This window comes from Perna viridis, chromosome 12 (genome assembly GCF_037379345.1).
Source record: "Perna viridis isolate PV_CMFRI_1.1 ecotype Kerala chromosome 12, ASM3737934v1, whole genome shotgun sequence".
In the NCBI taxonomy this organism is placed as follows: domain Eukaryota; kingdom Metazoa; phylum Mollusca; class Bivalvia; order Mytilida; family Mytilidae; genus Perna; species Perna viridis.
Genome location: NC_142456.1, coordinates 32,346,732 through 32,635,089, shown reverse-complemented (window position 1 = coordinate 32,635,089; position 288,358 = coordinate 32,346,732). Strand labels below are relative to the sequence as shown.

Here is a 288,358-nt window from a genome sequence, read left to right as displayed (position 1 = left end):
GGGCTAGGATCAAATTTGATTTAAAAACATCGGACTGAAATTTTCAAGAATTAAAAAAAGCAAAATCGACAGTCCATGAGTTAAAAAGACAGGACCTTTATTTGCCCGAAATTAAAAAGCAGGATAGCATATCTGACCCCCCTCTCAAAATCAAACGGTTACTCCTTAATCTGTATAATGAATAAGAGTGTCAAAGTCAGGAAACGTGAAACTTGTTTGATTTTGTCTTCGGTCGACAATTATATATATTTGTAATTTTTATTTGTTTAGGGGGTGGTTATTAGGTATCTTCCTATAAATTTTAGTATTCATGAATATACAAGAAATTATCAAGCACTACAATGAAACATGACTAAACAGGTCCTCAAATTTCTGAAAACCTGAATAAATCAGACATTTTCTTAAGTTCCCTTTATATCGGTTTTGATCCTTCAGTTGGATAATTCTAGCATTATATTTGTCTAAACCAAGTTCTGAAGACCAAAAATGGTAACCTTTCAGTTATGCTACTTTTCACTTTTAAAATACGAAAATCAAAATTGATTATCATTCTTTAATAACTTATTCATGTACAAAATGTATCTAAAACCTACCTTGGTTCCTCTTTCACACGTTACTCTACACTGAGTTATTGTCTTAAAATTATTGGCGTTTCCATCACAGCCCCCGTAATAAAACAGTTTACATCGTCCGATATTAGGGTCGAAGTAAAACCGGGGAAGATTTCCTCGGCAAGGCCCGACCTTCATTGGGAGGTTGCACACCTCTAAAGAAGAATTGATTGACAAGTAGCTTTATATACAATTGATAAATACTTTTTGTACATTGTTTTGTTCCAAAATTTCAGATACATATACAATACCCTTTTATTGTTTTATCCTGCCATGAAAAAGCGATACATTTTTTCTTAGATAAATGGCTAGAATTTTTGGTTTAATTATAATCCCTGTAGTGTCCCATCAATCGATTTTGAATTGTTTTCCCCCGATAGCAGAGGAAAACCCTGGCATTATATACAATATAAGTTAATTTATTAATTTAAGGTGTTGCTTTTAACGTACAATCAAAAATACTATCTCTTGCGCTAAGGGTAATATACTGGCGGAGTGATACATGAATCAGGAAGCGGTTATAAGTTTGCGGAGGAAATTGGCAAAAGGTACATAAACACAAATATTGCACAGCTGTTATATGTATATCATTACAACAATAAATTGAATTGCTTAAATGGATATTATTTATCAGTAATTATAAATATGAACTATAACCACAATCCAAAAATTTTAATTTCAAAAGAAATATATCGAGATTATAAGTATCTTCCATTCGCTGAAGATTGGATCTGTAACTTTCTACTTTCTTAAGATTCAGTTGGGGGATACTTTCATCGTTGTGTATTATTGAGATTTGAAACTGCCCCTGACCAGGTCCTCCATAATTATAAATATATGGCAGTGTTGCTATAGATATCACAGCGGCACGAGTTTGATTTCGGCGGAGGGAACGACAAGAATTTGCTTCTCAAATTTGACAGTTCTAACATCGTTGGGAATTTTTCATACCCTTTTATGCTTACGTTATCTTCCCTGCATCAATTTGATCCTCTATCATACATAACAACACCTAGATGACCTGTCCCGTACTACCATACCTCATGTACTAAGTTACAAATCTAGATTTATCCTACGAGAAGGTATAACCCGGCCAGCGAAACTATATTTATATATAGCCTAGCTGGCCGAGTGGTCTAGTGCGCTTAACTTTGTGCAGGCGGTGTTGCAATAGCTGTAACAGCGGTTCGAGTACGGCGGAGGGAACGACAAAAAATTGTTCTTAAGTTTGACAGTTCTAACATAATTAGGAATTGTTCAGGCTGTTCTAAGCTTACGTTACGTTACCTGTATCAATTTGATCCGATGTATGTATATATAATTATATACATATTTCATATGGTGTAAAATTCTTTTTTCAATGGTTATTGAAACGATATCCAACATACCTGAAACTTTGTTTCCATTTTTAAGTATGTTGACGCTATATTACTTGTTGTATATACATACTGTTAAATATAGATCTAGATATTAGTCAGTCCGATTTCAATTTCTATTTTGTCTATTTTATTTAGTTTGTCTATCCCGGACTTGGCTTTTTATGAGCAACTCGGTTGGTGTTTCTAGAAAAGCAGTGCACCTGGTCCATGCTCCCAGTTTTTAGTGGAGTCCGAGTTGCTCATTTGCTTTCGTTACTTTGTATGTATGATTTTAGTTACTTTATGTTCTTTGTTGTGTATGTATGTTTTCCATGTGGGGTCTTTGTCCCTGGTTTGCACTTGGTTCCCTCGATTATTCTTTAATTATTTGATAAAATAAATCATATATTTGACACATGTACATTATATAAGGATAAGTGTATAGATTATGTCGCTCGTCACAAGGACGAGTACTGTTACAAACTGGACATATGAGGCAAAAGACTGAATTAAGAAACACGATGTGTCACTCATTGCCTGATCTTTACACAGAATGGTTCTGAAATATCGACGATTTGATTCAGACATGCCCAAACATGTTTAATATGAATCATCATATTTCAAACAAAGACATAAAGATGTCTTAAGGCTTTGCCAATCTGGGAGTCTTTAAAATTATAACGTGGCCATTTACAAATTATATAACTAAAGTGTAAGTGCATCGTACACAATAACATGACACAACATCATGTTTATTAATAAGCTTGTTAACACCTTTTACCTTAAGTGTCAGTCTCTGTAAGAATCAGGAAGTGGGCGAAAGATGGTATGAAAAATCCTATCATTTTGAAAGTTTAATTTGACTATTTGCGCTTATAGAATCAAGGAAAATGACGAGATTTTCCATATCCTTATAGTATTGAAATCCACTTGAAATGAACATTTCAAGAGCAGATAACTCTGTGAAAATCTTTGGTTTTTTTTTGTTTTTTTTTTTTTTGTTTTTTTTTTTTGTTTTGGTTTTCTTTTATATTCTATTGACAACTTGAGCAAGTGGTGAAGAAACAAAAATAATCTAGTAAACTATAAAAAGAATCCTTATTGTCAGATCGTTAGGTTTTTGACATGCATGTTTCTGATTTTTCCCATTTTGCCTGGTTTTTACAAACATTTACACTTAGGTAAATGTATAATTACTTTTTTTGAAATAGACACCGACTCCAACAGGAAGGCTTTTACCCACAGAAATCTTCTTATTGGAACTTTTATAGTATAATAATAATTTTTTATAATAATATAATAATAATACTGTCAATCGTTACATTAAACAGTATCTATCTATAAAGGCTATAACTATATAACTTTAAAGTAAATATGAACATTACGTATCACCCAGTGCATAGTGTCGGCACAACTTTACACAAACGTCACTCACCATAGTTATATGCAGCTGAAAGTATAAAAAAGTGTCAAAAACATTCAAATAAGAATTGATCATCAATTTTACAGACACTAAAAGGTGAAACATTCTATGTCAGACATCCCTTTAAAGTGAGTCATAAGGTCATTTGTTTTATTCGATAGTTGCTTCAACATATAAAACATCATATAACTAATTACTATGATGCAAATGTAATATATGTGTAACATTTTCAACAAACGAAGCATGAACCCAAAAACCCTGAACATATCTACTGTTTGACAGTTGTAATCTTCCCAATTAATAATTATAACATCGCCAAATTCCTTTTACATTATTTTTAAAATCTTTTTAAGCCTCCCTCAATCTTCTCGTTATTATATCTTAAAATAATGAATAAATCAATACCACATTATTTAAAAGGTTTGAAAACGTCCTAAAAATATCAGAACTGGGAAATTTGAAAGCCATTTTGGTTGTACTTCCGTCTTGATTCGAATTAGCAAGTTCTAACATCGTTGGGAAGTTTTCATACCCAAATGTGTTAATGATAGAAAAAACATGAGCTGGTGGGGTATTCTGGTGGAAAGAGTGGTTCACGATCCGAGATATATTTATATTTGATATTCATTTTATGTGACAATCATCATTAATTCAATAACAACATCACCTAGATAAACTGTCATGCATTCACTACCATACATTGTGGGCTAAGTTACAACCATAGATTAAAAGTGTTGGAGGTATCATCCAACCAGTGCAAGCTGTATTTTGTATAGTCTAGCTGTCACGTGGTCTAGTGGCATTTGTGAAGGAGGCATGTCCGTAAATCTCACAGGGGCAATAGAAAAAATCGACCAAAGGTTTGATAGTTCGTAAGTTTTCAGACCCTTACACTACTAGACAAAATAATTACTGACATAACCATCGACAGTCGTATTTTTACTATTAAAATCACAAAATGTGACAATCAACTCATTATCTGTCTTTGAGAAATGTATTTTGTCTACCACAACGGTACAAAGTGAAATATAGACATTTGGCCATGCCAACATTTGAGTTTGTCAAAAATGTATACGTCAACACCTTTCGTGTTGAGATGGAAAAAATGTGTCCACTTCAACGCAAAAAAAACTTTGTAGTACACATATTTTGTCCTACTCAACACTAGATTTCTTTTGATGTTTTAAGACAACGTACTGTTTTGTATTCAGTTAGAGAAATTGTGTTTTGATGGACAAACTATGACTTAATAAAACAAAATGAGCCTTTCATCAGTTATATTTTGACTGTGTATGGTCAATATAGTCATTATTTTAACCAGCATTGTGTGTGTGTGTGTGTGTGTGTGTGTGTGTGTGTGTGTGTGTGTGTGTGTGTGTGTGTGTGTGTGTGTGTGTGTGTGTGTGTGTTAATTTCCTGCAAAGATATGAATATTGGACCATTCATCTTTTCATTAAGTGGAAAAAAATCGACAGCTTCATAATATCAGTTCGTATTCAACAAACGACATCTATGCCTAGATTAAAGCGCCGTTAAATAATACAAAAAATAATGTTATATCATCTTACCTGTTTCAACTATGAATAAGACACAAAATAGAAAAGCAAACCGTATGTCCATCTTGCTTAATCGTATAAATGACTTGTAGCCGTCTTGCTTTTATATACGTGTACATGTTGAAGGGCAAAATGCCAACACCTGTCGCTGGATATAAAATATTTTGTCTGAAAACATTTATTCAAAGTGGTTTATTAAAATGTATAGATTTTGCATGTTATTTCGACAAAAATTGGCATTCGAATGAAGACGAAAAAAGCATCACATATGAATGTAGGTATATTTCCAATAATTTTACAACATATAGAAAGATATCGAATATGAGGAAAAATCGAAAATGCATTTTCAGTAATTTAACCGTTCGCTATATTGTCATTTTTCGAGTATAATGGCATAAAAATTAATTGATGATATTTGAAGCTACTTAAAGATCTTACAAAATTGTATAAAAACCAGTATATCGTAATCAGGAAGTTGTTTTGTACCAATAATCTTCATTACGCCTGTTGCATCATAAAAATATTTTGAAAAAAAAATCGATTACGCTTACATTGCAAAATAACACATGTAGACCCATCAAAACCAAGGAGGGTTTTGTGTTAACTTCCTTTATAATTCAATATAAAACTAATTACAAAAATATGTCAACTGTTAAATTTGTAATTGGGTTACACAAGCGTTAATCGTACATTCTTGAAATTAATTTTACAAATGGGTTGTACACATACAACCTTAGGAAAAACAAATCTAATATAGACTTCACTGAAATATTTGGAATGGCCCTTCACCCTAATCAGTTAAAGGGGACATAAAGGTATATGAATAAATGCTACATCAGAGACCACAGCGTTAAAAATTTCAAATCAAACGTGCGTCCTCTGCATTGCATTATTTATCAAGCCCTTAAAGGAGGATACTCCCCTTATAGTGATCCGCTACAAATGAATGTAGTATTATCTTCATGTTGAAATTCTAAAGGCTTTAAATATAAACTAGAATGCATCTTATAATGATTATCTATGCGTTGATACAAAATGTATATATATGTATATTATATTTGTTATTTGAACATTTGGGGCAAAAATCCTACAAAATGATAACAATGATTTGTAAGTGGGATTCATAAACTTGAATATATATTCAAAGTTTCTATCGACCACAATTGAAGGTACACCAAGGGGGGATACTTAACTAACAAATACGGAATAATCCCTTGAAATATTCATGGTCATGTGAAATTATCCGAAGGAACGAAAAATCTTACCCAAAAGTCCAAAACGGTCAACAGATTGGTAACTAATTCATTTATCATTGACATTACTTCTCTATGACCCAAAGGCGTTGATGTATATCTTAGTTACAGCTAATCGATGTTGTACAAAAAAAACAGGGTTCCAGATTTCGAAAAAGAAATTATAATGTTTCAGAGTATCCAAAGCATTCATATTGATGTATATATTGATGTTGAGGAAATAGGAACAAAGATTTAAGGAGGTTGACCTAGGGTAAGGGACATCACTCATGAAATTCGTGATATGTTCGTATCACATTCAGTTTCACTAAAGTCTTTTAAGTTTCTATTTGAAACGGAATGAAATCAGTAAAAGTTACTTTGATGCTTACATGAGATTGAAGTAAAATGCTAAATACAAACGTTCCAGTGATTTGTAAGAGTTTTGCCCCTTACCCTAGGTCTACCTCCTATATATTACCAACAAGTAAATATATTCCATGGCAGTTTGTTAGTTACGCTTAATTAACCATCATTAAAAGAATTAAAAAAGTTAAAGTAAAAATGACCTTAATAGACACTATAAAAATAAAATAAAAAATAAAAAAACGACATTCAACTCAAATTTATTCATGGGTTTTCTCGATCTATTTGTTATAAAAAAAATATAGATTCTCCTTCAATCTCGAGGGAAATACAGGATTTCTCCACTCGAGATAGTTAAAATCTAAAATTTAACTATCGAGCTATCGAGAGTGGGAAAATCCTTTAATCCCCGAGATACATGAGGGAGAATCTGTTTCTCCCATGAATAAACCATAAAAACAAATTAAACACACACACTTAATTCTCCCAACATCAACTACGTCATCAAGGACCTCCCCTCTAGTCATCAAGTCATTGCGTTATCCATATCACCACCATTATGATTAGTTGATACACTACCAACTAATCTTTTAAAATATATGAATAAAATTCGTAAATATTTAATTGATCAACAATATAAATAACAACTGTAAACATGGTAAGCGTGGTAAGCGTCGGAGACATTTTAATATCCCGGCACGTGGCGGGAAATTACAAACTTTTAATCACTCGCTCGTGTGGGGTGAATGAAGCCTAAGAATGGGAGAAAAAATATATACATTTAATATATATTAATGTAGACCTGTCATACATTTACATTACAGATTTTCGATTGACCCTTCACAAGTATCCAACAACATATAAAGTTAATGTAAAATCATAGTACTCATGTGCTGAATCAATTTATATCAATAGTTTGAATGTTTACACCTATAATAATCGTTAAATTGTAAAAATAGGGATAAGCTAAAAGGAAAGAACGGGACATATATAAACACAAGCTTATTGTTGTAAATTGTAAGTATTGTTCATCTGCACCATGATAACTGATTTGTTCAACGTGTAATAGTTTTCTTCTCCTCTTTCGTCCACCCGGATTTGACTTTTCATGAGTAACTCGGCGGCGGGTGTTTCTAGAAAAGTAGAGGATGCTTACCCTACCGGTGCACCTGGTCCATGCTTCCAGTTTTCAGTGGAGTCCAAGTTGCTTATTTACTTTTGTTACTTTGTATGTATTATTTAAGTACTTTATGTACTTTGTTGTGTTTGTCTGTTTTTATGTTCTGGTCTTTATAGCGGGAGGAATAAATGTACAATTGAAAATTGTTTTATCAATGTATTTTATTTAAGTGTACGTATTTGCAAGAATCTGACTAAATGGGAAAAATCTGAAACATTCATGTCAACAGCCCACCGATCTGACAATATAAGTTCATTCAAAGATGTTTTCTCTCTTTGAAAAGACAATTAGTTTATCTCTGCATCACTGGATTTGATCAGAAATTTTTCAAAAGAATGTTAGAAAAATTAAGTTTTTGATAGATTTGCCTGCCCTTGTAATGTGCAGTTACAATGCATCTCACTGAAATTATACACGGGTGTAAATGTGTGTCGACAATCACCAAACAATCTATCCATCTTTCAAATCTATATTTCTTTGCTTAATACCAGTTAAAATTGTAGAAATATTAAAAGTTTAATGTTGTTGTAAAGGTTACATAAATGAATGATGACATTTCTGGAATACCGTCATTAATCTTGTAAAAAAACAGCTTGTATTTAGGGTTTGCGACCATTTTACTATACTACTACTACCTTGAAATCAGCTATAATCACTTTTTTTTTAAAATGCACAAATTACGAGGCCAAAAGGGGGTCCTTATTGAACTTTCTTCCTTGACAGTGGTTCTTTTAAAAAGTGCCGTAACAAGAAGTCAATGATCGTTGAACTTACTTAAATTTTGCATTATGTTGGCAACGTCAAGTAACTATGCGTACGCAAGGTCGTAATAACATGAGGGTTTTACCCGGTATTTTCAGTACCTGTATTGTTCAACCAAAGCTAGATCTCTTCGGTAAAATTAAAAAGCGACCCAATGCTCTAAAATTCGTAACAATATCAATATTATGCCAAAGAAAACGTTACTTATATTTCGCCTATTTTGACACTTTGAGTGTGAAATAGGCATTATTGGAATAATGGCATGGTTCAATAACGTAGATGTGGATTTTTTTTTAAATCTTCTGTAATCTCTTCACCCCTCGGCTATGCCTCGTCGAGTATTTTGGTATAAAGATCTTTATATCTACGGATACGGATAAGAACATTAATAATGTAGTCTGACACAACCTACGAAAATGAATGTTTAAGTGCAATTATTTATTTTTTCAATGTTCCATTTCGACTAAGCATGCACGGTCGTAAGTGCAGTCTTCAAAGCTGTTCAAGCACTCAGTCAAAACCTGCCTTTGCTTCTGGATCTTTACTACATCTACACAAGTCACGTTTCTTTTGCAGCAAGTATATTTTATAGATTTGTGATATGCTTATATCATTTGCGTTTTTTATTACATGTTTACCGTCAGACTTTGTAATAGTGTACGATTTGAGAACTGAACACCGATTATTATCATGTTTGTCACATCAACTATATATTTCCTTATTTAGATGCAATTCTATTCAATTCATTTATCCTATTATACTTGTTTAGCAACGTTAAAGGTTAAAACATTGTTTTTCGGAAAAAAAACATTTCTAACACCGAAACCGTTTTATATCATATTTAATCAAGGCTACATACCACAAATGTCACTTTTCACCAAGTTCAATGTGTTATGTTCCACATTAACTTTAACCTAAAGAAGACTCAAATCACAATAATGTTGTATGTTTACATGAAAAGCCCTGAAAATATCATAGGGTGTTAACTTATTTACAGCATGATACAATGAGTTTAAAACTAACACGGAAATTCCTCTATGTTTCACAAAGGTGGTCTTCATACAGAACTCACGAAAATATGTAGATCTATAAGTTACAGTGACAATTCCATGCACAAATAAAGCATGTAAAGAGAACTTGATTATCTACTGAAAGAAGGACCACTTGTATAGATTTGATCAATAACATTTGGTATTTTGTATGTATGATTTTAGTTGTTTTATGTTCTTTGTTGTGTATATCTGTTTTTCATGTCTGGTCTTTGTCCTGGATTACATTCTTTTGATTTCCGCAAGAATTTTCGTTCCATTGATTACTCTTAGAAAAGTAAAATTGGGGCACACATCCCAGTTGCTCTGTGGGCAGAGCGCCTAGCCCCCGGCTAGGTTTCTGAGAACTATTTAGTCGCCTTTTACGACAAGCTTAGCGCTGCTGCAGGCCTATTCGTTTGACACCCGGACCTGCACGGGGCAAAAAAAATGTCATATTCTTGCGAAATGTATGAGTGTGAGCACTTTTGATTTCCATGAGATTCTAAAATTATTTAGTAAAACGCTACTTTTTTGTAATATAACTGTTTTGTATTGGGTTAATAATGGGTCAGTAAATAGTAAATGGTAATCAGCTAGATGATGATTAAGATTAATGTTAACAGTTGTGTGCACAGACTTTCTCACGACCATCTGTTGATTGATCCCAGCATCACAAGATAAAGATCCATAGTTTTATTTTGATAACATTTTATAGTTTTCCTTTCCTCTTTTGTCTACCCCGGACTTGACTTTTTATGAGCAACTCGGCGGGAATTTCTAGAAAAGCAAAAGACGCTTACATGCTCCCAGTTTTTAGTGGAGTCCGAGTAGCTCATTTGCTTTTGATACTTTGCATGTATGATTTTAGTTACTCTATGTTCGTTGTTGTGTGTGTCTGTTTTCCATGTCTGGTCTTTGTCCCTGGATTACATTCTTTTGATTACCGCTATAACCTTGGTTCCCTTGATTACTCTATCACACTATCCCCCGTTTAACATTACACTGATTTAATCAATTGCTTTTGACAAGTAAATATTTTGGTTCGATTGAACGTAAGAAAGTTAGCAATTGTTCAGAGATAGAATTTTTAATGTTTTATGTATAATTTGTGGGAGGAGTTTTGGGGTGTTATATTCTCTGCACGTTTTATATCTTTAGTTAGCTTACCATCATGCTCCGCTCTTGTAACATCGAGCGTTACTTATGTTATTTGTAAAATATTGTACCATCTATATAACATCATAATAAACGATATATTTAGAACAATGGATTAAATACTTGAAATAGTGGAATGCCCAGCTCCTGTTTATTATTTGGTTGACTTTACCGGACTTATAATTTAATAGTTGAACAACGTGTCCCCTGTTGTTCACCTGGTGGAGAATTCCTAGTTGTTTACATGGTGGATAATTGCTAGTTGTTCACATGGTGGAGAATTCTTAGTTGTTAACATGTTGAAGAATCCCTAGTTATTTACATGGAAAATTTAAAATCATGAATTCATGGGGTCCAGAAAGTTTTCTTTAATCTACACCACAGAGACCACACGGACAAAATGATTCGAACTTGAGCAACTGTAATGAAATGATATAAGTAACATTTATTACTATCAGATAATGTTTATTCTGAATTATCGAACAAAAAAATTGTTCCATTTTGTTATGTCTTCAAAGATTATTTTGTAATGTCTTTATATGTTGTATAGTTTTAGTTTGTATTTGATATTGTAATGTATTAAAATAAGCCAATAGTGTGAAAGATGGGCGGAGTTTGTTTTGCATGCTACACGTGCATTTATGTCTTAGTATGTTTATGTATCTGTAGGTATAGATTAGATATTACCTTGGCGACGAGGATGGTGATTCTCTCTATAAAAACAAATAGAGGATGAGAATTAAATTCCGATAGAACTTTTAGTGAAGATTAAATTCTGATATATACATGATAATACTAAATTCTGATATATACGTTATAGGATTAAATTCTGACATATACGTTATAGGATCAAATTTTGATATATACGTGATAAGATTAAATTCTGATATATACGTGATAGGATTAAATTCTGATATATACGTGATAAGATTAAATTCTGATATATACGTGATAAGATTAAATTCTGATATATACGTGATAGGATTAAATTCTGATATATACGTGATAGGATTAAATTCCGATTTCACATAAAAACAATGGTTGGACATTTGGACTTGCATGCACCAGAACCGTTCAAATTTATTGGTGAAACAAATCTTGCGAAATCCTGGGAACAGTGTTTAAAACGGTTCGAGTATTATGTAAAAGTAACCGGAGTATCTAATGATGAACAGAAAAGAGCTATGTTACTACTTATAGCTGGACATAGTACAAGACATTTTCGAAACATTTACCGATCCGGGAACTAAATATGATCAAGTTGTTACGGCACTGAACAATTATTTTGAACCAAAGAAACATATACAGTTTGAGAGACATATGTTCAGGAAAGCTAAGCAACACGACAGAGAAACAATAGATGATTTTATTGTGAGAATTTCAAAACTCTGTATCGCTTGTGACTTTGGGCAAGACCAACGTGAAGATATGATTTGAGACCAAATTGTTGATGGGTGTAAATCAACCGAATCAAGAAGGAAACTACTAGCAGCGCAAGATCTAACTTTAGAAAAAGTTCAGAGACTTGGCAGAACATTTGAATTAGCTGTAACACACTCCGAGAAGATGGAAAATAGCAACAAACCCGAGCCGTGTATAGAAGATCCAGAAATAAACAAAATCAGACAAAAACCGAAGCAATTCAAACCTCGAGGTGCTCCGAAATCGTATCCGGAAAACAACAGGAAAAGATTGTCACACGCAACTGCTCAATGTTACAGATGTGGAAATACGGGACATTACAGAAGAGATTGCAGAATATCTCGAAATATTACATGTCGTAAATGTGGAAAAATCGGACATTTTGCAAAAATGTGCAAGACAAAATCAACAGAAAATGTTCACGCGATAAAGGATGAAGAATTGGAAATATTTACATTGTATAAAAAAAACAATGCTGTCGCTCCGTTTTCTATTGAAGGTAAAGTTGTCGATTTTCTCATTGATTCAGGGGCTTCTATCAACGTAATAGACAGAAAAACATTTGTGGAGTTAAAGGTATCAAAATCTCGAGTTCAGAAATGTGCAGTCAATGTATTTCCGTACGATAGCAAAACACCTTTAGAAATGTTTGGCAATATTAAATTGAGCATGACTATCAAAGATAACAAGCATGCTGTAGAATTTCACATAATTAACGGATATGGAAGGCCGTTAATTGGCTATAAAACTGCTACTGGTTTCGGATTGCTCCACATCGAAATGTTAAATAGTGTCGACAACCTTTCTAACTCCAACACAGACACGATAATGAGTTCATATGAAGACAGATTCGTAGGTCATGGTAAACTTAAAGACTTCAAATTGAAATTGCACATAGACAAATCAATAAAACCTGTTGTTCAGCCAGTACGAACAATTCCGTTTAAAATGAGAAAACAAGTAGAAATAAAAATAAAAGAACTGGGGAATTCCGACGTAATAGAGAAAGTCAGTGGTCCGACACCATGGGTTTCAGGCTTGGTAGTAGTGCCTAAGAAAAACAATGAAGTCCGTCTGTGCGTAGACATGCGACAGGCAAACGTAGCTGTTCAGAGAGAACGTTTTCCGATTTCAAATATAGAGGATACTCTGCAACAAATGAATGGATCTGCGATATTTTCTCGACTAGATCTAAACCAATCTTTTCATCAGATAGAATTATATCACCACATTCGTATGTCACAAAGGCCTGTACAGATACCAGAGACTAATGTTTGGAATTAATTCCGCACCCGAGTTACACCAACGTGTTATTGAGCAGACAATACAAGACATACCAGGTTGTAAAAATATTGCCGACGATATAATTATCTATGCGGAAAACCAAGAAGAACATGATAAAACACTTCGTACATTGCTTACCCGACTCCTTGAAAAGAATCTAATTTTGAACCGAGGCAAATGCGAGTTCAACAAAACATAATTGAAATTCATGGCACATTTATTATCAAAGGATGGTGTCCAACCTGATTCAAACAAGATCGAAGCAGTGCGTAATTTCGAGATGCCAACGACACCAGCAAGTTAATTTTTGTGCTAAATATATTTCGCAACAATTGCAGAACCGCTTCGCAAGTTGACAAGAAAAGAGGTTGAATGGCACTGGACTGCTGAACAACAAACAGCATTTGAAACACTAAAACAATTACTCACAAGTGCCGAAGTCATGGCATCCTACAACCAAAATGCCGAAACAAGTATCATCGTGGATGCGTCTCCTTTTGGTATAGGAGCGATCTTAACACAAAAGCAAACCAATGGTGACTATAGGCCAGTGGCCTACGCAAGTCGAACATTAAGCCCCGTCGAAAGAAGGTATTCACAAACAGAGCGTGAGGCTCTAGGAGTTTACTGGGAATCCATCGTTTCAATGTGTATTTGTACGGAATGGATTTTACCGTATTTACTGACCACAAACCTTTAGAACGAATTTTTACCGCAGCACACGAAGCGCCGCCACGCATTCAAAAATGGGTTCTAAACCTACAAAATCACAGGTTCACAGCGAAATGCCGACCAGGATATTTAAATGCAGCTGATATATTGTCACGTTCGCCAATGAAAGGCAGTGTAGGAGATGATAGTAATGAAACAGAACATTACGTTAATTATATTGCAGTCAGTGTATGTCCGAAAGCGATGACTTTGAAAGAAATTGAAAATGCATCTGCACGAGACAAAACAATGTATCAAATTCGAAATTGTATTGCGAAAAACAAGTGGTCTAAACAAGGACAGATGAAACCATTTTATCTTGTCCGCAAAGAACTAACAGTACAGAACTCTATAATCCTCAAAGGGGCAAAAATAGTGATCCCAAGTAATCAGCGAAAACACGTTCTTAGTCTTGCTCACGAATCGCATCAGGGAGTAGTTAAAACAAAGCAGTTACTACGTGAAAAAGTTGGTGGCCACATATTGACTCCGATGTAGAATCAATGATTGCCAGTTAGTATCAAATCCGCCTCGACCGCCAACTGTTACAATGTCAAAGAAAGAATCTGTTGTAGATTAAAAGCTGTCTCATTGTCTCATTGCCTGTTTGATGTCTAAATCTTACAGAATATTGAAATAAGTTCAGAGATGAGGAAATTGTTCATTTGAATATGTCTTAATATGACAACAGGCTGTTGTCTCATGAGATCTCTATGTTCTTAAATTTACGTACATTCATAACATGAAATTATTAAGTGCCTAATTTTCTTTTTGTATTTATTTTTGATGAGTTAGAAAAGCAAAGGAAGAAAATAAAAATATTTATATGCAAAAGAAAAAAAAAATTATGTTCTAAATCCACTTGTTCAATCGAACATAAATTATTTATATGCAAACTATGCTAATTTTCTGCAATCTACTATCCAAATCCAAGCTACGCTTCTATCACTTTTTAATAAAATAATAACACATTTCTGATTTTGTCAGGCACGGTGACCATGTCGATTTAATATTTTAATTACATATACAAAACATATTGAAAAAAAAAGAATTACTGCCCAGAACGACATCACTGAAAAATCGGAATCTTTCCACAAAACGTCCAATAAAGGAAAACATGTTACAGTCCTGCCCATTAAATACACTGGCATTACAGAATATTTAAAATATAAACAAATATTATGATCAATAAAAATGAAATTGACCTCTGATTACATAATTAATTAACACTGTAAATATGTCTACACTATGCAGGTACGTGGTCACCGCCCAACCTCGATAACTGAAAAAACGTGATCATCTCTTTTGTATACTACCCGCGAAACTCAAACCGGTGTATACCATTTCTAGCTGCCATAGTCGCTCCAACTGAACGAAAGCTATGTAAACTCTTTTTCGGAACATTATTTGCTATGAAGAGCCTCTCTTATCACTTATTGTGTATATGATATGTTTTCATTCTTAGAGCGTAATACAAATCTGCTTGATTTTCTAAGAAATGCTGCTTCAACAACACTGACATGATTACTCATATCTAATAGATGTTGCAAATATAAGCTAACGTATAACTCATTACAAGGTAGTATCGAAGTTATCTCTGAATAATTTCTTGTCCATTGCATAAATCTTTTAAAATACTCGATGTAATTTGACACTGTAGTTTTAGTTCTCGAATCTAATACTGTAGATGAAAGTTTTTGAAAGAGTATTTTCAACTGTGGATGAGAAATAATATGACTCTGCTTCCAGAAAACGGCTGTGACAAATTTCTGTAGCAAAGATAATTTAAGAAAAAATCGGTTTTTGTTGTTGTTTTTTTGTTTTTGTTTGTTTGTTTGTTTGTTTGTTTGTTTTTGTTTTTGTTTTGTTTTGTTTTGTTTTTTTTTTTTTTGTTTTTTTTTTATTTATAATTGTAATCTATTTTAAATTTACTTTGTAAATTTCTAATGACTTCAGGTGATCCAGTGACCTTTACGACGCAGTCCAATGACTAAAAGTACTCCAAGTCCAGTGAACATAATAAATCTTATTTCCAGTGACCATCATAATACAAGTAACTACCACACGTCCAATGAAAGCATGTAATACCAGTAACATCGGTCCAGTGATAATCATAGGCCAAAATACCAACAGTCCAGTGACCATTACAACAGCTAAGTAAAAAACAACTGTCCAGTGATTATCCCCCTAACCTGTAAAATAAATGTTATGTTACATATTTGAAGCATTCAATCTCACTGCTAAAACAGTCCCTTATAGATTGTCTCTATTATGTCCAGTTACAAATATTCTATTGGTCTCGAAATACTCCAAAACATCTTCAACAAATGGTTTATAAGTTAAACTTTTACAGTAACTAAAATCATACATACAAAGTAACAAAAGCAAATGAGCAACTCGGACTCCACTAAAAACTGGGAGCATGGACCAGGTGCACCGGTATAAATCACATTTTGCATTTTTCTTAGCTGTTCCATCATAACGCTAAGAACGACAACTCTCATATTAATTTCGTTATTGTAACGTCAACCGCTAGCGTGATATATTATATTAGCTAAGCTGAACAAGGAAATGAGAATCATCGGTGTTTATATGTAGTTTAAATTAAAACCCAGAAATCAGAACCACAGGTTAATTAGTATTGTTATTTAGCTTAAACTAGAAAATGTGGAATCACTATCTGTAATATTTTATTTCAAACCAGAAAATGAGAACCACTAATGATGATACCTTGCTTAAAACCACAACAATAATAACCACCAGTGAAGACAAAAACCATGACTCAAGTGTGATGATATTGACAAAAACCATGACTCAAGTGTGATGATATTTATAAAAACCATGACTCAAGTGTGATGATATTGACAAAAACCATGACTCAAGTGTGATGATATTTATACAAACCATGACTTAAGTGTGATGATATTGACAAAAACCATGACTCAAGGGTCATGATATTTAACAGAAAATATGAGAACTAACAGTAGTAATAAAACCCAAACTCAGTTATGTTGCTATCAAGCATTTAACCAGAAAGTGGGAACTACCAAAATTTTAACATAAAACAAAACTTGGTGTAACGAACTTCATTATATTATTTTCATTTTTTCCATTTACTAATTTATTATTTTGCCCATAGTTTGAAATAGATGATGTAGTTCACAAATATCTTGGCATTTTTTTTTAAGGTAAGTAGTACCCGCTCAATGATTTTCCCGCCAAACAGGTGCGTATAAGCACGGGTGATTTATACAGGTAAAGCGGTTAGGCAGAGCACATTTAGATTTTGAAGTGACTGGACGTGTTGTGTCCAAGTTTGCAATTCACATATTCGGTGAGGTCTCAGAATTGTCAGTTCAGGACATGGAGTTTCACAGGAAAATATGTTGAATCTGCTCAGGTAAGCGTTTTATTTCTGTTTGTGACTGTGTAGATATTTCTGTCGTTGTATGGCGTGTCGGACAGGCCTTTAGTTTAAATTCTCACGTGGCGGGTCAGTTTATCGTTTAAATTCCATTTTTGAGTGAACATTTAATTATTTTGGGTTAATTTATTTGTTTCAGGGGTTTTTCCTTTCCAGTTTTCTGCTCCGTTTTGAAGGAAACAACGTAAATATTGTCAAATGCTACCGTCCTAGTTTTTGACACAGATCTACCTAAATACCGTATGTTAATGTCAGTTTTGTACGGTGAACAACGACCCATATTTCCGTAATTTAGCGGATGGTGTAATATTTATAGTCAGCGATAGTTGGCGTTAATTTAGTTGGGATGTTGCATTAATATATTCTACAGTTCCATTTGTTACACAGTGAAAATTGCTGAAATTAGTTTTCCGTCGGTGTATATGGTGACATGTTGAAATATTGTATGGACGTTTAGCACAAGAATTGTGTTAATTATTTCTGAAATTTATAGTGGCCGAAAAGTATGTATTGGTCAATTTGAATGATAAATTGGGTTGATTTATATGAGAAATGAAAATTATAGTGTGCCATGAGAATCAGAAATGAATATATATTGAAATGGTGAAATTTAGTTTGAATTTATATTGAAAGTCTACAGAAATCGTTGCGTCCTAGATCTTGACCATCGATTATGGTGTACCGTAGAAGCTATGGTGATAGATGATGATTGAATAATCTATTAGATTTTACTACACCAATTTTTAGTTTGTTTACTGTGTGTGAACTGTGACTTTTGTGTGCTTACATACTTTCATTTGCATGCCCATTTACTTATGTTCATTTGCATCCCATTTACTTATGTTCATTTGCATGTTGTATATATATGTTTAGTTTTGTTTGATTTGTTCAGTTTATTTAGTTTTAGTAAAATATTATTTTTTGCTTTTGTCTCTATGAATGCTGGCCAACTGACAATCCAACTATCCTACGTCTTTACAATGGTGGCAGCGGTGGGATCGTCACAGGTCCAACAATTATAGGGTTTATTGATATTTTGATCAGAAGTGTTTTGTTTTTTGTTTGCCAATCAAACTGTGCGAAATATTATTGAGTTTTTGTAGGATTTGTTGGCAAAATGACGTCAGAAAATTTACCGAAGTGGGTTACTGATTTGATTGAGAAGGGTGAGTCTGTATCTACTTGTTTAGAGATGTATAGGGAAATGCAGAATGCAGAAAGGGCAGAGAGAGCAGCTGAGAGAGAAATGAGGAAAGTAGAGATGGAAAAAAGTGTAAGACTTGGAGAATTAGAAGTTAGAGAAAAGGAGTTAGCACAGGGAGGTATCAGTAGTAGGATACAAAAATCAGGGAACATCAAATCTAAATTGCCAAAACTTCAAGAAGGTCAAGATCCGGGTGTATTTTGAGATCATTGGAAAAACTTGTTACATCGCATAAAATTCCTCAAAGTGAATGGCCACTTAGACTCGTTCCTCTTTTGTATGGTAAAGCTCTTGAGGCATATTCTAGGTTAAGTGAGGAGGATAGTAAACGGTATGACAAGATAAAAACTGCTATTTTAGTCAGGTATGAGTTAACCTCTGAGGCTTATCGAGGGAAGTTCAGGAATTCTGTTCAGTTGCCAGGAGAGTCTTTCAAGGAGTTTGCTGTTCGACTATCCTACGTCTTTACACTTGGGTGTATTGATAATTAACATTAAACAGAAGATGACTTCAGTGATTATCTATGGTCAGCTACAGAAGGAAGATATGGTTTTAATCCATCTTTACAGTTTTAAAATATATTCATTTTTGGTTGGTCTAATCGTATATACTAAGTCCAATTTCATTCATGGCTGCTATTTGTTTAAATACAACATGATATAATAATATCTTATTACAAAAACGTTATACATCGTTGTTTCTCAAAAAGGTTGTACACCTAGAAACAAATATATAGTTCTTGGTAAAAATTCCTCATAATGTGTAAATCATCTTCCAACTATACAGGAAAACTATTGACCACTTTACGACAAACGTGATGACTTTTCATTCAGAATTTTCAACTTTCCTTTCATCTGTGATGTGGAAACATCCCTTTAGCACCTGCGTATAGATTTTTATATCACAACTCATACGTTATGCCAGAGCTTGCCGAGTTGCTCATTTACTTTTGTTACTTTGTATATGTATTATTTTACTTACTAAAGTTACTTTATGTACTTAGTTTTCCATGTCTGGTCTTTGTCCCTGGATTACATTCTTTTGATTTCCCCTAGAATCGTGTCTTCTTGATTACTCTTAATTATCAAAAGAAATATAACTAACGATGCTAATACTTTACATATTTATTAATTGAAATAATTAAATCAATAGCCAATTTCTTGTTTTCTGTGCAATGGTCATTTAGCATGCTCAATGTACAAATATCCACAGTTAACACGAAATAGTCTTATAGACACCATATCAGTCGAACTATAGATTTGTAAATAAATTTCAAGTGAGAGGAAACTTGGTAATTACAATGTGATATGTTGAACACATCAGTTTTCATGGTTCATGATGACGACCATAAAACTATAAGACTTCAATCTTGTAGCAACATAACCCGTTCCAGAAACCTAATTTTAAGAAGTCTAGCGCGATATACAAAACGTCTGCGTAGATATGGCAGGCTCTGGTATAACGTATGAGTTGTAATATGAAGACTACATACGCAGGTGCCGAAGGGATGTTGCCACAGATGAAAGGAAAATTGACAATACGGAAAGAAATGTCATCGCGTTTGTCGTATAGTTTGGTTATTTGTTTTCCTTTAGTATCGATCTCTTAGTGTTTGTCAAGATATGTTAACTATATAATGTTTGTAGTATCCTTTATCTCAAATGTTTTAGGGTAGATGCGATGTATAAAATCATCGAAACTAGGATTGTTTAACGATAATACATTATTTATATAGCAGAAATTGAGATTAAAGGATCTAGCAAAACGATTGTCCTTCCTTTGGATCAGGTCAGCTAGGAAGTCAGCCTCATAAGAATGAAGGAATAGGTCAGCAAGTAGAGGAGCACAATTTGTTCCCATTGAAATGACAAACCGTTTGTTGTAAAACGCGACCACCACACTGGAATAAAAAGTTCTAGCATTTTGAAAACTTCCTGGAAAAATTTGGAGGATATTTTTTTTCACAATGTATGAGGAATTTCTACCATGTATCTAGTAGTACCGACGTTTCTGTAGTAACAACGGTGTATAATATTATTGAGTCGGGATTTTAAGTGATTATGGGAAAAAGAAGAAGTATAAAGAATTGAAAAATCATCCATTTTAATGCTATTGTATTCTGATAATAATCTTGAATTAAGGGTTTTTAGAAGATATTTCGATTTTTTCAGAATCCACATTCGAATTAATATCACTAAGGGAAAAAGAACTCTTGCGATAGGACTTGAGGCCCTCTTTGACATCTACATGGACGGTAGATTACAGTCATCGTTATATTTTTTTTTTTTTGTTTTTTTTTTTGTTGTTGGAAGAGAGACCAACAGCGATTAGCACTGATGCATAGTTTTCTACTATTTCTTCTTTGATGAGTGTGGTAGCAGTATAGGTCTTATTACTGCTATTATTTCCTATGTGTACATATGCAGACAAGAGATAAGACTTATTTGAACATCAAAATTTACCTACATAGATTATTATTGTTTTAAACTCCTTTCAGCATGTCTTTTTTTAAAGAGATAATTTAAGGGAATTACCATTTGGTTTCTATTCGGGAAGAAAGGGGGGGCTACGATCAACTTTGAAATAAAAAGGTCAGATTGAAATTTTCATGAATCAAAAAAAAAGCAACGTCGACAGTCCAAGATGTAAGAATACAGGATCTTTATTTCCCCGAAATAAATAGGCAGGATAGAACCACAGCCACCAAAAATAAAACAACTTACATTGTCGGCTCTTAGCATGCTCCACATATGCTAAACGACTATTCCACAGTTATCACAAAAGAGTCTATAAAACGTAAACAAGCTATTTTCAGTCCAAACAGCTTGATCGCCTTTTTTTAGTGTACAGTGTACTTGTTGTAGACGAATTTACTTCATACTTAGACTGGGTCAATGGTACTGTACATCTCTGTATAAGACAACGAAAACACCACAATAATTCGGAACAAAAGTCGATGAGATAAGTGCACTTGCAAAGCACGAATACAATATACAGTTTAAGAGAATATCCACCAAATAGTGAAGATATAGTTGAGGAACTATCAAAGGACTGTTTTAACTTGGTATTGAGAAGGGGAAATGGGGCGTGTTGTAAGCTTAGTATATAATGTTGATATACTCTATAAGAGAAATAACTCTATTTTTTTCCGTCAAAAGAAACGATGCACTGTTAGTTAAATATTCTATTTATTAATAATCTGAACGTGGAACACATGGTCAACCTCCATTGGATTTTTACCATATTAACAAGTCATCACGTCATTTTCTCTGAAAAAATAAGAGATATTAGCAAGCACCGCGAAGCGGAGTGAGATCTACGGTTATTACGTGTATTTTCTAAATTTCCCGTAAGATTCCCCAATATACAAACGAAAAAAAGCCATGTCCCGGAAGTAACAAAAAGTGACTGTCCTTACGGAGAAAATTCATTATTTCCTTCAATCAAATAAATATAAAAAATATAGGTTACTTTTCAGTAAAAATAAATTAATCATTTCTGATAGTTTTGAGGTCTTTAACTTTTTTTTACTTATTTAAAGAAGTGAATCTGATGTTGTAAATAAACTTTGGGAAACACGTGGATGTTATTATTTTAACGAACCTAGCACAGACAGTACACGTGTGGTAAAGCTCTCTGTGCTCGTTGATTTGGCAATGCCTACTCCATATTAAGTAGCGTAAATTGGTGTAGACATGATATACGATTTATCTGTACAACAAAATTTACCTACATAGAATATTATGGTTGAATACTCCTTTCACCATGTTTTTTTATGCAATCGTAGTTTCTTGTTTGTTGAAAGGGGCTACCATTTGATTGACAGTCAATGAGTTAAAAAGACAGGACCTTTATTTGCTCGAAATTAAAAAGCAGGATAGCATATCTGACACCCCCTTTCAAAATCAAACGGTTACTCCTTAATCTGTATAATCATGAATAAGAGTGTCAAAATCAGGAAACGTGAAACTTGTTTGATTTTGTCTTCGGTCGACAATATATAAGCGCTTACATTTAGTTACATGAACAAAAATGTATGTTGTGAGTTACTGGTTACTGAACTTGTTGATTGCCTTGTTATTTTTGTAACAGAATTAATGCATTTGTAATTTTTATTTTTTTAGGGGCTGGTTATTAGGTATCTTCCTATAAATTTTAGTATTCATGAATATACAAGAAATTATCAAGCACTACAATGAAACATGACTAAACAGGTCCTCAAATTTCTGAAAACCTGAATAAATCAGACATTTTTCTTAAGTTCCCTTTATATCAGTTTGATCCTTCAGTTGGATAATTCTAGCATTATATTTGTCTAAACCAAGTTCTGAAGACCAAAAATGGTAACCTTTCAGTTTAGCTACTTTTTCACTTTTAAAATACGAAAATTTACCCGTTTCATCAAAATTGATAATCATTCTTTAATAACTTATTCATGTACAAAATGTATCTAAAACTTACCTTGGTTCCTCTTTCACACGTTACTCTACACTGTCTTATTGTATTAAAATTATTGGCGTTTCCATCACAGCCCCCGTAATAAAACAGTTTACATTGTCCGATATTAGGGTCGAAGTAAAACCGGGGAAGACTTGCTCGGCAAGGCCCGACCTTCATTGGGAGGTTGCACACATCTAAAGAAGAATTGATTGACAAGTAGCTTTATATACAATTGATAAATACTTTTTGTACATTGTTTTGTTCCAAAAATTCAGGTACCTATACAATACCCTTTTATTGTTTTATCCTGCCATGAAAAAGCGATACATTTTTTCTTAGATAGATGACTAGAATTTTTGGTTTAATTATAATCCTTGTAGTGTCCCATCAATCGATTTTGAATTGTTTTCCACCGATAGCAGAGGAAAACCCTGGCATTATATACAATATAAGTTAATTTATTAATTTAAGGTGTTGCTTTTAACGTACAATCAAAAATACAATCTCTTGCGCTAAGGGTAATATACTGGCGGAGTGATACATGAATCAGGAAGCGGTTATAGGTTTGCGGAGGAAATTGGCAAAAAGTACATAAACACAAATATTGCACAGCTGTTATATGTATATCATTACAACAATAAATTGAATTGCTTAAATGGATATTATTTATCAGTAATTATAAATATGAACTATAACCACAATCCAAACATTTTAATTTCAAAATAAATATATCGAGATTATAAGTATCTTCCATTCTCTGAAGATTCGATTTGTAACTTTCTACTTTCTTAAGATTCAGTTGAGGGATACTTTCATCGTTGTGTATTATTGAGATTTGAAACTGCCCCTGACCAGGTCCTCCACAATTATATATATATGGCAGTGGTGCTATAGATATCACAGCGGTACGAGTTTGATTTCGGCGGAGGGAACGACAAGAATTTGCTTCTCAAATTTGACAGTTCTAACATCGTTGGGAATTTTTCATTCCCTTTTATGCTTACGTTATCTTCCCTGCATCAATTTGATCCTCTATCATACATAACAACACCTAGATGACCTGTCCCGTACTACCATACCTCATGTACTAAGTTACAAATCTAGATTTATCCTACGAGAATGTATAACCCGGCCAGCGAAAGCTATATTTATATATAGCCTAGCTGGCCGAGTGGTCTAGTGCGCTTAACTTTGTGCAGGCGGTGTTGCAATAGCTGTAACAGCGGTTCGAGTACGGCGGAGGGAACGACAAAAAATTGTTCTTAAGTTTGACAGTTCTAACATAATTAGGACTTTTTCAGGCTGTTCTAAGCTTACGTTACGTTACCTGTATCAATTTGATCCGATGTATGTGTGTATAATTATATACATATTTCATATGGTGTAAAAAATTTTTTTCAATGGTTATTGAAACGATATCCAATATACCTGAATATTTTGTTTCCATTTTTAAGTATGTTGACGCTATATTACTTGTTGTATATACATACTGTTAAATATAGATCTAGATATTAGTCAGTCCGATTTGAATTTCTATTTTGTCTATTTTATTTAGTTTGTCTATCCCGGACTTGACTTTTTATGAGCAACTCGGTTGGTGTTTCTAGAAAAGCAGTGCACCTGGTCCATGCTCCCAGTTTTTAGTGGAGTCCGAGTTGCTCATTTGCTTTCGTTACTTTGTATGTATGATTTTAGTTACTTTATGTTCTTTGTTGTGTATGTATGTTTTCCATGTCGGGTCTTTGTCCCTGGTTTGCACTTGGTTCCCTTGATTACTCTTTAATTATTTGATAAAATAAATCATATATTTGATACATGTACATTATATAAGGATAAGTGTATAGATTATGTCGCTCGTCACGAGGACGAGTACTGTTACAAACTAGACATATGAGGCAAAAGACTGAATTAAGAAACACGATGTGTCACTCATTGCCTGATCTTTACACAGAATGGTTCTGAAATATCGACGATTTGATTCAGACATGCCCAAACATGTTTAATATGAATCATCATATTTCAAACAAAGGCATAAAGATATCTTAAGGCTTTGCCAATCTGGGAGTCTTTAAAATTATAACGTGGTCATTTACAAATTATATAACTAAAGTGTAACTGCATCGTACACAATAACATGATACAACATCATGTTTATTAATAAGCTTGTTAACACCTTTTACCTTAAGTGTCAGTCTCTGTAAGAATCAGGAAGTGGGCGAAAGATGGTATGAAAAATCCTATCATTTTGAAAGTTTAATTTGACTATTTGCGCTTACAGAATCAAGGAAAATGACGAGATTTTCCATATCCTTATAGTATTGAAATCCACTTGAAATGAACATTTCAAGATCAGATAACTCTGTGAAAATCTTTTTTTTTTTTTTTTACATTCTATTGACAAACTGAGCAAGTGGTGAAGAAACAAAAATAATCTTGTAAACTATAAAAAGAATCCTTATTGTCAGATCGTTAGGTTTTTGACATGCATGTTTCTGATTTTTCCCATTTTGCCTGGTTCTTACAAACATTTCCACTTAAGTAAATGTATAATTACTTTTTTGAAATAGACATCGACTCCAACAGAAGGCTTTTACCCACAGAAATCTTCTAATTGGAACTTTTATAGTATAATAATAATTTTTTTATAATAATATAATAATAATATTGTCAATCGTTACATTAAACAGTATCTATCTATAAAGGCTATAACTATATAACTTTAAAGTAAATATGAACATTACGTATCACCCAGTGCATTGTGTCGGCACAACTTTACACAAACGTCACTCACCATAGTTATATGCAGCTGAAAGTATAAAAAAAGTGTCAAAAACATTGAAATAAGAATTGATCATCAATTTTACAGACACTAAAAGGTGAAACATTCTATGTCAGACATCCCTTTAAAGTGAGTCATAAGGTCATTTGTTTTATTCGCTAGTTGCTTCAACATATAAAACATCATATAACTAATTACTATGATGCAAATGTAATATATGTGTAACAGTTTCAACAAACGAATCATGAACCCAAAAACCCTGAACATATCTACTGTTTGACAGTTGTAATCTTCCCAATTAATAATTATAACATCGCCAAATTCCTTTTACATTATTTTTAAAATCTTTTTAAGCCTCCCTCAATCTTCTCGTTCTTATATCTTAAAATAATGAATAAATCAATACCACATTATTTAAAAGGTTTGAAAACATCCTAAAAATGCCAGAACTGGGAAATTTGAAAGCCATTTTGGTTGTACTTCCGTCTTGATTCGAATTAGCAAGTTCTAACGTCGTTCGGAAGTTTTCATACCCAAATGTGTTAATGATAGAAAAAAACATGAGCTGGTGGGGTATTCAGGTAGAAAGAGTGGTTCACGATCCGAGATATATTTATATTTGATATTCATTTTATGTGACAATCATCATTAATTCAATAACAACATCACCTAGATAAACTGTCATGCATGCACTACCATACATTGTGGGCTAAGTTACAACCATAGATTAAAAGTGTTGGAGGTATTTTGTATAGTCTAGCTGTCACGTGGTCTAGTGACATTTGTGAAGGAGGCATGTCCATAAATCTCACAGGGGCAATAGAAAAAATCGACCAAAGGTTTGATAGTTCGTAAGTTTTCAGACCCTTACACTACTAGACAAAATAAGTACTGACATAACCATCGACAGTCGTATTTTTACTATTAAAATCACAAAATGTGACAATCAACTCATTATCTGTCTTTGAGAAATGTATTTTGTCTACCACAACGGTACAAAGTGAAATATAGACATTTGGCCATGCCAACATTTGAGTTTGTCAAAAATTCGTGTTGAGATAGAAAAAATGTGTCCACTTCAACGCAAAAAAACACTTTGTAGTACACATATTTTGTCCTACTCAACACTAGATTTCCTTTGATGTTTTAAGACAACGTACTGTTTTGTATTCAGTTAGAGAAATTGTGTTTTGATGGACAAACTATGACTTAATAGAACAAAATGAGCCTTTCATCAGTTATATTTTGACTGTGTATGGTCAATAGAGTCATTATTTTAACTAGCATTGTTACGTGTGTGTGTGTGTGTGTGTGTGTGTGTGTGTGTGTGTGTGTGTGTGTGTGTTAATTTCCTGCAAAGATATGAATATTGGACCATTCATCTTTTCATTAAGTGGAAAAAAATCGACAGCTTCATAATATCAGTTCGTATTCAACAAACGACATCCATGCCTAGATTAAAGCGCCGTTAAATAATACAAAAAATAAAGTTATATCATCTTACCTGTTTCAACTATGAATAAGACACAAAATAGAAAAGCAAACCTTATGTCCATCTTGCTTAATCGTATAAATGACTTGTAGCCGTCTTGCTTTTATATACGTGTACATGTTGAAGGGCAAAATGCCAACACCTGTCGCTGGATATAAAATCTTTTGTCTGAAAACATTTATTCAAAGTGGTTTATTAAAATGTATAGATTTTGCATGTTATTTCGACAAAAATTAGCATTCGAATGAAGACGAAAAAAGCATCACATATAAATGTAGGTATATTGCCAATTATATTACAACATATAGAAAGATATCGAATATGAGGAAAAATCGAAAATGCATTTTCAGTAATTGAATCGTTCGCTATATTGTCATTTTTCGAGTATAATGGCATAAAAATTTATTGATGATATTTGAAGCTACATAAAGATCTTACAAAATTGTATAAAAACCAGTATATCGTAATCTGGAAGTTGTTTTGTACCAATAATCTTCATTACGCCTGTTGCATCATAAAAATATTTAAAAAAAAAAAATCGATTACGCTTACATTGCAAAATAACACATGTAGACCCATCAAAACCAAGGAGGGTGTTGTGTTAACTTCCTTTATAATTCAATATAAAACTTACTATAAAAATATGTCAACTGTTAAATTTGTAATTGGGTTACACAAGCGTTAATCGTACATTCTTGAAATTAATTTTACAAATGGGTTGTACACATACAACCTTAGGAAAAACAAATCTAATGTAGACTTCACTGAAAAATTTGGAATTGCCCTTCACCCTTATCAGTTAAAGGGGACATAAAGGTATATGAATAAATGCTACATCAGAGACCACAGCGTTAAAAATTTCAAATCAAACGTGCGTCCTCTGCATTGCATTATTTATCAAGCCCTTAAAGGAGGATACTCCCCTTATAGTGATCCGCTACAAATGAATGTAGTCTTCATGTTGAAATTCTAAAAGCTTTAAATATAAACTAGAATGCATCTTATAATGATTATCTATGCGTTGATACAAAATGTATATATATGTATATTATATTTGTGATTTGAACATTTGGGGCAAAAATCCTACAAAATGATAACAATGATTCGTAAGTGGGATTCATAAACTTGAATATATATTCAAAGTTTCTATCGACCACAATTGAAGGTACACCAAGGGGGGATACTTAACTAACAAATACGGAATAATCCCTTGAAATATTCATGGTCATGTGAAATTATCCGAAGGAACGAAAAATCTTACCCAAAAGTCCAAAACGGTCAACAGATTGGTAACTAATTCAATTATCGTTGACATTACTTCTCTATGACCCAAAGGCGTTGAGGTATATCTTATAAAGAACAGTTACAGCTAATCGATGTTGTACAAAAAAAAACAGGTTACCAGATTTCGAAAAAGAAATTATAATGTTTCAGAAGATCCAAAGCATTCCTATTGATGTATATATTGATGTTGAAGAAATAGGAACAAAGATTTAAGGAGGTTGACCTAGGGTAAGGGACATCACTCATGAAATTCGTGATAAGTTCGTATCACATTCAGTTTCACTAAAGTCTTTTAAGTTTTCATTTGAAACGGAATGAAATCAGTAAAAGTTACTTTGGTGCTTACATGAGATTGAAGTAAAACGCTGAATACAAACGTTCCAGTGATTTGTAAGAGTTGTGCCCCTTACCCTAGGTCTACCTCCTATATATTACCAACAAGTAAATATAATTCATGGCAGTTTGTTAGTTAGAGTAAAAATGACTTTAATAGACACTATAAAAATAAAATAAAAAATAAAAAAAACGACATTCAACTCAAATTTATTCATGGGTTTTCTCGATCTATTTGTTATAAAAAAAAATATAGATTCTCCTTCAATCTCGAGGGAAATACAGGATTTCTCCACTCGAGATAGTTAAAATCTAAAATTTAACTATCGAGCTATCGAGAGTGGGAAAATCCTTTAATCCCCGACATACATGAGGGAGAATCTGTTTCTCCCATGAATAAACCATAAAAACAAATTAAACACACACACTTAATTCTCCCAACATCAACTACGTCATCAAGGACCTCCCCTCTATTCATCAAGTCATTGCGTCATCGATATCACCACCATTATGATTAGTTGATACATTACCAACTAATCTTTTAAAATATATGAATAAAATTCGTAAATCAACAAGTATTTAATTGATCAACAATATGAATAACAACTGTAAACATGGTAAGCGTGGTGAGCGTCGGAGACATTTTAATATCCCGGCACGTGGCGGGAAATTACAAACTTTTAATCACTCGCTCGTGTGGGGTGAATGAAGCCTAAGAATGGGAGAAAAAATATATACATTTAATATATATTAATGTAGACCTGTCATACATTTGCATTACAGATTTTCGATTGACCCTTCACAAGTATCCAACAACATATAAAGTTAATGTAAAATCATAGTACTCATGTGCTGAATCAATTTATATCAATAGTTTGAATGTTTACAGCTATAATAATCGTTAAATTGTAAAAATAGGGATAAGTTAAAAGGAAAGAACGGGACATATATAAACACAAGCTTATTGTTGTAAATTGTAAGTATTGTTCATCTGCACCATGATAACTGATTTGTTCAACGTGTAATAGTTTTCGTCTCCTCTTTCGTCCACCCGGATTTGACTTTTCATGAGTAACTCGGCGGCAGGTGTTTCTAGAAAAGTAGAGGATGCTTACCCTACCGGTGCACCTGGTCCATGCTTCCAGTTTTCAGTGGAGTCCAAGTTGCTTATATACTTTTGTTACTTTGTATGTATTATTTAAGTACTTTATGTACTTTGTTGTGTTTGTCTGTTTTTTATTTTCTGGTCTTTGTCCCGCTTTTGATTTCCGATAGAATCTTAGTTCCCTAGATTATTCTTCCTTTATATTATTAAAAAAACATTTAGATACTTACCGAAGTCAAAAGAGTTCCTGGAAAAATGTTTATTGTTCTTCCAACCTGGGGCCGGTAACAAGAATTTCATTGATATTAAAATTTCAGTTGATTAAAACTAAATGATTAATTCATCGTAAATCAGAAATGATTATGTTAATAATATGTTCTTAATCAGCATGCGAGTAACATTTGGATATACTTGACAAAAACTATTTCCCTAAAAAGAATGGACACAAAATTGCTTTTGCAAGGTTACATATGCATCCTCTACGCTATTAATTTATCGATCGAAAAATTAACGGATCTTTCCCTGTTTTTATTTTTTTTTAATTTAAGGTAAAAACACGAGGAATACAAAAAAGTGTGTTCTTCCAAGACAAGGACTTAATTTAGCACTTATAAAATTTGACTGTGTATTGGGACATGATTTGAAATGTACCATGATAGAGATAGCGAGAGGAATAAATGTACAATTGAAAATTGTTTTATCAATGTATTTTATTTAAGTGTACGTATTTGCAAGAATCTGACTAAATTGGAAAAATCTGAAACATTCATGTCAACAGCCCACCGATCTGACAATATAATTTCATTCAAAGATGTTTTCTCTCTTTGAAAAGACAATTATTTTATCTCTGCATCACTGGATTTGATCAGAAATTTTTCAAAAGAATGTTAGAAAAATTAAGTTTTTGATAGATTTGCCTGCCCTTGTAATGTGCAGTTACAATGCATCTCACTGAAATTATACACAGGTGTAAATGTGTGTCGACAATCACCAAACAATCTATCCATCTTTCAAATCTATATTTCTTTGCTTAATACCAGTTAAAATTGTAGAAATATTAAAAGTTTAATGTTGTTGTAAAGGTTACATAAATGAATGATGACATTTCTGGAATACCGTCATTAATCTTGTAAAAAAACAGCTTGTATTTAGGGTTTGCGACCATTTTACTATACTACTACTACCTTGAAATCAGCTATAATCACTTTTTTTTTAAATGCACAAATTACGAGGCCAAAAGGGGGTCCTTATTGAACTTTCTTCCTTGACAGTGGTTCTTTTAAAAAGTGCCGTAACAAGAAGTCAATGATCGTTGGACTTACTTAAATTTTGCATTATGTTGGCAACGTCAAGTAACTATGCGTAGGTCGTAATAACATGAGGGTTTTACCCGGTATTTTCATTACCTGTATGGTTCAACCAAAGCTAGATCTCTTCGGTAAAATTAAAAAGCGACTCAATGCTCTAAAATTCGTAACAATATCAATATTATGCCCAAGAAAACGTTACTTATATTTCGCCTATTTTGACACTTTGAGTGTGAAATAGGCATTATTGGAATAATGGCATGGTTAAATGACGTAGATGTGGATTTTTTTAAAATCTTCTGTAATCTCTTCACTCCTCGGCTATGCCTCGTCGAGTATTTTGGTATAAAGATCTTTATATCTACGGATACGGATAAGAACATTAATAATGTAGTCTGACACAACCTACGAAAATGAATGTTTAAGTACAATTATTTATTTTTTCAATGTTCCATTTCGACTAAGCATGCACGGTCGTAAGTGCAGTCTTCAAAGCTGTTCAAGCACTCAGTCAAAACCTGCCTTTGCTTCTCGCTCTTTACTACATCTACACAAGTCACGTTTCTTTTGCAGCAAGTATATTTTATAGATTTGTGATATGCTTATATCATTTGCGTTTTTTATTACATGTTTACCGTCAGACTTTGTAATAGTGTACGATTTGAGAACTGAACACTGATTATTATCATGTTTGTCACATCAACTATATATTTCCTTATTTAGGTGCAATTCTAATCAATTCATTTATCCTATTTTACTTGTTTAGCAACTTTAAAGGTTAAAACATTGTTTTTCGGGAAAAAAACATTTCTAACAGCGAAACCGTTTTATATCATATTTAATCAAGGCTACATACCACAAATGTCACTTTTCACCAAGTTCAGTGTGTTATGTTCCACATTAACTTTAACCTAAAGAAGACTCAAATCACAATAATGTTGTATGTTTACATGAAAAGCCCTGAAAATATCATAGGGTGTTAACTTATTTACAGTATGATACAATGAGTTTAAAACTAACACGGAAATTCCTCTATGTTTCACAAAGGTGGTCTTCATACAGAACTCACGAAATTATGTAGGTCTATAAGTTACAGTGACAATTCCATGCACAAATAAAGCATGTAAAGAGAACTTGATTATCTACTGAAAGAAGGACCACTTGTATAGATTTGATCAATAACATTTGGTATTTTGTATGTATGATTTTAGTTGTTTTATGTTCTTTGTTGTGTATGTCTGTTTTTCATGTCTGGTCTTTGTCCTGGATTACATTCTTTTGATTTCCGCAAGAATTTTCGTTCCATTGATTACTCTTAGAAAAGTAAAATTGGGGCACACATCCCAGTTGCTCTGTGGGCAGAGCGCCTAGCCCCCGGCTAGGTTTCTGAGCACTATTTAGTCGCCTTTTACGACAAGCTTAGCGCTGCTGCAGGCCTATTCTTTTGACACCCGGACCTGCACGGGACAAAAAAAATGTCATATTCTTGCAAAATGTATGAGTGTGAGCACTTTTGATTTCCATGAGATTCTAAAATTATTTAGTAAAATGCTACTTTTTTGTAGTATAACTGTTATGTATTGGGTTAATAATGGGTCAGTAAATAGTAAATGGTAATCAGCTAGATGATGATTAAGATTAATGTTAACAGTTGTATGCACAGACTTTCTCACGACCATCTGTTGATTGATCCCAGCATCACAAGATAAAGATCCATAGTTTTATTTTGATAACATTTTATAGTTTTCCTTTCCTCTTTTGTCTACCCCGGACTTGACTTTTAATGAGCAACTCGGCGGGTATTTCTAGAAAAGCAAAAGACGCTTACATGCTCCCAGTTATTAGTGGAGTCCGAGTTGCTAATTTGCTTTTGATACTTTGCATGTATGATTTTAGTTACTCTATGTTCGTTGTTGTGTGTGTCTGTTTTCCATGTCTGGTCTTTGTCCCTGGATTACATTCTTTTGATTACCGCTATAACCTTGGTTTCCTTGATTACCCGTTTAACATTTCACTGATTTAATCAATTGCTTTTGACAAGTAAATATTTTGGTTCGATTGAACGTAAGAAAGTTAGCCATTGTTCACAGAAAGAATTTTTAATGTTTTATTTATAATTTGTGGGAGGAGTTTTGGTGTGTTATATTCTCTGCACGTTTTATATCTTTAGATAGCTTACCATCATGCTCCTCTCTTGTAACATCGAGCGTTACTTATGTTATTTGTAAAATATTGTACCACCTTTATAACATCATAATAAACGATATATTTAGAACAATGGGTTAAATACTTGAAATAGTGGAATGCCCAGCTCCTATTTATTATTTGGTTGACTTTACCGGACTTATAATTTAATAGTTGAACACCGTGTCCCCAGTTGTTCACCTGGTGGAGAATTCCTAGTTGTTTACATGGTGGATAATTCCTAGTTGTTCACATGGTGGGGAATTCCTAGTTGTTAACATGTTGAAGAATCCCTAGTTATTTACATGGAAAATTTAAAATCTTGAATTCATGGGGTCCAGAAAGTTTTCTTTAATCTACACCACAGAGACCACACGGACAAAATGATTAAACAAACCCTTCTAGTGCGGAATTTTCAGAACACTCCAGAAATGCTTATAATTTATTGGACCTAAGATGCTTTGCAGTCTTCTAAATATGTTTTGCTGAGGCTAACAAATATGGATGTGTTTTCCAAAAATGATTTAACTTTTACGTGATCTTCGAAATTTCGGAAATAACCTGTTTCGGAAAGATTGACAATGCAAATTCCAAATATAATATCAGGAAACATACTGTTGGAGTCTGTGTCATGGTTCCTACTATTTTAAGTACTTTAATACTTCTTAATTTGCATAAACAGAAGAATCCAGAATAATGGATTTCATCTAGCTGTATACCACAATGATGCCTATATAATTTTTAGTGTAAACCTACGAAACATCTTTTGTTCTTGGGCTTATTCGAACTTGAGCAACTGTAATGAAATGATATAAGTAACATTTATTACTATCAGATAATGTTTATTCTGAATTATCGAACAAAAAAATTGTTCCATTTTGTTATGTCTTCAAAGATTATTTTGTAATGTCTTTATATGTTGTATAGTTTTAGTTTGTATTTGATATTGTAATGTATTAAAATAAGCCAATAGTGTGAACGATGGGCGGAGTTTGTTTTGCATACTACACGTGCATTTATGTCTTAGTATGTTTATGTATCTGTAGGTATAGATTAGATATTACCTTGGCGACGAGGATGGTGATTCTCTCTATAAAAACAAATAGAGGATGAGAATTAAATTCCGATAGAACTTTTAGTGCAGATTAAATTCTGATATATACGTGATAATACTAAATTCTGATATATACGTTATAGGATTAAGTTCTGATATATACGTGATAGGATTAAATTCTGATATACACGTGATAAGATCAAATTCTGATATATACGTGATAGGATTAAATTCTGATATATACGTGATAGGATTAAATTCCGATTTCACATAAAAACAATGGTTGGACATTTGGACTTGCATGCAACAGAACCGTTCAAAGTTATTGGTGAAACAAATCTTGCGAAATCCTGGGAACAGTATTTAAAACGGTTCGAGTATTACGTAAAAGCAACCGGAGTGTCTAAAGATGAACAGAAAAGAGCTATGTTACTACATTAGCTGGACATGAAGTACAAGACATTTTCGAAACATTTACCGATCCGGGAACTAAATATGATCACGGCACTGTTACGGCACTGAACAATTATTTTGAACCAAAGAAACATATACAGTTTGAGAGACATATGTTCAGGAATGCTAAGCAACACGACAGAGAAACAATAGATGATTTTATTGTGAGAACTTCAAAACTCTGTATCGCTTGTGACTTTAGGCAAGACCAACGTGAAGATATGATTCGAGACCAAATTGTTGATGGGTGTAAATCAACCGAATTAAGAAGGAAGCTACTAGCAGTGCAAGATCTAACTTTAGGAAAAGTTCAGAGATTTGGCAGAACATTTGAATTAGCTGTAACACACTCCGAGAAGATGGAAAATAGCAACAAACCCGAGTCGTGTATAGAAGATCCAGAAATGAACAAAATAAGACAAAAACCGAAGCAATTCAAACCTCGAGGTGCTCCGAAATCGTATCCGGAAAACAACAGGAAAAGATTGTCAGACGCAACTGCTCAATGTTACAGATGTGGAAATACGGGACATTACGGAAGAGATTGCAGAATATCTCGAAATAGTACATGTCGTAAATGTGGAAAAATCGGACATTTTGCAAAAATTAGCAAGACAAAATCAACAAAAAATGTTCAACCGATAAAGGATGAAGAATTGGAAATATTTACATTGTATAAAAAAAACAATGCTGTCGCTCCGTTTTCTATTGAAGGTAAAGTTGTCGATTTTCTCATTGATTCAGGGGCTTCTATCAACGTAATAGACAGAAAATCATTTGTGAAGTTAAAGGTATCAAAATCTCGAGTTCAGAAATGTGCAGTCAATGTATTTCCGTACGATAGCAAAACACCTTTAGAAATGTTTGGCAATATTAAATTGAGCATGACTATCAAAGATAACAAGCATGCTGTAGAATTTCACATAATTAACGGATATGGAAGGCCGTTAATTGGCTATAAAACTGCTACTGGTTTAGGATTGCTCCACATCGAAATGTTATAAATAGTGTCGACAACCTTTCTAACTCCAACACAGACACGATAATGAGTACATATGAAGACAGATTCGTAGGTCTTGGTAAACTTAAAGACTTCAAATTGAAATTGCACATAGACAAATCAATAAAACCTGTTGTTCAGCCAGTACGAACAATTCCGTTTAAAATGAGAAAACAAGTAGAAATAAAAATAAAAGAACTGGGGAATTCCGACGTAATAGAGAAAGTCAGTGGTCCGACACCATGGGTTTCAGGCTTGGTAGTAGTGCCTAAGAAAAACAATGAAGTCCGTCTGTGCGTAGACATGCGACAGGCAAACGTAGCTGTTCAGAGAGAACGTTTTCCGATTCCAAATATAGAGGATACTCTGCAACAAATGAACGGATCTGCGATATTTTCTCGACTAGATCTAAACCAATCTTTTCATCAGATAGAATTATATCACCACATTTGTATGTCACAAAGGCCTGTACAGATACAAGAGACTAATGTTTGGAATTAATTCCGCACCCGAGTTACACCAACGTGTTATTGAGCAGACAATACAAGACATACCAGGTTGTAAAAATATTGCCGACGATATAATTATCTATGCGGAAAACCAAGAAGAACATGATAAAACACTTCGTACATTGCTTACCCGACTCCTTGAAAAGAATCTAATCTTGAACCGAGGCAAATGCGAGTTCAACAAAACATAATTGAAATTCATGGCACATTTATTATCAAAGGATGGTGTCCAACCTGATTCAAACAAGATCGAAGCAGTGCGTAATTTCGAGATTCCAACGACACCAGCAAGTTAATTTTTGTGCTAAATATATTTCGCAACAATTGCAGAACCGCTTCGCAAGTTGACAAGAAAAAAGGTTGAATGGCACTGGACTGCTGAACAACAAACAGCATTTGAAACACTAAAACAATTACTCACAATTGCCGAAGTCATGGCATCCTACAACCAAAATGCCGAAACAAGTATCATCGTGGATGCGTCTCCTTTTGGTATAGGAGCGATCTTAACACAAAAGCAAACCAATGGTGACTATAGGCCAGTGGCCTACGCAAGTCGAACATTAAACCCCGTCGAAAGAAGGTATTCACAAACAGAGCGTGAGGCTCTAGGAGTTTACTGGGAATCCGTCGTTTCAATATGTATTTGTATGGAATGGATTTTACCGTATTTACTGACCACAAACCTTTAGAACAAATTTTTACCGCAGCACATGAAGCGCCGCCACGCATTCAAAAATGGGTTCTAAACCTACAAAATCACAGGTTCACAGCGAAATGCCGACCAGGATATTTAAATGCAGCTGATATATTGTCACGTTCGCCAATGAAAGGCAGTGTAGGAGATGATAGTAATGAAACAGAACATTACGTTAATTATATTGCAGTCAGTGTATGTCCGAAAGCGATGACTTTGAAAGAAATTGAAAATGCATCCGCACGAGACAAAACAATGAATCAAATTCGAAATTGTATTGCGAAAAACAAGTGGTCTAAACAAGGACAGATGAAACCATTTTATCTTGTCCGCAAAGAACTAACAGTACAGAACTCTATAATCCTCAAAGGGGCAAACATAGTGATCCCAAGTAATCAGCGAAAACACGTTCTTAGTCTTGCTCACGAATCGCATCAGGGAGTAGTTAAAACAAAGCAGTTACTACGTGAAAAAGTTTGGTGGCCACATATTGACTCCGATGTAGAATCAATGATTGCCAGTTAGTATCAAATCCGCCTCGACCGCCAACTGTTACAATGTCAAAGAAAGAATCTGTTGTAGATTAAAAGCTGTCTCATTGTCTCATTGCCTGTTTGATGTCTAAATCTTACAGAATATTGAAATAAGTTCAGAGATGAGGAAATTGTTCATTTGAATATGTCTTAATATGACAACAGGCTGTTGTCTCATGAGATCTCTATGTTCTTAAATTTACGTACATTCATAACATGAAATTATTAAGTGCCTAATTTTCTTTTTGTATTTATTTTTGATGAGTTAGAAAAGCAAAGGAAGAAAATAAAAAAATATTTATATGCAAAAGAAAAAAAAATTATGTTCTAAATCCACTTGTTCAATCGAACATAAATTATTTATATGCAAACTATGCTAATTTTCTGCAATCTACTATCCAAATCCAAGCTACGCTTCTATCACTTTTTAATAAAATAATAACACATTTCTGATTTTGTCAGGCACGGTGACCATGTCGATTTAATATTTTAATTACATATACAAAACATATTAAAAAAAAGAATTACTGCCCAGAACGACATCACTGAAAAATCGGAATCTTTCCACAAAACGTCCAATAAAGAAAAAAATGTTACAGTCCTGCCCATTAAATACACTGGCATTACAGAATATTTAAAATATAAACAAATATTATGATCAATAAAAATAAAATTGACCTCTGATTACATAATTAATTAACAATGTAAATATGTCTACACTATGCAGGTACGTGGTCACCGCCCAACCTCGATAACTGAAAAAACGTGATCATCTCTTTTGTATACTACCCGCGAAACTCAAACCGGTGTATACCATTTCTAGCTGCCATAGTTACTCCACCTGAAGGAAAGCTATGTAAACTCTTTTTCGGAACATTCTTTGCTATGAAGAGCCTCTCTTATCACTTATCGTGTATATGATATGTTTTCATTCTTAGAGCGTAATACAAATCTGCTTGATTTTCTAAGAAATGCTGCTTCAACAACACTGAAATGACTACTCATATCTAATAGATGTTGCAAATATAAGCTAATGTATAACTCATTACAAGGTAGTATCGAAGTTATCTCTGAATAATTTCTTGTCCATTGCATAAATCTTTTAAAATACTCGATGTAATTTGACACTGTAGTTTTAGTTCTCGAATCTAATACTGTAGATGAAAGTTTTTGAAAGAGTATTTTCAACTGTGGATGAGAAATAATATGACTCTGCTTCCAGAAAACGGCTGTGACAAATTTCTGTAGCAAAGATAATTTAAGAAACAATCGGTTTTTGTTGTTGTTTTTTTTTGTTTTTTTTTGTTTTTTTGTTTTTGTTTGTTTGTTTGTTTTTGTTTTTTTTTTTTTTTTGTTTTGTTTTTTTTTTATTTATAATTGTAATCTATTTTAAGTTTACTTTGTAAATTTTCTAATGACTTCAGGTGATCCAGTGACCTTTACGACGCAGTCCAATGACTAAAAGTACTCCAAGACCAGTGAACATAATAAATCTTATTTCCAGTGACCATCATAATACAAGTAACTACCACACGTACAATGAAAGCATGTAATACCAGTAACATTGGTCCAGTGGCAATCATAGACCAAAATACCAACAGTCCACTGACCATTACAACAGCTAAATAAAAAACAACTGTCCAGTGATTATCCCCTAACCTGTAAAATAAATGTTATGTTACATATTTGAAGCATTCAATCTCACTGCTAAAACTGTTTCCTTATAAATCTTCTCTATTATGTCCAGTTACAAATATTCTATTGGTCTCGAAATACTCCAAAACATCTTCAACAAATGGTTTATAAGTTAAACTTTTACAGTAACTAAAATCATACATACAAAGTAACAAAAGCAAATGAGCAACTCGGACTCCACTAAAAACTGGGAGCATGGACCAGGTGCACCGGTATAAATCACATTTTGCATTTTGCTTAGGTGTTCCATGATAACGCTAAGAACGACAACTCTCATATTAATTTCGTTATTGTAACGTCAACCGCTAGCGTGATATATTATATTAGCTAAGCTGAACAAGGAAATGAGAATCATTGGTGTTTATATGTAGTTTAAATTAAAACCCAGAAATCAGAACCACAGGTTAATTAGTATTGTTATTTAGCTTAAACTAGAAAATGTGGAATCACTATCTGTAATATTTTATTTCAAACCAGAAAATGAGAACCACCAATGATGATACCTTGCTTAAAACCACAACAATAATAACCACCAGTGAAGACAAAAACCATGACTCAAGTGTGATGATATTGACAAAAACCATGACTCAAGTGTGATGATATTGACAAAAACCATGACTCAAGTGTGATGATATTTATAAAAACCATGACTCAAGTGTGATGATATTGACAAAAACCATGACTCAAGTGTGATGATATTTATACAAACCATGACTTAAGTGTGATGATATTGACAAAAACCATGACTCAAGGGTCATGATATTTAACAGAAAATATGAGAACTACCAGTAGTCATAAAACCCAAACTCAGTTATGTTGCTATCAAGCATTTAACCAGAAAGTGGGAACTACCAAAATTTTAACATAAAACAAAACTTGGTGTAACGAACTTCATTATATTATTTTCATTTTTTGCATTTACTAATTTATTATTTTTCCCATAGTTTGAAATAGATGATGTAGTTCACAAATATCTTGGCATTTTTTTTTAAGGTAAGTAGTACCCGCTCAATGATTTTCCCGCCAAACAGGTGCGTATAAGCACGGGTGATTTATACAGGTAAAGCGGTTAGGCAGAGCACATTTAGATTTTGAAGTGACTGGACGTGTTGTGTCCAAGTTTGCAATTCACATATTTGGTGAGGTCTCAGAATTGTCAGTTCAGGACATGGAGTTTCACAGGAAAATATGTTGAATCTGCTCAGGTAAGCGTTTTATTTCTGTTTGTGACCGTGTAGATATTTCTGTCGTTGTATGGCGTGTCGGACAGGCCTTTAGTTTAAATTCTCACGTGGCGGGTCAGTTTATCGTTTAAATTCCATTTTTGAGTGAACATTTAATAATTTTGGGTTAATTTATTTGTTTCAGGGGTTTTTCCTTTCCAGTTTTCTGCTCCGTTTTGAAGGAAACAACGTAAATATTGTCAAATGCTATCGTCCTAGTTTTTGACACAGATCTACCTAAATACCGTATGTTAATGTCAGTTTTGTACGGTGAACAACGACCCATATTTCCTTAATTTAGCGGATGGTGTAATATTTATAGTCAGCGATAGTTGGTGTTAATTTAGTTGGGATGTTGCATTAATATATTCTACAGTTCCATTTGTTACACAGTGAAATTTGCTGAAATTAGTTTTCCGTCGGTGTATATGGTGAAATGTTGAAATATTGTGTGGACTTCAGCACAAGAATTGTGTTAATTATTTCTGAAATTTATAGTGGCCGAAAAGTATGTATTGGTCAATTTGAATGATAAATTGGGTTGATTTATATGAGAAATGAAAATTATAGTGTGCCATGAGAATCAGAAATGAATATGTATTGAAATGGTGAAATTTAGTTTGAATTTATATTGAAAGTCTACAGAAATCGTTGCGTCCTAGATCTTGACCATAGATTATGGTGTACCGTAGAAGCTATGGTGAGAGATGATGATTGAATAATCTATTAGATTTTACTACACCAATTTTTAGTTTGTTTACTGTGTGTGAACTGTGACTTTTGTTTGCTTACATACTTCCATTTGCATGCCCATTTACTTATGTTCATTTGCATGCCCATTTACTTATGTTCATTTGCATGTTGTATATATATGTTTAGTTTTGTTTGATTTGTCAGTTTATTTAGTTTTAGTAAAATATTATTTTTTGCTTTTGTCTCTATGAATGCTGGCCAACTGACAATCCGACTATCCTACGTCTTTACAATGGTGGCAGCGGTGGGATTGTCACAGGTCCAACAATTATAGGGTTTATTGATAATTTGATCAGAAGTGTTTTGTTTTTTGTTTGCCAATCAAACTGTGCGAAATATTATTGAGTTTTTGTAGGATTTGTTGGCAAAATGACGTCAGAAAATTGACCGAAGTGGGTTACTGATTTGATTGAGTAGGGTGCGTTTGTATCTACTTGTTTAGAGATGTATAGGGAAATGCAGAATGCAGAAAGGGCAGAGAGAGCAGCTGAGAGAGAAATGAGGAAAGTAGAGATGGAAAAAAGTGTACGACTTAGAGAATTAGAAGTTAGAGAAAAAGAGTTAGCACAGGGAGGTATCAGTAGTAGGATACAAAAATCAGGAAACATCAAATCTAAATTGCCAAAACTTCAAGAAGGTCAAGATCCGGGTGTATTTTGAGATCATTGGAAAAACTTGTTACATTGCATAAAATTCCTCAAAGTGAATGGCCACTTAGACTCGTTCCTCTTTTGTATGGTAAAGCTCTTGAGGCATATTCTAGGTTAAGTGAGGAGGATAGTAAACGGTATGACAAGATATGACAAGTTGCCAGGAGAGTCTTTCAAGGAGTTTGCTGTTCGACTATCCTACGTCTTTACACTTGGGTGTATTGATAATTAACATTAAACAGAAGATGACTTCAGTGATTATCTATGGTCAGCTACAGAAGGAAGATATGGTTTTAATCCATCTTTACAGTTTTAAAATATATTCATTTTTGGTTGGTCTAATCGTATATACTAAGTCTAATTTCATTCATGGCTGCTATTTGTTTAAATACAACATGATATAATAATATCTTATTACAAAAACGTTATACATCGTTGTTTCGCAAAAAGGTTGTACACCTAGAAACAAATATATAGTTCTTGGTAGAAATTCCTCATAATTTGTAAATCATCTTCCAAATATACAGGAAAACTATTCACCACTTTACGACAAACGTGATGACTTTTCATTCAGAATTTTCAACTTTCCTTTCATCTGTGATGTGGCAACATCCCTTTAGCACCTGCGTATAGATTTTTATATCACAACTCATACGTTATGCCAGAGCTTGCTGAGTTGCTCATTTACTTTTGTTACTTTGTATTTGTATTATTTTACTTACTAAAGTTACTTTATGTACTTAGTTTTCCATGTCTGGTCTTTGTCCCTAGATTACATTCTTTTGATTTCCCCTAGAATCGTGTCCTCTTGATTACTCTTAATTATCAAAAGAAATATAACTAACGATGCTAATACTTTACATATTTATCAACTGAAATAATTAAATCAATAGCCAATTTCTTGTTTTCTGTGCAATGGTCATTTAGCATGCTCAGTGTACAAATATCCACAGTTAACACGAAATAGTCTTATAGACACCATATCAGTCGAACTATAGATTTGTAAATAAATTTCAAGTGAGAGGAAACTTGGTAATTACAATGTGATATGAACACATCAGTTTTCATGGTTCATGATGACGACCATAAAACTATAAGACTTCAATCTTGTAGCAACATAACCCGTTCCAGAAACCTAATTGTAAGAAGTCTAGCGCGATATACAAAACGTCTGCGTAGATATGGCAGGCTTTGGTATAACGTATGAGTTGTAATATGAAGACTACATACGCAGGTGCTGAAGGGATGTTGCCACAGATGAAAGGAAAATTGTCAATACGGAAAGAAATGTCATCGCGTTTGTCGTATAGTTTGGTTATTTGTTTTCCTTTAGTATTGATCTCTTAGTGCTTGTCAAGATATGTCAAATATATAATGTTTGTAGTATCCTTTATCTCAAATTCTTTAGGGTAGATGCGATGTATAAAATCATCGAAACTAGGATTGTTTAACGATAATACATTATTTATATAGCAGAAATTGAGATTAAAGGATCTAGCAAAACGATTGTCCTTCCGTTGGATCAGGTCAGCTAGGAAGTCAGCCTCATAAGAATGAAGGAATAGGTCAGCAAGTAGAGGAGCACAATTTGTTCCCATTGAAATGACAAACCGTTTGTTGTAAAACGCGACCACCACACTGGAATAAAAAGTTCTAGCATTTTGAAAACTTTCAGGAAAAATTTGGAGGATTATTTTTTTTCACAATGTATGAGGAATTTCTACCATGTATCTAGTTGTACCGATGTTTCTATAGTAACAACGGTGTATAATATTATTGAGTCGGGATTTTAAGTGATTATGGGAAATAGAAGAAGTATAAAGAATTGAAAAATCATCGATTTTAATGCTATTGTATTCTGATAATAATCTTGAATTAAGGGTTTTCAGAAGATATTTCGATTTTTTCAGAATCCACATTCGAATTAATATCACTACGGGAGACAGAACTCTTGAGATGGAACTTGAGGCCCTCTTTGACATCTACATGGACGGTAGATTACAGTCATCGTTATTATTTTTTTTTTTTTTTTTTTTTTTTTTTTTTTTGTTGGAAGGGAGACCAACAGCGGTTAGCACTGATTCATAGTTTTCTACTATTTCTTCTTTGATGAGTGTGGTAGCAGTATAGGTCTTATTACTGCTATTATTTCCTATGTCTACATATGCAGACAAGAGATAAGACTTATTTGAACATCAAAATTTACCTACATAGATTATTATTGTTTTAAACTCCTTTCAGCATGTCTTTTTTTAAAGAGATAATTTAAGGGAATTACCATTTGGTTTCTATTGGGGAAGAAAGGGGGGGCTACGATCAACTTTGAAATAAAAAGGTCGGATTTGAAATTTTTATGAATAAAAAAAAAGCAATGTCGACAGTCCAAGAGGTAAGAATACAGGATCTTTATTTCTCCGAAATAAATAGGCAGGATAGAACCACAGCCACCAAAAATAAAACAACTTACATTGTCGGCTCTTAGCATGCTCCACATATGCTAAACGACTATTCCACAGTTATCACAAAAGAGTCTATAAAACGTAAACAAGCTATTTTCAGTCCAAACATCTTGATCGCCTTTTTTAGTGTACAGTGTACTTGTTGTAGACGAATTTACTTCATACTTAGACTGGGTCAATGGTACTGTACATCTCTGTATAAGACAACGAAAACACCACAATAATTCGGAACAAAAGTCGATGAGATAAGTGCACTTGCAAAGCACGAATAAAATATACAGTTTAAGAGAATATCCACCAAATAGTGAAGATATAGTTGAGGAACTATCAAAGGACTGTTTTAACTTGGTATTGAGAAGGGGAAATGGGGCGTGTTGTAAGCTTAGTATATAATGTTGATATACTCTATAAGAGAAATAACTCTATTTTTTTCCGTCAAAAGAAACGATGCACTGTTAGTTAAATATTCTATTTATTAATAATCTGAACGTGGAACACATGGTCAACCTCCATTGGATTTTTACCATATTAACAAGTCATCACGTCATTTTCTCTGAAAAAATAAGAGATATTAGCAAGCACCGCGAAGCGGAGTGAGATCTACGGTTATTACGTGTATTTTCTAAATTTCCCGTAAGGTTCCCCAATATACAAACGAAAAAAAGCCATGTCCCGGAAGTAACAAAAAGTGACTGTCCTTACGGAGAAAATTCATTATTTCCTTCAATCAAATAAATATAAAAAATATAGGTTACTTTTCAGTAAAAATAAATTAATCATTTCTGATAGTTTTGAGGTCTTTAACTTTTTTTTACTTATTTAAAGAAGTGAATCTGATGTTGTAAAAAAAACTTCGGGAAACACGTGGATGTTATTATTTTAACGAATCTAGCACAGACAGTACACGTGTGGTAAAGCTCTCTGTGCTCGTTGATTTGGCAATGCCTACTCCATATTAAGTAGCGTAAATTGGTGTAGACATGATATACGATTTATCTGTACAACAAAATTTACCTACATAGAATATTATGGTTGAATACTCCTTTCACCATGTTTTTTATGCAATCGTAGTTTCTTGTTTGTTGAAAGGGGCTACCATTTGATTGACAGTCAATGAGTTAAAAAGACAGGACCTTTATTTGCTCGAAATTAAAAAGCAGGATAGCATATCTGACACCCCCTTTCAAAATCAAACGGTTACTCCTTAATCTGTATAATCATGAATACGAGTGTCAAAATCAGGAAACGTGAAACTTGTTTGATTTTGTCTTCGGTCGACAATATATAAGCGCTTACATTTAGTTACATGAACAAAAATGTATGTTGTGAGTTACTGGTTACTGAACTTGTTGATTGCCTTGTTATTTTTGTAACAGAATTAATGCATTTGTAATTTTTATTTTTTAGGGGCTGGTTATTAGGTATCTTCCTATAAATTTTAGTATTCATGAATATACAAGAAATTATCAAGCACTACAATGAAACATGACTAAACAGGTCCTCAAATTTCTGAAAACCTGAATAAATCAGACATTTTTCTTAAGTTCCCTTTATATCAGTTTGATCCTTCAGTTGGATAATTCTAGCATTATATTTGTCTAAACCAAGTTCTGAAGACCAAAATTGGTAACCTTTCAGTTTAGCTACTTTTTCACTTTTAAAATACGAAAATTTACCCGTTTCATCAAAATTGATAATCATTCTTTAATAACTTATTCATGTACAAAATGTATCTAAAACCTACCTTGGTTCCTCTTTCACACGTTACTCTACACTGTCTTATTGTATTAAAATTATTGGCGTTTCCATCACAGCCCCCGTAATAAAAAAGTTTACATTGTCCGATATTAGGGTCGAAGTAAAACCGGGGAAGACTTGCTCGGCAAGGCCCGACCTTCATTGGGAGGTTGCACACATCTAAAGAAGAATTGATTGACAAGTAGCTTTATATACAATTGATAAATACTTTTTGTACATTGTTTTGTTCCAAAAATTCAGGTACATATACAATACCCTTTTATTGTTTATCCTGCCATGAAAAAGCGATACATTTTTTCTTAGATAGATGGCTAGAATTTTTGGTTTAATTATAATCCTTGTAGTGTCCCATCAATCGATTTTGAATTGTTTTCCACCGATAGCAGAGGAAAACCCTGGCATTATATACAATATAAGTTAATTTATTAATTTAAGGTGTTGCTTTTAACGTACAATCAAAAATACAATCTCTTGCGCTAAGGGTAATATACTGGCGTAGTGATACATGAATCAGGAAGCGGTTATAGGTTTGCGGAGGAAATTGGCAAAAAGTACATAAACACAAATATTGCACAGCTGTTATATGTATATCATTACAACAATAAATTGAATTGCTTAAATGGATATTATTTATCAGTAATTATAAATATGAACTATAACCACAATCCAAACATTTCAATTTCAAAATAAATATATCGAGATTATAAGTATCTTCCATTCTCTGAAGATTCGATCTGTAACTTTCTACTTTCTTAAGATTCAGTTGAGGGATACTTTCATCGTTGTGTATTATTGAGATTTGAAACTGCCCCTGACCAGGTCCTCCACAATTATATATATATGGCAGTGTTGCTATAGATATCACAGCGGTACGAGTTTGATTTCGGCGGAGGGAACGACAAGAATTTGCTTCTCAAATTTGACAGTTCTAACATCGTTGGGAATTTTTCATTCCCTTTTATGCTTACGTTATCTTCCCTGCATCAATTTGATCCTCTATCATACATAACAACACCTAGATGACCTGTCCCGTACTACCATACCTCATGTACTAAGTTACAAATCTAGATTTATCCTACGAGAATGTATAACCCGGCCAGCGAAAGCTATATTTATATATAGCCTAGCTGGCCGAGTGGTCTAGTGCGCTTAACTTTGTGCAGGCGGTGTTGCAATAGCTGTAACAGCGGTTCGAGTACGGCGGAGGGAACGACAAAAAATTGTTCTTAAGTTTGACAGTTCTAACATAATTAGGACTTTTTCAGGCTGTTCTAAGCTTACGTTACGTTACCTGTATCAATTTGATCCGATGTATGTGTGTATAATTATATACATATTTCATATGGTGTAAAATTTTTTTTTCAATGGTTATTGAAACGATATCCAATATACCTGAAACTTTGTTTCCATTTTTAAGTATGTTGACGCTATATTACTTGTTGTATATACATACTGTTAAATATAGATCTAGATATTAGTCAGTCCGATTTGAATTTATATTTTGTCTATTTTATTTAGTTTGTCTATCCCAGACGTGACTTTTTATGAGCAACTCGGTTGGTGTTTCTAGAAAAGCAGTGCACCTGGTCCATGCTCCCAGTTTTTAGTGGAGTCCGAGTTGCTCATTTGCTTTCGTTACTTTGTATGTATGATTTTAGTTACTTTATGTTCTTTGTTGTGTATGTATGTTTTCCATGTCGGGTCTTTGTCCCTGGTTTGCACTTGGTTCCCTTGATTACTCTTTAATTATTTGATAAAATAAATCATATATTTGATACATGTACATTATATAAGGATAAGTGTATAGATTATGTCGCTCGTCACGAGGACGAGTACTGTTACAAACTAGACATATGAGGCAAAAGACTGAAATAAGAAACACGATGTGTCACTCATTGCCTGATCTTTACACAGAATGGTTCTGAAATATCGACGATTTGATTCAGACATGCCCAAACATGTTTAATATGAATCATCATATTTCAAACAAAGGCATAAAGATATCTTAAGGCTTTGCCAATCTGGGAGTCTTTAAAATTATAACGTGGTCATTTACAAATTATATAACTAAAGTGTAACTGCATCGTACACAATAACATGATACAACATCATGTTTATTAATAAGCTTGTTAACACCTTTTACCTTAAGTGTCAGTCTCTGTAAGAATCAGGAAGTGGGCGAAAGATGGTATGAAAAATCCTATCATTTTGAAAGTTTAATTTGACTATTTGCGCTTACAGAATCAAGGAAAATGATGAGATTTTCCATATCCTTATAGTATTGAAATCCACTTGAAATGAACATTTCAAGAGCAGATAACTCTGTAAAACTCTTTTTTTTTTTTTTTACATTCTATTGACAAACTGAGCAAGTGGTGAAGAAACAAAAATAATCTTGTAAACTATAAAAAGAATCCTTATTGTCAGATCGTTAGGTTTTTGACATGCATGTTTCTGATTTTTCCCATTTTGCCTGGTTCTTACAAACATTTCCACTTAAGTAAATGTATAAATACTTTTTTGAAATAGACATCGACTCCAACAGGAAGGCTTTTACCCACAGAAATCTTCTAATTGGAACTTTTATAGTATAATAATAATTTTTTTATAATAATATAATAATAATATTGTCAATCGTTACATTAAACAGTATCTATCTATAAAGGCTATAACTATATAACTTTAAAGTAAATATGAACATTACGTATCACCCAGTGCATTGTGTCGGCACAACTTCACACAAACGTCACTCACCATAGTTATATGCGGCTGAAAGTATAAAAAAGTGTCAAAAACATTGAAATAAGAATTGATCATCAATTTTACAGACACTAAAAGGTGAAACATTCTATGTCAGACATCCCTTTAAAGTGAGTCATAAGGTCATTTGTTTTATTCGCTAGTTGCTTCAACATATAAAACATCATATAACTAATTACTATGATGCAAATGTAATATATGTGTAACAGTTTCAACAAACGAATCATGAACCCAAAAACCCTGAACATATCTACTGTTTGACAGTTGTAATCTTCCCAATTAATAATTATAACATCGCCAAATTCCTTTTACATTATTTTTAAAATCTTTTTAAGCCTCCCTCAATCTTCTCGTTATTATATCTTAAGATAATGAATAAATCAATACCACATTATTTAAAAGGTTTGAAAACTTCCTAAAAATGCCAGAACTGGGAAATTTGAAAGCCATTTTGGTTGTACTTCCGTCTTGATTCGAATTACCAAGTTCTAACATCGTTGGGAAGTGTTCATACCCAAATGTGTTAATGATAGAAAAAAACATGAGCTGGTTGGCTATTCAGGTGGAAAGAGTGGTTCACGATCCGAGATATATTTATATTTGATATTCATTTTATGTGACAATCATCATTAATTCAATAACAACATCACCTAGATAAACTGTCATGCATGCACTACCATACATTGTGGGCTAAGTTACAACCATAGATTAAAGGTGTTGGAGGTATTTTGTATAGTTTAGCTGTCACGTGGTCTAGTGACATTTGTGAAGGAGGCATGTCCATAAATCTCACAGGGGCAATAGAAAAAATCGACCAAAGGTTTGATAGTTCGTAAGTTTTCAGACCCTTACACTACTAGACAAAATAATTACTGACATAACCATCGACAGTCGTATTTTTACTATTAAAATCACAAAATTTGACAATCAACTCATTATCTGTCTTTGAGAAATGTATTTTGTCTACCACAACGGTACAAAGTGAAATATAGACATTTGGCCATGCCAACATTTGAGTTTGTCAACAATTCGTGTTGAGATAGAAAAAATGTGTCCACTTCAACGCAAAAAAACACTTTGTAGTACACATATTTTGTCCTACTCAACACTAGATTTCCTTTGATGTTTTAAGACAACGTACTGTTTTGTATTCAGTTAGAGAAATTGTGTTTTGATGGACAAACTATGACTTAATAAAACAAAATGAGCCTTTCATCAGTTATATTTTGACTGTGTATGGTCAATAGAGTCATTATTTTAACTAGCATTGTTACGTGTGTGTGTGTGTGTGTGTGTGTGTGTGTGTGTGTGTGTGTGTGTTACTTTCCTGCAAAGATATGAATATTGGACCATTCATTTTTTCATTAAGTGGAAAAAAATCGACAGCTTCATAATATCAGTTCGTATTCAACAAACGACATCAATGCCTAGATTAAAGCGCCGTTAAATAATACAAAAAATAAAGTTATATCATCTTACCTGTTTCAACTATGAATAAGACACAAAATAGAAAAGCAAACCTTATGTCCATCTTGCTTAATCGTATAAATGACTTGTAGCCGTCTTGCTTTTATATACGTGTACATGTTGAAGGGCAAAATGCCAACACCTGTCGCTGGATATAAAATCTTTTGTCTGAAAACATTTATTCAAAGTGGTTTATTAAAATGTATAGATTTTGCATGTTATTTCGACAAAAATTAGCATTCGAATGAAGACGAAAAAAGCATCACATATAAATGTAGGTATATTGCCAATAATATTACAACATATAGAAAGATATCGAATATGAGGAAAAATCGAAAATGCATTTTCAGTAATTTAATCGTTCGCTATATTGTCATTTTTCGAGTATAATGGCATAAAAAATTATTGATGATATTTGAAGCTACATAAAGATCTTACAAAATTGTATAAAAACCAGTATATCGTAATCTGGAAGTTGTTTTGTACCAATAATCTTCATTACGCCTGTTGCATCATAAAAATATTTTAAAAAAAAAATCGATTACGCTTACATTGCAAAATAACACATGTAGACCCATCAAAACCAAGGAGGGTGTTGTGTTAACTTCCTTTATAATTCAATATAAAACTTACTACAAAAATATGTCAACTGTTAAATTTGTAATTGGGTTACACAAGCGTTAATCGTACATTCTTGAAATTAATTTTACAAATGGGTTGTACACATACAACCTTAGGAAAAACAAATCTAATGTAGACTTCACTGAAAAAATTGGAATTGCCCTTCACCCTAATCAGTTAAAGGGGACATAAAGGTATATGAATAAATGCTACATCAGAGACCACAGCGTTAAAAATTTCAAATCAAACGTGCGTCCTCTGCATTGCATTATTTATCAAGCCCTTAAAGGAGGATACTCCCCTTATACTGATCCGCTACAAATGAATGTAGTATTATCTTCATGTTGAAATTCTAAAAGCTTTAAATATAAACTAGAATGCATCTTATAATGATTATCTATGCGTTGATACAAAATGTATATATATGTATATTATATTTGTGATTTGAACATTTGGGGCAAAAATCCTACAAAATGATAACAATGATTTGTAAGTGGGATTCATAAACTTGAATATATATTCAAAGTTTCTATCGACCACAATTGAAGGTACACCAAGGGGGGATACTTAACTAACAAATACGGAATAATCCCTTGAAATATTCATGGTCATGTGAAATTATCCGAAGGAACGAAAAATCTTACCCAAAAGTCCAAAACGGTCAACAGATTGGTAACTAATTCATTTATCATTGACATTACTTCTCTATGACCCAAAGGCGTTGAGGTATATCTTATAAAGAACAGTTACAGCTAATCGATGTTGTACAAAAAAAACAGGTTTCCAGATTTCGAAAAAGAAATTATAATGTTTCAGAAGATCCAAAGCATTCCTATTGATGTATATATTGATGTTGAGGAAATAGGAACAAAGATTTAAGGAGGTTGACCTAGGGTAAGGGACATCACTCATGAAATTCGTGATATGTTCGTATCACATTCAGTTTCACTAAAGTCTTTTAAGTTTTCATTTGAAACGGAATGAAATCAGTAAAAGTTACTTTGATGCTTACATGAGATTGAAGTAAAATGCTGAATACAAACGTTCCAGTGATTTGTAAGAGTTGTGCCCCTTACCCTAGGTCTACCTCCTATATATTACCAACAAGTAAATATAATTCATGGCAGTTTGTTAGTTACGATTAATTAACCATCATTAAAAGAATTAAAAAAGTTAGAGTAAAAATGACTTTAATAGACACTATAAAAATAAAATAAAAAATAAAAAAACGACGTTCAACTCAAATTTATTCATGGGTTTTCTCGATCTATTTGTTATAAAAAAAATATAGATTCTCCTTCAATCTCGAGGGAAATACAGGATTTCTCCACTCGAGATAGTTAAAATCTAAAATTTAACTATCGAGCTATCGAGAGTGGGAAAATCCTTTAATCCCCGACATACATGAGGGAGAATCTGTTTCTCCCATGAATAAACCATAAAAACAAATTAAACACACACACTTAATTCTCCCAACATCAACTACGTCATCAAGGACCTCCCCTCTAGTCATCAAGTCATTGCGTCATCGATATCACCACCATTATGATTAGTTGATACACTACCAACTAATCTTTTAAAATATATGAATAAAATTCGTAAATCAACAAGTATTTAATTGATCAACAATATGAATAACAACTGTAAACATGGTAAGCGTGGTGAGCGTCGGAGACATTTTAATATCCCGGCACGTGGCGGGAAATTACAAACTTTTAATCACTCGCTCGTGTGGGGTGAATGAAGCCTAAGAATGGGAGAAAAAATATATACATTTAATATATATTAATGTAGACCTGTCATACATTTGCATTACAGATTTTCGATTGACCCTTCACAAGTATCCAACAACATATAAAGTTAATGTAAAATCATAGTACTCATGTGCTGAATCAATTTATATCAATAGTTTGAATGTTTACACCTATAATAATCGTTAAATTGTAAAAATAGGGATAAGCTAAAAGGAAAGAACGGGACATATATAAACACAAGCTTATTGTTGTAAATTGTAAGTATTGTTCATCTGCACCATGATAACTGATTTGTTCAACGTGTAATAGTTTTCCTCTCCTCTTTCGTCCACCCGGATTTGACTTTTCATGAGTAACTCGGCGGCGGGTGTTTCTAGAAAAGTAGAGGATGCTTACCCTACCGGTGCACCTGGTCCATGCTTCCAGTTTTCAGTGGAGTCCAAGATGCTTATTTACTTTTGTTACTTTGTATGTATTATTTAAGTACTTTATGTACTTTGTTGTGTTTGTCTGTTTTTTATTTTCTGGTCTTTGTCCCGCTTTTGATTTCCGATAGAATCTTGGTTCCCTAGATTATTCTTCCTTTATATTATTAAAAAAACATTTAGATACTTACCGAAGTCAAAAGAGTTCCTGGAAAAATGTTTACTGTTCTTCCAACCTGGGGCCGGTAACAAGAATTTCATTGATATTAAAATTTCAGTTGATTAAAACTAAATGATTAATTCATCGTAAATCAGAAATGATTATGTTAATAGTATGTTCTTAATCAGCATGCGAGTAACATTTGGATATACTTGACAAAAACTATTTCCCTAAAAAGAATGGACACAAAATTGCTTTTGCAAGGTTACATATGCATCCTCTACGCTATTAATTTATCGATCGAAAAATTAACGGATCTTTCCCTGTTTTTATTTTTTTTTTAATTTAAGGTAAAAACACGAGGAATACAAAAAGTGTGTTCTTCCAAGACAAGGACTTAATTTAGCACTTATAAAATTTGACTGTGTCTTGGGACATGATTTGAAATGTACCATGATAGAGATAGCGAGAGGAATAAATGTACAATTGAAAATTGTTTTATCAATGTATTTTATTTAAGTGTACGTATTTGCAAGAATCTGACTAAATGGGAAAAATCTGAAACATTCATGTCAACAGCCCACCGATCTGACAATATAATTTCATTCAAAGATGTTTTCTCTCTTTGAAAAGACAATTATTTTATCTCTGCATCACTGGATTTGATCAGAAATTTTTCAAAAGAATGTTAGAAAAATTAAGTTTTTGATAGATTTGCCTGCCCTTGTAATGTGCAGTTACAATGCATCTCACTGAAATTATACACGGGTGTAAATGTGTGTCGACAATCACCAAACAATCTATCCATCTTTCAAATGTATATTTCTTTGCTTAATACCAGTTTAAATTGTAGAAATATTAATATTACCGTCATTAATCTTGTAAAAAAACAGCTTGTATTTAGGGTTTGCGACCATTTTACTATACTACTACTACCTTGATATCAGCTATAATCACTTTTTTTTTAAAATGCACAAATTACGAGGCCAAAAGGGGGTCCTTGTTGAACTTTCTTCCTTGACAGTGGTTCTTTTAAAAAGTGCCGTAACAAGAAGTCAATGATCGTTGGACTTACTTAAATTTTGCATTATGTTGGCAACGTCAAGTAACTATGCGTAGGTCGTAATAACATGAGGGTTTTACCCGGTATTTTCAGTACCTGTATGGTTCAACCAAAGCTAGATCTCTTCGGTAAAATTAAAAAGCGACTCAATGCTCTAAAATTCGTAACAATATCAATATTATGCCCAAGAGAAAACGTTACTTACATTTCGCCTATTTTGACACTTTGAGTGTGAAATAGGCATTATTGGAATAATGGCATGGTTCAATAACGTAGATGTGGATTTTTTTTAAATCTTCTGTAATCTCTTCACTCCTCGGCTATGCCTCGTCGAGTATTTTGGTATAAAGATCTTTATATCTACGGATACGGATAAGAACATTAATAATGTAGTCTGACATAACCTACGAAAATGAATGTTTAAGTACAATTATTTATTTTTTCAATGTTCCATTTCGACTAAGCATGCACGGTCGTAAGTGCAGTCTTCAAAGCTGTTCAAGCACTCAGTCAAAACCTGCCTTTGCTTCTCGATCTTTACTACATCTACACAAGTCACGTTTCTTTTGCAGCAAGTATATTTTATAGATTTGTGATATGCTTATATCATTTGCGTTTTTTATTACATGTTTACCGTCAGACTTTGTAATAGTGTACGATTTGAGAACTGAACACTGATTATTATCATGTTTGTCACATCAACTATATATTTCCTTATTTAGGTGCAATTCTATTCAATTCATTTATCCTATTTTACTTGTTTAGCAACTTTAAAGGTTAAAACATTGTTTTTCGAGAAAAAAACATTTCTAACAGCGAAACCGTTTTATATCATATTTAATCAAGGCTACATACCACAAATGTCACTTTTCACCAAGTTCAATGTGTTATGTTCCCCATTAACTTAAACCTAAAGAAGACTCAAATCACAATAATGTTGTATGTTTACATGAAAAGCCCTGAAAATATCATAGGGTGTTAACTTATTTACAGTATGATACAATGAGTTTAAACCTAACACGCAAATTCCTCTATGTTTCACAAAGGTGGTCTTCATACAGAACTCACGAAATTATGTAGGTATATAAGTTACAGTGACAATTCCATGCACAAATAAAGCATGTAAAGAGAACTTGATTATCTACTGAAAGAAGGACCACTTGTATAGATTTGATCAATAACATTTGGTATTTTGTATGTATGACTTTAGTTGTTTTATGTTCTTTGTTGTGTATGTCTGTTTTTCATGTCTGGTCTTTGTCCTGGATTACATTCTTTTGATTTCCGCAAGAATTTTCGTTCCATTCATTACTCTTAGAAAAGTAAAATTGGGGAACACATCCCAGTTGCTCTGTGGGCAGAGCGCCTAGCCCCCGGCTAGGTTTCTGAGCACTATTTAGTCGCCTTTTACGACAAGCTTAGCGCTGCTGCAGGCCTATTCTTTTGACACCCGGACCTGCACGGGACAAAAAAAAATGTCATATTCTTGCAAAATGTATGAGTGTGAGCACTTTTGATTTCCATGAGATTCTAAAATTATTTAGTAAAATGCTACTTTTTTCTAGTATAACTGTTATGTATTGGGTTAATAATGGGTCAGTAAATAGTAAATGGTAATCAGCCAGATGATGATTAAGATTAATGTTAACAGTTGTATGCACAGACTTTCTCACGACCATCTGTTGATTGATCCAAGCATCACAAGATAAAGATCCATAGTTTTATTTTGATAACATTTTATAGTTTTCTTTTCCTCTTTTGTCTACCCCGGACTTGACTTTTTATGAGCAACTCGGCGGGTATTTCTAGAAAAGCAAAAGACGCTTACATGCTCCCAGTTTTTAGTGGAGTCCGAGTTGCTAATTTGCTTTTGATACTTTGCATGTATGATTTTAGTTACTCTATGTTCGTTGTTTTGTGTGTCTGTTTTCCATGTCTGGTCTTTGTCCCTGGATTACATTCTTTTGATTACCGCTATAACCTTGGTTCCCTTGATTACTCTATGACACTATCCCCCGTTTAACATTACACTGATTTAATCAATTGCTTTTGACAAGTAAATATTTTGGTTCGATTGAACGTAAGAAAGTTAGCCATTGTTCAGAGATAGAATTTTTAATGTTTTATTTATAATTTGTGGGAGGAGTTTTGGTGTGTTATATTCTCTGCACGTTTTATATCTTTAGATAGCTTACCATCATGCTCCGCTCTTGTAACATCGAGCGTTACTTATGTTATTTGTAAAATATTGTACCACCTTTATAACATCATAATAAACGATATATTTAGAACAATGGATTAAATACTTGAAATAGTGGAATGCCCAGCTCCTATTTATTATTTGGTTGACTTTACCGGACTTATAATTTAATAGTTGAACACCGTGTCCCCAGTTGTTCACCTGGTGGAGAATTCCTAGTTGTTTACATGGTGAATAATTCCTAGTTGTTCACATGGTGGGGAATTCCTAGTTGTTAACATGTTGAAGAATCCCTAGTTATTTACATGGAAAATTTAAAATCATGAATTCATGGGGTCCAGAAAGTTTTCTTTAATCTACACCACAGAGACCACACGGACAAAATGATTAAACAAACCCTTCTAGTGCGGAATTTTCAGAACACTCCAGAAATGCTTATAATTTATTGGACCTAAGATGCTTTGCAGTCTTCTAAATATGTTTTGTTGAGGCTAGCAAATATGGATGTGTTTTCCAAAAATGATTTAACTTTTACGTGATCTTCGAAATTTCGGAAATAACCTGTTTCGGAAAGATTGACAATGCAAATTCCAAATATAATATCAGGAAACATACTGTTGGAGTCTGTGTCATGGTTCCTACTATTTTAAGTACTTTAATACTTCTTAATTTGCATAAACAGAAGAATCCCGAATAATGGATTTCATCTAGCTGTATACCACAATGATGCCTATATAATTTTTAGTGTAAACCTACGAAACATCTTTTGTTCTTGGGCTTATTCGAACTTGAGCAACTGTAATGAAATGATATAAGTAACATTTATTACTATCAGATAATGTTTATTCTGAATTATCGAACAAAAAAATTGTTCCATTTTGTTATGTCTTCAAAGATTATTTTGTAATGTCTTTATATGTTGTATAGTTTTAGTTTGTATTTGATATTGTAATGTATTAAAATAAGCCAATAGTGTGAAAGATGGGCGGAGTTTGTTTTGCATGCTACACGTGCATTTATGTCTTAGTATGTTTATGTATCTGTAGGTATAGATTAGATATTACCTTGGCGACGAGGATGGTGATTCTCTCTATAAAAACAAATAGAGGATGAGAATTAAATTCCGATAGAACTTTTAGTGAAGATTAAATTCTGATATATACGTGATAATACTAAATTCTGATATATAGGTTATAGGATTAAATTCTGATATATACGTTGTAGGATTTAGTTTTGATATATACGTGATAAGATTAAATTCTGATATATACGTGATAGGATTAAATTCTGATATATACGTGATAAGATTAAATTCTGATATATACGTGATAAGATTCAATTCTGATATATACGTGATAGGATTAAATTCTGATATACACGTGATAGGATTAAATTCTGATATACACGTGATGAGATTAAATTCTGATATATACGTGATAGGATTAAATTCTGATATATACGTGATAGGATTAAATTCCGATTTTACATAAAACAATGGCTGGACATTTGGACTTGCATGCACCAGAACCGTTCAAAGTTATTGGTGAAACAAATCTTGCGAAATCCTGGGAACAGTGTTTAAAACGGTTCGAGTATTATGTAAAAGCAACCGGGGTATCTAAAGATAAACAGAAAAGAGCTATCTTACAACTTATAGCCTACCTAAAGACATTTTCGAAACATATACCGATCCGGGAACTAAATATGATCAAGTTGTTACGGCACTGAACAATTATTTTGAACCAAAGAAACATATACAGTTTGAGAGACATATGTTCAGGAAAGCTAAGCAACACGACAGAGAAACAATAGATGATTTTATTGTGAGAATTTCAAAACTCTGTATCGCTTGTGACTTTGGGCAAGACCAACGTGAAGATATGATTCGAGACCAAATTGTTGATGGGTGTAAATCAACCGAATCAAGAAGGAAGCTACTAGCAGTGCAAGATCTAACTTTAGAAAAAGTTCAGAGACTTGGCAGAACATTTGAATTAGGTGTAACACACTCCGAGAAGATGGAAAATAGCAACAAACCCAAGCCGTGTATAGAAGATCCAGAAATGAACAAAATAAGACAAAAACCGAAGCAATTCAAACCTCGAGGTGCTCCGAAATCGTATCCGGAAAACAACAGGAAAAGATTGTCAGGCGCAACTGCTCAATGTTACAGATGTGGAAATACGGGACATTACGGAAGAGATTGCAGAATATCTCGAAATATTACATGTCGTAAATGTGGAAAAATCGGACATTTTGCAAAAATTAGCAAGACAAAACCAATAAAAAATGTTCACCCGATAAAGGATGAAGAATTGGAAATATTTACATTGTATAAAAAAAAAACAATGCTGTCGCTCCGTTTTCTATTGAAGGTAAAGTTGTCGATTTTCTCATTGATTCAGGGGCTTCTATCAACGTAATAGACAGAAAACATTTGTGAAGTTAAAGGTATCAAAATCTCGAGTTCAGAAATGTGCAGTCAATGTATTTCCGTACGATAGCAAAACACCTTTAGAAATGTTTGGCAATATTAAATTGAGCATGACTATCAAAGATAACAAGCATGCTGTAGAATTTCACATAATTAACGGATATGGAAGACCGTTAATTGGCTATAAAACTGCTACTGGTGTAGAATTGCTCCACATCGAAATGTTATAAATAGTGTCGACAACCTTTCTAACTCCAACACAGACACGATAATGAGTTCATATGAAGACAGATTCGTAGGTCTTGGTAAACTTAAAGACTTCAAATTGAAATTGCACATAGACAAATCAATAAAACCTGTTGTTCAGCCAGTACGAGCAATTCCGTTTAAAATGAGAAAACAAGTAGAAATAAAAATAAAAGAACTGGGGAATTCCGACGTAATAGAGAAAGTCAGTGGTCCGACACCATGGTTTTCAGGCTTGGTAGTAGTGCCTTAGAAAAACAATGAAGTCCGTCTGTGCGTAGACATGCGACAGGCAAACGTAGCTGTTCAGAGAGAACGTTTTCCGATTCCAAATATAGAGGATACTCTGCAACAAATGAACGGATCTGCGATATTTTCTCGACTAGATCTAAACCAATCTTTTCATCAGATAGAATTATATCACCACATTCGTATGTCACAAAGGCCTGTACAGATACAAGAGACTAATGTTTGGAATTAATTCCGCACCCGAGTTACACCAACGTGTTATTGAGCAGACAATACAAGACATACCAGGTTGTAAAAATATTGCCGACGATATAATTATCTATGCGGAAAACCAAGAAGAACATGATAAAACACTTCGTACATTGCTTACCCGACTCCTTGAAAAGAATCTAATCTTGAACCGAGGCAAATGCGAGTTCAACAAAACATAATTGAAATTCATGGGACATTTATTATCAAAGGATGGTGTCCAACCTGATTCAAACAAGATCGAAGCAGTGCGTAATTTCGAGATTCCAACGACACCAGCAAGTTAATTTTTGTGCTAAATATATTTCGCAACAATTGCAGAACCGCTTCGCAAGTTGACAAGAAAAGAGGTTGAATGGCACTGGACTGCTGAACAACAAACAGCATTTGAAACACTAAAACAATTACTCACAAGTGCCGAAGTCATGGCATCCTACAACCAAAATGCCGAAACAAGTATCATCGTGGATGCGTCTCCTTTTGGTATAGGAGCGATCTTAACACAAAAGCAAACCAATGGTGACTATAGGCCAGTGGCCTACGCAAGTCGAACATTAAGCCCGGTCGAAAGAAGGTATTCACAAACAGAGCGTGAGGCTCTAGGAGTTTACTGGGAATCCGTCGTTTCAATGTGTATTTGTATGGAATGGATTTTACCGTATTTACTGACCACAAACCTTTAGAACGAATTTTTACCGCAGCACATGAAGCGCCGCCACGCATTCAAAAATGGGTTCTAAACCTACAAAATCACAGGTTCACAGTGAAATACCGACCAGGATATTTAAATGCAGCTGATATATTGTCACGTTCGCCAATGAAAGGCAGTGTAGGAGATGATAGTAATGAAACAGAACATTACGTTAATTATATTGTAGTCAGTGTATGTCCAAAAGCGATGACTTTGAAAGAAATTGAAAATGCATCCGCACGAGACAAAACAATGAATCAAATTCGAAATTGTATTGCGAAAAACAAGTGGTCTAAACAAGGACAGATGAAACCATTTTATCTTGTCCGCAAAGAACTAACAGTACAGAACTCTATAATCCTCAAAGGGGCAAACATAGTGATCCCAAGTAATCAGCGAAAACACGTTCTTAGTCTTGCTCACGAATCGCATCAGGGAGTAGTTAAAACAAAGCAGTTACTACGTGAAAAAGTTTGGTGGCCACATATTGACTCCGATGTAGAATCAATGATTGCCAGTTAGTATCAAATCCGCCTCGACCGCCAACTGTTACAATGTCAAAGAAAGAATCTGTTGTAGATTAAAAGCTGTCTCATTGTCTCATTGCCTGTTTGATGTCTAAATCTTACAGAATATTGAAATAAGTTCAGAGATGAGGAAATTGTTCATTTGAATATGTCTTAATATGACAACAGGCTGTTGTCTCATGAGATCTCTATGTTCTTAAATTTACGTACATTCATAACATGAAATTATTAAGTGCCTAATTTTCTTTTTGTATTTATTTTTGATGAGTTAGAAAAGCAAAGGAAGAAAATAAAAAAATATTTATATGCAAAAGAAAAAAAAATTATGTTCTAAATCCACTTGTTCAATCGAACATAAATTATTTATATGCAAACTATGCTAATTTTCTGCAATCTACTATCCAAATCCAAGCTACGCTTCTATCACTTTTTAATAAAATAATAACACATTTCTGATTTTGTCAGGCACGGTGACCATGTCGATTTAATATTTTAATTACATATACAAAACATATTAAAAAAAAGAATTACTGCCCAGAACGACATCACTGAAAAATCGGAATCTTTCCACAAAACGTCCAATAAAGAAAAAAATGTTACAGTCCTGCCCATTAAATACACTGGCATTACAGAATATTTAAAATATAAACAAATATTATGATCAATAAAAATAAAATTGACCTCTGATTACATAATTAATTAACAATGTAAATATGTCTACACTATGCAGGTACGTGGTCACCGCCCAACCTCGATAACTGAAAAAACGTGATCATCTCTTTTGTATACTACCCGCGAAACTCAAACCGGTGTATACCATTTCTAGCTGCCATAGTTACTCCACCTGAAGGAAAGCTATGTAAACTCTTTTTCGGAACATTCTTTGCTATGAAGAGCCTCTCTTATCACTTATCGTGTATATGATATGTTTTCATTCTTAGAGCGTAATACAAATCTGCTTGATTTTCTAAGAAATGCTGCTTCAACAACACTGAAATGACTACTCATATCTAATAGATGTTGCAAATATAAGCTAATGTATAACTCATTACAAGGTAGTATCGAAGTTATCTCTGAATAATTTCTTGTCCATTGCATAAATCTTTTAAAATACTCGATGTAATTTGACACTGTAGTTTTAGTTCTCGAATCTAATACTGTAGATGAAAGTTTTTGAAAGAGTATTTTCAACTGTGGATGAGAAATAATATGACTCTGCTTCCAGAAAACGGCTGTGACAAATTTCTGTAGCAAAGATAATTTAAGAAACAATCGGTTTTTGTTGTTGTTTTTTTTTGTTTTTTGGGGTTTTTTTGTTTTTGTTTGTTTGTTTGTTTTTGTTTTTTTTTTTTTTTTTGTTTTGTTTTTTTTTTATTTATAATTGTAATCTATTTTAAATTTACTTTGTAAATTTTCTAATGACTTCAGGTGATCCAGTGACCTTTACGACGCAGTCCAATGACTAAAAGTACTCCAAGACCAGTGAACATAATAAATCTTATTTCCAGTGACCATCATAATACAAGTAACTACCACACGTACAATGAAAGCATGTAATACCAGTAACATTGGTCCAGTGGCAATCATAGACCAAAATACCAACAGTCCACTGACCATTACAACAGCTAAATAAAAAACAACTGTCCAGTGATTATCCCCTAACCTGTAAAATAAATGTTATGTTACATATTTGAAGCATTCAATCTCACTGCTAAAACTGTTTCCTTATAAATCTTCTCTATTATGTCCAGTTACAAATATTCTATTGGTCTCGAAATACTCCAAAACATCTTCAACAAATGGTTTATAAGTTAAACTTTTACAGTAACTAAAATCATACATACAAAGTAACAAAAGCAAATGAGCAACTCGGACTCCACTAAAAACTGGGAGCATGGACCAGGTGCACCGGTATAAATCACATTTTGCATTTTTCTTAGCTGTTCCATGATAACGCTAAGAACGACAACTCTCATATTAATTTCGTTATTGTAACGTCAACCGCTAGCGTGATATATTATATTAGCTAAGCTGAACAAGGAAATGAGAATCATTGGTGTTTATATGTAGTTTAAATTAAAACCCAGAAATCAGAACCACAGGTTAATTAGTATTGTTATTTAGCTTAAACTAGAAAATGTGGAATCACTATCTGTAATATTTTATTTCAAACCAGAAAATGAGAACCACCAATGATGATACCTTGCTTAAAACCACAACAATAATAACCACCAGTGAAGACAAAAACCATGACTCAAGTGTGATGATATTGACAAAAACCATGACTCAAGTGTGATGATATTGACAAAAACCATGACTCAAGTGTGATGATATTTATAAAAACCATGACTCAAGTGTGATGATATTGACAAAAACCATGACTCAAGTGTGATGATATTTATACAAACCATGACTTAAGTGTGATGATATTGACAAAAACCATGACTCAAGGGTCATGATATTTAACAGAAAATATGAGAACTACCAGTAGTCATAAAACCCAAACTCAGTTATGTTGCTATCAAGCATTTAACCAGAAAGTGGGAACTACCAAAATTTTAACATAAAACAAAACTTGGTGTAACGAACTTCATTATATTATTTTCATTTTTTGCATTTACTAATTTATTATTTTTCCCATAGTTTGAAATAGATGATGTAGTTCACAAATATCTTGGCATTTTTTTTTAAGGTAAGTAGTACCCGCTCAATGATTTTCCCGCCAAACAGGTGCGTATAAGCACGGGTGATTTATACAGGTAAAGCGGTTAGGCAGAGCACATTTAGATTTTGAAGTGACTGGACGTGTTGTGTCCAAGTTTGCAATTCACATATTTGGTGAGGTCTCAGAATTGTCAGTTCAGGACATGGAGTTTCACAGGAAAATATGTTGAATCTGCTCAGGTAAGCGTTTTATTTCTGTTTGTGACCGTGTAGATATTTCTGTCGTTGTATGGCGTGTCGGACAGGCCTTTAGTTTAAATTCTCACGTGGCGGGTCAGTTTATCGTTTAAATTCCATTTTTGAGTGAACATTTAATAATTTTGGGTTAATTTATTTGTTTCAGGGGTTTTTCCTTTCCAGTTTTCTGCTCCGTTTTGAAGGAAACAACGTAAATATTGTCAAATGCTATCGTCCTAGTTTTTGACACAGATCTACCTAAATACCGTATGTTAATGTCAGTTTTGTACGGTGAACAACGACCCATATTTCCTTAATTTAGCGGATGGTGTAATATTTATAGTCAGCGATAGTTGGTGTTAATTTAGTTGGGATGTTGCATTAATATATTCTACAGTTCCATTTGTTACACAGTGAAATTTGCTGAAATTAGTTTTCCGTCGGTGTATATGGTGAAATGTTGAAATATTGTGTGGACTTCAGCACAAGAATTGTGTTAATTATTTCTGAAATTTATAGTGGCCGAAAAGTATGTATTGGTCAATTTGAATGATAAATTGGGTTGATTTATATGAGAAATGAAAATTATAGTGTGCCATGAGAATCAGAAATGAATATGTATTGAAATGGTGAAATTTAGTTTGAATTTATATTGAAAGTCTACAGAAATCGTTGCGTCCTAGATCTTGACCATAGATTATGGTGTACCGTAGAAGCTATGGTGAGAGATGATGATTGAATAATCTATTAGATTTTACTACACCAATTTTTAGTTTGTTTACTGTGTGTGAACTGTGACTTTTGTTTGCTTACATACTTCCATTTGCATGCCCATTTACTTATGTTCATTTGCATGCCCATTTACTTATGTTCATTTGCATGTTGTATATATATGTTTAGTTTTGTTTGATTTGTCAGTTTATTTAGTTTTAGTAAAATATTATTTTTTGCTTTTGTCTCTATGAATGCTGGCCAACTGACAATCCGACTATCCTACGTCTTTACAATGGTGGCAGCGGTGGGATTGTCACAGGTCCAACAATTATAGGGTTTATTGATAATTTGATCAGAAGTGTTTTGTTTTTTGTTTGCCAATCAAACTGTGCGAAATATTATTGAGTTTTTGTAGGATTTGTTGGCAAAATGACGTCAGAAAATTGACCGAAGTGGGTTACTGATTTGATTGAGTAGGGTGCGTTTGTATCTACTTGTTTAGAGATGTATAGGGAAATGCAGAATGCAGAAAGGGCAGAGAGAGCAGCTGAGAGAGAAATGAGGAAAGTAGAGATGGAAAAAAGTGTACGACTTAGAGAATTAGAAGTTAGAGAAAAAGAGTTAGCACAGGGAGGTATCAGTAGTAGGATACAAAAATCAGGAAACATCAAATCTAAATTGCCAAAACTTCAAGAAGGTCAAGATCCGGGTGTATTTTGAGATCATTGGAAAAACTTGTTACATTGCATAAAATTCCTCAAAGTGAATGGCCACTTAGACTCGTTCCTCTTTTGTATGGTAAAGCTCTTGAGGCATATTCTAGGTTAAGTGAGGAGGATAGTAAACGGTATGACAAGATATGACAAGTTGCCAGGAGAGTCTTTCAAGGAGTTTGCTGTTCGACTATCCTACGTCTTTACACTTGGGTGTATTGATAATTAACATTAAACAGAAGATGACTTCAGTGATTATCTATGGTCAGCTACAGAAGGAAGATATGGTTTTAATCCATCTTTACAGTTTTAAAATATATTCATTTTTGGTTGGTCTAATCGTATATACTAAGTCTAATTTCATTCATGGCTGCTATTTGTTTAAATACAACATGATATAATAATATCTTATTACAAAAACGTTATACATCGTTGTTTCGCAAAAAGGTTGTACACCTAGAAACAAATATATAGTTCTTGGTAGAAATTCCTCATAATTTGTAAATCATCTTCCAAATATACAGGAAAACTATTCACCACTTTACGACAAACGTGATGACTTTTCATTCAGAATTTTCAACTTTCCTTTCATCTGTGATGTGGCAACATCCCTTTAGCACCTGCGTATAGATTTTTATATCACAACTCATACGTTATGCCAGAGCTTGCTGAGTTGCTCATTTACTTTTGTTACTTTGTATTTGTATTATTTTACTTACTAAAGTTACTTTATGTACTTAGTTTTCCATGTCTGGTCTTTGTCCCTAGATTACATTCTTTTGATTTCCCCTAGAATCGTGTCCTCTTGATTACTCTTAATTATCAAAAGAAATATAACTAACGATGCTAATACTTTACATATTTATCAACTGAAATAATTAAATCAATAGCCAATTTCTTGTTTTCTGTGCAATGGTCATTTAGCATGCTCAGTGTACAAATATCCACAGTTAACACGAAATAGTCTTATAGACACCATATCAGTCGAACTATAGATTTGTAAATAAATTTCAAGTGAGAGGAAACTTGGTAATTACAATGTGATATGAACACATCAGTTTTCATGGTTCATGATGACGACCATAAAACTATAAGACTTCAATCTTGTAGCAACATAACCCGTTCCAGAAACCTAATTGTAAGAAGTCTAGCGCGATATACAAAACGTCTGCGTAGATATGGCAGGCTTTGGTATAACGTATGAGTTGTAATATGAAGACTACATACGCAGGTGCTGAAGGGATGTTGCCACAGATGAAAGGAAAATTGTCAATACGGAAAGAAATGTCATCGCGTTTGTCGTATAGTTTGGTTATTTGTTTTCCTTTAGTATTGATCTCTTAGTGCTTGTCAAGATATGTCAAATATATAATGTTTGTAGTATCCTTTATCTCAAATTCTTTAGGGTAGATGCGATGTATAAAATCATCGAAACTAGGATTGTTTAACGATAATACATTATTTATATAGCAGAAATTGAGATTAAAGGATCTAGCAAAACGATTGTCCTTCCGTTGGATCAGGTCAGCTAGGAAGTCAGCCTCATAAGAATGAAGGAATAGGTCAGCAAGTAGAGGAGCACAATTTGTTCCCATTGAAATGACAAACCGTTTGTTGTAAAACGCGACCACCACACTGGAATAAAAAGTTCTAGCATTTTGAAAACTTTCAGGAAAAATTTGGAGGATTATTTTTTTTCACAATGTATGAGGAATTTCTACCATGTATCTAGTTGTACCGATGTTTCTATAGTAACAACGGTGTATAATATTATTGAGTCGGGATTTTAAGTGATTATGGGAAATAGAAGAAGTATAAAGAATTGAAAAATCATCGATTTTAATGCTATTGTATTCTGATAATAATCTTGAATTAAGGGTTTTCAGAAGATATTTCGATTTTTTCAGAATCCACATTCGAATTAATATCACTACGGGAGACAGAACTCTTGAGATGGAACTTGAGGCCCTCTTTGACATCTACATGGACGGTAGATTACAGTCATCGTTATTATTTTTTTTTTTTTTTTTTTTTTTTTTTTTTTTGTTGGAAGGGAGACCAACAGCGGTTAGCACTGATTCATAGTTTTCTACTATTTCTTCTTTGATGAGTGTGGTAGCAGTATAGGTCTTATTACTGCTATTATTTCCTATGTCTACATATGCAGACAAGAGATAAGACTTATTTGAACATCAAAATTTACCTACATAGATTATTATTGTTTTAAACTCCTTTCAGCATGTCTTTTTTTAAAGAGATAATTTAAGGGAATTACCATTTGGTTTCTATTGGGGAAGAAAGGGGGGGCTACGATCAACTTTGAAATAAAAAGGTCGGATTTGAAATTTTTATGAATAAAAAAAAAGCAATGTCGACAGTCCAAGAGGTAAGAATACAGGATCTTTATTTCTCCGAAATAAATAGGCAGGATAGAACCACAGCCACCAAAAATAAAACAACTTACATTGTCGGCTCTTAGCATGCTCCACATATGCTAAACGACTATTCCACAGTTATCACAAAAGAGTCTATAAAACGTAAACAAGCTATTTTCAGTCCAAACATCTTGATCGCCTTTTTTAGTGTACAGTGTACTTGTTGTAGACGAATTTACTTCATACTTAGACTGGGTCAATGGTACTGTACATCTCTGTATAAGACAACGAAAACACCACAATAATTCGGAACAAAAGTCGATGAGATAAGTGCACTTGCAAAGCACGAATAAAATATACAGTTTAAGAGAATATCCACCAAATAGTGAAGATATAGTTGAGGAACTATCAAAGGACTGTTTTAACTTGGTATTGAGAAGGGGAAATGGGGCGTGTTGTAAGCTTAGTATATAATGTTGATATACTCTATAAGAGAAATAACTCTATTTTTTTCCGTCAAAAGAAACGATGCACTGTTAGTTAAATATTCTATTTATTAATAATCTGAACGTGGAACACATGGTCAACCTCCATTGGATTTTTACCATATTAACAAGTCATCACGTCATTTTCTCTGAAAAAATAAGAGATATTAGCAAGCACCGCGAAGCGGAGTGAGATCTACGGTTATTACGTGTATTTTCTAAATTTCCCGTAAGGTTCCCCAATATACAAACGAAAAAAAGCCATGTCCCGGAAGTAACAAAAAGTGACTGTCCTTACGGAGAAAATTCATTATTTCCTTCAATCAAATAAATATAAAAAATATAGGTTACTTTTCAGTAAAAATAAATTAATCATTTCTGATAGTTTTGAGGTCTTTAACTTTTTTTTACTTATTTAAAGAAGTGAATCTGATGTTGTAAAAAAACTTCGGGAAACACGTGGATGTTATTATTTTAACGAATCTAGCACAGACAGTACACGTGTGGTAAAGCTCTCTGTGCTCGTTGATTTGGCAATGCCTACTCCATATTAAGTAGCGTAAATTGGTGTAGACATGATATACGATTTATCTGTACAACAAAATTTACCTACATAGAATATTATGGTTGAATACTCCTTTCACCATGTTTTTTATGCAATCGTAGTTTCTTGTTTGTTGAAAGGGGCTACCATTTGATTGACAGTCAATGAGTTAAAAAGACAGGACCTTTATTTGCTCGAAATTAAAAAGCAGGATAGCATATCTGACACCCCCTTTCAAAATCAAACGGTTACTCCTTAATCTGTATAATCATGAATACGAGTGTCAAAATCAGGAAACGTGAAACTTGTTTGATTTTGTCTTCGGTCGACAATATATAAGCGCTTACATTTAGTTACATGAACAAAAATGTATGTTGTGAGTTACTGGTTACTGAACTTGTTGATTGCCTTGTTATTTTTGTAACAGAATTAATGCATTTGTAATTTTTATTTTTTAGGGGCTGGTTATTAGGTATCTTCCTATAAATTTTAGTATTCATGAATATACAAGAAATTATCAAGCACTACAATGAAACATGACTAAACAGGTCCTCAAATTTCTGAAAACCTGAATAAATCAGACATTTTTCTTAAGTTCCCTTTATATCAGTTTGATCCTTCAGTTGGATAATTCTAGCATTATATTTGTCTAAACCAAGTTCTGAAGACCAAAATTGGTAACCTTTCAGTTTAGCTACTTTTTCACTTTTAAAATACGAAAATTTACCCGTTTCATCAAAATTGATAATCATTCTTTAATAACTTATTCATGTACAAAATGTATCTAAAACCTACCTTGGTTCCTCTTTCACACGTTACTCTACACTGTCTTATTGTATTAAAATTATTGGCGTTTCCATCACAGCCCCCGTAATAAAAAAGTTTACATTGTCCGATATTAGGGTCGAAGTAAAACCGGGGAAGACTTGCTCGGCAAGGCCCGACCTTCATTGGGAGGTTGCACACATCTAAAGAAGAATTGATTGACAAGTAGCTTTATATACAATTGATAAATACTTTTTGTACATTGTTTTGTTCCAAAAATTCAGGTACATATACAATACCCTTTTATTGTTTATCCTGCCATGAAAAAGCGATACATTTTTTCTTAGATAGATGGCTAGAATTTTTGGTTTAATTATAATCCTTGTAGTGTCCCATCAATCGATTTTGAATTGTTTTCCACCGATAGCAGAGGAAAACCCTGGCATTATATACAATATAAGTTAATTTATTAATTTAAGGTGTTGCTTTTAACGTACAATCAAAAATACAATCTCTTGCGCTAAGGGTAATATACTGGCGTAGTGATACATGAATCAGGAAGCGGTTATAGGTTTGCGGAGGAAATTGGCAAAAAGTACATAAACACAAATATTGCACAGCTGTTATATGTATATCATTACAACAATAAATTGAATTGCTTAAATGGATATTATTTATCAGTAATTATAAATATGAACTATAACCACAATCCAAACATTTCAATTTCAAAATAAATATATCGAGATTATAAGTATCTTCCATTCTCTGAAGATTCGATCTGTAACTTTCTACTTTCTTAAGATTCAGTTGAGGGATACTTTCATCGTTGTGTATTATTGAGATTTGAAACTGCCCCTGACCAGGTCCTCCACAATTATATATATATGGCAGTGTTGCTATAGATATCACAGCGGTACGAGTTTGATTTCGGCGGAGGGAACGACAAGAATTTGCTTCTCAAATTTGACAGTTCTAACATCGTTGGGAATTTTTCATTCCCTTTTATGCTTACGTTATCTTCCCTGCATCAATTTGATCCTCTATCATACATAACAACACCTAGATGACCTGTCCCGTACTACCATACCTCATGTACTAAGTTACAAATCTAGATTTATCCTACGAGAATGTATAACCCGGCCAGCGAAAGCTATATTTATATATAGCCTAGCTGGCCGAGTGGTCTAGTGCGCTTAACTTTGTGCAGGCGGTGTTGCAATAGCTGTAACAGCGGTTCGAGTACGGCGGAGGGAACGACAAAAAATTGTTCTTAAGTTTGACAGTTCTAACATAATTAGGACTTTTTCAGGCTGTTCTAAGCTTACGTTACGTTACCTGTATCAATTTGATCCGATGTATGTGTGTATAATTATATACATATTTCATATGGTGTAAAATTTTTTTTTCAATGGTTATTGAAACGATATCCAATATACCTGAAACTTTGTTTCCATTTTTAAGTATGTTGACGCTATATTACTTGTTGTATATACATACTGTTAAATATAGATCTAGATATTAGTCAGTCCGATTTGAATTTATATTTTGTCTATTTTATTTAGTTTGTCTATCCCAGACGTGACTTTTTATGAGCAACTCGGTTGGTGTTTCTAGAAAAGCAGTGCACCTGGTCCATGCTCCCAGTTTTTAGTGGAGTCCGAGTTGCTCATTTGCTTTCGTTACTTTGTATGTATGATTTTAGTTACTTTATGTTCTTTGTTGTGTATGTATGTTTTCCATGTCGGGTCTTTGTCCCTGGTTTGCACTTGGTTCCCTTGATTACTCTTTAATTATTTGATAAAATAAATCATATATTTGATACATGTACATTATATAAGGATAAGTGTATAGATTATGTCGCTCGTCACGAGGACGAGTACTGTTACAAACTAGACATATGAGGCAAAAGACTGAAATAAGAAACACGATGTGTCACTCATTGCCTGATCTTTACACAGAATGGTTCTGAAATATCGACGATTTGATTCAGACATGCCCAAACATGTTTAATATGAATCATCATATTTCAAACAAAGGCATAAAGATATCTTAAGGCTTTGCCAATCTGGGAGTCTTTAAAATTATAACGTGGTCATTTACAAATTATATAACTAAAGTGTAACTGCATCGTACACAATAACATGATACAACATCATGTTTATTAATAAGCTTGTTAACACCTTTTACCTTAAGTGTCAGTCTCTGTAAGAATCAGGAAGTGGGCGAAAGATGGTATGAAAAATCCTATCATTTTGAAAGTTTAATTTGACTATTTGCGCTTACAGAATCAAGGAAAATGATGAGATTTTCCATATCCTTATAGTATTGAAATCCACTTGAAATGAACATTTCAAGAGCAGATAACTCTGTAAAAATCTTCTTTTTTTTTTTTTTTACATTCTATTGACAAACTGAGCAAGTGGTGAAGAAACAAAAATAATCTTGTAAACTATAAAAAGAATCCTTATTGTCAGATCGTTAGGTTTTTGACATGCATGTTTCTGATTTTTCCCATTTTGCCTGGTTCTTACAAACATTTCCACTTAAGTAAATGTATAATTACTTTTTTGAAATAGACATCGACTCCAACAGGAAAGCTTTTACCCACAGAAATCTTCTAATTGGAACTTTTATAGTATAATAATAATTTTTTTATAATAATATAATAATAATATTGTCAATCGTTACATTAAACAGTATCTATCTATAAAGGCTATAACTATATAACTTTAAAGTAAATATGAACATTACGTATCACCCAGTGCATTGTGTCGGCACAACTTTACACAAACGTCACTCACCATACTTATATGCGGCTGAAAGTATAAAAAAGTGTCAAAAACATTGAAATAAGAATTGATCATCAATTTTACAGACACTAAAAGGTGAAACATTCTATGTCAGACATCCCTTTAAAGTGAGTCATAAGGTCATTTGTTTTATTCGCTAGTTGCTTCAACATATAAAACATCATATAACTAATTACTATGATGCAAATGTAATATATGTGTAACAGTTTCAACAAACGAATCATGAACCCAAAAACCCTGAACATATCTACTGTTTGACAGTTGTAATCTTCCCAATTAATAATTATAACATCGCCAAATTCCTTTTACATTATTTTTAAAATCTTTTTAAGCCTCCCTCAATCTTCTCGTTATTATATCTTAAGATAATGAATAAATCAATACCACATTATTTAAAAGGTTTGAAAACTTCCTAAAAATGCCAGAACTGGGAAATTTGAAAGCCATTTTGGTTGTACTTCCGTCTTGATTCGAATTACCAAGTTCTAACATCGTTGGGAAGTGTTCATACCCAAATGTGTTAATGATAGAAAAAAACATGAGCTGGTTGGCTATTCAGGTGGAAAGAGTGGTTCACGATCCGAGATATATTTATATTTGATATTCATTTTATGTGACAATCATCATTAATTCAATAACAACATCACCTAGATAAACTGTCATGCATGCACTACCATACATTGTGGGCTAAGTTACAACCATAGATTAAAGGTGTTGGAGGTATTTTGTATAGTTTAGCTGTCACGTGGTCTAGTGACATTTGTGAAGGAGGCATGTCCATAAATCTCACAGGGGCAATAGAAAAAATCGACCAAAGGTTTGATAGTTCGTAAGTTTTCAGACCCTTACACTACTAGACAAAATAATTACTGACATAACCATCGACAGTCGTATTTTTACTATTAAAATCACAAAATTTGACAATCAACTCATTATCTGTCTTTGAGAAATGTATTTTGTCTACCACAACGGTACAAAGTGAAATATAGACATTTGGCCATGCCAACATTTGAGTTTGTCAACAATTCGTGTTGAGATAGAAAAAATGTGTCCACTTCAACGCAAAAAAACACTTTGTAGTACACATATTTTGTCCTACTCAACACTAGATTTCCTTTGATGTTTTAAGACAACGTACTGTTTTGTATTCAGTTAGAGAAATTGTGTTTTGATGGACAAACTATGACTTAATAAAACAAAATGAGCCTTTCATCAGTTATATTTTGACTGTGTATGGTCAATAGAGTCATTATTTTAACTAGCATTGTTACGTGTGTGTGTGTGTGTGTGTGTGTGTGTGTGTGTGTGTGTGTGTGTGTGTGTTACTTTCCTGCAAAGATATGAATATTGGACCATTCATTTTTTCATTAAGTGGAAAAAAATCGACAGCTTCATAATATCAGTTCGTATTCAACAAACGACATCAATGCCTAGATTAAAGCGCCGTTAAATAATACAAAAAATAAAGTTATATCATCTTACCTGTTTCAACTATGAATAAGACACAAAATAGAAAAGCAAACCTTATGTCCATCTTGCTTAATCGTATAAATGACTTGTAGCCGTCTTGCTTTTATATACGTGTACATGTTGAAGGGCAAAATGCCAACACCTGTCGCTGGATATAAAATCTTTTGTCTGAAAACATTTATTCAAAGTGGTTTATTAAAATGTATAGATTTTGCATGTTATTTCGACAAAAATTAGCATTCGAATGAAGACGAAAAAAGCATCACATATAAATGTAGGTATATTGCCAATAATATTACAACATATAGAAAGATATCGAATATGAGGAAAAATCGAAAATGCATTTTCAGTAATTTAATCGTTCGCTATATTGTCATTTTTCGAGTATAATGGCATAAAAATTTATTGATGATATTTGAAGCTACATAAAGATCTTACAAAATTGTATAAAAACCAGTATATCGTAATCTGGAAGTTGTTTTGTACCAATAATCTTCATTACGCCTGTTGCATCATAAAAATATTTTTTTAAAAAAATCGATTACGCTTACATTGCAAAATAACACATGTAGACCCATCAAAACCAAGGAGGGTGTTGTGTTAACTTCCTTTATAATTCAATATAAAACTTACTACAAAAATATGTCAACTGTTAAATTTGTAATTGGGTTACACAAGCGTTAATCGTACATTCTTGAAATTAATTTTACAAATGGGTTGTACACATACAACCTTAGGAAAAACAAATCTAATGTAGACTTCACTGAAAAAATTGGAATTGCCCTTCACCCTAATCAGTTAAAGGGGACATAAAGGTATATGAATAAATGCTACATCAGAGACCACAGCGTTAAAAATTTCAAATCAAACGTGCGTCCTCTGCATTGCATTATTTATCAAGCCCTTAAAGGAGGATACTCCCCTTATACTGATCCGCTACAAATGAATGTAGTATTATCTTCATGTTGAAATTCTAAAAGCTTTAAATATAAACTAGAATGCATCTTATAATGATTATCTATGCGTTGATACAAAATGTATATATATGTATATTATATTTGTGATTTGAACATTTGGGGCAAAAATCCTACAAAATGATAACAATGATTTGTAAGTGGGATTCATAAACTTGAATATATATTCAAAGTTTCTATCGACCACAATTGAAGGTACACCAAGGGGGGATACTTAACTAACAAATACGGAATAATCCCTTGAAATATTCATGGTCATGTGAAATTATCCGAAGGAACGAAAAATCTTACCCAAAAGTCCAAAACGGTCAACAGATTGGTAACTAATTCATTTATCATTGACATTACTTCTCTATGACCCAAAGGCGTTGAGGTATATCTTATAAAGAACAGTTACAGCTAATCGATGTTGTACAAAAAAAACAGGTTTCCAGATTTCGAAAAAGAAATTATAATGTTTCAGAAGATCCAAAGCATTCCTATTGATGTATATATTGATGTTGAGGAAATAGGAACAAAGATTTAAGGAGGTTGACCTAGGGTAAGGGACATCACTCATGAAATTCGTGATATGTTCGTATCACATTCAGTTTCACTAAAGTCTTTTAAGTTTTCATTTGAAACGGAATGAAATCAGTAAAAGTTACTTTGATGCTTACATGAGATTGAAGTAAAATGCTGAATACAAACGTTCCAGTGATTTGTAAGAGTTGTGCCCCTTACCCTAGGTCTACCTCCTATATATTACCAACAAGTAAATATAATTCATGGCAGTTTGTTAGTTACGATTAATTAACCATCATTAAAAGAATTAAAAAAGTTAGAGTAAAAATGACTTTAATAGACACTATAAAAATAAAATAAAAAATAAAAAAACGACGTTCAACTCAAATTTATTCATGGGTTTTCTCGATCTATTTGTTATAAAAAAAATATAGATTCTCCTTCAATCTCGAGGGAAATACAGGATTTCTCCACTCGAGATAGTTAAAATCTAAAATTTAACTATCGAGCTATCGAGAGTGGGAAAATCCTTTAATCCCCGACATACATGAGGGAGAATCTGTTTCTCCCATGAATAAACCATAAAAACAAATTAAACACACACACTTAATTCTCCCAACATCAACTACGTCATCAAGGACCTCCCCTCTAGTCATCAAGTCATTGCGTCATCGATATCACCACCATTATGATTAGCTGATACACTACCAACTAATCTTTTAAAATATATGAATAAAATTCGTAAATCAACAAGTATTTAATTGATCAACAATATGAATAACAACTGTAAACATGGTAAGCGTGGTGAGCGTCGGAGACATTTTAATATCCCGGCACGTGGCGGGAAATTACAAACTTTTAATCACTCGCTCGTGTGGGGTGAATGAAGCCTAAGAATGGGAGAAAAAATATATACATTTAATATATATTAATGTAGACCTGTCATACATTTGCATTACAGATTTTCGATTGACCCTTCACAAGTATCCAACAACATATAAAGTTAATGTAAAATCATAGTACTCATGTGCTGAATCAATTTATATCAATAGTTTGAATGTTTACACCTATAATAATCGTTAAATTGTAAAAATAGGGATAAGCTAAAAGGAAAGAACGGGACATATATAAACACAAGCTTATTGTTGTAAATTGTAAGTATTGTTCATCTGCACCATGATAACTGATTTGTTCAACGTGTAATAGTTTTCCTCTCCTCTTTCGTCCACCCGGATTTGACTTTTCATGAGTAACTCGGCGGCGGGTGTTTCTAGAAAAGTAGAGGATGCTTACCCTACCGGTGCACCTGGTCCATGCTTCCAGTTTTCAGTGGAGTCCAAGATGCTTATTTACTTTTGTTACTTTGTATGTATTATTTAAGTACTTTATGTACTTTGTTGTGTTTGTCTGTTTTTTATTTTCTGGTCTTTGTCCCGCTTTTGATTTCCGATAGAATCTTGGTTCCCTAGATTATTCTTCCTTTATATTATTAAAAAAACATTTAGATACTTACCGAAGTCAAAAGAGTTCCTGGAAAAATGTTTACTGTTCTTCCAACCTGGGGCCGGTAACAAGAATTTCATTGATATTAAAATTTCAGTTGATTAAAACTAAATGATTAATTCATCGTAAATCAGAAATGATTATGTTAATAGTATGTTCTTAATCAGCATGCGAGTAACATTTGGATATACTTGACAAAAACTATTTCCCTAAAAAGAATGGACACAAAATTGCTTTTGCAAGGTTACATATGCATCCTCTACGCTATTAATTTATCGATCGAAAAATTAACGGATCTTTCCCTGTTTTTATTTTTTTTTTAATTTAAGGTAAAAACACGAGGAATACAAAAAGTGTGTTCTTCCAAGACAAGGACTTAATTTAGCACTTATAAAATTTGACTGTGTCTTGGGACATGATTTGAAATGTACCATGATAGAGATAGCGAGAGGAATAAATGTACAATTGAAAATTGTTTTATCAATGTATTTTATTTAAGTGTACGTATTTGCAAGAATCTGACTAAATGGGAAAAATCTGAAACATTCATGTCAACAGCCCACCGATCTGACAATATAATTTCATTCAAAGATGTTTTCTCTCTTTGAAAAGACAATTATTTTATCTCTGCATCACTGGATTTGATCAGAAATTTTTCAAAAGAATGTTAGAAAAATTAAGTTTTTGATAGATTTGCCTGCCCTTGTAATGTGCAGTTACAATGCATCTCACTGAAATTATACACGGGTGTAAATGTGTGTCGACAATCACCAAACAATCTATCCATCTTTCAAATGTATATTTCTTTGCTTAATACCAGTTTAAATTGTAGAAATATTAATATTACCGTCATTAATCTTGTAAAAAAACAGCTTGTATTTAGGGTTTGCGACCATTTTACTATACTACTACTACCTTGATATCAGCTATAATCACTTTTTTTTTAAAATGCACAAATTACGAGGCCAAAAGGGGGTCCTTGTTGAACTTTCTTCCTTGACAGTGGTTCTTTTAAAAAGTGCCGTAACAAGAAGTCAATGATCGTTGGACTTACTTAAATTTTGCATTATGTTGGCAACGTCAAGTAACTATGCGTAGGTCGTAATAACATGAGGGTTTTACCCGGTATTTTCAGTACCTGTATGGTTCAACCAAAGCTAGATCTCTTCGGTAAAATTAAAAAGCGACTCAATGCTCTAAAATTCGTAACAATATCAATATTATGCCCAAGAGAAAACGTTACTTACATTTCGCCTATTTTGACACTTTGAGTGTGAAATAGGCATTATTGGAATAATGGCATGGTTCAATAACGTAGATGTGGATTTTTTTTAAATCTTCTGTAATCTCTTCACTCCTCGGCTATGCCTCGTCGAGTATTTTGGTATAAAGATCTTTATATCTACGGATACGGATAAGAACATTAATAATGTAGTCTGACATAACCTACGAAAATGAATGTTTAAGTACAATTATTTATTTTTTCAATGTTCCATTTCGACTAAGCATGCACGGTCGTAAGTGCAGTCTTCAAAGCTGTTCAAGCACTCAGTCAAAACCTGCCTTTGCTTCTCGATCTTTACTACATCTACACAAGTCACGTTTCTTTTGCAGCAAGTATATTTTATAGATTTGTGATATGCTTATATCATTTGCGTTTTTTATTACATGTTTACCGTCAGACTTTGTAATAGTGTACGATTTGAGAACTGAACACTGATTATTATCATGTTTGTCACATCAACTATATATTTCCTTATTTAGGTGCAATTCTATTCAATTCATTTATCCTATTTTACTTGTTTAGCAACTTTAAAGGTTAAAACATTGTTTTTCGAGAAAAAAACATTTCTAACAGCGAAACCGTTTTATATCATATTTAATCAAGGCTACATACCACAAATGTCACTTTTCACCAAGTTCAATGTGTTATGTTCCCCATTAACTTAAACCTAAAGAAGACTCAAATCACAATAATGTTGTATGTTTACATGAAAAGCCCTGAAAATATCATAGGGTGTTAACTTATTTACAGTATGATACAATGAGTTTAAACCTAACACGCAAATTCCTCTATGTTTCACAAAGGTGGTCTTCATACAGAACTCACGAAATTATGTAGGTATATAAGTTACAGTGACAATTCCATGCACAAATAAAGCATGTAAAGAGAACTTGATTATCTACTGAAAGAAGGACCACTTGTATAGATTTGATCAATAACATTTGGTATTTTGTATGTATGATTTTAGTTGTTTTATGTTCTTTGTTGTGTATGTCTGTTTTTCATGTCTGGTCTTTGTCCTGGATTACATTCTTTTGATTTCCGCAAGAATTTTCGTTCCATTCATTACTCTTAGAAAAGTAAAATTGGGGAACACATCCCAGTTGCTCTGTGGGCAGAGCGCCTAGCCCCCGGCTAGGTTTCTGAGCACTATTTAGTCGCCTTTTACGACAAGCTTAGCGCTGCTGCAGGCCTATTCTTTTGACACCCGGACCTGCACGGGACAAAAAAAAATGTCATATTCTTGCAAAATGTATGAGTGTGAGCACTTTTGATTTCCATGAGATTCTAAAATTATTTAGTAAAATGCTACTTTTTTCTAGTATAACTGTTATGTATTGGGTTAATAATGGGTCAGTAAATAGTAAATGGTAATCAGCCAGATGATGATTAAGATTAATGTTAACAGTTGTATGCACAGACTTTCTCACGACCATCTGTTGATTGATCCAAGCATCACAAGATAAAGATCCATAGTTTTATTTTGATAACATTTTATAGTTTTCTTTTCCTCTTTTGTCTACCCCGGACTTGACTTTTTATGAGCAACTCGGCGGGTATTTCTAGAAAAGCAAAAGACGCTTACATGCTCCCAGTTTTTAGTGGAGTCCGAGTTGCTAATTTGCTTTTGATACTTTGCATGTATGATTTTAGTTACTCTATGTTCGTTGTTTTGTGTGTCTGTTTTCCATGTCTGGTCTTTGTCCCTGGATTACATTCTTTTGATTACCGCTATAACCTTGGTTCCCTTGATTACTCTATGACACTATCCCCCGTTTAACATTTCACTGATTTAATCAATTGCTTTTGACAAGTAAATATTTTGGTTCGATTGAACGTAAGAAAGTTAGCCATTGTTCAGAGATAGAATTTTTAATGTTTTATTTATAATTTGTGGGAGGAGTTTTGGTGTGTTATATTCTCTGCACGTTTTATATCTTTAGATAGCTTACCATCATGCTCCGCTCTTGTAACATCGAGCGTTACTTATGTTATTTGTAAAATATTGTACCACCTTTATAACATCATAATAAACGATATATTTAGAACAATGGATTAAATACTTGAAATAGTGGAATGCCCAGCTCCTATTTATTATTTGGTTGACTTTACCGGACTTATAATTTAATAGTTGAACACCGTGTCCCCAGTTGTTCACCTGGTGGAGAATTCCTAGTTGTTTACATGGTGAATAATTCCTAGTTGTTCACATGGTGGGGAATTCCTAGTTGTTAACATGTTGAAGAATCCCTAGTTATTTACATGGAAAATTTAAAATCATGAATTCATGGGGTCCAGAAAGTTTTCTTTAATCTACACCACAGAGACCACACGGACAAAATGATTAAACAAACCCTTCTAGTGCGGAATTTTCAGAACACTCCAGAAATGCTTATAATTTATTGGACCTAAGATGCTTTGCAGTCTTCTAAATATGTTTTGTTGAGGCTAGCAAATATGGATGTGTTTTCCAAAAATGATTTAACTTTTACGTGATCTTCGAAATTTCGGAAATAACCTGTTTCGGAAAGATTGACAATGCAAATTCCAAATATAATATCAGGAAACATACTGTTGGAGTCTGTGTCATGGTTCCTACTATTTTAAGTACTTTAATACTTCTTAATTTGCATAAACAGAAGAATCCCGAATAATGGATTTCATCTAGCTGTATACCACAATGATGCCTATATAATTTTTAGTGTAAACCTACGAAACATCTTTTGTTCTTGGGCTTATTCGAACTTGAGCAACTGTAATGAAATGATATAAGTAACATTTATTACTATCAGATAATGTTTATTCTGAATTATCGAACAAAAAAATTGTTCCATTTTGTTATGTCTTCAAAGATTATTTTGTAATGTCTTTATATGTTGTATAGTTTTAGTTTGTATTTGATATTGTAATGTATTAAAATAAGCCAATAGTGTGAAAGATGGGCGGAGTTTGTTTTGCATGCTACACGTGCATTTATGTCTTAGTATGTTTATGTATCTGTAGGTATAGATTAGATATTACCTTGGCGACGAGGATGGTGATTCTCTCTATAAAAACAAATAGAGGATGAGAATTAAATTCCGATAGAACTTTTAGTGAAGATTAAATTCTGATATATACGTGATAATACTAAATTCTGATATATAGGTTATAGGATTAAATTCTGATATATACGTTGTAGGATTTAGTTTTGATATATACGTGATAAGATTAAATTCTGATATATACGTGATAGGATTAAATTCTGATATATACGTGATAAGATTAAATTCTGATATATACGTGATAAGATTCAATTCTGATATATACGTGATAGGATTAAATTCTGATATACACGTGATAGGATTAAATTCTGATATACACGTGATGAGATTAAATTCTGATATATACGTGATAGGATTAAATTCTGATATATACGTGATAGGATTAAATTCCGATTTTACATAAAACAATGGCTGGACATTTGGACTTGCATGCACCAGAACCGTTCAAAGTTATTGGTGAAACAAATCTTGCGAAATCCTGGGAACAGTGTTTAAAACGGTTCGAGTATTATGTAAAAGCAACCGGGGTATCTAAAGATAAACAGAAAAGAGCTATCTTACAACTTATAGCCTACCTAAAGACATTTTCGAAACATATACCGATCCGGGAACTAAATATGATCAAGTTGTTACGGCACTGAACAATTATTTTGAACCAAAGAAACATATACAGTTTGAGAGACATATGTTCAGGAAAGCTAAGCAACACGACAGAGAAACAATAGATGATTTTATTGTGAGAATTTCAAAACTCTGTATCGCTTGTGACTTTGGGCAAGACCAACGTGAAGATATGATTCGAGACCAAATTGTTGATGGGTGTAAATCAACCGAATCAAGAAGGAAGCTACTAGCAGTGCAAGATCTAACTTTAGAAAAAGTTCAGAGACTTGGCAGAACATTTGAATTAGGTGTAACACACTCCGAGAAGATGGAAAATAGCAACAAACCCAAGCCGTGTATAGAAGATCCAGAAATGAACAAAATAAGACAAAAACCGAAGCAATTCAAACCTCGAGGTGCTCCGAAATCGTATCCGGAAAACAACAGGAAAAGATTGTCAGGCGCAACTGCTCAATGTTACAGATGTGGAAATACGGGACATTACGGAAGAGATTGCAGAATATCTCGAAATATTACATGTCGTAAATGTGGAAAAATCGGACATTTTGCAAAAATTAGCAAGACAAAACCAATAAAAAATGTTCACCCGATAAAGGATGAAGAATTGGAAATATTTACATTGTATAAAAAAACAACAATGCTGTCGCTCCGTTTTCTATTGAAGGTAAAGTTGTCGATTTTCTCATTGATTCAGGGGCTTCTATCAACGTAATAGACAGAAAACATTTGTGAAGTTAAAGGTATCAAAATCTCGAGTTCAGAAATGTGCAGTCAATGTATTTCCGTACGATAGCAAAACACCTTTAGAAATGTTTGGCAATATTAAATTGAGCATGACTATCAAAGATAACAAGCATGCTGTAGAATTTCACATAATTAACGGATATGGAAGACCGTTAATTGGCTATAAAACTGCTACTGGTGTAGAATTGCTCCACATCGAAATGTTATAAATAGTGTCGACAACCTTTCTAACTCCAACACAGACACGATAATGAGTTCATATGAAGACAGATTCGTAGGTCTTGGTAAACTTAAAGACTTCAAATTGAAATTGCACATAGACAAATCAATAAAACCTGTTGTTCAGCCAGTACGAGCAATTCCGTTTAAAATGAGAAAACAAGTAGAAATAAAAATAAAAGAACTGGGGAATTCCGACGTAATAGAGAAAGTCAGTGGTCCGACACCATGGTTTTCAGGCTTGGTAGTAGTGCCTTAGAAAAACAATGAAGTCCGTCTGTGCGTAGACATGCGACAGGCAAACGTAGCTGTTCAGAGAGAACGTTTTCCGATTCCAAATATAGAGGATACTCTGCAACAAATGAACGGATCTGCGATATTTTCTCGACTAGATCTAAACCAATCTTTTCATCAGATAGAATTATATCACCACATTCGTATGTCACAAAGGCCTGTACAGATACAAGAGACTAATGTTTGGAATTAATTCCGCACTCGAGTTACACCAACGTGTTATTGAGCAGACAATACAAGACATACCAGGTTGTAAAAATATTGCCGACGATATAATTATCTATGCGGAAAACCAAGAAGAACATGATAAAACACTTCGTACATTGCTTACCCGACTCCTTGAAAAGAATCTAATCTTGAACCGAGGCAAATGCGAGTTCAACAAAACATAATTGAAATTCATGGGACATTTATTATCAAAGGATGGTGTCCAACCTGATTCAAACAAGATCGAAGCAGTGCGTAATTTCGAGATTCCAACGACACCAGCAAGTTAATTTTTGTGCTAAATATATTTCGCAACAATTGCAGAACCGCTTCGCAAGTTGACAAGAAAAGAGGTTGAATGGCACTGGACTGCTGAACAACAAACAGCATTTGAAACACTAAAACAATTACTCACAAGTGCCGAAGTCATGGCATCCTACAACCAAAATGCCGAAACAAGTATCATCGTGGATGCGTCTCCTTTTGGTATAGGAGCGATCTTAACACAAAAGCAAACCAATGGTGACTATAGGCCAGTGGCCTACGCAAGTCGAACATTAAGCTCCGTAGAAAGAAGGTATTCACAAACAGAGCGTGAGGCTCTAGGAGTTTACTGGGAATCCGTCGTTTCAATGTGTTTTTGTATGGAATGGAGTTTACCGTATTTACTGACCACAAACCTTTAGAACGAATTTTTACCGCAGCACATGAAGCGCCGCCACGCATTCCAAAATGGACTCTAAACCTACAAAATCACAGGTTCACAGCGAAATGCCGACCAGGATATTTAAATGCAGCTGATATATTGTCACGTTCGCCAATGAAAGGCAGTGTAGGAGATGATAGTAATGAAAAAGAACATTACGTTAATTATATTGCAGTCAGTGTATGTCCGAAAGCGATGACTTTGAAAGAAATTGAAAATGCATCCGCACGAGACAAAACAATGAATCAAATTCGAAATTGTATTGCGAAAAACAAGTGGTCTAAACAAGGACAGATGAAACCATTTTATCTTGTCCGCAAAGAACTAACAGTACAGAACTCTATAATCCTCAAAGGGGCAAAAATAGTGATCCCAAGTAATCAGCGAAAACACGTTCTTAGTCTTGCTCACGAATCGCATCAGGGAGTAGTTAAAACAAAGCAGTTACTACGTGAAAAAGTTGGTGGCCACATATTGACTCCGATGTAGAATCAATGATTGCCAGTTAGTATCAAATCCGCCTCGACCGCCAACTGTTACAATGTCAAAGAAAGAATCTGTTGTAGATTAAAAGCTGTCTCATTGTCTCATTGCCTGTTTGATGTCTAAATCTTACAGAATATTGAAATAAGTTCAGAGATGAGGAAATTGTTCATTTGAATATGTCTTAATATGACAACAGGCTGTTGTTTCATGAGATCTCTATGTTCTTAAATTTACGTACATTCATAACATGAAATTATTAAGTGCCTAATTTTCTTTTTGTATTTATTTTTGATGAGTTAGAAAAGCAAAGGAAGAAAATAAAAAATATTTATATGCAAAAGAAAAAAAATTATGTTCTAAATCCACTTGTTCAATCGAACATAAATTATTTATATGCAAACTATGCTAATTTTCTGCAATTTACAATCCAAATCCAAGCTACGACTAGATCTAAACCAATCTTTTCATCAGATAGAATTATATCACCACATTCGTATGTCACAAAGGCCTGTACAGATACAAGAGACTAATGTTTGGAATTAATTCCGCACCCGAGTTACACCAACGTGTTTTTGAGCAGACAATACAAGACATACCTGGTTGTAAAAATATTGCCGACGATATAATTATCTATGCGGAAAACCAAGAAGAACATGATAAAACACTTCGTACATTGCTTACCCGACTCCTTGAAAAGAATCTAATCTTGAACCGAGGCAAATGCGAGTTCAACAAAACATAATTGAAATTCATGGGACATTTATTATCAAAGGATGGTGTCCAACCTGATTCAAACAAGATCGAAGCAGTGCGTAATTTCGAGATTCCAACGACACCAGCAAGTTAATTTTTGTGCTAAATATATTTCGCAACAATTGCAGAACCGCTTCGCAAGTTGACAAGAAAAGAGGTTGAATGGCACTGGACTGCTGAACAACAAACAGCATTTGAAACACTAAAACAATTACTCACAAGTGCCGAAGTCATGGCATCCTACAACCAAAATGCCGAAACAAGTATCATCGTGGATGCGTCTCCTTTTGGTATAGGAGCGATCTTAACACAAAAGCAAACCAATGGTGACTATAGGCCAGTGGCCTACGCAAGTCGAACATTAAGCTCCATAGAAAGAAGGTATTCACAAACAGAGCGTGAGGCTCTAGGAGTTTACTGGGAATCCGTCGTTTCAATGTGTTTTTGTATGGAATGGAGTTTACCGTATTTACTGACCACAAACCTTTAGAACGAATTTTTACCGCAGCACATGAAGCGCCGCCACGCATTCAAAAATGGACTCTAAACCTACAAAATCACAGGTTCACAGCGAAATGCCGACCAGGATATTTAAATGCAGCTGATATATTGTCACGTTCGCCAATGAAAGGCAGTGTAGGAGATGATAGTAATGAAAAAGAACATTACGTTAATTATATTGCAGTCAGTGTATGTCCGAAAGCGATGACTTTGAAAGAAATTGAAAATGCATCCGCACGAGACAAAACAATGAATCAAATTCGAAATTGTATTGCGAAAAACAAGTGGTCTAAACAAGGACAGATGAAACCATTTTATCTTGTCCGCAAAGAACTAACAGTACAGAACTCTATAATCCTCAAAGGGGCAAAAATAGTGATCCCAAGTAATCAGCGAAAACACGTTCTTAGTCTTGCTCACGAATCGCATCAGGGAGTAGTTAAAACAAAGCAGTTACTACGTGAAAAAGTTGGTGGCCACATATTGACTCCGATGTAGAATCAATGATTGCCAGTTAGTATCAAATCCGCCTCGACCGCCAACTGTTACAATGTCAAAGAAAGAATCTGTTGTAGATTAAAAGCTGTCTCATTGTCTCATTGCCTGTTTGATGTCTAAATCTTACAGAATATTGAAATAAGTTCAGAGATGAGGAAATTGTTCATTTGAATATGTCTTAATATGACAACAGGCTGTTGTTTCATGAGATCTCTATGTTCTTAAATTTACGTACATTCATAACATGAAATTATTAAGTGCCTAATTTTCTTTTTGTATTTATTTTTGATGAGTTAGAAAAGCAAAGGAAGAAAATAAAAAATATTTATATGCAAAAGAAAAAAAATTATGTTCTAAATCCACTTGTTCAATCGAACATAAATTATTTATATGCAAACTATGCTAATTTTCTGCAATTTACAATCCAAATCCAAGCTACGACTAGATCTAAACCAATCTTTTCATCAGATAGAATTATATCACCACATTCGTATGTCACAAAGGCCTGTACAGATACAAGAGACTAATGTTTGGAATTAATTCCGCACCCGAGTTACACCAACGTGTTTTTGAGCAGACAATACAAGACATACCTGGTTGTAAAAATATTGCCGACGATATAATTATCTATGCGGAAAACCAAGAAGAACATGATAAAACACTTCGTACATTGCTTACCCGACTCCTTGAAAAGAATCTAATCTTGAACCGAGGCAAATGCGAGTTCAACAAAACATAATTGAAATTCATGGGACATTTATTATCAAAGGATGGTGTCCAACCTGATTCAAACAAGATCGAAGCAGTGCGTAATTTCGAGATTCCAACGACACCAGCAAGTTAATTTTTGTGCTAAATATATTTCGCAACAATTGCAGAACCGCTTCGCAAGTTGACAAGAAAAGAGGTTGAATGGCACTGGACTGCTGAACAACAAACAGCATTTGAAACACTAAAACAATTACTCACAAGTGCCGAAGTCATGGCATCCTACAACCAAAATGCCGAAACAAGTATCATCGTGGATGCGTCTCCTTTTGGTATAGGAGCGATCTTAACACAAAAGCAAACCAATGGTGACTATAGGCCAGTGGCCTACGCAAGTCGAACATTAAGCTCCATAGAAAGAAGGTATTCACAAACAGAGCGTGAGGCTCTAGGAGTTTACTGGGAATCCGTCGTTTCAATGTGTTTTTGTATGGAATGGAGTTTACCGTATTTACTGACCACAAACCTTTAGAACGAATTTTTACCGCAGCACATGAAGCGCCGCCACGCATTCCAAAATGGACTCTAAACCTACAAAATCACAGGTTCACAGCGAAATGCCGACCAGGATATTTAAATGCAGCTGATATATTGTCACGTTCGCCAATGAAAGGCAGTGTAGGAGATGATAGTAATGAAAAAGAACATTACGTTAATTATATTGCAGTCAGTGTATGTCCGAAAGCGATGACTTTGAAAGAAATTGAAAATGCATCCGCACGAGACAAAACAATGAATCAAATTCGAAATTGTATTGCGAAAAACAAGTGGTCTAAACAAGGACAGATGAAACCATTTTATCTTGTCCGCAAAGAACTAACAGTACAGAACTCTATAATCCTCAAAGGGGCAAAAATAGTGATCCCAAGTAATCAGCGAAAACACGTTCTTAGTCTTGCTCACGAATCGCATCAGGGAGTAGTTAAAACAAAGCAGTTACTACGTGAAAAAGTTGGTGGCCACATATTGACTCCGATGTAGAATCAATGATTGCCAGTTAGTATCAAATCCGCCTCGACCGCCAACTGTTACAATGTCAAAGAAATAATCTGTTGTAGATTAAAAGCTGTCTCATTGTCTCATTGCCTGTTTGATGTCTAAATCTTACAGAATATTGAAATAAGTTCAGAGATGAGGAAATTGTTCATTTGAATATGTCTTAATATGACAACAGGCTGTTGTTTCATGAGATCTCTATGTTCTTAAATTTACGTACATTCATAACATGAAATTATTAAGTGCCTAATTTTCTTTTTGTATTTATTTTTGATGAGTTAGAAAAGCAAAGGAAGAAAATAAAAAATATTTATATGCAAAAGAAAAAAAATTATGTTCTAAATCCACTTGTTCAATCGAACATAAATTATTTATATGCAAACTATGCTAATTTTCTGCAATCTACAATCCAAATCCAAGCTACGCTTCTATCACTTTTTAATAAAATAATAACACATTTCTGATTTTGTCAGGCACGGTGACCATGTCGATTTAATATTTTAATTACATATACAAAACATATTAAAAAAAAAGAATTACTGCCCAGAACGACATCACTGAAAAATCGGAATCTTTCCACAAAACGTCCAATAAAGGAAAAAATGTTACAGTCCTGCCCATTAAATACACTGGCATTACAGAATATTTAAAATATAAACAAATATTATGATCAATAAAAATGAAATTGACCTCTGATTACATAATTAATTAACACTGTAAATATGTCTACACTATGCAGGTACGTGGTCACCGCCCAACCTCGATAACTGAAAAAACGTGATCATCTCTTTTGTATACTACCCGCGAAACTCAAACCGGTGTATACCATTTCTAGCTGCCATAGTCGCTCCACCTGAACGAAAGCTATGTAAACTCTTTTTCGGAACATTCTTTGCTATGAAGAGCCTCTCTTATCACTTATCGTGTATATGATATGTTTTCATTCTTAGAGCGTAATACAAATCTGCTTGATTTTCTAAGAAATGCTGCTTCAACAACACTGAAATGACTACTCATATCTAATAGATGTTGCAAATATAAGCTAATGTATAACTCATTACAAGGTAGTATCGAAGTTATCTCTGAATAATTTCTTGTCCATTGCATAAATCTTTTAAAATACTCGATGTAATTTGACACTGTAGTTTTAGTTCTCGAATCTAATACTGTAGATGAAAGTTTTTGAAAGAGTATTTTCAACTGTGGATGAGAAATAATATGACTCTGCTTCCAGAAAACGGCAGCGACAAATTTCTGTAGCAAAGATAATTTAAGAAAAAATCGGTTTTTTTTGTTGTTTTTTTGTTTTTTGGGGTTTTTTTTGTTTTTGTTTGTTTGTTTGTTTGTTTGTTTTTGTTTTTGTTTTGTTTTGTTTTTTTGTTTTGTTTTGTTTTTTATTTATAATTGTAATCTATTTTAAATTTACTTTGTAAATTTCTAATGACTTCAGGTGATCCAGTGACCTTTACGACGCAGTCCAATGACTAAAAGTACTCCAAGTCCAGTGAACATAATAAATCTTATTTCCAGTGACCATCATAATACAAGTAACTACCACACGTCCAATGAAAGCATGTAATACCAGTAACATCGGTCCAGTGACAATCATAGGCCAAAATACCAACAGTCCAGTGACCATTACAACAGCTAAGTAAAAAACAACTGTCCAGTGATTATCCCCCTAACCTGTAAAATAAATGTTATGTTACATATTTGAAGCATTCAATCTCACTGCTAAAACAGTCCCTTATAGATTGTCTCTATTATGTCCAGTTACAAATATTCTATTCGTCTCGAAATACTCCAAACCATCTTCAACAAATGATTTATAAGTTAAACTTTTACAGTAACTAAAATCATACATACAAAGTAACAAAAGCAAATGAGCAACTCGGACTCCACTAAAAACTGGGAGCATGGACCAGGTGCACCGGTATAAATCACATTTTGCATTTTTCTTAGCTGTTCCATGATAACGCTAAGAACGACAACTCTCATATTAATTTCGTTATTGTAACGTCAACCTCTAGCGTGATATATTATATTAGCTAAGCTGAACAAGGAAATGAGAATCATCGGTGTTTATATGTAGTTTAAATATAAACCCAGAAATCAGAACCACAGGTTAATTAGTATTGTTATTTAGCTTAAACTAGAAAATGTGGAATCACTATCTGTAATATTTTATTTCAAACCAGAAAATGAGAACCACTAATGATGATACCTTGCTTAAAACCACAACAATAATAACCACCAGGGAAGACAAAAACCATGACTCAAGTGTGATGATATTGACAAAAACCATGACTCAAGTGTGATGATATTTATAAAAACCATGACTCAAGTGTGATGATATTGACAAAAACCATGACTCAAGTGTGATGATATTTATACAAACCATGACTTAAGTGTGATGATATTGACAAAAACCATGACTCAAGGGTCATGATATTTAACAGAAAATATGAGAACTACCAGTAGTAATAAAACCCAAACTCAGTTATGTTGCTATCAAGCATTTAACCAGAAAGTGGGAACTACCAAAATTTTAACATAAAACCAAACTTGGTGTAACGAACTTCATTATATTATTTTCATTTTTTGCATTTACTAATTTATTATTTTGCCCATAGTTTGAAATAGATGATGTAGTTCACAAATATCTTGGCATTTTTTTTTAAGGTAAGTAGTAACCGCTCAATGATTTTCCCGCCAAACAGGTGCGTATAAGCACGGGTGATTTATACAGGTAAAGCGGTTAGGCAGAGCACATTTAGATTTTGAAGTGACTGGACGTGTTGTGTCCAAGTTTGCAATTCACATATTTGGTGAGGTCTCAGAATTGTCAGTTCAGGACATAGAGTTTCACAGGAAAATATGTTGAATCTGCTCAGGTAAGCGTTTTATTTCTGTTTGTGACCGTGTAGATATTTTTGTCGTTGTATGGCGTGTCGGACAGGCCTTTAGTTTAAATTCTCACGTGGCGGGTCAGTTTATCGTTTAAATTCCATTTTTGAGTGAACATTTAATTATTTTGGGTTAATTTATTTGTTTCAGGGGTTTTTCCTTTCCAGCTTTCTGCTCCGTTTTGAAGGAAACAACGTAAATATTGTCAAATGCTATCGTCCTAGTTTTTGACACAGATCTACCTAAATACCGTATGTTAATGTCAGTTTTGTACGGTGAACAACGACCCATATTTCCGTAATTTAGCGGATGGTGTAATATTTATAGTCAGCGATAGTTGGCGTTAATTTAGTTGGGATGTTGCATTAATATATTCTACAGTTCCATTTGTTACACAGTGAAAATGGCTGAAATTAGTTTTCCGTCGGTGTATATGGTGACATGTTGAAATATTGTATCGAAAAGTATGTATTGGTCAATTTGAATGATAAATTGGGTTGATTTATATGAGAAATGAAAATTATAGTGTGCCATGAGAATCAGAAATGAATATATATTGAAATGGTGAAATTTAGTTTGAATTTATATTGAAAGTCTACAGAAATCGTTGCGTCCTAGATCTTGACCATCGATTATGGTGTACCGTAGAAGCTATGGTGAGAGATGATGATTGAATAATCTATTAGATTTTACTACACCAATTTTTAGTTTGTTTACTGTGTGTGAACTGTGACTTTTGTGTGCTTACATACTTTCATTTGCATGCCCATTTACTTACTTTCATTTGCATGCCCATTTACTTATGTTCATTTGCATGTTGTATATATATGTTTAGTTTTGTTTGATTTGTTCAGTTTATTTAGTTTTAGTAAAATATTATTTTTTGCTTTTGTCTCTATGAATGCTGGCCAACTGACAATCCAACTATCCTACGTCTTTACAATGGTGGCAGCGGTGGGATCGTCACAGGTCCAACAATTATAGGGTTTATTGATATTTTGATCAGAAGTGTTTTGTTTTTTGTTTGCCAATCAAACTGTGCGAAATATTATTGAGTTTTTGTAGGATTTGTTGGCAAAATGACGTCAGAAAATTGACCGAAGTGGGTTACTGATTTGATTGAGAAGGGTGAGTCTGTATCTACTTGTTTAGAGATGTATAGGGAAATGCAGAATGCACAAAGGGCAGAGAGAGCAGCTGAGAGAGAAATGAGGAAAGTAGAGATGGAAAAAAGTGTAAGACTTGGAGAATTAGAAGTTAGAGAAAAGGAGTTAGCACAGGGAGGTATCAGTAGTAGGATACAAAAATCAGGGAACATCAAATCTAAATTGCCAAAACTTCAAGGAGGTCAAGATCCGGGTGTATTTTGAGATCATTGGAAAAACTTGTTACATTGCATAAAATTCCTCAAAGTGAATGGCCACTTAGACTCGTTCCTCTTTTGTATGGTAAAGCTCTTGAGGCATATTCTAGGCTAAGTGAGGAGGATAGTAAACGGTATGACAAGATAAAAACTGCTATTTTAGTCAGGTATGAGTTAACCTCTGAGGCTTATCGAGGGAAGTTCAGGAATTCTGTTCAGTTGCCAGGAGAGTCTTTCAAGGAGTTTGCTGTTCGACTATCCTACGTCTTTACACTTGGGTGTATTGATAATTAACATTAAACAGAAGATGACTTCAGTGATTATCTATGGTCAGCTACAGAAGGAAGATATGGTTTTAATCCATCTTTACAGTTTTAAAATATATTCATTTTTGGTTGGTCTAATCGTATATACTAAGTCTAATTTCATTCATGGCTGCTATTTGTTTAAATACAACATGATATAATAATATCTTATTACAAAAACGTTATACATCGTTGTTTCTTAAAAAGGTTGTACACCTAGAAACAAATATATAGTTCTTGGTAGAAATTCCTCATAATTTGTAAATCATCTTCCAAATATACAGGAAAACTATTGACCACTTTACGACAAACGTGATGACTTTTCATTCAGAATTTTCAACTTTCCTTTCATCTGTGATGTGGCAACATCCCTTTAGCACCTGCGTATAGATTTTTATATCAGAACTCATACGTTATGCCAGAGCTTGTCGAGTTGCTCATTTACTTTTGTTACTTTGTATATGTATTATTTTACTTACTAAAGTTACTTTATGTACTTAGTTTTCCATGTCTGGTCTTTGTCCCTGGATTACATTCTTTTGATTCCCCCTAGAATCATGTCCTCTTGATTACTCTTAATTATCAAAAGAAATATAACTTACGATGCTAATACTTTACATATTTATTAATTGAAATAATTAAATCAATAGCCAATTTCTTGTTTTCTGTGCAATGGTCATTTAGCATGCTCAATGTACAAATATCCACAATTAACACGAAATAGTCTTATAGACACCATATCAGTCGAACTATAGATTTGTAAATAAATTTCAAGTGAGAGGAAACTTGGTAATTACAATGTGATATGTTGAACACATCAGTTTTCATGGTTCATGATGACGACCATAAAACTATAAGACTTCAATCTTGTAGCAACATAACCCGTTCCAGAAACCTAATTGTAAGAAGTCTAGCGCGATATACAAAACGTCTGCGTAGATATGGCAGGCTCTGGCATAACGTATGAGTTGTAATATGAAGACTTCATACGCAGGTGCTAAAGGGATGTTGCCACAGATGAAAGGAAAATTGACAATACGGAAAGAAATGTCATCGCGTTTGTCGTATAGTTTGGTTATTTGTTTTCCTTTAGTATCGATCTCTTAGTGTTTGTCAAGATATGTCAAGTATATAATGTTTGTAGTATCCTTTATCTCAAATGTTTTAGGGTAGATGCGATGTATAAAATCATCGAAACTAGGATTGTTTAACGATAATACATTATTTATATAGCAGAAATTGAGATTAAAGGATCTAGCAAAACGATTGTCCTTCTTCTGGATCAGGTCAGCTAGGAAGTCAGCCTCATAAGAATGAAGGAATAGGTCAGCAAGTAGAGGAGCACAATTTGTTCCCATTGAAATGACAAACCGTTTGTTGTAAAACGCGACCACCACACTGGAATAAAAAGTTCTAGCATTTTGAAAACTTCCTGGAAAAATTTGGAGGATATTTTTTTTCACAATGTATGAGGAATTTCTACCATGTATCTAGTTGTACCGACGTTTCTGTAGTAACAACGGTGTATAATATTATTGAGTCGGGATTTTAAGTGATTATGGGAAATAGAAGAAGTATAAAGAATTGAAAAATCATCGATTTTAATGCTATTGAATTCTGATAATAATCTTGAATTAAGGGTTTTTAGAAGATATTTCGATTTTTACAGAATCCACATTCGAATTAATATCACTACGGGAAAAAGAACTCTTGAGATAGGACTTGGGGCCCTCTTTGACATCTACATGGACGGTAGATTACAGTCATCGTTATATTTTTACCTACATAGATTATTATTGTTTTAAACTCCTTTCAGCGTGTCTTTTTTTAAAGAGATAATTTAAGGGAATTACCATTTGGTTTCTATTCGGGAAGAAGGCGGGGGGGGGGGCTACGATCAACTTTGAAATAAAAAGGTCAGATTGAAATTTTCATGAATAAAAAAAAAGCAATGTCGACAGTCCAAGAGGTAAGAATACAGGATCTTTATTTCCCGAAATAAATAGGCAGGATAGAACCACAGCCACCAAAAATAACTCTATTTTTTCCGTCAAAAGAAACGATGCACTGTTAGTTAAATATTCTATTTATTAATAATCTGAACGTGGAACACATGGTCAACCTCCATTGGATTTTTACCATATTAACAAGTCATCACGTCATTTTCTCTGAAAAAATAAGAGATATTAGCAAGCACCGCGAAGCGGAGTGAGATCTACGGTTATTACGTGTATTTTCTAAATTTCCCGTAAGGTTCCCCAATATACAAACGAAAAAAAACCACGTCCCGGAAGTAACAAAAGGTGACTGTCCTTACGGAGAAAATTCATTATTTCCTTCAATCAAATAAATATAAAAAATATAGGTTACTTTTCAGTAAAAATAAATAAATCATTTCTGATAGTTTTGAGGTCTTTTACTTTTTTTTACTTATTTAAAGAAGTGAATCTGATGTTGTAAAAAAAACTTCGGGAAACACGTGGATGTTATTATTTTAACGAATCTCGCACAGACAGTACACGTGTGGTAAAGCTCTCTGTGCTCCTTGATTTAGGCAATGCCTACTCCATATTAAGTAGCGTAAATATGTGTAGACATGATATACGATTTATCTGTAGAACAAAATTTACCTACATAGAATATTATGGTTGAATACTCCTTTCACCATGTTTTTTTATGCAATCGTAGTTTCTTGTTTGTTGAAAGGGGCTACCATTTGCTTTTTATTGGAGAGGAGGATTGGGCTAGGATCAAATTTGATTTAAAAACATCGGACTGAAATTTTCAAGAATTAAAAAAAGCAAAATTGACAGTCCATGAGTTAAAAAGACAGGACCTTTATTTGCTCGAAATTAAAAAGCAGGATAGCATATCTGACACCCCCTTTCAAAATCAAACGGTTACTCCTTAATCTGTATAATCATGAATAAGAGTGTCAAAGTCAGGAAACGTGAAACTTGTTTGATTTTGTCTTCGGTCGACAATATATAAGCGCTTACATTTAGTTACATGAACAAAAATGTATGTTGTGAGTTACTGGTTACTGAACTTGTTGATTGCCTTGTTATTTTTGTAACAGAATTAATGCATTTGTAATTTTCATTTTGTTAGGGGCTGGTTATTAGATATCTTCCTATAAATTTTAGTATTCATGAATATACAAGAAATTATCAAGCACTACAATGAAACATGACTAAACAGGTCCTCAAATTTCTGAAAACCTGAATAAATCAGACATTTTTCTTAAGTTCCCTTTATATCAGTTTGATCCTTCAGTTGGATAATTCTAGCATTATATTTGTCTAAACCAAGTTCTGAAGACCAAAAATGGTAACCTTTCAGTTTAGCTACTTTTCACTTTTAAAATACGAAAATTTACCCGTTTCATCAAAATTGATTATCATTCTTTAATAACTTATTCATGTACAAAATGTATCTAAAACCTACCTTGGTTCCTCTTTCACACGTTTCTCTACACTGTCTTATTGTAATAAAATTATTGGCGTTTCCATCACAGCCCCCGTAATAAAACAGTTTACATTGTCCGATATTACGGTCGAAGTAAAACCGGGGAAGACTTGCTCGGCAAGGCCCGACCTTCATTGGGAGGTTGCACACATCTAAAGAAGAATTGATTGACAAGTAGCTTTATATACAATTGATAAATACTTTTTGTACATTGTTTTGCTCCAAAACTTCAGGTACATATACAATACCCTTTTATTGTTTTATCCTGCCATGAAAAAGCGATACATTTTTTCTTAGATAGATGGCTAGAATTTTTGGTTTAATTATAATCCTTGTAGTGTCCCATGAATCGATTTTGAATTGTTTTCCACCGATAGCAGAGGAAAACCCTGGCATTATATACAATATAAGTTAATTTATTAATTTAAGGTGTTGCTTTTAACGTACAATCAAAAATACAATCTCTTGCGCTAAGGGTAATATACTGGCGGAGTGATACATGAATCAGGAAGCGGTTATAGGTTTGCGGAGGAAATTGGCAAAAAGTACATAAACACAAATATTGCACAGCTGTTATATGTATATCATTACAACAATAAATTGAATTGCTTAAATGGATATTATTTATCAGTAATTATAAATATGAACTATAACCACAATCCAAACATTTTAATTTCAAAAAAAATATATCGAGATTATAAGTATCTTCCATTCTCTGAAGATTGGATCTGTAACTTTCTACTTTCTTAAGATTCAGTTGGGGGATACTTTCATCGTTGTGTATTATTGAGATTTGAAACTGCCCCTAACCAGGTCCTCCACAATTATATATATATGGCAGTGTTGCTATAGATATCACAGCGGTACGAGTTTGCTTTCGGCGGAGGGAACGACAAGAATTTGCTTCTCAAATTTGACAGTTCTAACATCGTTGGGAATTTTTCATACCCTTTTATGCTTACGTTATCTTCCCTGCATCAATTTGATATTCTATCATACATAACAACACCTAGATGACCTGTCCCGTACTACTATACCTCATGTACTAAGTTACAAATCTAGATTTATCCTATGAGAAGGTATAACCCGGCCAGCGAAACTATATTTATATATAGCCTAGCTGCCGAGTGGTCTAGTGCGCTTAACTTTGTGCAGGCGGTGTTGCAATAGCTGTAACAGCGGTTCGAGTACGGCGGAGGGAACGACAAAAAATTGTTCTTAAGTTTGACAGTTCTAACATAATTAGGAATTGTTCAGGCTGTTCTAAGCTTACGTTACGTTACCTGTATCAATTTGATCCTATGTATGTATGTATAATTATATACATATTTCATATGGTGTAAAATTCTTTTTTCAATGGTTATTGAAACGATATCCAATATACCTGAAACTTTGTTTCCATTTTTAAGTATGTTGACGCTATATTACTTGTTGTATATACATACTGTTAAATATAGATCTAGATATTAGTCAGTCCGATTTCAATTTCTATTTTGTCTATTTTGTTTAGTTTGTCTATCCCGGACTTGGTTTTTTATGAGCAACTCGGTTGGTGTTTCTAGAAAAGCAGTGCACCTGGTCCATGCTCCCAGTTTTTAGTGGAGTCCGAGTTGCTCATTTGCTTTCGTTACTTTGTATGTAAGATTTTAGTTACTTTATATTCTTTGTTGTGTATGTATGTTTTCCATGTCGGGTCTTTGTCCCTGTTTTGCACTTGGTTCCCTTGATTACTCTTTAATTATTTGATAAAATAAATCATATATTTGATACATGTACATTATATAAGGATAAGTGTATAGATTATGTCGATCGTCACAAGGACGAGTACTGTTACAAACTAGACATATGAGGCAAAAGACTGAATTAAAAAACACGATGTGTCATTCATTGCCTGATCTTTACACAGAATGGTTCTGAAATATCGACGATTTGATTCAGACATGCCCAAACATGTTTAATATGAATCATCATGTTTCAAACAAAGGCATAAAGATATCTTAAGGCTTTGCCAATCTGGGAGTCTTTAAAATTATATAACTAAAGTGTAAGTGCATCGTACACAATAGCATGATACAACATCATGTTTATTAATAAGCTTGTTAACACCTTTTACCTTAAGTGTCAGTCTCTGTAAGAATCAGGAAGTGGGCGAAAGATGGTATGAAAAATCCTATCATTTTGAAAGTTTAAATTGACTATTTGCGCTTACAGAATCAAGGAAAATGACGAGATTTTCCATATCCTTATAGTATTGAAATCCACTTGAAATGAACATTTCAAGAGCAGATAACTCTGTGAAAATCTTTAGTTTTTTTTTTTTTTTTTTTTTTTTGGGGGGGGGGGTTTATTTACATTCTATTGACAAACTGAGCAAGTGGTGAAGAAACAAAAATAATCTTGTAAACTATAAAAAGAATCCTTATTGTCAGATCGTTAGGTTTTTTGACATGCATGTTTCTGATTTTTCCCATTTTGCCTGGTTCTTACAAACATTTACACTTAAGTAAATGTATAATTACTTTTTTGAAATAGACATCGACTCCAACAGGAAGGCTTTTACCCACAGAAATCTTCTTATTGGAACTTTTATAGTATAATAATAATTTTTTATAATAATATAATAATAATATTGTCAATCGTTACATTAAACAGTGTCTATCTATAAAGGCTATAACTATATAACTTTCAAGTAAATATGAACATTACGTATCACCCAGTCCATTGTGTCGGCACAACTTTACACAAACGTCACTCACCATAGTTATATGCAGCTGAAAGTATAAAAAAGTGTCAAAAACATTGAAATAAGAATTGATCATCAATTTTACAGACACTAAAAGGTGAAACATTCTATGTCAGACATATAAAACATCATATAACTAATTACTATGATGCAAATGTAATATATGTGTAACAGTTTCAACAAACGAATCATGAACCCAAAAACCCTGAACATATCTACTGTTTGACAGTTGTAATCTTCCCAATTAATAATTATAACATTGCCAAATTCCTTTTACATTATTTTTGAAATCTTTTTAAGCCTCCCTCAATCTTGTCGTTATTATATCTTAAAATAATGAATAAATCAATACCACATTATTTAAAAGGTTTGAAAACTTCCTGAAAATGCCAGAAATGGGAAATTTGAAAGCCATTTTGGTTGTACTTCCGTCTTGATTCGAATTAGCAAGTTCTAACATCGTTGGGAAGTTTTCATACCCAAATGTGTTAATGATAGAAAAAAACATGAGCTGGTGGGGTATTCTGGTGGAAAGAGTGGTTCACGATCCGAGATATATTTATATTTGATACTCATTTTATGTGACAATCATCATTAATTCAATAACAACATCACCTAGATAAACTGTCATGCATGCACTACCATACATTGTGGGCTAAGTTACAACCATAGATTAAAAGTGTTGGAGGTATCATCCAACCAGTGCAAGCTGTATTTTGTATAGTCTAGCTGTCACGTGGTCTAGTGACATTTGTGAAGGAGGCATGTCCATAAATCTCACAGTGGCAATAGAAAAAATCGACCAAAGGTTTGATAGTTCGTAAGTTTTCAGACCCTTACACTACTAGACAAAATAATTACTGACATAACCATCGACAGTCGTATTTTTACTATTAAAATCACAAAATGTGACAATCAACTCATTATCTGTCTTTGAGAAATGTATTTTGTCTACCACAACGGTACAAAGGGGTTTCATCAGTCATTTTCTTATAAATCTTAACAAAATGAAATATAGACATTTGGCCATGCCAACATTTGAGTTTGTCAAAAATGTATACGTCAACACCTTTCGTGTTGAGATAGAAAAAATGTGTCCACTTCAACGCAAAAAAAACTTTGTAGTACACATATTTTGTCCTACTCAACACTAGATTTCCTTTGATGTTTTAAGACAACGTACTGTTTTGTATTCAGTTAGAGAAATTGTGTTTTGATGGACAAACTATGACTTAATAGAACAAAATGAGCCTTTCATCAGTTATATTTTGACTGTGTATAGTCAATAGAGTCATTATTTTAACCAGCATTGTTACGTGTGTGTGTGTGTGTGTGTGTGTGTGTGTGTGTGTGTGTGTGTGTGTCTTAATTTCCTGCAAAGATATGAATATTGGACCATTCATCTTTTCATTAAGTGGAAAAAAATCGACAGCTTCATAATATCAGTTCGTTTTCAACAAACGACATCCATGCCTAGATTAAAGCGCCGTTAAATAATACAAAAAATAATGTTATATCATCTTACCGTTTCAACTATGAATAAGACACAAAATAGAAAAGCAAACCTTATGTCCATCTTGCTTAATCGTATAAATGACTTGTAGCCGTCTTGCTTTTATTTACGTGTACATGTTGAAGGGCAAAATGCCAACACCTGTCGCTGGATATAAAATATTTTGTCTGAAAACATTTATTCAAAGTGGTTAATTAAAATGTATAGATTTTGCATATTATTTCGACAAAAATTAGCATTCGAATGAAGACGAAAAAAGCATCACATATAAATGTAGATATATTTCCAATAATATTACTATATATAGAAAGATATCGAATATGAGGAAAAATCGAAAATGTATTTTCAGTAATTTAATCGTTCGCTATATTGTCATTTTTCGAGTATAATGGCATAAAAATTTATTGATGATATTTGAAGCTACATAAAGATCTTACAAAATTGTATAAAAACCAGTATATCGTAATCTGGAAGTTGTTTTGTACCAATAATCTTCAATACGCCTGTTGCATCTTAAAAATATTTTGAACAAAAAATTCGATTACGCTTACATTGCAAAAAAACACATGTAGACCCATCAAAACCATGGAGGGTGTTGTGTTAACTTTCTTTATAATTCAATATAAAACTTACTACAAAAATATGTCAACTGTTAAATTTGTGATTGGGTTACACAAGCGTTAATCGTACATTCTTGAAATTATTTTACAAACGGGTTGTACACATACAACCTTAGGAAAAACAAATCTAATGTAGACTTCACTGAAAAAATTGGAATTGCCCTTCATCCTAATCAGTTAAAGGGGACATAAAGGTATATGAATAAATGCTACATCAGAGACCACAGCGTTAATAATTTCAAATCAAACGTGCGTCCTCTGCATTGCATTATTTATCAAGCCGTTAAAGGAGGATACTCCCCTTACAGTGATCCGCTACAAATGAATGTAGTATTATCTTCATGTTGAAATTCTAAAGGCTTTAAATATAAACTAGAATGCATCTTATAATGGTTATCTATGCGTTGATACAAAATGTATATATATGTATATTATATTTGTTATTTGAACATTTGGGGCAAAAATCCTACAAAATGATAACAATGATTTGTAAGTGGGATTCATAAACTTGAATATATATTCAAAGTTTCTATCGACCACAATTGAAGGTACACCAAGGGGGGATACTTAACTAACAAATACGGAATAATCCCTTGAAATATTCATGGTCATGTGAAATTATCCGAAGGAACGAAAAATCTTACCCAAAAGTCCAAAACGGTCAACAGATTGGTAACTAATTCATTTATCATTGACATTACTTCTCTATGACCCAAAGGCGTTGATGTATATCTTATAAAGAACAGTTACAGTTAATCGATGTTGTACAAAAAAAAACAGGTTTCCAGATTTCGAAAAAGAAATTATAATGTTTCAGAGTATCCAAAGCATTCATATTGATGTATATATTGATGTTGAGGAAAAAGGAACAAAGATTTAAGGAGGTTGACCTAGGGTAAGGGACATCACTCATGAAATTCGTGATATGTTCGTATCACATTCAGTTTCACTAAAGTCTTTTAAGTTTTCATTTGAAACGGAATGAAATCAGTCCAAGTTACTTTGATGCTTACATTAGATTGAAGTAAAATGCTGAATACAAACGTTCCAGTGATTTGTAAGAGTTGTGCCCCTTACCCTAGGTCTACCTCCTATATATTACCAACAAGTAAATATATTCCATGGCAGTTTGCTAGTTACGATTAATTAACCATCATTAAAAGAATTAAAAAAGTTAGAGTAAAAATTACTTTAATAGACACTATAAAAATAAAATAAAAAATAAAAAACGACATTCAACTCAAATTTATTCATGGGTTTTCTCGGTCTATTTGTTATAAAAAATATATAGATTCTCCTTCAATCTCGAGGGAAATACAGGATTTCTCCACTCGAGATAGTTAAAATCTAAAATTTAACTATCGAGCTATCGAGAGTGGGAAAATCCTTTAATCCCCGAGATACATGAGGGAGAATCTGTTTCTCCCATGAATAAACCATCAAAATAAATTAAACACACACACTTAATTCTCCCAACATCAACTATGTCATCAAGGACCTCCCCTCTAGCCATCAAGTCATTGCGTCATCGATATCACCACCATTATGATTAGTTGATACACTACCAACTAATCTTTTAAAATATATATGTATAAAATTCGTAAATCAACAAGTATTTAATTGATCAACAATATAAATAACAACTGTAAACATGGTAAGCGTTGTAAGCGTGGTAAGCGTGGGAGACTTCACGCGACATTTTAATATCCCGGCACGTGGCGGGAAATTACAAACTTTTAATCACTCGCTCGTGTGGGATGAATGAAGCCTAAGAATGGGAGAAAAAATATATACATTTAATACATATTAATGTAGACCTGTCATACATTTATATTAAAGATTTTCGATTGACCCTTTACAAGTATCCAACAACATATAAAGTTAATGTAAAATCATAGTACTCATGTGCTGAATCAATTTTTATCAATAGTTTGAATGTTTACACCTATAATAATCGTTAAATTGTAAAAATAGGGATAAGCTAAAAGGATAGAACGGGACATGTATGAACACAAGCTTATTGTTGTAAATTGTAAGTATTGTTCATCTGCACCATGATAACTGATTTGTTCAACGTGTAATAGTTTTCCTCTCCTCTTTCGTCTACCCGGATTTGACTTTTCATGAGTAACTCGGCGGCGGGTGTTTCTAGAAAAGTAGAGGATGCTTACCCTACCGGTGCACCTGGTCCATGCTCCCAGTTTTCAGTGGAGTCCAAGTTGCTTATTTACTTTTGTTACTTTGTATGTATTATTTAAGTACTTTATGTACTTTGTTGTGTTTGTCTGTTTTTATTTTCTGGTCTTTGTCCCGCTTTTGATTTCCGATAGAATCTTGGTTCCCTAGATTATTCTTCCTTTATATTATTAAAAAAACATTTAGATACTTACCGAAGTCAAAAGAGTTCCTGAAAAATGTTTACTGTTCTTCCAACCTGGGGCCGGTAACAAGAATTTCATTGATATTAAAATTTCAGTTGATTAAAACTAAATGATTAATTCATCGTAAATCAGAAATGATTATGTTAATAATATGTTCTTAATCAGCATGCGAGTACCATTTGGATATACTTGACAAAAACTATTTTCCTAAAAAGAATGGACACAAAATTGCTTTTGCAAGGTTACATGTGCATCCTCTACGCTCTTAATTCATCGATCGAAAAATTAACGGATCTTTCCCTGTTTTTATTTTTTTTTAATTTAAGGTAAAAACACGAGGAATACAAAAAAGTGTGTTCTTCCAAGACAAGGACTTAATTTTGCACTTATAAAATTTGACTGTGTATTGGGACATGATTTGAAATGTACCACGATAGAGATAGCGAGAGGAATAAATGTACAATTGAAAATTGTTTTATCAATGTATTTTATTTAAGTGTACGTATTTGCAAGAATCTGACTAAATGGGAAAAATCTGAAACATTCATGTCAACAGCCCACCGATCTGACAATATAATTTCATTCAAAGATGTTTTCTCTCTTTGAAAAGACAATTATTTTATCTCTGCATCACTGGATTTGATCAGAAATTTTTCAAAAGAATGTTAGAAAAATTAAGTTTTTGATATTTTTGCCTGCCCTTGTAATGTGCAGTTACAATGCATCTCACTGAAATTATACACGGGTGTAAATGTGTGTCGACAATCACCAAACAATCTATCCATCTTTCAAATCTATATTTCTTTGCTTAATACCAGTTAAAATTGTAGAAATATTAAAAGTTTAATGTTGTTGTAAAGGTTACATAAATGAATGATGACATTTCTGGAATACCGTCATTAATCTTATAAAAAAAAAGCTTGTATTTAGGGTTTGCGACCATTTTACTATACTACTACTACCTTGAAATCAGCTATAATCACTTTTTTTTTTAAATGCACAAATTACGAGGCCAAAAGGGGGTCCTTATTGAACTTTCTTCCTTGACAGTGGTTCTTTTAAAAAGTGCCGTAACAAAAAGTCAATAATCGTTGGACTTACTTAAATTTTGCATTATGTTGGCAACGTCAAGTAACTATGCGTACGCAAGGTCGTAATAACATGAGGGTTTTACCCGGTATTTTCAGTACCTGTATGGTTCAACCAAAGCTAGATCTCTTCGGTAAAATTAAAAAGCGACTCAATGCTCTAAAATTCGTAACAAAATCAATATTATGCCAAAGAAAACGTTACTTATATTTCGCCTATTTTGACTCTTTGAGTGTGAAATAGACATTATTGGAATAATGGTATGGTTCAATAACGTAGATGTGGATTTTTTTTAAATCTTCTGTAATCTCTTCACCCCTCGGCTATGCCTCGTCCAGTATTTTGGTATAAAGATCTTTATGTCTACGGATATGGATAAGAACATTAATAATGTAGTCTGACACAACCTACGAAAATGAATGTTTAAGTACAATTATTTATTTTTTCAATGTTCCATTTCGACTAAGCATGCACGGTAGTAAGTGCAGTCTTCAAAGCTGTTCAAGCACTCAGTCAAAACCTGCCTTTGCTTCTCGATCTTTACTACAACTACACAAGTCACGTTTCTTTTGCAGCAAGTATATTTTATAGATTTGTGATATGCTTATATCATTTGCGTTTTTTATTACATGTTTACCGTCAGACTTTGTAATAGTGTACGATTTGAGAACTGAACACTGATTATTATCATGTTTGTCATATCAACTATATATTTCCTTATTTAGGTGCAATTCTATTCAATTCATTTATCCTATTATACTTGTTTAGCAACTTTAAAGGTTAAAACATTGTTTTTCAGGAAAAAACATTTCTAACAGCGAAACCGTTTTATATCATATTTAATCAAGGCTACATACCACAAATGTCACTTTTCACCAAGTTCAATGTGTTATGTTCCACTTTAACTTTAACCTAAAGAACACTCAAATCACAATAATGTTGTATGTTTACATGAAAAGCCCTGAAAATATCATAGGGTGTTAACTTATTTACAGTATGATACAATGAGTTTAAAACTAAAACGGAAATTCCTCTATGTTTCACAAAGGTGGTCTTCGTACAGAACTCACGAAAATATGTAGATCTATAAGTTACAGTGACAATTCCATGCACAAATAAAGCATGTAAAGAGAACTTGATTATCTACTGAAAGAAGGACCACTTGTATAGATTTGATCAATAACTTTTGGTATTTTGTATGTATGATTTTAGTTGTTTTATGTTCTTTGTTGTGTATGTCTGTTTTTCATGTCTGGTCTTTGTCCTGGATTACATTCTTTTGATTTCCGCAAGAATTTTCGTTCCATTGATTACTCTTAGAAAAGTAAAATTAATCATTTTACAGCCAAATCACTGATTTAATCAACTGTACCTTACATGAAAATTTAAATGAATTTTGTTTTTAGAAATCCTCAGTTTTTGAAGGTTTTCATTGTTTTTTGCCCCAATACGACGAAAAAGATTCAAAAAGACTAAACAAATGCCTTTATTAACCAGATTGATGTTATCTCTACCAGATGACCCAAAACATTTAATCCGTTGAGATGGGGCCAAAAACGCCCCATATTGCCACTCATCTTTTGCAACGTACAAATGCGATCACTTCTAATCTCTCTTAACTTCTGTCAGAATCTGTCAGGATTTCTGTTCTACAACAGCAAATAGAACAGAAATCCTGACAGATCCAGACAGGATCTGACAAAGGCAGTCCTGGGTCAGGGCACATTTTGCTCTATTCCCTGACAGATCCTGACAGAAACTGTCCGGGTTCATGACAAAGAAAATACGAAAAGCTGTTCTAAACTGTCATACCCCTGGACAGTTCCTGACACTAAATCTTTCTATTCTGTGTGACGTGATATAGAACAGGAAGTCCGCGATTAATAAATGAAACTTTGTGACTAATGTAAATAACCTAATCCGGTTAGAAAAAATATCTTGATTTCAAAATTTACATTGAATTTCCAATTATAGATATAGAGCTCGTCATGATCATCATCCCACTATCACTCGATCTTTGTACGTTCATGTTCAAATTTTCGTCGATCTCGGTCCAGTCACTCATCGTTCAAAAATCATCATTGTTTACATGTATAATTTGTTAACATTCTGCCATACACATGTGATATCAATTAAATTAAATTATTTAATTATAAAATTAAAGGTTTTTGTTTCCGTTTTAAGTGTAAAATGGTAACCGATTTTCAGATAATTCTCACTAAGTTCAAGATTGACAGAGTACTTTTTGCGTGAAAGCTACTTTTAACGATATAAGGGTCACAAATCATTCTATAAAATGTTAAAATTGACAATTTTAGCAGTTAATGGGTGACTGATATCTAAATATTTCGGTCAAAATTCTCCAAAAAACCACTTTTAGCAAGGAATATTAGTATGAACACTTACAATTAATTTACCTGCATGGTTTTATGTATGGAAAATGTAGAAATCATCATGTTAGTTTCATACTAGTGACTGTGACACCTCTATTTCAGTAACAATTCTAAAAATTCTGCAAAATGCAGTTTTAATTTTCATAATGGTCTAAAACTATTGACTAAAATACTTATTTTTTTCAATATAACTATCATATAGCGCCTGTGACATATTAGTTTGAGTCAAAATTCTTCAAAAATGTCATATTCTTTCAAAATGTATGAGTGCGAGCACTTTTATTTCCATGAAGGTCTTAAATTAATGACTAAAATGCTAAATTTTTCAATATAACTATCATGTGGTGTCTGCGACATATTAATTTGAGTCAAAATTCTTCAATAATGTCATATTCTTGCAAACTGTATGAGTGTGAGCACTTTTTATGTCCATGAGAGTCTAAAATTAATGAATAAAATGATTAATTTTTCAATATAACTATCATGTGGTGGCTGCAACACAAGTTTGAGTCAAAATTCTTTAAATTGTTTGTTTGTTTGTTGGGGTTTAACGTCCGAGCAGCAATATTTCAGCTATATTCAGACAATGAACATGAAATGGATGATATAATGAACATGAAATAAAAAAAAAGGAAGGGTCACAAGGATAATAGGGTCGACAAATTTTGATTGCCACTGGAAAAAGGGGGGATGGGTAAGATCGGACAATTTAGCCTCCTGTGGCGGAGCGCAAAGGTTCCTACTCCTATCAAATACCACAGCAGGGGTCTTTAATGTGCGAGGAACGTGGCATCTTTCCCAACTAGGTGCACCACTATGGTTTGCGGTCAGGTTTTCCGTATTATAGCCTGACAACCCCAGCATGTAACACGCCAGGGGTACCCCATTCCACTACCTGGGGCACACATCCCAGTTGCTCTGTGGGCAGAGCGCCTAGCCCCCGGCTAGGTTTCTGAGCACTATTTAGTCGCCTTTTACGACAAGCTTAGCGCTGCTGCAGGCCTATTCTTTTGACACCCGGACCTGCACGGGACAAAAAAAAATGTCATATTCTTGCAAAATGTATGAGTGTGCGCACTTTTGATTTCCATGAGATTCTAAAATTATTTAGTAAAATGCTACTTTTTTTGTAATATAACTGTTATGTATTGGGTTAATAATGGGTCAGTAAATAGTAAATGGTAATTAGCTAGATGATGATTAAGATTAATGTTAACAGTTGTATGCACAGACTTTCTCACGACCATCTGTTGATTGATCCCAGCATCACAAGATAAAGATCTATAGTTTTATTTTGATAACATTTTATAGTTTTCCTTTCCTCTTTTGTCTACCCCGGACTTGACTTTTTATGAGCAACTCGGCGGGTATTTCTAGAAAAGCAAGAGACGCTTACATGCTCCCAGTTTTTAGTGGAGTCCGAGTAGCTCATTTGCTTTTGATACTTTGCATGTATGATTTTAGTTACTCTATGTTCGTTGTTGTGTGTGTCTGTTTTCCATGTCTGGTCTTTGTCCCTGGATTACATTCTTTTGATTACCGCTATAACCTTGGTTCCCTTGATTACTCTATGACACTATCCCCCGTTTAACATTACACTGATTTAATCAATTGCTTTTGACAAGTAAATATTTTGGTTCGATTGAACGTAAGAAAGTTAGCCATTGTTCGGAGATAGAATTTTTAATGTTTTATGTATAATTTGTGGGAGGATTTTTGGGGTGTTATATTCTCTGCACGTTTTATATCTTTAGATAGCTTACCATCATGCTCCGCTCTTGTAACCTCGAGCGTTACTTATGTTATTTGTAAAATATTGTACCATCTATATAACATCATAATAAACGATATATTTAGAACAATGGATTAAATACTTGAAATAGTGGAATGCCCAGCTCCTGTTTATTATTTGGTTGACTTTACCGGACTTATAATTTAATAGTTGAACAACGTGTCCCCTGTTGTTCACCTGGTGGAGAATTCCTAGTTGTTTACATGGTGGATAATTGCTAGTTGTTCACATGGTGGAGAATTCCTAGTTGTTAACATGTTGAAGAATCCCTAGTTATTTACATGGAAAATTTAAAATCATGAATTCATGGGGTCCAGAAAGTTTTCTTTAATCTACACCACAGAGACCACACGGACAAAATGATTCGAACTTGAGCAACTGTAATGAAATGATATAAGTAACATTTATTACTATCAGATAATGTTTATTCTGAATTATCGAACAAAAAAATTGTTCCATTTTGTTATGTCTTCAAAGATTATTTTGTAATGTCTTTATATGTTGTATAGTTTTAGTTTGTATTTGATATTGTAATGTATTAAAATAAGCCAATAGTGTGAAAGATGGGCGGAGTTTGTTTTGCATGCTACACGTGCATTTATGTCTTAGTATATTTATGTATCTGTAGGTATAGATTAGATATTACCTTGGCGACGAGCATGGTGATTCTCTCTATAAAAACAAATAGAGGATGAGAATTAAATTCCGATAGAACTTTTAGTGAAGATTAAATTCTGATATATACATGATAATACTAAATTCTGATATATACGTTATAGGATTAAATTCTGACATATACGTTATAGGATCAAATTTTGATATATACGTGATAAGATTAAATTCTGATATATACGTGATAAGATTAAATTCTGATATATACGTGATAGGATTAAATTCTGATATATACGTGATAGGATTAAATTCTGATATATACGTGATAGGATTAAATTCCGATTTCACATAAAAACAATGGTTGGACATTTGGACTTGCATGCACCAGAACCGTTCAAAGTTATTGGTGAAACAAATCTTGCGAAATCCTGGGAACAGTGTTTAAAACGGTTCGAGTATTATGTAAAAGTAACCGGAGTATCTAATGATGAACAGAAAAGAGCTATGTTACTACTTATAGCTGGACATAGTACAAGACATTTTCGAAACATTTACCGATCCGGGAACTAAATATGATCAAGTTGTTACGGCACTGAACAATTATTTTGAACCAAAGAAACATATACAGTTTGAGAGACATATGTTCAGGAAAGCTAAGCAACACGACAGAGAAACAATAGATGATTTTATTGTGAGAATTTCAAAACTCTGTATCGCTTGTGACTTTGGGCAAGACCAACGTGAAGATATGATTTGAGACCAAATTGTTGATGGGTGTAAATCAACCGAATTAAGAAGGAAACTACTAGCAGAGCAAGATCTAACTTTAGAAAAAGTTCAGAAACTTGGCAGAACATTTGAATTAGCTGTAACACACTCCGAGAAGATGGAAAATAGCAACAAACCCGAGCCGTGTATAGAAGATCCAGAAATGAACAAAATAAGACAAAAACCGAAGCAATTCAAACCTCGAGGTGCTGCGAAATCGTATCCGGAAAATAACAGGAAAAGATTGTCAGACGCAACTGCTCAATGTTACAGATGTGGAAATACGGGACATTACGGAAGAGATTGCAGAATATCTCGAAATATTACATGTCGTAAATGTGGAAAAATCGGACATTTTGCAAAAATTTGCAAGACAAAATCAACAAAAAATGTTCACGCGATAAAGGATGAAGAATTGGAAATATTTACATTGTATAAAAAAAACAATGCTGTCGCTCCGTTTTCTATTGAAGGTAAAGTTGTCGATTTTCTCATTGATTCAGGGGCTTCTATCAACGTAATAGACAGAAAAACATTTGTGAAGTTAAAGGTATCAAAATCTCGAGTTCAGAAATGTGCAGTCAATGTATTTCCGTACGATAGCAAAACACCTTTAGAAATGTTTGGCAATATTAAATTGAGCATGACTATCAAAGATAACAAGCATGCTGTAGAATTTCACATAATTAACGGATATGGAAGGCCGTTAATTGGCTATAAAACTGCTACTGGTTTAGGATTGCTCCACATCGAAATGTTAAATAGTGTCGACAACCTTTCTAACTCCAACACAGACACGATAATGAGTTCATATGAAGACAGATTCGTAGGTCTTGGTAAATTAAAGACTTCAAATTGAAATTGCACATAGACAAATCAATAAAACCTGTTGTTCAGCCAGTACGAACAATTCCGTTTAAAATGAGAAAACAAGTAGAAATAAAAATAAAAGAACTGGGGAATTCCGACGTAATAGAGAAAGTCAGTGGTCCGACACCATGGGTTTCAGGCTTGGTAGTAGTGCCTAAGAAAAACAATGAAGTCCGTCTGTGCGTAGACATGCGACAGGCAAACGTAGCTGTTCAGAGAGAACGTTTTCCGATTTCAAATATAGAGGATACTCTACAACAAATGAATGGATCTGCGATATTTTCTCGACTAGATCTAAACCAATCTCTTCATCAGATAGAATTATATCACCACATTCGTATGTCACAAAGGCCTGTACAGATACAAGAGACTAATCTTTTGAATTAATTCCGCACCCGAGTTACACCAACGTGTTATTGAGCAGACAATACAAGACATACCAGGTTGTAAAAATATTGCCGACGATATAATTATCTATGCGGAAAACCAAGAAGAACATGATAAAACACTTCGTACATTGCTTACCCGACTCCTTGAAAAGAATCTAATCTTGAACCGAGGCAAATGCGAGTTCAACAAAACATAATTGAAATTCATGGGACATTTATTATCAAAGGATGGTGTCCAACCTGATTCAAACAAGATCGAAGCAGTGCGTAATTTCGAGATGCCAACGACACCAGCAAGTTAATTTTTGTGCTAAATATATTTCGCAACAATTGCAGAACCGCTTCGCAAGTTGACAAGAAAAGATGTTGAATGGCACTGGACTGCTGAACAACAAACAGCATTTGAAACACTAAAACAATTACTCACAAGTGCCGAAGTCATGGCATCCTACAACCAAAATGCCGAAATAAGTATCATCGTGGATGCGTCTCCTTTTGGTATAGGAGCGATCTTAACACAAAAGCAAACCAATGGTGACTTTAGGCCAGTGGCCTACGCAAGTCGAACATTAAGCCCCGTCGAAAGAAGGTATTCACAAACAGAGCGTGAGGCTCTAGGAGTTTACTGGGAATCCGTCGTTTCAATGTGTATTTGTATGGAATGGATTTCACCGTATTTACTGACCACAAACCTTTAGAACGAATTTTTACCGCAGCACACGAAGCGCCGCCACGCATTCAAAAATGGGTTCTAAACCTACAAAATCACAGGTTCACAGCGAAATGCCGACCAGGATATTTAAATGCAGCTGATATATTGTCACGTTCGCCAATGAAAGGCAGTGTAGGAGATGATAGTAATGAAACAGAACATTACGTTAATTATATTGCAGTCAGTGTATGTCCGAAAGCGATGACTTTGAAAGAAATTGAAAATGCATCCGCACGAGACAAAACAGTCCAGTGATTATCCCCCTAACCTGTAAAATAAATGTTATGTTACATATTTGAAGCATTCAATCTCACTGCTAAAACAGTTCCCTTATAAATCTTGTCTATTATGTCCAGTTACAAATATTCTATTTGTCTCGAAATACTCCAAAACATCTTCAACAAATGGTTTATAAGTTAAACTTTTACAGTAACTAAAATCATACATACAAAGTAACAAAAGCAAATGAGCAACTCGGACTCCATTAAAAACTGAGAGCATGGACCAGGTGCACCGGTATAAATCACATTTTGCATTTTTCTTAGCTGTTCCATGATAACGCTAAGAACGACAACTCTCATATTAATTTCGTTATTGTAACGTCAACCGCTAGCGTGATATATTATATTAGCTAAGCTGAACAAGGAAATGAGAATCATTGGTGTTTATATGTAGTTTAAATTAAAACCCAGAAATCAGAACCACAGGTTAATTAGTATTGTTATTTAGCTTCAACTAGAAAATGTGGAATCACTATCTGTAATATTTTATTTCAAACCAGAAAATGAGAACCACCAATGATGATACCTTGCTTAAAACCACAACAATAATAACCACCAGTGAAGACAAAAACCATGACTCAAGTGTGATGATATTGACAAAAACCATGACTCAAGTGTGATGATATTGACAAAAACCATGACTCAAGTGTGATGATATTTATAAAAAACCATGACTCAAGTGTGATGATATTTATACAAACCATGACTTAAGTGTGATGATATTGACAAAAACCATGACTCAAGTGTGATGATATTTATACAAACCATGACTTAAGTGTGATGATATTGACAAAAAACCATGACTCAAGGGTCATGATATTTAACAGAAAATATGAGAACTACCAGTAGTAATAAAACCCAAACTCAGTTATGTTGCTATCAAGCATTTAAGCAGAAAGTGGGAACTACCAAAATTTTAACATAAAACCAAACTTGGTGTAACGAACTTTATTATATAATTTTCATTTTTTGCATTTACTAATTTATTATTCTGCCCATAGTTTGAAATAGATGATGTAGTTCACAAATATCGTGGCATTTTTTTTAAGGTAAGTAGTACCCGCTCAATGATTTTCCCGCCAAACAGGTGCGTATAAGCACGGGTGATTTATACAGGTAAAGCGGTTAGGCAGAGCACATTTAGATTTTGAAGTGACTGGACGTGTTGTGTCCAAGTTTGCAATTCACATATTTGGTGAGGTATCAGAATTGTCAGTTCAGGACATGGATTTTCACAGGAAAATATGTTGAATCTGCTCAGGTAAGCGTTTTATTTCTGTTTGTGACCGGACAGGCCTTTAGTTTAAATTCTCACGTGGCGGGTCAGTTTATCGTTTAAATTCCATTTTTGAGTGAACATTTAATTATTTTGGGTTAATTTATTTGTTTCAGGTGTTTCTCCTTTCCAGTTTTCTGCTCCGTTTTGAAGGAAACAACGTAAATATTGTCAAATGCTATCGTCCTAGTTTTTGACACAGATCTACCTAAATACCGTATGTTAATGTCAGTTTTGTACGGTGAACAACGACCCATATTTCCGTAATTTAGCGGATGGTGTAATATTTATAGTCAGCGATAGTTGGTGTTAATTTAGTTGGGATGTTGCATTAATATATTCTACAGTTCCATTTGTTACACAGTGAAATTTGCTGAAATTAGTTTTCCGTCGGTGTATATGGTGAAATGTTGAAATATTGTGTGGACGTTCAGCACAAGAATTGTGTTAATTATTTCTGAAATTTATAGTAGCCGAAAAGTATGTATTGGTCAATTTGAATGATAAATTGGGTTGATTTATATGAGAAATGAAAATTATAGTGTTTTGTTTGCTTTGTTCAGTTTATTTAGTTTTAGTAAAATATTATTTTTTGCTTTTGTCTCTATGAATGCTGGCCAACTGACAATCCGACTATCCTACGTCTTTACAATGGTGGCAGCGGTGGGATCGTCACAGGTCCAACAATTATAGGGTTTATTGATAATTTGATCAAAAGTGTTTTGTTGTTTGTTTGCCAATCAAACTGTGCGAAATATTATTGAGTTTTTGTAGGATTTGTTGGCAAAATTACGTCAAAAAATTTACCAAAGTGGGTTACTGATTTGATTGAGTAGGGTGCGTCTGTATCTACTTGTTTAGAGATGTATAGGGAAATGCAGAATGCAGAAAGGGCAGAGAGAGCAGCTGAGAGAGAAATGAGGAAAGTAGAGATTGAAAAAAGTGTAAGACTTAGAGAATTAGAAGTTAGAGAAAAAGAGTTAGCACAGGGAGGTGTCAGTAGTAGGATACAAAATTCAGGAAACATCAAATCTAAATTGCCAAAACTTCAAGAAGGTCAAAATCCGGGTGTATTTTGAGATCATTGGAAAAACTTGTTACATTGCATAAAATTCCTCAAAGTGAATGGCCACTTAGACTCGTTCCTCTTTTGTATGGTAAAGCTCTTGAGGCATATTCTAGGTTAAGTGAGGAGGATAGTAAACGGTATGACAAGATGAAAACTGCTATTTTAGTCAGGTATGAGTTAACCTCTGAGGCTTATCGAGGGAAGTTCAGGAATTCTGTTCAGTTGCCAGGAGAGTCTTTCAAGGAGTTTGTGGTTCGGTTAGAAGGTTTCTTAAGGCATTGGTGTGACTGGGAAAGTATTGGTAGTAGTTATGACAAGTTGTACGATATGATGATTAAGGATCAGTTAACGGTAAGTAGCGATAAGGATCTCAGGCTATGGATTCAAGAACATAAACCTCCTGATGTCAAGTCTTTAATAGAGTTAGTTGAAGCTTATCAGACAGCACACAAAGATTTAGCAGTCAAAGGTACGTTTAAAAGTCAGTTTAATGATCAGAGGAAGCCACAGATGAGACAAAATGGAAAAAGTCAAGGTCAAGGTCAGTTTAAGCGTGAGACCAGAACTTGTTTTGTATACAACCGTAAGGGACACATCGCACCAGATTGTCCAGTGAAGAACAAACAGCAGTTTAAAGTCGGTGAGCATAAGCCTGGCAAGTTCGGACTGTGTTTAGACAGACAGAATCGATCAGAAACTTGCAACACAGTTGACGAATATGCAAGTGGCATGACAGTACGATTACCAGGGATAGCCTGTGATGATGTCATAGAGAACAAAATACCAGGTCTGGACATCGTCCGAGGTAAAGTAAATGGAAAATCTGTTTCAGTGTTAAGGGATACAGGATGTACAACCGTATTTGTAAACCAGAACTTTGTTGAACAAGACAAATTTACAGGTAAGTGTAAAGATATTTGCCTAGCAGATGGTTCCACACGTGAATGTAAGGAAATTTGGATTGATATTAATACACCTTTTGTTTCAGGTACTGTTTTAGCTTTAGTTTTGAATACTCCTTTTGCAGATCTCATTATTGGTAACTATGTTAATACTTCTATTCCTACTAGTTTTAGCAGTCTCATTACAGACAGTACTAATGATGATTTTGCAGATAGTTCAGTATCAGAGCCATTATATGACCCGTGTTATGCAGTACAGACAAGGTCACAGAAGGTTAAACAGACAGAGGACGATGAGAGACACGATGAGAACGCAAAGAAGTACGGTGATGATTTACCTTTGGTAAAACCTATTCATGTCACTATTACTGATGCTGATTTTCAGATTTGTACTAGGCAGGAGTTGATTGAAGCACAGAAGTCTGACTCTTCTTTAGATAATATTAGATCTTATATAACAAATCAATCTGATGAGCAATCTTATTTTACAGTAAGATCCGATATACTTTACAGGATATTCAGGAAACAGTCTGGAGAGACATTAAGTCAGATAGTAGTACCAAGGGAGTTTAGAAAGACTTTATCAACTTTGGGTCATGATATTCCTTTAGCGGGTCATTTGGGGATTACCAAAACCAGGAAAAGGATCCTGCAACATTTCTATTGGCCTGGAATATTTAATGACATTGCTCAATTTTGCAGGTCTTGTCCAGAGTGCCAGAGAGGTATTCAGAAAGGCAGAGTAGCAAAAGCTCCACTTATCAGTATTCCCCCTATGGACAAACCTTTTCAGCGTATAGCTATTGATTTTGTTGGCCCCCTTTCTTCATCTGATTCTAAAAATATATATGTTTTAGTTTGTATGGATTATGCAACCAGGTACTCGGAAGCATTCCCTTTAGCTAATCAGGAGGCTGAAACCGTTGCAGATGCCTTGATACAATTGTTTTCAAGAGTAGGTGTGACAAAAGAATTACTAATAGACCAAGGCTCCAATTTTATGTCTGATCTTATGGTACAGGTATGTAAATTATTGTCCGTTCATAACATGTGTACAACACTTTATCATCCTGTAGCAAACGGGCTTGTAGAATATTTCAATGGAACCCTGAAAAAGATGCTCAAAAGTTATGCTCGGAAATATCCTAAAACATGGGATAAATTTATTCCTTATCTTCTGTTCGCTTACAGAGAAGTTCCAAATGAAACTACAGGTTTTTCACCGTTTGAATGGTTATACGGTCGGCATGTTCGAGGACCTCTTGTTATATTGAAAGAAGAGTGGGAAGAACAATCAGGAAGTGATAACTCTGTACTTAGTTATTTGCTAGAAACACAAGAAAACCTTCGTCAGATGACAGAGTTGGCTAGACGAAACGAGAAAGATGCAAAGCAAAAACAGAAAAGATATTATGATAAAAGAGCGAGAACAAGGAATTTAGAAGTAGGACAAAAAGTTTTGATCTTACTTCCAACTCAAACATCTAAGTTGCTTGCCAGTTGGAAAGGTCCATATGTTTTAACAGAGAAAATCAATCCTGTAGACTACAAGATAAGATTGAAAGGTACTACAGAAAAGATTTTTCACATTAACATGTTGAAACTTTGGTATGATAGACCAGATAGTCTTGAAAGTAACAAGAATGAAGTAATATCTTGTTTAGACATTATTTCAGGTTTGAGTAGTACTGATGATTATATAGATGTTGACTTTAACGTCAAAGTATACTCTGTTGTTGAAACAAAAGAAAATGTAAATGACGTCACAATTTCTGATGAATTGTCTGTTGAACAAAAACAGCAACTTAATCAATTATTAAATGAATATTCTGATATTTTCAGTGATGTGCCGAAAGTAACTGATGTAATTCAGCATACTGTAAAGACCAAGACAGATGAACCTATTTACAAGAAGCCTTATTCGTTACCGTATGCGCTACGTGACAAAGTCAAAGAAGAGATTGACAAAATGTTGAAAGCTGGTATTATAGAACCGTCTAGTAGTCCCTATGCAGCTCCAGTTGTTCTAGTCAAGAAAAAAGACTCTACAATTCAATTTTGCGTCGATTATCGTTCTTTAAATTAGGTGACTATTTTCGATCCTAGACCGATGCCTCGTATGGATGAAATCGTGAACAAGGTGAGTACAGCTCGATACGTAAGTAAGATCGATTTAACAAAAGGCTATTGGCAGGTACCTCTTGACCGTGACGCCGAGGAAAAGAGTGCTTTTGTCACGCCGTTTGGTCAGTACCAGTTCACCGTCATGCCATTTGGAATGGTCAACGCAGGGGCCACTTTCGTTCGTCTGATGAACAAGGTCCTGAATGATCATGAGGACTATGCAGATTCATTTATTGACGATGTAGGTATTTTCAGTGATAGCTGGTCATTCCACCTTGAACATTTAAAAACTGTGTTTTAGCTACTTAGAAAGGCAAAGTTGGCGGGTAGACCTAGCAAATGTTCGTTTGGGTTTTCAGAACTCGAATTTCTAGGTCATATAGCAGGAAATGGTACTATCAAACCTGTTCAAGACAAGGTTTCGGCTATCATGAATTTTCCTGTCCCAAAGGCAAAGAAAGACGTAAGATCCTTCTTAGGTTTGATAGGATTTTATAGGAAATTCATTTCTAGATGTGCTGAAATATCTTTGCCATTATCAGATTTGACAAAGAAAAATGTACCTAACAAGGTCAAATGGTCAGACATACATCAGAAGGCTTTTGATGCATTGAAAAAGGAAATTTGTACTAATTCTGTTTTGAGAAGTCCTGATTTCAATAGGAAATTTATTTTGCAGACAGACGTTTCACAGTATGGTCTGGGCGCTGTTTTAGAGCAGGAATTTGAGGATGGGAGACGTCCGGTGATGTTTATCAGCAAAAAACTCTGTGGTGCAGAGTGTAATTATGCTGTTATCGAAAAAGAGTGCTATGCAATTGTGTGGGCGGTAAAAACTTTGAAGCTATATTTAGAAGGTAGAGAATTTACTATTTTCAGTGATCATGCTCCTTTACAGTGGCTTGACAGGATGAAATCAAGCAACCAGCGTTTACTTCGATGGAGTTTATTTTTACAGGAATATAGATTTACTATTTGTCATGTTTCAGGAAAACAGAATCTTGCTGCAGATGCGCTTTATAGGTGTAATGATCTATACCCTCAGAGCAGTTATTTAAGCATCTGTTGTATATTTTATATATATATGTTCATTTTGTGACAGTGCTTTCTATATTTAATGAAGTTCGTTGGTGTTGGCTGGACTAAAACCTTGTTTAGTCTTCTGAAGGGGGACATATGTAACGAACTTCATTATATTATTTTCATTTTTTGCATTTACTTATTTATTATTTTACCCACATCTTGACATTTTTTTAAGGTAAGTAATAACCGCTCAATGATTTTCCCGCCAAACAGGTGCGTATCAGCACGGGTGATTTATACAGGTAAAGCGTTTAGGCAGAGCACATTTAGATTTTGAAGTGACTGGACGTGTTGTGTCCAAGTTTGCAATTCACATATTTGGTGAGGTCTCAGAATTGTCAGTTCAGGACATGGAATTTCACAGGAAAATATGTTGAATCTGCTCAGGTAAGCGTTTTATTTCTGTTTGTGACCGTGTAGATATTTCTGTCGTTGTTCGGCGTGTCGGACAGGCCTTTAGTTTAAATTCTCACGTGGCGGGTCAGTTCATCGTTTAAATTCCATTTTTGAGTAGGTACATTTTTCTTTGTCAAAACATTTAATTATTTTGGGTTAATTTATTTGTTTCAGGTGTTTTTCCTTTCCAGTTTTCTGCTCCGTTTTGAAGGAAACAACGTAAATATTGTCAAATGCTATCGTCCTAGTTTTTGACACAGATCTACCTAAATACCGTATGTTAATATCAGTTTTGTACGGTGAACAACGACCTATATTTCCGTAATTTAGCGGATGGTGTAATATTTATAGTCAGCGATAGTTGGTGTTAATTTAGTTGGGATGTTGCATTAATATATTCCACAGTTCCATTTGTTACACAGTGAAATTTGCTGAAATTAGTTTTCCGTCGGTGTATATGGTGAAATGTTGAAATATTGTGTGGACGTTCAGCACAAGAATTGTGTTAATTATTTCTGAAATTTATAGTAGCCGAAAAGTATGTATTGGTCAATTTGAATGATAAATTGGGTTGATTTATATGAGAAATGAAAATTATAGTGTGCCATGAGAATCAGAAATGAATATATATTGAAATGGTGGAATTTAGTTTGAATTTATATTGAAAGTCTACAGAAATCGTTGCGTCCTAGATCTTGACCATCGATTATGGTGTACCGTAGAAGCTATGGTGATAGATGATGATTGAATAATCTATTAGATTTTACTACACCAATTTTTAGTTTGTTTACTGTGTGTGAACTGTGACTTTTGTTTGCTTACATACTTTCATTTGCATGCCCATTTACTTATGTTCATTTGCATGTTATATATATATGTTTAGTTTTGTTTGATTTGTTCAGTTGATTTAGTTTTAGTAAAATATTATTTTTTGCTTTTGTCTCTATGAATGCTGGCCAACTGACAATCCGACTATCCTACGATCTTTACAATGGTGGCAGCGGTGGGATCGTCACAGGTCCAACAATTATAGGGTTTATTGATATTTTGTTTAGAAGTGTTTTGTTTTTTGTTTGCCAATCAAACTGTGCGAAATATTATTGAGTTTTTGTAGGATTTGTTGGCAAAATGACGTCAGAAAATTTACCGAAGTGGGTTACTGATTTGATTGAGAAGGGTGAGTCTGTATCTACTTGTTTAGAGATGTATAGGGAAATGCAGAATGCAGAAAGGGCAGAGAGAGCAGCTGAGAGAGAAATGAGGAAAGTAGAGATGGAAAAAAGTGTAAGACTTGGAGAATTAGAAGTTAGAGAAAAAGAGTTAGCACAGGGAGGTATCAGTAGTAGGATACAAAATCAGGAAACATCAAATCTAAATTGCCAAAACTTCAAGAAGGTCAAGATCCGGGTGTATTTTGAGATCATTTGAAAAACTTGTTACATTGCATAAAATTCCTCAAAGTGAATGGCCACTTAGACTCGTTCCTCTTTTGTATGGTAAAGCTCTTGAGGCATATTCTAGGTTAAGTGAGGAGGATAGTAAACGGTATGACAAGATATGACAAGTTGCCAGGAGAGTCTTTAAAGGAGTTTGCTGTTCGACTATCCTTCGTCCTTACACTTGGGTGTATTGATAATTAACATTAAACAGAAGATGACTTCAGTGATTATCTATGGTCAGCTACAGAAGGAAGATATGGTTTTAATCCATCTTTACAGTTATATATATTCATTTTTGGTTGGTCTAATCGTATATACTAAATCTTATTTCATTCATGGCTGCTATTTGTTTAAATACAACATGATATAATAATATCTTATTACAAAAACGTTAAACATCGTTGTTTCTCAAAAAGGTTGTACACCTAGAAACAAATATATAGTTCTTGGTAGAAATTCCTCATAATTTGTAAATCATCTTCCAAATATACAGGAAAACTATTGACCACTTTACGACAAACGTGATGACTTTTCATTTAGAATTTTCAACTTTCCTTTCATCTGTGATGTGGCAACATCCCTTTAGCACCTGCGTATAGATTTTTATATCACAACTCATACGTTATGCCAGAGCTTGCCGAGTTGCCCATTTACTTTTGTTACTTTGTATATGTATTATTTTACTTACTAAAGTTACTTTATGTACTTAGTTCTCCATGTCTGGTCTTTGTCCCTGGATTACATTCTTTTGATTTCCCCTAGAATCGTGTCCTCTTGATTACTCTTAATTATCAAAAGAAATATAACTAACGATGCTAATACTTTACATATTTATCAATTGAAATAATTAAATCAATAGCCAATTTCTTGTTTTCTGTGCAATGGTCATTTAGCATGCTCAGTGTACAAATATCCACAGTTAACACGAAATAGTCTTATAGACACCATATCAGTCGAACTATAGATTTGTAAATACATTTCAAGTGAGAGGAAACTTGGTAATTACAATGTGATATGTTGAACACATCAGTTTTCATGGTTCATGATGACGACCATAAAACTATAAGACTTCAATCTTGTAGCAACATAACCCATTCCAGAAACCTAATTGTAAGAAGTCTAGCGCGATATACAAAACGTCTGCGTAGATATGGCAGGCTCTGGTATAACGTATGAGTTGTAATATGAAGACTACATACGCAGGTGCTGAAGGGATGTTGCCACAGATGAAAGGAAAATTGACAATACGGAAAGAAATGTCATCGCGTTTGTCGTATAGTTTGGTTATTTGTTTTCCTTTAGTATTGATCTCTTAGTGTTTGTCAAGATATGTCAACTATATAATGTTTGTAGTATCCTTTATCTCAAATTCTTTAGGGTAGATGCGATGTATAAAATCATCGAAACTAGGATTGTTTAACGATAATACATTATTTATATAGCAGAAATTGAGATTAAAGGATCTAGCAAAACGATTGTCCTTCTTTTGGATCAGGTCAGCTAGGAAGTCAGCCTCATAAGAATGAAGGAATAGGTCAGCAAGTAGAGGAGCACAATTTGTTCCCATTGAAATGACAAACCGTTTGTTGTAAAACGCGACCACCACACTGGAATAAAAAGTTCTAGCATTTTGAAAACTTTCTGGAAAACTTTGGAGGATATTTTTTTTCACAATGTATGAGGAATTTCTACCATGTATCTAGTTGTACCGACGTTTCTGTAGTAACAACGGTGTATAATATTATTGAGTCGGGATTTTAAGTGATTATGGGAAATAGAAGAAGTATAAAGAATTGAAAAATCATCGATTTTAATGCTATTGTATTCTGATAATAATCTTGAATTAAGGGTTTTCAGAAGATATTTCGATTTTTTCAGAATCCACATTCGAATTAATATCACTACGGGAGAAAGAACTCTTGAGATAGGACTTGAGGCCCTCTTTGACATCTACATGGACGGTAGATTACAGTCATCGTTATTTTTTTTTTTTTTTTTTTTTTTTTTTTTTTGTTGTTGTTGGAAGAGAGACCAACAGCGGTTAGCACTGATTCATAGTTTTCTACTATTTCTTCTTTGATGAGTGTGGTAGCAGTATAGGTCTTATTACTGCTATTATTTCCTACGTCTACATATGCAGACAAGAGATAAGACTTATTTGAACATCAAAATTTACCCACATAGATTATTATTGTTTTAAACTCCTTTCAGCATGTCTTTTTTTTAAGAGATAATTTAAGGGAATTACCATTTGGTTTCTATTGGGGAAGAAAGGGGGGGGGCAAAGATCAACTTTGAAATAAAAAGGTCGGATTTGAAATTTTTATGAATCAAAAAAAAAGCAATGTCAACAGTCCAAGAGGTAAGAATACAGGATCTTTATTTCCCCGAAATAAATAGGCAGGATAGAACCACAGCCACCAAAAATAAAACAACTTACATTGTCGGCTCTTAGCATGCTCCACATATGCTAAACGACTATTCCACAGTTATCACAAAAGAGTCTATAAAACGTAAACAAGCTATTTTCAGTCCAAACATCTTGATCGCCTTTTTTAAAATAGTGTACAGTGTACTTGTTGTAGACGAATTTACTTCATACTTAGACTGGGTCAATGGTACTGTACATCTCTGTATAAGCCAACGAAAACACAACAAGAAGTCGGAACAAAAGTCGATGAGATAAGTGCACTTGCAAAACACGAATAAAATATAGAGTTTAAGAGAATATCCACCAAATAGTGAAGATATATTTGAGGAACCTCCAAAGGACTGTTTTAACTTGGTATTAAGAAGGGGAAATGGGGCGTGTTGTAAGCTTAGTATATAATGTTGATATACTCTATAAGAGAAATAACTCTATTTTTTTCGTCAAAAGAAACGACTGTTAGTTAAATATTCTATTTATTAATAATCTGAACGTGGAACACATGGTCAACCTCCATTGGATTTTTACCATATTAACAAGTCATCACGTCATTTTCTCTGAAAAAATAAGAGATATTAGCAAGCACCGCGAAGCGGAGTGAGATCTACGGTTATTACGTGTATTTTCTAAATTTCCCGTAAGGTTCCCCAATATACAAACGAAAAAAAGCCATGTCCCGGAAGTAACAAAAAAGTGACTGTCCTTACAGAGAAAATTCATTATTTCCTTCAATCAAATAAATATAAAAAATATAGGTTACGTTTCAGTAAAAATAAATTAATCATTTCTGATAGTTTTGAGGTCTTTAACATTTTTTTACTTATTTAAAGAAGTGAATCTGATATTGTAAAAAAAACTTCGGGAAACACGTGGATGTTATTATTTTAACGAATCTCGCACAGACAGTACACGTGTGGTAAAGCTCTATGTGCTCGTTGATTTAGGCAATGCCTACTCCATATTAAGTAGCGTAAATATGTGTAGACATGAAATACGATTTATCTGTACAACAAAATTTACCTACATAGAATGTTATGGTTGAATACTCCTTTCACCATGTTTTTTATGCAATCGTAGTTTCTTGTTTGTTGAAAGGAACTACCATTTGATTTTTATTGGAGAGGGGGAGTGGGCTAGGATCAAATTTGATTTAAAAACATCGGACTGAAATTTTCAAGAATTAAAAAAAGCAAAATCGACAGTCCATGAGTTAAAAAGACAGGACCTTTATTTGCTCGAAATTAAAAAGCAGGATAGCGTATCTGACCCCCCTCTCAAAATCAAACGGTTACTCCTTAATCTGTATAATGAATAAGAGTGTCAAAGTCAGGAAACGTGAAACTTGTTTGATTTTGTCTTCGGTCGACAATTATATATATTTGTAATTTTTATTTGTTTAGGGGGTGGTTATTAGGTATCTTCCTATAAATTTTAGTATTCATGAATATACAAGAAATTATCAAGCACTACAATGAAACATGACTAAACAGGTCCTCAAATTTCTGAAAACCTGAATAAATCAGACATTTTCTTAAGTTCCCTTTATATCGGTTTTGATCCTTCAGTTGGATAATTCTAGCATTATATTTGTCTAAACCAAGTTCTGAAGACCAAAAATGGTAACCTTTCAGTTATGCTACTTTTCACTTTTAAAATACGAAAATCAAAATTGATTATCATTCTTTAATAACTTATTCATGTACAAAATGTATCTAAAACTTACCTTGGTTCCTCTTTCACACGTTACTCTACACTGAGTTATTGTCTTAAAATTATTGGCGTTTCCATCACAGCCCCCGTAATAAAATAGTTTACATCGTCCGATATTAGGGTCGAAGTAAAACCGGGGAAGATTTCCTCGGCAAGGCCCGACCTTCATTGGGAGGTTGCACACCTCTAAAGAAGAATTGATTGACAAGTAGCTTTATATACAATTGATAAATACTTTTTGTACATTGTTTTGTTCCAAAATTTCAGATACATATACAATACCCTTTTATTGTTTTATCCTGCCATGAAAAAGCGATACATTTTTTCTTAGATAAATGGCTAGAATTTTTGGTTTAATTATAATCCCTGTAGTGTCCCATCAATCGATTTTGAATTGTTTTCCCCCGATAGCAGAGGAAAACCCTGGCATTATATACAATATAAGTTAATTTATTAATTTAAGGTGTTGCTTTTAACGTACAATCAAAAATACTATCTCTTGCGCTAAGGGTAATATACTGGCGGAGTGATACATGAATCAGGAAGCGGTTATAGGTTTGCGGAGGAAATTGGCAAAAGGTACATAAACACAAATATTGCACAGCTGTTATATGTATATCATTACAACAATAAATTGAATTGCTTAAATGGATATTATTTATCAGTAATTATAAATATGAACTATAACCACAATCCAAACATTTTAATTTCAAAAGAAATATATCGAGATTATAAGTATCTTCCATTCGCTGAAGATTGGATCTGTAACTTTCTACTTTCTTAAGATTCAGTTGGGGGATACTTTCATCGTTGTGTATTATTGAGATTTGAAACTGCCCCTGACCAGGTCCTCCATAATTATAAATATATGGCAGTGTTGCTATAGATATCACAGCGGCACGAGTTTGATTTCGGCGGAGGGAACGACAAGAATTTGCTTCTCAAATTTGACAGTTCTAACATCGTTGGGAATTTTTCATACCCTTTTATGCTTACGTTATCTTCCCTGCATCAATTTGATCCTCTATCATACATAACAACACCTAGATGACCTGTCCCGTACTACCATACCTCATGTACTAAGTTACAAATCTAGATTTATCCTACGAGAAGGTATAACCCGGCCAGCGAAACTATATTTATATATAGCCTAGCTGGCCGAGTGGTCTAGTGCGCTTAACTTTGTGCAGGCGGTGTTGCAATAGCTGTAACAGCGGTTCGAGTACGGCGGAGGGAACGACAAAAAATTGTTCTTAAGTTTGACAGTTCTAACATAATTAGGAATTTTTCAGGCTGTTCTAAGCTTACGTTACGTTACCTGTATCAATTTGATCCGATGTATGTATATATAATTATATACATATTTCATATGGTGTAAAATTCTTTTTTCAATGGTTATTGAAACGATATCCAACATACCTGAAACTTTGTTTCCATTTTTAAGTATGTTGACGCTATATTACTTGTTGTATATACATACTGTTAAATATAGATCTAGATATTAGTCAGTCCGATTTCAATTTCTATTTTGTCTATTTTATTTAGTTTGTCTATCCCGGACTTGGCTTTTTATGAGCAACTCGGTTGGTGTTTCTAGAAAAGCAGTGCACCTGGTCCATGCTCCCAGTTTTTAGTGGAGTCCGAGTTGCTCATTTGCTTTCGTTACTTTGTATGTATGATTTTAGTTACTTTATGTTCTTTGTTGTGTATGTATGTTTTCCATGTCGGGTCTTTGTCCCTGGTTTGCACTTGGTTCCCTCGATTATTCTTTAATTATTTGATAAAATAAATCATATATTTGACACATGTACATTATATAAGGATAAGTGTATAGATTATGTCGCTCGTCACAAGGACGAGTACTGTTACAAACTGGACATATGAGGCAAAAGACTGAATTAAGAAACACGATGTGTCACTCATTGCCTGATCTTTACACAGAATGGTTCTGAAATATCGACGATTTGATTCAGACATGCCCAAACATGTTTAATATGAATCATCATATTTCAAACAAAGACATAAAGATGTCTTAAGGCTTTGCCAATCTGGGAGTCTTTAAAATTATAACGTGGCCATTTACAAATTATATAACTAAAGTGTAAGTGCATCGTACACAATAACATGACACAACATCATGTTTATTAATAAGCTTGTTAACACCTTTTACCTTAAGTGTCAGTCTCTGTAAGAATCAGGAAGTGGGCGAAAGATGGTATGAAAAATCCTATCATTTTGAAAGTTTAATTTGACTATTTGCGCTTATAGAATCAAGGAAAATGACGAGATTTTCCATATCCTTATAGTATTGAAATCCACTTGAAATGAACATTTCAAGAGCAGATAACTCTGTGAAAATCTTTGGTTTTTTTTGTTTTTTTTTTTGTTTTTTTTTTTTTTTTTTTTTTGGTTTTCTTTTATATTCTATTGACAACTTGAGCAAGTGGTGAAGAAACAAAAATAATCTAGTAAACTATAAAAAGAATCCTTATTGTCAGATCGTTAGGTTTTTGACATGCATGTTTCTGATTTTTCCCATTTTGCCTGGTTTTTACAAACATTTACACTTAGGTAAATGTATAATTACTTTTTTTGAAATAGACACCGACTCCAACAGGAAGGCTTTTACCCACAGAAATCTTCTTATTGGAACTTTTATAGTATAATAATAATTTTTTATAATAATATAATAATAATACTGTCAATCGTTACATTAAACAGTATCTATCTATAAAGGCTATAACTACATAACTTTAAAGTAAATATGAACATTACGTATCACCCAGTGCATAGTGTCGGCACAACTTTACACAAACGTCACTCACCATAATTATATGCAGCTGAAAGTATAAAAAAGTGTCAAAAACATTCAAATAAGAATTGATCATCAATTTTACAGACACTAAAAGGTGAAACATTCTATGTCAGACATCCCTTTAAAGTGAGTCATAAGGTCATTTGTTTTATTCGATAGTTGCTTCAACATATAAAACATCATATAACTAATTACTATGATGCAAATGTAATATATGTGTAACAGTTTCAACAAACGAATCATGAACCCAAAAACCCTGAACATATCTACTGTTTGACAGTTGTAATCTTCCCAATTAATAATTATAACATCGCCAAATTCCTTTTACATTATTTTTAAAATCTTTTTAAGCCTCCCTCAATCTTCTCGTTATTATATCTTAAAATAATGAATAAATCAATACCACATTATTTAAAAGGTTTGAAAACTTCCTAAAAATACCAGAACTGGGAAATTTGAAAGCCATTTTGGTTGTACTTCCGTCTTGATTCGAATTAGCAAGTTCTAACATCGTTGGGAAGTTTTCATACCCAAATGTGTTAATGATAGAAAAAACATGAGCTGGTGGGGTATTCTGGTGGAAAGAGTGGTTCACGATCCGAGATATATTTATATTTGATATTCATTTTATGTGACAATCATCATTAATTCAATAACAACATCACCTAGATAAACTGTCATGCATTCACTACCATACATTGTGGGCTAAGTTACAACCATAGATTAAAAGTGTTGGAGGTATCATCCAACCAGTGCAAGCTGTATTTTGTATAGTCTAGCTGTCACGTGGTCTAGTGGCATTTGTGAAGGAGGCATGTCCGTAAATCTCACAGGGGCAATAGAAAAAATCGACCAAAGGTTTGATAGTTCGTAAGTTTTCAGACCCTTACACTACTAGACAAAATAATTACTGACATAACCATCGACAGTCGTATTTTTACTATTAAAATCACAAAATGTGACAATCAACTCATTATCTGTCTTTGAGAAATGTATTTTGTCTACCACAACGGTACAAAGTGAAATATAGACATTTGGCCATGCCAACATTTGAGTTTGTCAAAAATGTATACGTCAACACCTTTCGTGTTGAGATAGAAAAAATGTGTCCACTTCAACGCAAAAAAAACTTTGTAGTACACATATTTTGTCCTACTCAACACTAGATTTCTTTTGATGTTTTAAGACAACGTACTGTTTTGTATTCAGTTAGAGAAATTGTGTTTTGATGGACAAACTATGACTTAATAAAACAAAATGAGCCTTTCATCAGTTATATTTTGACTGTGTATGGTCAATATAGTCATTATTTTAACCAGCATTGTGTGTGTGTGTGTGTGTGTGTGTGTGTGTGTGTGTGTGTGTGTGTGTGTGTGTGTGTGTTAATTTCCTGCAAAGATATGAATATTGGACCATTCATCTTTTCATTAAGTGGAAAAAAAATCGACAGCTTCATAATATCAGTTCGTATTCAACAAACGACATCCATGCCTAGATTAAAGCGCCGTTAAATAATACAAAAAATAATGTTATATCATCTTACCTGTTTCAACTATGAATAAGACACAAAATAGAAAAGCAAACCGTATGTCCATCTTGCTTAATCGTATAAATGACTTGTAGCCGTCTTGCTTTTATATACGTGTACATGTTGAAGGGCAAAATGCCAACACCTGTCGCTGGATATAAAATCTTTTGTCTGAAAACATTTATTCAAAGTGGTTTATTAAAATGTATAGATTTTGCATGTTATTTCGACAAAAATTAGCATTCGAATGAAGACGAAAAAAGCATCACATATGAATGTAGGTATATTTCCAATAATTTTACAACATATAGAAAGATATCGAATATGAGGAAAAATCGAAAATGCATTTTCAGTAATTTAATCGTTCGCTATATTGTCATTTTTCGAGTATAATGGCATAAAAATTTATTGATGATATTTGAAGCTACTTAAAGATCTTACAAAATTGTATAAAAACCAGTATATCGTAATCAGGAAGTTGTTTTGTACCAATAATCTTCATTACGCCTGTTGCATCATAAAAATATTTTGAAAAAAAAATCGATTACGCTTACATTGCAAAATAACACATGTAGACCCATCAAAACCAAGGAGGGTGTTGTGTTAACTTCCTTTATAATTCAATATAAAACTTATTACAAAAATATGTCAACTGTTAAATTTGTAATTGGGTTACACAAGCGTTAATTGTACATTCTTGAAATTAATTTTACAAATGGGTTGTACACATACAACCTTAGGAAAAACAAATCTAATGTAGACTTCACTGAAATATTTGGAATGGCCCTTCACCCTAATCAGTTAAAGGGGACATAAAGGTATATGAATAAATGCTACATCAGAGACCACAGCGTTAAAAATTTCAAATCAAACGTGCGTCCTCTGCATTGCATTATTTATCAAGCCCTTAAAGGAGGATACTCCCCTTATAGTGATCCGCTACAAATGAATGTAGTATTATCTTCATGTTGAAATTCTAAAGGCTTTAAATATAAACTAGAATGCATCTTATAATGATTATCTATGCGTTGATACAAAATGTATATATATGTATATTATATTTGTTATTTGAACATTTGGGGCAAAAATCCTACAAAATGATAACAATGATTTGTAAGTGGGATTCATAAACTTGAATATATATTCAAAGTTTCTATCGACCACAATTGAAGGTACACCAAGGGGGAATACTTAACTAACAAATACGGAATAATCCCTTGAAATATTCATGGTCATGTGAAATTATCCGAAGGAACGAAAAATCTTACCCAAAAGTCCAAAACGGTCAACAGATTGGTAACTAATTCATTTATCATTGACATTACTTCTCTATGACCCAAAGGCGTTGATGTATATCTTAGTTACAGCTAATCGATGTTGTACAAAAAAAACAGGTTTCCAGATTTCGAAAAAGAAATTATAATGTTTCAGAGTATCCAAAGCATTCATATTGATGTATATATTGATGTTGAGGAAATAGGAACAAAGATTTAAGGAGGTTGACCTAGGGTAAGGGACATCACTCATGAAATTCGTGATATGTTCGTATCACATTCAGTTTCACTAAAGTCTTTTAAGTTTTCATTTGAAACGGAATGAAATCAGTAAAAGTTACTTTGATGCTTACATGAGATTGAAGTAAAATGCTGAATACAAACGTTCCAGTGATTTGTAAGAGTTTTGCCCCTTACCCTAGGTCTACCTCCTATATATTACCAACAAGTAAATATATTCCATGGCAGTTTGTTAGTTACGATTAATTAACCATCATTAAAAGAATTAAAAAAGTTAAAGTAAAAATGACCTTAATAGACACTATAAAAATAAAATAAAAAATAAAAAAACGACATTCAACTCAAATTTATTCATGGGTTTTCTCGATCTATTTGTTATAAAAAAATATAGATTCTCCTTCAATCTCGAGGGAAATACAGGATTTCTCCACTCGAGATAGTTAAAATCTAAAATTTAACTATCGAGCTATCGAGAGTGGGAAAATCCTTTAATCCCCGAGATACATGAGGGAGAATCTGTTTCTCCCATGAATAAACCATAAAAACAAATTAAACACACACACTTAATTCTCCCAACATCAACTACGTCATCAAGGACCTCCCCTCTAGTCATCAAGTCATTGCGTCATCCATATCACCACCATTATGATTAGTTGATACACTACCAACTAATCTTTTAAAATATATGAATAAAATTCGTAAATATTTAATTGATCAACAATATGAATAACAACTGTAAACATGGTAAGCGTGGTAAGCGTCGGAGACATTTTAATATCCCGGCACGTGGCGGGAAATTACAAACTTTTAATCACTCGCTCGTGTGGGGTGAATGAAGCCTAAGAATGGGAGAAAAAATATATACATTTAATATATATTAATGTAGACCTGTCATACATTTACATTACAGATTTTCGATTGACCCTTTACAAGTATCCAACAACATATAAAGTTAATGTAAAATCATAGTACTCATGTGCTGAATCAATTTATATCAATAGTTTGAATGTTTACACCTATAATAATCGTTAAATTGTAAAAATAGGGATAAGCTAAAAGGAAAGAACGGGACATATATAAACACAAGCTTATTGTTGTAAATTGTAAGTATTGTTCATCTGCACCATGATAACTGATTTGTTCAACGTGTAATAGTTTTCCTCTCCTCTTTCGTCCACCCGGATTTGACTTTTCATGAGTAACTCGGCGGCGGGTGTTTCTAGAAAAGTAGAGGATGCTTACCCTACCGGTGCACCTGGTCCATGCTTCCAGTTTTCAGTGGAGTCCAAGTTGCTTATTTACTTTTGTTACTTTGTATGTATTATTTAAGTACTTTATGTACTTTGTTGTGTTTGTCTATTTTTATGTTCTGGTCTTTATAGCGGGAGGAATAAATGTACAATTGAAAATTGTTTAATCAATGTATTTTATTTAAGTGTACGTATTTGCAAGAATCTGACTAAATGGGAAAAATCTGAAACATTCATGTCAACAGCCCACCGATCTGACAATATAAGTTCATTCAAAGATGTTTTCTCTCTTTGAAAAGACAATTAGTTTATCTCTGCATCACTGGATTTGATCAGAAATTTTTCAAAAGAATGTTAGAAAAATTAAGTTTTTGATAGATTTGCCTGCCCTTGTAATGTGCAGTTACAATGCATCTCACTGAAATTATACACGGGTGTAAATGTGTGTCGACAATCACCAAACAATCTATCCATCTTTCAAATCTATATTTCTTTGCTTAATACCAGTTAAAATTGTAGAAATATTAAAAGTTTAATGTTGTTGTAAAGGTTACATAAATGAATGATGACATTTCTGGAATACCGTCATTAATCTTGTAAAAAAACAGCTTGTATTTAGGGTTTGCGACCATTTTACTATACTACTACTACCTTGAAATCAGCTATAATCACTTTTTTTTTTAAAATGCACAAATTACGAGGCCAAAAGGGGGTCCTTATTGAACTTTCTTCCTTGACAGTGGTTCTTTTAAAAAGTGCCGTAACAAGAAGTCAATGATCGTTGAACTTACTTAAATTTTGCATTATGTTGGCAACGTCAAGTAACTATGCGTACGCAAGGTCGTAATAACATGAGGGTTTTACCCGGTATTTTCAGTACCTGTATTGTTCAACCAAAGCTAGATCTCTTCGGTAAAATTAAAAAGCGACCCAATGCTCTAAAATTCGTAACAATATCAATATTATGCCAAAGAAAACGTTACTTATATTTCGCCTATTTTGACACTTTGAGTGTGAAATAGGCATTATTGGAATAATGGCATGGTTCAATAACGTAGATGTGGATTTTTTTTTAAATCTTCTGTAATCTCTTCACCCCTCGGCTATGCCTCGTCGAGTATTTTGGTATAAAGATCTTTATATCTACGGATACGGATAAGAACATTAATAATGTAGTCTGACACAACCTACGAAAATGAATGTTTAAGTGCAATTATTTATTTTTTCAATGTTCCATTTCGACTAAGCATGCACGGTCGTAAGTGCAGTCTTCAAAGCTGTTCAAGCACTCAGTCAAAACCTGCCTTTGCTTCTCGATCTTTACTACATCTACACAAGTCACGTTTCTTTTGCAGCAAGTATATTTTATAGATTTGTGATATGCTTATATCATTTGCGTTTTTTATTACATGTTTACCGTCAGACTTTGTAATAGTGTACGATTTGAGAACTGAACACTGATTATTATCATGTTTGTCACATCAACTATATATTTCCTTATTTAGATGCAATTCTATTCAATTCATTTATCCTATTATACTTGTTTAGCAACGTTAAAGGTTAAAACATTGTTTTTCGGAAAAAAAACATTTCTAACACCGAAACCGTTTTATATCATATTTAATCAAGGCTACATACCACAAATGTCACTTTTCACCAAGTTCAATGTGTTATGTTCCACATTAACTTTAACCTAAAGAAGACTCAAATCACAATAATGTTGTATGTTTACATGAAAAGCCCTGAAAATATCATAGGGTGTTAACTTATTTACAGCATGATACAATGAGTTTAAAACTAACACGGAAATTCCTCTATGTTTCACAAAGGTGGTCTTCATACAGAACTCACGAAATTATGTAGATCTATAAGTTACAGTGACAATTCCATGCACAAATAAAGCATGTAAAGAGAACTTGATTATCTACTGAAAGAAGGACCACTTGTATAGATTTGATCAATAACATTTGGTATTTTGTATGTATGATTTTAGTTGTTTTATGTTCTTTGTTGTGTATATCTGTTTTTCATGTCTGGTCTTTGTCCTGGATTACATTCTTTTGATTTCCGCAAGAATTTTCGTTCCATTGATTACTCTTAGAAAAGTAAAATTGGGGCACACATCCCAGTTGCTCTGTGGGCAGAGCGCCTAGCCCCCGGCTAGGTTTCTGAGAACTATTTAGTCGCCTTTTACGACAAGCTTAGCGCTGCTGCAGGCCTATTCGTTTGACACCCGGACCTGCACGGGGCAAAAAAAATGTCATATTCTTGCGAAATGTATGAGTGTGAGCACTTTTGATTTCCATGAGATTCTAAAATTATTTAGTAAAACGCTACTTTTTTGTAATATAACTGTTTTGTATTGGGTTAATAATGGGTCAGTAAATAGTAAATGGTAATCAGCTAGATGATGATTAAGATTAATGTTAACAGTTGTATGCACAGACTTTCTCACGACCATCTGTTGATTGATCCCAGCATCACAAGATAAAGATCCATAGTTTTATTTTGATAACATTTTATAGTTTTCCTTTCCTCTTTTGTCTACCCCGGACTTGACTTTTTATGAGCAACTCGGCGGGAATTTCTAGAAAAGCAAAAGACGCTTACATGCTCCCAGTTTTTAGTGGAGTCCGAGTAGCTCATTTGCTTTTGATACTTTGCATGTATGATTTTAGTTACTCTATGTTCGTTGTTGTGTGTGTCTGTTTTCCATGTCTGGTCTTTGTCCCTGGATTACATTCTTTTGATTACCGCTATAACCTTGGTTCCCTTGATTACTCTATGACACTATCCCCCGTTTAACATTACACTGATTTAATCAATTGCTTTTGACAAGTAAATATTTTGGTTCGATTGAACGTAAGAAAGTTAGCCATTGTTCAGAGATAGAATTTTTAATGTTTTATGTATAATTTGTGGGAGGATTTTTGGGGTGTTATATTCTCTGCACGTTTTATATCTTTAGATAGCTTACCATCATGCTCCGCTCTTGTAACATCGAGCGTTACTTATGTTATTTGTAAAATATTGTACCATCTATATAACATCATAATAAACGATATATTTAGAACAATGGATTAAATACTTGAAATAGTGGAATGCCCAGCTACTGTTTATTATTTGGTTGACTTTACCGGACTTATAATTTAATAGTTGAACAACGTGTCCCCTGTTGTTCACCTGGTGGAGAATTCCTAGTTGTTTACATGGTGGATAATTGCTAGTTGTTCACATGGTGGAGAATTCCTAGTTGTTAACATGTTGAAGAATCCCTAGTTATTTACATGGAAAATTTAAAATCATGAATTCATGGGGTCCAGAAAGTTTTCTTTAATCTACACCACAGAGACCACACGGACAAAATGATTCGAACTTGAGCAACTGTAATGAAATAATATAAGTAACATTTATTACTATCAGATAATGTTTATTCTGAATTATCGAACAAAAAAATTGTTCCATTTTGTTATGTCTTCAAAGATTATTTTGTAATGTCTTTATATGTTGTATAGTTTTAGTTTGTATTTGATATTGTAATGTATTAAAATAAGCCAATAGTGTGAAAGATGGGCGGAGTTTGTTTTGCATGCTACACGTGCATTTATGTCTTAGTATGTTTATGTATCTGTAGGTATAGATTAGATATTACCTTGGCGACGAGGATGGTGATTCTCTCTATAAAAACAAATAGAGGATGAGAATTAAATTCCGATAGAACTTTTAGTGAAGATTAAATTCTGATATATACATGATAATACTAAATTCTGATATATACGTTATAGGATTAAATTCTGACATATACGTTATAGGATCAAATTTTGATATATACGTGATAAGATTAAATTCTGATATATACGTGATAGGATTAAATTCTGATATATACGTGATAAGATTAAATTCTGATATATACGTGATAGGATTAAATTCTGATATATACGTGATAGGATTAAATTCTGATATATACGTGATAGGATTAAATTCCGATTTCACATAAAAACAATGGTTGGACATTTGGACTTGCATGCACCAGAACCGTTCAAATTTATTGGTGAAACAAATCTTGCGAAATCCTGGGAACAGTGTTTAAAACGGTTCGAGTATTATGTAAAAGTAACCGGAGTATCTAATGATGAACAGAAAAGAGCTATGTTACTACTTATAGCTGGACATAGTACAAGACATTTTCGAAACATTTACCGATCCGGGAACTAAATATGATCAAGTTGTTACGGCACTGAACAATTATTTTGAACCAAAGAAACATATACAGTTTGAGAGACATATGTTCAGGAAAGCTAAGCAACACGACAGAGAAACAATAGATGATTTTATTGTGAGAATTTCAAAACTCTGTATCGCTTGTGACTTTGGGCAAGATCAACGTGAAGATATGATTTGAGACCAAATTGTTGATGGGTGTAAATCAACCGAATTAAGAAAGAAACTACTAGCAGCGCAAGATCTAACTTTAGAAAAAGTTCAGAGACTTGGCAGAACATTTGAATTAGCTGTAACACACTCCGAGAAGATGGAAAATAGCAACAAACCCGAGCCGTGTATAGAAGATCCAGAAATGAACAAAATAAGACAAAAACCGAAGCAATTCAAACCTCGAGGTGCTCCGAAATCGTATCCGGAAAATAACAGGAAAAGATTGTCAGACGCAACTGCTCAATGTTACAGATGTGGAAATACGGGACATTACGGAAGAGATTGCAGAATATCTCGAAATATTACATGTCCTAAATGTGGAAAAATCGGACATTTTGCAAAAATGTGCAAGACAAAATCAACAAAAAATGTTCACGCGATAAAGGATGAAGAATTGGAAATATTTACATTGTATAAAAAAAAACAATGCTGTCGCTCCGTTTTCTATTGAAGGTAAAGTTGTCGATTTTCTCATTGATTCAGGGGCTTCTATCAACGTAATAGACAGAAAAACATTTGTGGAGTTAAAGGTATCAAAATCTCGAGTTCAGAAATGTGCAGTCAATGTATTTCCGTACGATAGCAAAACACCTTTAGAAATGTCTGGCAATATTAAATTGAGCATGACTATCAAAGATAACAAGCATGCTGTAGAATTTCACATAATTAACGGATATGGAAGGCCGTTAATTGGCTATAAAACTGCTACTGGTTTAGGATTGCTCCACATCGAAATGTTAAATAGTGTCGACAACCTTTCTAACTCCAACACAGACACGATAATGAGTTCATATGAAGACAGATTCGTAGGTCATGGTAAACTTAAAGACTTCAAATTGAAATTGCACATAGACAAATCAATAAAACCTGTTGTTCAGCCAGTACGAACAATTCCGTTTAAAATGAGAAAACAAGTAGAAATAAAAATAAAAGAACTGGGGAATTCCGACGTAATAGAGAAAGTCAGTGGTCCGACACCATGGGTTTCAGGCTTGGTAGTAGTGCCTAAGAAAAACAATGAAGTCCGTCTGTGCGTAGACATGCGACAGGCAAACGTAGCTGTTCAGAGAGAACGTTTTCCGATTTCAAATATAGAGGATACTCTGCAACAAATGAATGGATCTGCGATATTTTCTCGACTAGATCTAAACCAATCTTTTCATCAGATAGAATTATATCACCACATTCGTATGTCACAAAGGCCTGTACAGATACCAGAGACTAATGTTTGGAATTAATTCCGCACCCGAGTTACACCAACGTGTTATTGAGCAGACAATACAAGACATACCAGGTTGTAAAAATATTGCCGACGATATAATTATCTATGCGGAAAACCAAGAAGAACATGATAAAACACTTCGTACATTGCTTACCCGACTCCTTGAAAAGAATCTAATCTTGAACCGAGGCAAATGCGAGTTCAACAAAACATAATTGAAATTCATGGGACATTTATTATCAAAGGATGGTGTCCAACCTGATTCAAACAAGATCGAAGCAGTGCGTAATTTCGAGATGCCAACGACACCAGCAAGTTAATTTTTGTGCTAAATATATTTCGCAACAATTGCAGAACCGCTCCGCAAGTTGACAAGAAAAGAGGTTGAATGGCACTGGACTGCTGAACAACAAACAGCATTTGAAACACTAAAACAATTACTCACAAGTGCCGAAGTCATGGCATCCTACAACCAAAATGCCGAAACAAGTATCATCGTGGATGCGTCTCCTTTTGGTATAGGAGCGATCTTAACACAAAAGCAAACCAATGGTGACTATAGGCCAGTGGCCTACGCAAGTCGAACATTAAGCCCCGTCGAAAGAAGGTATTCACAAACAGAGCGTGAGGCTCTAGGAGTTTACTGGGAATCCATCGTTTCAATGTGTATTTGTACGGAATGGATTTTACCGTATTTACTGACCACAAACCTTTAGAACGAATTTTTACCGCAGCACACGAAGCGCCGCCACGCATTCAAAAATGGGTTCTAAACCTACAAAATCACAGGTTCACAGCGAAATGCCGACCAGGATATTTAAATGCAGCTGATATATTGTCACGTTCGCCAATGAAAGGCAGTGTAGGAGATGATAGTAATGAAACAGAACATTACGTTAATTATATTGCAGTCAGTGTATGTCCGAAAGCGATGACTTTGAAAGAAATTGAAAATGCATCTGCACGAGACAAAACAATGTATCAAATTCGAAATTGTATTGCGAAAAACAAGTGGTCTAAACAAGGACAGATGAAACCATTTTATCTTGTCCGCAAAGAACTAACAGTACAGAACTCTATAATCCTCAAAGGGGCAAAAATAGTGATCCCAAGTAATCAGCGAAAACACGTTCTTAGTCTTGCTCACGAATCGCATCAGGGAGTAGTTAAAACAAAGCAGTTACTACGTGAAAAAGTTGGTGGCCACATATTGACTCCGATGTAGAATCAATGATTGCCAGTTAGTATCAAATCCGCCTCGACCGCCAACTGTTACAATGTCAAAGAAAGAATCTGTTGTAGATTAAAAGCTGTCTCATTGTCTCATTGCCTGTTTGATGTCTAAATCTTACAGAATATTGAAATAAGTTCAGAGATGAGGAAATTGTTCATTTGAATATGTCTTAATATGACAACAGGCTGTTGTCTCATGAGATCTCTATGTTCTTAAATTTACGTACATTCATAACATGAAATTATTAAGTGCCTAATTTTCTTTTTGTATTTATTTTTGATGAGTTAGAAAAGCAAAGGAAGAAAATAAAAAATATTTATATGCAAAAGAAAAAAAAAATTATGTTCTAAATCCACTTGTTCAATCGAACATAAATTATTTATATGCAAACTATGCTAATTTTCTGCAATCTACTATCCAAATCCAAGCTACGCTTCTATCACTTTTTAATAAAATAATAACACATTTCTGATTTTGTCAGGCACGGTGACCATGTCGATTTAATATTTTAATTACATATACAAAACATATTGAAAAAAAAAGAATTACTGCCCAGAACGACATCACTGAAAAATCGGAATCTTTCCACAAAACGTCCAATAAAGGAAAACATGTTACAGTCCTGCCCATTAAATACACTGGCATTACAGAATATTTAAAATATAAACAAATATTATGATCAATAAAAATGAAATTGACCTCTGATTACATAATTAATTAACACTGTAAATATGTCTACACTATGCAGGTACGTGGTCACCGCCCAACCTCGATAACTGAAAAAACGTGATCATCTCTTTTGTATACTACCCGCGAAACTCAAACCGGTGTATACCATTTCTAGCTGCCATAGTCGCTCCACCTGAACGAAAGCTATGTAAACTCTTTTTCGGAACATTCTTTGCTATGAAGAGCCTCTCTTATCACTTATTGTGTATATGATATGTTTTCATTCTTAGAGCGTAATACAAATCTGCTTGATTTTCTAAGAAATGCTGCTTCAACAACACTGAAATGACTACTCATATCTAATAGATGTTGCAAATATAAGCTAATGTATAACTCATTACAAGGTAGTATCGAAGTTATCTCTGAATAATTTCTTGTTCATTGCATAAATCTTTTAAAATACTCGATGTAATTTGACACTGTAGTTTTAGTTCTCGAATCTAATACTGTAGATGAAAGTTTTTGAAAGAGTATTTTCAACTGTGGATGAGAAATAATATGACTCTGCTTCCAGAAAACGGCTGTGACAAATTTCTGTAGCAAAGATAATTTAAGAAAAAATCGGTTTTTGTTGTTGTTTTTTTGTTTTTGTTTGTTTGTTTGTTTGTTTTTGTTTTTGTTTTGTTTTTTTTTTTTTTTTTGTTTTGTTTTTTTTTTTATTTATAATTGTAATCTATTTTAAATTTACTTTGTAAATTTCTAATGACTTCAGGTGATCCAGTGACCTTTACGACGCAGTCCAATGACTAAAAGTACTCCAAGTCCAGTGAACATAATAAATCTTATTTCCAGTGACCATCATAGTACAAGTAACTACCACACGTCCAATGAAAGCATGTAATACCAGTAACATCGGTCCAGTGACAATCATAGGCCAAAATACCAACAGTCCAGTGACCATTACAACAGCTAAATAAAAAACAACTGTCCAGTGATTATCCCCCTAACCTGTAAAATAAATGTTATGTTACATATTTGAAGCATTCAATCTCACTGCTAAAACAGTCCCTTATAGATTGTCTCTATTATGTCCAGTTACAAATATTCTATTGGTCTCGAAATACTCCAAAACATCTTCAACAAATGGTTTATAAGTTAAACTTTTACAGTAACTAAAATCATACATACAAAGTTAGGATACAAAAATCAGGGAACATCAAATCTAAATTGCCAAAACTTCAAGAAGGTCAAGATCCGGGTGTATTTTGAGATCATTGGAAAAACTTGTTACATTGCATAAAATTCCTCAAAGTGAATGGCCACTTAGATTCGTTCCTCTTTTGTATGGTAAAGCTCTTGAGGCATATTCTAGGTTAAGTGAGAAGGATAGTAAACGGTATGACAAGATAAAAACTGCTATTTTAGTCAGGTATGAGTTAACCTCTGAGGCTTATCGAGGGAAGTTCAGGAATTCTGTTCAGTTGCCAGGAGAGTCTTTCAAGGAGTTTGCTGTTCGACTATCCTACGTCTTTACACTTGGGTGTATTGATAATTAACATTAAACAGAAGATGACTTCAGTGATTATCTATGGTCAGCTACAGAAGGAAGATATGGTTTTAATCCATCTTTACAGTTTTAAAATATATTCATTTTTGGTTGGTCTAATCGTATATACTAAGTCCAATTTCATTCATGGCTGCTATTTGTTTAAATACAACATGATATAATAATATCTTATTACAAAAACGTTATACATCGTTGTTTCTCAAAAAGGTTGTACACCTAGAAACAAATATATAGTTCTTGGTAGAAATTCCTCATAATTTGTAAATCATCTTCCAACTATACAGGAAAACTATTGACCACTTTACGACAAACGTGATGACTTTTCATTCAGAATTTTCAACTTTCCTTTCATCTGTGATGTGGAAACATCCCTTTAGCACCTGCGTATAGATTTTTATATCACAACTCATACGTTATGCCAGAGCTTGCCGAGTTGCTCATTTACTTTTGTTACTTTGTATATGTATTATTTTACTTACTAAAGTTACTTTATGTACTTAGTTTTCCATGTCTGGTCTTTGTCCCTGGATTACATTCTTTTGATTTCCCCTAGAATCGTGTCCTCTTGATTACTCTTAATTATCAAAAGAAATATAACTAACGATGCTAATACTTTACATATTTATTAATTGAAATAATTAAATCAATAGCCAATTTCTTGTTTTCTGTGCAATGGTCATTTAGCATGCTCAATGTACAAATATCCACAGTTAACACGAAATAGTCTTATAGACACCATATCAGTCGAACTATAGATTTGTAAATAAATTTCAAGTGAGAGGAAACTTGGTAATTACAATGTGATATGTTGAACACATCAGTTTTCATGGTTCATGATGACGACCATAAAACTATAAGACTTCAATCTTGTAGCAACATAACCCGTTCCAGAAACCTAATTTTAAGAAGTCTAGCGCGATATACAAAACGTCTGCGTAGATATGGCAGGCTCTGGCATAACGTATGAGTTGTAATATGAAGACTACATACGCAGGTGCCGAAGGGATGTTGCCACAGATGAAAGGAAAATTGACAATACGGAAAGAAATGTCATCGCGTTTGTCGTATAGTTTGGTTATTTGTTTTCCTTTAGTATCGATCTCTTAGTGTTTGTCAAGATATGTTTACTATATAATGTTTGTAGTATCCTTTATCTCAAATGTTGTAGGGTAGATACGATGTATAAAATCATCGAAACTAGGATTGTTTAACGATAATACATTATTTATATAGCAGAAATTGAGATTAAAGGATCTAGCAAAACGATTGTCCTTCCTTTGGATCAGGTCAGCTAGGAAGTCAGCCTCATAAGAATGAAGGAATAGGTCAGCAAGTAGAGGAGCACAATTTGTTCCCATTGAAATGACAAACCGTTTGTTGTAAAACGCGACCACCACACTGGAATAAAAAGTTCTAGCATTTTGAAAACTTCCTGGAAAAATTTGGAGGATATTTTTTTTCACAATGTATGAGGAATTTCTACCATGTATCTAGTAGTACCGACGTTTCTGTAGTAACAACGGTGTATAATATTATTGAGTCGGGATTTTAAGTGATTATGGGAAATAGAAGAAGTATAAAGAATTGAAAAATCATCGATTTTAATGCTATTGTATTCTGATAATAATCTTGAATTAAGGGTTTTTAGAAGATATTTCGATTTTTTCAGAATCCACATTCGAATTAATATCACTACGGGAAAAAGAACTCTTGAGATAGGACTTGAGGCCCTCTTTGACATCTACATGGACGGTAGATTACAGTCATCGTTATATTTTTTTTGTTTTTTTTTTTTGTTTTTTTTTTTTGTTGGAAGAGAGACCAACAGCTATTAGCACTGATTCATAGTTTTCTACTATTTCTTCTTTGATGAGTGTGGTAGCAGTATAGGTCTTATTACTGCTATTATTTCCTATGTCTACATATGCAGACAAGAGATAAGACTTATTTGAACATCAAAATTTACCTACATAGATTATTATTGTTTTAAACTCCTTTCAGCATGTCTTTTTTTAAAGAGATAATTTAAGGGAATTACCATTTGGTTTCTATTCGGGAAGAAAGGGGGGGCTACGATCAACTTTGAAATAAAAAGGTCAGATTGAAATTTTCATGAATCAAAAAAAAAGCAACGTCGACAGTCCAAGATGTAAGAATACAGGATCTTTATATCCCCGAAATAAATAGGCAGGATAGAACCACAGCCACCAAAAATAAAACAACTTACATTGTCGGCTCTTAGCATGCTCCACATATGCTAAACGACTATTCCACAGTTATCACAAAAGAGTCTATAAAACGTAAACAAGCTATTTTTAGTCCAAACAGCTTGATCGCCTTTTTTAGTGTACAGTGTACTTGTTGTAGACGAATTTACTTCATACTTAGACTGGGTCAATGGTACTGTACATCTCTGTATAAGACAACGAAAACACCACAATAATTCGGAACAAAAGTCGATGAGATAAGTGCACTTGCAAAGCACGAATACAATATACAGTTTAAGAGAATATCCACCAAATAGTGAAGATATAGTTGAGGAACTATCAAAGGACTGTTTTAACTTGGTATTGAGAAGGGGAAATGGGGCGTGTTGTAAGCTTAGTATATAATGTTGATATACTCTATAAGAGAAATAACTCTATTTTTTTCCGTCAAAAGAAACGATGCACTGTTAGTTAAATATTCTATTTATTAATAATCTGAACGTGGAACACATGGTCAACCTCCATTGGATTTTTACCATATTAACAAGTCATCACGTCATTTTCTCTGAAAAAAAAAGAGATATTAGCAAGCACCGCGAAGCGGAGTGAGATCTACGGTTATTACGTGTATTTTCTAAATTTCCCGTAAGGTTCCCCAATATACAAACGAAAAAAAGCCATGTCCCGGAAGTAACAAAAAGTGACTGTCCTTACGGAGAAAATTCATTATTTCCTTCAATCAAATAAATATAAAAAATATAGGTTACTTTTCAGTAAAAATAAATTAATCATTTCTGATAGTTTTGAGGTCTTTAACTTTTTTTTACTTATTTAAAGAAGTGAATCTGATGTTGTAAATAAACTTCGGGAAACACGTGGATGTTATTATTTTAACGAACCTAGCACAGACAGTACACGTGTGGTAAAGCTCTCTGTGCTCGTTGATTTGGCAATGCCTACTCCATATTAAGTAGCGTAAATTGGTGTAGACATGATATACGATTTATCTGTACAACAAAATTTACCTACATAGAATATTATGGTTGAATACTCCTTTCACCATGTTTTTTTATGCAATCGTAGTTTCTTGTTTGTTGAAAGGGGCTACCATTTGATTGACAGTCAATGAGTTAAAAAGACAGGACCTTTATTTGCTCGAAATTAAAAAGCAGGATAGCATATCTGACACCCCCTTTCAAAATCAAACGGTTACTCCTTAATCTGTATAATCATGAATAAGAGTGTCAAAATCAGGAAACGTGAAACTTGTTTGATTTTGTCTTCGGTCGACAATATATAAGCGCTTACATTTAGTTACATGAACAAAAATGTATGTTGTGAGTTACTGGTTACTGAACTTGTTGATTGCCTTGTTATTTTTGTAACAGAATTAATGCATTTGTAATTTTTATTTTTTTAGGGGCTGGTTATTAGGTATCTTCCTATAAATTTTAGTATTCATGAATATACAAGAAATTATCAAGCACTACAATGAAACATGACTAAACAGGTCCTCAAATTTCTGAAAACCTGAATAAATCAGACATTTTTCTTAAGTTCCCTTTATATCAGTTTGATCCTTCAGTTGGATAATTCTAGCATTATATTTGTCTAAACCAAGTTCTGAAGACCAAAAATGGTAACCTTTCAGTTATGCTACTTTTTCACTTTTAAAATACGAAAATTTACCCGTTTCATCAAAATTGATAATCATTCTTTAATAACTTATTCATGTACAAAATGTATCTAAAACTTACCTTGGTTCCTCTTTCACACGTTACTCTACACTGTCTTATTGTATTAAAATTATTGGCGTTTCCATCACAGCCCCCGTAATAAAACAGTTTACATTGTCCGATATTAGGGTCGAAGTAAAACCGGGGAAGACTTGCTCGGCAAGGCCCGACCTTCATTGGGAGGTTGCACACATCTAAAGAAGAATTGATTGACAAGTAGCTTTATATACAATTGATAAATACTTTTTGTACATTGTTTTGTTCCAAAAATTCAGGTACATATACAATACCCTTTTATTGTTTTATCCTGCCATGAAAAAGCGATACATTTTTTCTTAGATAGATGGCTAGAATTTTTGGTTTAATTATAATCCTTGTAGTGTCCCATGAATCGATTTTGAATTGTTTTCCACCGATAGCAGAGGAAAACCCTGGCATTATATACAATATAAGTTAATTTATTAATTTAAGGTGTTGCTTTTAACGTACAATCAAAAATACAATCTCTTGCGCTAAGGGTAATATACTGGCGGAGTGATACATGAAGCAGGAAGCGGTTATAGGTTTGCGGAGGAAATTGGCAAAAAGTACATAAACACAAATATTGCACAGCTGTTATATGTATATCATTACAACAATAAATTGAATTGCTTAAATGGATATTATTTATCAGTAATTATAAATATGAACTATAACCACAATCCAAACATTTTAATTTCAAAATAAATATATCGAGATTATAAGTATCTTCCATTCTCTGAAGATTCGATTTGTAACTTTCTACTTTCTTAAGATTCAGTTGAGGGATACTTTCATCGTTGTGTATTATTGAGATTTGAAACTGCCCCTGACCAGGTCCTCCACAATTATATATATATGGCAGTGTTGCTATAGATATCACAGCGGTACGAGTTTGATTTCGGCGGAGGGAACGACAAGAATTTGCTTCTCAAATTTGACAGTTCTAACATCGTTGGGAATTTTTCATTCCCTTTTATGCTTACGTTATCTTCCCTGCATCAATGTGATCCTCTATCATACATAACAACACCTAGATGACCTGTCCCGTACTACCATACCTCATGTACTAAGTTACAAATCTAGATTTATCCTACGAGAATGTATAACCCGGCCAGCGAAAGCTATATTTATATATAGCCTAGCTGGCCGAGTGGTCTAGTGCGCTTAACTTTGTGCAGGCGGTGTTGCAATAGCTGTAACAGCGGTTCGAGTACGGCGGAGGGAACGACAAAAAATTGTTCTTAAGTTTGACAGTTCTAACATAATTAGGACTTTTTCAGGCTGTTCTAAGCTTACGTTACGTTACCTGTATCAATTTGATCCGATGTATGTGTGTATAATTATATACATATTTCATATGGTGTAAAAAAATTTTTTCAATGGTTATTGAAACGATATCCAATATACCTGAATATTTTGTTTCCATTTTTAAGTATGTTGACGCTATATTACTTGTTGTATATACATACTGTTAAATTTAGATCTAGATATTAGTCAGTCCGATTTGAATTTCTATTTTGTCTATTTTATTTAGTTTGTCTATCCCGGACTTTACTTTTTATGAGCAACTCGGTTGGTGTTTTTAGAAAAGCAGTGCACCTGGTCCATGCTCCCAGTTTTTAGTGGAGTCCGAGTTGCTCATTTGCTTTCGTTACTTTGTATGTATGATTTTAGTTACTTTATGTTCTTTGTTGTGTATGTATGTTTTCCATGTCGGGTCTTTGTCCCTGGTTTGCACTTGGTTCCCTTGATTACTCTTTAATTATTTGATAAAATAAATCATATATTTGATACATGTACATTATATAAGGATAAGTGTATAGATTATGTCGCTCGTCACGAGGACGAGTACTGTTACAAACTAGACATATGAAGCAAAAGACTGAATTAAGAAACACGATGTGTCACTCATTGCCTGATCTTTACACAGAATGGTTCTGAAATATCGACGATTTGATTCAGACATGCCCAAACATGTTTAATATGAATCATCATATTTCAAACAAAGGCATAAAGATATCTTAAGGCTTTGCCAATCTGGGAGTCTTTAAAATTATAACGTGGTCATTTACAAATTATATAACTAAAGTGTAACTGCATCGTACACAATAACATGATACAACATCATGTTTATTAATAAGCTTGTTAACACCTTTTACCTTAAGTGTCAGTCTCTGTAAGAATCAGGAAGTGGGCGAAAGATGGTATGAAAAATCCTATCATTTTGAAAGTTTAATTTGACTATTTGCGCTTACAGAATCAAGGAAAATGACGAGATTTTCCATATCCTTATAGTATTGAAATCCACTTGAAATGAACATTTCAAGATCAGATAACTCTGTGAAAATCTTTTTTTTTATTTTTTACATTCTATTGACAAACTGAGCAAGTGGTGAAGAAACAAAAATAATATTGTAAACTATAAATAGAATCCTTATTGTCAGATCGTTAGGTTTTTGACATGCATGTTTCTGATTTTTCCCATTTTGCCTGGTTCTTACAAACATTTCCACTTAAGTAAATGTATAATTACTTTTTTGAAATAGACATCGACTCCAACAGAAGGCTTTTACCCACAGAAATCTTCTAATTGGAACTTTTATAGTATAATAATAATTTTTTTTATAATAATATAATAATAATATTGTCAATCGTTACATTAAACAGTATCTATCTATAAAGGCTATAACTATATAACTTTAAAGTAAATATGAACATTACGTATCACCCAGTGCATTGTGTCGGCACAACTTTACACAAACGTCACTCACCATAGTTATATGCAGCTGAAAGTATAAAAAAAGTGTCAAAAACATTGAAATAAGAATTGATCATCAATTTTACAGACACTAAAAGGTGAAACATTCTATGTCAGACATCCCTTTAAAGTGAGTCATAAGGTCATTTGTTTTATTCGCTAGTTGCTTCAACATATAAAACATCATATAACTAATTACTATGATGCAAATGTAATATATGTGTAACAGTTTCAACAAACGAATCATGAACCCAAAAACCCTGAACATATCTACTGTTTGACAGTTGTAATCTTCCCAATTAATAATTATAACATCGCCAAATTCCTTTTACATTATTTTTAAAATCTTTTTAAGCCTCCCTCAATCTTCTCGTTCTTATATCTTAAAATAATGAATAAATCAATACCACATTATTTAAAAGGTTTGAAAACTTCCTAAAAATGCCAGAACTGGGAAATTTGAAAGCCATTTTGGTTGTACTTCCGTCTTGATTCGAATTAGCAAGTTCTAACGTCGTTCGGAAGTTTTCATACCCAAATGTGTTAATGATAGAAAAAAACATGAGCTGGTGGGGTATTCAGGTAGAAAGAGTGGTTCACCATCCGAGATATATTTATATTTGATATTCATTTTATGTGACAATCATCATTAATTCAATAACAACATCACCTAGATAAACTGTCATGCATGCACTACCATACATTGTGGGCTAAGTTACAACCATAGATTAAAAGTGTTGGAGGTATTTTGTATAGTCTAGCTGTCACGTGGTCTAGTGACATTTGTGAAGGAGGCATGTCCATAAATCTCACAGGGGCAATAGAAAAAATCGACCAAAGGTTTGATAGTTCGTAAGTTTTCAGACCCTTACACTACTAGACAAAATAAGTACTGACATAACCATCGACAGTCGTACTTTTACTATTAAAATTACAAAATGTGACAATCAACTCATTATCTGTCTTTGAGAAATGTATTTTGTCTACCACAACGGTACAAAGTGAAATATAGACATTTGGCCATGCCAACATTTGAGTTTGTCAAAAATTCGTGTTGAGATAGAAAAAATGTGTCCACTTCAACGCAAAAAAACACTTTGTAGTACACATATTTTGTCCTACTCAACACTAGATTTCCTTTGATGTTTTAAGACAACGTACTGTTTTGTATTCAGTTAGAGAAATTGTGTTTTGATGGACAAACTATGACTTAATAGAACAAAATGAGCCTTTCATCAGTTATATTTTGACTGTGTATTTTCAATAGAGTCATTATTTTAACTAGCATTGTTACGTGTGTGTGTGTGTGTGTGTGTGTGTGTGTGTGTGTTAATTTCCTGCAAAGATATGAATATTGGACCATTCATCTTTTCATTAAGTGGAAAAAAATCGACAGCTTCATAATATCAGTTCGTATTCAACAAACGACATCCATGCCTAGATTAAAGCGCCGTTAAATAATACAAAAAATAAAGTTATATCATCTTACCTGTTTCAGCTATGAATAAGACACAAAATAGAAAAGCAAACCTTATGTCCATCTTGCTTAATCGTATAAATGACTTGTAGCCGTCTTGCTTTTATATACGTGTACATGTTGAAGGGCAAAATGCCAACACCTGTCGCTGGATATAAAATCTTTTGTCTGAAAACATTTATTCAAAGTGGTTTATTAAAATGTATAGATTTTGCATGTTATTTCGACAAAAATTAGCATTCGAATGAAGACGAAAAAAGCATCACATATAAATGTAGGTATATTGCAAATAATATTACAACATATAGAAAGATATCGAATATGAGGAAAAATCGAAAATGCATTTTCAGTAATTGAATCGTTCGCTATATTGTCATTTTTCGAGTATAATGGCATAAAAATTTATTGATGATATTTGAAGCTACATAAAGATCTTACAAAATTGTATAAAAACCAGTATATCGTAATCTGGAAGTTGTTTTGTACCAATAATCTTCATTACGCCTGTTGCATCATAAAAATATTTAAAAAAAAAATCGATTACGCTTACATTGCAAAATAACACATGTAGACCCATCAAAACCAAGGAGGGTGTTGTGTTAACTTCCTTTATAATTCAATATAAAACTTACTATAAAAATATGTCAACTGTTAAATTTGTAATTGGGTTACACAAGCGTTAATCGTACATTCTTGAAATTAATTTTACAAATGGGTTGTACACATACAACCTTAGGAAAAACAAATCTAATGTAGACTTCACTGAAAAATTTGGAATTGCCCTTCACCCTAATCAGTTAAAGGGGACATAAAGGTATATGAATAAATGCTACATCAGAGACCACAGCGTTAAAAATTTCAAATCAAACGTGCGTCCTCTGCATTGCATTATTTATCAAGCCCTTAAAGGAGGATACTCCCCTTATAGTGATCCGCTACAAATGAATGTAGTCTTCATGTTGAAATTCTAAAAGCTTTAAATATAAACTAGAATGCATCTTATAATGATTATCTATGCGTTGATACAAAATGTATATATATGTATATTATATTTGTGATTTGAACATTTGGGGCAAAAATCCTACAAAATGATAACAATGATTTGTAAGTGGGATTCATAAACTTGAATATATATTCAAAGTTTCTATCGACCACAATTGAAGATACACCAAGGGGGGATACTTAACTAACAAATACGGAATAATCCCTTGAAATATTCATGGTCATGTGAAATTATCCGAAGGAACGAAAAATCTTACCCAAAAGTCCAAAACGGTCAACAGATTGGTAACTAATTCAATTATCATTGACATTACTTCTCTATGACCCAAAGGCGTTGAGGTATATCTTATAAAGAACAGTTACAGCTAATCGATGTTGTACAAAAAAAAACAGGTTTCCAGATTTCGAAAAAGAAATTATAATGTTTCAGAAGATCCAAAGCATTCCTATTGATGTATATATTGATGTTGAAGAAATAGGAACAAAGATTTAAGGAGGTTGACCTAGGGTAAGGGACATCACTCATGAAATTCGTGATATGTTCGTATCACATTCAGTTTCACTAAAGTCTTTTAAGTTTTCATTTGAAACGGAATGAAATCAGTAAAAGTTACTTTGATGCTTACATGAGATTGAAGTAAAACGCTGAATACAAACGTTCCAGTGATTTGTAAGAGTTGTGCCCCTTACCCTAGGTCTACCTCCTATATATTACCAACAAGTAAATATAATTCATGGCAGTTTGTTAGTTAGAGTAAAAATGACTTTAATAGACACTATAAAAATAAAATAAAAAATAAAAAAACGACATTCAACTCAAATTTATTCATGGGTTTTCTCGATCTATTTGTTATAAAAAAAATATAGATTCTCCTTCAATCTCGAGGGAAATACAGGATTTCTCCACTCGAGATAGTTAAAATCTAAAATTTAACTATCGAGCTATCGAGAGTGGGAAAATCCTTTAATCCCCGAGATACATGAGGGAGAATCTGTTTCTCCCATGAATAAACCATAAAAACAAATTAAACACACACACTTAATTCTCCCAACATCAACTACGTCATCAAGGACCTCCCCTCTAGTCATCAAGTCATTGCGTCATCGATATCACCACCATTATGATTAGTTGATACACTACCAACTAATCTTTTAAAATATATGAATAAAATTCGTAAATCAACAAGTATTTAATTGATCAACAATATGAATAACAACTGTAAACATGGTAAGCGTGGTGAGCGTCGGAGACATTTTAATATCCCGGCACGTGGCGGGAAATTACAAACTTTTAATCACTCGCTCGTGTGGGGTGAATGAAGCCTAAGAATGGGAGAAAAAATATATACATTTAATATATATTAATGTAGACCTGTCATACATTTGCATTACAGATTTTCGATTGACCCTTCACAAGTATCCAACAACATATAAAGTTAATGTAAAATCATAGTACTCATGTGCTGAATCAATTTATATCAATAGTTTGAATGTTTACACCTATAATAATCGTTAAATTGTAAAAATAGGGATAAGCTAAAAGGAAAGAACGGGACATATATAAACACAAGCTTATTGTTGTAAATTGTAAGTATTGTTCATCTGCACCATGATAACTGATTTGTTCAACGTGTAATAGTTTTCGTCTCCTCTTTCGTCCACCCGGATTTGACTTTTCATGAGTAACTCGGCGGCAGGTGTTTCTAGAAAAGTAGAGGATGCTTACCCTACCGGTGCACCTGGTCCATGCTTCCAGTTTTCAGTGGAGTCCAAGTTGCTTATATACTTTTGTTACTTTGTATGTATTATTTAAGTACTTTATGTACTTTGTTGTGTTTGTCTGTTTTTTATTTTCTGGTCTTTGTCCCGCTTTTGATTTCCGATAGAATCTTAGTTCCCTAGATTATTCTTCCTTTATATTATTAAAAAAACATTTAGATACTTACCGAAGTCAAAAGAGTTCCTGGAAAAATGTTTATTGTTCTTCCAACCTGGGGCCGGTAACAAGAATTTCATTGATATTAAAATTTCAGTTGATTAAAACTAAATGATTAATTCATCGTAAATCAGAAATGATTATGTTAATAATATGTTCTTAATCAGCATGCAAGTAACATTTGGATATACTTGACAAAAACTATTTCCCTAAAAAGAATGGACACAAAATTGCTTTTGCAAGGTTACATATGCATCCTCTACGCTATTAATTTATCGATCGAAAAATTAACGGATCTTTCCCTGTTTTTATTTTTTTTAATTTAAGGTAAAAACACGAGGAATACAAAAAGTGTGTTCTTCCAAGACAAGGACTTAATTTAGCACTTATAAAATTTGACTGTGTATTGGGACATGATTTGAAATGTACCATGATAGAGATAGCGAGAGGAATAAATGTACAATTGAAAATTGTTTTATCAATGTATTTTATTTAAGTGTACGTATTTGCAAGAATCTGACTAAATGGGAAAAATCTGAAACATTCATGTCAACAGCCCACCGATCTGACAATATAATTTCATTCAAAGATGTTTTCTCTCTTTGAAAAGACAATTATTTTATCTCTGCATCACTGGATTTGATCAGAAATTTTTCAAAAGAATGTTAGAAAAATTAAGTTTTTGATAGATTTGCCTGCCCTTGTAATGTGCAGTTACAATGCATCTCACTGAAATTATACACAGGTGTAAATGTGTGTCGACAATCACCAAACAATCTATCCATCTTTCAAATCTATATTTCTTTGCTTAATACCAGTTAAAATTGTAGAAATATTAAAAGTTTAATGTTGTTGTAAAGGTTACATAAATGAATGATGACATTTCTGGAATACCGTCATTAATCTTGTAAAAAAACAGCTTGTATTTAGGGTTTGCGACCATTTTACTATACTACTACTACCTTGAAATCAGCTATAATCACTTTTTTTTTAAATGCACAAATTACGAGGCCAAAAGGGGGTCCTTATTGAACTTTCTTCCTTGACAGTGGTTCTTTTAAAAAGTGCCGTAACAAGAAGTCAATGATCGTTGGACTTACTTAAATTTTGCATTATGTTGGCAACGTCAAGTAACTATGCGTAGGTCGTAATAACATGAGGGTTTTACCCGGTATTTTCAGTACCTGTATGGTTCAACCAAAGCTAGATCTCTTCGGTAAAATTAAAAAGCGACTCAATGCTCTAAAATTCGTAACAATATCAATATTATGCCCAAGAAAACGTTACTTATATTTCGCCTATTTTGACACTTTGAGTGTGAAATAGGCATTATTGGAATAATGGCATGGTTCAATGACGTAGATGTGGATTTTTTTAAAATCTTCTGTAATCTCTTCACTCCTCGGCTATGCCTCGTCGAGTATTTTGGTATAAAGATCTTTATATCTACGGATACGGATAAGAACATTAATAATGTAGTCTGACACAACCTACGAAAATGAATGTTTAAGTACAATTATTTATTTTTTCAATGTTCCATTTCGACTAAGCATGCACGGTCGTAAGTGCAGTCTTCAAAGCTGTTCAAGCACTCAGTCAAAACCTGCCTTTGCTTCTCGCTCTTTACTACATCTACACAAGTCACGTTTCTTTTGCAGCAAGTATATTTTATAGATTTGTGATATGCTTATATCATTTGCGTTTTTTATTACATGTTTACCGTCAGACTTTGTAATAGTGTACGATTTGAGAACTGAACACTGATTATTATCATGTTTGTCACATCAACTATATATTTCCTTATTTAGGTGCAATTCTAATCAATTCATTTATCCTATTTTACTTGTTTAGCAACTTTAAAGGTTAAAACATTGTTTTTCGGGAAAAAAACATTTCTAACAGCGAAACCGTTTTATATCATATTTAATCAAGGCTACATACCACAAATGTCACTTTTCACCAAGTTCAATGTGTTATGTTCCACATTAACTTTAACCTAAAGAAGACTCAAATCACAATAATGTTGTATGTTTACATGAAAAGCCCTGAAAATATCATAGGGTGTTAACTTATTTACAGTATGATACAATGAGTTTAAAACTAACACGGAAATTCCTCTATGTTTCACAAAGGTGGTCTTCATACAGAACTCACGAAATTATGTAGGTCTATAAGTTACAGTGACAATTCCATGCACAAATAAAGCATGTAAAGAGAACTTGATTATCTACTGAAAGAAGGACCACTTGTATAGATTTGATCAATAACATTTGGTATTTTGTATGTATGATTTTAGTTGTTTTATGTTCTTTGTTGTGTATGTCTGTTTTTCATGTCTGGTCTTTGTCCTGGATTACATTCTTTTGATTTCCGCAAGAATTTTCGTTCCATTGATTACTCTTAGAAAAGTAAAATTGGGGCACACATCCCAGTTGCTCTGTGGGCAGAGCGCCTAGCCCCCGGCTAGGTTTCTCAGCACTATTTAGTCGCCTTTTACGACAAGCTTAGCGCTGCTGCAGGCCTATTCTTTTGACACCCGGACCTGCACGGGACAAAAAAAAATGTCATATTCTTGCAAAATGTATGAGTGTGAGCACTTTTGATTTCCATGAGATTCTAAAATTATTTAGTAAAATGCTACTTTTTTGTAGTATAACTGTTATGTATTGGGTTAATAATGGGTCAGTAAATAGTAAATGGTAATCAGCTAGATGATGATTAAGATTAATGTTAACAGTTGTATGCACAGACTTTCTCACGACCATCTGTTGATTGATCCCAGCATCACAAGATAAAGATCCATAGTTTTATTTTGACAACATTTTATAGTTTTCCTTTCCTCTTTTGTCTACCCCGGACTTGACTTTTAATGAGCAACTCGGCGGGTATTTCTAGAAAAGCAAAAGACGCTTACATGCTCCCAGTTATTAGTGGAGTCCGAGTTGCTAATTTGCTTTTGATACTTTGCATGTATGATTTTAGTTACTCTATGTTCGTTGTTGTGTGTGTCTGTTTTCCATGTCTGGTCTTTGTCCCTGGATTACATTCTTTTGATTACCGCTATAACCTTGGTTCCCTTGATTACTCTATGACACTATCCCCCGTTTTATTTATAATTTGTGGGAGGAGTTTTGGTGTGTTATATTCTCTGCACGTTTTATATCTTTAGATAGCTTACCATCATGCTCCTCTCTTGTAACATCGAGCGTTACTTATGTTATTTGTAAAATATTGTACCACCTTTATAACATCATAATAAACGATATATTTAGAACAATGGGTTAAATACTTGAAATAGTGGAATGCCCAGCTCCTATTTATTATTTGGTTGACTTTACCGGACTTATAATTTAATAGTTGAACACCGTGTCCCCAGTTGTTCACCTGGTGGAGAATTCCTAGTTGTTTACATGGTGGATAATTCCTAGTTGTTCACATGGTGGGGAATTCCTAGTTGTTAACATGTTGAAGAATTCCTAGTTATTTACATGGAAAATTTAAAATCTTGAATTCATGGGGTCCAGAAAGTTTTCTTTAATCTACACCACAGAGACCACACGGACAAAATGATTAAACAAACCCTTCTAGTGCGGAATTTTCAGAACACTCCAGAAATGCTTATAATTTATTGGACCTAAGATGCTTTGCAGTCTTCTAAATATGTTTTGCTGAGGCTAACAAATATGGATGTGTTTTCCAAAAATGATTTAACTTTTACGTGATCTTCGAAATTTCGGAAATAACCTGTTTCGGAAAGATTGACAATGCAAATTCCAAATATAATATCAAGAAACATACTGTTGGAGTCTGTGTCATGGTTCCTACTATTTTAAGTACTTTAATACTTCTTAATTTGCATAAACAGAAGAATCCAGAATAATGGATTTCATCTAGCTGTATACCACAATGATGCCTATATAATTTTTAGTGTAAACCTACGAAACATCTTTTGTTCTTGGGCTTATTCGAACTTGAGCAACTGTAATGAAATGATATAAGTAACATTTATTACTATCAGATAATGTTTATTCTGAATTATCGAACAAAAAAATTGTTCCATTTTGTTATGTCTTCAAAGATTATTTTGTAATGTCTTTATATGTTGTATAGTTTTAGTTTGTATTTGATATTGTAATGTATTAAAATAAGCCAATAGTGTGAACGATGGGCGGAGTTTGTTTTGCATACTACACGTGCATTTATGTCTTAGTATGTTTATGTATCTGTAGGTATAGATTAGATATTACCTTGGCGACGAGGATGGTGATTCTCTCTATAAAAACAAATAGAGGATGAGAATTAAATTCCGATAGAACTTTTAGTGAAGATTAAATTCTGATATATACGTGATAATACTAAATTCTGATATATACGTTATAGGATTAAGTTCTGATATATACGTGATAGGATTAAATTCTGATATACACGTGATAAGATCAAATTCTGATATATACGTGATAGGATTAATTTCTGATATATACGTGATAAGATTAAATTCTGATATATACGTGATAGGATTAAATACCGATTTCACATAAAAACAATGGTTGGACATTTGGACTTGCATGCACCAGAACCGTTCAAAGTTATTGGTGAAACAAATCTTGCGAAATCCTGGGAACAGTGTTTAAAACGGTTCGAGTATTATGTAAAAGCAACCGAAGTATCTAAAGATGAACAGAAAAGAGCTATGTTACTACTTATAGCTGGACATGAAGTACAAGACATTTTCGAAACATTTACCGATCCGGGAACTAAAAATGATCAAGTTGTTACGGCACTGAACAATTATTTTGAACCAAAGAAACATATACAGTTTGAGAGACATATGTTCAGGAAAGCTAAGCAACACGACAGAGAAACAATAGTTGATTTTATTGTGAGAATTTCAAAACTCTGTATCGCTTGTGACTTTGGGCAAGACCAACGTGAAGATATGATTTGAGACCAAATTGTTGATGGGTGTAAATCAACCGAATCAAGAAGGAAGCTACTAGCAGTGCAAGATCTAACTTTAGGAAAAGTTCAGAGATTTGGCAGAACATTTTAATTAGCTGTAACACACTCCGAGAAGATGGAAAATAGCAACAAACCCGAGTCGTGTATAGAAGATCCAGAAATGAACAAAATAAGACAAAAACCGAAGCAATTCAAACCTCGAGGTGCTCCGAAATCGTATCCGGAAAACAACAGGAAAAGATTGTCAGACGCAACTGCTCAATGTTACAGATGTGGAAATACGGGACATTACGGAAGAGATTGCAGAATATCTCGAAATATTACATGTCGTAAATGTGGAAAAATCGGACATTTTGCAAACATTAGCAAGACAAAATCAACAAAAAATGTTCACCCGATAAAGGATGAAGAATTGGAAATATTTACATTGTATAAAAAAAACAATGCTGTCGCTCCGTTTTCTATTGAAGGTAAAGTTGTCGATTTTCTCATTGATTCAGGGGCTTCTATCAACGTAATAGACAGAAAAACATTTGTGAAGTTAAAGGTATCAAAATCTCGAGTTCAAAATTGTGCAGTCAATGTATTTCCGTACGATAGCAAAACACCTTTAGAAATGTTTGGCAATATTAAATTGAGCATGACTATCAAAGATAACAAGCATGCTGTAGAATTTCACATAATTAACGGATATGGAAGGCTGTTAATTGGCTATAAAACTGCTACTGGTTTAGGATTGCTCCACATCGAAATGTTATAAATAGTGTCGACAACCTTTCTAACTCCAACACAGACACGATAATGAGTACATATGAAGACAGATTCGTAGGTCTTGGTAAACTTAAAGACTTCAAATTGAAATTGCACATAGACAAATCAATAAAACCTGTTGTTCAGCCAGTACGAACAATTCCGTTTAAAATGAGAAAACAAGTAGAAATAAAAATAAAAGAACTGGGGAATTCCGACGTAATAGAGAAAGTCAGTGGTCCGACACCATGGGTTTCAGGCTTGGTAGTAGTGCCTAAGAAAAACAATGAAGTCCGTCTGTGCGTAGACATGCGACAGGCAAACGTAGCTGTTCAGAGAGAACGTTTTCCGATTCCAAATATAGAGGATACTCTGCAACAAATGAACGGATCTGCGATATTTTCTCGACTAGATCTAAACCAATCTTTTCATCAGATAGAATTATATCACCACATTTGTATGTCACAAAGGCCTGTACAGATACAAGAGACTAATGTTTGGAATTAATTCCGCACCCGAGTTACACCAACGTTTTATTGAGCAGACAATACAAGACATACCAGGTTGTAAAAATATTGCCGACGATATAATTATCTATGCGGAAAACCAAGAAGAACATGATAAAACACTTCGTACATTGCTTACCCGACTCCTTGAAAAGAATCTAATCTTGAACCGAGGCAAATGCGAGTTCAACAAAACATAATTGAAATTCATGGCACATTTATAATCAAAGGATGGTGTCCAACCTGATTCAAACAAGATCGAAGCAGTGCGTAATTTCGAGATTCCAACGACACCAGCAAGTTAATTTTTGTGCTAAATATATTTCGCAACAATTGCAGAACCGCTTCGCAAGTTGACAAGAAAAAAAGGTTGAATGGCACTGGACTGCTGAACAACAAACAGCATTTGAAACACTAAAACAATTACTCACAAGTGCCGAAGTCATGGCCTCCTACAACCAAAATGCCGAAACAAGTATCATCGTGGATGCGTCTCCTTTTGGTATAGGAGCGATCTTAACACAAAAGCAAACCAATGGTGACTATAGGCCAGTGGCCTACGCAAGTCGAACATTAAACCCCGTCGAAAGAAGGTATTCACAAACAGAGCGTGAGGCTCTAGGAGTTTACTGGGAATCCGTCGTTTCAATATGTATTTGTATGGAATGGATTTTACCGTATTTACTGACCACAAACCTTTAGAACGAATTTTTACCGCAGCACATGAAGCGCCGCCACGCATTCAAAAATGGGTTCTAAACCTACAAAATCACAGGTTCACAGTGAATACCGAGCAGGATATTTAAATGCAGCTGATATATTGTCACGTTCGCCAATGAAAGGCAGTGTAGGAGATGATAGTAATGAAACAGAACATTACGTTAATTATATTGTAGTCAGTGTATGTCCAAAAGCGATGACTTTGAAAGAAATTGAAAATACATCCGCACGAGACAAAACAATGAATCAAATTCGAAATTGTATTGCGAAAAACAAGTGGTCTAAACAAGGACAGATGAAACCATTTTATCTTGTCCGCAAAGAAGTAACAGTACAGAACTCTATAATCCTCAAAGGGGCAAACATAGTGATCCCAAGTAATCAGCGAAAACACGTTCTTAGTCTTGCTCACAAATCGTATCAGGGAGTAGTTAAAACAAAGCAGTTACTACGTGAAAAAGTTTGGTGGCCACATATTGACTCCGATGTAGAATCAATGATTGCCAGTTAGTATCAAATCCGCCTCGACCGCCAACTGTTACAATGTCAAAGAAAGAATCTGTTGTAGATTAAAAGCTGTCTCATTGTCTCATTGCCTGTTTGATGTCTAAATCTTACAGAATATTGAAATAAGTTCAGAGATGAGGAAATTGTTCATTTGAATATGTCTTAATATGACAACAGGCTGTTGTCTCATGAGATCTCTATGTTCTTAAATTTACGTACATTCATAACATGAAATTATTAAGTGCCTAATTTTCTTTTTGTATTTATTTTTGATGAGTTAGAAAAGCAAAGGAAGAAAATAAAAAATATTTATATGCAAAAGAAAAAAAAATTATGTTCTAAATCCACTTGTTCAATCGAACATAAATTATTTATATGCAAACTATGCTAATTTTCTGCAATCTACTATCCAAATCCAAGCTACGCTTCTATCACTTTTTAATAAAATAATAACACATTTATGATTTTGTCAGGCACGGTGACCATGTCGATTTAATATTTTAATTACATATACAAAACATATTAAAAAAAAGAATTACTGCCCAGAACGACATCACTGAAAAATCGGAATCTTTCCACAAAACGTCCAATAAAGAAAAAAATGTTACAGTCCTGCCCATTAAATACACTGGCATTACAGAATATTTAAAATACAAACAAATATTATGATCAATAAAAATAAAATTGACCTCTGATTACATAATTAATTAACAATGTAAATATGTCTACACTATGCAGGTACGTGGTCACCGCCCAACCTCGATAACTGAAAAAACGTGATCATCTCTTTTGTATACTACCCGCGAAACTCAAACCGGTGTATACCATTTCTAGCTGCCATAGTTACTCCACCTGAAGGAAAGCTATGTAAACTCTTTTTCGGAACATTCTTTGCTATGAAGAGCCTCTCTTATCACTTATCGTGTATATGATATGTTTTCATTCTTAGAGCGTAATACAAATCTGCTTGATTTTCTAAGAAATGCTGCTTCAACAACACTGAAATGACTACTCATATCTAATAGATGTTGCAAATATAAGCTAATGTATAACTCATTACAAGGTAGTATCGAAGTTATCTCTGAATAATTTCTTGTCCATTGCATAAATCTTTTAAAATACTCGATGTAATTTGACACTGTAGTTTTAGTTCTCGAATCTAATACTGTAGATGAAAGTTTTTGAAAGAGTATTTTCAACTGTGGATGAGAAATAATATGACTCTGCTTCCAGAAAACGGCTGTGACAAATTTCTGTAGCAAAGATAATTTAAGAAACAATCGGTTTTTGTTGTTGTTTTTTTTTTTTGTTTTTTGGGGTTTTTTTTTGTTTTTGTTTGTTTGTTTGGTTTTGTTTTTGTTTTTTTTTTTGTTTTGTTTTGTTTTTTTTTTTTATTTATAATTGTAATCTATTTTAAATTTACTTTGTAAATTTTCTAATGACTTCAGGTGATCCAGTGACCTTTACGACGCAGTCCAATGACTAAAAGTACTCCAAGACCAGTGAACATAATAAATCTTATTTCCAGTGACCATCATAATACAAGTAACTACCACACGTACAATGAAAGCATGTAATACCAGTAGCATTGGTCCAGTGGCAATCATAGACCAAAATACCAACAGTCCACTGACCATTACAACAGCTAAATAAAAAACAACTGTCCAGTGATTATCCCCTAACCTGTAAAATAAATGTTATGTTACATATTTGAAGCATTCAATCTCACTGCTAAAACTGTTTCCTTATAAATCTTCTCTATTATGTCCAGTTACAAATATTCTATTGGTCTCGAAATACTCCAAAACATCTTCAACAAATGGTTTATAAGTTAAACTTTTACAGTAACTAAAATCATACATACAAAGTAACAAAAGCAAATGAGCAACTCGGACTCCACTAAAAACTGGGAGCATGGACCAGGTGCACCGGTATAAATCACATTTTGCATTTTTCTTAGGTGTTCCATGATAACGCTAAGAACGACAACCCTCATATTAATTTCGTTATTGTAACGTCAACCGCTAGCGTGATATATTATATTAGCTAAGCTGAACAAGGAAATCATTGGTGTTTATATGTAGTTTAAATTAAAACCCAGAAATCAGAACCACAGGTTAATTAGTATTGTTATTTAGCTTAAACTAGAAAATGTGGAATCACTATCTGTAATATTTTATTTCAAACCAGAAAATGAGAACCACCAATGATGATACCTTGCTTAAAACCACAACAATAATAACCACCAGTGAAGACAAAAACCATGACTCAAGTGTGATGATATTGACAAAAACCATGACTCAAGTGTGATGATATTTATAAAAACCATGACTCAAGTGTGATGATATTTATAAAAACCATGACTCAAGTGTGATGATATTGACAAAAACCATGACTCAAGTGTGATGATATTTATACAAACCATGACTTAAGTGTGATGATATTGACAAAAACCATGACTCAAGGGTCATGATATTTAACAGAAAATATGAGAACTACCAGTAGTCATAAAACCCAAACTCAGTTATGTTGCTATCAAGCATTTAACCAGAAAGTGGGAACTACCAAAATTTTAACATAAAACAAAACTTGGTGTAACGAACTTCATTATATTATTTTCATTTTTTGCATTTACTAATTTATTATTTTTCCCATAGTTTGAAATAGATGATGTAGTTCACAAATATCTTGGCATTTTTTTTTTAAGGTAAGTAGTACCCGCTCAATGATTTTCCCGCCAAACAGGTGCGTATAAGCACGGGTGATTTATACAGGTAAAGCGGTTAGGCAGAGCACATTTAGATTTTGAAGTGACTGGACGTGTTGTGTCCAAGTTTGCAATTCACATATTTGGTGAGGTCTCAGAATTGTCAGTTCAGGACATGGCGTTTCACAGGAAAATATGTTGAATCTGCTCAGGTAAGCGTTTTATTTCTGTTTGTGACCGTGTAGATATTTCTGTCGTTGTATGGCGTGTCGGACAGGCCTTTAGTTTAAATTCTCACGTGGCGGGTCAGTTTATCGTTTAAATTCCATTTTTGAGTGAACATTTAATAATTTTGGGTTAATTTATTTGTTTCAGGGGTTTTTCCTTTCCAGTTTTCTGCTCCGTTTTGAAGGAAACAACGTAAATATTGTCAAATGCTATCGTCCTAGTTTTTGACACAGATCTACCTAAATACCGTATGTTAATGTCAGTTTTGTACGGTGAACAACGACCCATATTTCCTTAATTTAGCGGATGGTGTAATATTTATAGTCAGCGATAGTTGGTGTTAATTTAGTTGGGATGTTGCATTAATATATTCTACAGTTCCATTTGTTACACAGTGAAATTTGCTGAAATTAGTTTTCCGTCGGTGTATATGGTGAAATGTTGAAATATTGTGTGGACTTCAGCACAAGAATTGTGTTAATTATTTCTGAAATTTATAGTGGCCGAAAAGTATGTATTGGTCAATTTGAATGATAAATTGGGTTGATTTATATGAGAAATGAAAATTATAGTGTGCCATGAGAATCAGAAATGAATATGTATTGAAATGGTGAAATTTAGTTTGAATTTATATTGAAAGTCTACAGAAATCGTTGCGTCCTAGATCTTGACCATAGATTATGGTGTACCGTAGAAGCTATGGTGAGAGATGATGATTGAATAATCTATTAGATTTTACTACACCAATTTTTACTTTGTTTACTGTGTGTGAACTGTGACTTTTGTTTGCTTACATACTTCCATTTGCATGCCCATTTACTTATGTTCATTTGCATGCCCATTTACTTATGTTCATTTGCATGTTGTATATATATGTTTAGTTTTGTTTGATTTGTCAGTTTATTTAGTTTTAGTAAAATATTATTTTTTGCTTTTGTCTCTATGAATGCTGGCCAACTGACAATCCGACTATCCTACGTCTTTACAATGGTGGCAGCGGTGGGATTGTCACAGGTCCAACAATTATAGGGTTTATTGATAATTTGATCAGAAGTGTTTTGTTTTTTGTTTGCCAATCAAACTGTGCGAAATATTATTGAGTTTTTGTAGGATTTGTTGGCAAAATGACGTCAGAAAATTGACCGAAGTGGGTTACTGATTTGATTGAGTAGGGTGCGTTTGTATCTACTTGTTTAGAGATGTATAGGGAAATGCAGAATGCAGAAAGGGCAGAGAGAGCAGCTGAGAGAGAAATGAGGAAAGTAGAGATTGAAAAAAGTGTAAGACTTAGAGAATTAGAAGTTAGAGAAAAAGAGTTAGCACAGGGAGGTATCAGTAGTAGGATACAAAAATCAGGAAACATCAAATCTAAATTGCCAAAACTTCAAGAAGGTCAAGATCCGGGTGTATTTTGAGATCATTGGAAAAACTTGTTACATTGCATAAAATTCCTCAAAGTGAATGGCCACTTAGACTCGTTCCTCTTTTGTATGGTAAAGCTCTTGAGGCATATTCTAGGTTAAGTGAGGAGGATAGTAAACGGTATGACAAGATATGACAAGTTGCCAGGAGAGTCTTTCAAGGAGTTTGCTGTTCGACTATCCTACGTCTTTACACTTGGGTGTATTGATAATTAACATTAAACAGAAGATGACTTCAGTGATTATCTATGGTCAGCTACAGAAGGAAGATATGGTTTTAATCCATCTTTACAGTTTTAAAATATATTCATTTTTGGTTGGTCTAATCGTATATACTAAGTCTAATTTCATTCATGGCTGCTATTTGTTTAAATACAACATGATATAATAATATCTTATTACAAAAACGTTATACATCGTTGTTTCGCAAAAAGGTTGTACACCTAGAAACAAATATATAGTTCTTGGTAGAAATTCCTCATAATTTGTAAATCATCTTCCAAATATACAGGAAAACTATTGACCACTTTACGACAAACGTGATGACTTTTCAATCAGAATTTTCAACTTTCCTTTCATCTGTGATGTGGCAACATCCCTTTAGCACCTGCGTATAGATTTTTATATCACAACTCATACGTTATGCCAGAGCTTGCTGAGTTGCTCATTTACTTTTGTTACTTTGTATTTGTATTATTTTACTTACTAAAGTTACTTTATGTACTTAGTTTTCCATGTCTGGTCTTTGTCCCTAGATTACATTCTTTTGATTTCCCCTAGAATCGTGTCCTCTTGATTACTCTTAATTATCAAAAGAAATATAACTAACGATGCTAATACTTTACATATTTATCAACTGAAATAATTAAATCAATAGCCAATTTCTTGTTTTCTGTGCAATGGTCATTTAGCATGCTCAGTGTACAAATATCCACAGTTAACACGAAATAGTCTTATAGACACCATATCAGTCGAACTATAGATTTGTAAATAAATTTCAAGTGAGAGGAAACTTGGTAATTACAATGTGATATGAACACATCAGTTTTCATGGTTCATGATGACGACCATAAAACTATAAGACTTCAATCTTGTAGCAACATAACCCGTTCCAGAAACCTAATTGTAAGAAGTCTAGCGCGATATACAAAACGTCTGCGTAGATATGGCAGGCTTTGGTATAACGTATGAGTTGTAATATGAAGACTACATACGCAGGTGCTGAAGGGATGTTGCCACAGATGAAAGGAAAATTGACAATACGGAAAGAAATGTCATCGCGTTTGTCGTATAGTTTGGTTATTTGTTTTCCTTTAGTATTGATCTCTTAGTGTTTGTCAAGTTATGTCAAATATATAATGTTTGTAGTATCCTTTATCTCAAATTCTTTAGGGTAGATGCGATGTATAAAATCATCGAAACTAGGATTGTTTAACGATAATACATTATTTATATAGCAGAAATTGAGATTAAAGGATCTAGCAAAACGATTGTCCTTCCTTTGGATCAGGTCAGCTAGGAAGTCAGCCTCATAAGAATGAAGGAATAGGTCAGCAAGTAGAGGAGCACAATTTGTTCCCATTGAAATGACAAACCGTTTGTTGTAAAACGCGACAACCACACTGGAATAAAAAGTTCTAGCATTTTGAAAACTTTCAGGAAAAATTTGGAGGATTATTTTTTTCACAATGTATGAGGAATTTCTACCATGTATCTAGTTGTACCGACGTTTCTATAGTAACAACGGTGTATAATATTATTGAGTCGGGATTTTAAGTGATTATGGGAAATAGAAGAAGTATAAAGAATTGAAAAATCATCGATTTTAATGCTATTGTATTCTGATAATAATCTTGAATTAAGGGTTTTCAGAAGATATTTCGATTTTTTCAGAATCCACATTCGAATTAATATCACTACGGGAGACAGAACTCTTGAGATGGGACTTGAGGCCCTCTTTGACATCTACATGGACGGTAGATTACAGTCATCGTTATTATTTTTTTTTTTTTTTTTTTTTTTTTTTATTTTTTGTTGGAAGGGAGACCAACAGCGGTTAGCACTGATGCATAGTTTTCTACTATTTCTTCTTTGATGAGTGTGGTAGCAGTATAGGTCTTATTACTGCTATTATTTCCTATGTCTACATATGCAGACAAGAGATAAGACTTATTTGAACATCAAAATTTACCTACATAGATTATTATTGTTTTAAACTCCTTTCAGCATGTCTTTTTTTAAAGAGATAATTTAAGGGAATTACCATTTGGTTTCTATTCGGGAAGAAAGGGGGGGCTACGATCAACTTTGAAATAAAAAGGTCGGATTTGAAATTTTTATGAATAAAAAAAAAAGCAATGTCGACAGTCCAAGAGGTAAGAATACAGGATCTTTATTTCTCCGAAATAAATAGGCAGGATAGAACCACAGCCACCAAAAATAAAACAACTTACATTGTCGGCTCTTAGCATGCTCCACATATGCTAAACGACAATTCCACAGTTATCACAAAAGAGTCTATAAAACGTAAACAAGCTATTTTCAGTCCAAACATCTTGATCGCCTTTTTTAGTGTACAGTGTACTTGTTGTAGACGAATTTACTTCATACTTAGACTGGGTCAATGGTACTGTACATCTCTGTATAAGCCAACGAAAACACCACAATAATTCGGAACAAAAGTCGATGAGATAAGTGCACTTGCAAAGCACGAATAAAATATACAGTTTAAGAGAATATCCACCAAATAGTGAAGATATAGTTGAGGAACTATCAAAGGACTGTTTTAACTTGGTATTGAGAAGGGGAAATGGGGCGTGTTGTAAGCTTAGTATATAATGTTGATATACTCTATAAGAGAAATAACTCTATTTTTTTCCGTCAAAAGAAACGATGCACTGTTAGTTAAATATTCTATTTATTAATAATCTGAACGTGGAACACATGGCCAACCTCCATTGGATTTTTACCATATTAAGTCATCACGTCATTTTCTCTGAAAAAATAAGAGATATTAGCAAGCACCGCGAAGCGGAGTGAGATCTACGGTTATTACGTGTATTTTCTAAATTTCCCGTAAGGTTCCCCAATATACAAACGAAAAAAAGCCATGTCCCGGAAGTAACAAAAAGTGACTGTCCTTACGGAGAAAATTCATTATTTCCTTCAATCAAATAAATATAAAAAATATAGGTTACTTTTCAGTAAAAATAAATTAATCATTTCCGATAGTTTTGAGGTCTTTAACTTTTTTACTTATTTAAAGAAGTGAATCTGATGTTGTAAAAAAACTTCGGGAAACACGTGGATGTTATTATTTTAACGAATCTAGCACAGACAGTACACGTGTGGTAAAGCTCTCTGTGCTCGTTGATTTGGCAATGCCTACTCCATATTAAGTAGCGTAAATTGGTGTAGACATGATATACGATTTATCTGTACAACAAAATTTACCTACATAGAATATTATGGTTGAATACTCCTTTCACCATGTTTTTTATGCAATCGTAGTTTCTTGTTTGTTGAAAGGGGCTACCATTTGATTGACAGTCAATGAGTTAAAAAGACAGGACCTTTATTTGCTCGAAATTAAAAAGCAGGATAGCATATCTGACACCCCCTTTCAAAATCAAACGGTTACTCCTTAATCTGTATGATCATGAATAAGAGTGTCAAAATCAGGAAACGTGAAACTTGTTTGATTTTGTCTTCGGTCGACAATATATAAGCGCTTACATTTAGTTACATGAACAAAAATGTATGTTGTGAGTTACTGGTTACTGAACTTGTTGATTGCCTTGTTATTTTTGTAACAGAATTAATGCATTGGTAATTTTTATTTTTTTAGGGGCTGGTTATTAGGTATCTTCCTATAAATTTTAGTATTCATGAATATACAAGAAATTATCAAGCACTACAATGAAACATGACTAAACAGGTCCTCAAATTTCTGAAAACCTGAATAAATCAGACATTTTTCTTAAGTTCCCTTTATATCAGTTTGATCCTTCAGTTGGATAATTCTAGCATTATATTTGTCTAAACCAAGTTCTAAAGACCAAAAATGGTAACCTTTCAGTTTAGCTACTTTTTCACTTTTAAAATACGAAAATTTACCCGTTTCATCAAAATTGATAATCATTCTTTAATAACGTATTCATGTACAAAATGTATCTAAAACCTACCTTGGTTCCTCTTTCACACGTTACTCTACACTGTTTTATTGTATTAAAATTATTGGCGTTTCCATCACAGCCCCCGTAATAAAACAGTTTACATTGTCCGATATTAGGGTCGAAGTAAAACCGGGGAAGTCTTGCTCGGCAAGGCCCGACCTTCATTGGGAGGTTGCACACATCTAAAGAAGAATTGATTGACAAGTAGCTTTATATACAATTGATAAATACTTTTTGTACATTGTTTTGTTCCAAAAATTCAGGTACATATACAATACCCTTTTATTGTTTTATCCTGCCATGAAAAAGCGATACATTTTTTCTTAGATAGATGGCTAGAATTTTTGGTTTAATTATAATCCTTGTAGTGTCCCATCAATCGATTTTGAATTGTTTTCCACCGATAGCAGAGGAAAACCCTGGCGTTATATACAATATAAGTTAATTTATTAATTTAAGGTGTTGCTTTTAACGTACAATCAAAAATACAATCTCTTGCGCTAAGGGTAATATACTGGCGGAGTGATACATGAATCAGGAAGCGGTTATAGGTTTGCGGAGGAAATTGGCAAAAAGTACATAAACACAAATATTGCACAGCTGTTATATGTATATCATTACAACAATAAATTGAATTGCTTAAATGGATATTATTTATCAGTAATTATAAATATGAACTATAACCACAATCCAAACATTTTAATTTCAAAATAAATATATCGAGATTATAAGTATCTTCCATTCTCTGAAGATTCGATCTGTAACTTTCTACTTTCTTAAGATTCAGTTGAGGGATACTTTCATCGTTGTGTATTATTGAGATTTGAAACTGCCCCTGACCAGGTCCTCCACAATTATATATATATGGCAGTGTTGCTATAGATATCACAGCGGTACGAGTTTGATTTCGGCGGAGGGAACGACAAGAATTTGCTTCTCAAATTTGACAGTTCTAACATCGTTGGGAATTTTTCATTCCCTTTTATGCTTACGTTATCTTCCCTGCATCAATTTGATCCTCTATCATACATAACAACACCTAGATGACCTGTCCCGTACTACCATACCTCATGTACTAAGTTACAAATCTAGATTTATCCTACGAGAATGTATAACCCGGCCAGCGAAAGCTCTATTTATATATAGCCTAGCTGGCCGAGTGGTCTAGTGCGCTTAACTTTGTGCAGGCGGTGTTGCAATAGCTGTAACAGCGGTTCGAGTACGGCGGAGGGAACGACAAAAAATTGTTCTTAAGTTTGACAGTTCTAACATAATTAGGACTTTTTCAGGCTGTTCTAAGCTTACGTTACGTTACCTGTATCAATTTGATCCGATGTATGTGTGTATAATTATATACATATTTCATATGGTGTAAAAAATTTTTTTCAATGGTTATTGAAACGATATCCAATATACCTGAAATTTTGTTTCCATTTTTAAGTATGTTGACGCTATATTACTTGTTGTATTTACATACTGTTAAATATAGATCTAGATATTAGTCAGTCCGATTTGAATTTCTATTTTGTCTATTTTATTTAGTTTGTCTATCCCAGACTTGACTTTTTATGAGCAATTCGGTTGGTGTTTCTAGAAAAGCAGTGCACCTGGTCCATGCTCCCAGTTTTTAGTGGAGTCCGAGTTGCTCATTTGCTTTCGTTACTTTGTACGTATGATTTTAGTTACTTTATGTTCTTTGTTGTGTATGTATGTTTTTCATGTCGGGTCTTTGTCCCTGGTTTGCACTTGGTTCCCTTGATTACTCTTTAATTATTTGATAAAATAAATCATATATTTGATACATGTACATTATATAAGGATAAGTGTATAGATTATGTCGCTCGTCACGAGGACGAGTACTGTTACAAACTAGACATATGAAGCAAAAGACTGAATTAAGAAACACGATGTGTCACTCATTGCCTGATCTTTACACAGAATGGTTCTGAAATATCGACGATTTGATTCAGACATGCCCAAACATGTTTAATATGAATCATCATATTTCAAACAAAGGCATAAAGATATCTTAATGCTTTGCCAATCTGGGAGTCTTTAAAATTATAACGTGGTCATTTACAAATTATATAACTAAAGTGTAACTGCATCGTACACAATAACATGATACAACATCATGTTTATTAATAAGCTTGTTAACACCTTTTACCTTAAGTGTCAGTCTCTGTAAGAATCAGGAAGTGGGCGAAAGATGGTATGAAAAATCCTATCATTTTGAAAGTTTAATTTGACTATTTGCGCTTACAGAATCAAGGAAAATGACGAGATTTTCCATATCCTTATAGTATTGAAATCCACTTGAAATGAACATTTCAAGATCAGATAACTCTGTGAAAATCTTTTTTTTTATTTTTTACATTCTATTGACAAACTGAGCAAGTGGTGAAGAAACAAAAATAATATTGTAAACTATAAATAGAATCCTTATTGTCAGATCGTTAGGTTTTTGACATGCATGTTTCTGATTTTTCCCATTTTGCCTGGTTCTTACAAACATTTCCACTTAAGTAAATGTATAATTACTTTTTTGAAATAGACATCGACTCCAACAGGAAAGCTTTTACCCACAGAAATCTTCTAATTGGAACTTTTATAGTATAATAATAATTTTTTTATAATAATATAATAATAATATTGTCAATCGTTACATTAAACAGTATCTATCTATAAAGGCTATAACTATATAACTTTAAAATAAAAATGAACATTACGTATCACCCAGTGCATTGTGTCGGCACAACTTTACACAAACGTCACTCACCATAGTTATATGCAGCTGAAAGTATAAAAAAGTGTCAAAAACATTGAAATAAGAATTGATCATCAATTTTACAGATACTAAAAGGTGAAACATTCTATGTCAGACATCCCTTTAAAGTGAGTCATAAGGTCATTTGTTTTATTCGCTAGTTGCTTCAACATATAAAACATCATATAACTAATTACTATGATGCAAATGTAATATATGTGTAACAGTTTCAACAAACGAATCATGAACCCAAAAACCCTGAACATATCTACTGTTTGACAGTTGTAATCTTCCCAATTAATAATTATAACATCGCAAAATTCCTTTTACATTATTTTTAAAATCTTTTTAAGCCTCCCTCAATCTTCTCGTTATTATATCTTAAAATAATGAATAAATCAATACCACATTATTTAAAAGGTTTGAAAACTTCCTAAAAATGCCAGAACTGGGAAATTTGAAAGCCATTTTGGTTGTACTTCCGTCTTGATTCGAATTAGCAAGTTCTAACGTCGTTGGGTAGTTTTCATACCCAAATGTGTTAATGATAGAAAAAACATGAGCTGGTGGGGTATTCAGGTAGAAAGAGTGGTTCACGATCCAAGATATATTTATATTTGATATTCATTTTATGTGACAATCATCATTAATTCAATAACAACATCACCTAGATAAACTGTCATGCATGCACTACCATACATTGTGGGCTAAGTTACAACCATAGATTAAAAGTGTTGGAGGTATTTTGTATAGTCTAGCTGTCACGTGGTCTAGTGACATTTGTGAAGGAGGCATGTCCATAAATCTCACAGGGGCAATAGAAAAAATCGACCAAAGGTTTGATAGTTCGTAAGTTTTCAGACCCTTACACTACTAGACAAAATAAGTACTGACATAACCATCGACAGTCGTATTTTTACTATTAAAATCACAAAATGTGACAATCAACTCATTATCTGTCTTTGAGAAATGTATTTTGTCTACCACAACGGTACAAAGTGAAATATAGACATTTGGCCATGCCAACATTTGAGTTTGTCAAAAATTCGTGTTGAGATAGAAAAAATGTGTCCACTTCAACGCAAAAAAACACTTTGTAGTACACATATTTTGTCCTACTCAACACTAGATTTCCTTTGATGTTTTAAGACAACGTATTGTTTTGTATTCAGTTAGAGAAATTGTGTTTTGATGGACAAACTATGACTTAATAAAACAAAATGAGCCTTTCATCAGTTATATTTTGACTGTGTATGGTCAATAGAGTCATTATTTTAACTAGCATTGTTACGTGTGTGTGTGTGTGTGTGTGTGTGTGTGTGTGTGTGTGTGTGTGTTAATTTCCTGCAAAGATATGAATATTGGACCATTCATCTTTTCATTAAGTGGAAAAAAATCGACAGCTTCATAATATCAGTTCGTATTCAACAAACGACATCCATGCCTAGATTAAAGCGCCGTTAAATAATACAAAAAATAAAGTTATATCATCTTACCTGTTTCAACTATGAATAAGACACAAAATAGTAAAGCAACCCTTAAGTCCATCTTGCTTAATCGTATAAATGACTTGTAGCCGTCTTGCTTTTATATACGTGTACATGTTGAAGGGCAAAATGCCAACACCTGTCGCTGGATATAAAATCTTTTGTCTGAAAACATTTATTCAAAGTGGTTTATTAAAATGTATAGATTTTGCATGTTATTTCGACAAAAATTAGCATTCGAATGAAGACGAAAAAAGCATCACATATAAATGTAGGTATATTGCCAATAATATTACAACATATAGAAAGATATCGAATATGAGGAAAAATCGAAAATGCATTTTCAGTAATTTAATCGTTCGCTATATTGTCATTTTTCGAGTATAATGGCATAAAAATTTATTGATGATATTTGAAGCTACATAAAGATCTTACAAAATTGTATAAAAACCAGTATATCGTAATCTGGAAGTTGTTTTGTACCAATAATCTTCATTACGCCTGTTGCATCATAAAAATATTTTAAAAAAAAATCGATTACGCTTACATTGCAAAATAACACATGTAGACCCATCAAAACCAAGGAGGGTGTTGTGTTAACTTCCTTTATAATTCAATATAAAACTTACTACAAAAATATGTCAACTGTTAAATTTGTAATTGGGTTACACAAGCGTTAATCGTACATTCTTGAAATTAATTTTACAAATGGGTTGTACACATACAACCTTAGGAAAAACAAATCTAATGTAGACTTCACTGAAAAAATTGGAATTGCCCTTCACCCTAATCAGTTAAAGGGGACATAAAGGTATATGAATAAATGCTACATCAGAGACCACAGCGTTAAAAATTTCAAATCAAACGTGCGTCCTCTGCATTGCATTATTTATCAAGCCCTTAAAGGAGGATACTCCCCTTATAGTGATCCGCTACAAATGAATGTAGTATTATCTTCATGTTGAAATTCTAAAAGCTTTAAATATAAACTAGAATGCATCTTATAATGATTATCTATGCGTTGATACAAAATGTATATATATGTATATTATATTTGTGATTTGAACATTTGGGGCAAAAATCCTACAAAATGATAACAATGATTTGTAAGTGGGATTCATAAACTTGAATATATATTCAAAGTTTCTATCGACCACAATTGAAGGTACACCAAGGGGGGATACTTAACTAACAAATACGGAATAATCCCTTGAAATATTCATGGTCATGTGAAATTATCCGAAGGAACGAAAACTCTTACCCAAAAGTCCAAAACGGTCAACAGATTGGTAACTAATTCATTTATCATTGACATTACTTCTCTATGACCCAAAGGCGTTGAGGTATATCTTATAAAGAACAGTTACAGCTAATCGATGTTGTACAAAAAAAAACAGGTTTCCAGATTTCGAAAAAGAAATTATAATGTTTCAGAAGATCCAAAGCATTCCTATTGATGTATATATTGATGTTGAGGAAATAGGAACAAAGATTTAAGGAGGTTGACCTAGGGTAAGGGACATCACTCATGAAATTCGTGATATGTTCGTATCACATTCAGTTTCACTAAAGTCTATTAAGTTTTCATTTGAAACGGAATGATATCAGTAAAAGTTACTTTGATGCTTACATGAGATTGAAGTAAAATGCTGAATACAAACGTTCCAGTGATTTGTAAGAGTTGTGCCCCTTACCCTAGGTCTACCTCCTATATATTACCAACAAGTAAATATAATTCATGGCAGTTTGTTAGTTACGATTAATTAACCATCATTAAAAGAATTAAAAAAGTTAGAGTAAAAATGACTTTAATAGACACTATAAAAATAAAATAAAAAATAAAAAAACGACATTCAACTCAAATTTATTCATGGGTTTTCTCGATCTATTTGTTATAAAAACATATATAGATTCTCCTTCAATCTCGAGGGAAATACAGGATTTCTCCACTCGAGATAGTTAAAATCTAAAATTTAACTATCGAGCTATCGAGAGTGGGAAAATCCTTTAATCCCCGAGATACATGAGGGAGAATCTGTTTCTCCCATGAATAAACCATAAAAACAAATTAAACACACACACTTAATTCTCCCAACATCAACTACGTCATCAAGGACCTCCCCTCTAGTCATCAAGTCATTGCGTCATCGATATCACCACCATTATGATTAGTTGATACACTACCAACTAATCTTTTAAAATATATGAATAAAATTCGTAAATCAACAAGTATTTAATTGATCAACAATATGAATAACAACTGTAAACATGGTAAGCGTGGTGAGCGTCGGAGACATTTTAATATCCCGGCACGTGGCGGGAAATTACAAACTTTTAATCACTCGCTCGTGTGGGGTGAATGAAGCCTAAGAATGGGAGAAAAAATATATACATTTAATATATATTAATGTAGACCTGTCATACATTTGCATTACAGATTTTCGATTGACCCTTCACAAGTATCCAACAACATATAAAGTTAATGTAAAATCATAGTACTCATGTGCTGAATCAATTTATATCAATAGTTTGAATGTTTACACCTATAATAATCGTTAAATTGTAAAAATAGGGATAAGCTAAAAGGAAAGAACGGGACATATATAAACACAAGCTTATTGTTGTAAATTGTAAGTATTGTTCATCTGCACCATGATAACTGATTTGTTCAACGTGTGATAGTTTTCCTCTCCTCTTTCGTCCACCCGGATTTGACTTTTCATGAGTAACTCGGCGGCGGGTGTTTCTAGAAAAGTAGAGGATGCTTACCCTACCGGTGCACCTGGTCCATGCTTCCAGTTTTCAGTGGAGTCCAAGTTGCTTATTTACTTTTGTTACTTTGTATGTATTATTTAAGTACTTTATGTACTTTGTTGTGTTTGTCTGTTTTTTTATTTTCTGGTCTTTGTCCCGCTTTTGATTTCCGATAGAATCTTGGTTCCCTAGATTATTCTTCCTTTATATTATTAAAAAAACATTTAGATACTTACCGAAGTCAAAAGAGTTCCTGGAAAAATGTTTACTGTTCTTCCAACCTGGGGCCGGTAACAAGAATTTCATTGATATTAAAATTTCAGTTGATTAAAACTAAATGATTAATTCATCGTAAATCAGAAATGATTATGTTAATAATATGTTCTTAATCAGCATGCGAGTAACATTTGGATATACTTGACAAAAACTATTTCCCTAAAAAGAATGGACACAAAATTGCTTTTGCAAGGTTACATATGCATCCTCTACGCTATTAATTTATCGATCGAAAAATTAACGGATCTTTCCCTGTTTTTATTTTTTTTTAATTTAAGGTAAAAACACGAGGAATACAAAAAGTGTGTTCTTCCAAGACAAGGACTTAATTTAGCACTTATAAAATTTGACTGTGTATTGGGACATGATTTGAAATGTACCATGATAGAGATAGCGAGAGGAATAAATGTACAATTGAAAATTGTTTTATCAATGTATTTTATTTAAGTGTACGTATTTGCAAGAATCTGACTAAATGGGAAAAATCTGAAACATTCATGTCAACAGCCCACCGATCTGACAATATAATTTCATTCAAAGATGTTTTCTCTCTTTGAAAAGACAATTATTTTATCTCTGCATCACTGGATTTGATCAGAAATTTTTCAAAAGAATGTTAGAAAAATTAAGTTTTTGATAGATTTGCCTGCCCTTGTAATGTGCAGTTACAATGCATCTCACTGAAATTATACACGGGTGTAAATGTGTGTCGACAATCACCAAACAATCTATCCATCTTTCAAATCTATATTTCTTTGCTTAATACCAGTTAAAATTGTAGAAATATTAATATTACCGTCATTAATCTTGTAAAAAAACAGCTTGTATTTAGGGTTTGCGACCATTTTACTATACTACTACTACCTTGAAATCAGCTATAATCACTTTTTTTTTAAAATGCACAAATTACGAGGCCAAAAGGGGGTCCTTATTGAACTTTCTTCCTTGACAGTGGTTCTTTTAAAAAGTGCCGTAACAAGAAGTCAATGATCGTTGGACTTACTTAAATTTTGCATTATGTTGGCAACGTCAAGTAACTATGCGTACGCAAGGTCGTAATAACATGAGGGTTTTACCCGGTATTTTCAGTACCTGTATGGTTCAACCAAAGCTAGATCTCTTCGGTAAAATTAAAAAGCGACTCAATGCTCTAAAATTCGTAACAATATCAATATTATGCCCAAGAAAACGTTACTTATATTTCGCCTATTTTGACACTTTGAGTGTGAAATAGGCATTATTGGAATAATGGCATGGTTCAATAACGTAGATGTGGATTTTTTTTAAATCTTCTGTAATCTCTTCACTCCTCGGCTATGCCTCGTCGAGTATTTTGGTATAAAGATCTTTATATCTACGGATACGGATAAGAACATTAATAATGTAGTCTGACACAACCTACGAAAATGAATGTTTAAGTACAATTATTTATTTTTTCAATGTTCCATTTCGACTAAGCATGCACGGTCGTAAGTGCAGTCTTCAAAGCTGTTCAAGCACTCAGTCAAAACCTGCCTTTGCTTCTCGATCTTTACTACATCTACACAAGTCACGTTTCTTTTGCAGCAAGTATATTTTATAGATTTGTGATATGCTTATATCATTTGCGTTTTTTATTACATGTTTACCGTCAGACTTTGTAATAGTGTACGATTTGAGAACTGAACACTGATTATTATCATGTTTGTCACATCAACTATATATTTCCTTATTTAGGTGCAATTCTATTCAATTCATTTATCCTATTTTACTTGTTTAGCAACTTTAAAGGTTAAAACATTGTTTTTCGGGAAAAAAACATTTCTAACAGCGAAACCGTTTTATATCATATTTAATCAAGGCTACATACCACAAATGTCACTTTTCACCAAGTTCAATGTGTTATGTTCCACATTAACTTTAACCTAAAGAAGACTCAAATCACAATGATGTTGTATGTTTACATGAAAAGCCCTGAAAATATCATAGGGTGTTAACTTATTTACAGTATGATACAATGAGTTTAAAACTAACACGGAAATTCCTCTATGTTTCACAAAGGTGGTCTTCATACAGAACTCACGAAATTATGTAGGTCTATAAGTTACAGTGACAATTCCATGCACAAATAAAGCATGTAAAGAGAACTTGATTATCTACTGAAAGAAGGACCACTTGTATAGATTTGATCAATAACATTTGGTATTTTGTATGTATGATTTTAGTTGTTTTATGTTCTTTGTTGTGTATGTCTGTTTTTCATGTCTGGTCTTTGTCCTGGATTACATTCTTTTGATTTCCGCAAGAATTTTCGTTCCATTGATTACTCTTAGAAAAGTAAAATTGGGGCACACATCCCAGTTGCTCTGTGGGCAGAGCGCCTAGCCCCCGGCTAGGTTTCTCAGCACTATTTAGTCGCCTTTTACGACAAGCTTAGCGCTGCTGCAGGCCTATTCTTTTGACACCCGGACCTGCACGGGACAAAAAAAAATGTCATATTCTTGCAAAATGTATGAGTGTGAGCACTTTTGATTTCCATGAGATTCTAAAATTATTTAGTAAAATGCTACTTTTTTGTAGTATAACTGTTATGTATTGGGTTAATAATAGGTCAGTAAATGGTAAATGGTAATCAGCTAGATGATGATTAAGATTAATGTTAACAGTTGTATGCACAGACTTTCTCACGACCATCTGTTGATTGATCCAAGCATCACAAGATAAAGATCCATAGTTTTATTTTGATAACATTTTATAGTTTTCCTTTCCTCTTTTGTCTACCCCGGACTTGACTTTTTATGAGCAACTCGGCGGGTATTTCTAGAAAAGCAAAAGACGCTTACATGCTCCCAGTTTTTAGTGGAGTCCGAGTTGCTAATTTGCTTTTGATACTTTGCATGTATGATTTTAGTTACTCTATGTTCGTTGTTGTGTGTGTCTGTTTTCCATGTCTGGTCTTTGTCCCTGGATTACATTCTTTTGATTACCGCTATAACCTTGGTTCCCTTGATTACTCTATGACACTATCCCCCGTTTAACATTTCACTGATTTAATCAATTGCTTTTGACAAGTAAATATTTTGGTTCGATTGAACGTAAGAAAGTTAGCCATTGTTCAGAGATAGAATTTTTAATGTTTTATTTATAATTTGTGGGAGGAGTTTTGGTGTGTTATATTCTCTGCACGTTTTATATCTTTAGATAGCTTACCATCATGCTCCGCTCTTGTAACATCGAGCGTTACTTATGTTATTTGTAAAATATTGTACCACCTTTATAACATCATAATAAACGATATATTTAGAACAATGGATTAAATACTTGAAATAGTGGAATGCCCAGCTCCTATTTATTATTTGGTTGACTTTACCGGACTTATAATTTAATAGTTGAACACCGTGTCCCCAGTTGTTCACCTGGTGGAGAATTCCTAGTTGTTTACATGGTGGATAATTGCTAGTTGTTCACATGGTGGAGAATTCCTAGTTGTTAACATGTTGAAGAATCCCTAGTTATTTACATGGAAAATTTAAAATCATGAATTCATGGGGTCCAGAAAGTTTTCTTTAATCTACACCACAGAGACCACACGGACAACATGATTAAACAAACCCTTCTAGTGCGGAATTTTCAGAACACTCCAGAAATGCTTATAATTTATTGGACCTAAGATGCTTTGCAGTCTTCTAAATATGTTTTGCTGAGGCTAACAAATATGGATGTGTTTTCCAAAAATGATTTAACTTTTACGTGATCTTCGAAATTTCGGAAATAACCTGTTTCGGAAAGATTGACAATGCAAATTCCAAATATAATATCAGGAAACATACTGTTGGAGTCTGTGTCATGGTTCCTACTATTTTAAGTACTTTAATACTTCTTAATTTGCATAAACAGAAGAATCCCGAATAATGGATTTCATCTAGCTGTATACCACAATGATGCCTATATAATTTTTAGTGTAAACCTACGAAACATCTTTTGTTCTTGGGCTTATTCGAACTTGAGCAACTGTAATGAAATGATATAAGTAACATTTATTACTATCAGATAATGTTTATTCTGAATTATCGAACAAAAAAATTGTTCCATTTTGTTATGTCTTCAAAGATTATTTTGTAATGTCTTTATATGTTGTATAGTTTTAGTTTGTATTTGATATTGTAATGTATTAAAATAAGCCAATAGTGTGAAAGATGGGCGGAGTTTGTTTTGCATGCTACACGTGCATTTATGTCTTAGTATGTTTATGTATCTGTAGGTATAGATTAGATATTACCTTGGCGACGAGGATGGTGATTCTCTTTATAAAAACAAATAGAGGATGAGAATTAAATTCCGATAGAACTTTTAGTGAAGATTAAATTCTGATATATACGTGATAATACTAAATTCTGATATATACGTTGTAGGATTTAGTTTTGATATATACGTGATAAGATTAAATTCTGATATATACGTGATAGGATTAAATTCTGATATATACGTGATAAGATTAAATTCTGATATATACGTGATAAGATTCAATTCTGATATATACGTGATAGGACTAAGTTCTGATATATACGTGATAGGATTAAATTCTGATATACACGTGATAGGATTAAATTCTGATATACACGTGATGAGATTAAATTCTGATATATACGTGATAGGATTAAATTCTGATATATACGTGATAGGATTAAATTCCGATTTCACATAAAACAATGGCTGGACATTTGGACTTGCATGCACCAGAACCGTTCAAAGTTATTGGTGAAACAAATCTTGCGAAATCCTGGGAACAGTGTTTAAAACGGTTCGAGTATTATGTAAAAGCAACCGGGGTATCTAAAGATAAACAGAAAAGAGCTATCTTACTACTTATAGCCTACCTAAAGACATTTTCGAAACATATACCGATCCGGGAACTAAATATGATCAAGTTGTTACGGCACTGAACAATTGTTTTGAACCAAAGAAACATATACAGTTTGAGAGACATATGTTCAGGAAAGCTAAGCAACACGACAGAGAAACAATAGATGATTTTATTGTGAGAATTTCAAAACTCTGTATCGCTTGTGACTTTGGGCAAGACCAACGTGAAGATATGATTCGAGACCAAATTGTTGATGGGTGTAAATCAACCGAATTAAGAAGGAAGCTACTAGCAGCGCAAGATCTAACTTTAGAAAAAGTTCAGAGACTTGGCAGAACATTTGAATTAGCTGTAACACACTCCGAAGATGGAAAATAGCAACAAACCCGACCCGTGTATAGAAGATCCAGAAATGAACAAAATAAGACAAAAACCGAAGCAATTCAAACCTCGAGGTGCTCCGAAATCGTATCCGGAAAATAACAGGAAAAGATTGTCAGACGCAACTGCTCAATGTTACAGATGTGGAAATACGGGACATTACGGAAGAGATTGCAGAATATCTCGAAATATTACATGTCGTAAATGTGGAAAAATCGGACATTTTGCAAAAATGTGCAAGACAAAATCAACAAAAAATGTTCACGCCATAAAGGACGAAGAATTGGAAATATTTACATTGTATAAAAAAAAACAATGCTGTCGCTCCGTTTTTTATTGAAGGTAAAGTTGTCGATTTTCTCATTGATTCAGGGGCTTCTATCAACATAATAGACAGAAAAAACATTTGTGAAGTTAAAGGTATCAAAATCTCGAGTTCAGAAATGTGCAGTCAATGCATTTCCGTACGATAGCAAAACACCTTTAGAAATGTTTGGCAATATTAAATTGAGCATGACTATCAAAGATAACAAGCATGCTGTAGAATTTCACATAATTAACGGATATGGAAGGCCGTTAATTGGCTATAAAACTGCTACTGGTTTAGGATTGCTCCACATCGAAATGTTAAATAGTGTCGACAACCTTTCTAACTTCAACACAGACACGATAATGAGTTCATATGAAGACAGATTCGTAGGTCTTGGTAAGCTTAAAGACTTCAAATTGAAATTGCACATAGACAAATCAATAAAACCTGTTGTTCAGCCAGTACGAACAATTCGTTTAAAATGAGAAAACAAGTAGAAATAAAAATAAAAGAACTGGGGAATTCCGACGTAATAGAGAAAGTCAGTGGTCCGACACCATGGGTTTCAGGCTTGGTAGTAGTGCCTAAGAAAAACAATGAAGTCCGTCTGTGCGTAGACATGCGACAGGCAAACGTAGCTGTTCAGAGAGAACGTTTTCCGATTCCAAATATAGAGGATATTCTGCAACAAATGAATGGATCTGCGATATTTTCTCGACGAGATCTAAACCAATCTTTTCATCAGATAGAATTATATCACCACATTCGTATGTCACAAAGGCCTGTACAGATACAAGAGACTAATGTTTGGAATTAATTCCGCACCCGAGTTACACCAACGTGTTATTGAGCAGACAATACAAGACATACCAGGTTGTAAAAATATTGCCGACGATATAATTATCTATGCGGAAAACCAAGAAGAACATGATAAAACACTTCGTACATTGCTTACCCGACTCCTTGAAAAGAATCTAATCTTGAACCGAGGCAAATGCGAGTTCAACAAAACATAATTGAAATTCATGGGACATTTATTATCAAAGGATGGTGTCCAACCTGATTCAAACAAGATCGAAGCAGTGCGTAATTTCGAGATGCCAACGACACCAGCAAGTTAATTTTTGTGCTAAATATATTTCGCAACAATTGAAGAACCGCTTCGCAAGTTAACAATAAAAGAAGTTGAATGGCACTGGACTGCCGAACAACAAACAGCGTTTGAAACACTAAAACAATTACTCACAAGTGCCGAAGTAATTCTACAACCAAAATGCCGAAACAAGTATCATCGTGGATGCGTCTCCTTTTGGTATAGGAGCGATCTTAACACAAAAGCAAACCGATGGTGACTAAAGGCCAGTGGCCTACGCAAGTCGAACATTAAGCCCGGTCGAAAGAAGGTATTCACAAACAGAGCGTTAGGCTTTAGGAGTTTATTGGGGAATCCGTTGTTTCAATGTGTATTTGTATGGAATGGATTTTACCGTATTTACTGACCACAAACCTTTAGAACGAATTTTTACCGCAGCACATGAAGCGCCGCCACGCATTCAAAAATGGGTTCTAAACCTACAAAATCACAGGTTCACAGCGAAATACCGACCAGGATATTTAAATGCAGCTGATATATTGTTACGTTCGCCAATGAAAGGCAGTGTAGGAGATGATAGTAATGAAACAGAACATTACGTTAATTATATTGCAGTCAGTGTATGTCCGAAAGCGATGACTTTGAAAGAAATTGAAAATGCATCCGCACGAGACAAAACAATGAAACAAATTCGAAATTGTATTGCGAAAAACAAGTGGTCTAAACAAGGACAGATGAAACCATTTTGTCTTGTCCGCAAAGAACTAACAGTACAGAACTCTATAATCCTCAAAGGGGCAAAAATAGTGATCCCAAGTAATCAGCGAAAACACGTTCTTAGTCTTGCTCACGAATCGCATCAGGGAGTAGTTAAAACAAAGCAGTTACTACGTGAAAAAGTTTGGTGGCCACATATTGACTCCGATGTAGAATCAATGATTGCCAGTTAGTATCAAATCCGCCTCGACCGCCAACTGTTACAATGTTATAGTTACCTGACGGTCCTTTGGAAAAATTAGCTATTGATTTAAGCGTATTCAAACAACGAATATCTGTTAGTAGTTATCGATTATTATTCCAGATTTCCAGAGGTTGACATAATCAAATCGATTTCGAGTGCTACAATCATTAACAAATTGAGCCGAATGTTCTCAGTCCATGGATTATGTGCAGAAATAATTGCAGTCAAATTGTGTCGGACGAATTTAAAGTGTTTCTTAATGATAATGGTATAGAACACACCCGTTTCACACCGTATTGGCCACGTGCTAATGGTCTTGTAGAGAATTGCAATAAGACTTTAAAGAAAACTATACGCGCCGCATGAGCTGAAGGAAAAAACTGGCATGACGAATTGTACAATGCCCTATTATTGTACCGTGCAACACCTCATTCAACGACTGAATATGCTCCCGAATCTCTACTGTTTAACAGAACTGTAAAGATCAAATTACCTTGCTTGATCAACAACAATGTGCCGAAAAGACTGAAAGAACGAGATGCTAAAAAGAAAGCTACCGAAAAACACTATGCCGATAAGACAAAAGCAAAGAACTACCAGATATTTCCTGAAGGACAAAATGTAATTCTTACAAGGAGAGGTGGAGATAAACTTTCGGCAAAGTTTGAAAATAAAGTGTACAAATGAACAAGTGTCCATGTGAGGTCAGATAACGGTCAAACTTTCTATAGAAACGTCTCGCATGTCAGACCGTATTACGGACAATTTACAAATATACAAAATCGGGACGACTATTCCGTTAATGATCGACCACCAAGAGATAAGAAGAAACCTCGAGGATTTAATGACTTCTTGTCCGCTTAATAGACAGTGCACTGGGACTTGAACAAATGTTTAGTAATAGTTTTGTTAAAATGGAATGATATATTTACAGTTTCATGGTTGATGAATATCTTGCTATTGACATTGAGAGTAAAAATAATTATTTTGCTATAGTAAAGTTTTAATTCAAAAACAAGGGAGAGATGTAATGTATTAAAATAAACCAATAGTGTGAAAGATGGGCGGAGATTGTTATGCATGCTACACGTGCATTTATGTCTAAGTCTGTTTATGTATCTTTAGTTATAGATTAGATATTACAGAAATACATGTGTTTGTTGTAGTTTTAACAAGACAAATAAGGTCTTGTTTGGATTTTATCAAATGGTATATTTTTTTTAAACATTTCAAATCTTTTTAACCTGTTTTTTTTAAGAAACGCAAAGGTTATAATTCCTGGAAAGTTTACGATGGGATGTAACATGTGTAGCATGTTTGATGTTTGGAATGCATTTGCCAGGGGTTGCAAATTGTGAAAGTATGGATACTTTCTTATTATGTTGAAATTGGATACTTTTTTTCCCATGTTTTTTTTATGAACTGCAATGGTAACAATGTGTTGATCCTTTACACATAATTGTTTGAAGTTTGAATATTGATTTTGTTTGTTTGTTTGTTGGGGTTTAACGTCCGAGCAGCAATATTTCAGCTATATTCAGACAATGAACATGAAATGGATGATATGATAAAATGAACATGAAATGAAAAAAAAGGATGGGTCACAAGGATAATAGGGTCGACAAATTTTGATTGCCACTGGAAAAAGGGGGATGGGTAAGGTCGGGCAATTTAGCCTCCTGTGGCGAAGCGCAAAGGTTCCTACTCCTATCGAATACCACAGCAGGGTTCTTTAACGTGCGAGGAACGTGGCATCTTTCCCAACACGGTGCACCACTATGGTTTGCGGTCAGGTTTTCCGTATTATAGCCTGACAACCCCAGCATGTAACACGCCAGGGGTACCCCATTCCACCACCTGGGGCACACATCCCAGTTGCTCTGTGGGCAGAGCGCCTAGCCCCCGGCTAGGTTTCTGAGCACTATTTAGTCGCCTTATACGACAAGCTTAGCGCTGCTGCAGGCCTATTCTTTTAACACCCGGACCTGCACGGGGCTTGAATATTGAAATGGTCATGATTGATAATTTGCCGGCATTATATGCCATAAATTATACATTATGAGACTTGTGTGTATTGGATATTTGTTTATCTACACTGCAGCCCTGAGTAAACAGTGTGAATTTTGAATTTTTTATTTTTATGAAAATTTTCAAGAGATTTGTAGCTCTGCTAGCATGGCATATTATATATAATTTATCACATGATTCATTGGTGGGTACCAGATTAAGTAATTGATACTATGATTATTTTTTTTTCTTTTTCAGTAGTTTAATAACATTGTATATATTTTGTAAATATCTTCTCGTATATAATTCTAAATATTTTGTTTCATTATATTTACAGACCCATTGTAAAATTTGTAGACAAATTTTATTTTTTTGGCGGTGATGTTATGTATTGGGTTAATAATGGATCAATAAATAGTAAATGGTAATTAGCTAGATCAGGGTTAAGATTAATGTTGACAGTTGTATGCACAGACTTTCTCACGACCATCTGTTGATTGATCCCAGCATCACAGGATAAAGATCTATAGTTTTATTTTGATAACATTTTATGACACTATCCCCCGTTGAACATTACACTGATTTAATTAATTGCTTTTGACAAGTAAATATTTTGGTTCGATTGAACTTAAAAAAGTTAGCCATTGTTCAGAGATAGAATTTTTAATGTTTTATTTATAATTTGTGGGAGGAGTTTTGGGGTGTTATATTCTCTGCACGTTTTATATCTTTAGAAAGCTTACCATCATGCTCAGCTCTTGTAACATCGAACGTTACATATGTTATTTGTAAAATATTGTACCATCTTTATAACATCATAATAAACGATATATTTAGAACAATGGAGTAAATACTTGAAATAGTGGAATACCCAGCTCTTATTTATTATTTGGTTGACTTTTCCGGACTTATAATTTAATAGTTGAACAACGTGTCCCCAGTTGTTTACATAACTACCATGTGGGTGATTTCGATTTATGTATTTCAGTTAACATTCTTCTAAAATGTATATATACATAAGTCAAAATTATTCAACATGTCATATTCTTTCAAAGTGTATGAGTGTAAACACTTTAAAGTTCCATAAAAGCCTTAAATATCTGTATAAACTGTTTAAAATTGTACAGTTACTCTGTATCATACCGGTGTCTAGATCTGCAACCAAAAGAATTCAGTCCAATATCTTTAAAGTCAGGGGCGTAGCATGTACGGCAAGCAATAATTTGTGCTGGTACTGCATGCCATACATAAAAGTCGGGTAAAAAAATATCAATAGCAATGCTTCTTTCCCGTCGAACGAATCGGGATTCGGGTGCTACGCCTTTTTTCGGAATCACGTTCATGTACTGTATGTAATTCAGTCAGAGAAGTATTCTCGAGCTAATGACTGTCAGAATCTGCCAGGAACTCTTCTAATCCACAAATCTGTTCTACCTAGAACAGTTCCTGACAGGAGGGTGTCAGGACCCATTACAGATTATGACAGAGCTTGTCCAGAGTCCTGACAGACCCTGACAGGGTGTGTCGCGGGTCAGAACAGTTTCTGACAGTTTAGAACTGTTCTATGACAGCGAATTCTGACAGGATCAAGAGGAGGTTAGAAGTGATCGCAACTGTATATCTGCAGTTGCACTAGCTCAGGACATTTTTACTAAATATCAGTACATAAAATGCCTTAATGTTTGGTACCTCTCGTTTATGACAGGAAGTCTGTTTGGCCTTCAATATAAGACCCTGACAGGGTGTGTCGCGGGTCAGAACAGTTTCTGACAGTTTAGAACTGTTCTATGACAGCGAATTCTGACAGGATCAAGAGGAGGTTAGAAGTGATCGCAACTGTATATCTGCAGTTGCACTAGCTCAGGACATTTTTACTAAATATCAGTACATAAAATGCCTTAATGTTTGGTACCTCTCGTTTATGACAGGAAGTCTGTTTGGCCTTCAATATAAAATAAAAACGTTTTACACAAAATGACAATGAATACAAAATGTCGTACATTACCATTAAAATAGTTCCCTTCTAATTAATGTTAGTGGAATACATTTTATCGTTCAATCTGTTGAAACGTCGTCACATAATTTATGTCCGAAAATAATTCGAAGCTATATTGTTTTTTACTTAACATTTATTTGACAAATGAACAAATGAAATTTGGCTTTGACACTAGTGATGACATTTAAGTAGGATATCAGGAGCGGATCCAGGATTTTCGATTAAGGGGCGCAGAGAAAATTTTTTTAGGTTAAATTTTTGAAATATTCTTCTAGAAGGATTGCAATGTATATATCTTTTGTAGTAAAATTAGTGAGAAATTAAAGTTCCAACCTAAAACCGCCTAAATCTACCCCTGACAACCCATGCTTTGCAAATTTTAGGGGGCGCACGCCCGTCGTGCCCCCGCCTGAATCCGCCCCTAGATATAAATAGTGTGTTAAATTTGCAAAGCAATAGTAAAACTACCAATATAGCATCAACATGTTTTTCATTTTGTTTGATGTAAATCAATTCTACGTTATATAGTGGTTGGACCAGCGTTATTATATTTGGGTATTTTACTGAACATTTGCGCATTCTACATTTTATGGTCCAAAAAGTTATCATCACCCGTTACAGTTCTTATGCAGGGTCTTGCCATTACAGACAATCTGACAGCGTTTTGATTTGAGCCATTGTTTTGGAACTTTTATACCAACGTCTACTCGTCACTGAACCAATCTTTTACCTTGATTCATGAAAAACAATAAACGAGAAACCTTTGGATATAGATTAGTTACCTTGACTTTTCCATTTTGTGCAATTCACTACTACGCCGACCAGTTTGCAGACTGCTTTCATTTGATCTCCGTCCTACACACTACCTGTCTAGGAATACAGAAAGGGATCACCATCTTGATACCGGTATGGAGTCGGTCAGGAATGACCAAACGAAAATCGATAACCGCTTGTGGTATGTGTGTATTGTTTTTCAATAGGCTTTCATATACCAAAGATTATTGCTGTATCTTTTAAAACTCTGAATGACAGTACATGTTTTATGCAACACCCTCAAGTATTACCCACTTTGTACATCTGTAACGTGTACCCGAGCGGGGCTTACAAGCATTAATTTCCTTTATGAAATAAACCTTGGATCGTACCAATTTTCTGGATTCGTCAATCTAAGGAAACTGTATAAATAGAACCAAATTTAAAATTTACAGATTGATTACAATTGTTTTTAATAAACCAACACGCTCCTTTATTTTACATCATGGGAAACGGAAACCAAACTATTAATAAAGGTAAACGTAAACTTAATGTCTGTGACAAGGTATGGTATGACAGGAAACACTCACTGTAGTAGTGTGTGAACCCTGACTCCGCAAAACCCTGTACAGCCCCAATTTATGAAACTTCAAACCAAGGTATTGGATGTTTCGGCCAGCTAGCCTCGAACTATTTGAGACCCCCGTTTCGGACAATATTTCAAACCTGTCTCGGACAATTTGTTTCAAGCCCTTTTGTTGTGACCAATGCAATACTGGTACACCAAACCAGGTTTAGAACCCTTGAATTATTTATATAACCCCTATAAATAATTCTCTTACCTAGCTCCGCGACAGCTTGATTCAGAACGAATACGTTTTCTATATTTTGATACTTTATAAAACTATAAGCGCGGACTTCGAAGAAGACATCCAACTGATGTAATCGGGATTCTCTTCTTTGTAAGTTAGGTTGGGGGTTAAAGTTGTATTGCTTCCGAATGATAATGGGCATATTCAACTGTCACTGGATAGAAACCTGTTAATGACACTATCCATTACAATCACCCACTTCAAGTTGTTATAAACCAAAGAACTTAAGTGTAGCTTTATGTATCCATGATAAACATGTCCTTGATTACCCTTAATAAAGGGTTGATTCCTGTTTACGATGAATGACATAGATCGAGGTGCTTTAAATAATTATTAAACCTATTTCTTGCAGATGTTATAAGCCATTTTCGTCATACATCAATTATTTTACTAAACACATCACTTTGCGTGATTACATCAACGTTACTCATTGTCACCACTCTTTGCAAAAGAAAAAAACTGGATCAAATCTTTGGATGTTGTTGTATCAAAGGAAATCTTGTATTCTTATTGTTAATGTGTTAATTGTATTTTTAGTGACTGAACTTCCTCGGCTTTATTTACCTGGAAAAGTATTTGGGGTATATCGTTCAAGTGAATGGAAAAATGACAGTTGTCAAAACAAAATTTCAGGAAAAACTGAACTGAAACTGCAACTGCAAACAGGGATTTGTATTACTGTTAATATATCTCAAATCAATAACGTCACAAAATTGTTAGCCGATTTTTACATTTATTACTCATATATGTATAGTCAAGATACTGTATCTTCATATCTCTCCCGAATATTTCGGATGACATCTAACCCTACAATATATGGGAGGCGGACATTGATCTCCACATTATCTGGGAGGATTTGCATGGAACAAACAGACAACGAGATCCAAAATCATGGACACAGCTCATAGCAGTATTAATCAAACAATTTTGAATGAGACAAGAATAGTGGAACATAAAGTTGAGACGTTACTTGGTAGTAAGTTTCAACCCTTAGGGATTAAAATTTTGAACCAATTACGGAAATACTTGAAAGCCAAAGGAAAAACAGTGATTGGCAGAACTTTGCAACAACTGAATCACAGATGTTAGAACAACAAAATTTATGACATTCTCCGTAATATCAATGACGAGATAAAAAAAAAACTGTTGGTACCAACAGACCTTGTCAACTTTGACAGAGCTACCAATCAATTATATGATGGCAATACTGACGGAAGACTCCAATATTAACTCAAATGACTTTAAGATGTAGCTTGAAATTCTTCAATTATCGACGGTCCTTGGATGCTTATCGAACTTTTTGATATATGTTTTCTTAAGTAAGAAAATCAGAAGTGCAACCCTGCTGAAGCTTTTAGGTAAAATAGTTTGTAACTTCCACTGAAAACTACAAGCTAGAAGGGTTTTTCAATGCAGTCTTTTTTTTTCAATTCGCCTTCGCAAATATAGTTTTATTCCTCCTCTTGTAAGCATGTAGAATCAAAATGGTGACGTGGTATGCGCAAGAACAATTTTTTCGTCTATTTCCGTTGATTTTGTTTGTTCGCATTTGGTTTTTAATTGTTTTATGTTTAAAACTCAGTTTTATTGTATGTAAATATGTGAATTCTTGCATTTCAAAAAGTTCTGCAAAAAATGTTTATTACTTTTATTGGTACTGAGTGACCTTTCATCTTGGATATGTATAAATATTTGTCGTTATTTTCTCGTCCATGAACATATGTTACAAATGTAATTAGAAATTTGTTCCTTGAAGAAAGTGAATCGCTAAACTTTTTGTGGTACCTTGTCAATACTCTCGGGTTTTTAGCAGTTTAAATTGTTTTATGTAGGTTTATGGCTTTCTATCGGGGCATAATGGCGGTTCGTTGTTCGAATATTTTCAATTGCAAAAAATATGGAAGTCTGTTTCTGTCATCGAGATAAGTGGAAGTCGCGAAAAATCGTGATAATTGGTGTATTTTGTCGACATAAATGACAGTTATATCTCAAAAAGTCACGATAATTTCGCAATAGTTAAGATAATTATTGTCGACTGTTCGAGTTAATTATCACGTCTTTTAGACAATCATGGCAATATGTAGCTTCAATATAAACATTTTTGCGATATTATTTTACCAATATCACGGAATAAAAGCTAATTTGTGTGACAAAATGGAGACAAGTTATCTCAACTTATGTCGACAAAATATATCCACGTGTTTCCCGAAGTTTTTAAAAACATTCACTTCTTTAAATAATTAAAAAAAAACAGAAACATTCACTTCTTTAAATAATTAAAAAAAAATAGAAAAAGACTTAAAAACTATCAGAAAAGTTGAATTTATTTTTACTGAAATGCAATCTTAACCTATACTTTTTTAATTTGTTTAATTGAAGGAAGTGATGAAAGGATAGTCACTTTTTGTTACTTTCGGGACATAACTTTTTTTCCTAAGTATATTGGGAAACCTTAAGGGAAATTTAGAAAGTACACGTAATAACCGTAAAGCTCACACCGCTTTGTGGCGCTTGCTATTAGCCTAAGTATGATAAAAAAGATTTCCAATACAATACAAAATACAAAAGTGCGCCAATACGGGATTTAGCCGTCCAATATGTCATATTGCAGAGACAGATTCAGGCGGGGCGTGGCGGGCGGGCGGGCGCCCCCTAAAATAGCACAAAAGATATCTAAATAGGGCCCACTTTAGAGGAATATTTAAAAAATTTCACCTCAAAGAAATTTTAACTCTGCGCCCCCCCCCCCAATCTAAAATCCTGGATCCGCCCCTGTCATATTGGCCTGGTTAAGATCCATATTGGCCTAGGCCAATTTGACGTATTGGACTAGTTGGTCAATAAAGGTATAATTGCTTAAGGTTTTCCGTATTGGCCGAGTTATTGATCCTCTGTTAGTCATATGTGTACTTCGGTTACGCCTCAGTCCAATATGGCTAGCCTCGGAACAATACTTGAGCCATAATTGAACACTTTACGCAATAATACTATGTTATTGTTGTTCAGTACTACATACATGATGACCAATTTATTTCGTTCGCTAAGCAATATCCTCTGAAAATTATCTGATTTATAGATTTTGAAACCAAAACGGAAACCAAGATATTCAAATAAATTAATCCTTGAATTTGTTAAAAAAAAAAAAAGAAAAAAAAAGAAAAAAACATGTTTCCAAGAATGTTGACGTTTTGTCGAAAAAATATGACCATATAAATACTAAATAGCCTAGCTTTTCTCTTGTGAATTATTTTTTAGGGAACTACCATTTGATTTTTATGGGGTGCTAGGATCAAAGCAGGATTAAAATTTTCGAGAAATGAAAAGGCCTGATATCTCTTATGAAAAAAAAGCAAATCAAATTGTTGCTCATTTAGCCTCTTTCACACATGTCTATGCATACGTTAACTAAAAACTATCTTGTAATGAATATCCCTCAATCATGAAAATTATGAAATGATGGTGCGTTCGATCAACTCGACAAAATCACGTATACTGTAAGGCAATCCTTGAATACCATCTTTTAGAAAGAAAAAATCTTTAAATGGAAACGATTAAAATGATAAGTGATGGACCCTGATATTTACAAGAAAGTGTGGATGGCTTACATGTACCTAGGGTACAATTCATCAACAAATATGTACATGTTGCATGCATCTGATCATAAAGACTTGCACCACAACTTTAAAATTTGTTAATGTTGAGCAAAATGTCAATAAATACACCCCCTTTAATCTTAATATATGGATCCATCCCTGATAATAAAAGTAAAATCGCCCCCACAGACCTATTTGAATGGCTAATAGGCTCCGCTGTTCAGATATGAAATATTAAACAAGGCATGAGCACTACTCACTAACCACCTTCAAATTTTTTTTTTTCAAGTGCAAGCTCTTATTTGCATAAACGGGTGCGGTTTACGACTGAATATGGCAGGATTTTGTACCGAATATAACAGTAAAAGCATCTAAATAGCGAATATATACATTGAATAAATGTATGTTTATATAATCAATATGACCTCTCTCGGAGTTCAAATGTTGCATACAATATTTCTCTCAGATACCAAATACGCCTGTTGTAAAACCAGTGGCGGAGCCAGAGGGAATGCAGGGAGTTCCCCTTTCTATTGGAAAATTTGGCAGTTTCACGTGTGAAATTAGCAAACAAAAAACATAAATAATGTCCTAACACCCCCTCCCTTTTCTGAGAAATCCTGGCTGGCACCCCTCCTTTTCAAAGTGTCTGGATCCGCCCTTGAAAATTGTAGAATTTCTAGTCCTACATATAGCATGTAGAAGTTTCTGCCATCAACAAAAGCTAAAAATTATGATATTTTAAGAATACCAGAACCAAAAATGTCTGTAGTTTTTGTACTCATACATGCAATTCAAACTCCCGTCGAGGCAGTTGAGTCGGGTGCAGTGTTATCAGTAAGGCGATATTTACATGAAATCATTTCTTTAAAGTGTTTCTTAAACTGTTGGTCGAAAATGCCATAAACGAATGGATTCGCTACGTGATTAACAACGTATAGCCTTTCTCCTATTCTTAAGAAGGCAAAGCTAGCGTCACTTAGGGAATCCTCCTGGATGAACTTCTCGGTAATTTGAAGTATAAACAACGGTATGTAACTCAGAGCAAATACAACGGAAATGGAAAAGGCAATTTTTGTCATTTTGCTAGAAATAGCATGCTGGGTTGCATTGGAAACTTGTTTGCCAATTCCTCGTTTGTGCTGTTCATAAATCTTCCGGCCTATTATGGAGTATATAACGACTAAAACAATTGTATAGGTAAAGAATAACGCAAGAAATCCATAACTGAATGCAGTTGAATAAATTGATGGATTCGAAAGTGAAATGGCGCAACTATATCCAGTTAGATTTGGCCTAATGTCGATCTTTTCATATTTCGACAATCCAAAAAAGGGCGACGCTAGAACAAAGGCTATTAGGAAACATCCCATAATCCATTTGTTAATGTTTTCACTTTTTGTTTGTGCTTTAAGCGGAAAGCAGATCTTCCTGAACCTGTGGAAGGATAAAAGCATTAGGAGGTGAGTTGAATAAAGAAGCAGAAAATACAACATGACGACGAATAAAATACATGCCCATTCGCCATCAAACGAATAATAATGCACAATTCTGGCAATGTTAAACGGTATCCCTACAGTACAAAATATCTGATCGGCAATTGCTAAATTAAGAACAATGGTCCGATGAACACTCTTGGTGTACCTCCTCCCATAAATGATAAGAACGGTCAGATTACCGGGAACGCCAATAGTCAGCATTATACACAGGAACACTATTGGTCCTAAGAGTCTGTTAAATTGTTCATCATTTAAATCTTCAATAGTCATATTTTGTGAAATCATCGTAAATACTTTGTGTATAAGGTCTGTTAAATTGAGAAAATTTTACGAATCACCATAAAAGAAAGTCTCCAGAAGATTTCACAAATCGGTTTAATAATACCCAGCACATGTAGGTCTCCAGAGCTCGTAAGTCTTCAGAACAACATCGGGATCAAAACACTATAAGTTGTAGTGATTCCAAACGTACACAGTTTTCAAGATCTTTGTTATTACTGACACATCCAATATTTTTCAAATACGAAGTGTTCAAGCTGATGAAAATTCGTGTTTCTATAGTAGAAAAGATGCATTTCGGTCCAAAAAAAATGATGAAGGAACGATTTTTCTTTAAATGAATAGCTGTGACTCAAAGACTTGAGTAGCAATATTACTACGGGAACAAAATCAGATACAATTACACAGCTGTGCAGGTTTATGATATTAATCCTAAATGAAGTATCACTTGTGAACAAATATTTAAACAGTTTTTCATGAAAATACTTCCTGGCTATTCAACACGTTTTTTTTTTCCTTTATAACATCTCGTATCGGATAATTAGATAATAATTTCTAACAATCGTTCAAACACTACAATTGATACCATTGCATCTTAAGATGTGAGCTTCATAAGGAAGTTAAAGGTAGATAACTCAAGTTCACTCATAGAAGGAAGTTAACCACAGGAGTGTAAGTAGATTTCCTTGTAATTATGGTTTCAAGTAGATCTTGTTATGATGACAAGTTTCAAATAATCAGATCGTGTTTTTTGTTTTTGTGAGAGAGAATCTGCTTTGTACATGTATATGAGGTAAGTATTACTATAAGTTTGATTAAACATATAAGGCTAAACATAAATTATAAAAGCCAGTAAGAACAATTATCAAACAAAAAGATTGAGGACAATTTTATTACCCCCCCCCACCCCCACCCACTTCCTTTACCTATAGATTTTTATCCAATAAAGCAATAAAGATAACTTTCGTTTAAGCTCAAAATTCAATTAAAAAAAATACAGATTATATATGTAACTTTTATCAACAGAGACACAATCACAGAATTCCGTTATCGCATTTTCGTTTTCATCATTATTATGGAATTTTAAGAACTTTTTATCGCTCACAAAACACTTCCTTGGAAAATGAAGAAAGAACTGTAAATGTCCTGTTACGTGTGTAGTAAAAACAATAATAGCACTAATTTCTCTCTGATGCCAAATACGCCTGTTGTAAAACCAGTGGCGGAGCCAGAGGGAATGCAGGGGGTTCCCCTTTCTATTGGAAAATTTGGCAGTTTCATGTGTGAAATTAGCAAAAAAAACATAAATAATGTCCTAACACCCCTCCCTTTTCTGAGAAATCCTGGCTGGCACCCCTCTCTTTCAAAGTGTCTGGATCCGCCCTTGAAAATCGTAGAATTTCTAGTCCTACATATAGCTTGTAGACGTTTCTGCCATCAACAAAAGCTAAAAATTATGATATTTTAAGAATACCAGAACCAAAAATGTCTGTAGTTTTTGTACTCATACATGCAATTCAAACTCCCGTCGAGGCAGTTGAGTCGGGTGCAGTGTTATCAGAAAGGCGATATTTACATGAAATCATTTCTTTAAAGTGTTTCTTAAACTGTTGGTCGAAAATGCCATAAACGAATGGATTCGCTACGTGATTAACAACGTATAGCCTTTCTCCTATTCTTAAGAAGGCAAAGCTAGCGTCACTTAGGGATGAACTTCTCGGTAATTTGAAGTATAAACAACGGTATGTAACTCAGAGCAAATACAACGGAAATGGAAAAGGCAATTTTTGTCATTTTGCTAGAAATAGCATGCTGGGTTACATTGGAAACTTGTTTGCCAATTCCTCGTTTGTGCTGTTCATAAATCTTCCGGCCTATTATGGAGTATATAACGACTAAAACTATTGTATAGGTAAAGAATAACGCAAGAAATCCATAACTGAATGCAGATGAATAAATTGATGGATTCGAAAGTGAAATGGCGCAACTATATCCAGTTAGATTTGGCCTAATGTCGATCTTTTCATATTTCGACAATCCAAAAAATTTGATTACCTCCCCCCTCCCCCCCCCCACTTCCTTTTACCTATAGATGTTTATCCAATAAAGCAATAAAGATAACTTTCGTTTAAGCTCAAACTTAAATAAAAAAAATACAGATTATATATGTAACTTTTATCAACAGAGACACAATCACAGAATTCGGTTATCGCATTTTCGTTTTCATCATTATTATGGAATTTTAAGAACTTTTTTTCGCTCACAAAACACTTCCTTGGAAAATGAAGAAAGAACTGTAAATGTCCTGTGACGTGTGTAGTAAAAACAATAATAGCACCAATAATGTTAAAAGATGACTTTCACTATAATAACTGTATGACGGGTTTTCCAAACTTTGACTCATTGGTACACCGCCGACCATAATAATTTTGCCTTTTTTAAATTAATGTTTAATCCTTTTTCATGGAGAAGCATAACTTATCCTTAAATAGTAGTCTTTATAAAAAAATCAGATAGGAGGTGATTCATGCAAGTCAAAAACCCACCGAATTCAGTTTTTTTTCTTGTTCAGAAACTGTTATTACAGATCACATAACCAGTCTTAGTTTTTAATTTGGGGGTTGCGCATTCGAGATAAAATTAATATAGATTGTACATAAAATTAGTAAGAGTTATATTTCATGATTTGGTTTGATTTGGTTTAATTTAGTGGGACGTTAAAGTGAAGTTTCTTCAAAAGTACAGATCTAAATACAGGAATGACTATCGTCTCATAAAAATATAGCACATGTAGACCAAATAGGCATATATGAGGAGCGGATCTAGGATTTGAGTTTAGGGGGGGGGGGGCGTTTATTGAATTAAATGCCGTGCATAGCAAGGCAAAAATATTATGGGGTGAAACTTGTGGTGAAATTTTTTTTCTTGACGATTTAAGGGGGGTGTACGCCCGGTACGCAAGTCCTTGGATCCGAACATATAGAGGGTTTTTCTACACCATGAATAACCTTACTATGGGCGGTATCTGAATTTTATATGGACTTGTACTTAAAAACTTAATTTTTTTTCAGCTGCAACAGGGTATATAAGTCTCAACACATGACTCCGTGATTTCACGAGAATGGGTCCTCATCTTCCATTCAAATGCATACAGATTCGTCATTAACATAGCATTGAGTTCAATGTTAAAAGCAAAATATCTTTTTGTGAAAAAATTCCGATAAAAATGACAAATATCTAGTTCTACTGGATAAAAATGTTAAGAAAAGCATAAAATAGAAGATTTTGCATAGTGATACAGCGTTTTAATTTCTTGGAAGTAAATAACAAAAATCCAGACCGGTCTTCGGATTTCAATACGGTCTACATCTAAAATTCCGGAAGGAAAACTGAAACTAGAACGAGACTTACAAACCCTACTGATTACAAATGTCAAAACAAAGATTTTTACTCTTAGGTTGGTTGCATTTCAACAAATCAGAACAAAATGGCGTTTTTCGGAACAATAAAAAAACGGGAATTCTTTTTGGGGCTCTAAGAGGAAACAATGATTAAAAACTAAAGGAAGGGAGATACTTTAACGTTTTACATAAAGTTTATATCACTAGTTTATCAATAAAAGATATGCTATGTATTCAATAGTACATGTCGAGATATTATATGTCATATCAACCTGAGACTCCTATACGACCCCAAGGTCCACCGACTAGAGGGGTGATATACATGTAGGTCTAGAGGTTGATACGGTATGTGATACAAACTGTATATTACATTCAAAATCTGTATTATACATTCATAATCTGTATTATATGCGGTATCAACCCGAGGTGTGATATAGGATATGCGATATAGATTTAGGATTGCGATATAGAGTAAGCGATACAAGTCTAAAGGTGTGATATAGGGTATGTGATATACGATAAACTATCTAGTGTTTAAACGTGCACTTATAATTCATACACAAAAAGGTATATTTTAATCTAAATATATAATATAGGTCTAATGTGTGAAATAGGATATGCGATAGGTCGAAGGGTGTGATTTAGGGTATGCGATATAGGTCTAGAGGTGTGATATGGGGTATGTGATATACGGTAAACTATCTAGTGTTTAAACATGCACTTATAATTCATACACAAAAAAAGTATATTTTAATCTTAATATATAATATAGGTCTAGATGTGTGAAATAGGATATGCGATAGGTCTAAGGGTCTGATATAGAGTATACGATATAAGGTTTAAACAAATACATCGTTTGAAGTTTGTGTGACATCAAACTAGATTCCTTTTGTTCTTTTGGTTTTAGACCATTGTCGTTTTTGGTATTTCTAACGCTCCTTTTGTCCACGGATGTTGTTTGTATCCGGTAAACTTCTAATATTACTTGCAAACAAAACCTCGGTAGTTTTAGACTTTTATCGTTTTTGGTATTTCTGACGGTCCTTTTGTCCACGGATGTTGTTTGTATCCGGTAAACTTCTAATATTACTTGCAAACAAAACCTCGGTGGTTTTAGACTTATATCGTTTTTGGTATTTCTGACGGTCCTTTTGTCCACGGATGTTGTTTGTATCCGGTAAACTTCTAATATTACTTGCAAACAAAACCTCGGTAGTTTTAGACTTTTATCGTTTTTGGTATTTCTTACGGTCCTTTTGTCCACGGATGTTGTTTGTATCCGGTAAACTTTTAATATTACTTGCAAACAAAACCTCGGTATTTTCAGACTGTTATTGTTTTTGGTGTTTCTGACGGTCCTTTAGTCCACGGATGTTGTTTATATTCGGTAAACTTCTATTACTTGCAAACAAACCTCGGTAGTTTCAGACTTCTATCGTTTTTGGTATTTCTGCCGGTCTTTTGTCCACGGATGTTGTTTGTATCCGGTAAACTTCTAATATTACTTGCAAACAAAACTTTGGTAGTTTTATGACGTGAAGCACATGTACACTTTTATTATCCTGACCAGTAATGGAGTTTAACATACGTTTTTTTTTCTATCTGGTTCGTCTGTCAGTCGTTGCAATATCAATATATTTACTACGTTCTTAAAGCAAAGGTGGTCAGTTTTTAGTGAAGTTCGAGTTTCTCATTTGCTTTTGTTACTTTATATGTATTATTTTAGTTACTTTATGTTCTTTGTTGTGTATGTCGGTTTTCGATGTCTGGTCTTTGTCCCTGGATTGCATTCTTTTGATTACCACTATAACCTTGGTTCCCTTGCTTATTCTTTAATAGCTAAGAAAAACATATCACAAATCATTTTGCACCATAAATTATATGCACAGAGTATACTAAGATTGTTTTTTTTTCATTATTTTGATATTTTGGGTTTTCCAAAGCAATTAAAAACTTAATAAGAAAGAGGAAACTGAAAAAATATCTGTTCTAAATTTTTCAAGTATTAATAATTGTTTGTCTTTTTAGAATTATTACTTGTACTTGCAAATAACGTCCGTCAAATAAAAGCTTCAAGTTTCGCTGAGAATTGAGAAAATAATCTTTTTTTAAAAATCTTGGTACTTGTTACTTACTAGCATTTGACTAGGATTTATGTGTACTTCTACGTACATCCTACAACTTGTAAAATCATTTTCGTTGGAACCACCTGAATTCCATTTAAGGGGGGAAATCTACATTTTTTCCAAAGGGTGAACGCGGTTCTTTCAAAAATATAAATTTATTCGATGGGGGTATAGAGAGACATTAGAATAGTGTGTAGTTAAACAGCGTGTATTTGTATCAAAGCATTGCATAGCATAGTATACAAAATGTAGTAAGGTAAAAAAGGTTTAGTAAAAAACAGCTGTACGTCATGATACGTAATACAGTAATATTAGATTATTTAAAGGGAAAGAGAAGACCGCCTTTGCTTTAAGATCGGCTCTTATGATAAATCATACTCACGTAAACAAAATAAATAACCTTTAATGCAAAATGCGCTTTCGTAAAATGCTCAAGGCTATGCAAAGTTCGAAATCTTTGAAATATAAGGGGATAGCCATCTTGCAGAACTCTCCTTTCTGAAGGAAGATCATAAGCAGACTATACTGATTTTTAACGATAGCTTCCGACTGGCTCGTGACGTTACTAAGTCTTACGATTACTCGAATGATAAAAGAGAAAAATTCTAAACGTTTTTTGACGGCAACACGAATATTCCTCGGAAGTAGCCGTTAAATTTTCCTCATACATAGTCTAGTCCTCTAGAGCTACAAATCCCGTTGTTCGTCAAAGTTGTCTGACATTTGCTTACATGTTGTGCCTCAATCTCTTCTTCTGTTTATTTTGGGTTGAAATTATACGGGAAAAGTTCCAAATTTGCGATTTCAACGGACATCGTAATCAATTACCTATTTACTTTCAATTTTAATTTACAAACCGACTTCGTGACGTCACAGCTCAACCGAACATGGTGGCGCCCAAAGGCACGGGAAATTCAAATTCCCTATTTATAAATCACGATTAATTAGTAAAAAAAGGAAATTATATTGTTTCAATTTAATTTTCATGAACATTTAACAGATTAGTTTCGATATTTATGACTTGCACAATAACGTGGTCTTCTCCTTTAATATTTTTTCGACGAGACGAAGTTTCTCATGCTCATTTCGTCGAGCGACTTTGCCGCGAGACGAGATGAGCATGAGAAACTCCCGCAAGTTGAAAAAAAATTGTAATAATTTGTTTATCGCTGTTTTGCTGAATGGTAAGGTATTAATTTTCTTTTATTTTCAGTTTTACTGACCTAAATATGTAAGTTTTATAAGCGCTGCACAATTTCCTTTCGGGAGTACTTTTCGGCGACGTGCTACGTGACGTCACGTATGTTGTGTAGCTGTGATACACATTATTTGAAAAAAAATCGGTTAACTATGACGGTCGCGTTTAAAATTTGTGGAATAATTTTGAGATTTACTGTATTTAATCATTTTCTATAGTAGACTAGAAAATATTGTCACAAATTAGCCATTATTTCACACGCAGTAAACAAACAGTCGGTTTTTTTGGGTCGTCCAATATTCCTACGCTGTTGCTTGTATGTCACGTGAGGACATAGAAAATAGCAATAATTTTCATTCTCACTCGACTGGCGTGAGATTGAAAATTATCGTATAGCAAGATCAAAGGGATTTTAAACAAAATAGCGATAATGTACGTTACGGTACGTAATACAGTAATGTACGTTACGGTTTGTAATACAGTATTGACGTAATGTTAAGTACATTACGTCGGTACGTATATACGATTCTAAACGGTTCGTCATACCAGAGACCTATAATTTAATAACAGGTTTATGGTTATACGGTACAGTAAAGAGCAATATATTGTGTGGTATAAGTAACAATAGGCCCGTGAAACGGATGAATTTATTTTAACTACTCCTTAACCTGGCGCAAAATTGATCATGGATCATTCTTAAGTGGGCCCTTAAGATATCTATTGAAGACATGTCACCACACCCTAATCGTGTTTATGACTCGCCAGAAGAAACGATACAGTACTTTCCGCTCCCGAGACCCGCTAATACCACTAGACAAGTAATCAAGTGAGTCAACATCAATAAGTACAAGTCCTCTTCAGGATTAGAAGTTTCTCAATTCAGAAGAAAAGATTTTAAACAATAGATATATACCATCGAATAGTGACGTGGCTGGTCTACGATTTCGGAACCTCCCTTTCAAAAATTTCTTATTTCCCATTCCCCCTTTTATGAATGTTTGGGTCCGAAATTGTAGAAAAAATATTGTGAAAGGCTTTTTACTGTGTTTGAACAATTTATCAGTTGTCTGAAATAAGAGTGTTTTCATGTTTAATTAAATGCTGCTTGCAGACATAAAGAGGTTTTTTCCCTATAATAATAAATAAGTATAATAAGTAGCTAATAATGCAATTAAGCTCCACCCACCATCGCAATCACGTGTCTCGTCAAATCTCCTCCGTCAACCTGTCAGTCACAGCGTTCCGAAGACATTGTGCCATCCTTCTCCCAAACAAACATGTCTAGCTGTGTCAATTCAATGTTTTACGGCACAACTTTGAACATTGCCATTTTGAATGTGTATACACACAATCCAACAAATCAATAACTTTGTCAAAAATGAAAGTAGGTCACGGAAGAATTTATTTCACATCAGAAAAAAACACGTTAAATCACGGAAATTGTTGTTTAATTTCAAATATTTATGTTATGTTTATGACTCGTTTAAAAGTAAAAGTTACAATTTACAATATTTCGTCAAATAATGTCCATCTCTCAGAACTACTTTTTGTCGCGGGTTTTCAATGACCGGCAAATGCTTGGGGGCCCACGACAGGTTCCTACTTCTGAATTAAATACTCTTAACAGCACAAAATCATCAAAATCGCAGGATAAACACAATATTAGTGTATTACAGAAAATATATTGAAAGTATTTGTATGAGGCTAAGGAAGGGGAGAAACTGCTCGGCAGAGCCTCGCAGTTACTTCCCCTTCCTCAGCCTCATACAAATACTTTCTATATTTTTTCTGAAATACACTTATATTGTATATTTACCGGTTTAAGTGTGTACATCTCTCTTCTCTTTTACCTGCAATAAACGATTGTTTTTTTTTAACTGATTTTTTTTTTGGTTCCCAATTCTTCCCAGGGTTATTGTGTGAAGACTTTTCTTCCGATTTGTACATGTGAGCTAAATTCATCCCTATTGTCTGAAATAAAGGCTTTTCTTACGATGTGTATGTGTGTGCAATTCATCCCTTCTGTCTGAAACAGAGAATTTTTACAGATTTGTTTGCATTATTGATTACTGTTGTCAAACATAATTAAGTAAAGGCTTTTCTTTCGATTTGTATATGTGCCCAATGCACCCCTTATGTCCGAAAAATAAAGGCTCTTTAATGATTTTTGTTACGATTTGTACGTGTGCCCAATTCATCCCTGCTGTCAAAAAATAAAGGCTTTCGCCCAGTTCATTCCTATTGTTTGAATTGAAATGAAGGCTTTTTACCGATTTCTGTGCTAAATTCATCCTGCTGTCTAAAATAAAGGCTTTGGCCCAATTCATTCTTATTGTTTGAATAGAAATGACGGTTTTTTACTGATTTCTGTGCTAAATTCATCCCTGCTGTCTGACATAAAGGTTTTCCTTCCAATCGCGATTTGTGTGTATGCCCAGTTCATCACTGCTAAGTATGGGCTTTATACCGATTAGTGTGTATTCCCAGCTCATCACTGCTAAGTATAGCCTTTATACCGATTGGTGTGTATTCCCAGCTCATCACTGCTAAGTATAGCCTTTATACCGATTGGTGTGTATTCCCAGCTCATCACTGCTAAGTATAGGCTTTATACCGATTTGTGTGTATGCCCAGCTCATCACTGCTAAGTATAGGCTTTATACTGATTTGTGTGCTAATTTTATCCCTGTTGTTTCAAGTATATCTCTAGGTTTTTATCAATTTGTGTGCGTTTATCCTTGATGTTTGAAATTGAAGGTTTTTATTATACCGATAGATGTGTATGCCTAATTCATGCCTGTTGTCGGAAAAGGGTGGTTACACCAGTTTATTGGTATCCTAACCGCCTCGCCTCCATATCTCTCACTGATATCATAGGTAGTCCAATTAAAACCATTCACACATATTTGTGGATATATACATTTTGTACAATTATACTAGTTAAAATTCCCTGCGCGTAGGCTCAATTTGTTGTCGTAACCATGTCATCTTTTGTTCTCCAACACTTCTTTGAATGGGCCATGTAGACCATTAATTAGTCGGATTAACCGGGTCATTTAAATATTGTCACATCATATCTGATCTTGTCTCGTCTTCGTTCGTTATTCATTTATTAAATGAATAACGAAGACGAGACAAGATCAGAATTATATAGAACAACTGTTAAGGGTTGTAGGAGGGTAAATTATTGTACGTCTATTTAAATAACGAAATAACTAATTTTGAGGGTCTAAATGAGTTGTCTTAAAGGAATTTTGAACTTTAAGACAACTCGGAGAAAGGATATTACATTTTAAAGGTAATATAAAAGATGCACAAATAAACGCTTGAAGTATTAAGAAGTCCACTATGTCAAAGATTTTTTTTAAAAATGATGTTTTAATAAAAGTACATAGAGCCCAAATATACATCTCAGAATCTATATTAACATATCACTCAAAGTCTGGCTTTATGTACAGATACAAAAATAGGTTGATGCGATTTCGAGTAGGAATAATGGGTTAGAATATTCGATGAGTGCGTAAAAGAACTTATGATCCATTGTTGAAGTTTTTTTACGTATTTCTTACAGATATATTTTAATGCGAATCATTTTAAAATTTCGAGTTTAATATATTTCATAATGTACAGAGGAATTTAATGAAAATTAAGTCGTACTTTAAATGTTATCCTTTCTTTATTCTTATGAATTTTTGATTTGCATTCATGTTCGAGAATCAAAGACACTCCCTTGTACCTATTTAGTTTGTGATCTTGTAAAATTTCTTTTGTTTGAAGCCGCTTTGATAATTAAATGTCATGTCGCACTTTATACAAAGTATTTAGTTTAGATATTATAGATAAATGAAGCTTTATATCAAATCGTTATATATAGCAAAGGTACCGATGTCTCTCTTTGAACTACCTGGTGCTTTAAGTAAAGGTACGCCTTAGAGTCAGGCAAAGGATTTTAACATTTTTTTTAAAAGTTTAAATGCATTCAATGTGGGCAATGAAGACGGTTGGGAACGTGGATAAAAAATGACTGGTTGTTTACTAAACAATCTCTTACACAGACCAACAACTGCTTGCTGATTCACTGCGTATCACATAGCTAGCTTATTGGCACTGCAATACAGTACGTGAAAAAATTCACCGGGCATGAACACTTAGTCTACTGATTTCAAATCCGCGAAGCTATTTCCGTTGTACTGTACTGCTTTGCATAAAGAGGCGGCGTTAAGTACAATGTGGCAGAGGTGTAAAGCGTTGAAATGGTGAATATAAAACCCTCTGCACAGGAGATTTTATTGAGATGTGTAATTAACAAATTTGTCGGGAAATGTTTTCAATAAAATTCAACTACACTGTTTTGACGACAAATTCCATCTCTTTCACAAACTGATATACTTGTACAATTCGTACTGATATTTTTATCAAAAATATTGCCTATTGCGGAAATATGTCAGCAAATTTATTTTGCCAAATTCTTAGATTGACCTTTACTAAAACATTATAGGCCACTGTCTTTAACAGTCGAATATATAGTCTGCGAAGAGAAGAACCGAACTGGTAATGTTGGACCACAACACAACACAAGAGCGTCCAGATTTTAGACGGAATCATTTTATTTTTGTTCACGACTGACGGATACGGGACGAATTTTTATTTGAAGATTTAGGAGCATCAAAATGAAAGGAGTAGAGACACATCTTACAATGGATTTTAAGGTGGTTGAATAAAATGGAAGCAGCAGCACGCAAACAAAGACAGCTGAACGAGGTACTGGTATTTCTAAGATGTGTTTACACGGGCAAATATTTTCACATGATTTTCATCTAAACAGAGCAAATAAAATAACTACAGAGCTCATGTGACATTCTTCATGTGAATTTTTCAAATGGATTTTTCATGAAAAAATCACATCAATATCACGTGAAATTCACATGAATTTTACTCGAAGCTCAACTGGCATGAATTTCACGTGAACTGTATTTGCCTGTGCCGTACTCAAAAGAACCGATTATAGTTTTCAGAAAATTTCGGGCAAAAATGTTTAAGTTTCAAGTTATCAGATTTGTTGAAAGCACTTGCTCATGGTTTTGCATTCAAGTAAAGCTGTACTAACTATATGACAAGAAAAATGTTTAAAGTTTCTCCTTTTTGAAGTCGTTTATTTGAAGAATGAATATTTAACCTTTTCTCTTGCTTACACTTTTTTGACATTAAATAACACGAATATTTCTATAACAAATAACATACCAAATAATTTTTGGCGGATTGGCGGATTCTCTAATTTCACAAGTAATTTGTCTTCCATATAGTGTATATTATGGGCTGCAGACAAAAATAATGTGGAAAAGTTGAAGTTTTACCTCTCAGAAGGAGCGCGAGTTGATAAAGAAGATCCGGTAAGTGATTACATAATTCTCTAAGAAGGAGCACGAGTTGATAAAGAAGATCCGGTAAGTGATTACATAATTCTCTCAGAAGGAGCGCGAGTTGATAAAGAAGATCCGGTAAGTGATTACATAATTCTCTAAGGAGGAGCGCCAGTTGATAAAGAAGATCCGGTAAGTGGTTACATAATTCTCTAAGAAGGAGCGCGAGTTGATAAAAAAAGATCCAGTCAGTGTTTACATAATTCTCTAAGAAGGAGCGCGAGTTGATAAAAAAAGATCCGGTAAGTGTTTACACAGTTGGTGTTTTTAGAAAAGCGGAGAACGCTTACCCTACCGAATAACCTGTTCCATATTGTACATTTTTAGTGGAGTGCGGTTCGATATATAATAGTTCTAAGTTCAAAGTTTATTAGGTTCAAAATCAACGAACCGCTAAGAACACAGTAACAATACAAGCGTATATGATTCAATAACAATACCGTATTTGACAAAAGAAACAAAGGAGTATACAATAGTGTATATGAGTATATTTATAATTTATGATAAATGATGTTGTAGGTAAAAGAAACAAAGGAGTATACAACGGTGTATATGAGTATATTTATAATTTATGATAAATGATGTTGTAGGTAATGTGATACCCCAGGATGCTCAATTAATATTCTTAAATTTTTGTGGATATCCTTTTAGTTATTTCGAGTGATGTATGGTGTCCTGTCTGTCTTTCGTCATTGCGATGAATATCATGTTCCTTCGTTCTCTATAGGCTTTTAAGTTTAAACCCTGGACACCTGATTGCCCTCCCAACATTATAAGTGAGAGAAGAGGGGACACTTTTCACACAGTCAAGTTCAAAAATCTTGCGCAATAGATCAGCTACATATATGATTGGTTAATAGATACATGTACACATAACCGACTTAGTCAGAATTTATTTTGACCCTGCAACCCGCCTGTTTTTATTTTGATTTTGATGTAACGGCATGTCAATTAATATCATATCCAATTATAAAAAAGAGAGTTAAAGGGTGAGAGGAACCCGGCACAGTATCCAAATAATAAAGAATAGGAGAGTTTCGGGGTCAGAGGAAATTCGGACTTGACACATAGTTAACGTACTTGTGCAATTTCATGTACTTTAGAATAGAAAGATAATAGGCTTAACACCAGCAAGTATGTTAAGATGTTTTGAGTGTTTTGGGTACTTAACGTAAGGCTGGCATGCATATATTGATAGTACCTTTTTATACAACGCAAAGGGCAAATATGGAGTATCTGTCTGTCTGTCCTGTGTATGGTCATTTTAAAGACAAAACAAACTTCAAATATGTCAATAAAATTCAAAATGGTAACAATTGATGTTGAATTTGAGTATTATATTTCAGTATAAAAGAACAAGTCTCATTAAGGCTTCCCGAGATGGCAACATTGAGGCGTTTGAACTTCTCGTCTCCTATGGCGCGTCTGTCAACAAAGCTGATGTGGTATGTTAATTTCGCTTTTTACCCTTCGTCCTTAAAGACGCTCTTCCGTGGAAACGGAAGTCACCTGATCGCAATTCTGTTTCCCGATTGGCCAAATACTGATAACTTAGTGGCGTTCCAAAAACTGTATCGAAATTACGTGCCATGTGTTATTTTCTTGCATGAAATGTTGAAAATTATAAGTAAAAAGAACAAAATTTTACTGCGTCGGCTTAAAAAATCTATAAAGATAGTACTTGTTTAGAATCTACGTCATCCATTTAATATATCAACCGCATCTTAACTTATACCAAGTAAGCAAATAATTAGAACATTTTTCAAAAATAAAAAAAAAAATCTTCCGGAGTTCAAACAATTGTTCCGCGTTAAAACTTACTTTTAAAAATGAAGAGGTAAATTTTCAAAATTGTTTTCTTGAAATGATATTAACTCAATCTCACTTTTCGCCAAAAAAAAATTATTAGTTTTAAGTTCGTATACATTCGATGAATTAGTGTTTATCGTTGAAAGTAAAGCATTGAGCCATTTTTTTTTCAAATATAATAAAAATAAAATACGTGATAGATTGCAATTGTATTATTATTGAAGATTTGGAGGAGTCAATCGTGGATTTGACGGCTGCACATTGAGTTCTTACAAATGCTACTGTCATAAAGCGTCTTTCCTTACACAACACATTTAAGAATGTTAACCGTTGAATGGCGGGGGCATATCCAGGATTTCAGAATAGGAGTTAAAGAGAGAGCAAAATGAGGGGGTAGGATTTAAAAAAAATTAAAACAAAAATTATTTTTCAAAATTTTAGGGGCGTATTTTCAATTTACCCGCGACAGAATGGATACCCTGATGACGATATGAAATTCGACGAATATTTTCTTTAGTATTGATGGCTCATTTACGTCATTACTTTTTGTTTTCAATAGGACGGTGAAACAGCGCTGATCCATGCTACATATAAAGGTCATTTTGATATCGCTTGTCGCCTGATAGAGCTTGGAGCTGATGTCAACCATAAAAATAAAGTAAGCCAAACATGTAGCGTATAATCTTTTAACCATTTTTGATCATGACTTTTTTGTGTGTCTGATATGAAATAGAATTTCCTAGTCATATATTTTCAACAATATATTATTTGAACAATATTTTAGTCTGACTGCATCGGTGGTCTCAGGGTAGCGTGCTCGCCTCGAGCGCAGGCGATCGTGGGTTCGATCGCTGGCCGAGTCACACCTGAGATTTTAAAAATGGTAGTCACTGCATTTCCGCCTATTACGCGGTTTTCAAAGAGATAGAACACCTCGAGTGCAGGAGGTCGTTCGTTCGACCCCCGGCCAAATCGCTCCTAAGATTTTAAAAATGGAAGTCACTGCATTTCCGCAAATTACGCAGTATCCAAGGAGATAGAGTGAAGATTGGTTGGCTCGGATTCAGAATAATGTGTAAGAGTTTGTTGTCATGCCTACTTTTGGGTGTTAGAACAATAAAGATCCGGTTCAACGTGTCAGTCTGATATAAAGCAGGGTATTTGAATTTTACAATTGTTCTCTTCCTGAAATGCACGAAATTTAGTATGTTTAACAGTACTAGTAATCAATCTGTCTGATAAAATATTCGTGCATCAATAACTGACGATACCATTGTTAAAAGTGTAGTAATTCCTGTTTTATGTTGGATTTTACACCGCTTAGGACAACGTTGAAAGATTATTATATATATTTTTTTTAAATTTAAAAAGTTTTTTTTTCTTTTCTTTAGACATGTTTATTCTTCGTGTAACTAGTACTGCACCAAGAAAACCAAAGCTCATTCATACATGTATGTACCTAGTAAATATCTGGCGTTCCAAAGGAAAGTCTCTCATGTTTACTGCTTTCATATCTTAAGATACTGTCCATTTAGAAATCAGGCAGTTCCTATAATATGGATGGCACGTGATAAATTTTATCCCACGGAGTTTTTGTCCCAATGTAACGTTTATATCATATATATGTCCAATAGTACAAATGTTGTTTTTTTTAATCGACAATTGATGGCTCAGGAAATAGTTTTACACTTTCCTAACAAAGCAACATAATTTTCCACAAAATGAGAGAGTTACATCCCCTTTTCAATGAATTTCAATACTTTCTATGTAATTTATTTCTCTTTAAACTTTTCAGTAAGTCAAAAACCAACATTCAACTCTGAGAAAGGATGCATTTGCGATATGAGAAAAAAATGGGGAAAAAATTAAAACACAAACTTTGTCATGTGCCACCCACTACCTGGTTTTTGCGTGGACGCCCTTTTAATGTCACTCTGTTTCTTCTGTTATCTCTAGAATGACGAAACCGCCGTTTATATCGCCTGCAAATATGGCAATTATGATTGTGTTCGGAGACTTATAACAGTTGGAGGAGATCACTCCATTAAAAGCAAGGTATTGACTTTCTACATGGAGTTTTTATACTAATTCCATGTATGAAACGAATTTAAATTTCGATATTGTCTTTGTCCGTCCATATGTTTTAACATAAAATCGCAATATCAAGACAAACAGCAGAAAGTTTCATTATTAAAAATGAGACCGCAACAAGAAATGACATTCCTTAGACGAGCTCTTTAAATTTCAGAACTTTGTAAAATCACGTAGAACAATGCTTAAATTTCTAGTTATCAAATGAAATCGAACTACGGTGTTTTAGATTGGGTAAAGAGGGACAGGCTGATTTCACTCTTTTATTAATGCTATAACCAATCAGTTTTTATGTGCCTTACAAAGTACTGGATATTTTTGGCCTCTGTATCATTTCTACATATTGCTCTTACTGCCTTTTTATTTTCATCGCAGGCTACTACCGTGTGCTAAAAACTGTCAGGTTGGCTAATGTGTTTTCTGTCCCGACTTCACAATTGGTCTTTATTCTGTGTATCATATTTGTTTACAGTTTAATAAAACTCCATTAGATGTGGCTATTGTTTACAGTTTAATAAAACTCCATTAGATGTGGCTTTTGAGTCAATGAGTAAAGCGCAAAGACAGAAAAGAGACGATATGTGTGACCAGCTTGAGAGAATCGTCCAATTATTGAGCGATGAAGACGGAATTAAGGTCAGTCAGATTATGTCTTATTACCATTATACCCCAATTTTCGTTACGCAGAGGGGTACACATCTCTTACCCAGTACTTCTTCTACACCGCAGGGATGAATAAATTGCAACTTTCACAGAATCTTCATTACATATTCCCATTTTAGATTTTTAATGACTCCAATCAATTTGGAGGTAAAAGGGTTAACTTTATTAGAGAGAGTATCAAGTACGTGAGCATTGCTCACAGTTTTTTTTCTAGTTTTACTTTAATTTCAAGAAGGATGATGTTCATGTCCGTCTGTCCGCTTGCGATTCACTTTTAAAACACTATTTGATACAAGTTACATAGTTACGCTAAAAAAAATAAGTCTGAACGAACTTTGCTATGATTATTGTTTTAAACATTTATAATTTAATTTAGATATTACAATTTGTTATATTTACTTCATTTTTAGGTGCTTCAAAAACAAGGTAAGGATTTTTGGTGAATGCAATAACTATTTGTAGAAGTATTATTATTACAGTATGTTTGCCTCTATATTTACTTGGACACGTGCATAATTGATTTACTGTAAGTAGCAGTCCAGCTAAGAATCAAGCAAAATGTGATTCATGGTAGGAAGGTTTACATATTTTTATTTTTGACATTTTTTTTTAAAATGCCATAGCAAACTGAAATTAACACGTGGCTTTTCATATAAGCCTTGTTCTTTAGAGATAAAATTTATATCGAATGTATCATAGAATTCAAAATTAAGGAAGATAACTCTGTAAATGACATTAAAATACAATAAAAACTGTAGAATTTGCACATGTGGATTTTCTCCTAAGAGCAGACAGATTGGAATTAATAGTTTTATATTTCATTATATAGACTACAAAGCAACCTAATAACAAAAAATTAGGGTGTATCAAATATTACAGAATGTGCATGATTCTTGCAAAGACTGCTACTTAAGTCCAAAAGGAGTTCGGTTGAGACAGGTTTTATATATATGTTCTATAGAACGAAAAATGCCTTGGAACAGGACATTTTTTTATCACACATGAAAAGAGTAAATTATTACTTAATAGTAAGAACAAGCATGATTTCATGGGCTTTGAATTAAAAAAAAATACTACGCAGAAAAAAATAGTTCGTTTTCATTTCAATTAACATTTAATGACTTCTTTAAACAGAGAAAATGTTCACCCTAACACCGGAAGAGTTTCGTACGTGCCTTGAAAGAAGTGAATACCGTCCGTCTGGAATAAACGTCCGTGTGCTTGGTTTGGATGATCACTCAACCATGGCCGTTACCCGCGCTTTACTACGCCGCCCTTCATATTCCAACGAAGATTGTCAGATATGTGATGGTATTAGAATTGATGATGGTTATTGTGAAATAAACATTGAAACTGGTGAATGGGTTGCTCATGACAAAAGTAAGTTGTCTCTGATTCATTAATTAGTTAAGAGAAATTTACCCTGTCTGTGCACATGGTTCGCATTCTACCAATTTAAGTTTTGTCCCGGTTTCTTTTTCAGTACAAATGGTTTTACTCCATTGCTACGCATTTAAGAAAGGTTCTGTCCGAAAACCCGACAGGATGATTCAAGATAATAAATGAAACTGTTCAAATATATCTAGTGTATGTACACGTTCAATATATCACACATGATTGAATAACGAGCAGTTAACGCTTACGACATAATTTTTCCTATAACAAAAAATCGATAAATTTCAATGCAGTTTTTTTTTCATTAACTTGATAAACACTAGAAATAATAGTGTTGTAAACATTAAGGAGGAAGACCTAAGGTAAGGTCGTAACTCTTACAAATCATTGGAACGTTTGTATTCAGTATTTTACATCGATCTCAGATAAGTATCAAAGTAACTTGGACTGATTTCATTCTGTTGATGGGGTTTGGTGGAATTGAATATGATACAAACATATCACTGATTTCAAGAGGTATGTCCCTTACCATAGGTCTACATCCTTAAACTAAATATAATATATAACTACACGAGTCATAATCTTGACATTTAGAGATGCCATCTTCAAGTGTTTGGTTGTGTCAATCTGATACATATGTATCAAGTATCTCATTTCAATTTATGCCCTTTCTCCACACCGATTGAAACTATTTCAACACTTATAAAAAGGAAGTATGAACGCACTCTACATATGCACTGTGACCTATCACAGTTATACTTTTAAGTACCACCCTGTGTAAGAATGAGGCAATGGGTGGCACGTCATTTTTTTTTCTGCCATTTTTCATAGTGCATTTTAACTAAATTTGATGAATCGATATCTTAGGAAGGCAATCTTTACAAACACTTTTATTGTTATTTCTGGGGATTATGAGGTAAAGGTACTTTGATAATACAATAAAATCTCAGCCTTTTTTTTTTCTTTATGTGCCACACCGTATACACATTTTGTCTGGTTCTTAGACACAGGAGTAGTTTTAATTTCATTTTTTCTGTCTACTCGACTACGATTCTTAATTTGAAGTTTGCAATAAGTACTTACATGTACATGAAAAAGAAATAAAAAAGAAAATGCGTTTCTTCGTCCTTGAATGCACCGCAATAATAAAAAAAAATATTTACTGTATTATTACAACCTTGTAGTTCGAATTCTTTCAGAGTATTGACGATTTTTTTTTTTTTTTTTGGTTTTTTTTTCTTATCCCGACAAAAGAGTATTACTAAAAAAACGATTATACATATCTCAGCTCAACACGCGACGATTGGGTTGTATGATATCGATTACTTAAACCGATTTTTGTACCCAAGTTGAGCATTCTTACCATAGTAAACATATGTATATATTTTTCATGGGTGGGGGTCTCCATTTGAAACTAATTTCTTCTAACATTCTTTATCTTTAAGCATTACGATTGATTTTGTTTCGGTTTTCAGTAACAGAAAATGAGCAAATTCACAGGCAAATCGGAGAGGTTGTGAGAAATTATGTAAATACTCACAATTTTGAAGAGGACCAGAAAGTCGACAATCAAAGAAATCGCAAGTTATCGGCGTTGTTTCGGAGTAACACGTCACTTTTGCCAACAATAACAACAACTGATACAGAACCTTTAACATTTGACCTTTCCTCCGGAAATGAAGACAAAAGAGGTACTAACATTTTAGGTCTGCAGCGTTCGCATACGTCTGCCAGTCTATATTCCTTGAAGTCTGAAAGAAGCGCTGTTACGCTAAGTGGTATGGAACTTTCACTTTCATCAAGTAATAGCCTTGAATCAGACACGACAACATACGCGAGGAGGGGTTCACTTCCATCTCAGACACGCGGAAACGTTCGTCAAATTCTACAAAGTGCTAAAAAACGTGTCTCCAAGGCAGCACGATCGGCAAAACAGCGTATGGATGCCTTGATCAATGCTAACAATAGACAACTAGAGCATGAATTAACACAAACGATTAAAGGCCGAAAACAAGTCTACGATATATTTGAACAGGTGAAAAGAGCAATGAAAACAGACAACAGCCAAAATGCATCTGTGTCGGTGTGTTCATTGTCATCAAAATACGAGTTCACTGCTGTACATAGGCTGATATTCGCTTCGAGTGCAATTTATGTTTTTGCTCTTGATACTGAGGCTGATTTGGACGCACCATGTTGCCTAGCGACGTCAAGTGGGATTAATTGCACAAATTGGGGTTTGTTATTCTACTTTTATGCAATGTTTAAATTTGCAAATATTAGATAGTTCACAAAAGTAACATTTTTGAAGAACTCACCCCTAAATCTTACCCACAACCGAATCAAAACTAGCTTTAAAATAGGTAGCAACCAGTTGAGTCGTATGTGGTAATAATGAATGTGTTTATCCTGGGTATGTTTTTCGAAGTCCATGTTCGTTTCATTCCTTTATTTATTCATAAAAGTAAAAAACGGTTGGCACCTGAGAATTTTTTTAAACAAAGAAAATACAGAAAATAAGAATTTACAAAACTAGAACGCGATTCCAATTTATCACGAAAATGTGCACACGTGTATGTATATGTCTGAAGAGTATAATTACGATTGTACAAGATGTTCTTTGTTTTCTCCCTGTACAAAACAGAAATAATCAGTACGTAACCACGAATTATTACTAAGAAAAAGGTATAAATTGAAATGTTAAAAATGAAAATTTTCGTTTTTACCACTACTTTACGCTTAGATATCGTGAAAGTACTTAAATTCGTGGATACCAATTTTCGTGGATCAGGGAAGAAACACAAGTACGCGGATTCTTGAATCATGATTATGAAGTTTAGTTTTCAGTATAAACATCAATGTGGAATGTTCTATTCGTAGGGAACCAAATTTCGTGGTTTCATCTACCCACAAAAAACACGAAAATCGGTACCCCACGATCAATAGTACTTTCACAGTATGATGGAACAAGGACAATGAACCAATAGAAATACACACAACTGAAAAATAAAACATTATAAACCACATTCCTATGGACTTTCTTTCTATATATGTATTTTTTTAAATATTTGTAAAGTGTCCACACTTTCTCTTCCATATTAAGCACATTTCTATGGGATTTCTTCTCTACTATTTTAAATTTATATTTGTAAAGTATCTAGACTTTCTCTTCCATATAAAGCACATTTCTATGGGATTTCTTCCCTACTATTAAAATTTATATTTGTAGAGTATCTAGACTTCCTCTTCCACATAAAGCACATTTCTGTGGGCTTTCTTCCCTACTATTACAGATTACAGTTTACATTTGTTGAGTATCTAGACTTTCTCTTCCATATAAAGCACATTTCTGTGGGCTTTCTTCCCTACTATTACAGATTACAGTTTATATTTGTTGAGTATCTAGACTTTCTCTTCCATATAAAGCACATTTCTGTGGGCTTTCTTCCCTATTATTACAGATTACAGTTTATATTTGTTGAGTATCTAGACTTTCTCTTCCATATAAAGCACATTTCTATGGGCTTTCTTCCTACTATTACAGTTTATATTTGTAGAGTATCTAGACTTTCTCTTCCATCTAGTAAGTAGAAGGAATGGAATGGTAACCGAAGAGAAATCTAAAGTTTTATTCGTCCTTTTGCACGAAGGAGAAGTGTATGTAAGTAGCTGAATGTTATTGTAAAGTAGGGATTAAGGGGTAAATAAATCTTAGAGCCGACCTACTCCAAATGTGCATATTCAACTCATGCAAAATATGAACAAACATTTTGAATATAAGATTAGTATGCTGGACACGTGTTTTGTATACCAATATCTTGCCATTAGTGTTTGTTATTGAACACTGTTTTGAACTTTGATTATCTTGAATTCATTTTGGTGGACAGGTTTCGTACATGAATTAAAATGATTCAGATCTATTTTACAGGGGAGCAGTAAAATAACAGTTGCTCTAAATACCTGGTTACAGGAAGACAGGAGAAAGAAACATTTAATTCAGGAAACTGTTATACCGTTAACCTTTGAAGAACTTTACACTGAGAGGTTTTCTGTCCTAACCTCCCAAATTACCCAGCATGCAAGAGCAGTGATCGAGAAACGGATATCTGTTCCAGCAAATTGGCTTGTTTTGAAAGAGGCTTTATGTTCTGTGAAAGAAATTATAATTACTAAAACGGGCCTGATAGAAACGTGTATTAATAGTGCCAGGAATGTTTCTGTTCCATCAAAGCAGAGCGTGAAAGAATTTCTACAGCACATGAATTTAGACGGCAAAATTCTACTTTTTAACTTCGATAATTACCAGGACATTATAAGTATTGATTTGATGCTGCCATATCACCTTGTCAAGTTCTTACGACATTCGAAAATCATAGTTATTAACGACAAAAACCAGAATACACCTCTGATTGAAAAGTTGAGTATCCTCTCAGGAAATTTTGACAATATGAAAGCAACTAAATGTTACATTCATGAAGATGACAATTTGTGGAAAGTTGCTAAAGAATTATGTTTTGTTTCGACCGACCTACACAGAAGACCCTCAAGTTCAAATTCTAATATTGCACTTTACATTCCTCTTCAAGTGACATCAGATGCACCAGAAACTCTTGCGTTACAGTTTAAAAGGTTGGACAGAACTGCCTACTTCAGAATCAAAACAAATCATGATACTCAGCTGAAATTTATTTTCGATTCTCTTTCATCTGCCTTCTTTGGTTTGTGGCCGGTGAAAGAGATTCACAATAAATTAGTCTGCTTCAGAAATTTGGTTGTGTTCACTATTGACGACTTCCATTTTGTTTCTCTTGCAACCGATAAGGATACTAACTGCATAAATGTTCACATCACCAGAACGGATGTTGACAGGACTTCCGGTTGGCATTCCAAAAATAGCATTTGTAGCGGTGTCTTTCGTATAACAAAGCATTGCCTAGCTCAAATATTTGACTTGACTCTTAGCTTAAATGCTTCGTTTGATTGTGCTATTGAAGTACCGACATGTTCTTTGACACCTTCGTGCATGGTAAACGTTTCAGAATTGGAAGATAAAGATTCTTTTTCTTGCCCACATCACAGCGCCGTAGTAGATCCTTTGGAAATACTTGAAGAGTGGAAATATTGCAAGGTTTCAATTACTTCATTCGACAGATTTTGCATAATAATTTAGTTAATTGTTATATCAGGCCCTTTGTTTTGGTTTTTTATGGTACCGATAACCGGGCCTCGTGGAGGCATGCGAGCATTAAAATCGAGCTGAAATTAGATAAGCCAAAAACCTTCGCACCACCTTAAGAATGTATTACTATTAGTCAGCAACTTAGTATAATAGTTCATAAGCATACACCTCGATCCAGTCAAACTTAACAATCCATTAATATTTGCCACTAAAACGTTTATTATTTACAAGAGATAAGATTAAAGCTGGTAATTCGCTTTGAAATCGTTTAGGATAATCAGCTTTCAAGTTTATTAATGGATAATCGATGGATTGACTGATTCACGTCGATAGTCTTGTTGCAGATGTTTTGCGCATTTCCCGAAAACATTGCATGTGTTTTATCCCAATGATCTGATTTTACATTTAAGTACTTCTCCGTCTAAGAATCAGACAAAATGTGTATAAGGTATGGCAAATGAAGAAAAAATAAACAGAGATTTTATTGCATCATCCAAGTATTTATACCTCATAACCTCAAGAGATTACTGTCAAAGTCTTTGTAAAGTTTGCCTTTTTACGATATTGATAGGTCAAATTTAGTTGAAATGCACTATGAAAAAATGGCGGGACAATTTTCCTGAACTTTTTCCTTATATAAGCAGTCAAAAAATATCTACGTCACCAATGCTTCAGGATAAATTTAAATATCTTTTCAGCTGTTTTCTAGATTTGAATATGTTTGAGGCAAAAAAATGCCAAATTGAGAAAAATGATGTGCCACTCATTGCCTGATTCTTACACAGAATTGTATTTAATTATTCTTTCTAAAGCATAACGTTATATATTTGGTTCATGCATTGATACATGTTCTTATTACAGATTGATGGAGCTCTAAATGTAGAAGATTGCAGTCTTTATTGCAATGGTATGTAAGATCTCCGAACATAAAACTAGTGATTACAAAGAAATTAGTATGCATTTTGTATAAAAACCGGATTAATCTGCAATAAGGATGGAATAAGTAACGCAATCACTGACAAAGTTGAGAAGTAGAAATCTGCAAAATGCTTTTGTAAACTACTCACCAAAACTATTACAAACCATGTGCATACTGGAAGACAATTTCCTCCGCTGACCTATAACCGCTTTCTGATTTACTAAGTATCACTCTGCTAGCTTATAGGCTCTTCTATACAGGAAGCGTAAAAATAGTAACAGGGCATGGGCACTGTTCCATCTGCTCCATACAAATCTGTGAAGCATTTTCCCGGTGTACTCTAAGGCTACAAACCACTAATGTCACTTCCCATAAGCTCCAATGCTAATTTCACTAAGTTCAATGAGTTATACCTTAAGTTTAACCTGAAGAAGTCAATACATCACCTAAAAGCTGCATGTGTACACTAATAGCCCTTAAAAAGCTGAAAAGCTCACTTGTGCAGATTTGATGTGCAGTTTCTCCACAGCAACATAACACAAGTGCACTGAAACTTGTGTAGGACTATTTTTCATTGGTTAAATTAGTGGTATGTAACCTCTACTCTTTTGCATAAAGGGTTGGGGTTTTACACGAGTGTGGCAGATATGTAAAGTTTTGAAATAGCTAACATACTCTTTATGCAGGAGATCGCCTGAAAATATGTAAAGGAAGAATACCAAATGATAAAAAGAACTTGCACCAAGATGTGCTTATTTGAGCAAATTGTTCCATATACTAATTTCCCATAATGACGTGGAAACTGTTATACAGTGAAACTGGTCTTAACCGAAGCTGAATAATCCGAAAACCTGTCAAAACCAAACTCTGAATAAACCGAAGAACTTCCAAATCAGACGCTCTAAGCAGCTCCTCTACTTATGTATATCAATTTAATATATTTTTAAACTTGGTAACCCAAACACCTGTCTAAAACTGTACCAAAGTCAAGGTTCAAGAGGGATTTGAATTAAACAGGTTTAACTGTACCAGAATTACAATGAAATAAAAATATTTTAAATATACAAAATGATATTTCAGGTATAAACAGCAAAACATTGTCAGAAACAATAACTGATACAGATTTTTGTAAAGTTATCAGACGAATACCACCGACAGCAAGACGGAAGTTACTGGCAACTCTAAAGGCGGAAGTGAAAGTCCCGGTTGCAATTGTTAGCAATGTAGACGAAACACTTTTACGTTCTTTGGTAAAATGGCGAAGTTCTATAAAGCAACCGAAATTTGCTGATCTACAGAAACTACTGATTAGTTGTGGTGAAACAAACCACATCCTTTGCAAGGTAAATTTAATTTTCTACTTCTATAGCGTAACTTTACTTCACTTTAGGTGCAGAAAACCAGAATATAACTTTTTGACACTTGTGGCGGTATTCTTGAGTTTTGTTTTAGTAATCTAACTTCATGTAAAGAGGGTTTTAATTTCACATTTTGCTGGGTATTGAATTATCGGCCTTTCGTATGTTTTGGTGCCATGCAAGAGGTTAAAATCAATAAATGCCCTTTATCTATCTTGTTTTTTATAGATGTATAGAGAACCGAGTATACCACAATTTGGAAATGGTAAGTGTTAAAATTGATGAAAGTTAGATTGAAATTCACTGTTACGATAGGTTACTCTTATTTTCGTTTTCTATTCCTACTTATTTGGTGCTAATGTCTGAAATCGACATCTTTCGCAAAGGGTTGTCCTTCCTTCCGTGCTTCCTTCCTTCCGTTACGCGGCGCAGTACCCACTCCTACACTAATGAATAGAGTTATGAATTATTACATATTTCCATTGTCAAATGGGGGAGTTGTGGTATCAAGTACACAGTGTTTCTAGTTAGTCTTGTTAAACCATAGATTATCTTTAAAGGCGCCAGAAATACACGTTGATGTAATTGAGAATAACGCATACAACGTGTATGAATGATAATTACAAAAAAATGAAGAAAATTTAGATCGGTTTTTTGGAGGAAATTGATCAAATAAATCAGTACAGTGAAACATGTCTAAACAGAATCCTGAATAATCCGAAATCATGTCTAAACTGGACGTTGAATGATCAGAAAACCTTACCAACCGAACCCTGAATAATCCGGAATCCTGTCTAAACCGAACACTTTGTAAAAGTCTCTTTATATAAGTTTACATGTATTTTGAACGTTGGTAATCCGAACACCTGTCTAAAACAAACCAATGTTATAGTCCAAAAGAAGTTTTGTTTAGAGAGGGATACATTGTATCCAGTTTAAACTTGCTGAATTGCAGCTGATCACCGTATAATCTTGTCTGGAATAGAAAAAAAATTACAAAAAGTATCATCGAACATAACCCCTACAGTATCTTAATATACAAATTAATGAAACAAAATTCTTTGCTTCTATACCGAAGTTCTGAGTATTGTCTAAAAACTTTTTAGTTAGCAACATTTATGAAAATAAGGTAAAAACGAAATTACTCATAATTACAAGTCGGAGGGACATATTAGGTGTCAGTTTTTGTAGGAATCGAACAAATGGGATAAATTAGAAACACGCATTTCAAAACCCACCGATCTGTTAATTTAATTTCATTTTAGGGTGCTCTCTTTATTGGAAAATACTAATCCATAATCCCTAATATTTTAATCCCTGCATCACTTGATTTGGTCAGAAGTTTCTGTGCATTTCAATGACATTATAACTCGATTTACCAAAATGATAAGGAAAACATTGTGCCTTTTCCTTGATTCTGATGGTGCATATAGTTAAATTAATCTTTCAGAATGGTGGTGGGTTTTTTTTTGTAACATCTTTTACCCACTGCCTGATTCATACAGAGACTTGCACTTAAATATAACATGGCCTTGCAAGGACAAGAATAGACGGAAAATAAAAAAAATATATATAATTATATATACACTATTTTTGGTACATGTATTTCAAAGTCAAATTGTGGGTTAAAACATGTTTTTTGGTTAGCCAAACCTCCGCCTTTAATAGTGGAGGGTTGAACAGTCGGTACTTTTCTCCTTTCTCCCACCCCCTTTGCTCCTTTCTCCCGCCACCTTTCTTTTTGTCGCCTTTTACCCTGTCCGCTATCCAACAGGGGCCATAAAAGTTCCGGTGTAGGTTTGTGTATAAAAATAGCAGATGTGGTATGATTGTCAAAGAGATAGTCATCCACAAAAATTAAACAATGAACAATTAAACCTCTACAGTTCACCACATGGTCTTCAATGATGGGCAAAACCCATACCATAAAGCAAGCTGTAAAAACTACCTAAATAAATAAAGTGAAACTACTAATAAAAGACGAAAATCGACCTAATCTATAGAAAAAAACCTAGAACGTATAACAATGAACATAAAAAGCAAAGACAACCACTGGACTACAGATTCCTGGCTTGGAACAGGCAAATAAAGTATATGGCGGGGTAGTATAAACATAAGTCAAAAGGTAAAACAGTAGTCAATTCAGTGTTTAAATTAGTCTAAACGATCGGTGTATAGTGAAAACACAATATATTATTGTTAAAGAAATTTAAGTGTCAGTCACCGTAAGAATCAGGCAGTCGGTGAGTCTCAGATATGGTTTGGAAAAACAACATCATTTTGATAGTGTAATTTGACTATTTGCATCATCAGAATCAAGGAAAACAGACAAGATTTTCCATATCATCCTGGACCACTGAGTTACAATTTCATTGAAATGCACTGAAAATGAACATTTCAAGGGCAGATAACTCTGTCAAAAACCTATTCTTTCTACGATTCTATTGAAAATTGTTTGAGCAAATCCAGTGATGGAGAGATCAAATAATGGTCTTTTCAAATAGAGAAAGCATCCTTGAGTGATATTACATTGTCAGATTGGTGGGGTTTTGACATGCATGTTTCTGATTTTTTTTTCCTTTTTGCCTGATTCTTACAAACACTTCGCTTAAACATTCAAAAGACGTAGAAGTTTCAGTGTAATACTATGAAGCGGACGTGAAAAGATACTTTAATTTTTTTAAAAAATCAATATTTTGAGGTAGTGAATGTTATGGGCAAAGGCGGCAACTTCGAACGAATACTTTTTTATAGTAACTATTTGTTTTAACATATATGAACATGTTTGAAGCTCATCATGTATTCATTTTACTAGTCTTGTCTATATGATTACATACTTGAGTTATAACAAAACTGCATGTGTTAGATTAACCACAGTTCTCTTAAAAACCACATATCTTTGTTAGAATTCATCATTAAGATTTGTTTATGAAACAATGTACATTGTTATCTCAAATATTGTCATCGCTGTCATACAAAATACAGAAAGTGTCTTTGAATCAAATTGCATCTTAACCACAATTATTTGAATGAAATTTATGAGGAATCGTGCAGGTAAATCAAACACAATCAGACGCGGATTCAGACGGGGCGTACCCGGCGCGCGCCCTCATTAAAATTTGAAAAATTGTTATTTTTTTGCATGAAATCTTAATTGATTTATCACTATTTTGACCTCCAAATTTTTCTTTCTTGTCTCGTTTCGCTCGGCATTTATTTCTATTAACCTAAAATCCAGGATCCATCACTGACAACCACAGCAAGTTAAAGCTAACTTTGGGAGGCTTTCATTGTCATGTTTATAAAACACAGAAGAAAAGCACGATAAAAAAACTAATCTTGCTGAATAAAACATCGAGAGCTTGAAGTAAACGTTTAAAATAAAAAAGAAAACATTCTAAAATCATAACTGTAAAAGAGCTAGTTTAAATCACTAACAATGGCGAAGAGACAGACACGACAAAATTACACATAGAAAACACAGGATACAAATATACAAATATCTGTTATCAACTCGAACTTCGCCACCAAAAGAATGCATGACCTTAGTGCACCTTAGAAAATCCTTTACTTAAGACAATGAATCTTTAAAATAAAATAGTAATTTATGAGCAAGCCATAATTCATAACAGTAAACAATAATACGTATATATTTTAGTCTTTAACTGTATGTGTGTCAATGTCATAGATCATTGATTGTCAATGAACAAAATATTACGTATATTGCATTTAATTAGTGTTCAATTAACGGCACATTTTATGGGTGTAGTTAATGTATTGACATGCTATGACAAAGGTTTTAATTTTGTTTGACTATGGTTTTAATTAAATCATGAAATTCATTTTGATTGATAATGCACAGTAAACGGTATAAAGAACAAAAAACCTCATAAATATTTATTTTATTTTATTGACAACTATACTGAATGGTTAACCGATTGTGAACTAATTAATTATTGAGAAAATTCTATCTTTTTTATACTTGTTGTTTATGAACGTTCGCTTTCTTTTTTCATTTATCCTTTAAGGAGGTGGAGGTAAGGGACATAACTCTTTAAATCAGTGGTATGTTTGTATCATATTCAATTTCACCGAAGCTTTTCAAGCTTTTCTTTGAAACAGAATGAAATAAATACAAGTTAGTTTAATGCTTATATGAGATTGCTGTAAAATGGTAAATGCAAACGTTCCAATGATTTGTAAGAGTTGTGTCCCTTACCCTAGGTCTACATCCTTAAGTTATATATATTTTTTCTCTGTTCCATATCACAGAGTCTATCTGGTTTTTGTATGACATACCATTACGTTATTTTTTTTTCTTTTAGTCGACAGACGGGTCCACATGGAACCATTGTTATTGAACCAATTATCGGTTCGACTGGCCTTTAAATGTATATTCCTAGCTCTTCAGGTCGGTTTGGACGTCGTCGAGTACGACCGACTACTGAAACAACATCGGCAAAACATAGTATTGACGACTCGTGTTGTGTTGACATTGTTGAACGGGAGGACATTAGCAGATATAGTGCAGATTCTAATGGAGATATCAATGGATAATGAAAACTTGAATGAAATCGTGAAACAAATCCAAAGAGGTTCTGTTTGATTGTGTTGAACTTACTGAACGTTTTTTATGTTATTCTTTTATCCGATCTTTATGTCACCCTTCTTTGCAGTAGGGTTATAATGATCATGGTGTCCATCTGTCCGTTTGTACCCTTTTTTGTTACAGTTTCATCTGCAACTACGTAACACAGCCGCTTGGAATTTTGAACAAAACTTCATATATGTATGATTTCAGATTGAAGCGTCAACTTTCGGGTAATTTGCTTATAATTTAAATGCTTTATTTTCTCTGTCATGCATATTTTGAAATATTTTTTTTAATTAAAAGAAGGTGTCTAAATATTTTATTACTGCAAGTCACGTTTTGTGCTCATTTGCATTTTTTTTAAAAGATCTGCATTCTGACATAGCAGCTGACGAATTTCATAAATGGAAAAGGTCGCACAACAACAACATAGGAAGATAAAAATAATCTTGACATATCAAAAGAATTCGGTCGAAGTATACTTAAAGTACTCCACATTCCTTTTAAGTACTATTATCTGCAAGAATCAGGCAGTAATCATGGTAAAAACAAAACACACAAGTCTTTCCATGAAATCGTATTCAAAATGTTATGAGAAATGCAGAAATGGCATTCATTTCTTTTTTAAGTGTCAGAAATTCGAGATATAAACTATACGAAATGCATTGCAATTTCATAAACAAAGGTAGATAACATAACTCACTTTTCCCTTATCATAAGTTTAAAGTTTTAAGCTATATTTTATTCAACACAAAGTGAAAAAGATTAGACAGCAGGCAAGGCCTGTATAAGCCTTCTATCGGTAACAAAGGTATGTAATACACATAATTCAGTGGCGTAGCTGCATTTACGTCAAAACGCCCCTGCGTACACATCGACAATAAAATTATGTAACATGAAAAGGATTTGACAGCAGGCAAAGTCTGTGTAAGCCCTCTCTCGGTAACAAAGGTATGTAATACAGATAATAAATTACAGATTAAGATTAAATGGGATGAGTCAAATAAATTTGAGTTCTAGAATCAAAATACAATAGTAATAACTAAGAAATTTTTTTTTTAATTTCATCTTTGAACAATGTGTATTATCGAAGAAATTGAGTTGAAGTTTCATACAATCATAATTTAAAGAAGATGAAAGGAAAATGAGAAATCACTTCGATTTCATGGTTTATAAAAGCGACTTGATTTTAATTCGAGCACTCAAAGCTTGACTAAAGTAGAAAAAAAACTAGCACAATATTTTTCATAATGATGCATACTTTAACATAACGAAATGGAGTAAAACTGACGATTATGCAAATAACATATGAGGGGAAATTTAAAAAAAAATAAGAGCTAAATGATAGAAAAACAAGCAATATCTTTAAAAAAAGACGCAGTAAAAGTTTGTTTATTTTTAATTGTAAGTTTCTGTATTTCATTCAGGAAATAACACATGGCACGCTATTTTTTTTCCAACGCCACTAAGTTATCAGTATTTGGCCAAACGGGAAACAGGATTGCGATCAGGTGATTTGCGTTTCCATAGAAGAGCGTCTTTGAGGTCAAATGGTATAAAAGCGAAACTATACCGACTGCGTCGGAAAAAGAAAACTTAAGTCTGTCTACATATTACATTTTAGAAACGATATATTACTGTATATTTTTAATGAAGGAAAGCCTTATAAAACACGAATACGTGTAAAGAAAATGTAATAAGAACGTGTGGAAAAGGAGAAATTAAGATATAAAGATGGATGTGCTCAATGGGTTAATGGATCATAGATCATGCTTGATATTATAAGAAGCCAATCAGATATTTACATGTACCTGTATCATAAAAATATAATAATTGATAAAACTAGCTAAATCGTCCACTTAGACGAATGTAGTCATGAACTACATTAATGATATTTACATTTTCATCATAATTAAGCATGTTGTCGCTAACAAGTAATAATTTTAATGACAATGGTAATTGCAACCAAAATCATCATAGGGAGGATAATCGAAGAATATTAGATTCTTAAACGAGTGCGTATCTTTCACGACATTCCGTAACGTAGCGGAACGAGGGAAATACGTAAAATCTTTCACAAGAGTGGAAGATATCCAAGATTATCACTATTCACGAGTACAAGAACCTATTTCTTTCGTTTAAAATTACTAAAACTATATGAATGAATGACGTTGAAAATTTGAGCAAATGTATGCGCCCGTGTGAAAATGTGTGTCACGTCAGTTAAAAATAAATACGTTAAAATAAAATCCTCAGTAAAATCAATTATACTGTATGATTGCTAAGAATAATAATTTCATGATTCATAGAGTTTAAGGTGCTGGCTTCATTTCTCAATTACTTTTCCTTTTACCATAATTAAAATATCAGAATGTTTTGGTGGTTTACATTGCTTTCCCCAAGTTTTTTTCTTAAATTAAATAAGATATGTAGAATCCTTGATAGGCTTATCTAAATCATTCCAAAGTCTGACCATAGCAGGAACAAAACTATTATAATAAGAAGTTGTCCTACAGTGAGGCTGAATAAAGTTTTGTTCGTCAGTTCTTAAATTATAATAATTAAAACTATTTTGTGTTGGAAAACCAGGAACTATTAGACCATGAAGATAACCAATGGAAAATCCATTTTTTACTTTATAAAAGGTAATCAATTTATGTTTCTGTCTTCCCGACATTTTTGTTTCAAAACCTAATTCTGAATAAAGCTTATTTACAGATATGGTCCACCTCAAACCTCTAATAACGCGTGCTACTTCAATTTGCACATGCGCTCTAATAAAGATGTTTTTTTAAGAGAACAATTATCCAAAACAACACCGAAATATTCAAGTATAGGGCGACAAAGAATAAATAAATTGTGGCAAGAGCACTTCTGATAAGTGTATATTAAATGTTTACTGGGCGAAGCAAGTGTAATCTCAAACAAACTTTATAGTATATGGTATTTATTTGCAACTTTCACGTAGCATTTGAAGTAAAATTCAAACCTAGGTGACAGTGTCCATGCACATTCTCAATAGGATCTCCGTCACGACCAAAGTATAATACTGGTTGATTAGTGTTTCTCCTAGAAAAAGTAAGTGACTGAGTTTTGGATGGATTAAATATTACAGCCTATCTTTTTCCCATGAATTAATATTCCCCATATCAACCGTTAAAGATTCAGAGATAAATAAATCGTTTCCATCAATAATGGTAAACAGTGAAGAATCACCGGCAAACAATTTTATGTGGTTATGGATGTTTTGAACAATATCATTAATATAAGTGAGGAAAAGGAAAGTTCCAAAAAACAGAGCCTTGATGTACTCCTGCATTGATTGCTTTTTGTGAGGAGGAAAATCAACCGAGTAAAAAATTTTTGACATCTGTCACATAGCTAATCCTTAATCCAAGCATATGAATCATTGTGAACACCTAATCTTTTAAATTTTAACAATAAATTGTCATACCAAACCCTATCGGATGTCTTAACCTCCTTATATTGTTTTCGTAACTTTGAACTCGCTTTTCTGTATCCTCTGACATTTCTAAGACGAACTGCAACAGTCCATAAAATATGTGCCCATATTGTCAAATTTATGTGTTTTTTCTTAGTATATGAAATATCATCTTTTAATTCTGCCAGATTTTTACAAACTCTAGTACTTAAACACCAAACAGGTTTCCCCAAAAACACTGCATTCCGTAGTACAAACATGTATGCAAATACAAAGTTTTAGTACAACTTTCTTTTTTTCACATCAAATTTGCGACAGTTAATACTTTTGAAACCAATAAACCTGCCGTATTCACACAGTTGACAACACTTTCATACAAAAAGGCATGCAGACGGAACTGAGGGATTTATACTTGTCGTTTTTAGTGACAATTTTGTCAGCTGCTTAATCACATCAGTTTGTGTATTGGATCAAATTTTCTACTTGGTATTCTTCCATATTTTTAACCCATCGTCTGCTTCCGTCATATTCATCTGAAATGACTCCATTTGAAAGTTTTTTTTTCTGTCAATTATAAGATAATTGTTTGTTTGGTGGGGATTGAGTCACCTGTCTTCATATTTGAAAATTTTAGTTCTATCTACTTCCTCAGTCTCGTGGAACACGGACCGTTCCGAACATCTTTTTTTTTTTTTTTTTTTTGGTGACATTGATTCGTCAATCTTATTAAATTGTACATTTGTAAGTTTCTAGGCATTTTTTGATATCACAAAGAATAGGTACTGTACTAAAATCTAAATTAAATAGCCGACTAGGGAGTAAGTAGAGTAACTCGGACAAAATCAATACGTTCGGTTATTTCCGGATCCAAAATGAAAGTACAACATTTAATGATGAAATTTAAACATATCACGAAGGTTTTTTTTAATCATATGATTTATCATAAGCTTTGGTCGTGATATCAATACTAATGCCTGGCGGCGCTCGTGTTGATATCAATAATTTTGAGCCAATTAAGCACACAAAATTTTAAGAATGAAATCAACCACCGGTGCGGTAAAATCAAAGTACTGACGATCCCAGATCGAGGTCAGGATCACAAATCGCAGGTAAAATGACAAGATAACAATAAGTTTTAACAATCAATGACATTATATGTAGAAAAACTTGGATCATAAATGACAAGGTTTGATAAGAATGATGTTTATAATTCCGTGTCATAGGCCATCATAAATTTTGTTTTCATCTGTATAATTAAACATTCTAATTAATAAAGCCCATTAAATCAAAGGAAATATGTCGGTGTCTAGCATTGAAGCCTTTACTTTTCTTTTTCTAGTTGGTACGTAGAAGGTAAGACGAATTTAATGTTTCCGTTCTTTTTTGTTGTAATTATTACCATGAAGGGGTAAGGTCGATTTTGTTTTCGTATAATTCCTGATACATAATTATTGTACTATCATCAGTTATGTAGTATCATGCAGTAACTACTTTCTCGTCACTTTTTTTGTAGTCACCAAGTTTACATGGCTCATAGTAATTATATGTACTTTCATTTTTTCGTAAATATAGAGAGAAAGAGAGAAAATGAATTTCAATGGGAATCCAGTTGTGTTTTGTTTTTTTTTCCAATCCGAAATCATGATAAGTGGAAAGAAACAATAAATTACGAGTTTGAAGCCACGATATTCAAAATGTATGTATATATCTCATACATGTACAACAAACAAAGATTATAAATACTGGAAAGCAAGGACGGAAAATAAGTCTGATCTGGTCAAAACAAAACAAAAGCAAACAAAAACAAAAACAAAACAAAAAATATACCCAGCGCTGAATCCCTATGGGAATTATGATATCTTAGTATTCTTCCTCTACTTCTTTTTCTTTTGCTTTTATAAAGTCGTGGTCATAAACAACACTACAATTTTACAATATACAAAACATGGAAAAATCTAATAATTCGCTTGGCTACATTGTGTATGTAGTTTTTGTTTCGTGTGTTCACATTTAGGCCATGTTTTTGAATTTTGACGTACATTGTATTTGAATCATCACACTGCTGACGCTTCGGTATTTATTTACTGATATTTACCAAAAACAGCTTAGAGTTATTCAGACTCCACCGGAACTGACTTACATACAAACATGTATGACTTTGGCATTGATATCCGACTTTCATAGTCATATGTGTAACTTTTTGGTAGTAACCACGACCTTTGTGAATAATTTGTACTATTTTTTGTAATTAAACACAGTTCAAATATACTAGTGACCGCTCGGCCACTGTTCGTTATTTGTTTATGCCAATGACAACAAAATACCATATCAATTTTATTTCTCATTTCCATTTAAAATACAAGAATCATAATAGCAAGTAGACATCACTGCAATTACTTAAAAATACACACAACAAAGCAGATCATGTACATCTGGTGAAGACACAACTTTTTACAGTAAATTTGTCTTCAGCTTAAACGGCGCGCATTTATATAGGGGAGCTGACACGGCTTACACCCCACTATAATTGGGAAAACAATTGTGTTCACAAAGTTTACCCCCTAAAACTTGTCTTGCCTTAGTTATATTTACGGCCCGTAAACTGCAATCCTGGACAAGATCCTACAGGGGCTTAGGCTTAGAAATAGCACAACAACAACTTTTAGTAAGCTAATCAATTCAAATATCACTTAACATAAAACAAACTATCAAGCTGTACGTTCAAAGACCTCTTATACTTGATGATGTTATTTTTTATTACAGCTGCACCTTTGATATTTTGATATACTGCATGTAGTTCACGATTACTTACCATTGAAACTTTAACATTCAAGTACAAAGTATGACATTGTATGACTTTAATGAGTAACTGATATTCAAGTCAATAAATCGTTCATATACATGTTAGTACAAATTCTTCCTTGTCATACAGTACATATATATACTGTACTATACTACTTGGGGAAAGAATCCAAAGAAAGCATCAAAAAGATCAGAAAAAACTGGTTTAATCTATTATTGACATCGGAAAAACCTGTACCAAGTCAGGATCATTGCGGTTGTTTTTAGCTTTCCGGCCTTAGCCTTGATATTGCCATTTGGTATTTGCCCTTTTCTATATTTGACTATTCCCTTTGACCATTACCAGTTTTTTCCTATCAGTTCTGTAATTTTGTTATTACTCATCATTCAAAGTTTTAACCTTATGGTATCCGACGAAAAACTTTTAGATTCGCTACTGTATTTTGACATATCGCAATAGATGTTTACGTGTAGATTGTTTGTCTCTTGCAGATGAAATGTACAATTAAACTGTTCACATTGTTGGTAGTGGTTCCCATAGCAACAGCTTTGAACGTTTTCCGATGTCTTGACCTGTGGCAAAAGGAAGACACAGAATTCAAGGGTAGTGAAATCCATAAACATTGCATTGATGGATTTTTAAAAGGAGTACCAGACCATAGAACAGATAAAAATGTGAACAACTACCTAAATTCACTACTGAGAAAGAAAATTGGAGACAGTTTACAAAGCATAAAACGAAATAAACGACAAGCGATTCGACGGCGTCCACAAGGCCGCCGACGGACGTTGGTGCAAAATACAAGACAGCCGACTAGACAAACTTTTCAGCGGCCGGTGGTCCAAACTACAAGGAGACAAGGCGGTATACCTCCTGATAAAGTACGACATGAGGTCAGATCACCGAATTACGACATGGTCTGGGGACGATTTGCTAACAGGACACAACGCCTTGCAAATTTTTCCGTAAGTGGGATTGTTTCTTCGTTTATTTCAACGTTAAGATCGAGAGGCATCAATTTCCACAATCTCACCCGCAGACCTATAACTGCTTCTAGCTTCACTACGTTTCTTTTCGCTAGCTTATATAATACATGCCGGATGTGACGTATTACAAATTGCAAAGAACTGGTTTGCATAAAGGGGTGGAGTTTTGTACTTATTCTTTGTGACAGAAATAGCAAATATACTCTATGCGCTACGGAAGCCCATTAGTGCCAAGTGTTCACTTATTTTTTAAGTCGTTATAACGACTTCGTTTAAACGACTTAGCATCTCGTTTAAACGACTTAGTATCTCGTTATAACGACATAGCTAACTCGTTTAAACGACTTACTATCTCGTTTAAACGACTTAGTATCTCGTTATAACGACATAGCTAACTTGTTTAAACGACTTACTATCTCGTTTTAACAACACCAGTTATGTCGTTATAACGAGATACTAAGTCGTTATAACGACTTAAAAATAAGCGAACACCTGCCTCTAATGGGCTTCCGTAATGCGCTGGAGACTGCCGATTCCATTCTTTTTGTCTTTGTACGAGGCAACGAAATCAACAAAAAAAAATAAACACGAGTTCTTTTTACCTAGTATCTCCATACGTTCATGCATTTACTGGAAATTAAAGAAAGACACACGCTATACATTTTTTAAGATTGTCACCAAGTATAAATGTTATAAAAAGGAAAATATTGAACCTTCTCATTAACATATGTAAATCTTAGTGAGTTCATACACTGTTAACAGAATAAGTAAACCTCTTCTCTCTTTTAAATTACTTATATTAATGTTTCTTATTTTTGTGTCATTGAAATGCCATGACAAATTCTCGTATTACTCCAGATTCATTCTTGTCCTATTTTAAAGGTGAAGGTTGAACTCTTTGAGTCGGATACTTTGGTCTACAGAGGTTTGTTTTCATTTCAGAGTGTCCGAACCGGAATGAGCGACTACGGTGTGTTAGCATCACTCCACAGTGGGGAAGCCTTAAAATCTGTGTATGGAGGACCCGCTTATCTTGCTTGGCAAAGAATATACCTCTTATTGTACGTAGAGGAATATACTTAGCAATTTATTTAGGCGTCATGAAATACGCATCAATAAAATAGTTTTGCCAAAAAGACATACCGGTATATTGAATTTACTTTGAATTAACAACTAAAATTCGTTTTTGTATTATTTTTTCACAGCTCGCTTTTTACAATTTTTGTAGTAACATTGTATTTGTATTTTAGCTTTTTTAATTGCTATATACAGTTTCCCTTGGCTTTTCAATTATATCTGTTATTACTTACTAGTAGTCGTTCTCGCTGTTCGTCCTTTTCCTGTAGTGTTTAATGAATGATTCATACAATGTGTATAGCTTTTGTTTTTGTTTACTTTTGTTTAAGAAAAAAATGTACCAGTTGATAATACCTATTTTTTTCTGTGTTGAAATTAATTAATTTGAGTGTAATATCGTATGAAACCATATTTATCTTGAAGCATTTTCTTGAATGGCTTCCTTATATATAACGCAATAGAAAATACATTTCTTATACATTTTTTGTAGGTTTGAAGCAGCAATAGGTGTTCCAGTTCCGTACTGGGATTGCTCCCTGGATTTCCACATGAGAGATCCGACAAGATCTAATGTCTGGAGCCCAAAATATTTTGGCAACGGCTTTGGAGAGTTGACAACTGGTCCTTTCAAAAACTTCAGGACTCCGAGTGGTCAGATTATTTTCCGAAATATTGGAAGTGATGGAACGCTTTTTTCAAAGCAGTCAATAGAAGTCATCATGTCGAGAACAAATCATTCAGAAATAACAGAACCACTCGACGACCAAAGGTATAGCTTAGAAGGACATGCTATAGGCGCTCATGTGTGGGTTGATGGGACTTTCTCACGCATTAACATTGCGGCATACGATCCAATTTATTTCCCTTACCATTCTTTTATTGACATGTTGTGGGAGCGTTTTCGCGAACAAATGGTGACACTTCATGATAAAGACCCGGCTTGGGACTATCCAATCAAAGGAGCAGTTGAACAGAGACCACAAAATCTTATGAAATTCGAACCTCGTTATGGATTCATTCCTCGTTTTAGAAACGTGCAAGGATATTCGAAGTCAGTTGCTAATATGATAAGTTTTGCTCCCGCTCCGGATTGCCCGGACTGTATGAATTCATCAGAACTATACTGTAGCCAGCAAGATATATGCATTGCTAGAGAGGTTCAAGAAAACTTTCCTGTGCCAATACCAGCTTCCAGACAAAGAGAGGCAAAACATTTGTCATCTTTTGCAAGAGGTGCTATTCAGGGTGCTAATCCCAAGGAGTTACCACGGGACGAAGAGGATACGCCTGCAAGAACACTGGCAGCTCTAGCTGCTGGTTTTAGAATAGACCCTGGACCAAAATTTAAATGTCCTTTCAGGGACGTGAGGACTAGAGGAGATTCTATATCGGCCTCCCCGAATAGTTCTCCTAGAGGTTGAGGTTGCAAGTATATTGAAATTTGCATGTTTCCATTCATTATCATATGGCATTGTGTTTATTACTAGTAATACAAATTTTCATATACTTAGTTTTTTTTTTTTTTTTTTTTTTTTTTTGTTTTTGTTTTGAGTTACTCTTATAACGTGCAAGCTTATCTTCTTTCTAATAGCTGCCTATGAAAAAACACATGTATAACAGCGTCGGAATTGTACCATATTTGATTTATATAATGGTAAACAGAATTGAAGACATTTGTTTGGCGAAAGTCCATTTTTAGAAGTACCAAATGTAGTACCCGAATTTGAAAATATTTCATTAAAACTACTTACTTATAGATCCTTTCGCGCCAACTGTGGGATAGTCTATAAGCATGCGTCGAGCATGGGCATGCACTTCCGCGAGGAAAATTCTTTTTGCTTTACTCAGGCCCTACCTCGCAAAATTGTATATTGTGCATGCTCATCGACTTAACACGAAAGGGTCTATTTGATCTACCTCTCGTATCACGACCAGGGTTCAATGTTGGTACCATAATGAACAGATTATGTCATGGCTATAGTCAATTATGGTATTGAATAAAAACACATATATTGGGGCGAAGTATAGGCGAATGTCAAATACCAAATAAATTCTATGACGTCATATAAACGTCAAACAGAAACAGTCTGCCATATCATAATAGAAACAATTTATGGTAGGTATAATGTTGTACTAATTCATAAACGGATTGGCTTATATATTCACTATTGTTTGGTATGGAATAATCGAAAATTAAAACCCAATATGTTCGCTAACGCTTGGTATTAAAAAATCAAATGTGAAAACAGAAAAAAAAGTGTATAAACGGTGCCCAACACTACATTACACTCCCTCCATGAATTATTTCTTGAATAGACGATTCAGAAAATGTAATGAAGTTAACAAAATACATAAGACTTGCTACAAATTTCTTTCTTCTAAATTAAGAATAAAAGATAAGGTGCATCTTTGATTGCAAATAGATTGTAGCGCGAGACCTCACAAATCTTTCTTTCAGCAATAGCAGTGGCGCTATCAGTGAGGTTAATTACATAGATTGTCTGTGTCACATATATATAATAAAGAGTGACTTGTATCTAGTCTAAAAATACATGTATATCTAGAAAATGTGTAAGTTACATTTTCCCAATCTGATGTGGTCATGTCTTTCCGTGATTTCTGTTGCATGTTTTTGTATTCTATCCTTGATGTAGTTCTTTTTATATAAGAGTTTAATTTTGCAACAGGGAGATTTTTTTACACATTTCCATCTAAAATTTGGATATTATTAGCGGTTTGTGAAATTAGCCCTATGTTTGTGGTAAGTATCCTGCAGAAAATTCAGGTCCGTGTCTCTAGCAAGAAACTAAGAAAACAACCACATTTACGCATAAAAAACTCGTATTTTTTCTGAACAATAACTCTGAAGATTTCTTTGTTTGAATTATAATATTTGCAACCACTTGGTTTTCTTTACATTCCTCTAAAACACCCATTATTATCTTTAAATGTTTAAGTACATTTCAGTCCGTTCTTTTTTAACTTTTCTGCATAACTTGCAATTGTCTAATAAATAAGAACAAGACATTTAATTCATTTGCTTAAGAAAACTTTGTAATAATTTGAAACCATTGTTCCGCGACTTTGCATGGTGATCGCTTTCAACTTTGTCTATCTGTGTAGCCAAAAACAAAGAGTGCTTCATTCCTTATGTGCATTCGATAAACTTAGAGATATAAAAAACAGATCGGAATAGACCGGACTAGAACAAGTACATGTGTATACGCAAAAACGGCTCTTGTAAGGAGGTAAGCACAATTATCATCGAATTGTAGATATCATACAATTTCACTACTTTCATCTTCGTCAATTTTCGTCTTGTTTCGTCATTACAGTGTAATAAGTGATAACGAATGTTAAAAGAAAGAGTAACATGTGTCTACAAAAAAAATGCATGCTTCGAAAAGGAAAAAATCCATTTCTTGTACCTAAGTAAAGTAAAACTTGTCTAAACTAAACCGAGAACAATTCCAAAACCTGTCAAAACCGAGACCTAAATAATCCTATCACCTGTCCTTAAAATACACTTAAAAATTCCTTCATATTACTTTAAATGTATTTTAGAACAATAAACGGAACACCTGTTAGAACCGAAACCATTTCAAAGTTCAAAAGGGGGTTCGGTTTAGACAAGTTCCACTTTATTACTATCCCATTTGAAAAAAATAATAAATGAGTCCTCGTCGTTTTGATTCTTATTTGTACTTCGTCTGCTTTGCTTTTCTGTGTTATGTTTAAGTACTAAAAATGCGTCTTCTCTCCGAAATTTGTAGGTTATTTGTTTTACAAAAAAATAACCTATTCATTTGCATATACATTTTTGTAGCATGTATCAAGCCATATATGACAGCAAACATTCGAAATATTTATTTCTTTTTCTTTCTAAATTTTTAATTCTATTTTAGTCCTGGTTTGAAAAGTTATAGATAATTCCGATTCCATCATGACTTCCCGTCGGAGCAAGTATACCCCACGTGCTAATGATAGTATAAATTGTGGTAACTGTCGGGAACAACCTGCTGAAATATGGTGCACTCCTTGCAAGCAAGGAGTCTGTTCCGAGTGCAAAACTTATCACCAGAATGTTGGATCTACGAAAAAACACGACGTAATTTCGATTAGGGAGTATCAGAAACTACAAACTCTGGTGACAAGTATGAAGGAATTTTGTGGAATTCACGGTAAAAAATTCAATAACTTTTGCGCAGAGCATAACTGTCCGTGCTGTCCTTTATGTATTTCTACTAAGCACCTGAAGTGCACCGATGTTGCGTCAATCGACGACAATTTTACGGAACTTAAAACTCCTAAAATGTTGACGGAACTAGAACAAAGGGGACACAAACTGCTCATGGATATAGATTCTATAAGGCAAAACCGGCAAGACAATATTAAAAAAATAGAACAACAAAGACAAAAAATTCAAAGAGAAATTACAAATGCAAGAAAAAATATCAACGCCTTTCTAGACAAAATTGAACATGAGACACAAGTAAATCTCACCATAGCCGAAGAAAAGCAAATCACCGAGCTTGATGACGTCATGCTCAAGTTTGACGCGCTCGAGAAAAATATCAAACACGTCAACCAGTACGTTAGTAACATTAAAAACTTTGGTTCCGATACAAAAACGTTTCTTGTGTCGTGCGAAATGGAAACGAGGCTCATGAAAGAAGAACGTTCTTTGCTTAAGCTGTACGAAGATGAACGTCTGAAACATCGGAAACTAGAACTAAAATTAAACCCGATATTGGATGATCTTTACAACGAGGTAAAATCGTTCGGCGATATAGTCGTAAAGAAAAACCCAGTGACTATTACCTCCCCGAGGAATAAATCGAGTAAAGCCAGTAGAAATAACAATACTCGTGAGACCCCAGCGACTCTTACCATCTATGGCGCCAGGAAGCCAACATGTCTGCTCACCCTAAGACGTAGCATTTCTATCCAAAAGGGTACACGCGAAAACTATATCACCGGATGTTCTATACTCCCTTCCGGTAAATTCGTTTTTGTCGATTGTAGTGTTAAACGCCTGATAGTTTGCAACGAAGACGGAAGCCATAACCGTGACATATGGCTACCAAACCAGCCATGGGATCTAGCAGTGATCAGCAAACAACGGGTTGCGGTAACAGTACCATTGGAGCATACCATAATGATCATTGACGTTTCTAACGGGACAACAGTTCGAGAATTCAAACAAGGTAGTCATAATCAGTGTTATGGAATCGATTACGTGGATAGGAAACTTGTAGTCGTATTCCATCGAGACGGAATCCGTTTTATTGACTTAGAGGGGAACAAGCTGGGTGTATTACCACTTAATGTATCAAATGTTTGGTACGTTACCGTAAGTGATGATAAAATTATATACTCTGAATGGAACACTCACACTATTCATTGTTGTGACCTTGAGGGGAAATCTTTATGGAAGTACAAGGATGATAATTTGCGAAATCCAAGGGCTTTAACTACCGATGACGAAGGCCATATTTACGTTACAGGGAGATTGTCTAATACTGTAACCGCAATTTCTCCTGATGGGAAACAAAGTAAAATACTTCTGAGTAAGGCCGATGGACTTGACTGTCCAACAGGAATATTTTTTGAAAGGGCTAAGAAACGTCTTTTGGTGTGTAGTAGTTTCCATGGCACTGTTTCCTATTATGAGGTCTCTAGTCAGGGACAAAAATCGGCGACTTGTTCAATTTCATAGTATCGAACAGGAACATTTTAGTGTTTGGAGATTGTTCATACATATATCTAATAGTTGTTCATTTACCTCGTCTTTCCATTTGCCGATTTTTTTTGGTACCTCATAAACACGCGGATTCCAGTGTGTGAGTATGTGAACGTAACAACACATAATGTTTTAAATATTTATCAACATCAAATCCGTAGACACAACATGGTTTGAAATACGGTAAAAATATAACAATGGATAAATAAACAAATACAAATGTACACGTAAAAACAAGAGGCACGCTGGAATATAAATGGGTCATTAACTCCCCATACATTTGTGGATTGACGGGCGTTTGTACATCAATTGTACGGAACAAATCTCGTAAAATGTCAAGCTCCACGCAGCGGCAGACGTTCGTTTCCTCTCGAAATTCTCGGGAGTTATTCAAATAATACGTTGTTTGACAATCGGATAACGTCGCGTTAAATCATTCACTTATTCCCGACTTAGCAAGATTCTTGAAATTGCTGAGAGAGCTGGCTGCAGCATCTAGAGTGAATTTCGAACGTTTGATGCTGTCCGGAGCTTGGCAAAATTTTAAACGATAAAACGATTCATGAACTATGTAGCTTTTATCAATGGTTCTATAATGTATCTAGAAAAGTGCAAAACATGAAAACCGATAACCAATCAAAATTCTTCATGAATGATTACATGTTAAAATGTTGTTTCCGCCTTATAACCACACAAATCTTCGAAATGAATATTGGCATGTGTGTTAATCAACCATTAGTTCTATTGAAAATTAAATATAAGGAGCGTTCTAAGTAAAACCAATTAAAATAAATTCTACCATTATCATCTTAGCATTAATATATAACAATGGTACTCTAGAAGACTTTTAGTACTTTTGTCAACCATTTTTACTTTCCATGCCCATAGGAGGCATAGTCACAAATCACATCGTTGCTGGTAACAACGATTTTACTCGGAACTCATCTAAGATAAAAAAAAATGTACAAGTTATAGGTTATATTAATCTAGGTAAAAACGCAGATGCATCGGAAGTGACTCCTTTTTAGATTTCGTGAAAAGGTTCACGATGACGTGATAATGTGTCATTGAAAACACCTCTACGCATGTCATTTACACTGTTTGCTCACATGTTGTACACATGTCGGGCGATCTTAAAAATACGTTAGTTAATTCTGGACGGACAGTACGGCTACATTTACCATGTGGGATGTTCTAATGTTTCCCTATTTACATATTTCAAACAGCATGTTTAAAGAAATATTTCTGCCTTAACCAAATAAATAAATATTTCACTTCATTTTGACTAAGGGGACGACCATTTACTTCTGAAGGAGGGTTGGAAGTTTTTGAAAATTAATATTTTGGCCTTGAAGCGTTGAAAATACAATTCAGAAAAGAAATATTGATTTTCTTACCTCAGTCATGATACTGTATACATTGAAATGAACATATATAATCTTGGCCCGCTATGGTTGAAAACATATATTCTGACCCGAAAGAGGTTTCCTCCAGAATCAAATGGTCGTTCCTGAAGTGTGGATTACATTATTCAAATTTATCATATAGATAGCAGTGTTTTATCGAATGTTCCCACTCTCGGACTTTCTCCCGTCAAAACGTCACAACTATGATATCACAGAATTTAAAATTCATGTTGAAAATATCGATAAATCATGAAGAAAATCTGTAAAAGAAGTAGGATAATAAATTGGTTATTAACACTTTCCAGTTATTTATCCTATTAATATCAGTAACCGAGAAAAGATTTCAGGGAAAAAGCTAATGAGTTTATAATCACAGTTACAAAGCCACTGATACGTCCAGTGACCCGATTTATAATATCACAACGATAAATCGGGGCCTAAAGTGATTAAATGACCTTGTATCTTATGCTTGAAGAGACAGAGTCTGACATAGGGGACCATGCTAGGACCAGTGCTGGAAACTCATAAGCTATCACAACTTTACGTAAGTTGTATTATCCTTTGCAAACTAGTCCCGAGACTGAAGTATCATTTTCTTTCCATTATCAATATGACAATTGAGCAATAATGCACCATACCGGAAGTAATACTTAACATTCGACATCGCATGATTCCTCTATCGAATCATTGTACGATGTTTTCTCACGATAAACAAGTTCGTCTGCATTTTTATCAATAAAAATTAAAATGGACCCAGCTGTCATCAAAATGGCGGCTATCCATCCTAAAGCGTATGCCCAACCCATACCCCAGTCTTCGTCCAGTCCAATTGTTTTTGAATTTTCTGCACACTTTACTGGATAAAGAATCAAGCAAACTATTTCTGAAGATGCTGAAAATATAAATAAAAAAAATAATTTAAAAAAATGACAATTTTCTAAGAATCCATGGTTTACAAAACTACCAGCAAAAATACACGTATATCTCATTTGCGCATGCTCCCAGTTTTAGTGGAGTCCGAGTTGCTCATTTACTTTTTTTTACTTTGTATGTATGATTTTAGTTACTTTATGTTCTTTGTTGTGTATATCTGTTTTCCATGTCTGGTCTTTGTCCCTGGATTACATTCTTTTGATTACTATTATAAACTTGGTTCCCTTGATTACTCTTTAAAAAAGGAAGACCTCCAAAAAAACCCTTCCGTGTTAACTGCGAGTTAGTCGATGAACATGTGTGAGATACACATCCGGGAGGAAGAACTTGGGGGGGGAACAAAAGAATTTTCCTCCAGAGAGTGAATATTGAACATGCTCATCGACTACCCCGCAGTTGAAAAAAACTGTGTCTATTTAGGACTTCATAGTAATATCTAGCTTGTTTTCACCAAGTACGAAATTTGTACCATGCGGTAAGTAAATGTTTACTGCATGTTCTAGTTCATACATTTGTGTCTGCCTTAATCTTCGAAGTTAATATCACATCACAATGTCGAATTAACAACAAAACACAACTTTCTTACAAATAAAAAACACAGTTTGTTTATTTCACTTGACATCTGATTTTGAGTTAAGAAAGTCCTCCAGTTTCCATATAGAGTATGTAAGTCTCGTTCTAGTTTCAATTCCTTAACCGGAATTTCCGACGTAGAACGTATTGAAAACCGAAGACCAATCTGCATTTAATTGTTTACTTCCGGGTACTCGAAGCGCTGTATAGCAATGCAAAATCTTCTATTTTATGTTTTTTCTTAATACCTTTATTATGTAGAAATAGATATTTGTCATTTTTTATCGGCATTTATTACACAAAAAGATGTTTTGCCCATTACACTGAACTCAACGCTCTCTAAATGACTTATCTCCATGCTTTTGAATGATAGACTAGGACCTATTCTCGTGAAATCACGGGGTCGCATGACCAGACTTTCATACCCAATTGAAATATTAAAACTCGCATGCATTCAGAAACGCCAACTCTAATTTGCAGATAATAGTAGAGCATATCACCCATACAGTTTCCATTTTCGTGCGTGCGATACAGCATGGGCGGATCAAATGGGATGAAGTACCCTTATGTTCGAAAATTTGTTTTATTAAATCGAAAATCACTATAAATCACCAAAGTGGGTCTTTTCTCAAGCTGGTAAGCGCCCCCTCCCAACCACACACACACACACACACACACACACACACACACACACTTTCCCTGCCTTTGTCTTTGTGAATTTCTGGATCCGTTAATGAATGAAGTTTATATCTCCCTTTCTGCAGTTTTAACTTACCAGCTAGAACTAGAAACACCATTCCAATTATATAGTACTTAATTTTCCGATGGAACAACTTAGTAGTTAGTCCTATTGCTATGACAACTACGGAAAGTGCCGTTAATGCCATTCCAATAACAAATAGTATTCGACAAGCTTCCAACCACTCAGCTACAAAATAAATTATATCATTTTTCATAATGAATTAGGTTCTAGTGCTCATGATGAAAAGCCGTTCCTTTAAAGACGTGTACAGCTGACCTGAATTCGCAATATTAATATGGGTGTTATATTAGTATTCCACATTTCTGACACTTGGGCTAAATTTAAATAATTTACAATTTTTACAAGAAATATCACTATCCGTAACCAATACTATACTCTTTCACGAAGTGCAGTTATATAGATCCATAAAAATATTAATGGAAGTCAAGAAAACTCATTCGTCAAGGAAACATGCAGCTCAAAACCAAAGTGGTAAACAATTACCATACACGATAGATACCATCGATTTCCTTAATTTTTCTTCTTCCGTATACCCCGGACTAGACTTTTATGGGCAACTCAGCAGGTGTTTCTAGAAAAGCAAACGACTCTTACCCTACCGGTGCACCTGGTCCATGCTCCCAGTGTTTGGTGGTGTCCGAGTTGCTTATTTTCTTTTTTTTATTTGTACATGTTACTTTGGTTATGTCATATTTTTTGTTGTGTGACTCTGTTTTCACTGTCTGGTCTTACTTCTTTGATGTCTGTTCGAATCTTGTTTCCCTTGATTACTCTTAGTTCGTATGAGTGACAGAGAGAAGTTTGTTCTAGGTGTCTTCACCCGGTATGACCAAAATGATGTATTACCAATGAAATTCTGGAAGTATCTTGACGTATACGGTTTTTCATCACTGAAATACCTCTAAAAGACTGCGCTACCTACAAATCTTGTTATATGTATAAAGTTTATACTCGCACTCATTAAATAAACAAACTCATATCTTAAACTCGTTTTGTTGCGTTTCATTCAGAAAAGACATGAAAAATACCACTGAAGATTTCTAGTCTATATTTTGATCGGATTTTAAGAGAAATTATATCATATCTCTTACCCGGTGGAGAAATTTTTCGACAAAATATCACAGTATCCCCTTCTTCTTTGTCATAATAACAGGCATCCCACAATCCATTGCGTTGAGAATCTGACATATACCAGCTCGTCGCACCAACCGATAAGCAATTTAGGAAAGCGCCTAATACACCAAACAACATGGCCACAACCTATGGAAAGAGAAAAATACTACATATCTATAAAATTTATTGAATCAGAGAACTAGGTGTTCTCCTCAGAAAGTGAAACCTGAATAAAACGAACTCTGGATTATCCGTAAATTTGTATAAACAAGACAACTTTTAAAGTCCCGTTGTATCAATTTAAATACATTTTGAATTGCTGTAAATCGAACACCTGTATAAAACAAACCCATTTTAAAGTCCAAATGGGTGTTTTGTTGAGACAGATTTTACCAAATTTAAATCTAAGTATCTGTGCGGTTTAGACACGCTTTTCTGTTAACACAAGTTCAAAATGCAAGGATGCCGTTATAAATGGATTTCAGAAGATGTCTGGTTAAGACAGATTAAAGACTTATTCAGGGTTTAATATGTGCTTTTTTACGATATATGTACGGTTTCGTTAATGATTTTTGAATAATTTTAAAAGTACCATAGAAATGTAGTCAGAGGAAAGCCGTCTTAACCGGACAAAATATAAGACAAGAGACATATGACATTTGCAAAGAGTAATTAAGGGAAGGTTATAGCGGTAATCAAAAGAATGTAATCCAGGGACAAAGACCAGACATGGTAAGCAGGCATACACAACAAAACATTAAGTAATTAAAATCATACATACAAAGTAAGAAAAGAAAATAAGCAACACGGACACCACCAAAAACTGGGAGCATGGACCAGGTGCACCGGTAGGGTAAGCGTCCTCTGCTTTTCTGGAAACACCTGCCGAGTTGCTCATAAATAGTCAAGTCGGGGGTAGACGAAAGAGGAAAGGAAAACTATGACCCGTTGAACTAATCAATTTTCATAGCGCATATAGATACACGGTAACGATCCACCAGTTCATGATGACGACCATAAAACTTTTCTAGTGATAACTTCAATCTAATAGCAACATAACTCTGCTCCAGAAGCCTATTTGTTAGAATTCTAGCGCGGTACAAAAAGTCTGCGTAGTCTCGGCAAGCTCTGGCATAACATATGAGTTGTGATATGAACACTCCATACGCAGGTGCTGAAGTTTTGTTTGTTTGTTTTGTGGGGTTTAACGTCCGAGCAGCAATATTTCAGCTATATTCAGACGATGAACATGAAATGGATGATAAAATGAACATGAAATGATGATGAAATGAAAAAGGGATGGGACACACGGACAATGGGATCGACAAATTTTGATTGCCACAGGAAATAGGGAGAGGTGGGTAGGGTCGGGCAATTTAGCCTCCTGTGGCGGAACCCTATGGTTCCTACTCCGGGAGAATACCACAGTAGGGTTCTTTAATGTGCGAAGAACGTGGCATCTTTCCCAACACGGTGCACCACTATGGTTTGCGGTCAGGTTTTCCGTATTATAGCCTGACACCCCCAACATGTAACACGCCAGGGGTACCCCATTCCACCACCTGGGGCACACATCCCAGTGCCCTGTGGGCAGAGCGCCCTAGCCCCCAGATATGGTTCAGAGCACTATTTCGTCGTCTTTTACGGCCAACTTAGCACTGCTGCAGGCCTATTCGGGCTGCAGGTGCTGAAGGGATGTTGCCACAGATGAAAGGAAAGTTGACAATTTTGAATGAAAAGTCATCACGTTTGTCGTAAAGTTTGGTCAATAGTTTTCCTTTCCCATCGATTTCTAAGTGTAGGTCAAGATATGAGGCTGACTTCAATAGAAATCATTCGTTACTACTCAGTGATTTCCACTACACTAAAGACTGAGATGTTCCGATTGGAATAAATGTTAAAAGGATTGTACCAGTATTGCATTGCATATCCCTAAGATGGTGTATGTGGAGGGTATTAAAATATAGTGCGTTTTCTTTTTGCCTTTCTACAAACGAATGTTTTGTCAAAAGATATGAATAATGACTTATAAAACAGAGCAAACATAGCACTGTAAGATGACAAACTTTCTGTTAAAAATATTTACATTATCATAAAAATGTTCCACTGAAAAGGTTGGTTTGATGAGTATAAAACGAAAGTGAAATTAGAGAAAATGGCTATTTACACTTCAAGACTACTTTTCTGTCCCATCTCAACGTACTTTTTTTGCGGGAAATTTTTTTTTTTCGAATATCCTTAGAAATTCTACATAAGTTTTATTGAATCAATTTACATATTTTTCTAAAAAGTCCTAAAAATACGCACTTCACTATAGAAGTCTGTGGGAATATTAATGCAATATTGAGACCTATATTGTGTTATAACGTCATTTTTAACTTGCTAATATGTTTGTATTCATTTGTATTGTGCGTACCTACTGCTTTTTTGACATCAAAGATAAGTCTAAACGTATCTCTAAGAATAATGCCTTACATTGTATACAATTTTTTGATTGTCGGTTCTATAGGAAGCCATTAATTTTTTTTCCGACAAATGGAATACGAAACAAACATCTCCCCCTTTATGAATTAAATTGCATTTTATTTAATTGCTAAAATTGTGTGTTAAAACAGATACCATAAGATAGGAATATTATCCAATATATTATTATATAAATTTGTTTTATTTGATAATATATTTATAAAAAAAACAATTGATATTAAAATTCCTTAATTTTTTTACATGTTTCTTATTAATAAAGAAAACAAAGGGCCCTCCTTTTGTAAATTCCCAATAAAAACACTCTGTATCTGGACGGAGTAAGCCCTTCTGTTAACATTTTAAGTATTGGCATGATTTTGTTTTTGTTTTTTGTTCGTTTTTATAAAGATCCGGCACGGATCCAAGGACGGGTGTGTCGGCCCTACCCCACCCCCCATAAAATTAGGGGAAAATGCATGATAATTTGTTTTTTCATAAGTTCTACCTCAAAAAATTTATTGCCGCGATTCGCTCGGCATTAAATTCTATTAACCCTCCCCCAAACCTGAAATCATTGACCCGCCTCTGAAGACACTGCCATCTTGAAAACGTACATTCATCATGATCAGTAAAGAGCTGACAAATAACAGACCTGACATTAAAAACGACATAACAAATCATTTGGCATAGAATTCTGTAGCTTTGTAAAGGCCAAACGAAACTGAATAAACTGTATCAATTATGTGAACTGGCAAGTCTCCATGAAACGATCTATAACTTGTGAAGTGACTCTACTATTTTCTCTGTAATTGACTGATGCCTTGGGCGCAATCATCTTCAATCAGTATATTATGTAAAACATCATTGTTAACATCTATTGTAAATAGTCCGTTTCATATTATTTCGCCATGTTTTTTTTTTAAGATGAAGTAAATATATACGTTCTTTTTTTATTTTTTGTTTTTTGTTTTTGCTTCTTTTTACCGTTCATTCATGAAATAATTTAGTAAATAGTAGAAAAGATTTATTTCAGTTCATATTTGACAGTTAATATTTAAATCCTGGGAAGTTATTTTCTCTTATCTCTTTTGTATAGTTCTAATTAAAGTTTGTGTGTCAGGTGTTAAAATTATTTGTAGATATAAATCTTCCTTGTCTGATAGTTCCAGTGGGTTGAATTAATCTGAAGAATGGTCCCAAAAATAATAGTTAAATTAAGGTAAAAACGTACTAAAGCACCATCATAATTCATTGTTATAGATCATACACTTATGTATGTCGTACTTCTCCCAGGACTAGAAAAGGTTTCGATAAGGCCGTTGTAGAGGAGAAAAATGTTTGGGTAATTAGTTAATATTTGGAGCACACTTTCTATCTTACCTTAATTGGGCGCACGATGGCAACCTGCTCAATAGAAACTGTTGGTGCCATCGGCGTTTTCTCGTCTTTCTCTTCGAAATCCGCCATTGCGTTTCTAAATTAAATAATTCCCTCTTATTAAATCGAACAAATTCTTTCTCACTTTAACTGCCTCTCACTGACAACGCCAGTAATTAAGACGCTGGGGGTACACCTTAAGATACGGTATTGAAAACAGATGCTTATCGCCGAAGTACAAGCATGCACAACACTTGTAACAAAATAACCGTGTTTGTTTTGCATGTGTGCGATTATCATTAGAAAACGTATGATTGAATAAGCTCGTCTGGGTGTACGTTTATTGCTACCTGGAATGCGTTCTTGTACATGCACCTCTCTATACATGTGTATAATATCAGTCAGGTGTTTATTTTGTATTTTTTTTGTGTGTGTGTTTAAAGTTGACTTTTTACAAAGTGTGTGCGTGTTATGAGATTTAAAATTGTTAGTATGTACAATTAATTCAAAGCTGATTTGAGGAGAAATGTTAATTATATCTTCCACCCACCAGATCAAATATTTCATATACCTATTATTTAAATATACTTACAGTGAAACCTATCTCTTGGACTATGCATGAGTATTCAGTTAGGTAGTTAATAAACTTAAATCGATCGAAAAATTTCAATTTCTTTTTCTTTTTTTTCATTTTTAATCGTATCCCTATTTGTGCATGTTGTGATATCTGTGACCATTAGAGTTTTTTTTTTTTAGTTAAGCTCTTTTTTATTAGAAAATGGATTGTAATGTCGGACATTATAGATGCTGTAAGAACTTCGGAGAGTAATGAATGGAACCAAGATTCGAGAGATAATAAAAAATATATATATATTCAAATGACAAAGACCAGACAAAGAAAACAGACACACACAACAAAGAACATGAAACCATTGATATAACTCACACAAAGAAACAAAAGAAAATGAGCAACGCGGACTCAACTTAAAACTGGGATTATGAACGAGGTGCAGCGGTACAGGGTTATCGTCCTCTGCTTTTCTAGAAACCTCCCCTCCCTCGAATTGCTCATAATATGTCACGACCGGGTTAGACAAAAGAGGAAAGAAAAACTATGAATCGATAAACAAATTGGTATCATAGTGTAGATGGGTTCACCATAACGGTCTACGGATTCATGATGGCGACCATTAAACCAGTCGCTGATTTTTATGTAAAGGGGGGGGCAAAAAACTTTTTTTGACAGGATCACCGGTGAGGATGACGAAGTGAGTGTTTTTCATGATTTAACACACACAATTTTTCAACAATTTTTTTTCTCTAAGGGGTGGCCGCCTCCCCCCCCCCCCCCCACCACCACCACCGGATCCGCCAGTGCATTAAACTTCTGTAGTGATAACTACAATCTTGTAGCAACATAACCCTGTTCTAGAAGGCTAATTGTAAGAAGTCTAGTGCGGTAAAAAAATGTACTTTCCTTTTCTACATGTAAACCATTCGAGTTTTGTTAAATGTAAACCATTCGAGTTTTGTTAATGTGCCACAAACACCAGGCTAAATCTTAGTTTCGTTTGTATGAAGCAAATTACCACTCACAGTGAATACCATCAATTTACAGTATACAACCATTCAAAATAATTGAATTATGGCATATGCAAAGTAAAATGCTTTTTGTTGACAAGCTGCATGAGATTATTCCGAATCTATAGTAATTACTGCTTTTCATTTGTTTATGACTTGTTGAATGATTTCCGAGATAATTAAGCCTGCAGCGATAAGATACTGCACCGAGATGACAGCGTGTTGTAAGATTATGATCTTTCGTTTAATCATAATAATTGGAAATTGATCGTAACTACAACAAATATACTGTTTTATACCCCGCCACACGAAGTGGCAATGCATTATGTGATATCCTCCGAAAAGTTGCGTATCCGTCCATCTGTCCACCCCGGCGTTTTCCAGTTGATTACTTGAGAACGGATTTATGTTTTTTTCAAAAATTTTGCACACTTATAAGTACAATAAAATACTGGTTAAGACTAGTTTTCAACAAAGTCCAAAGTCCAATTTTGTACATTTTGCCATCCCCCTTTTTTCACCATAAATGGATGGTATCACTTTTTGTTCCACCAATGCCCTATTTTTTCTTTACTTTTATTGTAAGTTTTTCTTTACCCAACTCTATCATCCCCGTGTGACGTAAAGATTTTCTTCGATCCAGATACGTGTCTTAAAGCACTGTATTTGATTTACAGGGCCGGATCTAGACACTTTGAAAAAGGGGGTGTCAGCCGAGAAAAAAGAGGGTGTAGGACATTATTTGCCATTTTTTGTCTATTTTACACAAAAAAATGACAAATTTTCCTACCAAAGTGGGGTGCAAACCCCTGCATCACTCCCTCTGGATCTGCCACTGATTTATTATTCTAATAATTGTCAAGAATCATATTCTGTGGTATGTTATTCTTTTTTTTTTTTAGTTATTATTGACTAGAATCACCAAAAAATACACGCGACAAGTGCTATTCATTTTTTGTGTTCTAAGCAAGAAACTGTTCTGAGCTTAACTTGTCAAAAACTGTTTTGAGCTAGACGTGAGTTGTGGATCAATGTGACCCCCATATGAACTTGATTTTTTCAAAATATGTATTTTTTTATGTCAAAACGTTGAAAAGCAATCAAACAGCAATGCAATTCAATTAATAATCAAGAAATTCGTTTTTCAGCATTGCATATTACATGTATTACATATTTTCACATAAATTTGAGGGAAATTTTAGCGCCTGGGTCAGCCCCCATCCCCTTTCCACATTTTTTTGTTAATCTCGGGATCAGATATCAGTGCGGCTAGCGGGGAGTATTGTGTTTATCTTGTAATTTTCCATTTTCACCTTTTGTTTTGTTTTGTTTTCGTTTACGATAACATAAGAAACTTCTATTTATAGTTTATTATTTACATCGATTTTCTGCTTTTTATCTGTGTATTTTTAACACGTGGTAGTGTTTACTCTATGATTCGTGTGCCACGTGTACCGTCTGTGTAAACAAAATTTGATATTACATGTACAGTGGCTGTTTTTAAATTATCTCACACAATGTTGACAATATGGAGAAAAATTGATTGAGTTCGAAACGGATACTGTACATTGCATTTTAACAAGTAAGACACTCCTTCCATATCATCTTGAAGTCCGTCAGTCCGACTAATTACAATAATGAAACATTGCTCACTGTTAGCATACTTTTCTTAAATGTGTTACTTTGTTATCTTCATCGTATGCGTGTATAAGACATTTAAGAAATGCCAGATTTTTATAGATGCCTTTCCGTGTTAAAGCAAATACTTTATTTTTGTTTTTGCTTATTTCTTTTACCCTGGGCTTTGATTATTTTTTAAACATTGTGAAATTGTCAGTATAGAAAGAAACGGGAGTATCAAACATTAAGTTGTTTTCAGTCTTAACCACATGTGTCTGTATAAAAATTGATATTTATAGCACCCTAAACCCTTGAGATCAGTTATCTACAATGTACCTATAATACAAAATAAAATGTTTCGCAGGGACCCAATTCAATATGTAGTACCTTCCGTAGTTTGGAACCTTGTAAAAAAATGATTACTAATACTCGACACGGACGACACGGACGACGACGGCTGCGCAATACAGTTATACGATCGCATTTTTTTTCCGGTCGTATAAAAACAGTCCAACTATCTGTTTTAAAAAAGAAACGAACAAAATAAGATACAACACAAAATAACCAAAAAGTGCACATAATAAAAATTTTGTCTATTGAAAAATAACATTTCCATGTGCATATTGTTTATTGCGCGAAGTGGAAAATGGAAACTTTAATAAATCAATTTTAAAACATGAGAAAAGTAGCTCTGAATATAACTGAATAGGGGCGTGTCAATAATTTTTTATCTATTGAGAGATAACAATCTCTCTCTCTCTCTCTCTCTCTCTCTCTTGTCATGACTAACACATACTTACAGAAACAAATATCTTTTGTGGCTCTTTAGACTCTTTAAGATACCTCTGTCATCATTGATAAACGGCATACATTTCCAAGTGAAAATATTCTCAATTTTTGAAGTCTCCAAAACGATTATTATATCTCTGACCAAATAATATTGAACAATGATTTAGTAGTTTATGCTATTTAAAAATGTATGACTGAAACAGTGGGTGATACCGTACAAAATAGTCCAAGAGAAAATTCATTCACCATGCTTAGAGAAAATGCAGCTGTTAAAGAGGTGTCAAATTGTCAAATAAGATGAAATGCTACTGAACATAATGATGTATTTACAAAAATGAAAAAGAATTGAAATAATAAAAAAAAAAATACAGCGCTATTTCATTCTATTTTGACGCAGCCTTACTTAAATTGTATTTTTCCCTTTTCGTATTAACTGCGGGGTAGTCGATGAGCATGCTTAATATACACCCCAAGCTCTACATCATGGAAGTATACGCAGGCTCATCGACTACCCGTACGTATAACAAAAGGATCCAATGTGACTAATTTCAACGTATTTGTATATAAATTATGTAACTGGATGATTCTATAGAAGATTTAATTGCATTTTGTTTTACATTTCTCACAGGATTAAATATTCAAGATGGCGGTCGAAGTGCTCCTGAAGAACGTGTTTATTGAGACAGGAGAAGGCCCGCACTGGGATGAGGCTTCCCAGACATTATTTTTTATTGATAACTTAGGAAAACAAATATTAAATTGGGATTACAAGACTGGAAATGTGAAAAAGATCCAAATAGGTAGGCAACAGCAGTTAATGAATCAACCCCACCTTCAGAAGATAGAAACAATAATATTAAATGTATTTCTTAATACACAAAAGATGTCGTATTTAGTAGCTGTCTTGGTACGAATGCAAATTTGAACTGTTGGTAAGCATTTGTAGTGATTTCTTTTTTCAAAATTCAAATATATATATATTTTATGTAGCTAGAATTATGCATTTAAATAGGGAGTAGAAATGAGGTAATGTTAAATGTATAGGTTGCGACACAGAAGATTAAGTAAGCCTGTAACAGACCCTTTCGTTAATGCTTTATATACACTTCCACGACGACAGGCATACACTTATCGGCTGTCTTGCAGTACGCAAGGGAGGGTCTTTATTTTATAAAATGAATTAGTATTTTATCTTTTTACAGGGCCGGGTGAGCGAAATACGAAAATATTAAAAAAATCATGGTGTTCTTCATGTAAATTCGATAGCTTTTGACTGATAATTTTAAGTGTTTCTTAGTCAGTGTCGTTCTAAAAGCATTTTAGATTTTTACTTTCATATACACTTTTGTTTTCTGTTTTTTTTAGTCGTTCTGGTTTGTCTTGTTTGTTATGTTTTTTGTCTTGTTTTATTGTTTTGTTTTTGTCGTTGTTTTGTTCGACCCAAATGTAATAAAATACAATATTTTAGACAAGGTTGTCGGATTCATTATACCACGCAAATCTGGAGGCTTTATGGTAGGTTGTGGGAAAGATATATCTTTGCTTGAGTGGAAAACGGAACAGACAATGTGTTTGGCAGAAATAGACCAAGATGTGAAAACACGGATGAATGATGGGAAGTGTGACGCTAAGGGGCGTCTATGGTTCGGTGAGAAATTAAAACGAATGAATAATCCTTTTTGAAGACAAATATTTTTTTTCAATTTTTTTTTAGAAATGTGCATTATATTTTTAGCAGTAAATGTCAGTGACTCAGTATTATTCATACAAAAAGGAATGTAGAGGATTGATCTTTAGATTTAAATTTAAAATTAAGGAACTGATATGGTTCTGTGGGTCCAGTAAGTCTGCAAAGTGGCAGATTTCATGGGTTTCTGGTACGTGCGTTTTCTCTAACTTGCACTTTACCAATACTTAAGGGTATATGTTAAAATTCGGACCAAAAAGCTAAAAGGTGGTATGAAGTTATGTTTTATGTTTCTCATATTAGACGTATTGTAATGTTACATTAAATCACGCTTTACGATGTCATTTAAAATTATTTTGTATCTTTGTGTACTTTCACTTTTGGCTTTAAATTTCCGTAGGAACAATGGGCGAAGACCGATTACCAGAGATGCCAGAGATGGAACAAGGTTCACTGTATTCAATGGATTTAGATGGTACAATCACTAAACATTTGAGTCAAATAACTATATCTAATGGACTTGCGTGGTCATCCGATAACAAGCGTATGTACTACATAGATTCAATCCCGGGGAAAATTTACGGCATGGATTACGACATAGAAAAGGGAATTTTCAGTAAGTTTAATTGTTTAAGGATGCTTACTCATGTTCAGACATTTTTGTCAGATTTTCGGACTCGGATCCTCTGGCTTTCTCCATTTCTTGACATAAACAGTTTTTTGCCCAATGACCCCCACTTTAGTTTTCATAAACACTTAAAATGTTGTTTGAGAATTTTATATGAAATTCCTGTTATTTTTGATAGGTTAAACCTGCCAACACAAAACCAATGGAAAATCAAGAGAAATCCTTTTCCAGCCAAAATTTCAAATGTATCTCAAAACGACCACACTGACCCGTCATTTTTTCTTCTTATATTGTTCTGGCATGAAAAATTATTTTGTTCTACTTAAATCCTACCTTGCGGAAGTGTATTTTGAGCAGCACAAACGGGTCTATTGGGGTCATTCATTTGTAGGAGTTAAGTAGTTCTCCAGCTAAGAATCATGCAAATTGTGACACGTTTGGAAAGCATACATAGTTTCATATTTGATGTTTTGTTTAAAATGTTTAAAATGTTATAGTAAACAGAAAGTTAACATATACCCCTTGCTCTTAGGAGATAAAAGTTATATAGACTGTACTGTAGAATTCAAAATTAAGGGAGATAACTCTGTAAATGACACTAAAATACAATAGAAACTATTGGATTTTCAATATAGATTATCTTAAGGGCAGACAGATTGGAATGAAAAGTTACACACTTCATTATATAGACCTATTAAGGAACTTATTAACAAAAATAAAATTGTGTGGTCTTCTTTTTTGGGGGTGTATCACATCCGACAGAATTCGCACGATTCTTACAAAGACTTCTACTTAAGAACTCATGTGTTCATATGTTTTTCACTGCATAGATTAGCAACAGTTGGATATAAAAAAATGCTTGAGATGCGAAAAGCAGAACTACCTTATTCACCAGCTTGAAGGATCTTAATAGTTTTTATCAATAAACAAATAGTTTTGTTTGCACATACAGGTAACCAACAAGTTATCGTAGATATTGAAGCTATAGGTAACATTGGTCTTCCGGATGGAATGACTATAGATACGGAAGATAAGATATGGGTGGCCTGCTATGGTGCTGCCCAAGTTATCAGATTTGACCCTGAAACAGGTATGTGTAGATTATGTATTCAGATCCATTTTATGAGGAGCTGCTCTTGAGCATTGCCTGGTGCACTTGACTTAAATCCTGACTTTATTCTTCTTCATTCTCATGGTATTTAAGAAAAAGCTCACTTGATTCGGATGTCTTCGTTAAAAGACAAATATTTATTTAATTCATGAGATTCCATTTTTTTTAAAGATTTTTACATTCTTACACTTTCCTATTTCTGTTAAAGACATCAAGCAATTCAAGTAAACCATTCAAACCTTTGTAATTCTTATGAATGTATTTAAACAAAACCCCAAACAATGGTAAGTTTATTGCAATTATTCACCTCAAAGGACGAAAACTCATAACAGATGTTTTAAATTTTCAGGCGAACAGCTACAAGCTATTGAGTTTCCTGCTAAAAGAATAACATCATGTTGTTTCGGAGGACCAAACTACGATGAACTATTTGTGACATGTGGACGTTCTGGGGCTACCGAGGAGGAATTAAAAACATATCCACTTTCTGGGTCACTGTTCAGAGTTACCGGCCTTGGGGTTCGTGGTTCAAAACCGGCGATGTTTCAGGCGTAGAATTGTGTGTAGAAAGCTTGTATTTTTTGCTTGTTAATTATTTGTTTGGTTACAACTTTACTATATAAAAATCTTTATGTATGTGTAAAATGTTTTGTATTGCATTAGATCTAGACTACTTCCGCCTTGTCATTCACAGATACTTAAACTTGACAGTGGCGGATTATTTTTTATTTTATTTATTAGTTTTTTAATTTATTTTCTAGGGGGGCAAAATACGTACAAAAATTAGCAAATACTAACCTAAAGCCCCCTTTTATGGAACCACTTTTTTTCTCCAAACTCGCTTTCCTGAATTTGTAGATCGCGCCTGTCTTAGCTAGAGTTTATCAACCCACGGCTGGTTTCGTGAATTATCTTTTAAAAATACTAGTTCGGCGGCCTGGAAAAAAAATGGAAGTCGGTGCAATTTTGACGAATAACCATAAAAATGACATGCATTTTCATTTTTTTGTTCTGAATATACTCGGTATATTAATTATAGATGAAAACATGGCCATTTTAGTATCGCCCTCGATATCGGGCCCGAGTGTTTTAGCCCAGTGTTCGATACCAATCGTGTTCTGATAACAAGGGCAATAAAAAGGCCATGTATTAATCTGTTCATCACATATTCTATGCCAGTAATTATTTACCAAAAGACTCTTGGATGATTTGCGTGATCCGCCATTTTAACTGACATTTAGAACATTTGTGCGAAAGTGACTACATTAAAGCTCGCGAGAAGGCAGACAATGCCCTCATAAATTGTTATAACCCGAGGCAGACAACCTACCGAAAACAATGCCTTCATTACGTATGTAAAAAGTATGTCAATGACATACAAATATATGTGATAAGGATATTCAGTATACAGGGAGTGGGCACAATTATACATTTAAAGGAAATCGATTTTTTTTGGCAACCTGGAAGTTTTTTTTTTTTACAATATATGCACAATGTACGACGCATGGGCGGATCCTGGGATTTTGGAAGGGGATCCCAGGCTCATTTATGCCTAGATTTTGTACGAAAAAAAACAGAATTTTCTGAAACCCTACTGCAGTGTAATGTACTATATAGAAAGACGGTTAGAATCAGTAAGTATAGTAAGTATTTAACAGTTACCTCGAGATTCCGGAGAAATTGCCGGAAAAGAAGCGGTAAAGGCTATAAATTGCTCATTTTTACCAAAATTTAAAGAAAAAGGGAGGGGGTGAATTACTAAGTAATAAATCTCGAATGAAGCGCATGTGTTATGTTCAAATTTAAAATTACTGGTTAGCAAATTTCCGAATTATAAAGTTGACTTGTACATGTAAATTACAAATAATTCTAGAAGTATGTTCCCTTTGGCATTCGATTCATACATATACGGACTTAAAAAAAACTAAAGTAGGATGCATCAGAGGCTAATGTGTGGTACTAGTAACTTATACTTTTTGAATTAATTTCACTTACTAGCTTAATTGAACATAAAAAACTTTATTTCTGTAATGCTTGCATCGAACACAGGGGCTTGCTTCAAATATGCAGCTCGACTAGTATTATGCAAGACAGTGGGCTTCTTATTTGATAGTGAGAGCAAGCCCCTGTGCATCGACCGTGTTTTAACAGTAATGTCTACCGACTCTTACATGTAGCAACAAAAAATGGCGGAATTACAATGGGATTATTCGTAAGGAATTATAAAATTCTTATTAATTAATCATAAGAACCGGATTTTTTGTTGTTGTTAACTGAGAAACACGTATTAAACAAATAAGCAGAAAGACAATTGTCTCGAGAATAGACGAAATTAACAAAAATATGTCTAAAACAATAACGGGTTTAAACTGACGTGGAGAATAGTTGGAGAAAAGAGATCCAATTGTACATTTCTTCAACTTTTAAGTTTAACTGTTTCAGTCCTTTTAGAAATAGTCTTCTTTACTCACAGAAACAGACAAGGCATGGTACTATAAAATGCCCGTTTGTTTAAACATGTTGAAGCACGACTCCCATCTAACAGCTCAATGGTTTCTAATGATATGTTATGAAGTTCAAGTAACATATATACAAGATGTGCATAGAGGTAGATAATTATTTCCCGATTCCTGCAAAGGGAGGTAATGCAACCTAACGGTTTATACGTTAAAATCTTGTAAACGCCCTATCAGGTATCAGTATTGTATTACATATTCCTGAGCGGGTATACGTCAAAACATAGGGGCTAAAAAATGTAGTGCGCTTCTTTTTTGCCTTTCCCTGTTTTTGTTTCTTGGCAAATGACTATTATTTTTCATCACAAGTACAGGGTAAATATCAATCTATGACACAAAAAATTGTTTTTGAGAAAAAACAGTATGTTCATGAAAAATAATGCTTCAGAAAAGAGGTCTATTTTATGAACTCAAAATAAAAGTGAAAGTATAAAAAGTCTATTTTTAGTTTGACCTGTCCTGGTATACCAAAGTTCGTGCCTTTTTTTCTAAAATGGACCTAAAAATTAATTTTGACATTTCCTTAATTGAAAAACATGGTCAAGAGTTAGACTGAAACTCCATGTCTATTTTTTAAAAATCATGAAAATTTAAGGTATACTATAGAAGCCTATGGGGCAAAGAATACAAGGTTGAGACCATCACGGATTTGGATCAGCCCATGGAAAGAGGAGTTCGGGATTCTCGAACTTTTACTTGATTTTTGAAATGTAGTCAGACTTCCGAACGGTAGTTTGTGAAAAAACCATTCCGTCAGATTGGGGGGTCGTCTGAATTTGAGTTGCGTGTATTCTTACATGGATATTTATTCAAACAAAAAGTAAGTGCCACATTCAGTTAAATACTAATGCATCTAAATATCGTAGTTTTGAAACCATACCAACTCTTCTTTTTAAAACACCAAACTATTTAAATTTTTCTCCATTGTGTTTTTTTTTATCAGCAGCTTGCTTATGAACTTCGGCATATTTGGTCGCTAAAATAATGTTTTATTTGAGTATTTTTTTTTTTCATTTCGAACATAACAGTTTGTTTTTATTTCATTTGTTTGCTATATTATTTCTAGATCTTTATATGTCAAAAAATTGATTAGCAAAACGAACGAACATTAATGATATGCATTCATTATTGTTTATATTGCCGCCCTGATGAAAATAGAAAAACAAATATTTTATTTACCTCGAACACAGTTACAATAATGAAGAATTATGATAAATAACTTAAGTGTTTATCATATATCAGGTATTTGTTAATTATAACTTGTCTAAATCATTTGCTGTAGTCTAAGTAAATGTGTGCAGTTCCAATTACAGGAGATATGGTGCACAATAAACTTTCTTAAGCCTTACATGTGTACTGTATACATGTTCCATAGTCCATACAAACATTTTTATAAAGACATGAAGAGTTGTCGTTGAGTCATTGACTGTTGATTTTCATTTAAATGAAACCGTCTATGATACAAACTTGTTGAACACGATGAGTTGTACAGTTACTTGATTATAGGGTAACACAAACAAAACCTTACAAGAATCTGTTATTTGTGTATAGAGTACCCCATATTTCATTTTTGAGAACAAAAATAAATTCATGTACAAGGTCAAGGAAACTCAAATGAAACAAGTATTGCTGAATAGTTGACCAAGAGCGATCAAACACAATATTTAATATGTACCATGGTATTGTACATGTAAAAGTCATATGAGAACATTTCATATATAACTTGAGGTAAACTACATGAATTATATGATTTGGAAATTAATCTAAACATTAACATATACATTTGTATGACTTTATATAATACAAAATTTTCATTTTTTTAAGAAGTTTATGCTGCTCAATTTTTTTATTTTGTTAATAGATCCATAAATACAAGCTGTTGATTTACATTGTATATCTGTAACTAAGGATAAAGAACTAGTTTTGTCAGTCATCAGATTTCTTTTGCACAGTATGTTGTCATGAACACGTACAATTATACCATAGTCATCACAGTATGATAAAAGTCTATCCATGTTGATTTTCAGTATCTCTTTCCATATTAAAAGGAAATATGTTTTGATATTTTCCAGAAAATTTTGGTTGCAGCCGTCATGTTCACCTACCAATGATACAAGTTACGAAACAAGTCATACAGAACAGGAGGCTCTGTTTAAATGAAGTATGACAATAGATTGTGTAGGTATTTGAGGTTCTGTATACAATATTTTTATGCCTTGTTTTTTGGAAAAAAATAATATTGATTTGGGGTGTTCCAAAGGTAGGAATCACCTCTTTTGTTGGGAAATGTTGGAAGTAATGTGAAAATTTTTGGCAAAAATGGGGAAATTAATAGCGTGGACCCCCCTTTCAAAGTCTTTTGATTGTTCACTATAAACTCTTATTAGACAGTTAATTCTAGAAATGTATTTGTATTATTTCTACATGTGTAATGTAGATAGATCCCATATGTGTTTATGGCTTAAAATGTAGCACTACCGTTCCCATGACACTTAAATGAAGGTTGTAACATAGACATAATATTTTAACATAATGGAATGTTTTGTTTGAAGAAATAAAAACATCCAATGAGCCATATAATGTAGGGTTTACTGAAACAGAGGTCTACTTCAATACAGGAATCACGAATCACAATAACTTTGAATATGAGTATTTTGTATATTTATTACTGATTTTTATACTTCCAGGTCATCCATGGTATATATATGACTGAAAAGAATTCATACATGTAGAATTTAGATGATCTTCAATGCTGTTCAAATCTCTGCTTGCACTGTAATGAACGCTGATATGAAGCTGAAGTTTGAAAATAAAGATTTGCAAAATCATATTTCTTATGTAAATGTACAAGTTTTAAATGTGTTGTGCTTAGAAAGTAAAAGTTACTTTCATACATGTATACAATAACAGACATGTATACTTCTCTTGACAGTACCATCCAGGAATACAACCTAGAATCCCTTGCACTGCAAGCTCTCACTCTATCAACTGAGCTAAAAAATTACTTCATTGTTTTCTGTGGATTAGGTTGATTATGATCTTTTGTGAATAGTTTTATTTTATTTGTTTTTGGGCCTTTTTATAGATTGCTTAATGGTATGTGGTTTGCCCATTATTGATAACCATGTGGTGATTTCACTTGTTTTTACGACGTAAATATATGTTGACATAACGTAATCATAAAACGACAGAACGTAGACAAAATTACAGAACGTATAGACGAAATGACAGAACGTAAGACGAGATGACAGAACGTAACGACAAAACGACATAATGTAAAGATGTTCCTACATAACGTAAATACAAAATGACCACATGTAATTATAAAACCACAGTAAGTAATATAAAATTGTGAACACGTAAACAAATGTGAATCTCATCAGACAGTTTAGGCGTTCCATAAAAAATTATGTCCCATATATACATGTACATGTATTATATTAGATCGAATATCAAAGGCTTTCACCATTAATGCGAAATGCGTCATTCAAATATAATTCGCTGAACGAAACAAGCTTATTGCATGGTGTAGAATGCTTAATTTTAAAGCCCATTTTTTTCTGATTATTATAATGAATTCTTACCGTTTTACTTAGTCACGTCAAATTAGGTTAAATAATATTCATCAAATGTAGTGCTAACAGATTTACAATTTAGATTCTCTGTTAAAAATTCACATGAAGCCAAGTATCACCGGTACCTCAATAACGTTTAGCCGCGAAGACCTTTTTTCAGATACCGCAGTTGCTAAACTAGATAGGGCTGTTTCAGAAATGATGTCCGGAGAATTATAAAAGTGGATATACACTTTTATCATGGCGCAGCATGTTACGACCTATTGCATAAATCTTACATCATGCACACAGACTTTCTTATATATGTCTTCACTCGACATGTTGACGTACTTCCAAACAGTTAGAGTAGGGAAACGCTCTCGGATCCACGAGGGGTCTGGGAGTATGCCAGAGCGTTAACACAGCAGCTCAACCGCTAGTAGGACATACTCTGACCGAGTTCTTCGGTCAGGTATCCCGAAGGCTGGGCTCCGCCACCAACACCAGTTGGTTCTACTAACCCACTAACATCGACCGTGAGAGGCCTTGTATTGGTATTCAAGGTCGTTAAAAAAACCCAATCGTCATGTAAAGGTCTTTACGTACAAGTATTAGTATTGTGCTGTTTTGTTATCTAGTATCAAACTATATTTATGTATCACTTGATATCTGTAAGGTTAAAATTTTGAAGCCGACTCATTACAGCTGTTAACCGTCGCAGATGCATTGAACATGGATGGTTTCAAATACGAAGTCAGGAAATATTATTTTACTCAGGCGAATTAAGTTGAAGCGTCGGTTTATAACCTTGGTTCCCTTGATTATTCTTTCATATATTCGATGAAAGTCAATAACAATATTTATTATATAGAAAGCAGTGTTTTCTCGAATGTTCCCAGTGCAATAAATTTCGATAATTCACACTGTGAAATAAATTCGGTAATTTCACTCTCGCGCTTTCTCTCGCCAAAACGTCACAATTTTCATATCAATCCGCCAATCATAGAATTTCAAATTCATATTAAAAATATCGATAAATTATGAAGAAAATATATAGGATAATCAATTGTATATCTTGAATAACCAAAATATTATCACTCAGGCCAAGAACGCTTGAGGATCTAATTCGTAAGCGGAACAAGTTCCGCACACCCGTTAAATCTAGGCGTTCTTCGGCACTCGTGATGATAGTTTGGTTATTCACTCTTTCCAATTTGTTTAAACATATTTTATTCAGAAATAATTTGATTACAATAAATTACAAAACATGATAGTAATAAGACAAGGATTCGGAAACAAGCATAGCTTATACGAAGTCCGTCTCCTTATAAGAATGACAATTTGGTTAGCATATAATTATGTTCTATTGCACGCTCACATGTTGAAGAATATAATTTGTGGCGAGAAGAAAATAAAGTACTCAGGAAAAATGGATGAAATGCATTAATAGGTAATTGATTATAGTTAGGTGTTCAAAAACCGTTTACTGTCTACTATATGCTTTTGCACATTTGTAAATATATATGTCTGGCGAATGGCTGCATACTTGTCGCAGTGAAGAAGATGGACTGACGTTTCAGATTGACCGCATGTACAATATGGGTTATCGACAAGATTTCGCGCAAATAAATGAGCATTCAAAGAACTACTATCCATACGTAATCGTGCATGGAGCACCTGACCGATTCTATTGCCGATATAGAAGTATGTTGGGCATTTTACGTTCTGAACTTTCAAATAGTTCTTGAACGTTTCTAACGACGACGCCTTACGAATGCCGAGAGGCAAGTTGTTCCATAATTTAACACTTGAAGGTAAAATGTAACCAGAATAGATATTGGTTCTCTTACGTATTTCGGCCACGTTGTTGGAATGTCGTGTAAAATGATGATGCAGGTCCGAAACCGTGTTTGGTATCAAGTTACAAAGATAGTCAGGAGCATTCTTATGCACCATTTTATGAATCATAATAAGTTTATGATTCTTTCTACGATCAGCGAGCTTTTCTCAACGTATAATTTTGCTATAGACGTTAGTTTAGTCCCACCCATTACTATTCGTATGGCCTCGATTTGCACACTCTCGACCTTTTTCTGACAAATATTCTATATTGTTGTCCCTGATGACGTCGCCATATTCTATAGTGGTTTAGCGTATGAGAAATACAGTTTTTCGAGTGTAAATCTATCAAAAACTAATCTCAAGCGACGAAGTGCATTTACACTTTACACATTTTCAACTAAAAGTACCCAATCACACGTTCAGTCTGCAGACCATATATTCCAGTACAAAAATTCTGACTATTTCAGAATTATCAAACCATGTTCCATCATTTTAAATGATATATTTGACTACAACGATGACGAACCACATTGTACAATATCAAAATGTGGTATTAAAAATTGCAAAACGTGCAACATTCTAATAACCGACTCTTATTTCTCCAGTTCCCATACAAACAAAACCTCCCATACAAGAAGTCACGATGACTTAAGTTGCAAATCAACAAATTTAATATATGGATTAGAATGCAACTTATGTGGTTTAGTATATGTCGGAGAAACGCAAGAACGATTAAACAAAAGAATGTGCGGTCATCGTTCGGGAATTAACACCACCAAAGTCCCGACAATTTATCAACACTTTGATCAACAAGATCATTCAATCCTCTCTATGAAAGTTCGTATTTTAGAAAAAAAATTACAATCCTACGAACAGTCCCGTTCTAAGTAGAAACTATCGCAGGGAAAGAGAGGAGTACTGGATACGCAGACTAGGTACTGCAATACCTTACGGATGCAATGACAACATCAAAAGTATAGGAAATATTTCAAGCCAATATAACAATAGCATAAATGTGATGAATTTATTTGACAAAAATCCAAAACGGGAAAGGGGTCATGGCCATCGCCACTATATGTCACCCAAGTTACATGATGTCTCCATAGATGGTCTCCTTCCTTCCATACAAAAACCTCTTGGACTTCATCACATTAGAACCCAACTTTATTCCATACCTCTCATTCTACTACACTCCCTTTACAAAACAAGTCTTGACACTCCTGTTTCTGACCCCACCTCATCATTATACAGACTTGTTGCCATCATTTTGGATATTGGTTTCCACAGACTCTTTAAACCAGTTTGTGTGAAAAGTCAAGATGAAGAAAAACGATCATTTCTTGTCAACAAAGGTATAGATGCAATTAATTTGGCTAACATCCTCCATCACAAAAACGTTACCAACAAAATTCCCCCATATTTCAAAGACAAATCCATACCAATTATTCATATTCCTATACTTCACCCATCGCATCCAAAATTTTCAATTATAAAAGGCTATTGCAGAACCTCGAGATTGAGGACTTCAAGGCTAAACCATCTGACTGTTCTTGCAAAAACTCTCAATTCAAATATGGTCCTTCTGGTTACGTTGTTACAGGAGATTTAACCATTATCGAAAACGAATCTCTGCGTAATATCCTTTCTAAAGGTCTCAAGTACCGTGAACCACGCTCCATAAATTGGAATTATAACTTTAAAGTTCTTATGGATGCCGTCGAGGACTATGCAAGAAAATGGATAAAACGATAAGAAGACGTTGATTCTCTGTCAGAGTGGTTAAAGGCCGTGAGGTCTTTAATTTTGAAACGAATGAAAGTTTTAAGTAGATCAATGAGTGCCAAGTCTACATCGGTTTTCAACGACCTCGATGTAGCAAAAGCTTTGTCAACTATACATGACAAATATGTTGTCGTACCAGCAGACAAACCCCAAAACAACATTGCTTTTGTCTGTAAAACGTTTTACATCCAATGTTTATTATCAGAGGTAGACATAGAAAATAATAGCAGTGATAAGACCTATACTGCTACCACATTCTCCAAAGAAGAGATTGTGGAAAACCATAAATCCGTGCTCTCCCCTTTTTGTCTCTCTACCAAGCATGATGATTGTGATTTACCGTCTATATACTGGATTCCTAAACTCCACAAGAGTCCATACAAACAACGTTTCATAGCTGGATCTGCAAAATGTACCATCAAACCTCTTTCAAAACTTTTAACTTCTATACTGACAACTGTCAAGAGGGTATACAGTCCTACCACAATACTTGTTACTCCCGTAGTTATATTAATTCAGTGTGGATCCTGAAAAAATCGAAAGATCTTTTGGAGACAATCAGTTCAAGACTATTATCTGAATATAATAGCATTAAAACTTATGATTTTTCAACACTGTATACTTCTATTCCCCATACTCAGTTAAAAGATTACGGTATACCTTTTAAACAGTTGCCGCATGGGGAGTTTTTGGGTAATAACAAATCATCGAGAAATAACGGGGATTTTGTTGAAAATGAAATCGAAAAATTATTAGAAAAGGGTTGTATATCACAGGTTGATCGTAAACCTTTTGTTATTAATCCGTTAACAGTAGCTTTTAGTAGATCGAATAAGCCGAGAGTAGTTTTCGATTGTAGACATATAAACAATTGCATACACCAGTTTAAATTTAAATTTGAAGATGCATCAGTGACTAGAGAATTGTTTGAAAAGGGTGATTATCTTTTTAGATTTGATTTAAAAAGTGCGTACCATCATATTGAAATAAGAGAAGAACATAAGCAATATTTCGGTTTCAGAAGGGTTATTGACGGCAAAACTAAATACTTCGTATTTGATGTTCTTCCTTTTGGTATTGCAAGTGCAGGATATATTTTTACAAAGGTTTGGAAAGAGGTTGTTAGATATTGGAGAAATGATGGTGTAAAGATGATTATGTATCTTGATGACGGCTTGGGTGGTGCCTGTGATCTTTCTTCTGCCGTTAAGGCTAGTCATTATATCAGAAACAGTTTGTCAGAATTTGGTTTTCTTGTAGCAGAGGATAAATGCATCCTCAGCAAAACTTGATTTGGATCGGTTTGGAGTGGGATATGTATCTCGGCAAAGTTAAAATTACTCAAGAACGAGTTGACAGGTTGCTATCAAGCATTGCAAAAGCGCTTGATTATTTTAGTAAAAGCAAGATTTTGTACAGAGCAAAGCTGGTTGCTTGTATTGTGGGACAAATAATTTCTATGCAAGTAGTTTTTGGAAGTCTTGTAAGATTGAGGACAAGAGAATTATACCACTGTATTGTCCTTAGAGCTAGTTGGAAGTCGCTGGTTGCTTTGACAACTCAAGCAGTTGAAGAATTGACATTTTGGCTGAATTCTGTTCGTTCTCTGAATGAGAAAGGTGGTAATCTGCATGAGTCAGATTTCATGATTATAAGGCTTACACAGATGCCTCCAAGATTGGTTACGGAGGCTTTGTTGTGTCTTCTGAGGACAGAGATTGTTTTGAGTTGGTCTGTGACTCAAGTGATGTTCGGATGAACAGTAATCTGGTAGTGCCCAGTAATGCTTTGAATACTGTAGTAGGTAGTTGGGCAGATAATGAAAAGAATAGGAGTTCCACATTGCGTGAACTCAAGGCAGTTAACCGAACAGTAAAAAGTTCTCTACATATGGTAACAAATAAGGTTTTTAAAATAAATACAGATAATAAAAATGTAACTAGCATTGTCAATAACGGTAGCAGAACTGATTTACAAGTTTCAGCTTGTGAATTGGACACATTATGTTTTGAGAATGATTTGACAATTAAGACACAATGAATACCAAGAGATCAAAATAAGCTGGCGGACAGCCTTAGTAGATACTCTGATTGTGATGACTGGGGTATCAGTAGGGAAGTCTTTGATTACTTAGACAGATTATGGGGTGCTCATACTGTCGACAGGTTTGCCACAGATTACAATACAAAATGTAGAAGATTTAATTCTAAATTTTGGTGTAAATGTACAGAGGCAGTTGATGCTTTCACGCAAAACTGGAAAGGGGAAATCAATTGGGTAGTACCTCCACCAACTTTGGTTTGTAAAGTAATCAGAAAATTTATGGAAGATAAAGCAAACCGTACCTTGATTGTCCCACTTTGGAAAAATGCACCTTCCTGGGTGTTATTATATGAATCGAATGGGAATTTTAAAAGGTTTAAGTCTGACTCATGAAAATTTGATTATGACAGGAAGAGGTAATAACGGTTTGTTTGGGAAACAAGGGAAATTGGCGATGGTTGCATCTAGAATTATTTTTGATTGAGGCGTTTTTATATTTTGAACAGGGTTAAACATTGAGCAGTTTGTGAAAGAAGCTGTAGAGGATAGTGGAATTAAAGATGGACATCCGTTACACAAATTGGTGAAAAGTTTTTCTACACGTTTACTTGATGCCAGAAGTGAAAATACTGACAAAAAATACTATTACGGTTTTATGAAATGGAAAATATTTGGTATAGAATATGGTTTACTTTCTTTTCCTGCTTCTCCCATTCATGTAGCTTTATATTTTATAAATTTATTAGACAGTGGTGCTACATATAGTACGGTTAACACTGCTTTATATTCTATTGAATGGGCCCACGAAATTTGTGGTCAGTTAGATACCACAAGCAACACAAAATTTAGTGGAATCGGCTGAGAGAACTGTTAAGGCCCCTGTGAATAAGAAAGACCCAGTGTCTTTTGATAATTTAATCCATTTATGTAGCATTTTTCAGTCTTCTGACGATTTGACAGTTGTAAGAGATCTTGTGATGATTTTATTAAGTTTCAGCGCTTTTTGCGCTTTAGTGAATTGAGTCAACGACGCAGTGATGTTGCAATTAAAGAAGATTACTTGGTAATTAAAATTAGAGTAAAACAGACCAATATAGAGCTGGAGACGAGGTATTGGTATCCAAGGGTCATTCTTCAGCTTGTCCTTATGCTATGTTTTTAAGATATTTAGATTTAGCTAAAATTGATGTATTTTCATACATGTATTTGTTTCGTCCTCAATATAGATCTAAAGATAAGTGTGCATTGATTGAGGTTAATAAACCTATCAGTTACAATACTGCAAGGGAGTGTATTATTAAACGTTTGAGGTTAGTTGCTCCTGATCTTAATCTCGGTTTGCATTCTTGAAGATCAGGAGGTGCCACTAAGGCAGCTAATTCAGTGGTTAATGATAGATGCTGGAAAAGGCACGGAAGGTGGAAGAGTGATTCAAGCGAAGACGGTTATGTGGCGGATTCAGTTGTTAACCGATTACAGGTTTCAGAGCATTTGGGATTGTAAATATTATTTTTGTCAAATTCTTGGACATTTGATGATATGCATTTTCATGTATTTTTGACACACTTTATTCATTTGGTTTAACTTAACGTATGTTTTTATATTTTATATTTTTTATTCTCATACTCTATCTTTTTCTTGTTTTATACGTACAGCGAGCTAGTCAGCAAACTTAAGTTTGTAGTTGAGTTATTTGTTCTATGAGATATAGTACGGGTTTAGGGTATATTAGTATAGAGAAGACTAAATAATTCCCGCGGTACGCAGTATAGCGGGAATTTATTGTCTTATCGGTATAAAGAATGTCCGAGGCGTATGAATTTTTGGCGGCAAAAATTGTAGTGGTAAATATAAAGGGGCTATATGATTAATTCTAGACTCGCTTTCGTACTGTGTACATCTAATTTTTCATTGTCATAAGAATGCTCAATTTAGCTGGATTGTTGGTCTTTATACATATGTTATGGCATGGCTATATACATAAACGTAACTTTATTTGGATTGTTTTGTTTAAAATAATTTTATAGGCGTAGTGTTCGGACTAAAATTTCTCAGTCGTCTTAAAATTTGTGTGTTAGATTGAGCATTTTTTATATGCTCAAGTGAGGTCCTACACTTCAGTTTCGCTTGGCATTGACAAACGGACACAGGTTTCCAGAAAAAAAAATAACTGGTTTTTCCTGGTCGGCCACGAAACATGGCTTTGTACATAATTATATATTATGAATTTGCTTTGTAATTTTGAATTAAAAGCGGCAGCTCAGAAAAGATACGTACAGCGAGCTAGTCAGCAAACTTAAGTTTGTAGTTGAGTTATTTGTTCTATGAGATATAGTACGGGTTTAGGGTATATTAGTATAGAGAAGACAACCAGATTGGTGAGCAGTTATAACATTGTGGTGTAAGAGGAAGTTATGTACATACTTATAGACACACCAATTATCCTACTAATACTTTAACAAATAAATATTGATTATTATTATTATTATTATTATTTTGTAGAGAAACAAAAGTTGCTGGATGGTCAAGAAGAAGATCTTTACTGTTTTTATTTTTTTTTCTTGGTCTGTTTATGGTTCCATTTCTTTAACTTGTTTTATTTCTTTCGTTCTATTTCTATTTTCGTCTTTTTGTTGTTTTATTTAAGTAAATAAACTCAATTTTTGAAGCACAAGATTTGTTTGTTTTGTAAATATATTTTACATTATACAGTCAGTGGTTTCTGCCTTTCCTGTTCAGCGGAGAGCTTAATGCTATTCTGTTCATATAGAAAGCAGGCAGATCTTATGGTATGAGTGGCATTGAGTGCCGATTTTTATTCGTTTCAATGAAACTCATTATAATGTCAGAGAGAAAAGGAGAAGTGGATGAATCGAAAAAAAAAAAACATTTAAAGTTCCAAATACCCAATCAACTAAATTTTAATCAGATGGAAGAGTTACATGCATGTATTTCCCTTTACCTTAAAGTTTTTGGTGTCTTTGTGCCATTCATTTCATTCTGACTATTTTAATAATTAAATGACAAACAATCATTCAGTTTTAAGAAATCGTCTCTACTAGATGACTTTTTTGAAAGAAAGTTTGGCATGTGTCACCCTCTCAGTCTGCCCGGGTCTTCCATAGACACCCTCTGAGTGCATTTAGATAATTCTAAGAACTTTCGCATCATTTACTGATACGGTATGTCGCTACATATCAATAAACGGGGAAAAGGTGAAATTAGATTAAGTTTTAAGGAAATCCAAGTCATTGATGCATGTACCTCTAAAATTCCATTCACTTTGCACATATTATTTGCATTACCGGTATCTGTACGTAGCACATTTTTATAGTGGTCGATTAAAGGATATTGGAACAGAATTTTCTCGCCGCTTTAATAATGCTTAATCATGTTAATCTATATTATGCTCGCTTTTAAAAGTGGCTCCCAAAGGGGTGGAGAGTCCAGAATGAGTGATTTTTAACTGCTTTCAAAAAGCATCTGTGCCTTTCAATTTGGTAAAAAATATCGAAATATATAATAAACTGAGAAATTTGTAAGAAAAATATACATCGTACAGCTAGGTAAATGAGTTCCAATGTTATCATCTTTCTGAGAAGTGAATTTTGGAGTTAGAATAGATTTCCCACCTTATTTGGTAAGCCCTGACTTGACATGTTATAATCAAAATATATCAATAGCCGGATTTGGGAATTTCAGGGTGAATTTAGGAAAATAATTAAACTTTTGGCATTAGGAATCAGCAATATTTCTGCTCTAATTCCAGACATAGACAGTGAAGGAACAATATCTGTACGGATCTGGAGCTGCTCTTGTGAGACCAAAAGACAAAAACCAAAAATCGAAACAAAACAAAAACTCTGTGATCTATTTCCATTTTTACCACTCTGTCCCATTACACAATTTGGGTTTTAATCTTTTACCCTATTTTTTTAAAGGGGTTAAATACAGATCATCTTTCATATTTGCCTTTCTTTAAGTGGAGATTGTGCAAGTGGTTGAATTGCATCCATAAAACGTTTTCTACAATCTTCTGCGCGTATACCTGAGTTAAAATTGAAACACATCAACCTAGTGAACTAGAGGACCATGATAAAAAAAAAATAGAAAAAAAATTTTTACTTGTAGAAAATTTGAAACAATTAAATGTTTGCATGCATTCACTTTAAAAAAAATCATTATTCAATAACATTGTCACAAATAGTTTGTATTGGAATATGATTTTAAATACTGTTACTTCCTGTTATTAGTTTATGTAAACAAAGGGGTCATCTGCGGCCAGGACTTCGCGATTAGTCTATCTATTATTTTTGTGTCTTCAGTTTTACGAATAAACATAGTTCCATACAAAGGCGCACATGCACCCCTTAAAATACAACTAATCATGTACATAGGACACAGGTTTCTTTTTCCAAACAAGTGTTTTGAACTCAAAATATTTAGTAACATACAAAACAAATAGTCTACCACACAAAGTAGTAGACACAACTATTGAACATAATGGCAGACACCAGTGGCGGATCCAGAGGGCTGCAGGGAGTTGGCTTCCGCTATTTATTGGAAAAGTTGTCATTTTCATCTGTAAAATTGACCAACAAAATGGCAAATAATGTCCTAGCACCCCCTTTTTCTGAGTTACCCCGGATGGCATCCCTCCTATTCAAACTGTCTGGATTCGCCTCTGCACTCCCAGATAATTGCAATAATCATGTGTATATAATGCATACATCAAATTGAAGAGAACATCTCAAATATAATTGTAGAATTCACAGATCTATGTTAATATTTCTGAATAAATTGAAATGAGATAAACTGATATGACATCAACTTTTTATTACCAAGAGCACATAATTTTTAATTCAGTTAGATAGCCATGGAGTTGTGACTTGTATTAAATCTCTCTTTTTTTTTTGCACCGGTCCTATATATATTTATATATGTGGCAATAAATTTTGAAGACCCTGCAAGAATTTTAAAAAAAAGCAATGAACAAGAAAAAATGGAAAACATCTTACCTTGTTTTTTTTTCTAAACTTTTTGATTGTTAGTTTTTTTACAATTATGCCACAAATCAAGTCATAAATATTTGTATATATTTAGGACTTAGGTTGAACGAATTTTTAAAATAGAAAAGGCTGTAAAAAACTGGCTACATCAGCTGGTAGAGCTCTTGGGGCACTTTTCGATAATTCATAGAGGCTGGGGTATGATTTGTAAAGTTTACCATAATCTCTATATGGGTGGTGAAACCCGTTTTGTTTTATGGCAGTGGTGTTTGAGGATACAAATCACACAGAGAAATCAATAACGTACATACAGAATAAAGCCGCAAAATACTTTCTTGCGGTGGGGAAACGTACCTTTGACACAGTTGTGCTTGGAGAAATGGGACTTACCACTTGTTACACGAAGCAAAAACGTTCATGTCTGCGCTTAAGCTTAAAATGCAAAATCGTACGGGTTAGTGAAGACAGACTTATATCAAAATTAAGTAGTGAAGTGTGCCTAGCGGCTACGGAAATGTTGGCTTCATGTGGACAAACTCGCTAATGATATACATGTGACACTGTTTGTAATGTCACAGTCCGTGTTAAAACAGCGATGCACATAATTCGAAAAAAAAACTTATGAACATTGACGAGCCGCATTTTGTCACTGAACTAAATAATGATAGAAACGGAAATATGCTACGGACCTATCGTTAGTACAAAACAAGTGTAAAAACAGAAGAGTACATTTTATCGTCTTTACCACGAAACGTTACACGAACGAGGATATTATTTCGCAGTTGATCGCTCCCTCTAACCTTGGAGACAGGGGGATATTCCAGACCGCAGATTCCTCTATGTGACAGGCTTTGTGAAGTTTGTGACGAGAACGATATTGAATATGAAATTCATTTTTAATGGTCTGTCCCCTGTATGAAGATATACGATATGACGTATTTCAAAATGCATGCCAATTTATTGAAAATAACGATAACATGAGAATATAGTGCAAGCTCAATGTTTAAATGACTTGTAATAACATTCAAGTAACAGTGGCACACTCACTTCGCAAATTCTATGTCATGAGAAAAAGGTTTTATAGTATGAATTTGTTCATAGAGAATTTTTTACTTATTTTTTTTATTCTTTTTTAACTCTACATAAAATAACTTTCAAAATATTTATATTTAGTACTAGTATTTTGTCGCTGTAACGTTAAATCTATTTCTAATTACTTTTTCACTCATATATATAGCACTTTTCCAGTTTTTTATCAAAGTTTCAGCCACTTTCTATTTTACAATTGTTAAAGAATAAAGTAATGCATTTTATTTAAATATGATATTTTTACTTATTCATCTATTTATATAAAATGCACATTATAACAGGGTCTATCGCCTTTAACGCTTAATAATTGTTGGCATGGTTGGATGAACTTAGTTTTTTTTAATCAAGGAGTTTACTATAAAGATCCTTGTTTAAGAGTAATCAAGGGAACCAAGGTTATAGCGGTAATCAAAAGAACGCAATCCAGGGACAAAGACCAGACATGGAAAACAGACACACACAACAAAGAACACAAAGTAACCAAAACCATACATACAAAGGAACAAAAGTAAATGAGCAACTCGGACTCCACTAAAAACTGGGAGCATGGACCAGGTGCACCGGTAGGGTAAGCGTCCTCTGTTTTTCTAGAAACACCCGCCGAGTCTCCAATAAAAAGTCCGAGGTAGACAAACGAGGAAAGGAAAACTATGACCCGTTGAATAAATCAGTTTTCATGGTGCTGATGGATACACCATAACGATCCACGAGTTCATGATGACGACCATAAAACTTCTGTAGTGATGACTTCAATCTTGTAGCAACATAACCCTGTTCCAGAAGTCTATTTGTTAGAGTTCTAGCGCGATACAAAAAGTCTGCGCAGTTTCGGCAAGCTCTGGCATAACGTATGAGTTGTGGTATGAACATTCCATACGCAGGAGCCGAAAGGATGTTGCCACAGATGAAAGGAAAGTTGACAATTCTGAATGAAAAGTCATCACGTTCGTCGTAAAGTTTGGTCAATAGTTTTCCTTATCATCGATTTTTAAGTGTAGGTCAAGATATGAGGCTGACTTCACAGTGTCTGTAGTATCCTTTATCTCAAGTTCTTTTGGGTAGATGTCCCATAAGTCTACATAGGCTGGGTGTTGATCTTTACGTGATTGTGTATGACTTACGGTTCTGTAAGATCAATACGCGACACTTTAATGAAATAAATTATTATTATTATTTATTATTATTGATATTTATCTATTTTTGCCCCTCTAGACCCTCTATACGAATTAATCAATGACGGTGACGCGTGACTAAAATTAGAATCTCCTTCGGGGTCAATTAGACGCTTCACGTTTACCCCCTATATTATCAAACGTATGAACGATTAAGGAAGCTTAAAATTTCCCGGATAATGACGTCACTCAATTTATTCGCCATTTTTCGTCAATAATTTACATTGACAGTTCATAATCTTTATGCAGTTGGCATCATTATACATCCTGTAGCATTTTATTGAGCTCCAAAGCGGCATCATGTGAGTAGCGAAACCCTATATACACGTTCTGATCGTATGGAAAAATAACATGAGTCTGAAATATGTCCGTAAACAGAAGCTGTCTGCATCAGCAGCCGTCACAAGACGATCAGGCCATACAAATTATTGAAGTCCGACCTCTAGGTCAAAAACGGATATTGGATACAACTTTTCAGAAACTTTTATCTGGTCAAATTTCAGGAGTTTTAAGTTTATCATGTCCGCGTGAATCACACTGGTCATGGTGGTCCCATTTCACGCAAGTCATAAGTAATGAAATCTTGCTGTCGCCTTGGTCATTTGTGTGGAAACGTCAAGTTTAATTAAACTAAGTTACTTACCGCGAAAAACTCAGAAATTTTTCAGATATCACTTATATATTTTTTTTCAAATGACATGGACATTTGTAGATAACCTTCAACCAATTCTTCAAAATAATAAAAACCACTTAAAGCAGGTGAATCCAAGCAAAACCTCATCAAATTAAATTTTTTTGAATATGTCCTTTATGTAATTTGTCGACTCATTACATGTAGGTCTGCGCCACAAAATACTCAGTCTGTCCCTGGAGGACCCCCAGCGTAAGTCTGAATGTTGTCCAATTTGCATTGATATTGTACACATTAATGTTGCATTTGTTTGCATATGTATGATTCTTTTTCTGATTTATTATTATGTGCAGAATCTATATAAATTATCCAATCAGCTTTTGCAGGCTGTATCAAAGATTTTAATTTTTGCAAAATTTTCCATGTATTACTGTTGTTGCATGATTTTTTTTAAATTTTATTGACCATTTCATACATGATCTCTGTCAGGAACAACCTTATGCACCTATTGTTATAGCGAGCGCAGCGAAGCGATGTGAGCTTCACCGTTATTATGTGTACTTTCTAAATTTTCCTTAAGGTTCCCCAATATACTAACAAAAAAAAGTCATGGCCCAGAAGTGACAAAAAGTGACTGTCCTTACACAGAAAATTCATCATTTCCTTCAATCAAGCAAATAAAAAATACAGGTTCAGCTTACGTTTCAGTAAAAATAGATTAATCTCTTCTGATAGTTTTCAAGTCTTTTTCTAATTTGTTTTGCTTATTTAAAGAAGTGAATGTTATGTTTATAAAAACTTTGGGAAATACGTGGATGTACGTACGTGCATCTCTGCTGTTCCACTGTTGCTGTTGTCAAGAACCTAACCTGCCTCAGAAAAATATATAACTCAGATTATTTTATCAAAATCAAAGCGTAGCTTTTCTAAGATAGGAAAGGCAATCATTTTCTTTTGCTGTCATCTGAATTTTGTTTACGTCACATGATATGTGTAAAATATTGCACCATCGTGGAGAACTATAATTTTTCCAGTATCTATACAGATTGATCTGACTGGCCAAAACTGAATTGGATGTTGCTAGAGATACCATTAAGGGATAGAAAATGTAAAGTATTGCGAGGTGCTATAAAGTTATTGACCATTTTGAGAGCGAGGGGAAAGGGGGTATGGGGTTGGAATTTTGGGAAAAAAATTGTTAAATTATTCATTTATTAAAAAAAAACTCCTCCATTAAATAGCAAGACAGATTTTCAAATAGAAATATTGTTTTTGCTTGCTGGTTAAATATAAATAAAAATATTGCACTTGCAAAGCAAAAATTTTCAATTGGGTTGACCCTCCCCTCTTTTTACACCTGTCTGTCTAGACAGGATGTAGTATGGTATACATGTACCACTGTCCATCATTTACACTTGTCTTCACACATGTCCAGTTTGGTTGATTTTTAGCACTATTTTTTTATTGTATTAATTCTTTCATTGTAATTTTTGTAGTAAAAGATGTAATGACTTAAAGGATTCCTGCTGAAATGGATGCTAAAACTGCATAAAAATTTGAATGCCCCAAAAAAAGTTTACAACATGTAGATGTTCTTATTTAATGCTTTGCTCTATAAGTGGGTACTTGTGCGCAAATTTGTTGAAAAAAGAGACTGATATGATTAAAGCCATGTTGATGTTTTTTCCTCATTTATTTGATTTGAAAACAATTTCCAAGAAAATTCTGTCTGGTAAGAGGTATATGTAATGATTTACGGTACATGTATATGCTCAAGTATAAAGTTGATCTGCCTTTAAGTCAGACCCCTATCTTCAGCCCAATATTTCTGGAACCTAGCCTTGACCTGCGTGTAAGTCGGACCTATTTCTGACAGCTGCATCGCTAAAATTCCTTACCCCTAATAACATTGAGTATACATGTACCGGTTTGTTTTGATACATGTAATTTCAATAAATATTGAATTTAATAATTCCACATCAGAGTTGTTTTTATAGTAGTAAGTAATTAAACTCTTGACGAGCCATGTGGATTGTTTCGATACGGCCATTTTCTCAAACATTCTAGTTTTGGTACAACCAATAACCCAAATTGAAATCATAAGTACAGTGTTAGAAACTGATTTTGTCGTCAACATGGACCAATCATAATTTTACATACACAGCACTGTACATTTTAAAGCAGCTTGAGCCAATTTCATTATAGACCTGTCTGATTTTACTTTTGCTCGGTCCACAGGTCTGCTGCTGACTTCTTTCTCTCTAAGTATAGTGAACAAAGAATAAAACAGAAAGTTTATAATACTCTAACAACTTATTTGAAGATATTTCAGTATGTTCTGAAGTTTTATCTTAAAGAAAATTAAATTCGTAAAAAGAATTGCCATAACCAACTTCAATATTTATTACATTTGTCACAAACTATGGTACATCATTAGGTCATGTTTCTTTTACACCTTTTGGTTTTTGGCTATATGTGTGTACACAGGTGAAAATCAATACACGAAAGGGATGAGTCGGAAATATGAATAAAATCAGTGTTGTAGCAAGGTAAAGACTAAACAGTAAAAGTTAAGGTAAATATTCTTTTACTGCATCATATTTTAGCTGTAAAAGGTAGAAGATGAAGACAGTCTTCCTAAAACTTATGTTTACAATTAATTAAGATTGGGGTACACAGCACTGGTCAAGGTAGGTGTCACGCTTATGTCATTTATCAAGCTTATGACATTTTCAAGCTGTAAAATTTAGTCCAAAAAATCTGACTTATATGCGAGTATATATGGTTCCTGACCAAATGTCTGTTAAAAGAAAAAAATACTTGGGAACAACACCTGTAGCTACATTTTGACCAGCATTGTGTATATTACAGGTCTGGGTATGGCGGTACAGCAGGAGGCGGCCCTCCACCTCAACCCTATCAATCAAGTAAAAGGCTACAGCAAACACAAGCACAAGTTGATGAGGTAAGTAGCAGAATAAACTGGGGGAGAGAATGTTAAAGACCCAAGCAGTAATTTCTGATAATACAAAGTACATCATGAAACCAATCATGTTGCAAATTACCAAATAAACAAAAAACATCATTGCTGCAAAATGTTTTCAAAAGAAAATTGACAAACTATTCATATGTTTGATTCCTTTACAAACTACTTGTCTGTATATCAAAAATACTTTTTGAACAATCTCATTTTTTTATTTGCAACCTGCATAATCAAAAGGAAGGGGTATACTCACTTCTAAATCTTCTGTATAATTCCAGGTTGTGGATATAATGAGAGTAAATGTTGACAAAGTGCTAGAAAGAGACACAAAAATATCAGAACTTGACGACAGAGCAGGTTTGTTTTTAGGAACTGTTGGAAGAAAGTATGAAAGTTAATTCTTTCACGCTGAGATATTTTTCTCTATTCATTCAGCAAAAACTACATGTAATTAATTCTGATATTCTCCTGCAATGGAATAGATGTAGCTATGAAATATGTGTTTATACTGTCACAAAACATTTTTTTTTTCTGCAACTGACCTTTTTTCTTGTTATCTAAAAAATAAATGCCTAAACATGACAGTTTCCGTCTTAACTTCCTTGTTTAAAGGAAATGGCTGATATGATAAAATTGTTAATGTAAACAAAATCCACATTTTCTACATATACAAATGACATGTAACTTCTAACGAATACCAGTGAATAATTATGTTCACCAAAATCAATATAATTACACAACCTTTGTTAGAAACCATTTAATATGTTAAAAGGGAGTCCATGCAAAAACCAGACAGTGGGTGACACATGACAAATTTTGTTTTAAAAAAAACCCTCCCCCATTCATATCATAAATATGTTCTTTCTCTGAGTTGAATGTTGGTTTTTGATTAACTACAACGAATTACAGAAAAAGCAATTAAATTCATTAAAAAAGGGAGATAACTTTAATTTGCGCAAAATACAAAATTTAGTTGCTTTAGGGAACTTCAAAATCATTTCCTGAGCCATCCATTGCCAATTCAAAACAAAGTTTATACTTTTTTGACATACATTTGATATATACATTACACTGAAACAAGAAATTCTTGGGGATAAAATTAACCCTGTGCCACTGCCTGGTTTTTACATGTACAGTCTCTTGAATCCTAGAGTGAACTTCATATTGTACTTCAGTAATGCTAGAACATAGAAATAACCTTAAAAAAATGCTTTAGTCAAATGATTACTACATGTACATGTACTGTAGATCTTATTATCTTGGTCTACATGGCTAAATTCTTAGGACCAATTTGACTGGTTACTTGAATAAAATATGCCAAAGTATTAGGTTTTCAGTGTGACAATTTTAACTTGTCAAGACTGCCAAGGCAAAAAACTGGTCATTCAGCATGCATTACTGTATAGCATCTAACATTAAAGATTCTTGAATTGGTTTACATGTCATAGATGCATGAACAAAACATCAACTATTCATTATTTTTTAGAGGCATTACAACAAGGAGCTTCTCAATTTGAGGCCAGTGCAGGAAAATTAAAGCGAAAATTTTGGTGGAAAAACTGCAAGGTATTTATAATGAATTTTAGAAACATAAAAGAAAGGCAACAAAACTCAAAAAAATTAACATAGACAAAATAGGGGATTTATACACAGGTAATACCAAGCTCCATTCAGCTGCAGACAATCATTTCCTGTCCTACATGTAACTGCTGCAGAGACCTTCTAAAATTCTCTGACAGTATTTAAATCAGATGCTATTTGACAATAATTAGCATTAGGTAGATTCATTCACTTTTTATGATAATTTGAAGATTCCTAAAATTTCTGAGTGGGCTGCATGTTTATAGTGAAATTCAAACATCAGATGATATTCTGAGCTTGAGCTATCTGTAGCATATTGAGTGAATAGTGAATGTCAGATGCTGTTTAGAGTTTAGACTGTCTGCAGCATCTTTGAGGAATATTTAGCATCAGATAAAGACTTATATATTTACAAATATTTACTAAAATCTGCTTTTAAAGAGATTAAAACGAAATATTGACACAAAATTTCTGTTCAAGTCAGTTTCTGCAAAGCAATTGAAATTTTATGTGCGTGTTTACAGATGATGATAATTTTGGGTAGTATAATAGGCGTAATTGTCATAATAATCATCGGTAAGTTGTCTCTCTGTGAATGTTGTCAAATTGTTGTGTTACTTAACGAAGTTATTATTAGTTTATTTTCAATTGTTTTTGTGTGGTTTTTTTTTTTTTTTGTTGAGTTTAAAAAATCCCATTTTTTACTGATATTAGATCAGTTTTATGGAGAATATAACATCATTGGTCCTATTAGGCTAAAAAGTACCACAATTTGTATGAAGATGAAGTTATTTAATATCAATGATAATTCACGGTTACCTCTCCAACTTTTAATTGAGAGAAGTAGTTTATTCTAAGAGATAGTAACAAAATAAGACAAAAACACAGATTTTAACTCTTTATAGTTTTATTTACATGTACAAATAAATGCTTTAAGAAGTCCAGAAATAATTGAAATATTAAAGCATAGCACTTATTTTCCTGAAAAGTAGCTTCTACAGTTTGGCTAAATATGGTATAAAATGGAGCAAGGTGCCCTCCTTTATATGGTTGTTTTGACTTTAAATCCATGGTTGATAGAAAGAAATTAAATATTTCAATGTCAGAGTGTAAAGTCAGACATAAAAAGTACATTTTTGAATATAGAATATAAAACTTCCTTTGATGGACATATTGACAAAATCAGTGTCTTTTTCTTTTTGGAAAAAAACAAACCTTCATTCAAAGTCAGCAGGGCAACTTTGTCTTGTAAAATTTACATATTTTTCGTCTTTTACTCATTTTGGTTTGGTTAGATTTATAAAATTGCTATATTTTTTTTACCAAATACTGTATTCTTCCATTTATTCCTTGAAACTATGTAAAGTGTGCACCCTTACTTGACAAGGGAGATCAGAGAAAAATGTTGAAATACTGTGTAGAACACAGACACTTGTTTCTATCAATGGCTGGTTAATATTAAACATGAATGTTTAATTTGTTAGTAACCAGCTATTGATAGAAACAAGTGCCTATGGTGTAAACCGTGTAAATTTCACCAAATAAAAACTATTTAGAGATGGAAAAGTGCCTGTAATTTTCCTAAAATCCCTAAAATGCTGGAAATTCCTTGAAACCCTTCAGAAACCCAACCCCCTTCTGTAACTGAGAAAAGGTTTGAAAAAAATGTGTAGCACATTGAAGAATACAGTATGGCTGGGTTGTTTATATGTTGTGTTAGTTGATGTTGTTATTTAGATGTTGTGTTTTTATTTCAGATGTGGGCAATATTAATAACTGTTATATTAGTAATAATCATAATTATTGTCGGTAAGTTCTAATGTTTATCCATATAACCACAGCAATATTTCTTATGATTGATTTGTTTTCATGAATGAAAAGATTGCATTAGATTAAACAATAGTATTGTCTTAAAGGGAATATACACTACATCTTGTGTGAGATTGGTCGTTTTATTAAGCATTTTGGTCAGAATTCATAATAAGGGTGGTTTTCGTAGGAGCATTTTCCCCACATAACTTTTCTACAATTCTGAATAAGTTATTTAAGTAATTTGGAGAACTCTTGAAACACACTGTGACGGAGTGGAAATGACAGAATTTACCACACTTGTAGTATATCTTGATTACTTTAGATTCTGTCAAGTTCAGTTGACAGTGGGAAAACTTCCAGGATACTATACTGCTGTCAGAACATTTTTAGTGACCATAGAAGGTAGTTTGGATGGTTCATAGAAGGTCCATAGACCAATCCTTCTTATTTGTTTCTGTTTTTGTTTGTTTTATGTGATAGTTGATAATCCTTTAAAATCTGGATTGAATAATATATCTATGATCTTCACTTTTTATTTCAAGAAAAAATAGACAAATAGTGATCTTTTTCTTTAAAAATCAATGAGAATAGTATAGGTAAACAGCTTTACTATGGACTTGTATTGTTGAAGTCAAGAAAAAATGAGATTTGTGATCCAACTATTAGTCAATACTCTACATCTGTCACAAATACATAAATGATGAATTCCTCTTGCCCACTCATCAAAGTTACTCTTAAATACTTAATAGGTAATCACGTATGACTGTTTGTCAATAAACTATTTTGACAGATTGGTTATTTCAATACAATCAACATTAATTAATTATTTATGATTATGTAATAGGGGTATGTGATTAAGCTTTTAATAATATTCATTCAATTATAGACATAGAAATCTGAAAAGGGCTGTAATACACATATCTGTAATCAGTCTATTTGACATTGTTTAGAGAATACTAAAAAAAAAATTACACAAGATATTGTTCAAGAGCTTACTTATAAAAAAAAATGTGATCTTATGTACAATGTTCTGAAGTGCATTGATGTTCATTTTAACTTAAGTACTGCTATTTTCTGTGATAGGGATTAAAATTTTAGGAATGAGCCATTCTTAAACATTTTTATATAAAAAAATTCTGATTTAAATGTGACATTTTCAGCTTGAATGTGATTATTGATATGACCCCCCACTCTAATTGCAATGATTTGTGCTACTTTGCATTACCCAGTGTATTGTAGTATTTTGATTGCTGTTATAACAACTTTTTAACAGTTTTTATATTTCTGTTATGCTTGCAGTATGGGTAGCAACTACATATGGTTAAATTATGTAAGATTTCAATATAGTTGGAACTCCTATATACATGTTAACTATGTTGTAAAAGGAGTTATCTGTCTGATGTTATTTAGATGTGTGTAGCCTCTTGTTTTGTGTTGTTCCTCTTATCTCCCATAAAGAACAAAATTGTTCCACTTGAAAAAGGGGGCTGCTGTTGTACATTTACCTGATCTTTTTGCTCTTTACATTTTTGAACACCTTTAAATACTGTAGAATATTGTAGAATGAGTCGAAATTTGTTCTATAGTTTTAGCATAATGATTTGTTTTTTTTTCTCTTATTTACACTTCTGCATAAGCCCATTGGCATAATTTGAAACTTTTGGCAGTCCTCACAACTGGCTTTCCAGTTCACAGGCCTGAAATACATTTTTCAGAAATTTTTATATAGGGACTGTTGGCCTGTAGTTCTTAGTTTTACAGGCCCACCTCCATTTTGACAAGCCTTGGGCCTTGGACTGCCGTTTAACCATGAAGACTGTTTTAGGGTTATCCATACAATTTCATGTACTGCTCAGAAATAAGGATGTGTTTGGTTAATAAATATCCCGTTGATGGTAATATGGGGTTATTTATTCATCTTTCTTCGGTAATTATCATAAAAATACGGTGTCTTCAGCAGGATGAAAATTTAGGGCCATGGGATTATTACTAAAGGGACCGTATTCAAGTCTCCTAACATGTCTAAGCCAAATGGGTAATCACATTGTCTTTAACATGAATTCACTTGTTGAATTTACCCAACAGATGTTCTCGCTTACTATATCAGTTCTGTGGTAGTCACCATTGTTTCACCATAATTAGCAACAAAATTAGTCCACCTCAGTCTCCCATCACATCAGACAGGAACTCTTTTCTCTTGCAGTTCAACCAAGTGATACAAACTAATTTGTTGTGTAGTAAAAGTCCTTCCATCTAATATGTTGTTAGCTCATTAATTGTCAGTAGGTGATCATTGGTGAAAATACAATGAAGAGAAATGAGGATGAACATTTTTTTTACCTTCTCACTGAAGGCCCATTGACTGCTTTTGGTTGGTTTTTTTTCAGTTTTGTGTGACTCTTGTCTTTTAAGCAAATTCTCTGTTCTCACTTTCTTCTCTATTATAAGAGAAATTTTGATTTATTTTAGCCGTCAAATGTCAAAATAAATTCTGCAAAATACCTACTCTGGGCTTCAGTACTCAGTGCACCACTTGCATGTAGCATCCGCCATAATTTTTTGTATACTTTTTTTGCCTCAAAATTGTCAAATTTTACACCTGTCATTGGATATCATAAGTGTAGAGTCTACCATGGCCATTTTCTGATCAAGCTCAAAATTGTTAATAGTTTGAGAAATTTGACTAGATAGTCTTGATAATCTTGCTGCTGAAAAGCAGTCTTGAATAAATATAAATATTTTCTTATTAGCAGAAGTAAGTGAATACACATCACAGTAACATTTCATTAATACAACAAAAAATATCAGCAAATGTTTGTCCCTCATATTCTTCTAAAAAAATATTGAAATTTTTGAAAATTTATACCAAGTCCTTCATCAGTGTTATTTCACCAATGATATTTGTCTTCAGATACATGTACATATATTTCTTTAAGCCATATTAATGTTCTCTTGCTTCCACTTCAGTCTGGCTCTATAACAAGTTTGGCTAAGGTTAAAATCATTGTTGTCAAAGTTTTCAATATTTTTTCATTGTCTTTTTTACTCGGCAACCATATTTGTCTTACTCGAGTTTGGTACTAGTTATTTTTAGTGACATGCAGTCTTCATGATAAATTCACAAACCATACTTTGGAGAATTATATACATGTATATGTATACAGACTGGTAGATTTTACAAGCCATCATTTTTACCAGCTTCGTACTTAAGACATTCTGTTTATCATGAAGGCTGGAAAGAAGAATTTTGGCCTAAAGGTCATAAATATGACTTACAATGGTGGCAATTTTTTAATTTTGAAAAAAAGTATTTTGTCTGTAAAACTTAATTAAAAAAATGCTTTTCTTTGCTAAAGACAAATTTGGTTGCTGTATTTTGCTGCACAATTTACAATACACTGCACACCGAAATGATGATCAAATCATTGTATCATGTTATCAGAAATGTTGTTTGCCTGAAACAACCTCCAAAATAGTTGTTCCTCTTAATTAAACTTTCCCCATTTGTCAAAAATGGCAAAGAATTCATCCAAATTAAAATACATGTAATTATTTCCCAGTTGGAAATCAAAGTGCTGGATACTTGTATTATGCTTCATTTTAAAATCATACTGATAAACTGTTTATGACTTGTCATTTTTTTTTTGTTCCTTTGTACATGTAAACTACAATTTCATGGACAGTCTTTTACATTTACTTTGGTATTTCCAAAATGAAAATGTGACTTAAAACATATTTACCCAATCCAAGAAGTAAAACAAATTCAAATCTTCCAAGATTTGTTCGCAAGTAAAAAAAGCATTTCGAGAATTCAAGTATTAACATTGCAGATTCTTAAGGCAGTTTTTTTAATTCCTCCTTTTCCCAGTTAAGATGTTGCATTAAGATTGTCATAGTTAAGCATGTCGCTGGTTAGAACCACAGAATTAATTGCACGTTAGTTGTTTATTTATGTTAGTAGTATTTGATAGAGTAGTTTTGAAATTTGCATTTAAATGAGATGACTTTATAAATGAATATCTTAAAAGACTCAGAGATAAGCAACTTTATGGCTAAAAATGACAAAGGAAGACATTGAAAAGCATTAATTAAATACACATAAGTGTACTCTTTGAAAAAGGCTATAACGATGAAAAAAGAAAGCTGAAACCATATGCTGTTTTTGTTTTTTTTTTAAATTTTAATTTTATTGTATTTTTCAGTATGGGCAGTGGAGTCAAACAAAGGCAATTGAAGAGTGGGAAAGAAAAACAACAGAAGAATAGAATAAACATTTTGTTGTAGATAGGTGTTTATCAACCATTATCACATTGATATCACAATCATGATTTGTATAAAGTTATCTGCCCCTTGCTCTGTTCTCAGTCGTCATGGCTACACTGTGATTCATATTTTGTGATTATTATTTTTTTTCATTGTTTACATGATATTAGCAAGAACCATGTGTTTTCAACAAGTTCATATTGATTCAAGTGTAGCTGGACTTTTTGTTGAATTACTTTGTTACTAAATGGATCCTTGCGAAAAAAAATAAGCGAAATTCAAAAAGTAAATCAGCATTATTATTTTTCTTGTAGTATTTTAGCTGATTTATATACTCTGAAGTAACCAAGAAATCCTTTAAATCATTTGAAGTATGATATGCTTGTAAGATGAATGATTAAATTTTTTTGGCTTGTCAAGTGTTTCAATTTTGTCCTCTTGTGACTAAAAAAAATCCACATAAAATTATTGAAATGGTTGTGCATAACTCAGATATTGTTACTAATTTATGATATCAATACACATATTTTTACTGAATTCACACTTTGTTATTTATTTTCTTAAATTAAATTTAAAATACATAAACAGTTCATTTTTGGAATAATTTTGATTGTTTATTCCATATTTATTTATGTTCACAATTTAATCAAGGTATTTATATTGTAAATTTTTAATTATATTATTGATATGCTTAAAACACTGATTCTTTTGATTATAAAAGTGTTCTGTCCATAATGTATTTGAAATAGCACTGTGCATACTGGCAAAGCACAGCTCTTCAGGAAAATTATAGCACTGCTAAAAATAGTGCTACGAAGCACTGCTTTTAAAGCCTAGGGGAGTACTCTAAATTAATTTTTAAAATGGCATCTTAAATACAGATTAGCTACAAGTGTATAAAATCTATTTTATTTCATAAAATGACTTATCATTGAATGAATTTGTAAAGCTATTAACATCTGACAGTTACTTTCATTTTGTGAAGTGAAAGTAGAAATTCTATTTTTAGCTGTCCAAAAATAATCCATATGTTACAAACTTTCTGCTTTGATATACTTATATGTATTGAATTTAGAGTAAGATCACACCTGTTAGGATAAGAATAGATTGGTGCAATGTAAGTGTGGATATTATTAGTACTAGTCCCAAATATTCTCCATTCCATGTACATTGTAATTGTGAACAAAATGTAATGATTGGTCTCATATAGTGATGCATACAGGATTTTGGGTGCAAGATGTGAAAAAATTACTAAACTAACTGTAACATACAATTTAATGGAATGATTTGTTGAAAACCAAGATTTTGTGGATATATTAAAAAAGCTAATTTTGCCATTTCAATTCTGGGGGTACCAGGACCCATCTTCATTTAATTAAATTTGGCTTTGTTGGGGGATTACTTAATGCAGTATTTGGTAAGGTTTTTGTATCATTCCTTGTATGGTGAGTCCGGTGATGATTCCTTCTTTGAACCTAGTATTACTGTATTCGACCAGGTCACAAATATGTTTTTTTATTATGGGGTCCATATTAAATTAAGATCAAGGGATACATATTCAGCTATTATTTGCAAAACAAGCATAAAAACACTGTATGGCATAAACTATGAAATTGCAACACCGTGTTAGTTGTACAGTGTAATCTTGCTAAACTCTACCCCTCTATTCAGAATCCTTGAATTTTTCCCTTTGAATATCGCCTTCAAAATTGTGAAAGATGAATGCAGATTGGCTGATCAGAAAAGTCATCAGAACAGGAAGCAGAATGGAGTGTTGTTAGATCTTACACACAGTGACTAAATGGAACAATTGATAGGTTCTCTTTTAAGCACCATTCTGTGTAAGAATCAGGCAATGAATGACACATTTTTTTTTTTCAGTTTGGTCTTCTTTTTTTTGCCTCAAATATATTCAAGCACATTTTGAAAACAACTGAAAAGCTATTTAAATGTATCTTGAAGCATTGGTGATGTATATATTTTTTTACTTCCTATATAAGGAAAAAGTTTTGGATAATTTTCCTGCCATTTTTCCGTAGTGCATTTCAACTAAATTTGAATTATCAATATCTTTAAAAGGCAAACTTTGCAAACACTTAGACATTAATTTCTTGAGGTTATGAGGTATAAATACTTGGATGAAGCAATAAAATCTCTGTATATTTTTACTTAATGTGCCACACCATATACACATTTTGCCTGATTCTTAGATGAAGAAGTACTTAATTTGGTTTAAACAGACTTTTGGATTATTCAGAGTTTGGTTGATACTGGTTTTACTGTAAATTTTTACAACTGGGAAGTAAAGGTGGGGGCCAGGAGGTGAAAACGGAGTGGAGACATCCTGAAGTGGCTTTTACCAGCATTACATTCTGTTCACTTGCATAGTATACATGTAGTTCCTCATATTGTAATTAAAACTCCCAATTTTCACATTATTTCACATTCATACATGTATTTCATTAATGTACATGTAATATGTCAGTTTCATGACTTGTGAACATTCTTATAGAGAAATTTACATGATTTTAAATTTTTATCATTCCAAGTATAAAGTATATGTATTTATTGTGATTTTGCATTTTCCAACATATTCATAGCATTTTGCAAATATTTATGAACTTGAAATGATGTTATCTGGACTTGTCTTCAAATGCTTCGTACAACATAGTCAAATGTTAATACCAACTTAATTGATTTCTACCATAAAACACTTGCATGCATCTAGTTTCTTGTTTGAACACTCCCATATGATTGTAATTGGGGGTGTGAAATATGATTTAAAAATGAAGACCTTATTCGTCTATGTACCATTTTCGGTACTAGGGGTATATGAAGCTTATCCAGCTTTTTCCTTGATAAGTTGCAGTTCAAATACTGCGAGAAAACAAACATTTAATTCAAGTTTGTTTCAGGATGCTCGAATTATTTAATTTTGTTAGATTTTTTCTTAGAATCGCTCTGTAGATAAGTGCAATGTTCTGTATGTCAATTTATTTTCATGAGTGATTTTATCCCTTGCTTATTTATTGAAGGATGAAAAAATGTGTAAATAATTTGTCACAAATAATTCTTGTTATGATAGAATACAATTTTGAGACAATGTTAATCACAGAATTGGAGAAACATTTAAAGCAAGAGTAAAAGTATCCATGAAAATAAATTGGTTGATAATATTAGAAGTTGTTGTCAGTTGACCAAGTTCATTGAGTTGATTTCATTGTCTCTGATCATCTATTTTCTTGGTATTCTATGTGGAAATATTTCTATTCTGGTTGAACATATTATTGAGTACCAGTTGTTAACTATGTAGAATTTTGTTAATATATGTCTGTGTATTGTGAGTAAAAGCTGTATATAGAAGCTTGAACATTTTGCCTTTTTTTTTCACAGCATAAGCTGATTCAAGGTCCTTCCCTTAATGCCTGAAAAGTTTGGTAAACTGGAACTAACTGAAGAGCTCCCCCTTTTTTTCAGAATTTCTGGATATGCCACTAGTCATCAAGCTTTTCCAACTTTTATACTTGTAGAAAAAAAAATAATGGATCTGGAAAAAAAATATATATGTTTGAAGTTTGATAAGTCATTTTTCATTACATTTCCTCGTGTATTTTATAAATCTGCTGAATTTTTTTCCTTGATATAACAAGAGTAGAAATGGTGAATACTTCAAAGAGACAACAACCCACCCACCAGGATGAAAAATGTCAGCTCAAGGCCACACATGGGTCTTTGATGAACGATGAGGTAACCCTCACACTTCCCTTCCTGGCAATATACAGTATGAAGGTTTTAAAAAAAAAATAGGAGAAATGCAGAGTTTTGTAAGTTGA

General features: G+C 33.7%; 15 protein-coding genes, 1 long non-coding RNA gene and 3 pseudogenes across 28 annotated transcripts in view; 8 read left to right on the top strand and 11 right to left on the bottom strand.

The window, feature by feature from the left end:
• The window catches only part of LOC148602085 (PI-stichotoxin-She2a-like), a 5,776-nt gene extending 671 nt beyond the window's left edge, over positions 1-5,105 (bottom strand). Inside the window, exons 1-3 of the mRNA XM_088556387.1 lie at positions 4,961-5,105; positions 3,405-3,419; positions 594-766 (exon numbers count right to left, since the gene is read on the bottom strand). Coding sequence (XP_088412513.1) covers positions 594-766; positions 3,405-3,419; positions 4,961-5,012 — 240 coding nt within the window. The 5' untranslated portion in view covers positions 5,013-5,105. The remainder of the gene's footprint in view (positions 1-593; positions 767-3,404; positions 3,420-4,960) is intronic.
• Positions 5,106-18,465: 13,360 nt separating this feature from the next.
• Positions 18,466-19,210, top strand: LOC148602084 (uncharacterized; annotated as a pseudogene).
• A 2,680-nt stretch (positions 19,211-21,890) lies between these two features.
• LOC148602083 (PI-stichotoxin-Hmg3b-like) lies at positions 21,891-27,583 on the bottom strand. The gene is made up of 4 exons (XM_088556373.1): positions 27,443-27,583; positions 25,951-25,965; positions 23,181-23,353; positions 21,891-21,988 (listed from the first exon to the last, which is right to left on the bottom strand). The coding sequence occupies exons 1-4, from the start codon at positions 27,492-27,494 to the stop codon at positions 21,980-21,982; spliced, it is 249 nt and encodes an 82-aa protein (XP_088412499.1). The 5' UTR covers positions 27,495-27,583; the 3' UTR covers positions 21,891-21,979.
• Positions 27,584-45,124: 17,541 nt separating this feature from the next.
• LOC148602082 (PI-stichotoxin-Hmg3b-like) lies at positions 45,125-50,785 on the bottom strand. The gene is made up of 4 exons (XM_088555175.1): positions 50,667-50,785; positions 49,182-49,196; positions 46,414-46,586; positions 45,125-45,222 (listed from the first exon to the last, which is right to left on the bottom strand). Exons 1-4 carry the CDS (start codon positions 50,716-50,718, stop codon positions 45,214-45,216), a joined length of 249 nt encoding a protein of 82 aa, XP_088411301.1. The 5' UTR covers positions 50,719-50,785; the 3' UTR covers positions 45,125-45,213.
• Positions 50,786-68,512: 17,727 nt separating this feature from the next.
• On the bottom strand, positions 68,513-74,238 carry LOC148602081 (PI-stichotoxin-Hmg3b-like). Its single transcript, XM_088555238.1, has 4 exons — positions 74,063-74,238; positions 72,572-72,586; positions 69,801-69,973; positions 68,513-68,610 (listed from the first exon to the last, which is right to left on the bottom strand). The coding sequence occupies exons 1-4, from the start codon at positions 74,112-74,114 to the stop codon at positions 68,602-68,604; spliced, it is 249 nt and encodes an 82-aa protein (XP_088411364.1). The 5' UTR covers positions 74,115-74,238; the 3' UTR covers positions 68,513-68,601.
• A 17,904-nt stretch (positions 74,239-92,142) lies between these two features.
• LOC148602080 (uncharacterized) lies at positions 92,143-92,720 on the top strand (annotated as a pseudogene).
• Positions 92,721-96,178: 3,458 nt separating this feature from the next.
• LOC148602079 (uncharacterized) lies at positions 96,179-100,711 on the bottom strand. The gene is made up of 3 exons (XR_015917025.1): positions 100,508-100,711; positions 98,956-98,970; positions 96,179-96,351 (listed from the first exon to the last, which is right to left on the bottom strand). It is a non-coding gene; the product is annotated as an uncharacterized LOC148602079 (long non-coding RNA).
• Positions 100,712-114,839: 14,128 nt separating this feature from the next.
• On the top strand, positions 114,840-118,575 carry LOC148602078 (uncharacterized). The gene is made up of 2 exons (XM_088554970.1): positions 114,840-117,174; positions 117,452-118,575. The coding sequence occupies exons 1-2, from the start codon at positions 114,855-114,857 to the stop codon at positions 117,466-117,468; spliced, it is 2,337 nt and encodes a 778-aa protein (XP_088411096.1). The 5' UTR covers positions 114,840-114,854; the 3' UTR covers positions 117,469-118,575.
• A 4,963-nt stretch (positions 118,576-123,538) lies between these two features.
• On the bottom strand, positions 123,539-129,337 carry LOC148602077 (PI-stichotoxin-She2a-like). The gene is made up of 4 exons (XM_088554972.1): positions 129,148-129,337; positions 127,615-127,629; positions 124,803-124,975; positions 123,539-123,636 (listed from the first exon to the last, which is right to left on the bottom strand). Exons 1-4 carry the CDS (start codon positions 129,197-129,199, stop codon positions 123,628-123,630), a joined length of 249 nt encoding a protein of 82 aa, XP_088411098.1. The 5' UTR covers positions 129,200-129,337; the 3' UTR covers positions 123,539-123,627.
• Positions 129,338-143,696: 14,359 nt separating this feature from the next.
• On the bottom strand, positions 143,697-148,463 carry LOC148602076 (PI-stichotoxin-Hmg3b-like). Its single transcript, XM_088554973.1, has 4 exons — positions 148,415-148,463; positions 147,758-147,772; positions 144,987-145,159; positions 143,697-143,794 (listed from the first exon to the last, which is right to left on the bottom strand). Exons 1-4 carry the CDS (start codon positions 148,446-148,448, stop codon positions 143,786-143,788), a joined length of 231 nt encoding a protein of 76 aa, XP_088411099.1. The 5' UTR covers positions 148,449-148,463; the 3' UTR covers positions 143,697-143,785.
• Positions 148,464-166,857: 18,394 nt separating this feature from the next.
• On the bottom strand, positions 166,858-172,517 carry LOC148602075 (PI-actitoxin-Afv2b-like). The gene is made up of 4 exons (XM_088554971.1): positions 172,396-172,517; positions 170,912-170,926; positions 168,142-168,314; positions 166,858-166,952 (listed from the first exon to the last, which is right to left on the bottom strand). Exons 1-4 carry the CDS (start codon positions 172,445-172,447, stop codon positions 166,944-166,946), a joined length of 249 nt encoding a protein of 82 aa, XP_088411097.1. The 5' UTR covers positions 172,448-172,517; the 3' UTR covers positions 166,858-166,943.
• An 18,418-nt stretch (positions 172,518-190,935) lies between these two features.
• On the bottom strand, positions 190,936-194,639 carry LOC148602074 (neuropeptide Y receptor type 2-like). The gene has a single exon (XM_088554730.1). It carries the CDS (start codon positions 194,007-194,009, stop codon positions 193,020-193,022), a length of 990 nt encoding a protein of 329 aa, XP_088410856.1. The 5' UTR covers positions 194,010-194,639; the 3' UTR covers positions 190,936-193,019.
• Positions 194,640-194,647: 8 nt separating this feature from the next.
• On the top strand, positions 194,648-224,468 carry LOC148602072 (uncharacterized). 3 transcript variants are annotated; one of them, XM_088554727.1, is made up of 16 exons: positions 194,648-194,675; positions 205,227-205,489; positions 206,032-206,118; positions 207,495-207,593; positions 208,517-208,615; positions 209,914-210,012; positions 210,559-210,684; positions 211,122-211,137; positions 211,846-212,091; positions 213,582-214,343; positions 215,664-215,767; positions 216,035-217,234; positions 218,147-218,192; positions 219,285-219,547; positions 219,791-219,827; positions 223,888-224,468. In XM_088554727.1, the coding sequence occupies exons 2-16, from the start codon at positions 205,451-205,453 to the stop codon at positions 224,166-224,168; spliced, it is 3,504 nt and encodes a 1,167-aa protein (XP_088410853.1). In that variant the 5' UTR covers positions 194,648-194,675; positions 205,227-205,450; the 3' UTR covers positions 224,169-224,468. The 3 variants fall into 3 exon arrangements, with proteins under 3 accessions (XP_088410853.1, XP_088410852.1, XP_088410854.1); XM_088554726.1 differs by lacking the exon at positions 194,648-194,675 and adding an exon at positions 194,711-194,796; XM_088554728.1 differs by lacking the exons at positions 194,648-194,675; positions 205,227-205,489; positions 206,032-206,118; positions 207,495-207,593; positions 208,517-208,615 and having other exon boundaries at positions 210,521-210,684.
• LOC148602073 (neuropeptide Y receptor type 2-like) lies at positions 195,091-199,578 on the bottom strand (annotated as a pseudogene).
• Positions 224,469-225,644: 1,176 nt separating the features above from the next.
• Positions 225,645-233,972, top strand: LOC148602071 (tyrosinase-like protein 2). The gene is made up of 4 exons (XM_088554891.1): positions 225,645-225,664; positions 230,890-231,363; positions 232,327-232,445; positions 232,952-233,972. The coding sequence occupies exons 2-4, from the start codon at positions 230,890-230,892 to the stop codon at positions 233,880-233,882; spliced, it is 1,524 nt and encodes a 507-aa protein (XP_088411017.1). The 5' UTR covers positions 225,645-225,664; the 3' UTR covers positions 233,883-233,972.
• A 1,594-nt stretch (positions 233,973-235,566) lies between these two features.
• Positions 235,567-238,245, top strand: LOC148602070 (uncharacterized). The gene is made up of 2 exons (XM_088554890.1): positions 235,567-235,709; positions 236,367-238,245. The coding sequence occupies exon 2, from the start codon at positions 236,405-236,407 to the stop codon at positions 238,178-238,180; it is 1,776 nt and encodes a 591-aa protein (XP_088411016.1). The 5' UTR covers positions 235,567-235,709; positions 236,367-236,404; the 3' UTR covers positions 238,181-238,245.
• Positions 238,246-238,329: 84 nt separating this feature from the next.
• LOC148602069 (transmembrane protein 47-like) lies at positions 238,330-247,272 on the bottom strand. Its single transcript, XM_088554892.1, has 4 exons — positions 246,836-247,272; positions 242,971-243,139; positions 241,892-242,044; positions 238,330-240,502 (listed from the first exon to the last, which is right to left on the bottom strand). The coding sequence occupies exons 1-4, from the start codon at positions 246,920-246,922 to the stop codon at positions 240,261-240,263; spliced, it is 651 nt and encodes a 216-aa protein (XP_088411018.1). The 5' UTR covers positions 246,923-247,272; the 3' UTR covers positions 238,330-240,260.
• Positions 247,273-249,841: 2,569 nt separating this feature from the next.
• LOC148602068 (regucalcin-like) lies at positions 249,842-259,592 on the top strand. Of its 3 annotated transcripts, XM_088555156.1 has the most exons (8): positions 249,842-249,995; positions 251,451-251,622; positions 252,291-252,470; positions 252,910-253,125; positions 254,090-254,227; positions 254,598-254,807; positions 258,837-258,942; positions 259,452-259,592. In XM_088555156.1, exons 2-6 carry the CDS (start codon positions 251,466-251,468, stop codon positions 254,801-254,803), a joined length of 897 nt encoding a protein of 298 aa, XP_088411282.1. In that variant the 5' UTR covers positions 249,842-249,995; positions 251,451-251,465; the 3' UTR covers positions 254,804-254,807; positions 258,837-258,942; positions 259,452-259,592. The 3 variants fall into 3 exon arrangements, with proteins under 3 accessions (XP_088411282.1, XP_088411281.1, XP_088411283.1); XM_088555155.1 differs by having other exon boundaries at positions 254,598-258,942; XM_088555157.1 differs by lacking the exon at positions 249,842-249,995 and adding an exon at positions 251,275-251,336 and having other exon boundaries at positions 254,598-258,942.
• A 13,806-nt stretch (positions 259,593-273,398) lies between these two features.
• On the top strand, positions 273,399-287,895 carry LOC148602067 (vesicle-associated membrane protein 3-like). 9 transcript variants are annotated; one of them, XM_088556288.1, is made up of 8 exons: positions 273,413-273,557; positions 274,094-274,138; positions 276,758-276,851; positions 277,148-277,226; positions 278,356-278,435; positions 278,975-279,026; positions 283,230-283,256; positions 284,465-287,895. In XM_088556288.1, coding segments are annotated over exons 1-7 (378 nt in total). In that variant the 5' UTR covers positions 273,413-273,555; the 3' UTR covers position 283,256; positions 284,465-287,895. The 9 variants fall into 9 exon arrangements, with proteins under 9 accessions (XP_088412417.1, XP_088412416.1, XP_088412418.1 ...); XM_088556286.1 differs by lacking the exon at positions 283,230-283,256 and adding an exon at positions 281,562-281,592; XM_088556285.1 differs by lacking the exons at positions 278,975-279,026; positions 283,230-283,256 and adding exons at positions 280,208-280,259; positions 281,562-281,592 and having other exon boundaries at positions 273,414-273,557.
• The last annotated feature ends 463 nt before the right edge of the window (positions 287,896-288,358 follow it).

Excerpts from the sequence above, each read along its gene's own strand:
- LOC148602069 (XM_088554892.1), bottom strand. The coding sequence starts at position 246,922 with ATGGCGGATTTCGAAGAGAAAGACGAGAAAACGCCGATGGCACCAACA. Across the intron at positions 243,140-246,835 it reads CCATCGTGCGCCCAATTAAG|GTTGTGGCCATGTTGTTTGG; the intron begins GTAAGATAGAAA and ends CTCTTTCCATAG. Across the intron at positions 240,503-241,891 it reads GGTGTTTCTAGTTCTAGCTG|CATCTTCAGAAATAGTTTGC; the intron begins GTAAGTTAAAAC and ends TTATATTTTCAG.
- LOC148602068 (XM_088555156.1), top strand. The coding sequence starts at position 251,466 with ATGGCGGTCGAAGTGCTCCTGAAGAACGTGTTTATTGAGACAGGAGAA. Across the intron at positions 251,623-252,290 it reads TGTGAAAAAGATCCAAATAG|ACAAGGTTGTCGGATTCATT; the intron begins GTAGGCAACAGC and ends ACAATATTTTAG. Across the intron at positions 252,471-252,909 it reads TAAGGGGCGTCTATGGTTCG|GAACAATGGGCGAAGACCGA; the intron begins GTGAGAAATTAA and ends AAATTTCCGTAG.
- LOC148602074 (XM_088554730.1), bottom strand. The coding sequence starts at position 194,009 with ATGATTTCACAAAATATGACTATTGAAGATTTAAATGATGAACAATTT.
- LOC148602067 (XM_088556284.1), top strand. Across the intron at positions 276,852-277,147 it reads CACAAGCACAAGTTGATGAG|GTTGTGGATATAATGAGAGT; the intron begins GTAAGTAGCAGA and ends GTATAATTCCAG. Across the intron at positions 279,027-284,464 it reads AATTGTCATAATAATCATCG|TATGGGCAGTGGAGTCAAAC; the intron begins GTAAGTTGTCTC and ends TGTATTTTTCAG.
- LOC148602076 (XM_088554973.1), bottom strand. The coding sequence starts at position 148,448 with ATGTATGGTAGTGCATGCATGACAGTTTATCTAG.
- LOC148602072 (XM_088554727.1), top strand. The coding sequence starts at position 205,451 with ATGGAAGCAGCAGCACGCAAACAAAGACAGCTGAACGAG. Across the intron at positions 215,768-216,034 it reads TGCACGAAGGAGAAGTGTAT|GGGAGCAGTAAAATAACAGT; the intron begins GTAAGTAGCTGA and ends TCTATTTTACAG. Across the intron at positions 218,193-219,284 it reads TTGCAGTCTTTATTGCAATG|GTATAAACAGCAAAACATTG; the intron begins GTATGTAAGATC and ends ATGATATTTCAG.
- LOC148602078 (XM_088554970.1), top strand. The coding sequence starts at position 114,855 with ATGAAAACTGCTATTTTAGTCAGGTATGAGTTAACCTCTGAGGCTTAT.
- LOC148602081 (XM_088555238.1), bottom strand. The coding sequence starts at position 74,114 with ATGGACATAAGGTTTGCTTTTCTATTTTGTGTCTTATTCATAGTTGAA.
- LOC148602083 (XM_088556373.1), bottom strand. The coding sequence starts at position 27,494 with ATGGACATAAGGTTTGCTTTTCTATTTTGTGTCTTATTCATAGTTGAA.
- LOC148602082 (XM_088555175.1), bottom strand. The coding sequence starts at position 50,718 with ATGGACATAAGGTTTGCTTTTCTATTTTGTGTCTTATTCATAGTTGAA.
- LOC148602071 (XM_088554891.1), top strand. The coding sequence starts at position 230,890 with ATGAAATGTACAATTAAACTGTTCACATTGTTGGTAGTGGTTCCCATA. Across the intron at positions 231,364-232,326 it reads AACGCCTTGCAAATTTTTCC|AGTGTCCGAACCGGAATGAG; the intron begins GTAAGTGGGATT and ends TTTTCATTTCAG. Across the intron at positions 232,446-232,951 it reads CAAAGAATATACCTCTTATT|GTTTGAAGCAGCAATAGGTG; the intron begins GTACGTAGAGGA and ends CATTTTTTGTAG.
- LOC148602077 (XM_088554972.1), bottom strand. The coding sequence starts at position 129,199 with ATGGACATACGGTTTGCTTTTCTATTTTGTGTCTTATTCATAGTTGAA.
- LOC148602075 (XM_088554971.1), bottom strand. The coding sequence starts at position 172,447 with ATGGACTTAAGGGTTGCTTTACTATTTTGTGTCTTATTCATAGTTGAA.
- LOC148602070 (XM_088554890.1), top strand. The coding sequence starts at position 236,405 with ATGACTTCCCGTCGGAGCAAGTATACCCCACGTGCTAATGATAGTATA.